Raw genomic sequence first — 245963 nt, 5'->3', positions numbered from 1 at the left:
CTGTACGATGCTGGGTGACTCGACAACAGTTGTGTAGCGGAGCTAGTTCGGATACAGTGACGTCACCGTCCTCACTGTGTGTAGCAGGGACCTCAGCCGCCTGGGCTGGGGGAGGTCTCCTTTAGCTCATGCGGCTGGTTCCCTGTTGCGTTACGCCAGAGACCCAGGTTCGCGCCCCAGGTGCTGCGGGACGGAACGGGTGGCGGAGGGCACGAGCCCGCGCGGGACCGCGACGGTCACACTGTATTTTCATCGCGCTGCCCCAGTGGTCCACCGGCCCCCCCCACCCCAGCCTCTATAGGGCGCTTGCCGGGGTCTGAGCTCCCCCAGTGGCCGGAGGCTTCCCCGAGCGGTCAGTTGAAGAGCTGTGCATGCCCGCTGGGTGAGGTTATGGGCTGAGGAACCGATGAGGCATCGGACGACATCTTGGATCCCTGGAAAGACTCAGATCGCGTAAAAAAACGTAACCGCGCAGGGCAAGAAGAAAAAACAAAGCTTATGACCACAGTGGTAGGTCATGCCAAAGAAACGCGACTGCAATGTAAGGGAGTTAAAATATTTGCTGGTTAAGTGGTGTAGCGCGTTGTACAGTTCTTGAAGGTGCTTGGTCATGCGGTCTGGTTGTGCTGTAATAATAACTCCTCACACTTCTGTAGCGCTGTTCTGGACCCTCCACTCAAAGCGCTTTACAGGTCATGGGGATCCCCTCCAGCACCACCAGTGTGTATCCCCCCACCTGGATGATGCGCCAGTCCGCTCCCCAAACACCCGCTCTCAGTGAGGGAGGAGAGCAGAGCGATGAAGCCAGTTCAGAGATGGGGATTATTAGGAGGCCATGATTGGTAAAGGCCAGGGGGGAATTTGGCCAGGACACCGGGGTAACACCCGTCACTAGCTGCCCCATGTGTGCAGAAGCTGCGGGGATCAGGGAATGTGTGAGGACCGGGACCGCTGGATTTCTGGAACACTGCCCAGAGAAGTTTGTCTGGATACATGTACTTGTGTGGTTAAGTTTTGCTTCCTTTTTTCTGTAAGAACATTTGTGCAGTAGTTTTAAACGGATTTAGTCATGTTTTGCCCGCAAGCATCTTCTGAATGTTTAAAATCAGCGCTGTGGTGTCGCCAGGGCAGCAGCGGCAGGGGTTTCTTAGAGCGACGGCGGCAGGTTTTTCAAAAATAAGTTCCCCAGGGGATGGGGTTCGGAGGTTTTGACTCTGCATTTTCACTCTGCTGCGGGCGTGAAGTGCAACACGTCAGTCTTTCTTTCTTTCTGCACCTGCAGAAATCGGTTTGTAGGGCGGCCCATCTGGAGGGCAGGGGAGGGGAGGGGCAGTTTTTCAGACTCTTCTACCAGAAAGGCACAGAATTTCAGAACACCCGCACTTTGGTTAAAAAAGAATAATGATTTCGCTTCCCCCTTGCATTTCCTATTTGAAACGGAGGAGAAGTCCTGCCTCTGACGTGCGGACAGGTTGCCGATCTTCCTCCGGTTTGGCCTGCTGGGGGAGAGCCCCACCCCCGCTTCCAGCAGTGAATTGGTTTTCCTGAGAGTCTTTTGTGTGTAGAACTGCCCTCGCCCTTTCAGACCTGTAAGAGCAGGCAAGATAAAGCTTCGGGGTGTTGGAGCTCGTCCAGGGATGGCTTGGGCAAATCTCTTTTCGTTGCCTCATGTTGTTTGAGGTTTCTTGCTGGGTGGAGGGGCGAAAATGGCACAGTGGCAAATTTGTCTTCTCAAATTTTCAAATTTGCCTCTTTGCCGCATCTCTTTTGACCAACAAGACTACAAAATGGATCTGCACTTGTTGTATTAACCCTTTACCCTCCCATCATTCATTTCCCCCATTGTCCTTATTTTTCTTCTGTAATACTTTGTATTGAAGCGACACTAAGTACACTACTAGGGCACTGGTCCCACTTCTGGACCCGTAACTGAAGGGGTTGTGGGTTCAAGTCACGGGTGAGACACAGCTGTTGTGCCCTTGAGCAAGGCGCTTCACTTGAATTGGTCCAGTATCACTGCCAGCTGTGTAAGTAGGTGCAAAGGTAACCGCTTGGCAGAACAGCAATGTAACTGTGCTTTCATGCTGACGATGCCTCACTGTCGGCTGTCCCGTGTGCCCTCCAGCATGGCGGACGCGGATCTCTTCATGGAGTGCGAGGAGGAGGAGCTGGAGCCCTGGCAGCAGGTGAACGATGATGTGGAGGACGAGGCTGTGGAAGATGTGAGCGTGATAGAGAGCGGGGCCATCACAGGTGAGCGGGGGGTCACGGGAGCACTAGGGTCACAGGTGAGCGTGGGAGAGCTGGGCCAGCTCAGGTGAGTGGGGGTCACAGCAGACAGGGGCCATCAAGGTGAGCGGGGGTCACTGGAGCGCTGGGGTCACAGGAGAACTAGGGTTACAGATGAGTGGGGGAGTCACGGGAGAGCTGAGCCAGCTCAGGTGAGCAGGGGTCGCGGTAGAGAGGGGCCAGCTCAGGTGAGCAGGGGTCACAGGCGCCCTTCCTCTTTGGTTTTCCTGATTCAAGGGTGGCTCATCCAGCCCATTCTGGGAAGATCCCAGAGAGCGTGTGTTCACTGCATGGTTTGGTTCCACATAATGACCAAGCTTGGAAGAACTCCTCCCGTTTCCGTGAAAACGCACACCCTCGTGGTTCCCTCTTGTGTCCTTCGGCTTTCGTCCAGGCTGGGGGGGGGCGCCTGGGAGTCTCCCAGGAGGAGCTGGAACCTGTTGCTGAGAAAGTCATCTGGTCTGATCTGCTCAGCCTGTCAAGACTACAACCCTCAGCAGGAGCAAGCGGCTGGAAAATGAGACGAGACAAATATTTCCACGAGGGCTCTTTCTCAAAGCTTGGGCAACATCCATTTCTTATTGAGTGGTAGTTGAGATGAGTGATTTCCAGTGAAGGACTAGGGAGCAACCACTTCAGCATTTACAGTGCTCAACATCCTGCATCCAAGTTTAATCCAAGTCCATTATGATAATATTTGTTGAAGATATAAAACGTATAGGTTATCGTGCAATACTTTACACATTTGACTTTTTTTTGTGCAGCTATATTGAAATTTCCTTTTAAATATTTAATTTTGCATTGCATGAGCAGCCGTTTTAAAAATATACAGTGTGCAAAAACGAGATGGTCCACGGTCTGAAAAAAAATGGGATTTTCATTCCGGAGTTGCGGTGGCTCCGACCCTGCTCTTGTCTCACGCTGCGTCTCCCCTCCTGTGTGTGTGTTGCAGTGTCTCCCAGCGTTCTGCACCTTGCGAGGGGACTCCCGGCTCCAGGTCCCCTGTCACAGGCCCCTTTGGCGCCCCCTGCTGGGGCTCCGGCAGCTTCGCCCCTCACCGCGCCCACCCCTGGCCCCCCTGCTGTCATCTCCGCTGCTCCACCCGCGGCTTATTCCAGCGACGCGGCCAAGAAGACCCTGGTGACGCTGTTCGCCAACACCAGCTGTGAGTCATCCCGTTAAATAACAGTTAGTTATTGCCTTGAGCTGATGCCTCCGCTTAGATGACGCAGCATCATGCAGACCAGCTAGGTGAACATATACAAAATTACTGCAATATTTAACAATTTAAGTCTTTGGTACATGTAAAAGAAAAACGACAAATTTTCAGTACTTTTTTTAAAGCATGAATGAGTATGCATGTATGAGAAGGTTTGTCTTAAAACCAAGAGTTTCGTACTGTATAAAATAATTGGTGAACATTACTTCTCCAAGGGGTAAATGTAGATTTTTTTGCATTTAAAACGGCATATTTTGCACAAAAAATAGCAATTTCTCTTTCACCTGTCACTTAAGAGAAACGTCCAGCAGTATCGTCGTAGTTGTCCCTCTGCAGTCCGTTACCTGGAAGGAAAAATCGCCACTCGTAACCACAGCATTGAAAGGGGTTTTTAATGGTGAGCACGGAGACGAAGGGCTCTGTGTGAGAGTCAGACGTCTTTGATAAGCGAGCCCCGCTGGTGCCAGTCTGTGCCCGCTGTGGGCCCGATGGGTGGCGTGTGTGTCTGCACTCCGTCAGGATCTGGTGTCCTGTCTTGCAGCTCCGGTGTCGTCGGGCATCCCCGCTCCTCCTCCTCCTCCTCCTCCCCCTCCCCCTCCTCCCACCGCGGCTGTCCCCGCGGTCGCCCCGCCCTCGCTGGCGCCCCCTGCAGTCCAGCAGGCTGTGGCCTCACCGGGGCAGTCGCTCATCCTGACGCAGAGCCCCGGCAACCTCGGCGCGGTGGCCATGTCCCAGATGCTGCAGCCCGTGCAGGTGATACCGACCGCCACGCCCGGCGCCAGCACCACTGCCAGCCAGCCCATCTTCATCGCCACGCAGGTACGTGCAGGGCAGCGCCTGGCCGGAGCGTGAGCGGTCCGCTGGCACCTCTGCCTCGACGCCATGCGAGCTTCCGCCGGCCGTGGCGGCCCCCAGACCTCAGTGCTAAGCATGAGTGGTCCGTCCGACACATGCTTGCTTCATAGCAGCCTCGTTCCAACGAGGAAGATGAGGAGGGGGACGGAGTGATAAAGGGCAGGCAGGGGCACCTCGTGGCAGTCCTCTGCTCCTCATTAGTGATTTCAGTGCAGTTGGCTAACTGATGGCTCGTTATCTGGACGATGGGTCACTTTTGTTCTTCAGTCTTAGTCCCAGCAGAGTACTTGTAAAACCCAGTCCTCGGTGTTTGTGCAACCCAGGTTTCTGGAAATAAGGAAATTCCCTGTTGTCATTATAGTGGGATGACGAGTGCCTTTTAAACCTGGAATTTGCAGTTCATGCTCGCGCCTCGCCGTAGTGTCCAGTAGTGGGAGCTCCGTGACCTTCATCAGAATGGGCACCTGAGTGGGTACCAGGGGCTACTGCGGTGTTTCTCTGATTTGAAGGTCTTCAGAGGTCTGGTTTGTTAAAAAAGCCCTGGCCATCCTGCAGGAAATGTGGGACACGGAGCCAAAGCTCCCCACGGTTCTGTGATTCTCTTAGTCCAGCCTTGCCCATTCTGCTGGGAATTAAAACATGTTGTGGCACAAGTCTACACCTGTGCTTTACATCCAGTAATGCTTCAACACCATGAGCCAGGTAGCAGGTGGTTGCCTGCTGTTAGCTGACAGTCTCTACGTCTCTTTATAGGAACATCAGAATTTTGCACCCTTGTTCAGGAGGAACACGAAACGACCAGCTGTTTCTCTGCTGGTTAGCTGGTTAGTTTCCAGTTTCCACCCTCATCGCCCTTTGTACAGCCATCGTTTTTTTAACATCCGTAAAGATTCTCCTTTCGGGAAGCATGTGATGGCGTGAGGTTTTTGCCAACCAAAGACGCTTCCAAGAAATTGCACCTCGGGGGGGGGAATGAGGCTGTGGCAGCGCATACAGCAAGATCGGGGACTGGTCTGTGGCAGTCGGAACCAAGGCCGTTAAACTTCTGCTCTGTTCTAGGGATTCCCTGTGCGGAACGTCAGGCCGGTGCAGAACTCCGTGAATCCGCTGGGGATCGTCCTGAATGTCCAGCAGGGACAGACCGTTCGGCCCATCACCATTGTCCAAGGTACGGCTTCTCCCCGTGTCGGACAAAGCTCAGCGGTTTTCGCAGAGCAGTTTGGTTCATTTTGTTTGTTTTTTTTAGGCATGCCTGTTATTCCAGTTTTATTTCCTGGTTTCTTACTGCCATGTGTTTGTCTGCAAGCCATTCCCCTTCAAACAGTTGTGTGTTTGCACTCATACGTTGTCCTGAAGGATGACTGTTCTGAACCAGACGACCTTCAGATTCTTATTGAGCCTTGGGAAGAAAGGTGCTATTATTGAGCCAGATCAATTCATTATTATTTAAAGGGGAACTGCAGAGCCCTTTTTATATTTTGGGGTTAGAAATATTCGGCATTGATGAGTGCATTTCGGACCACAATAGAAGTAAAATGTGACTAGTAACTTGTAAAACCTCCAAGTTGTATAACAAAATAGATCAAATTTCCAGGTTTGCACAGCATATTCTGTGTTTTAGAACGAGGCAACAAAACTTCTGGTGAGCTGAAGCAGCCTTATTACCCTGTCAACAAGCAGGCTTGTGAATACATTGCTTTTAATCCAATAGAAATGTTGCTCTTGATTTCGAGACGGTTTTGGGGATAAATGGAATTTACTCGTTAAATATGATCTGTATGCAGATCATATTTAAACATATCTGTGGTGGAATATCTGCTGCACAACCTCTACTTATTTGCTTGTGTGTTGCATTACACTAGTCATTACAGTGACTAGTGAACAGGAAGGGCTGCTTTACGTCACAGTTTGTGGGAACTCTGGCTCACCCATGGGCGAGACCAGGGGTTTGCGACAACATGGTGACTTGCATTACTTCTACCAAATTCAAGATTTTGTGCTTAAATCGGAATTTGTAATTTTTTTTCCTATGCTATCAATGAATTTATTTTGTAACCAAGACTTAATAACCGGTCTTAGAAATTGGGACTGCAATTCCCCCTTAAGCTGAAAGGAAAGTTCAGCATGATGCTCCCAACTGTTTTTGTGATGCACAGTGCTTTAAAATGTCACCTGCTACCTCATTAGTGTAATGATCTCCGTATTAAATTAGATTTTCAGTTGTTTAAACCACTCGGCTCATATCGATTTTCAATAGCTAGATTATGGGACCAAATTCTACAGTTGAACAACCCTGTTGATTATGTCTTTGCACAGCCTAAACAATAAGTACCGAATTGCACTAACAGTTATGAAAACACTCATGTGAAGGGCTTCCACGTGCGAACACGTGGGCTTGACTTCCTGTCATTTGTGACAGGAAGTCAATTTTGGAATTTTGGGAATTTTGGACTTCTGTGCGCCCATGCTGGTGGGTGCTGGCATGCCCATCGACGAGTAACGCGTGGCTTTCATTTAATAGATGTGGCAAAAGCCAAAGTGTGGAACAGCATAACAAGGTCTGCCCTGACCACTGGTCTCTGAGAAAGCGAAGACTGCAGGGCCTGGTGAAAGTCTGAGTTTAGCTGGACTAAGGCAGAAGGCGCAGACCCCAGGGTGCTCACTGCCCAGCCCGCGAGTTTGAGACCCCTGTCGCAGAAGAGATGGGAAATGCACGCTTGTACGAGGCAAGCAGGCCGGGTCAGGAAGGCGCCCAGAAGCAGAATGGGGTGACCCATGACCTTTCGGAGTCCTTGGCAAGCGGAATTTGACTGGATTCGGGAGAATCCACAGCGACCAAGGCTTTTCAACAGACGATGGAGTGGAAGATATAAAACCGCATGAAGCCGGTAGTGCACAAGGGGAAAGCAACCAAGCAGCCGTCCTCCAGAAGGACGAGGAGCTGGTCTTTGACCACTAATTCCCTGAAATGAGAATTTTGACCACAGAGAGTCAGGTGATGATGCTCCTAGCCAAACCTGCTCAGCTTCCTGTCCCGTTTGCATTCCAGCCCCTGGGGGTCAGTTCTTTAAGCCGGCAGTGGGGGTGCCCCAGGTGCTGTCCCAGGTGACCCAGGTGCGGCCCGGCACCGCGGTGCCCGGACGGCCGCCCACCAGCACCTACACCACCATGATCCCGGCCACCCTCGCCATCCGCACTACCACGGCGGCCGCCGCCAGCCAGCCCGGCGCCAAGACCATCACCACCGTGACCGCCGCCAGCGCCACCCAGCTGGTCCACTCCTCCGCGCTCTCCTCCCCCACTCAGACCATCGCGGTGCCCACCTCCAAAATCGGTGAGTCTGGGTGAACCAGGCCTCAGCCTGAGCGCTGAAACGCCTGATGTTGCATGTCGGGGGCAGAGTGGGGGGGGGCGTCTCGCGGTGTGGCTCCTCTGTGACTTGTTTCTTCCATTCTCCCTCAAGCACACAGCAGTATTGTGGTAGAGAGAGTATCTTTATTACCCCCGTGGGGGCAAGTTGTTTTACAGCAGCAGTGTTGGTCTACAGATGGACAGGCACAGCAATATACATATGTATTTGCATAGAAAGCCAAGTGGTAAGTAAGGATATGGCTACAGGTATGAATGAGAACTGGAATCTGTTGGTTTCGGAGTTGGGGAGTCGGTATCTGCGATCTGATGGGAGTGGCTGAAAGTTATTAAACAAGGGGGGTGAAGGATCATCGCAGATGGATTTTGCTTTACGCAAAACGTGTATGGTGGACAGAGGAGAGGGCTGGGAGATCGGCACCAATGACTTTCTGACAAATTGGGGCCATTTGGACCGCCTTTGAACTGGGAGATGTGCAGTGAGCTCTGCCACCCTGATTTACAAGGATTTGAACCCGGGTCTGGTCGCTGTAATCAGCTGTGCCTGGGATTCCCCAAGCTGGCAGGTGGCATTATTATATATTGGATTTTTTTTTTTGTGGCAGGCAGTGGTTCCTTCTACTCTCCTGCTCCCGTGGGCCTGACGGGGCTGTTGAATGTCAGACCTTGTGAAAACATGGAATGGACCCAATGAGCCCCAGTTAACGCTAAAACGAATGCCATTAGACTTTCACAGCAGATCTTAGAACAACATTGAGATTTCTGCCTTTTGAAAATTGTACAGGACCTGTCTTGTCACAGCCTTGGAGGCCAAATGTTCGTGACATTTCCAGAATTACAGAATTCTTTGTTGGAGTCCGGTTTTCAGCCTGGCCCTGCGGGTCTTGCGCTGTGCCAGATGATTGACTCAGCATGCGGGTACATTGGATGGTTTCTGGTCATTCTCACTCCCCTGACTCCCAGTACTAGAGCCATCACCAGGTGTGTCCAAGGCTTGGGCTTGGAGGGGCTGGTCAGTGTGTCTCCCAGCAGTGGCACAGCCAGTAAAATCACTTACCTTAACACCCGATCCCCGGTTCGAGCCTGCCTCTAGCTCTGTGACCACGATTCACCAAGCACTTGCATGCCACTGGTTGAGCACCACTGAGAGGAATGTGCTTTTCCTGTTGTGGGCACTGATCCTGCCGTATGAGGCTGTGTTGACCGTGAAATGTTACAGCACAGGTGGCTCGGAGGAGGCTGATGACTTCACTCTACCCTGTGGGATCATGGGGATTTGTAGCCACAGGCTGAAATGTGTAAAAATATGCTATTGGTAGATCCAGTTCTGATGGGTATAGGGGGAAAACATTTTCAATTCTGTATTAAGCGTTTATGACCCACTGGGACTTGAATGCAGATAAAGTCCATGAACTTGGAATCCAGGCGTCAAAGAGGAGTAAGGGAAGATGATTTTCAGCACTGCTAGGAGAATCGAGGAGGACGCTGGTCAGCATTCGTCTCCCTCAGAGCCAGGTGTCGAGGGCAGCCTACAGTGTACGAGCACTTCTTACTTTTTTTTTTAAAACGCCCAACAAAGAACCCAGCCATAAAGAGTCCATAAAAAAGCGGTCGTTTTTGTCCTGCTCCTTTTCTGCAAGACGGAGGCGGGCAGTTTTCCTTCGTGCTGCAGTGAGCCGGGGGCCGAGCGGAGTGAAGCCAGACGGGGCTCGGCGTGTTGTCTGACCTTATCTTTAAATTGCAGCAGCAGGTTTGCAGGAACGGGCAGCCATCAGTCACAGACGATTCCTGATGCAGGGAGACACAGTGCTGGAGGTAATGGAGACGGACAGAGAAAGAGGTAAAAGGTCATGGCTGAACTCCCCACCCGGCCCCCGTTCCCCACAGGCTGCCAGCTCACAGCAGCTCCGGTCGGTCTCCCGCGCACGTCCTGCTGTCCTGGGCTGCGGGGTCCCCGTGCGGCTCTCGGTGCTCGTTCCCGGTGTAAATGCCGGGTTCAAATTCGACCGTTTAGAACGGATATCACCCCCCGGATATCTTTCCCCTTGCACGGCTGCACGGCACGCACGCGTGTTATCGCTCGTTGTTCGCCGGGCCCGTGGATCGACGGCGGCGAGAGGCACTGCCGTCTTGGGAGTTGTTGGAGGGGCCGATCTGCCCGCTCTCCCAGCCCTGCCAGAGGGAGAAGGGGAGTCGCCTATCGTCCTCAAGAGCCTGCGATTTGATCGAAATCTCGGAATCGGCACGGAGGAGGTCTGCCCTTAACCCGTCTTAAACGGAGTCGGAATCATGGACCCCGGCGTCTTCGCTGTTTCGTCGTAACGTGACGTTTTTGAGCTTCGGTTTTGTGGAGCCGCCGGCCGTCCCGTTGCGCAGGTTTTCCGAGCATGAGCCCAGAAGCGAGGGGTTAAGATCCCCAGATCCGCGCCAGCGTTCTGGGGGCCTTTTGACCGGAATGCTGTGAGGTGGGAGAAGTGAGCAGGGGTCCCGGTGGCCCCCCCCCCCCCAAGTGCTGGGCAGGAAGAGGTCAAGAGTTGCCCTTCACCTTCCCTCTCGCCTCTCTCCCCTCCCCCTGCCCTGTCGCAGTGAACGTGTGCAACCTGGTGGCAGTGCAGCGCGGGGAGCGCAACGCGGAGGTGCAGAAGCTGGTCAACCTGGTCAACACGGTCAGCCCGGCCCCCCTGGGGCAGCCCCCCATCCTGCAGGTCTCCATGGCGACCAGCAAGGCCCCCAGCAACGGCCTGGTTGCTACCACCGACAGCATCAAAGGTCAGCAGGTCAAAAAAGCCCCTTCAGCTGTCCAGTTTTAGTCCAGTTGTCTGTTTACTCACGGGCCAAAAACTTTGGGAACCCTCCCCCCCCCAAAAAAAACTGTCTCTTTGGATTGCTTGAAGAGCGGGAGACCGAACAGAACCCCCAGATTCTGGAACCGTGGTCAGAAACGCGAAGAGGGCACCGGGCCCGTCAGGCCTGTTTGATAGCTGGTGTTTAGTTGAGCCCAGGATCCCCTGCATCCGTTTCTTGAAAAGAACCGGGGTATCGGCTTTGACAACGTATCAGCTGGACGGTTTGCTCCACCCTCCTACCACTCTTCCAGCTAGGCCTTTGTGCCGGGGCTTGAAGCCAGGACCTCATGCATTCAATACCTGCGCTTGTCCTCTACATCCCAGTTTCACTGAGCGCCGTGCCTCAGCCGCAGGCTGTCCTGCTGGATTTGGGATACAGAGACCTCAGACCCTTGTGGATACCTGCAGCGTTCAGCTCAATCTCTTCCTGCTGCTCACAGGGACCCAACACATTTTTGGGGGGGGGGGGGTCCTAATATTTTGGCCAGTGAGCGTATACCTTCCAGATTCCTGGGTTTATTTGTCCCCACCTATAGTTTTCCATCCCAGTCCTGCAGGGCCCGGCATGTCTGCAATTTTTCATTCCAGCTCTGTTCCCTAATGACTGTTAACAGTTGAATTGGAACAATTTGCCAACTTTTTCCAGATCTTCAGGTGCTGCTGCTGTTAACCCTTTATGCCCTGAATGTTTTTTTTTGTAAAAAAAAGTAAGAAGTGCTCATATATTGTAGGAAATGCTTCTTTTGAAAAATCTTTTCAATGTCGGCAGTGGGACTTTGAAGTCTCATTAGGTTTTACCACCCGTGTTGAATATTCTGATGTTATTAGATTGTTAAATGATTGTTTTATCATTGCATAAAAAAAACTATGTGCGTGTATATCAGTTGTATACATTTTCCAAAGCTGATAACTTGAAATGGATTACAGCAACAAACAGTATGAGCTCAAGAATGTGTTCAGTGAAAAAAAAATATTAATGTGAAACTTGGGGAAAAGCTATTTTATATTTGTGCAAAGGGAATCTTGGTCACATTCGAGTTGCACGCTCTATACTACTGACTTTGGGAGATGACCCCTGTCCACCTGGCCTCTGCAGTGTGCTGTCATTGGACCAGGCCCTGCAGACCCAGCAGGCCAGGAGTTCAGAGACTGGTGGCATGATCAGGTCCGGCCAGGCCATAAAGGGGTCCGAGACCTGGAAATCCTGCAGACATGCTGGCTCTTGTTCATCTTTGATGTTTAAAGCATCTCTTTCTGTTCATGATTATTATTATTTTTTACTCCTTTGCTTAGCAGGCCCCCTTACCTGGGGTCATGCTCATTTTTTTTTTTAACCCAGCACTAACGTGTATATCTGTGCCAAATTAAAGACACCATGTGGAGCTCTCGGCATCTCAAATGTTCCAGCAGGGGGTGTGTAGATACAGGATCTGCAGCCATAAAGCCAAGTCTTATACAGTTGTGGAATCCAAATTTTCCAGGTAGAAAAAGTATGTCTGCCATTGAACACCAAACACAGCACCAAGGGCATAATCTTGTGCTGCAGAGTCTGATTTGTGGCATGTGTATTGGGAAATTAAAGTATACGGATTTTGGGGTATTGATTAAATGTTTTCATGCGTGACTGAGAATTTTCAATCGGATCACTTCATTAGTAGGAGAGTGAACTGGGCACAGCTGAGGAGGCTGTTGAATGTCGGACCTGGTGAAAACACAGAAAGGAACCAATGAGCCCCAGTTAATGCTAAAATTAATACCATTAGAGTTTCAAGGCAAATCCTAGAAACTACATTGAGAGCTGGTTCTTATTTCTGCCTTTTGAAAAAAGTACAGGGCCTGTCTTGAAATGTTTGTGACATTTCCATAATTACAGAACACTTTGGATCCAATCTGTAGGATGGATGTGGGATCACTACTGGGATTTTTAAAATTGTGAATCGAATAACTAGATTAGGGTGAGGTTTATGGGGTAATGGATAGAAATGGTTTTCAAACAACCCCCCCCCCCGTCTTGAGACCTAACAACGACGGATTCCTACCTTAGCTTGAATGAATGCAAATCATGTTGCTAGAAATTCAAAAGAAGCCGGTATTTTGAGGCTCAAGTCTTGGGTGAAATTGCCAAAAAAGCATTTCTGCTGAACTCTTCCGTTACTAATTAACGAAACCAGAAATCCAACCAACAAACAACAAAGAGTGATTCGTAGTTTCATAACTCATTATTGTTAGATTCCAGCATTTCCGTTTGTTGATTCTCGAGTGGTCACGTAAGGCTTGGCTTGTGTTATGTGATGATGTGTAGAGTGTAGTATGATGGTATTGGATGCGTTGCCTCCTGGGCCATTGTGTCACCGTGGCGACGCCCTGACACGCCTCCGCACCATCGCGCTCGTGTGTTCAGAGCTGGGGCCCGCACCTCTTTTAATATAGCGGGCAACTGTGAGTGGGGGTGTTTTGGCAAGCTGTGGCGCACGGGGGAATAACGATCTGCCGGTCTCGTTCGCAGCGGGCCCTGCCCCGGCGGTGCCAGCCTCGAAGATCTGCCCGCGCTGTGGGGCCCAGTTCCGCTTGGTGGAGGCCCTGAGGGGCCACATGTGTGTAAGTAAACTCGGCCTTCCTCCTGCCGGTGGAGGTGGGGGGGGGGGGGGGAGAAGAGGCAGCTGCAGGTGCAGATCTCCACATCCTGCATTCAGAGACGCGCCCGCCCGCCCCCCAGCACGGCAGGCTCCGAGGTGCGGGGCCGGGGTCGCGACCACCTGGCTGACGAGCTCCTGCTGCCTGCAAGCATTCTCGCCCCCGTTGTTCACAGCTGGGGAAGACAGCTTTGCTGCCGCCACGGCACGCTGTTTGTGTGTCCCCTCACGGCAGCCCCGTGCGTCTTGCACCCTTTCTCTTGTGAGCTGCTGCACGAGTCAAAATAGGGTCGTTCTAGCAAAGCGAAGGTGTTCCTGCAAAGACGATCCAGTGCTCTCTTGGGATAGAAAGAAGTAAGACGGGGCAGCTTTCTAGACCATGGAAACTAATAGGGAGGCTTTATATCTGGGCGGAACGGTGGCTCTGTGGCTCAGGATCTGCGCCTGTGGCTGGATGGTTGCTGGTTCAAATCCCACAACCGGCAGAGGAATCCTACTCCGTTGGGCCCCTGAGCAAGGCCCTCAACCCCAACTGCTCCAGGGGCGCTGTACAATCCAGGGGATGGGTGTACTGCAGCTCCACAGCTCTGGGGTGACTTGTCTGTGTGCGTGATGCTCCTTCATCCCATAATTAAGGGGGATGTCTCTTGGCGCCCCCAGTTTCCCAAAAGAACAGCAGAAGATCACCTCAGGTGAACCTGTTCTGGTTGTGTTTGAACTACTATTTGCTAAGAACCACCCAGTATTGACAAATACAGGGTAACAAAACGTCCTTAATTGATATTGGGGTGCTGCTAACTGCGTCGGCAGCTGCTCTTGTCCTGAGGTGTTTGTACTTTATCCCTTTCAAATGTACTTGATTTTTGCAGGTTTCATTTTTTTGTTTAGAAATGTTTGTTCTAATTAGATTTCTGGCGTGCTGTTTTTATCTTGCGTCTTCCTCACCTAGCCTTTAGTTCAATTTAAACTGCCCCCTGGGGTAACTTCAGGCAGTAACCGTACCCAGAGCGGTCTGTGTGTAATACAGAGGTGTCATGTTGTCCAGTTCTGCTGTCCTGAGCTGATGAAGAGCCTGAAAGCCAACGACGCCCAGCGAGTCTTCAATAACGTGACCGGCGCCGCCGCCACCCGCCCCTCCGCTGCCCCGTCCTCCAGCCCGTCGGCCCCCCCCGCCTCGCAGGCCAAGCCTGCGCCGGGCCCGAGCCCCTCTGCGGCCCCGGCCACGCCCCCCGCCGCGGACGGCCAGGGCGGCGCCGCGGACGCCCAGGGCAAGCTCATCATGCTGGTGGACGACTTCTACTATGGCAGCGACGAGGGCAGGGTGCGCCAGGTGTCCCGGGAGGGCAAGGAGCCCGTCCCCTTCAAGTGCCTGAACTGCTCCAAGAAGCTGAAGAACAACATCAGGTGAGCCTGCTGCGGCAGTGGAGCACTGTGGGACACGTGGCTGAGAAGGGCGTTACAGCAGGGTGTTGACTGATTAAGAGCACAAAAGCCTCCAAAAGACTCCAGGCTAGAGAATAAAAACAATTCCTTACACTTCCATAGCTCTTCTCTGGACACTCCCCTCAAAGCGCTGTACAGGTCATGGGGATCCGCTCCACCACCACCAGTGTGCAGCCCCACCTGGATGATGCGCCAGTCTGCTCCCCACACACCAGCTCTCAGTGGGGAGGAGAGCAGAGAGATGAAGCCAGTTCAGAGAGGGGGGTTATTAGGAGGCCATGATTGGTAAAGACCAGGGGAAATTTTGGCCAGGACACCGGGGTTACACCCCTACTCTTTTTGAGAAACGCTACGGGATTTTTAATGACCACAGAGAGTCAGGACCTCAGTTTTACATCTAATTCAAAGGACGCCAGTACAGCTGCTGGCAAAGGCTATGAACGACCATAAGGGGGCACTGTAGCACTGGGGAAGAGGTCCAAGGAGGCAGAATGATCTCTTATTGAATTCTTTTGTAATGGAGCTGTTTAGAAGAGGCAGTCTAGGGACACTTTTGTTGATTGTCCCAAAGATGTATGGAGAATAATTTCAGTTCTCGCTGAAAATGTCGGGATTGATGGACCTTAGATTAATCCAAAGCAAACTGGGCAACACTGTTAACCACAATCCAGCAACCGGTGTCCTTTACCTAGGCATGGTTACTGTGTGCTGCTTGGTAAAACAGAGCAGGTTGTAAAAGCATGGGATTTGCCACGCACATGAGAACTGCAGGAGATCTGCACTTTGCTAAAAAGGAAGTTGCCCCTGCTAGTACAGGGGAGTGAGCAGGGGGGCCTGTCCCTGCCTGCGTGTGTAACTGCTGTCGCCCCCCCCCGCCCAGGTTCATGAACCACATGAAGCACCACGTGGAGCTGGACCAGCAGACCGGCGAGGTGGACACGCACACCAGCTGCCAGCACTGCTACCGCCAGTTCCCCACGCCCTTCCAGCTGCAGTGCCATCTCGAGAGCGTGCACAGCCACTGCGAGTCCACGAGTGCGTAGGACCCTGCCAACGAGGCGGCTCCAGCTGTGGTTCTTCAGCTTTTGTTTTTGCTCTCCAGTGTGAAGGGCTCCTGCGTGCTCCTCGAGTTCTTACTTGGCCTTGTTAGGTGACGCAGAAATGAGGGACTGCTCAGGGATTCAGAAAGGCTCCATCTGTAACATCTCTTGCATTTGCCCCTGTGCCTGTAAGCCTTATAGAAAATCCCTCCTTGAAGGACGTCCACCCTTAACAAATAGTATAGGAGTAGCTTCCGTGTCGGTAGGTGAACACAAGGAATGACGCTGAGCACCATGCAATCTGTAAAGAGCATGGGCTATGATATGTTGCAGCATATCGCACCGAAAGCAGAACTAAATCTTAAGCCTGAGTCTTAAAAGTAAAGGTCTGGTTTGTACAGATCTACAGGTATACATTTTTATATATTGTCCTGCTTTGGTTGAGAAGCAGGATTCCCCTAAAGAAGTCGTTTCTCTAATGTAGGTCAGCACGTGTATTTATTGAACCGGTTATTCTTCATCGAAGCCCTCCTGGTCCAAGAATCGGTCTCTTTGTCCTCCAGTGCACTGACTTAGTCAGTATAAAGAAATGTCTTTTAGATTAGTGGGGAAACCTGCACAAGAGAAAACAAGACATGTATTTGTTTACTCACAGGGCTGCAGAGGTCTGGAATAAAAATCCCAATGATTATTGTTGAAGTCAGTAGCTTCCTTAGAGAAAAGGCCAGGAATCCTGTCCCGGCTAGTATCCTGCTGCCATTCACCTGAGCCAGATTCTTATCCCTCTCTTTGTAGACCCAACAAAGAAAATGTGTTTTCTGTATCTAAATGTTATGCTGTGGAAAGCTGCAGAGTGTTCCATGATTGAAGTGAATGGGTTGAGCTGGAAAAGAATTAATTGGCAGACTCTGAATCTGATTCATATTTGTAATACTTCATGTTTTGTGACGTCTGGCAGCTTTATGTCTGATATTCTTTGTATGTTTAAAAAAAACACTAAGATAAAGGGAATGAAAAGGGAATGGTTAGACGGCCAGGTGGAGGAGCGGTTTGGGTTCGGGCTCGAAACTGGAAGATTGGAAGGGCACTGCTGTTGTATCCAGGAGCAACTCAGGCAAAGTGTTGTTTTGCTCAAGGAAAACAACTGGGTGCAAATGTTAAGATATCTTCATATGTGTGATGAGTTTGAGTGCTGGTTAACGTCACCTGGAATAGTTATCTTGTGGAATTAAACAAGCACACATTAAACAAAACGGTCAAAATGATTGTTATCGATGTTTCTTTTTTTTTGTTTGTACCCCTACAGCAAAATGTAAGATCTGCGAGTGGGCCTTCGAGTCCGAGCCCGTGTTCCTGCAGCACATGAAGAACACGCATAAGCCGGGCGAGATGCCCTATGTCTGTCAGGTAAGAGAACACACCTGTCTTACCTGGGCGTTTTGGGATGTTCCAGAAAGGATTGCGCTGCCCTGACTTGAGCCGCTAAATTAGCTCAGGATCTGAAAGGTACATTATACACAGTCAGGTAAAAATAACTTAATCACAGTAGGCGCAACAGAGGAAGTGTTACAAACCAGAGGAAACCATCTCTCCTGTTAAGTGGGTCGTTGTTAATTGGTTCCAGGTTCTCATCCTTGATGCTTCCTGAAAGACACAAGGGTCTTGGCTTGAACTGCATGGCTAGCTTGTTCCAGACCTCCAAAACGCTTGGTGTGAAGAAGCTTGGAAGTGAAGAAGATGTTTAGATTCATTCAGAAATCCCCTGGCTTCATTTAGTCGATCCCTTGACCCTGAATAACTGTATCGGGTCACTCGCTCTTCTCTGTTCAAGGCTAAAGTTCATGGCCAGGTGTTTCCGCTCATGCTCCCAGGTCCTTGTTTGACAGGTGGTCCTGAAGTAGCACCCTGGGGTCAGGTCCTTGTCTGTTCTGTTCCATGAATCATAATCGCCGGAGCCCCGGTTCTCTCGGAACTGAAGAGATTCAGTTCCTCTAACCTGCCTCACTTATCCTTCCCGGTTTTGTCACCCCTGTGTCCCCGCTCCCAGGTCTGCGATTTCCGCTCCTCCTACTACTCGGACGTGGATGCCCACTTCCGCGCCCAGCACGAGGACACCAAGAACCTGCTGTGCCTGTACTGCCTGAAGGTCTTCAAGAACGGCAGCGCCTTCCAGCAGCACTTCTTCCGGCACCAGGTAACCACGAGCTCATCGTCCCACAGGACGGGCTCGCATCGGGGACACCACCCTGCGGGACAACCCACCCCCAAAAGATACAAACATGCAGCGCTTAGCAGATCTGCTCACCTTGCTTGTGGGGAAAAATTCTTTCAGTAGTGTTCATTTTGTACATGGGTTCATGAAGCCTGGATTCTCCGTGCTGCTCAGGGAGAAGGAGGAAGGACCAGCTCCTCCAGTCTCCGTCCAGACTGCGGCTCTCAAAGCTTCCTGCTTCAGCCCCGGAACGGCACTTCGCAGCCACCACTGGGAGTCGCCAAGCTGCAATGCACTATGGGAAGGGCTAATCTGGCGCTAGTGTCGCGTGCTACACAGTCCTGGAGAGACAGATGCATGCAGTACAGTTAGTATTGCATGCATCTCCAGCCCTGCTCCTAGTACAGCAGGAATTCATAGGTCAAACGTCATCACCTGTTTCTAAAGTTGTGGAACCTTCTAAGCTTTTCCCAGTGATTTGTTGAAGACTGGGGTGTCCAGTCCAGGTCCAGGATGGCCCACTGTGCCCGTAACTCAAATCAGCTCAATGCTGCTTTGAAGAAACCTAGAAGTCCTGCAGACACACTGGTCCCCCAGAACCAGGACTGCACAAGAAACCTGGAGTTTGTGTAACAGTTTCTTTTTGCCTTTGTGCCGTAGAAAAAGAGCGTCTATCACTGCAACAAGTGCCGACTGCAGTTCCTCTTCACCAAGGACAAAATCGAGCACAAGCTCCATCACCACAAGACCTTCCGGAAACCCAAACAGCTGGAGGGGCTGAAGCCCGGGACCAAGGTAAGCTGCGACCCAGCAGCTCTCAGCGCCGCGCGGGCTGGCGCACGTCTGTGAGAGCGTCCCGTGGGCTTCTGGCCTCAGCCGTACGGGGCGCGTTACACGTGGGCCAGCTCTGGCCTCAGGCGGCGATGTTGAGAACAGCACAGGAAGATTGGTTCATTCTCTTCAGTAGAGCTAGGCTGGGTACGCTTCTCCTTAACTCTGGAAATGCATTGATATTTGATCCGACTTGAGTAATTCCCAGCCTATATGCATCAGCAAATCCACATGCTCTTCCAGTGAATTCAGATTTTATTGATCTCTTCTGTCTCCCTTTCGCTCTGAATAACTAAGCCTTGCAGCCAAGAGATTGTTTTACAAAATAGTGTGTTTTGCTGCCGTTTTTTTTAATGGAAAAGGGGTTTTCTAGTAGCTTGTAATAAAGCTCCTTTTTATCTTCACTTTTTTTTTTTCCACCTGCAACAGTCTTAGATTGAAGAATGGAGATTCCTCAGACAGCCAAAGTGAAACCTTCTGTCGTAAGAGTGTAAGGAAGGTCACAAGCTTGAGGAGGCTGTTCAGCCGCTCGGCTAATCTGAGAATCTCGCCAACCAGCCATTTCTTGAAATATGGCTTCAACAATAGCTTGTTCCACACCCCCATGAAGTTGCCACTGCTAAATGATGTTCAGTTTTCCCATAAGAAGAAATCGGTTTTGGTAAAGCTTATGATGAGTGTTGTTGATCAGCCGCAGTCACCCCTGCTGCTGCTGTCGTTGAGTTGAGATATTCCTCAGCCCAGCCTGTCCGTGCTCCTCCGCCAGGTGACCATCCGGGCGTATGCTGTGCAGACCAAGGTGGCTGGCGCGCCCAAGAACGCCCCCGCGCCGCCGCCCCCGGCCCAGCCCCTGGAGGCGGAAAGCCTGCCCCCCAAGCCCGCCAACCCCCCCTCGGGGCTGAGCCCCGCGCAGAAACCCACCGCCAAGAAGAAGACCGTCAGCAAGATGCTGGAGCTGCTGTCCAAGTTCCAGGAGCAGAGGTGCGGGGGGGTATCTGGGAGGTGTGGGGAAGGGGGGGAATGTATGTTGTGGACAAGACAGGAGTGCAGCGTCCCTCACCGCACAGCCGGCTCCTGCGGTCTCCAGCTCGGCTGAGGCTTTGCGCTGAGTTTACAAATCAGTGATCTCGGGTCAGGATTTATTGGGCAGAGCGGTAGCTCTGGGGCTCAGGATCTGCGCCTGTGGCTGAAGGTTGCTGGTTCAAATCCCGCAGCCGGCAGAGGAATCCTACTCCGTTGGGCCCCTGAGCAAGGCCCTTAACCCCAACTGCTCCAGGTGCGCCGTATAAATGTCTGACCCTGCGCTCTGACCCCAGGCTCTCTCCCTGTCTGTGTGTCTCATGGAGAGTAAGCTGGGGTATGCGAAAAGACAAATTCCTAATGCAAGAAATTGTAAAGGGTTAATAAAGTGATGTTGATGTTGTTGTTATTACTACCACCGCCCTGTAAACCCGGCGATCACAGTCACGCCGTCCCTAAGCTGTAAGGGGTCGATCCTTGGAAATGTGCGGATGACTGTATCAAGACTGTATGTCTCTGGCCTATCAGTCCAGCCCAGGAGGAGGGGGAGACACGGTGCCCTTCTCTATGCAGGCTGGATCTTGCTGCTGGCAGGTCTCTCTCAGAACTGTCCCTGTAAACCCAGTCACATGCTCCCCAGAGATCCTTGGAAACATGCTGAGGAATATATTTTGGAAGAGCTGTTTGATCATTCATGGCCTCGCCTGGTTCTTGCCGGGTTTAAGAAGTGTGTAGGATTTTTAGCTACAGTGGTTTTCCAAATGTTGTGGAGAACACTGTGCTGCACTCTTTGACGGCTGTTATGTGTTTTTTTTCCTTCCTGTTTTCCTCTCCAGGCCTCCACTGGGCAAGCAGACGTGCCTGGAGTGCAGCTTCGACATTCCCGATTTCCCCAACCACTTCCCCACCTACGTGCACTGCTCGCTGTGCCGCTACAGCACCTGCTGCTCCCGCGCCTACGCCAACCACATGATCAAGTGAGTCTGGGCCAGCAGGGGGCGCTGCGCGTGGGTTTACCTTGTGTTCTTGTCCTTGGGGTGAGGGTAGGGGGGTGAGGGCTCTCGTCCGAGGGGTGAGGGGTGAGGGTAGGGGGGTGAGGGCTCTCGTCCGAGGGGTGACGGTAGGGGGGTGAGGGCTCTCGTCCGAGGGGTGAGGGGTGAGGGTAGGGGGGTGAGGGCTTTCGTCCGAGGGGTGAGGGGTGAGGGTAGGGGGGTGAGGGCTCTCGTCCGAGGAGTGAGGTTTGGGGGGCGAGGGGTGAGGCAGGGGGGTGAGGGCTCTCGTCCTTGGGGTATAGCCGTGTGTCTGATCTGTTTTTATCAGTGAAGCGGAGCCCCTGCTGAAAACTGAGGGGCTGGTTCTGACTTTTCATTACCTCGGCTCCCTCGTGTGTCTTGGCAAGTCCTGTGATTTCTCTTCTCCGAGCGCTTAGAGTCTGTTCAGGGCAGCTAACCCTTTTCATCCTCACAGGGGATCCTCCAGCCTGAAAATACTTATGTCTAAATAAGAGAGAAAACGAGAGTGTGAGGTGTTAACTCGTAGCATTTCTCTCGTTGTGTCTTTGCAGCAACCACGTGCCCCGCAAGAGTCCCAAGTACCTGGCCTTGTACAAGAAGCCCGCCCCGAGGTAACATGGGGCCTCGGTTCACCCTGATCCTTTCCCCTCTTTCGGAAGCCACTGCACGGCTTCGCCCTCTCGGGGTTAAAAATCAAATTGTGGTCATTTGGCAAAACAGAAAAATATTTTTCTGACCGCTTCTGGATTTCCCAGCTGGTACTGCACATCTGGCGGTTTGGTCAGGAGCAGGTAATTGATCCAAGGATCTCGCCCAGAAGCCAGGGCGTCGGCCTCCTCAACATGGCTGGGTTGCTTGTTCCACACTCCCGCCGCTCGTAGCGTAAAGCGCCTCCTGTTTTCGGTTTCAAGTGGCACGGCCGCATAGTTTTCCCTTGAGACCTCTGCTTGCGCGTCGGCGGGCTTTCAGACGAAGTCCGCGGTGTGTGGGATGAGTCCGGGCGCAGACGGAGACCCCCGAGACCCCCGCCCCCACAGGCTTCCGCAGGGAATCGCAGCTGTAAACCGAGGGGCCAGCAGCTGGAAGAAGAACCTTTATTGAAATGTCGCCTCAATATCCAAAAACAAATTTCCGAAACAAATCGCCTTCTATCTGGGTTTTTTCTAGTACTACAATAAAACTTTTTTTGGGGTTATAGCCAGAGTCAACGAGATAAAAAATATGAGTTTATTGACTCTTAATTTTTTTAATGACTTAATGGACTTAATGGTGCGTACGTTAAATATACTGATATTCCAAATGCTCTGTTTTTCAACATTACTGCAAAATATAGGTCTTATTCAAACTATTAACCTACAGGCTATTTCCATTTACAATATAGAAATATAATATTCCATTTAAATATTTGATTCTAAATCTTTGTCAGGAGGAAGCGAATAACTTCAGGACGTGATTATAGATTCTGTTGATAGATTCTGTATAAGATCAATAAAGTGCATTTAACACAAGCTTAGAGAAGTGCAAAAAATTAAGTCTACTAATGATTTATTTCATTTAATTTTATGATTAGGTCTTTTCATTAGGAAAGTCAGATGGCTCTGCTGTAAAAGTGCTTTTAAGGGAAGGCCCTTTTCAGGCCATAAAGGCCCATGGGGGGGATGGGGGGCAAGGGGCCCCAATTTTTCTTGCCCATCCGACACTGGAGGTGCAGGTGATGTAGCTACTTTGTGAAGCATTTTCTAAAATGTCATTGCCAGCCTCTAGATCCAGTTTTCCCCACCCCTGGTGCCCAAGAGCAGCAGTCCAGCAGGTTTTCCCCAGATGACCAGCTGCTTCACGCACGTGTGGGGGAGGGTTGAGCAGGTGCAGCTGAGCCGGACCCTTGCCTGAGGTCTCGGATGCTAGCTATTGAAGGAGAACCTGCAGGGCTGTGGCCTCAGATCAGGGGTCTAGCAAGGGAAGCCCTGCTCTGCCCTTCAGCGTCGCGGTACAAAAGGGATATTCTTTGCCCAATGTCTTCTTTTTTCTCTCTCTCCTTCCACTCGCCGCAGCTGGGTGAAAATGGCCTGTTCGTCCTGCTCGTACCAGACCAACGTCGGGGACCTGATGGCCAAGCACCTGGTCCAGCACCCCAGACACAGCTTCAGCCTCTGCACCCTGGAAGGTAGGTGGGTGTTCCTGTTCTCCCTGGGGGGGGGGGCCAACTGGCCATGCGCTTTCAGTCCGAGCGGAAGACACCGTGTCTCCAGGGAGACTTGAGTGGACCCCACCTTTAAGATTCCATATCTGATGAGGCATCACTTGGCACCGTCGTTTCATTCGTCACAGTGGAGGCAAATCACTTTATTCTGCAAATGGCCGTTTCTTTTTTTTTGCAAGCACACTACTTAAAGTCCCTTTTTTCAACTGACAATTGCAGGTTTGCAGTGAGAGACCGTGAAACCCCTCAGATTCTGGGTTCTTCCGTACCTCTGTCCTTCTTCCTTTTAGAACAGTACTTTCTCAGGCCTTCCTCTGAGGAGCTCTATGGAAGGACACAATTTGATGAGTGACTGTTTTGGACTTTTCATTTCACATAAATTGTGCTGTATTCCCCCCAAAGAAGGCTGAGATCAGTCTGGAAATGGCCCCTCAAGCCAAGACGTTTGGGCATCTGCCAACGGAAGAAGGCAGACCATGCTCGTTTGCCAAGTTGTGGTCGTTACCTGGGGTCTAAAGTTCGTTGCTGAGGGGGGCTGGGTGGGGGGAGACCTCCAGATAATGTTTCACTCTGTTCCGGTTCTTTAGAACTGCACGTCTCGCTCCCATAAAGCCCGCTCCTCCGTCTGGAAAATCCTTGGGTCGCGCAGGCCGATTTCTGGAAGTTTTACGGCCTCTGGCTTCTTCTTTCCCTCCGCTAACGCTTTGCAGGAACCCCCCAAAAAAAGAAAAGAGCCAATCGAGACGAAACGCCCCCGACTGCGGTTGCAAAAAAGCCGCCTGGAAAGCATGACGACCCAAAACGCTAAATTCTTAAACCCCCCCTCCCACGGAGATGGCCGCGTTTTAAAGAGCCGAACAGAAGAGGGATTTTCGCCGAGGAAAACTCCGGCTGCCGACCAGACTGACTTTATTTTACCCCCCACCCCCTCCCACGATCGGCCGTGAGCCTTGGTATTTTGCAGGGATTTGTTTGCGCAGCATGATGTTGGGATTGTGAGGGGGGGGGGAAAAGAAATTCCCTGTCCCGGAAGAGAAGATTAACTTATGTTCCCTGTGACCCCCTCCCCACAGAACCCCCGGAGTCGGATATTGATTTCTCCGACTCTGAGGAAGAGGAGCCGGGAGGGGAGGAAGAAGGGAGTGAAACTGGGGGGAAACGGGAAGACTCGGCATCCTCGGACTTCTGGGAGCCACCCGACCAGCCGGTCGAGGTCCGGGAGTTCACGTCGGGTTGCGGGCTGCGGCACAACCTGGGCTGGAACGCGGACGCGGTCGACTACTTCCGCCTGTTGTTCCCCGACTCTCTGTTCGAGGTCATTGCGGAGGAGACCAACGCCAACGCCAGGTTCTGCCAGCGGCAGAGGCTGCGGCGGGACCCGGACTGGCGCCCCACCGACGCCCGGGAGATCTGCGCCTTCGTCGGGCTCAGCATCCTCATGGGCCTGCACGGCCTCCCCGAGCCCCACTTGTACTGGTCCAGCCCGCACTACGACGGCAGTCGGGGCTTCCTGAAGACCATGCCCGCCTCGCGCTTCGAGAAGCTCTCCGCCTACCTGCGAGTGGGCGGCAGGAGAGCGCTCTGGGAGCGGCCGGATCCCGCCGACCGGCTGCGCACGATCCGGCCCCTGCTGGACGCCGTGGAGCACGCCATGTGGGAGGCCTACCTGCCTAACCAGTGCTTGACCATCGACCGGGCCCTGATCCCCAGCGTAGAGGGCGAAGGGGGCAAGAACGGCCGAGGCAGAGGGGCGGGGCGGCAGCCACGCGTGTGGCTCCTGTGCGACTCCAAGTCGGGGTACTGCCACCGCGTGCTGATCCATCCGCAGAGGCCGGAGGAGGAGAAGGGGCGCGGGTTTTCGGTGGTGCTGCCGCTGGTGGAGGGGCTCCAAGAGAAGCACCACCAGGTCTTCCTGGCCAGCTCCCTGATCTCGGTGCCTCTCCTCCAGAAGCTGCTCGGCGACGGCATCTACAGCTGCGGCTCCATCGCGCAGGACTTCCGCGGGCTGCCCAAGGAATTCTGGGAGCCGGGGATGCTGGGAAACCCGGGCGACTTCCGGCAGTGGCAGCGGGGCAACCTCCTGGCCACCCGCTGGAGGGACAGCAAGGAGCTGTGCTGCCTGTCCACCAACGCGGCGCCGGCCCTGAGCGACACGGTGTGGCGGAAGTCCGGAGCCGAGGGCAGCGGCCTGTGCCCCATCGGCCGGCCCAAGCCCTTCCAGCTGCACCAGGAGAACATGCGCGGGGTGGACATCTGCAACCAGCTGCTGGACTGCAACCAGCTGGGCCGGCCCTGCGGCAGCTGGTGGCGCTGCTTCTTCTGGTTCTTCCTCAACCTCTGCGTGGTCAACTCCTTCATCATCCTCCGGGAGAGCCGGAAGGGCAAGCCGCCCAGCTGGGTCTCGGGCAAGCGCTTCTCCCAGTTCCACTACCGCCAGCGCCTCGGCCTGCTGCTCGCCAGGTGCGGCCAGAGGCACGCCGCCGGCCGAAGAGGAGGAGGAGGAGGACGGGGGGGGGGGGGCGTGGGAGGGGACGGGAGGCCGGCGCCGGCTCACCAGCTGACGAAGATCACCTCCAGGACCAAGAGGTGCCGGAACTGCAGCCGCAAGGGCCTGCGTCACGAGACGGTGTACGGCTGCGCCGCCTGCCGCATCAACCTCTGCAAGGGCTCGGCCTGCTTCAAGGAATACCACCAGGAGGGGGCGCCGGGCGCAGGTCATCACCCAGGGCACCGCAGCCACACGGATCGCGTAGCGGGACCTGCATGAGCGAATAACCCACCCCTACCTCCCTAAACGGGCTGTACCCCAACGACCCGTGGCCCGACCCGCAGCACACCCACAGCCTGGTGCTTGGGGGCCCCCCTTCGGAAAGAAGAGACCGTGTTAAATCTGCCCCGTAGTGTTACACTTTACGCCTGGGGTACTGCCTCTGCATTCTACACGAATTGGCCTCGACTGTGCCTGCCTGTCAGATTTTCACGCAGTTACGTGTGCAGAGTGCGGTGTTCTCCGTTCGTTGGGTCGGGGGGCGCTTCTGGGGCTACTCTTATAAATCAGAGCACCGCGCAAGTCTGTGGAAGCAGGTTACACTGTAGTAGAAAGACTTGACCTTTAATCTTAAGGGTTCCAGATGTGCATAAAGGATATACAGGTATACGGCTTGTGCATAACGCAGGATTGCAGTTTTAGAGTAATTGTTCTTAATTTGTTAGCTATCTAGTCATTTTTGTTTTTTATGTTGGGACTGATTGCACAAAAGATCTTGTCAATTTTAACTTTTTTAAATGCAGCACTGTGCTAAAGATAGTCCATGTGTGTGTGTGTAGTTTCTCATCATTAGCTTTTACTGTGCATTAAATCCCGGATGTTAAGCGACGGGAAAGATGTTGTCTAAAATCAAATAACGGAAATAGTGGAAATTAATCTGCGCAAAAAGAAAGTAATTCGTTGTGATTTCTAAGAATGGTGTAAGAAAACGTAACTTGGCAGAAAACTTTTGGGAAAAGGGGAGGAAAGCCGTTTTCCACTGTCCTGGATGACAGAACGAAAACATGCGTGACAGGATAAACGGGGAAAGGAAGTGTTCCCCCAGAACCTGCTCAGACCAAAAACCGCGTTACTGTAGCTTTACAACAGAAAGACTGTTAGGTATGGTGGAACGAGTGTTCTGTCCAGTTTCAAAGAGAGAATGTTTACATGCTGTTATTGTAATTGCACTCATACCCTAGTATCTGAACCTGATACGTTCCTGAAAATCTGTTCAGAAGGCAGGAGATCGTAAATCGAAAATAAATATCCAATTATTTCTTATGGGGGAAATTCCACCCCGTCGCGAAGTGAAGACAAATTCACTCAAAAACTACCCTGAACATATAATACCATACAGACCATTAGAACAAGCTTAGTGAACAATGCAGTCCTACTCAAATAAGCCAACTAAAGCTGTAAAATAATTAATGATATATTTACATTTTTCGTTCTTTTGTAATAGACCGCTATCCAAGCGATTGGCTAGAACGATGTGCCTACTGTTGTTGACTGTTAGGCTAAAGAATCTTTTTCTCTTCCTTAAGCCCCCATAATGAACAGCAACTACAAAACGCACAAAAAACACAGTTTGTAAGAGTGAGCGTGCTCAACCACAGTGTCTTGCACCCATCAGAAACGAGCAGCTGTTCGGTGGCGCTGAATTCAACTGTTTGGAGAAAGCCAAAATCGGTCGCTTTCGAAACTTCAAAATTCAGATTAGCAAGATTGCGCTCGTATGACGAATTACAGGGTACAAATTCATCATGTTCGGATTGGCAGAAATTCGTATACCAAACGTTCTTATATCGGGGTACGAGTGTATTTGTAGTACGATTAAACATCCCACCTGTTATCTGCTATGATTTGATGAGGGAAGAAGCCCCTAGGTCTGCTGTTTTATTGAAATGTTCATGCGTAGGCGGACAGAAGGAGTGACAGTGTTGTGATGTTATCTTGACAGGGAAAGATCAGAAAAGGCAGAGATAGGACATGGGGACAGGTAAGGCTCTGCGAGTACGTTGCTGTTTCGTGGGGGGGGGCAGGGGGCAGGCAGAGGGACAGCAGGGCGATCCTCCGGTGCTGCCGGGGGGGAGCTGCTGCTGCCTGGTCTCAGGGGTGCGGGAGTGTGCGACCCCCCCTCCCCCAGGTCTCGGATAGGGGGGCGCCGCGCGTCCGTGCGTCCATTTTACAACAGCATGGCAGCTCACTCAGTGGTCAGCATCATGGGTCTGTGCTTGTGTCGCCCTCGGGAAGACCTCCAGGCGGTTTTTATTTCTTTAAATGTTTTTTTTTCTTCTTTTTCAGGATCGCAGAAGGCCGGTTTTACAAGGTACGTCGTCTCTCTTTTTCCCAGGTTTCCAGAGTTCTGATGGAGTTAGATGGGCCATTCTGACAATGGGGAATGCGCACCATGCAGCGATGGATTGTGGTCTCGCACGCAAAACAGGGCGAAGGGGCAATGCACTGTCATACCACAGCAGTGCTCTGGGGGGCGCTATACTGGCTCATCTGCCTTGTGCCCATGGCGGTTTGACCGTATCCCCTGGTGGACTGCGGAGACTGTGACGGTGGTCATCGTCCACATGACAGAGTTCCCCTGGATTCTGTTTGTATTTGTGCAGCCGCTACAAGATGCAGCTGTTTGACTAGGCCTGTCAGTCTTATCGTAAACACTGTAAAATGTGAGGCCGGTCAGACTGTCAGGATGTAAATTTGTTTAGCTCGTCTGTACACAAAACCATAATTCTTCCTGTGATGTGGAGCGTTTTCCTGGCTAGTAACTGACAGGCCGGGTTTATAACCCCGGTTCATTTCCTTCCTTAAGTCTACAATGAAATGTAAGTAATCAGAAAAAGGCCAAAGTATTGCGTGCTGTCGTGCACACGCTGGCTAAAACGTCGGGAGGCTCCAGTTAAAGGCACAGACTCACTCAGTGGCAGGACAGTGTGTGGCTGGACTTCAGGAGCATGAGAAAGTTCACCTCTTCCTGGGTGGAGGAAACCTGAGATCTCAGTGTTACTGAAAAGCTGTACAGTTGAGTCGCACACACCAGTGCTTCTCAGTCCTGGTCCTGGAGGGCCCCTTTGTCCGCTGGTTTGTGTTCCAGCTGGGCCCTTAATTCCCAGTGCTAAGTGGCGTCTGTGTGTCTGTCACACGTCAGCTTGTTGGCTTAGACTTTTTTCTGCCCTCAGGCCTTGGTTTCAAACACAGTCAAGAGCATGTTATTTCCAGCAAACGTCAGCACACTGATCATCAGACAGTTTCTCCTTAATTTCCTAATTATGAATTGGCTTCCCTATTTCTGATCTAAACGGCTCTTAAGTGATAAATTGATGAGCTCAATGTGGGTGTGGCACAGTCAGGCCCGCCCAAGCAGGAATGACAAAGATCGGGTATTGCATGGCATTGCACTGCTCACGGCCTCTGAAAGTGACCCTGCTGGACATTTGCCGAGTACGTTATAGATTTTGCCACAACCAGTTCAAGCTGTTTTTGTTGCTTGTAGAGGCCCTACAAATTATCCTGTTGAAGAGTTCCTAATATTTTGGACAGGCAATGTAATAGTTTTTTAACCTACATTATTGACCTGCCTGCTGACTTGTATCTCTAACTTCAGCTGTTTTCCTTACAGGCTCCTCCCACAGGCTGCTTTCTGGGCTTCGAAAAAACTCAGCAGCGGAAGCCAGCCCCAGGTTACCCATGAGCCTCTGCCAAAAGCACCCGCCGACGTCAAGATGCCCGGTGCCGTCAACGGGAAGGAGCCCGACGGCGTGACGGCCCCCGTGGAGGACCCGAGCACGCTCGGGGAGCGCGAGGGGGCCGCAGGCCAGGTGGCGGGGGGCGAGGCCGGGAAGGGGGAGCGGGCTCCGGAGCAGGGGAGTGACAGGCCGGAGCCGGAGGCCGGGGAGAAGGAGCGGGAGGGGACCCTGTCGGTCAGGCAGCTCCGGATCGTGCTGTTTGCCCTGTGCTGCGGCGTGCCCCAGGCGGCGGAGCACTTCGGCAGCCCCCCCCAGCTGATCACGACCTGGATGGGCAGCCTGGAGGAGAAGGAGAAGCAGAGGGAGCAGGAGGGCAAGGCGGGGGGGGCCAGGGCAGCCGTGGACAAGCTGGTGGCGTGGGTCCTGGGGCAGAGGGAGCAGCAGCTGCCGGTCAACGAGAAGAGCCTCTTCCAGAAGGCCTCGGAGATCCACAGCACGGCCAACCAGAACAGCTCCTTCCGCATCTCCTACGAGTGGGCCGTGGGCTTCATGCTGCGGCACAACCTGGGGCTGCAGGCCAGGGGGACCGTGGGGCGCCGGCTGCCCCCGGACATGGAGGAGAGCGTCCGGGCCTTCGTGGAGTTTGTCCAGCGGCAGATCCGCGTGCAGGACATCCCGCTCTCCGTCATCGGCACCATGGACGAGCTCTCCGTCTTCGTGGACCTGGAGGCCCTGGCCGGCCCTGGCGCCACCGGCAAGGAGGCGGCTTTCCAGCTGGTGGGGACGGGGGAGTCGCTGTTCGACGTCATCGTGGCCACCCTCGCCGACGGCAGCATCCTGCCCACCCTCATCTTCTTCAAGGGCCAGCCCCCGAGCCGGGTCCTCGCCTCCCTTCCCGACTCCGTCCTGCTGGAGGCCAAGCCCGAGGGCTTCACGGAAGAAGAGGAGGTGGAGATCTGGATCTCCAGGGTGTGGCAGAAGCACATGGATTCTCAGAGTGGCGCCAAGGGCATGCTGGTGGTGGACTCCTTCCGCTCCCACATGTCCGAAGACTCTCTGGCGGCCTTGAGCGCGGCCAACACCCTGCCGGCCATCATCCCTGCGGGTTGCACCTCCAGGGTCCTGCCGCTGGAGGTGTGCGTGGGGCCCGCCCTGAGGAGCTTCTTGCAGGCTAAGTGGAGCTCCTGGGCCAGCCAGGCCCAAGAGCCGGGGCCCGGCGCCGAGCAGGTCCTGCAGCTGCTCGTCGGCTGGGTCGCGGAGGCGCTGGGAGCCATCGCCGCCCACCCCGAGCTGCTGCAGCAGTCCTTCCTGGTGGCCAGCGTGCTGCCGGGGCCCGAGAGGGTGGAGAGCGTGGCCGAGACCCAGACCGAGCTGGTCGGCCTGCTGGAGCGGCGGCTGATGGGGGCCGAGCCGTCGGCGGGCCAGGCGCAGGGCAAGCAGGACCCGCGGCTCGGGGGTGGCCCGGATTTGGAAAAGGAGGACGGGAGCGCCTCTCCGGATGAAGGCAGGGCTCTGCCGGACCCCAGGTCCCTGCACCACATCTTCGAGAGAGACAGCGATGCCGAGTCCTTCCACGGGTTCGACGACACCGAGCTGGAGCCCTGAGCGGGTCCGCGCTGGAAGTGTCGCGCCGCCGCGGCCCTCCTCCTCCTCGCAGACGGCCCGCGTCTCTGGGAAGTGAGTGTCAGGGAAGCCTTTAAGTGAAGAAGGCAAGGTCTTTAACGAGTCCAACTTGGCCAGTTGTCTTGTGTGCCCTGTCCCTTCTTTCCTTCTCGCCGGACGTTTACGATCGTGTCTTCCCTGAACAGGTCGGTGGGGTTCGGTCTTATCCTCGCCCTCCTCTTCCAGTGCATTGACCCCACTATCTCTATCGAACCGGTGTTTTATTTTTCCTAAAGCTGGCCGGTGAGCTGGTGTTCCTTGAGGGATGTGCCTCTTGGGGAAACGTCAAATGAGTGGGAGGTTGCAGGGGAGGCAGGGAGCTGGGACTGGGAAGGAAAAGTGTGTGAAAACCAGGATTCTGTTTTTGATGGTTGCCTGTTTTCCGACAACATGTTTCCTGAAAAGTTCTATCAAGTTCTCTCTTACTCTCATGTAGAAGAACCCATCTCGCTTTTTCAGAAAGCGGACAGGGGTGTTCACCGTGAGTGATCACAGTTAAAGAGTTCAACCCGCTGGCTTCAGTAAAAGGCTGACAGCTCAGGTATGCCGATTTTTAATGTTTCGCAGTTTTTTTTTTAAGATGCATGTGTGATGAGGGAAGGGCCACTTCGAATTCAGGATCCTATGATTCACTTTTCCGTTTGCAACAACATAACTATGCATTTTATTTTTGGTGTACCCAAGGACCTGGTATTCCTCACTGCAAACCTATACAATCTTGGCGTAAGCTTGTTCTAAATCATACCTAAAGTCTTGTTTCTGGGGCTATCAGTTCAGTGCATGTATATATTAGTTTTTTTTTTCCCCAAGTCCCATGAGAAATGAATGGCTTTCCTTCCTGGGAGCAGCCTGTAGTATTGGGAGGAAGTGGAGACAAGGTTACTGCACTGGGAATCTTCACCAGGCCACCTCATTGAGAGACTTGCAGTCTTGCCTGCAAAACCCATCATGAATGCGTTTGAAATTGCTTTTTTTCCATTGAATCCCTCATCCCCGACGCTCACCACTGTTGGAGCTGCAAGGTTGCGTTTTCTGCACTTGTTCTTCACACTGGTGCATTCAGACAAAGTGTTTTATTCACGAATATAATGTCTCTCTGCACTGTCTTGAGACAACGGGCTTCTTGATTTCTGTGAAATACTAAAAGCAAAGCTGTAAAAAAAGTGTGCTAGATTTTTGTACTGCAGGTATTACCGGTGTTTAAAAGGGAGCTGTGTTGTATCTCCTTTTCTGAAGTGACACCTGTCTGCTCCAGGCAGGTGACCTTATTTCCAACACCCTGCACAGTCAGGATTCGGCTGTGTCTCTTACCCGCTGCAGGTCTCATGGCGCGATTCTCCGTGATCTGGTTTCAAGCGGATTGTGAACAGATGTGATCCAGAGGTGCCATTAATGAAAATTCATTCCTCCCTCCTGCCTGTGCCAGGTAGTGTAGGGAGCAAGGCAGGAGTTTAAATGCTCTCACTTGGCACAGGACTCCAGGTTTTTCCTCTGCATCCACCCATTTCCTAACCACTTTATCCAGTACAGGGTCATGGGGGAGCTGGAGCCTGTCCTAGCACACCCATTTTCACCAGTTCAGCATTTAATTAAGTTAACGAGCATTGTTGCACTGAGCTCTGATGGACACTCTGGCAGAGGGAGAGAGAGGAATATTGCACTACACCAGTCCATGAGATGTTTCTCCTTTTGATGAAGACTTGCAGAAGGTTTAACAGGCACACCAATACTTTTTTTTTTTATAAAAGCCTCACCTTTCCTGAGCATCAATGCAGCCTTTAAAAACACCAGGCCCTAGTCAGGCCTCCAGCTAGGCCCCAAACTGATCAGTGCGGTCTTGTTTTTAACATGGGTCTGTTTTTAGTTCTGGGTATGGGCTCTGTTTCCCAATAACCATGTTGCTGCTGCTGCTTCTTTGGACATTGGTGCTACCAGCATCCCTCTCCTTTCGGGGGGTAGGGGGTTTGGAGGAGGCAGTGCTGTCTCGATTCGGAGAGAGAAGTGGATATTGTGTTGATCTCGGCTTTTGGACTAAACCGATGAAATTTTTGCTCGGATGGACTGTACTTTCCTTTACAAGATGATCAATGAGCCTAACACAGTGATAATCCCCAGTTTTTTTGTTTTGTTTTTGCACCCTGTCCACATAAGTCGATTGGGCTGCAGCGCCCCCCCGCCCTTCCCTTCTCGAACCCAAGGCATTTGCGTCACGTGCTGTGAAGTACAGCGATCTGTTTTTCCTCAAGCGAATCAGAATGGTGTTTCGTACTGTATTTTTTGGGTTTGTTTGTGTTATTTCTGGACCTATTTGAAATGATTTCTAGGAAGTGTGCCTGAATGGATTTTTCTGTAATAAAAGAGGAATAAAATGACGGTGCGTTTGTCGTTTCCCACTTTAATGGAAAAGATCTAAATTACAGTCGTGCTGGGTATCGGTCTTAAGTCCTGATTTTACTAGTTTCCAAGGCCCAACACTCATTAAAAGAAATCTTTACAATTCACAATACCCTGCTTGTCTCATTCAGAGTGATGTAATTATTTACTTGCATTCCGGTAATCTTGGACCTCCTTAAATCTTTAATCATACGGTTTGCTTGTGTTGCTTATATTGAGGTACAGTAACTGCACTTGTGAATACTGGCCAGCTGACTGCCATGGTGCACTCCTGTGCTTAAAGGAATGTGCTGTGTTCACAGCCTAAAAGCACAGAACCTCTTTATCCAAGTCTTCTTGAACTAAAGCAAAAGCTGTAATATGTCAAAGTTAGCCTACTGTGCCACCTGATCCAGAGGAAGCAACATTATAATAAGTGCACTAAGAGCAGCAGGCAGTTTACACAAAGGGTGGTGGGAGTATGGAATATACGTTATACGAGCAGATATAGTTTCTTCTTTTCAGGAAAAGGCTGAATACTGTATGTTCCTGGATTTGATCAGTTACTGGTCAAAGGTGCTAGAGGAGCTGGATTGCCTTTTGGCAATGTCTTCGCCTTTTCTAATAAAATGCCGTTTTCCTGCGGACAGGACCCTGTTCATTGTGTACCTGTGGACAATGAAGGTAAACTCGGAGGGACCTTTTATAAGATAAAAAAATGTGTTTCTTGTTGATTCTGTGTTGTGTGCCGGTTGTTTTTATGATAGTTTTAAGAGTTCTGATAACCATAGAGCAGACTTGATTATATTCACTGTATTGTTGCTGTGCACAAAATACCATTTATAATATGCCAGCCAAAAATAATCAAAGGGTTTATTTACTCTTGTTACCTTTGGTTGACCTGTTTGGGATCAAGAAAACAATTGGCTTGTGTGCAGAAAGTCAACTTAATTAACTCTTCAAAGGTAGATACGGAATTTTCGGTGAGGCTTAAATTTCAAACATGCAGGGGCAGAGAGCAGCTCAAAAAAACCTGCAAACATATTGGTGTGGTAAACAATGTGCTTATTTCATTGTTCCAAGATACCTAAATAGACAGGCACCCATTTTTGTGTGTATGTGGCACAAGCATGCTTCTGTATGTACTGCAGCACCCATGTTTGAAGGACAGAAGATGCAGGGCCTTGATTTCTGCTTCAGAGCTACGGCACTGTACAGGTATCAGCTCTCCAGTTATGAACAGCAGATTGTTAGCTTAAGTTGTGGAGCAATCTAATACACCATTTTCAGCCTCTGATATTGACACACCTGTAAAACATTGACTGAGGGTCACAAACAGAGCTCTTTACAGCTCTACAGCAGAAGCCTGGAGTTATTCATGTTTCAAAATGGAAAAACTAAAAAAGGTGGGCTTCCTTGTGTGTACAAGTATACAAGATTAGGGGTGATTGTCACAACCTGCTTACCTAATTAAGCATTAGTTTGTGATGGAGTAGAGAGAGTTTGGACTCTCTAAACGAGTGGGGTCTTCAGCCCTATTCCTAGAGAACCCAAAACCATAATGACTAGGTCACTCTAAATCAAATGTTACTTAAGACACCTTCACGTTACAGATAAATTATACAGGTTGTTTTTGTTTTGAGAGATCTCTGGTCCCAAAGTTAAATTGTTACTGATCTCTAAATTAGTACATCACCTGCTTAATTGATCACATTGTTTCAACCCTTGACGGATGACTGACACCTCAAAAATCCACTGGACCCAATAATCTTCACAAAACGGAGGGCTGTTTGAAAACAGGATCCAGTTCTGGGGGGGCTGGTATGTCTCTCTGCTTTCTAGGTCTCTTTTAAAGCAGCCACACATTTACAACTAGGAGAAGACGTCAACTAGCCCAATCGGCAGGATCTTTGAAGTCGGCAGGAAGCTGGAGCAGCTTGTTGATGCAAAGAGAACATGCAGACTCCACATAGAATGATTTCCAGGCCAGAATCAACCGAAGGACCCAAGAACTGTGAGTAGTACCGCCCCTTATCAATACTACACAATTTATAGAATTAGTTCAGTGATTAGTTATTAGTGAGTAGCTGCGTCGGCATGCGTAGTCCGCAATGGAACAAGTAATAGGTTTATTATGAAGAAGGCTTCACAGCCGAAATGTTGTTTTCTCTCCTCTTTTCAGCATGGAATAAACCTATTACTTGTTCAGTTAAAGAATTAGTTTTGTTTGATTACTTTACTCATGAGCCAGTGACTTGGGGTAACAGTGGAGGGTTTAACAATTTCACATGGGTTAAGCTTGCCTTTTTGGGGGATCTACTGAAGATGTTCTACACTGCCAACAGACAAGAGTACTTCACTCCTTCAAGAAAAACTGCTGTTAGTTTCTACTTGGCATTCGGCTTCACTCAACCAAATCTCCTGAAGCCTCATTTTGAAAATGAAATGGATTTTGGCAGCTGCACAAGCCTCAGTAACGTGTGTCATGAATGACTCATGCTCCAGGCACTCAGGAGGGACCTGTGGACACCCACTACTCCTGCGTTTCATCTCTTCTCATCGTACAACCCCCGCAAGGCCCTCTGCACAACACAGCGGCAGTGGGAACAAAATCTACAAGCACCGTTTAACCCTGGGGTGCAACAGCCGGGACGCCACGCTGACATATGGAGGCAAGAGACACTGAAATTCGCCTGGATGCAGCACAGTCCTTGTCTTCTCTTTTTAATCCAGGATTCCAGGCCCACACACCTGCTGGTTTTCATTCTGGCTGAGCTGAATGTCCCAATCGAAGCCTTAATTGAAATAGCAACTGCTCGTCTGGCAAACTGGCCGATGTTTCTTTCTAGAAAAGGTTTGGAATTTGACGTTACTTGTGAAGAGCATTAGTTCAAAGGCAAAATCCAACATATTTAAGATCTGAAACAGTCAAACCGATTAATCCTGTTCTTAAGTCAGTGTTGGGTTCAGGCACGTAATTAAGAGCCGAGATGGAAACCCTGCTTTAAACAATCGATTAAAAACTGAAGCACTTAAATCTTCAAACAAGACGATTTGACCTCTCTAACCCTGGAGTTGGTGCTGACAGCCGAGTACGCAGGCCTGAGCTCCCGCCGGTCACGTAGGATCTGCGCCCGCAGGGGAGCACGCCCCTGGCCAAGGGTCCGAGAAAGAAACAAAAGTACTCAAGGCTGTGTGGATTTTATTTTTATTTTTTCCTTTAAAAAAAAAGAATACCTAATGTGATCAGTTACAGAGAGTGGTGCCTGAACAGCGTTGGAGCTAGATGAGTAAGACGGAGGGGGAGGTGGGCCTGGACCCTGGCCATCTGCTTCACTCGAACCCGCTGGAATCGAAACAGAGCAAGACGGTCAGGGGACAGATATTTACACCACAACAGACTGTTGCAATGCTACTGCCTAGTCAGGAATCCACCCACCCATTTTGTAACCACTTCTTCCAGTTCAGGGTCATGAGGGAGCTGGAGCCAATTAACCTGCCAGCGTGTCTTCTGACTGTGGGAGGAAACCCACGCAAACCTGGGAGAGCATGCAAACTCCACCCAGACAGCACCCCAGGTCTGGCATTGAACCCAGGACCCCAGCCCTGCAAAGGCAGCAATGCTCACCACCGCGCCACTCTGCTGCCCCTCAGGTCAGGAATCTACCTGCAAAGTCATGACCACTTGATGGACAGGAGTGTAGGAGAGGTGCAGCGAAGTATCTGGTGACTGGAATACAACAGGGGTGCTATCGGAAGTTCCTGGTCAATGCAGCGAGACCCTTGCAACTAAGAAAACGGAGGAGACGGCCTGCAGCATTTCACCAGCCAGAACCGGGCTGCACTCTGGGCCACATGCGGTAGGGAGGGCCCCACCGCCAGAGGGCTTTCAGAACCGGGCCCACCTGATCATGTGTGCGATCTCCCAGTTCGTTTCCGAAGACAGGGGCCCCTCGATGACCACGCCGGCTTCCGTCACGGTGGCGATCTCGTGCTGCAAGAGGAGAGAGCCAGCTGCTGAGACGCGCACGGGCACGGGCTACTGCAGCCCTTCGGCGGTTAAACGTGCCCGCTGTCAGTAACGAGAGCGGCCCAGGCGCGAGCAACACACTTCCTGGTCACCGAATCCCAGCGCAGCCCTGGAGAGGTCTGCTTGGACGCGTCGACTGCACTACCTGACATTACTCAGTACAAACTGTGCCTGGAGCCATCTGGCCCTTGACGTGCTGTAAAACGCGCTGTGTGAAGAATCCCACTTCTCCGAGCCATCTTAAATGTAGGTATTGGATTACTCAGGTGACCCCAAAAACGGGAAAAAGAACTCGACAGTCAAGCGGCCGTGTACTGTGGGTTACACCAAGAAATGTTTTTCGAGGTGAATGGTTTTGTACTGAAGCAAAGCCGTCCAGCTTCTCAATTGTGCAAGACTTGGCAGGGAAGAATATATACACAGCATACAGAACATTCTTCTTTTTTTTTTTAAGAGGAAAGCACTGGCAAAACTAAACTGTGCTCCAGATTGGATGCACTGTTTTTAACCCCCAAAAAAAGCATGTTTTTTGGGGACGAAGCCCAGCAAGAATTAGTGCTGCTGCCTGGCTTGAGGGCCGAGCCCCCAGCTCGCTAATTAAACCTGACCTTAAAGGAAAGGGTGCTGGCACAACATCTGCTACGTGACTGGACACCCTCAAGAAACCTCCCCCCCCCCAGCCCGAGGTCACGGCCTTTTCCATCATCACACTGCCCACCCCCGCCCGACCCCCCCGCTGCCCCGACAGTCCCCCTCCCCTGCTCTTACTCACCCTGTTGTAGGAGCGGGCGTCCCTGTAGTACAGCACCTTGAGGCAGCGCTCCACCAGCGCCCGCGCCTCCTCCTGGCTGACCTCTGCCTTGTTCTCCATCACCTCCCGCATCAGGGGCTGCGCGGGGACACAAGCGAGGGTGAGGAGGACTCAGAAACCGGCCCGTCCCGCTACCTGTGGCTGGAGTTTCTGGGGCGCTTCCCTAAGTACCGGAGGACTGCTGTGGCTAAGCTACCTGGCCTCCCTCCGGCGCCGGTGGAATACAGTACTCCTGCAGCTACGTGCGAAACTCACTGGCATCCTCTGGGGCAAAAGGGGCTATATAAACGCAAGAAATGATTCCAGTCTCGAAGATGAGCTGGAATCTCAAGTACGGAATGAAACGATGTGTGCAGAACCAACCACAGCGCGCCCAACCTGAAACCCAAAGCAGGAAAGAGAGACATTCGAATCGGGAGGACGAACAAGACCACCGTGTAAGTTCGCTTTCATCTCCCGGGCCATGTGAGGATCGGCTCGGAGGCACCAGTGGAGAAAGGAGTAGGAAGACTCACCTGTGCCAGGTAAGCTCCAAAACCTGTAGCCACAGTGGGAGCTTCGTAGGCCACTCCCAGCTTGTCCACATAGCCCAGGAAACTGGAAAGGAGCAAGGACAGAGAAGTCGCACCACTACAAGACAATGCCTCTCTTTTAGGTATTGCTCAAACCACCAGTTTAACCAGCTGAAGTTCTCCTCTCAATCATTCTGTACTCAACCTGGGCTGGCTGATTCTTCATAGAAGGAAATACAACTGTTCTGCTTGCGCAATATTGCAATAGGATATAAAACCAATGTGAGCACACTGAATCAAGAAGCAATGGAGGAGGAGAAAATTAAAACCAATCTAGCGGTACCAACTCTCAGCACTGGATAGGGAATTCAGTCAGAAATCCCATAAAATTAGGATTGGGATATACTGGTCTGCAGTAACTCTAGTCTAGTTTCCAAGAGCAGGGCTCAGGTTCTCGGGTTCACGGCCGGCTGTGCCACAGCCCCACCTCTCTCCGTTGTAGAAGCCCCCGATGACCACGGTGTTCCACAGGGGGTTCATCTTGCTGCGGCGGTTGTACATGACTCTGGTCAGCCAGGAGTGGATGGCCTTGGGGCTGTAACTGTGGCCGTCGCCCAGCAACTCCTCGTCAATCCTGGGGCAGCAAAAGGGCAAGGAAGGTTTCTTTCGTTTCCTTTAAACGTGTAGCGTCTCTTTACACGGCTGCACCGTTTGGAGCCCCCCTGCTCCCCTCCGTGCGGCGGTTCGCGGTCAGCACGGACACGGAGGAGTGGCTGGGCTCCCCTGACCGTCTCGTCCACCAGAGCCGGCGGGTCACTGGCCGCACCGCACAGCGAGGGAGGCGTTCCTCACCGACCTCCCCGCAAAACCCGCAGGCGCCTGGGAAGAGGCTGGAAGCCAAGGGGGGATTCCCTGATTCCCACCCCACCTCCAGAAGCTCCGTGGGGATCACGGTCAAGGCCCCGCCAGGAACCAGACCCAGATCAAACCTGCGGATCTGGATCACAGGATCTGGAACCTGCATTCGGTTAAGCGCCTTGACTGGCCAAGACCCTTGGATGCCTCTGCAATCCAGTTTGTCCCAAGCTCACAGTTACAGAGCTGGTCCTGGTCTATGTATCTTATTGAACTGCATGACTGTAATAGTCCTCATCAAGCTGTCAGGGTCAAACAGGCATCCAGCTTGCCACTATTTTGAATAATCATCAGGAAAAGACCTGTAAAAGAAAACTAATCCGTATATCTAAAAAAATAATTAGGTTAATACAGTCAAGCCAGCCAAAAATCAAGAGATCAGAGTGGGTCACACTTGAACCCTACAGGCCAGAGATCACCGGTCCAGTCTGGGTCACACTGTACCCCTACGGGCCAGAGTCCGCCGGTCCAGTCTGGGTCACACTGTACCCCTACGGGCCAGAGACCGCCGGTCCAGTCTGGGTCACACTGTACCCCTACGGGCCAGAGATCGCCGGTCCAGTCTGGGTCACACTGTACCCCTACGGGCCAGAGATCGCCGGTCCAGTCTGGGGCACACTGTACCCCTACGGGCCAGAGACCGCCGGTCCAGTCTGGGGCACACTGTACCCCTACGGGCCAGAGACCGCCGGTCCAGTCTGGGTCACACTGTACCCCTACGGGCCAGAGATCGCCGGTCCAGTCTGGGTCACACTGTACCCCTACGGGCCAGAGATCGCCGGTCCAGTCTGGGGCACACTGTACCCCTACGGGCCAGAGACCGCCGGTCCAGTCTGGGTCACACTGTACCCCTACGGGCCAGAGACCGCCGGTCCAGTCTGGGGCACACTGTACCCCTACGGGCCAGGGACCGCCGGTGCAGTCTGGGGCACACTGTACCCCTACGGGGCAGAGACCGCCAGTCCAGTCTGGGCCGGCTCACAGCTGGGGCCGAATTGCCCCCCCCACACTTACACCATCTGCTCGATGACCTGCTTGAGGTACTGGTAGTCGGCGTAGTCCCCCGAGGCCCCCAGCAGGGTGCTGTCGTTGACCTTCATGATGCGGGAGATGTTGCGGAAGCGCGCCAGCGAGCCGTAGGAGCCCAGCATGTCGGCCGCGATGACGACGCCCCCGTTGAACTTCACCCCCAGCACCGACGTGCCCGTCACCATGGGGTTCCTGCGGAGAGGCCAGGCTGCGCTTTACGAGCTGCTTCAGGCAGGTGTAAAGCATCTTAATGGGCAACGCCACTACCCCCCCCCTCCCCCCGGTCCTGGAGGGCCCGCAGGGTTCCAGTCCAGTTGGGCTCGTACTGCCCTGAAGCGGCTCCTTACGGGCTTAACTGGGCCAGTTTAACACCTCCTCCCAGCTCTTCAGGTGCTGCTGCTTTAACTAAGCCTGCAGACACACTGACCAGCCTCCCCTCCAGCATCAGGAGTGGGGGACCCCCGGTCTGGATCCAAAGGTTATTCACAGAAGCCCCACTGCTTCAGCCCACCTGAGCCCTCTGGGGGAAAATAAAACTCAACCCTTAACCCATTACCACAGAGGAAGAAAGTGATTGTAAGAGACTGGTAAGGGCATAAACGGGTAGTCTTCCTGGCTAGCAATACCAAACGTCAACTCGGTTAACATTTCTCTGCGCCGGTTACCCCAGACTCAGATAGGCAAGAATTTAAAAATTCCGCGTTTACTGCGAGTTAGGACAGAAAACACACAGGCGCTGCCTCAGCATTTTGGTTGTGCTGGAAGCGAAACACGGATACTCAGAATCTGCTCAAACAAAGTAGATCTTTGTCTTCCTGATCTTGTCCGGGGTTTTTTTTTGACAATCAGCACAACCATTACCGATTATTGACTTATTGACTATCACCCCGGTTACTGACGCTTTCATCGACCCGCGGGATTAAAAGAATTTAAAGGTTTACAGAGTCCAAATCACACAGGGTGACAAACGTCGCGGATTTCTTCTAGGTACCGTATAGTCCGTCGGAATAGAAATCCAACTTTAAAAGTACACCGTGATTTAAAACCTGCCTTGAACTGAGTGCAAGCCGGTTTCGAAGCGGAAAGTCGCCTCAAATTGAAGAGTTCTAGATGCTAGAAAGCTAACCTCTTCAGCTAGCACCTCATCAGCTTCAAATGCACACACACTAACGTTCTTAAAATAAGAAAAAGTGTTAAAAAGACGCGCAGTAATATTACAGATGAAACCGCTGTTGTCACTTCCACCATGATGATACAGCACAGCCTCCGGCTCCTCGTGAAAACGAAAGGGATGTTTAACGACTATAAAAGCCCTTTTTGACCCCAAATTTCCCACCCGAAAAACTCAAGACTAGCTCACAGTGTGTGTCGGACGGGTCCGCATCCCGGGACTATGTCGCTGCTTTTCCCTGGAAAGGAATAAAATTGACCGGGTTTGGGTCCATTATCCCAAAAGCTCAGCTTCATTCCGCTCGCGTCCATTTTGAAAGCTGGAGGAAGTGATGTCACAGCCGCGTCTTAAGCACTTCCGAGGGTTTCTGTGAACAAGTGGTGGCCATCTTAACTCCTGGCGGACGCGTCTCCAGCTTCACATTGGGTACTGGGTATCAGGAAAGTGTTGTATTATGTTGTACAACACCTCTAGGTGTTAAACTTTAGGTTTAATGGTGTTCCCTTCAAGGAGAGGAATTGAAAGGAAGTTTAAATAAGGGTGTTTTATGCGATACACGACACGACATGTCACCTGTCAACTACTTTTTAAATAACTTTTTTATCATCCTTCAAATAAAACTAAAAACTTTAGTAAAGTAAATGAATCATTAAAGTTGGGGGTTAGCAATGATGGGGACGTTTTTTTAGGGAAACAGACGCTTTTCAAGTGGTTAGAGCTAACAAAAACTGTCTGTAAGACGTCTGAAGTATAAAACTTCTTTGTTAATCAATATATGGAGCATATTGACTGTATGCTAGTATCCAAACCCATAAATTACCTATAAATACCCACAAATTCGGTGCTAGCAGTCTTTTATCTGAATGAAACCTCATAAACCATTTGCTTAATGAACAGGGATTTATTCATAAACAGCATCAAGACACAAACAAGGCACCATAACTCTCTGACTTTACTTTGTATTGAAATCCTTTCAGAACAAAAGTATCTGTAAAACCAAACTTGTGTTACACACTTTGAGTATAGAGCAAGGGTGAAAAACAGGTTTTTCTTCCAACCTGAGTTGTCTGTTAGACAACCTAATTATTTTATTAGTTCAGGTGGGGAGCTGCGTCAGCATGCGTAGGCTGCAAAGGAACAAGTAATAGGTTTATTCCAGGCTGAAAAGCACACAGCTGAAGAAGGCTCCACGGCCGAAACGTTGTGTTCTTTCTTCTCTTTTCAGCATGGAATAAACCTATTACTTGTTCCTAATTATTTTATTAGTCATGCAACTCTTAACTTCACTACAGTATTGCATCCAGTATGTTCCAGCCGCTGGCACAGTGCTGTCTGTGTGGAGTTTGCATGTTCTCCCTGTGTTCTCGTGGGTTTCCCCCAGGTGCTCTGGTTTCCTCCCTCAGTCCGAAGACATGCTGGTGGGTTAATTGGCTTCTGGGAAAATTGGCCCTGGTATGAGTGTGTGTGTCTGACAGTCTGCCCCGTGATGGATGTTCCGGGGGCGTTGTGAAAAACCCTTAGGGGGAAGGAGCTCATACCCAACTGCCCACTGGCTGTGTTAGATGGCTGTTGGGTTCAGTGAAGAGATCAAAATCTCAGCTGGACCCAAAAGCAGATAATGGCATGGATCCCAATGACGTGGGTTGAGAGTTTGTGCTGGGATCAGAGGTTTTATTTTTAAAAAGAAAGGTCTCCAGCCCTTGTTCCTAAACAAGTAGGAAAATGAACATCATCATAAGGGACCCAACCTCTAATTGGGCGACTATAAGTAGTGGTGTACCTCAGGGAACCATTTTAGGTCCCTTATGCTTTCTGATCTATATCAATGATCTAGATTGTGACGTAGTGAAATAGATCTGCAAAACTGGAGCCATGTCAAACACAGAAACAGCAGCATTCTCCTCTGGCTCGCAACATTTCTCACGTTCTGAGAATTCAGCCTGAGCAAAATCTAGACATATTAGGGTCCCCCAGATCTTGTGGTGGGAGCCCCTGCTTTATGTGGTGCATCTGACTGTCAGGGGTGCAACACCGTATGTCTGATCAGCTCGCCATATCGCAATCCCTCAAGAGCGATCATGGCAGAGGTCCAGACGTTTTTTTCAATAACCCTTCAGTGCTACAGTCACCCCTGGATGACCTCCTGTGTGTGATAAGGGCGGTGTGGGCCGAAGAAAACGCTAAGTCAGCGCAGTTGGCCTCTTCCCAAAGAGACAGTGTCAATATCCCAAGCCTTGCCTGCTGTTGTTTTCTCCAGTAGTGAGGATTAGGGCCTGCCAGCAAGTCTCCTTTATTCCCGACTTCACTCCCCTGACCTTCAGCTGTTCTCCCTTTCTAAACCTTTTTGCGAAGTTCAAACCATCTCCACCAGCTTCAGAGCTGAAAACCATTAAAAAAAAGCTCCATATAGGCACTAGCTCAGTCAATGGTTTTTTAATTTCAGCTGGGGAAAAAACATACACTCTTGTATCCGTGTTTTCCCCCTGACCCTTTGAAAACCATTACTGTTCGTTTATTGATTTACTTCTACGCGAGCCGGGTAATATTTACACTACAGTAAAAGTTGTGATGCCTGAAAGAGACCCTGTGCTTCTTTAGAGGTATAAAATGCACATGACGTGTTCGGTCATAAACTAAACCATAAAACTTAAACCTCGGCAATTTAAATGATCGTCCTCTTGCCCTGCTGTCATCTCATAAACAGACCAGAGTTGCACTATAGACCTTGCCTGCAGAAAAGCAGGCAAATTAAAAAAAAAGTTACTTTAACAAGACGTATTCGCTACAGTTACAAGGTACTTAAGCGATGGATTATTTTGGATAAAGTTTGTAAGAAGCTGGCTTTTAAAAGGTGATGGGGTGTATAACTCTACATATTGAACTGAACAGACTACACAGATCATTGTAATTGATTATCTTTATTATTTCCCTCGGCGTCTCGTTCATTTTAGACAGCAATCCTATAAAGCAGTGTATTGTAAGAGTAACGGACTGTGTTTTTTAAAAGGAACTTTCCCCATCACTGCTTTTAAACAACACGGGTCCTTTATTGTTGTCGTTCGCGTCTTGAAGTGCTTTTGTATTGCGCAAGAATATGAAATCCGCAGGGTAAATGTGATTTTCCTGATTTTCTGGAGGGGTGAACGACCCCGATCCACCGCGCTGACTGAAGACGTGAATCCGATGAGTCGCAGGTTGTAACACGTCAAGGCACAGAGCTGAATTCACCGCGGGGGTCGGGGGGGGGGGAGAGACTGTCGGCTCACCGCTTCAAGTTCATTTCTCCTTGGGAGGTTGTGTCGGGCGAGACCGCAATGTCTGCCAAAAACCAGGACACTCCCCCTCTCCCACCCCCACCCACACGACAGACCCTGTCCGCGAACCCGAGCGGCAGCAGGGGAGTCGTGCCTTCGCCAGCCAGAGAGCGGACCGGAGCGACACCTGCAGAACCGAACCGAACCGAGCCGGAGAACCTCGGAGACCTCCTCCTGCAGACATGGGTGAGCTCACGTACAGGCGGGCTGCTTCTATTCCGAATTACGAGAGCAAATGTTTTTTTTTTTAGGTGAGGTGGTGGTCTTCCGCGCCGATCAAACATGGCTATAGAGTCTTGTAAGCCAACTTTTCGGGCTTTATTGTTCCATTTACACTGTAGGTCTTACCCGACCCGAGTGTTACCGGACTTTGAGTTTGAGCTCGGCAGAGTTAAGAACGTTACGCATTTTAAAACATATTTTTATAGGTGTGAAACTAAATTGCACTGTTTAATTTGAAGCTTACTTGCATACAGCTGCATCTTTCGTTACTCTCGTACTGCCTCAACCGCTACCGCTTGTACAGTACTTGCGTTCTGCTGCTCGCTGCTGTGTTCAGCGCCTCTCTGAACGCCTGTCTGCGATGGTCAGTCCTCAGGAGAGTGTGCAGACCGCCTGCTTTTCCTGACAGCTACAGCTACGACTAACTTTCTAACGGATCATTTTAGATTTAAAAATGAAATCCGGACAAGAGATGCATTCCTTAAAGACTCCGTACTCGTTCAAGGATAGACTGGTGCTTTCTTATCGCTGTCAACAGGTGTGCAGTTCAAGAGCAGTTGGGAAGTGTCGGTGTGGCGCTTCTAATCTAGTACAAATACGTACAACACATCGGCTTTGCAAATTGTACGTTCCAGCATTATCGTCTACAGGTCTCTGCGGTGGGTAGCGTTCCTGTTTTAAGTGGCAGCTGTTGAAGGCGAACTCCGAAGACCGCGCTCGGAAAGCAAAATCGTCAAACTCAAAAAGATCGAAACGCGCGAGGATTACTCAATACCGCCCTTAAAATCACTCAGATTGTATCTTCTTTCCCGTTTCTGCGTCGGGACATTGACCTGGAAGAAAAAAAGAACAAACATTTTACATGCAGATGTGAGCCTGGTCAGTACCTGGGTGGGAGACACCTGGGTGAGCTGAGGTTGCTGCTGCAAGAGGTGTTAGTGGGACCAGTAGGGGGCGCTCACCCTGCGGTCTGTGTGGGTCCTAATGCCCCAGTATAGTGACGGGGACGCTATACTATAAAACGTAAAACCGACTTCCTGACTCTCCGTGGTCATTAAAAATCCCAGGGCATTTCTTGAAAGAAGTAGGGGTGTTGTCCCGGTGTCCTGGCCAAATTTCTCCCTGGCCCTTACCAATCGTGGCCTCCTAATAACCCCCATCTCTGAACTGGCTTTACTCTGCTCTCCTCCCCACTGAGATCCCGGGACAAGTCCTGGAGAGACATAACGGAGCTTGTATTAATACAGGGGTCTCATAATACTGTGATCCTGGAGAGCCACAGGCCGGAAAGTCTGGCTGGCTGGTGGTTTGTTGAATCAAGTCATTTAGTGATCAGTGATCCCTGTATTGCTAACTAACAAGTGAGCCCAAAGGGGATCGGGGTGTTCCTGGACTGGAATGGGAGACCCCTGGATTACCCAGTTGACTCAGGTGAACTGCCAGGTCATTGCAGTCCACTCTGGTCATCAACAAGAGGGGGTCCCCACCCTGCTGCTGTACAGTCCCCTCCCACTGAGTCCTCAGGAATCGAATTGAACCTTTAATTGGTCTCTTTGTGTTGAAGTGGATCTGTTTATTTTCAGTTCCTGAACAGGTCAGCTTTTAAAGGCCATTTCTCAGACAGGTTATGAAATCTTGGTAACAGAATAAATTCATTGACGTCATAGAAGAATTTGACAAATTCCGAATGAAGCACAAAACCATGAGCTTTGTGAAAGTACTGTAAGCCGCCTTGTCGCAAACGAGCTCCCACGAATTGTGATGTGAAGCGGCCCTTCCTGCTCACTAGTCCCTGTACTGACTAATGCACTGTGATGTACGAGTGAATGAGTACAGGCTGTGCTGCTGACACTTCACCGCAGAAATGTTCCAACATGACCTGCAGGCCGAGTTAACAAGTGAGTTCCATTTACCAGCAAAACCGTCTCAAAGTCAAGAGCAATATTTCTATTGGATTAGAAGCGATGTTTTCACAAGCCTGCTTGTTTACAAAGTAATAGGGCTGTTTCACTTCACTGGGCGTTTTGTTGCCTTGTGCTGGAAATTTAGTCTTATTTTGGGATGTAAATTGGAGGTTTTACGAGTTACCGTGTACATTTGACTTTTATTGCGGTTTGAAATGCACTCATCAACGTCGATTCTTTCTAATCCCTGAAATATAAAAATAGCCTTGCAGCTCCCCTTTAACAATTAGTCTCAGAGGCGACCGAGGATCTGGAATAGAAAAATAAAAAAACACTTGCACAGGTTCTGACCAGGCAGCCTGATGGCTCAGTTAAGGATCCAACGAAGTCGAGAAGCTAAAGGATTAAGACAGAGGGATTGAGGGACAGCGCTGTTTTCCTGCTGTGGGAATTCCTGCAAGTTAGATGGGAAGCAGCCTTGGCAGTTATGACTCTTCCCGACTTCCTTGTTTTCCGCAGCAAAGTGTGGAAGCTGTGGGCCTGGATACAAAACTCCTTTGGATGCCATGAGAGGTGAGCAGATCTGCTTTCCGCCCTCCCTGTCCGCACCGCACAGCCCAGAGGAGGGCATCAGGTCTCTGCTTCTTTCTCGCCCATTCTCACCCCCGCACGGTCCAGGGTGTGCGGGTTGGTACATGTTTATATCTTGTGTGCTTGGAAAATTGCTGGAATTGGACATCACCCGGGCGGCACGGTGGCGCAGTGGGCAGCATTGCTCCCCCACAGCGCTGGGGCCCTGGGTTCAAATCCCGGACCTGGGGTGCTGTCTGTGTGGAGTTTGCATGTTCTCCCCTCGTTCGTGTGGGGTTTCCTCCCACAGACCGAAGACATGCTGAGAGGTTAATGGGCTTCTGGGAAAACTGGTGCTGGTGTGAGTGTGTCTGTGTGTGCCCTGGGAGGGACTGGTGTCCCTGCTTGCTGGGATGGGCACCAGCTACCCCTGAACTGGAAGAAACAGTTAGAGGATGGATGGACCACCCTGCCTGAAGTGAAGCCTGGTGTGGGGGCTAGATGAATTGGCTCTGGACATGACACAGCACTGGGTGTGGTTACATGGGTGGCCACTAGAGGTCGTGGCAGGTAGAGATTTCAGCTCATAGTGCCAGTGGTGTATTGTGAGTGTGATATTTAGTAATTAAGCTTCAAAGTGAATTCATAGCCATGCAGCACACCTATGCTAAAGGTTTTCCTATGTAAAATATAGGTGTGGTGTGCTCTGGTTGATGTGGTCTCAGCACAACAGTGCTGTTTCATGGGTGTTATATTACTTTGAAGAGGAGACCCAACTCAAATAACATTTGTGCAGCACACCAGCTGGCGTCTGGGGTCGTCTTTCCTTTTCCTAGGGGCTTCAGGGCAGCCCCTCATCCTCATCACGCATCGGACTCTCATCAGGAATAGCCAGTTAGGAGTCGGGTCAGTCTACGCTGGCTCGAGCACAGACCCGCGCTTTAAGCCCCTGGGGTCAGGTGCGGGAGTTTCTGTGTGTCCAGCCGATGACGTTGAAAAGAAGGCAGCTTATCTCAGGCCATCGAAGCAAGCGCTCGAGTGCACAACAAGCAGGAAATTCTGGGTCCTGGTTTTTGCAGGATGTCGTCCCAAAAATGTTTTCTTAGAGTCATCAGCTCTCCTATTTTCTGGCCGTTTTAAACAGAAACAGAGGATCTGGTTGGCCTGTGGCCTGTTGAAAGACTCAAGTTCCACTTCAGCAGTTCTGAATGTTTCCCTGTAGGGGTCAGTGTTGTGCAGTGAGGCAGATCCAACACCTGTATACCATATTTTCCTTTCCCTGAGGCTCCATTCTCTGATGGGACAGCCTTACTGGTGCGGCACCAATGTTGGCCAATAGCAGCTCTTGAAAGTCAAAAGCAAAGGCATGTGAAATATGGCAGAAGTGAACCCTTGTGTTGGCAGAGCTCTTCAGCATATTCAGTTGCAATGCTGATGCCGTCCACAAGGGGGCAGTAGCCCTGACCTGTGTGTCTCTCTGTCTCAGGCCCCAGAGAGGAGATTGTCTATGTGCCCTGCATCTACCGCAACACTGACATCCAGAAACCGGATTACCTGGCCACTGTGGATGTGGACCCCTCTTCTGCCACCTACTGTCAGGTAGCATCCACCACGTCTGAGAGTACCCCTGGGCCACCGCTCACCTTTGCCTCTGGCTGTGGCCCATGACAATGCCCTCTAGCTGTGTCCCTGACCTCACTCTTGACTTGACTACGCCCCCTGGCCATGCCACTGACCGCGCCCCCTGGCCGTGACCCTGACCGCACCCTGGACTGTGCCCCTGGCCACACCCCTCACCAAGCCACTGACCACGCCCCCTGATTATGCTCCATGGCCACACCCCTGACCACGCCCCCCCCTCTCCCTTGCCGGCCCAGGTGATCCACCGCCTGCCCATGCCCAACCTGCGGGACGAGCTCCACCACTCGGGCTGGAACGCCTGCAGCAGTTGCCACGGCGATGTCACCAAGCGGCGCGACCGGCTTATCCTGCCCGCGCTCATCTCCTCCCGCGTCTACGTCGTGGACGTGGGCACCGACGCCCGCGCTCCCCGGCTGCACAAGGTATCTGTGTTCCTGGATCTTCTTAAAGGAAGTCACTCTGGGCCAGGCCAGGCTCAGAGCTCCCCCTTTTCTTTCCCTTGCAGATAGTGGAGCCCACTGACCTGTACTGGAGGTGCGGCCTGGCGAACCCCCACACCTCGCACTGCCTGGGCAGCGGCCAGGTCATGATCAGCTGCATGGGAGACCCCTCAGGCAATGGCAAGGGTGAGAGCTCTCTGGGGCGGCTGCTGCGCCGTCGTTCAAATTCGAGTTCACTCCAGGGTGAGCCTGCAGGACTCACACCGGCACTGCAGTTTCCTGGCCTTGTGGGCCAAGCAGGGCCTTACTCAGATGCTCATATGCTCTTGTGGGCCAAGCAGGGCCTTACTCAGATGCTCATATGCCCTTGTGGCCCAAGCAGGGCCTTACTCAGATGCTCATATCCCCTTGAGGACCTGGCAGGGCCTTACTCAGATGCTTATAAGCCCTTGTGGGCCAAGCAGGGCCTTACTCAGATGCTCATATGCCCTTGTGGGCCAAGGAGGGCCTTACTCAGATGCTCATATCCCCTTGAGGACCTGGCAGGGCCTTACTCAGATGCTTATAAGCCCTTGTGGGCCAAGCAGGGCCTTACTCAGATGCTCATATGCCCTTGAGGACCAGGCAGGGCCTTATTCAGACACTCATATGCCCTTGTGTGCCAAGCAGGGCCTTATTCAGACGCTCATATGCCCTTGTGTGCCAAGCAGGGCCTTATTCAGACACTCATATGCCCTTGTGTGCCAAGCATGGCCTTATTCAGACGCTCACACGGGAACAGAGCTGCTCAGGGCAGGCGGGAGAGGTGATCCTCCCTCTCGCAGGCTCATTGTAACCAGCTGCCTTGCTCCGTGTGTCCTCTCTGTTCCGAAGGAGGGTTCGTGCTGCTGGACGGGGAGACCTTCGAGGTGATTGGGAACTGGGAGCAGCCGGGAGACGCCGCCCCCTTCGGCTACGATTTTTGGTACCAGCCGCGGCACAACGTCTTGATCAGCACGGAGTGGGGCGCCCCCAAGGCCCTGGCCAATGGCTTCAACCCCGAAGACGTGAAAGCGGGTAGGATGGGATCTCGATGGGGGGCGGTGGGAGATCTCTGAGGGACAGGGGGAAAAGTCCAGGGCTTCCCAGGAGTCGGATCAAAGGCGGTCCACATGGCTGACTGGCAGCCACATGCTGAGCGTGTCTGAAAGGGTCACGTTCTTCAGTCTTGAATGGAGGGGACTGAGAGAGAAGGTGCTTCCAAGCACGTAAATAAGCATTGTCACATAGCGGCTCCCATGGGCTCAGACAGGGAACGCCCTGCTTTAGAGAGCAGGGTGGGGCTATAGTCCAGACTGTGTGACATTATCCAGCTGTGAGCCAAGCAGTGGGGGCTGGCAGGCTGAGGGCCGCTGTATCATAACACTTTCATAGCCAGCAGCTCTGTCACCCTGCAGCTCCCAGCTGGCAGCCCACTGGAGCTCAGCAGCTGTGAGTCTGGCCAGTATCTAGATGGGAGACTCCTGGGAAAAACTAAGGTTGCTGCTGGAAGAGGTGTTAGTGTGACCAGCAGGGGGCGCTCACCCTGTGGTCTGTGTGGGTCCTAATGCCCCAGTATAGTGATGGGGACACTGTACTGTAAAAAGGCGCCGTCCTTCAGATGAGACATAAAACTGAGGTCCTGACTCTCTGTGGTCATTAAAAATCCCAGGGTGTTTCTTGAAAAGAGTACGGGTGTAACCCCGATGTCTTGGCCAAAATTTATCCCTGGTCTTTACCAATCATGACCTCCTAATAACCCCCATCTCTGAAATGGCTGCTGTCGCATCATCCAGGTGGGGCTGCACACTGGTGGTGGTGGAGGGGATCCCCATGACCTGTAAAGCGCTTTGAGGGGAGTGTCCAGGAAAGTGCTATAGAAGTGTAAAGATTCATTAATTATTATTTTAAGATCATAAGGTGATCTACTTTTTTATTTATAAGAGAAGAACAATAAGAACATGGTGCCACTCACTCGCTCCATGTCTTAAGCATTAAAAGAAATGAATTGCAGAAAGTGATAGAACAGACAGACCTGTAGTGGGTTTTAGCTCAGTTTTCATTCAATACGTGTTTATCGTCTATATAACAGCGACCTCTGCTGGGCGGTTGTGGTCCTGTGTTGGATCCAGGCCGGACCTACGGGGCTGGTGATGCTCTGCCCTGAGCGGATGACAGGGGGCACTGCTTGCGCTTGACATCAGCTCTGCCACATTGCTCTTATTATGGATAATGATGACAGTAATATTTGCTTATACACTCAGTGGAATAAACACAACTGACAATTCCACAAAGAAAATACTGTAAGTAGACACGGAGCTCTTACAGTACAAGTCCGGAAAGAGGGGTAACTGGACATCACAAAGGCAGGTGTGGTGCTGATCTGTGCCTCTACAGGGCACTTAGTGTGTAGTCAAAACGAACAGCAGACAGGGGGCGCTGTGGCTGCCGAGTGCCAGTTAGCCTGGGTGCAGCCGTGAGGAAGCCCAGTATTTCTCCATTAACTTCTCATCTGCGCTTCGGAAGGAGGTGCGGTGATCGGCAGTTCCCTTTCCTAACCACGTGGTGGCGCTCTGCCTGCCCGCAGGGCTTTATGGGCGGCGGCTCAACGTGTGGGACTGGACGACGCACAGGAGGGTGCAGTCCCTGGACCTGGGGGAGGAGGGCGCCATCCCGCTGGAGGTCCGCTTCCTGCACGACCCGGCCGCGCCCCAGGGCTTCGTGGGCTGCGCCCTCCGCGCCGTCGTCTTCCGCTTCTACAAGACGCAGGTCCGTGGGGTCGGCGGCAGAACCGGTGGGCCGGGAGCCCCCTCTGGCCGGCACGGCTGCAATCCGCTCGATCGGCGATCGGCTGGAGGTCCTGGGGGGGGGGTGGCGTGGCCAGACAGGCTGAGGACGAGGCAGGAAGGTGCTCAGCGGGATGCATTTGAGAAAGGAGCTGCTCGTATGGAGCCCAGCGTGCCCGCTCCCTTGATCCTGATGAGAGCGCCCTTCCTCTTCCTCCTCCACGGGCGAGGTCGCTGCTTGTGGCGACGACTCCCTGCGCTTCGTAGACGTTTTAGTCGACTTGACTAAGATCGTGATGCCCAAGACTAGGACTAGATTAATGCGGGCTCCAGAGACTCACAACAGGGGTGCCGGCACTTCCTCGTCTCCCCATCTCACCTTTCTGCAGCTGGGAGCGGCTGGGCCTCACACAGCCAGTGGGAAAGGTTTTCAGTCTCACATCAGACAAGAGTCTGCATCTGGAGAATGATGTTGTGTAAAGATGCTCACAGCCTGGATTTCCCATTCTATTGGCTTGTACATTTTCTGTCAAGGATTCAAGTGATCTTTAGAAAGAGGGTGAATCTGGCAATTGTGGTGCCCAGTAGGATCAAAATTGGGCAACAGTCCAGAGAGCAAGCCTGCAACTACCCAGTGCATGATCCTTAGCACTTGACCCCTGACCCCTGACCCCTGGAGTCTGACTGTGCTGTCCCATTTCTGCAGAAGGGAGACTGGGCAGCAGAGAAGGTCATCAAAGTCCCCAATAAGAAGGTGGAAGGCTGGATTCTACCAGAGATGCCAGGTGAGCCCGAATGATAGGGATGTCTGGGAAAAGACAGGATCCCCAGCAAATAGGAATGTGGAAATAATGGGCTTCTTGGGAGAGCCTAGGGAATGTGGATCTGCAGGTTCAGGTGGCCCTGAATGACCCAGAATGGTCTCCGTGGTGGCCTGGAGGAAGGTGGCAGCCGAGGTGGTGGAGTACAGTTCTGGGTGCCGGCCCGACTGTGGGGGGGGCTGTGTGGATTGAGGGGGCTGAGCATCATTGGCTGTGTCTGTCCCACCCAGGACTCATCACCGACATCCTGATCTCCCTGGATGACCGCTTCCTGTACTTCAGTAACTGGCTGCATGGGGACATCCGCCAGTACGACATCACCGACCCCAGGGAGCCCAGGCTCGTGGGCCAGGTAACGCGCCCCTTGGCCTCTGAATTCCTCCTGCAGGCCTTTTAGCTTTCAATCAGAGATCTCGCCTTTTCTGTTGGGTTTCACTGCTTGATGTAACAGGCAGCAGCCTGAGCAAGGCTTGGACCTGCGGCACCCAGGGTTTTCAGATACTGGCAGCCTGTTCTCATCCCACTCTCTCAGCACAGTGAGAGCCTCAGACTGGCAGGTCACCAGTGAATCACAGATTTCCAAAGACTTGGAACACACATTGTCTTTGTGATCAATTAAGCAACCAATTCGTTAAGCAAGTTGGGATCATTTTGGCACTGAAATCTGAGGATCATTCATCCCTTAAAGGACCAGTGTGCTATGAATTGAACAGGTTCAATTCAATCATTTAGGGGTCCCCAATCTTTAGGAACTGGTGCCCAATAATTTCTACTGGATTTTCTCCCAATTCTTGCATGAATGTTTTTCAGTTGAGGCTGTGATGAAGATGACGGTGTGTGAAAAAATCAGGCTTTTGCTGTGATGTATTGTGTTCCTCAAGACAGCCCTGCATTGCCTGCCACTGAATCTACTAATTAGGGTGAAGTGGGTTGTGGGTCCTAATATTGTGACAATATCTGTATTTCTAAAACGTGTTTTAGCCTTTACAGAAGAGCCACGTTTCAGTGTTTCTCACACCGGGCTTTGCAAAGTGAAAATCCTCTTTCTGTAACTGTGGCTCAGCTGCTGAAGGGATGATCCCACTGTGCTCACATTCTATGATTGGAGGTGATCCTGCAGACACACTGACCAGCTCTCCAGGACCAGGACTGGACATGAACGGCCCTCCAGGACCAGGACTGGACACTCCTGCAGACATACTGACTAGCCATCCAGTACCAGGACTGGACAGTCCTGCAGACACACTGACTAGCCCTCCAGGAACACGACTGGACATGACCAGCCCTCCAGGACCAGGACTGGACACTCCTGTAGACACACTGACCAGCTCTCCAGGAATATGACTGGACAGCCCTGCAGACATACTGACCGGCCCTCCAGGAACAGGACTGGACAGTCCTGCAGACACACTGACCGGCCCTCCAGGAACAGGACTGGACAGTCCTGCAGAAACACTGACCAGCTCTCCAGGAACAGGACTGGACAGTCCTTCAGAAACACTGACCAGCTCTCCAGGAACAGGACTGGACATGACCGACCCTCCAGGACCAGGACTGGACACTCCTGCAGACATACTGACTAGCCATCCAGGACCAGGACTAGACACACTGACTGGCCCTCCAGGATCAGGACTGGACAGCCCTGAGCTCAAGGGCCCCTGATCATCTAAGGGCCACTCAGCCCTGGTAGGGCTCCATCAGCCACATGAGAGATCCTGGTAGGGTGCTGATGTGACCCGGGATCACGACCTCTCTGGACCACAGAGCTCCACCCTGTCAGCCCCTGCCAGTGGAGTTTATTGGGAACAGGACGTGCGTCGCGCAGTCCTGGGCGCCTGGCCCGGCTCTGTGTGTGCCATGTCTGTGTGTGTTGCAGGTGTTTTTGGGGGGCAGCATCGTGAGTGATGGGCCGGTTAGAGTGCTGGAGGACAAAGAGCTGGAAAAACAGCCGCCCCCTCGTGTGGTCAAGGTAGGAACTGCGGTTCGAATTGCTGTACCATGAAATGCTTGAAAAGCTTGATAACTTTCATTTCAGCCAAGCTTTGAAGCTGAGCTTGGGCTCAGCTGCTTCATCAGAGGGAGCAGGTATTCTGCAGAACAGAAATTTGCTTGTTGACCATTCAAGGCTGCCTACAGCGCCCACAGGAGCGTGTAACGACGAATTAGGCTTTTTTGTTTGCATTTCTAGAGCGGACGAGATTTTAGATCCGATACCAACTCATGAGCAAATTGAAAGGATGAAAAAAATTCAAAAGACTTAACTAATCAGAATGATTAGCTTAATGAACTCCCAGTTGAGCATCTGAAAACCAGAGGATACTAGGGTCGCCTGGACCAAAACTGGAAGCCCTGTACTAACGAGAAGCGCTTTTCTTTATGCAAAGGCTGGTGGGAGAGTGGAACAAGCTAGCCAGCAATGTAGTTGAAGCCAATACCCAGGTTTCTTTCAAGCACCAGCGGGATGAGATGTACAGTACTGGCTGCCCAGCGGGCTGGGTGGGTCGAAAGGCCTCCTCTCGCTGCAACCGGTTTTTGTTTCTTGCTGTCCCACGAAGCCTCATGGCGGCTGTCTTGTCTATTTGCTCCGGCGCAGGGCAAGCGGGTCCAGGGCGGGCCGCAGATGATCCAGCTGAGCCTGGACGGGAGGAGGCTGTACGTGACCACCTCGCTGTACAGCGGCTGGGACAAGCAGTTCTACCCCAGCATGGTCAAGTAAGGCCCCCCTGTCCGCAGGGCGCTCTCGCCTGGCCGATCGCGCGGCTCGCGCCGAGCAAGCTTCCTCACGGCTGGCACCGCGCTCCGTCACGCCCCCCTACTCTTCTCTAGCGCTGTCTGAGGCCTGGCACCTGTACCGGTGTCACAGGGCTCCTGAGCTGAGCGAGTTACAGAAGAGACGCCCCACCCTTCCCCCCCGGAGATCCAGCCAGTGCGAGACTCTGCCCGCGGAGATAGATCATGTTGTCCGCTGTCCGCAGCGTGGCGCGTTGCGTGCTCGGAGCCCGACTTGGTCTTGGGAGAGCTGCGTGCGTCACGCGGGCACAGGGAGACTGGCACCCGCAGACGTGCTCCTCTTCAGCGCTGCCAGCTCCGAGAGAGTCTGCGCTGATCGGAGGAGTGGCGTGCCTCTCTCGCTCACGGCAGGCCACAGGAGCCGCCGCGTCGCCAAAAACCGAGAGATACCTGGCGTGCCTATCACCACGACAGTGGTGCTCACTCCCCCTCTTTGGCAGTGACTGACCTGTAGCCTTTGCCCTTCCGTCAGTAATCTGTAGCTCAGTTGAGATCCCGGTCTTCCTTGTCCAGGGAGGGGTCGGTCATGCTGCAGGTGGACGTGGACACGGTCAAGGGCGGCCTCACGCTGAACGAGAACTTCCTGGTCGACTTTGGCCGGGAGCCGGATGGCCCGGTTCTGGCCCACGAGGTCCGCTACCCGGGAGGTGACTGCAGCTCGGACATCTGGCTGTGAGGCTTCTTGCCGCTCGCTGCCCCGAACGCCAGCATTCCCATCCTCCTCCGTTCCTCGCTGACGTCAGCCGGAGACGTGGATCTCCACAAGGGCTTCTCCACCCGGGAGCCTCTCCTTCTCTCCGGGTTTTTATCCTTCCAGCTGAGCTCTCAATTACATCATCATCGCATCGATAACACGCTTAACACTTCTGTGAGCAAAGCAAATCACACCGTAAAAACCCTTTAATGCATGTAGATCACCATACACAGATCTGCAAAATCTCAGATGTTCTGCATTATTCTGCTCTTTTCACTTTGTTATTTCCATCTTTATACACATACACAATTCTGTATCAATCTGCAGGAAATAAAGCCATTTAGTTTTGAGTTAATAGTCAATCCTCGCAGATCTGAGTTCTATAGTACAAAAGTAACCTCTGAGCTTTATAGGCTGGTCGAGTTGGACAAATGTTAGTGATGATGAGGACGAATCTGATTGATTACCTGCTGCTATTCGCTTCGGCTGCTCTTATACAGTTGGCCTTGATTGGGTTTTTGATCAAAGGTCTTTGATCCTGTTTTTAAAGACTGATCACAGGGAATTAGACATCGCTAAATGCCAAGCCTGGTTCCTTCTGAGCCAAGCAAAGGTGTATAAATAGGAATTGTTATAATCAATTAGAAATGCGCTAGTAAGTGGTTGATGCTTCTTATCACTCCTGGTTGGCTTGGACTTCCGCCCAGCAGTGTGTATTGCACCCAGAAGGAGGTGGAACGAATGGATGATACTGTATTTCTGGGATCAGGATGACATTACAGTGTTTGTTTAGACACCTTTTAGTAAATCCAAACTTGATATGAAAGGTACCATTTCCAGCTACGTTTTAAACTAATTAAAACATAATTGCATTTAAGATGATTAATTAAAATGTGAGCTTAGTCAGGGGGTCCAACGAAATGCCCAGGAGCTCAGCTAAGTTAAATCCCTGTTGGAACGATCCTAGTCTGTAGATTCCAGTACAAATCACATTCCATTGCCATATTTCTATAACAGTCTGTTCTTTATATCCTCGTCTTTCCATGTCCTGTTCAACCCTTTCTTTCCTGGATCACAGGCGGAGGTGTTTAATCCACCTCCGAACACGTCATCAGATTTTCCTTCCAGTTCTGCTGCAGGTGCACAACATCCCTGGTGTTCTGCATTTTCCATGATCGTTTTTCCAGCCACGTGCTTCCCTTTCGAAATGAAGTTTTAGTCCTTGTCATTTAGTGCCATTGCACATCCCCATGTAGCAGACCCTATTAATTGTACCTGGTAGAATCTTTATGATTATTTCCTATAATTCTATAGCAATGCACTTGTTAATGTAGTGTGTGCAATACATCTGTTCTGTTTGAAAAAAATATTGTCAGCCGTCTTCATTCTACAACTGGTGAAAATAAATAGTAGTTTTGAATGTTCGTAAATCCGTGTGTTAAACCTCGGTGCTGAAAGGCCCAGAGCTGGTCGCCAACACTTTAGTGCTCAGTCTGGCCTGTGCACTCTGCCTGCGGAGAGAATGAGGAGCTCACAGTGCGATCTAGTGGAGGAATTAGTGGAGTTTGTGTGTTTAAATGAGAGACAAACTCATTTATGGTTACAGGCCACTGGGCTCTGATCACTCACACGGCTCTTGTGCTGTTCTGATCTGAGAGCTGCTCCGGCATCTGAAATAATTTCTTATTTAATAATAATAATTTCCTTACTCTTTTAACGCGCCTTTCTGTACAGTGCACTCAAAGCGCTGTACAGGTCATGGGGATCCCCTCCAGCACCACCAGTGTGCAGCCCCACCTGGATGATGTGCCAGTCCGCTCCCCACACACCAGCTCTCAGTGGGGAGGAGAGCAGAGTGATGAAGCCAGTTCAGAGATGGGGGTTATTAGGAGGCCATGATGGGTAAAGACCAGGGGAAATTTTGGCCAGGACACCGGGGTAACACCCCTACTCTTCTCAAGAAACGCCCTGGGATTTTTAATGACCAGAATGAGTCAGAATTTTGGTTTTCCATCTCATCCAAAGGACGGTGCCGGTTTTTCCACCTTTGTCCCCATCACTACACTGGGGCATTAGAACCCACACAGACGGCTGGGTGAGCGCCCCCTACTGGTCACACTAACACCTCTTCCAGCAGCAGCCTCAGCTTTCCCAGGAGTCTCCCATCCAGGTACTGACCAGACTCACACCTGCTGAGCTCTAGTGGGCTGCCGGCTGGGACTTCCAGGGTGAACTAGCTGCTGGCATATTAAATGTTTGAAATAATGACATTTTTTGCAGTTTTTTTCTGTGTGTGTTTAACAACAGGTCTTCAGGCAGGATGCTTCAATAATGGTGCTTATTTAAGGTGGATGATGTGCTTGACCTCATGATGTCACAGGCTCCTCCCTCGCCTCTACACACCCCTTTAAACTCCTCCCATTGTTTGACCCCGCCCACTATGTTATCCCCACCCATAATCACCACGCCCCCCCCGTCTGCTGCATATCATTGGCTGACATTTGCCCCACCTACTCTCAAATAGCCAATGCCTGGTCAAGTTGGTTTGAATGGATACACTTGGGCAATAAGACCCACTTCCCAGGAGACAACACTATTTTGGAATATACAGAATAAGATATTTCTTAATGTCTTTTGTATTATATTTTTGATAACCAAAAAAATACACTTTGCTCAGTGCTTTATAGTACAATTACTGAGGATCAGGACTTTGGACGTAGCACAGAAATATTACAATCATTATGATTCAATTGTTTATTTAACTGCATCATTGTTATATTGTTATAACTTCTGCTGAAGAGGCTTCCACTGCAGGAAAAAAATTATCATCTACTTGACTATAATTTATGTGGACAGAACAACAGAAAGACTTCTTAAAAACGGTAAGAATGGGTATTTGTAGTTTAAAAAATATCAACGTATAAACGTTTACTAAACCATGCATGGATAGATGCACGTACCGCCCTGTTGTTGCTATGCAGCGTGAAAGAAATATTACATATACATATATTTGCAATAAAATACAGTTAATATATAATGGACAGTTAATATGTCCAAGTGTGTGTGTATAAATACAATTAATTTTGGATATCAAAGACATTGAGGGTGGTGTAAACACGCTTCTGTACACGCTGCAGCACTTCCTGTAATGCAAAGTAAATTTATTTCGTTGCCTTTAAAGAAATTCTGCGCAGTGAAAGTTGCGCTCGGCTTCCTTCTTGTCCGCGCGGTACTCCGCGACCCATCCTTTCTAAAACCCAATCAAGTCCCTGTTACTAGGCAGATTACCATTGGCGATTCGAGCGACCCCGTTACTGGGCAGATCAGCGCCGGCTGCCCAATCGGAATAAAGATTTTGAAAAAAATAAAAAGGCGCAACCAATCGATTTAAAGGTGCGTACTGTATCCGAGTAGACAACGTCCCCAAAGCCAATCAGAATACCGTTTATTCAGTAGTCAGGCAGACACGACGGAAACTGTCCAATCACAAAAAAAGCGAAAGGGGATTTTTGCAGTATTCGCTAGCTTTGAGTCAGGTACTTTCTTATTTTCTTTTTTTCAAATAACATAATACACATATTTTGGGGGAAAAATAAAAACTGCTTTGTGTGAACATATTTCGCAGGAATAGTTATTAAAGTTAATGTAAATTTAAACCTCGTGGCGTTTGCGCTAAACCGTAGCTAGCCGGACGAAACAGCAGTAGCTCCAATGAAGATTTGATCTCTATAATGTCGTGTCATCGCAACAAATAAGACATTTTTTTAACGAGCGCACAAGTGCTTAAGTGTGTGCCAATGCTCACAGGCGAGCATGGCAGCAAAATTAGGAGCCGTGTCTGTCGCATTTTGTGTCAGGACGCACGACCTCGGCAGCGTTAGCGCACATGTGAATGTTTTCTCACACACACTACCGTGAGAGGGGCGGGGGGACATCAAAAAAAAGTTCTGAATTTGCCGGAGTAGCTGAATTGATTTCACACGGCACAATAAAAACGACTCGTCGGGCCGAAAGGTTAAAAAGCGGTTGAATTCAATGAGAGTTTCTTGGCTGACTGTGTAGCGGGTCGGCGGCACTCGCAACTTGGGCAGTGAAACGGGGTGAGTGTTATAACCTTCAGCGGAGGTGTTTTTTTTAAAGAAACCCCCCTCCCAAGTGAAGGCATTTCCCCCTCCCCGTAAAAACAAACGTTAAATCAAATCACGCTGCTGGCTCACGAAAGCCCATCTCAAATACCGGGACGACCAAACACGCCGCTGTTAGCTTTAACACTTCAGCGTTTTCGGAGGGGTTAGGAGTGTTTTTTGGGGGGGTGTTCGTGGGAGGGGAAGCGGTCTAAACTCGAACGAAGATGCCGCTTTCCGTCGGCATCGGCGGCGGGGTGTTGTCGGAGTTGTGGCACGGTTGCGGGTGGGAGTGGCTGCCGCCGCCTGTGTGGCGATGGCAGCTCACTCCCATCTCTCATTCAGAAAGTGGCGGCGACTTTCTTTTGGAGGGAAATCGGCCGGCGTCGGCTGCGCAGTATCGCTACGTTTGAACACCGACTGGTCTTGCCCCGGCACGGCCAAAGGGGCCAAGGGGGCGAGCGGTTTCTGCATCCGAAACACTTCACGCCGAGCTAGTCCCGGCTAGGTCGCAAGGTCGTCTTTTGAAAAGCTCCGGCGTCTATACCGACGCCGCTTGAGGAATTCACCTGCCGGTTCCCGGGCTTCTTTCTGGCCGTTTTTTTTTTAAAAAAAGGATCCGTTACTGACCCGAACGCGGAGGTAACTCACGCGCGCTGCGCACCTCGCGTGGCACCTGCTTCCTTTTCCCGCTGCGGAACTACCTGTAAGACGCGTCTCGTGGGAAGGATTTTAAACTGCTTTAGAATTAAAATAAAACGTTTTTTTTTAAAAAATAAAGAATCCCGCGGCCTGGTCGTCGGTTATTACAGCTTTGGCCACACGTGAGCTCGGAACGAGGGGAGAGAGGGAATTGAGTGGAACTAATTTCTGTGAAGTGAATGCAGTATTAGTGCCGCATCCAGACAGCAGTATCTTACGAAATCTTTATACAAAATCAGCAACAGGCGAACCTCAGGTTTATAGAGAGGGAGCTGAGGAAGGACACCTAAATTATTTCACAAACCGCTCGTAGCAATGCTGCTGAAAAGGGTTTTTTGAGCAAGGTTAGCTCAACTTTGTCCTTTTTTTATAACACCACGAAATCTTCCCCACAGGGTCACGCATGTAGTCCGTCTCTGCTACCGCCCCCCTTTTCATTGACAAACCACGCAAGTCCGACTAATGGCTTGAACCGCCGCTGAGAGGAGACCTTATACTTCACACTTCATTTTAACTCCAGTTTGCCGGTGTGATCGGAAGCAGAAGCGGTCACGTTAGAATTAGGAGTTACAGTACTGGCGGTGCTGTTGGCTGTAGTCTTATAATAAGACAGCAATATAATAATATAGTTGACTTTGAATCACAGTAATGGATAAAGTAGGAAGAAATCATCCTGGATGATCCTGTTTGAAGAGCGAATTGGCTCTGTACTGTAAGCCGGTGTTGAGCACTGGTGAAGCTCGGGCAGTCGTCATCCTGCGCCTCGTCTTGGCCCACCCTGTGGCCTGGGCATATGGGCTACTGCAGCTGGGATAGCCTGCTGTGATGTGTCATTGCAAGGATGAAACTGGTCAAAATAAGCCTTATTTACAAAACAGGGAGGGGATCAGTCGGAACCCGTGACTGGAAGATGGGCCCAAAGAGCAGGAGAGCCAGGCGACGTGGCACTGTGACCCATGTGTTTTTTTTTGTGTGACCCGCTTCAGTTCCAGGTTCCCAGGGGCTCCTGGATGCTGGTGTCCGTGGCGACGTGCCGGAAGCATGGCGGACGACGGCCCCCAGGCGGCGAGCTCCAAGAGGGGCGGGCTCCCGGCGCCGGAGGGCGACACCGAGCCCAACATGCTGCTGCAGAAACTGAAGAGCAGCATCTCGTAAGCCGCCCGCGCTCGGCCGCGCCAGCTGGTGATCTTGAAGGGCAGCTGCAGGCCCGAGTTTTCAGACCGGTTATGAAATCTAACGGAATAAATTTGTGGATGTCATAGAAATCAAAGTGTGCAAATTACAAATCGAGCACCAAAAAAAATGACCTTGGTGAAAGTACTGTAAGTCTGCATGGTGTCACAAACTTGCATTTGAGTTCATGCGAGTAGCCCTTCCTGCTCACTAGTCACTGTAATGACTAGTGTACTGTGATGTACAAGCAAATGAGTATGGGTTGTGCAGCAGACATTTCACTGCAGAAATGTTCCAATGTGATCTGGATGCAGAGTTAACAAGTAAGTTCCAGTTATCTGCAAAAAAGTCTCAAAGTCGAGAGATTGGCATTAGTATTTCTGTCGGATTAAAAGACCTGTATTCACAAGCCTGCTTGTTTACGGTTTAAAAGGGCCGCGTCACGTCACTGGAAGTTTTGTTGCTCCATTCTGAATCGCAGAATATAGTGCTGCACATACCTGGAAATTTTTTCTTTCATTTTGGCACTCATCAACGGCGATTCTTTCTGACCCCGAAATATGAAAATAACGTTGCAGTTCCCCCTTTAAGTTTGTACCACACAAATGTGTCAGCTGCTTTTCACTGTCAGCATAGAGATTCACTGAAACACACAGTTTGACCTAAACATTTGCCCACAACTGAATTAAGATCCTATCCAACATCAGAACAAGTAATACAGTCTTTCATAGGGAAGAAAATGTAATGTCAAATTGTAATAAGAAATGAATCAAACCTTGAAAAAGCACAGCTAGTAATAGCAAAGGCATGGTATTCCTTTATTGTGTAGACAGAACTGGTGTATGATGACCCTTTTCATTATTTTTTGGTTACAGCAAGAATATCCAGACTAAAGTGGATTCGATCCTGGTAAGTTTAACGGTACTGGGCTGCCGAGGAACGTGTTTCTGTGCCCGTCGGTCCCGACTCCAGGCTGTCTCACTCGGTGTCTGTCTGGATTCTGTCTCCACAGCAGGACGTACAGAGGTTCTCCGACAACGACAAGCTGTACCTGTACCTGCAGCTGCCCTCTGGCCCCAACGCCGGAGAGAAGAGGTACTGTATGCGCTGCCGTTCGCATGCTCTGCGCCCCCATTTTTTGGTCTTTGGTTCCCCATTTTGGAATCTTCCATTCCAAAATGGTGTCCACCCAAATACCAAAAAAAAAGGGTGAGCCAGTCCCCATGGTCTTCTCCTCAAGCTGTGGTGTGAGTATGTGAACCTTTTTCTCCTTCGTTTGCATCAGGCCCTGCCTGGAGCCCAGCACCAAGCTCTTCCGACATCTCTGTGTTTTTGACTGCTCCATGTCTGAGCTCGGTCTTGTGCCACTTTTGCTTAATCAGTGCATCAGGGCTGCTGGTTTTAAACTGATAGAGCTCTGATACGAGGCATGGTGGTGCTGTGGTCAGCATTTCTGCCTTCCAGCTTGGGATAGCTGTGTGGAGTCTGCATCTGTCTTTTTTTTCACTCGCAGGATATGATCCCATTACTAGCTACTGAACCACTTAGAGAGAGCAGAATGAGCTGCGGCTTCCTCTCCTCTTATTTGTGACCTTTCTGGTATCCTGCAATTGCAGAATATTCTGCCAAGTACAGCATAATCTTCCTAATTCCTCCCTTGATACCACAGGCTGAGTTAAACACTTCTAAATTATTATTAGACGCTTTATTTGGGTTCTGCAGTAAGCATTTACAGATAGTTGGCCAGCTGATACAGCAGCTGAAAAAGCCGTGTTTTGGAGCAGTGCATCGTGGTGCGCGTACAGATGAGACCATGTTCCCATGGACCTGGGGGTGGCCACTCTTGGTCCCAGAGGGCCAGTGTGTCTGCAGGTTCTCAGTCCAACTCAGCCCTGTTAATAATTCATTCAGTTAGTTATTGCCTTAATTGGAGGGATTTACCAACTTCTCCCAGCTCTTCTGTTGCTGCTGCGTTTGAAGAGACTTTGAAACACTGCAGACACACGGGCTCTCAGGGACTGTGAATGGACGCACTATATGACACCTCTGCCCTGGGCACAAACCTGAGCCTAGCCCGGGAGAGGACAGATACAAACCATCATGCACACAGACTTTGATCACACTGAGCCGATAATGTGCCATCCGTCACACGCTGCCTTGGTCAATTGGAACTTGCCCCCTGTGGTGAACCGGTTCTAACTGATCCCCGGCGTCTGACTTTCAGGTTGGAGCTGTTTAAATGAGACCAGTTCCTTAAGCTTAATAAGCTCCCCATCTTTTAAACACAGCGGTATGGTCGCATTTGTCCCTGCAGCCCTTCCTCCCTGGAGGGTGGTGAGTGATGTTGTATGCGTTTGTGTGTGTTGAGCAGCAGCAGTGACTCCAGCTCCTTCAGCACAGCGGACCAGCTGCACACCTGTAACTGGATCCGGAGTCACCTGGAGGAGCACGCCGACACCTGCCTGCCCAAGCAGGATGTGTACGAGACCTACAGGTGAGCCTGCCGAAACACGGACTCATCCGTTCCCCATCACGAGCTTCCAAACAGGAGGAATGCGTATTCCAGTTGCTACTAGCTGAATGAACCAAGGATTTTATCCAGCTCTTCCTTGAACAGTCTCGGGGAATTTGGATTAACAACATGACTGCACACCACCTGGAGAAAGTCTGTGTGAACATGCAGAGAGAACGGTGCTTTTTCTGAAATCACACCCAGGATCAGACCTGAGGTGGTGACAGGAACTGAGGCCAGTCTCCCACGATCGGCTTTAGTGACTTTATAAGACCATTTCACGGAAAGAGAGCTTTTGAAATGTCAGAAGTACCTCTTCCACTCTCCCCCTAAGGCTGTCTGTGTTTCTTCATTCCATGCCTCTTAAATGTTTTTTTTTCCCCATGATTCATTTCTTCCTCTTAGGAAACACTGTGAAAACCTCCAGTACCGAGCCCTGAGCGCCGCAAACTTCGGGAAGATCATCCGGGACATTTTCCCCAACATTAAAGCCAGGAGGCTAGGTGGAAGAGGGCAGTCCAAATATCCTTTGAGCTGATGGCGGGGTTCGGGGTTTCTGAGAGGGGTTAGTGTGAAAGCAGAGTCATAGCGCTCCAAAAGACTGTTGCCACCACATGCTTCTGGAATTACATAGACTGATGGCTCTGTGATCTGTCCAAAAAAGAAGAGGCTTCACAGAGATTAGGACACATGAGAGAATACAGATGGAAGTGCTCCACTAACACACTAACACTAAAATGTGTTACAAAATTTACAGGTAAAAAAATCAGATTAAAAGAAGCTGACACTATTTTGTGACACTGGTATTTAAAATTAAAAGTGATAGTGTGATTTATGCTTTTTATATTATTTGATAAGATTTCAGATATTTTGGCCAGAGCCACGATGGTGATGCTAAGTGAGTGCTGTGCTGCCTACACTGGAATTTGACGTAGGTTTTGTGTTCTGCATGATGGGTCCTTAAAACACAGACCGTCCACCCTCAGCTGTTGCACTGTTGAAGCTTCAGCAGGGGCTGGATCGGCCAAGATTTCATGCAGGTCCAAATCCTTGGTTCTGGTCCGCATGCTGACTGACAGCAGCCTGGGACTGCCTTATTCCAGTCCACTAATCCTTAACTGCACAGAATCAGGCTCCTCAACTCGTGGTCCTGCTGCACCCCTTGGTTTTCCATGTTTCAATGCAGTGCATCCTTTCATTAATGTATTAACAGATAATCAGATTATTGCACGATTCTGTATCATTTGTTAAAAGGTACAGCAGCATAAGCAGGCACTTGTCGTGTTGAGGACAAAAGGCCGCAGTGGTTTGGAATGTGTGCTGCTGTTAGCGTGTTCTACACACAGCTGTGATGTATGTGTGTATGTGGTGCACTTGGGATCCTTGACTCACTTCCTGGCACGTATTGCTATAGCGGGATTCGCCGGAAGACAGTTCTGAACATGCCCCTGCTACCTAATCTGGACCTGAAGAACGACCCGGTAAGATTTCCTTCACCTCTCCTGCCACACTGCGCAGCCGTTGGCTTGCACAGCCCTTTCTGGGGCAGGAGGACATGCAGGCCTTTGAGTATTGGTGAAAGATGACCCCGTGCTGTCCGATAAGAGAGCAGAAGGAAACTGTCGTGTGTGGACAAGAAGCACACAAGCTCACAGAGGCTTCTGTAGCCAAGGAAATGTGTGGCGCTAATCCACCTACCTACATGAACCTCTATCGGCAGATACTGAGGAGGTGACCTGTGATGAAGTACTATCACATCCACAGGAGGTCTTGCGCTCTCTTTTTGCTTAGCACTTGAATTTAATAATGTAGTTTTCATTATGTAATTACCATTTATGAAGCTGCCCCTGTATTATATGCACACTTATATATTACACAGGGAGAAGGAAGCCCGCTTTTCAGAACCACTAGTCTTTTGACACTCTATGAGCTCTGCAGCACCTTGCAGGAGAGTCACCTCTGATTGGAGGAGCAGCGAGTCTGTTACTGATGTCACAGGAAGCACGCAGGCACCTTGCTCCTCCCAGGGATCACTGTTAAACTGAACCCCTGGTGAAATCCCAGTCCCCTTATGACATGGACCAGACTTGATTTGGTGAGATGTAGACAAGAGGGCTCAGCCTCCGCTTTGCGTTACGCAAACACCTTTACTGGTTGAATCTCAAGCACCTCAATTCAATTAAAATTCTTTATTCTTCCCCAGGGGGGCAGTTTAAAAATGCTCAATCAGGAGCATGTCACCGAGACGCAGTGACAGACACGGAGAGTGAGATCTGGCGGTGACAGTGTTTTCTCCACTTTCCTCTCTCTCCGGCGCAGTCGGAGCTGACAGAGCTGGTGCAGACCTACAACCAGGAGGTGACGGAGGCCGCCTGCGAGCTGATCTGCGACTGGGCCGAGAAGATCCTGAAGCGGTCCTTTGACACGGTGGTGGAGATCGCCCGCTTCCTGGTACAGGAGCACATTGTCAACCCGCGCTGCAGCCAGGCAGAGCTCATCACCTCCGCCGCGCTGGCCGGTCAGTGCCCCCTGTCTCCCACCTGCAGGCTTTCATAGGAGCATAAGAGCGTCTGCAGACGAGAGGACTGTATTTGACTCACCTAGCTCAGTTAGTCACCTGTAGCTAACTGATCTGAGGATCTTATCCAGCCTTTCTTAAAAGAGCCCAGCATATCAGCTTTGACAGCACGACTTGGGTATCTTATTCCAGACATACACAATGCTTTGTGTAATGGCATGCCATTCATTCTCAGTGTTAAATGCACTTCATTTCCACTGTTATTTCCTGTATCAGTGGCTCAGAGCTGAGCTAATCGGCCTCCCTTTGTGTTCTGCAGGAGGTCCAGCGAAGCCTTTCAAGGCGATGAAGGGTCAGCTGCCCTCCAGAAGCAGTGGGACAGAGGGAGAGGGGAGCGGCCCAGAGGCAAAGGTGTTGCACCTGTCCTTTTTTTCTTTGGGGGCTTTACAAGATGAGTCCAACAACAAAACAATATTTCCTCCACCCAGCACAAAATGGTTCTCCCCTCCCACATTTCTTCCTCAGGTTGTCCACAGATCCTGTCACACAGCTAAAAGCGAGCCCCTGTGCTAGAAGACAGCACCCCTACACTGTCCCCCCTGTCCAGAGCTCTGTTTGAATGCTGTCAGGACAGGCCAGGATCCCGTGATGGCCGGAGTGCAGATGTGGGCACTCCCAGTGTGGCACCAAGGGGTTTTTAGACAGACCCGCCAGTCAGACCCCTTTCTGCTGCTGAGAGAGGCCCAGATTAGATTCGTAATTAGAGTGTCAGGTGTGAAGAGGGACTATTCCAGTTCAGAACAAGGGAATAGACAAGAGGCTTATTTCCTGCTGCACCTCATATACAAACACGCCGGAGTCAGTTACTCCTGAGTGGAGAAAAATGCAGACACTCAGAACCCTTGGTTGAGCCCAGTGCCCTAATTATTCATCCAGGGGTCACTGCAACTGGCAGGGTGAAGTACATAAGTATGTACATAAGTCAGGCAAAAACAGCTGCCTCCTGTGACTTGCTGGTTGATTGCAAGAGTTCCTGTACTATAAAAGTAATTAACAATTTAATTTTGCAATTTCATATGGAGTCTCTGATTAGGACGTGCCCTAGCTCTCTTGTTTTGAGACCTGAAGCTACTCGTCTCATTACTGCCACCTCCTGGTGACTTCACCACACAAGTATCCATCACTCTTCTTATCCGCTCATCTGGTACGGGGTTCCAGGGGAGGCATGGCGCAAGGCAGGACAGTGCAGGGCACACTGATACACACACTCACACCAGGGCCAATTTCCCAGGAGCCAGTTAACCCATCAGCACGTCTTTGAACTGTGGGAGGAAACCAGAACACCTGGAGGAAACCCACACAAACACAGGGAGAACATACAGACTCCACACAGACAGCACCCTAGGTCAGGAATTGTACCCAGGGCAATGCTGACCCCTGTGCCACCGTGCTGCCCTGTACTGGTTTCCAGTCGCTACAACAGCAGAGAGCAGTGGAAGAGAAGTCGTGGCTCGGGAGCAGCACTCAGGATGCCCGTGTCTTGTGTTTCTGCAGGACAGGGATGGCGGAGAGCGGGCAGTGCCAGGCAAGCAGCCCTCTGGCGATAAGGCCGGGAAGGGCTCTGAGGGCAGCAAGGCGGCGGGCCGTGACTCGCAGGTGGAGGCGGTGATGAAGAGGTTCCCCCAGCTGCTGCCGCGCGCCCCAGCCCTGGAGAAGACCCACGTGACGGTCCGCTCCTCGCCCCCCACCCTGGCACCGAAGGAGCCGGGGGGCGTGAATTTGACCCTTCCCATCGCCATGGCCACCCTGCCCCCGCAGCAGGCGGCCCCGCTGCCCGTCTTCAACATGTTCCTGCCCCCGGCCGCCGTCCGCCTCCCGTACTCGGAGAAAGAGAAGCCCGCGGGCGCCCCTGCGGCCCCGGCGCCGGGGGTGGTCCAGAGGGCCCGTCCTCCGGCGCCCAAGCGGGCCGCCGAGCCAGCTGTGGGCGAGCCGGGCCCGACTCTGCCCAGGAGGAAGAGGGGGCGCCCGAGGAAGCCGCGGCCGGAGGAGGCCGGGCAGCCCCCCCCGGCCCAGCCCCCTACCGGAGGGGTCATCCAGAAGGCCCTGCCCGCCGCCCAGCCCCCCCCGCCGGTCACCGACATCCTGGAGATTGTGATACAGGACCAGGAGGGGGGCGTGCTGACCACCCTGCCCCCCGGCCTGGAGGTGCAGGGGCAGCCCATCCACCACGCCGTGGAGCTCGCTGCCGAGACGGCCCAGGAGCCCGGCGGCCACCTCCTTCAGGTCTACCCGCCCAGCGCCAGCGCCCACCCCCTCCAGGAGGGTCCCCAGGCGCCCCTGGGGCTCCACGGAGCCGGCGAGTCCCTGAGAGGAGTCCAGCTCGGCCAGGGCTGGGAGGACAGCCGGGCCAAAGTGGAGGTGATCCGGAGAGCCCCGCTGGCGAGGGAAGAGGGGGCCGGGCCCGGGGTCCAGGGGCAAGTCCTGGCATCCCTGCTGGAGGAGAAGCAGAAGCAGGAGATCGGCCTGACCGAGGCGGCACAGACGGCGGCCGCCGGCATCGGCTGCTCCTTTCCTGTCCCTGCCTCTGCGACCCAGCAGGAGCTGCCCCGTCTGCCCACACCCCCGTCTCTCCTCTCTAACCAGGCACCCTCAGAGGGCTAACAGGGCAGCCGTCCTCCCCCCGGTTAACGTCCAGGACAGGTTGGGTCTCAGGCTGGCCCCCCCTCTCTCCCTCAAGCATCCTGGGCAGTGGGATGAGCTCTTCCCTTCCTCTTCCTGCCGTGTGGGAGTCGCCTCTCTGGCCAAAGGGATCTGAAGTGAAGTACGAGGGAGGGTACAGAATTCTTTATTTTGTCGTTGTCTTCTTTCCTCCTGTACACAAAATGGGGTGCGCTCCTATCCACCACCCCAACAAATGTTCAGCACATACAGGACAGGAGTTATTGTTGGTGCGATTTAAAATAGCACAAGGATTCACTGCCCTGATGATCCATACCCTGCTTGTGATGGTGAGTCTGTTTCAATCTGTGTTGCTGTATTAATCCATACCATCGCCGGTGGGTGTCAAGGTGCTGTCAGCTGATTCAGAGGTGCTCTAGCGCCCCAGACTTGGCACAGCAGTCCACTCCTACCTCAGGTCCTTCATGGAACAAGCACGCTGCATTTCAAAAAGATCTGAGGGGGAATGTCATGCCCACGTGTGACCGAACAAGCTGTACCTCCAATTCTCACCAGCAGAGGTCACTCTAAACCACATAGAATCTGTAGCCCTCAAGGATTACGGTGGACAAGTACCTGAGTACCACGTGACTGTGGTAGGACCAGGGTTGGGCACCCCAGCTGTAGACAGTTCCTGTAGAAAAATCCCCACAGTGCCCACTGTGAAAATCAGAAGTATAATAACCTGTCTGTGGTCACTTCATAAAGCCCTATTCCATGCAGCAGTAGTGGAGACTTGTTTTCACTGAAAATTGGGTTTATTTTTTCAAATCTGTATCAAAGATCAATGTTAATTTATTCAGAAGCATTTCTGAAGCAGAAAAAGACAGAAGTGTTTTTTCCCCCCGTTTTGGAAAAGCTGGCATCTTCCTGCATGAAAGGGTTTAGATAGATGGTAGCATTTATAAGATAAGACTTTATTGGCCATATACAATTTCTTGCATTTGGAATTTGTCTTTTCGCAGACCCTAGCTTGCTCTCCATGAGACACACAGACAGGGAGAGAAGCTGGGGGTCAGAGCACAGGGTCAGCCATTTATATGGCACCCCTGGAGCAGTTGGGGTGAAGGGCCTTGCTCAGGGGCCCACCGGAGTAGGATTCCTCTGTTGGCCGCGGGATTTGAACTGGCAACCTTCCAGCCACAGGCGCAGATCCTGAGCCCCAGAGCCACCTCTCCGCTCATTTGTCCTTTAAGATGAATGTGGGGGGGGGTTGAAATGTCACCGTGAACTCCAGCTTTACTCTCCACAGGCTCCTTTCCTTCTCATAGAAAACCAACAGTGATGTTGTTTGGGGGTATTAACGATACCATGCATGTGTGTAGTTATACGTGTATAGATTTGTGTAAATGTGTACATATAGGTGTTGGCACATACGTACATATCTCTGGTCTGCTTTGGGGGAAGGGTGGGCAGTCTTCAGCTGAGCACCAGACTCTTCTGTGCATGTCGTGCAGGTGGGTCAAGGGGCTGTTGCACGTTTCCTCTGAAGGGGAAGGTGTGCTGGAAGGCAGCTGTGCTCTTGCCGAGTGTGCTCAGAACCAGCCTCAGGAGTCCTGCTTTAACTCGGGCCCGACCTGTCCTTAATCTCTCCAGCAGGAGAGTGAGGTCTTCCTTTGAGAATTTACAATTGATCCCTCTAAAAGGCTACCGTACATTGTGGGCACTATGTTGGTCAGCATCATTTTGACTGATTATGTTCCTTAAATTTGTTGCAAATAAAAAAAAAACACTTCTTAGAGGGGCGACAGATTCTGAACGGGCTGGACATGGTCCATGTGAACCGTCTTAAAAGCAGAGTTTAGCACATGCTAGGATGTGACTCTTCGTGGTACTTCAGTTCAGTTCCTTAAAAGGCAGCTCTGACTTCAAAGTACCATGTCTAAAACTAATAATGAATAATGTTTTTTTTTCTGTTGAACGTATAAGTCGTTTTCCATTTTGGGCAAAAAACAAATGTGTGTCTTGCACTTTATTTTTTATCAAAAGATAAAATTGTGTGTTTTTACCAGTGTGCACATAAAGTTAAAAAAAAGCTTATTTTGAAGAAACATTATAGCACCTTATGTGTTGGTCATTTTCTAAAACAAAGTTTGCTTTAATCTGGTGGTCTTATATTCACAATTTAATATTCTCATATCAGTTTCTTTGAAAAATAATGCCAAGAAATGTGAATATATTTTCGTAACCCATTCTAAATAAATGTTATGTATTTAAACTCTTGCGAGATGCATTGGTTTTTGTACACATATGATTTACTAAAAACTCTGAATTATAGGAATAGATAATGTAACTCATGGCTTTATCCAAGGCAACCTACATTTAGAGTGATTGCTGAACTAGAAAAAATCCAGGTTCCACAGCTTTATACTCTAGATCAAATGTGGATACAGGACATCTTGTTATAAGCACTCTGTCCTGATATAGACCTGGAAACTAGTGTAGAATTAGCACAGAAGCGTTAATCTGGGCAAAGATGCCTCACTGGGGATCAGTTTTTTTTCTTGTGCGCCTTTATTCTACCATTTTATATATAACACCCCCAGCTAGAAAGAAGTCGTGTCATAGCCAAGTGCCTATTACACCATGCTGGCCGTCTCGCAAACAATACTTGTGGTAGCTCTGGTGTGTTTTAACATACAGAGTGATGGGGAAAGAGCAGATCACTGTATTGGCCACCTACAATTTCTTTTAGAGATTTGTCTTTTCGCAGACCCCAGCTTGCTCTCCATGAGACACACAGACGGGGAGAGAAGCTGGGGGTCAGAGCGCAGGGTCAGCCATTCTACAGCGCCCCTGGAGCAGCTGGGGTGAAGGGCCTTGCTCAGGGGCCCAACAGAGTAGGATTCCTCTGCTGGTCAGGATTTAAACCAGCAACCTTCCAGCCACAGGCACAGATCCTGAACCACAGAGCCACCCCACCACCCAAATGTATGGTGTGCTGTGTTGTGTCTTTTACCTGCCTGCTGAGCAAGTTTCTCACCTGGGACCATAAAGTAAGGTGAGTAAGGGGGTCGCTTTTTAACGAGTACATTTGAAAATAAAATAAAATCCCAAGCTTCTGAGTAAAACAAAAATAGCAAATATTCCAGTCGAGCAACCCGTTAGCTCAGAAAAGGCTTCAATTAAGTGACTGAAGGGACAGCAGGGGTGTAGACATCAAGGTGCAGGATTGGCACTCGTGTCTCGGGTGTTTGATCGAGACCCTCCCTGCCTATATTTGTGTAAAAAAACACCTCCTGTTCTGAGTCTTAAACACGCTTCCAGTGTCCACGCATGTCTCCCTCATCGTGATTCACTGCCGAAACGCTAGTACCCACGGGGTGGTGAAACTGTTCTTTGTGTCTACGAGTTCTAGAGACACACCTCCTTACCATCTGTTTTGTCTGAAAAGCTTGCTTGCATCCAACTAATCACTACCGTAGCCAATTAAAGACGCTCCCACACAGTTTACACAGTTATAGTTACATGGTGTGTCAAGCATTAATTGCTGTGGATACAGTAATGCCAAAAGCTTTCCTATTGTATTTTTATATGTAATAACCGTGACGTGTAGCGCTGTAGGTCCGGCCTGTGGTAGAAGTCGGAATTAGTCAGCATGTATGAGCAATTATATACGAATGCACGTTTTAACCGGATTTCTTCACGCGTGTGAACCGAACCCTTTCTGAACCAGTATTGAATTTCATGAGTATGTGACAGTAGGTCGGGGTTCGAACAAAAACAGGATTTTACAGCCCGAGTTCATTCATCTTTGATGTACCTCCCCTTAAACTTCCCTTTGAGAACGGTCCCTTTTAAAGAGCTCAACCGGTGAGATTACACCCGAGAAACGTGGAAATAAGTGAAATCGGATTAGTTGTGCTTCTTAACAGCCAAATTGCCGATCAGAATCGACAATCGTCTTTTCTTACGGCGGTTTGTGGAATTTGGCTACGGTCTCGGGGAATTCAACTGATTTTTGTATCAGTCGACAATTACCTCCTCTTAATTTCCGAAGAGTTTGCGTGACAAATATTCGCGTTCACTAGCATTCGCAGTTTTTCAAGATTTAATCAGTAAAAAAAAAAATCCTCATCTTATCTCTCTTAGGATCTCTGAAGAAGCCACATTAGTGTTTTGACTTTTTTTTTTGCTCTGATGGAGTTTTAAAGGGATACAACGACGCGATATTAAGATGCTTTTGTGACTCAGGGGTTGAAAAACGGCAGTCTAATTTTTAAGAATTGTAACACATTTCAATAAGTTGGGTATACAGTATCAGCGCCACAAGACACTTGCTGCTGTAGTTGTAGCGGAAGATTGCCGCATCAGTTGCTACGTGTCTGTGGCGTGTCAACGAGACGTGTTTGAATTCCTGAGATTTTCTTTTCCATCCCTGCAATAGCACCATCGCCAAACATACACCAAGTTAACAAACACTGCCACTTCTCTGGGGGAACCCCCCCAACCTATGTATCCCACTACTCTTTTCAGGCACATCTTTAGACAGCCTTCCTATGAAGTCCCACGAAGCCAGTTGGGGTCCTTAAAAAAACAACAAAAGTTAAATGTCCCTGAACGAAAACGTATCATTATTTATAATTGTGTATTATCTCCCTGATTGAAAATGTTATGTTGTAGATCAAAGTTCAGTGAATTGTGCTATTCCACGGCTCGCTCGAGCGAGTGGAAGGATTGTGAGACGGACGCCATTTTGGCTCAAGGAATCAACATTTTTGCTGATCCCGCAGCACAGCACGGCAGAGCCAACATGGCGTTCACAGGACTCTAGTTTTCGGAAGCATCGCTTCTCTCAAGTCTTTTTTAGGACCAACAGGCGTTAGCGGCGGGCAGACTCAGGCCTGTCAATTCAGCAAGAGTTGCTGGAGAGAGAAACTCTGGGAGACGATTAAGGGGGATTTGGCAAGCGTTTACAAATGGAGGTGAAAACCTGCAGATAAAAGAGATTTTTTTAAACACCCCGATTACCGAAGAGGTAAGTCGTTTTTTTCCTTGGTATATAATTTAGCCGGTGAAACTGTTTTTTTTTTTACGTCGCTGCGCTTTGATCCATCAGTCGGAGACGCCGACCAACTGTAATGCGATTGTTGATGTGTGTTAAAATCACGGCACTCGATGGTATCGGGGACGGGGAGTGGGCTCCGTGACTTCTCCCGGCTGTGGCACCCGTGTCTCTGCGTGGCTTAGTTGTGAAAAGAGACGGAAAGCGGGCGGCGGCGGCGGCGGCGGGGGGGAGAGGGGGGTTTCCCGGGGACGCGGTTGATAAACCGGGCGACTTGTCTGAAGTTGAGGAGGATGCACGGCGGTCGTGGTCGTGACGTGGTGTCATCACTTTTCCTTGCGTGGGGACGGGACACGGGAAAAGCGCGACCTTGCGAGCGGAGCTGTTTTTGTGTGTGTGTTGCGAGTCTGCCGGCCGGATGGGAAAGCGACTCCTCAGTTTCCTGAGCTTCTGAAGAGGGTGAAGAGATCTCGGTACGGGGGGAAGAAAAATGGTGAACTGCGACGCGGCTGTAGGTAAGACATCATGGGTGCTCTTTTTATTTATGTGTTTTGTTCTTTCTATTTTGCTGTCCCGGTCATCTCCTGCCACCGAGCGGGTTATTTTTTCGGTGCGTCATTTTAAAATCCTCTAGCCTGTCCCAGCGAGCGCCGTGTTGCCTCTCCAGACACCCGAGCCCGAAGCAGAGGGGTTTGAACAACGGCTGGGAAACCGGTTGGTGTCTGAACCGCAGCTCCTAAACTAACGAAGGATTTCCCGAATAATTCCGGCTGCGACAGACGCCAGACAGTTTCTGTGCCATCCGACAAGCTTCTCTTGTCGCGTCTGCGTCGTTCAGGCGCTGTGATTTTTTTCCTGGAGTTCTCTTCTCCTGAGCAACACAGTCACGACTGCAGTGAATATAACCCGTGATTAGCCCTCTCCCCCCCGCAGCGCAGTGCTGATTCCTCTCGGGGATGGGAATCGACAGGGAAACCCGTGCTGAGGACACAAGTGGAAACTTTTGGAAACGCTTTGACAGGCGGGAACAGGAGGCAGGTCTTTACGTGGAGGGTGGTGGAGGTGTGGAGCAAGCCAGCTGGGCGCTCCGTTGTGGAAGCCGGTACCCTGGTTTCTTTCAAGAAACAGCTGGTGGAGAGCTTGGGATCTATTAACTAGGAGCTAGCCGGCGAGCCTGCTGGGGTGACAGGCTCCCTCTCATTTTGGGTCGTCCTGTGTTCATCTAATTGAAGTTTTTGGTGTTGTCCAACATGATGATATGGCAGAGGTAGCTAAAACCGAGTATAAGACAGTCCGGTGGTTCTCGTACAGCAGTGGGAACCTTTGTGAGGGTCCCCAGAAGTGATAGGGATTCGTTTCACCCCTGGGGTAGGCAGCGTGTAAAATCGGCACTCTTAGGCAAAGCTCCTCCTCCTCCTCCTCGCTGCGTTGATGTGCAGCTCTCTTTGAGTGTTTTATTCTGCCTAGTAACAGATTAATAATTGTTATAATCAGACTCAAGAGCCTCGTTAAGAGCCCCCCTGCCAGAAAAGATCCCCTGCGATCTAGTCACCGGTAGTACTATGACTGATTCTGCTGGAAGAGGAGTGGGAGCAGGGGGCAGCGCGCTGGCGCCGGGGGCAGCATGGCCGCCTCACGGCAGCTGGGACGCTGGATTCGTTTCCGAACCTGGGGGTGCTGTCTGTGCGGAGCTTGTATGTTCTCCCCGTGCTCGTGTGGGCTCCCTCCCGCAGTCCAGAGACATGTCGGGGGGGAAACTGGGCCTGGTGTGAGAGTGTGTCTCCGGCTGCCCTGCGATGGACCAGGGTGGACCCTGCCTGGCTCCCATTGCTTGCTGGGATAGGCCCCGGCTCCTCCGCGGCCCTGAACTGGACAATGGGGGGCTGGAGAGAGTGGCGAACTTTGTTCCAGTTTTGCCTTTTTAGCGAGGTTTGACTGCGCCGTGAGCTAAAGGGGGGTCCCTTCGTTCGTTTGAAGCTTCGCCGTCTCCCTGGCGATCGCCCCTCGCGGGCAGCCGTGGTGCTGAGAGGGTCCCGTGTGTGCAGACGGGCGGGCGTGCTTTCACACCGTGGGCATCCTCTGACGGCGCCTGCGGCCGGCCTCTTGGCCTGTGTCGCGGCTTTGGCGATTGTTTCTGACGACCTGCAGCTCGGACCGGAGACTCAGTGGAACTCGGGGAGCTGACTTCGGGGTTTGCTGTAACGCAGGGTAACAGCCCGCGTTGGAATTGGAGAAGCCAAGATCAAACGATTTACTTGTTCGCTTACTGCTTTGAAGCATGGTAGGCTGGCAGGGAATCCCTTCAGCTGGTCTGACTCTCTGTCGCGAGTGTGTGTGTGTGTGTGGGGGGGCCCTGACTCACGGGGGCGTCTCGGGCGAGTGTTGGGAAGCGCGGCGCCGCGCTCCTGGGAGTGATCTGTCAGGAGCCGCCTCTGTCGTTCCGTGGGAGAGCCGAGACACGGAGCGCGAGCAGGAGGGGGTGCTGGCGTGTCTCCCCGGCACGACTCCGGGGGGGGGGGGGGTGTTTTCACAGGCGCCCAGCCGGGGGTCTGGAATAACGGAGCGCCAGCTGTTGGCCCTCGCGTCGGGGGCAGAGCACGGCGCTGTTTGAGGGCCTGCCTTTCCAGTCGCTGGTTGAGACCGGTCGTTACCAGGGTGAGGAGCTCAGAGCGCCGGTTGCCAGTCCAGGATTTTTGATTTTTTAGAGGGCAGCACGGTGGCGGAGTTGTCATCATTGCTGCCTCGCAGCGCTGGGGCCCTGGGTTTAATTCTGGAGCTGGGGGTGCTGTCTGTGTGGAGTCTGCATGTTCCCACCAGGTTTGTGTGGGTTTCCTCCCGCAGTCCAGAGACACGCTGACAGATTAGCCGGCCTCTGTATAATTGCCCCTGGTGTGTGTGTGTGTGTGTGTGTGTGTGTCTCAGCCCAGTGACGGTCTGGCGTCCCGTCCAGGGCGTACCCCGCCTTGCACCCACTACTTGCTGGGATAGGCTCTGAATCGGAGTTAAAATGGGGCGTGGCCCGCAGGACGTCACGGAGACATCAAAGGAGAGGGAAAAGTAACGCAGAGAGTCGATTAAAGGGTTTGCTGCAAACCGGGCAGTAATGTATTACCCTGTCGGCAGCTGTTCCGTGTTTACAGTGAAGATTTTTATACAGCGCCTTTTAAAAGTGGGCGGCTGTGGGTTGCATTGCTGCCTTGCAACCCTGAGGCCCTGTGTTCAGTTCCAGACCTGGGGTGCTGTCTGTGTGGAGTTTGCATGTTCCCCCCTGGTTCATGTGGGTTTCCTCCCACAGTCCGAAGACACGCTGGTGGGTTAATTGGTGTCTGGGAAGACTGGCCCTGGGGTGAGTGTCTGCGAGTCTGTTTCTGTGTGCCCTGTGACGGACTGGTGTCCCATCCAGGGCGTATCCTGTCTTGTGCCTGTTGCTTGCTGGGATAGGCTCGGCTCCCCCTCGAGACCCTGACTTGGAAGAATGCGGTCAGAAAAAACGGATGGCTGGACCCTTTGAAAGGCATCTCAACGTTCTGGGCAGAATGAGAAAAACAAATTTTAAAATGACTAATCCGATAAATCAGAGCAGACACAGGAGATCATACACTCTCAAAAAAGCCTTTTTGAAAAGGTCAGCTTCTAGGCTTAAGTCTGAGTCTGATTTCTCCAAGCACAATTAGCACCATGTCGCCAGTTTGAGAATGGCTGACATTAGGGCAGTAGCATGAAGGAGTCGCAGAAAGAGGCACCTGAGAGATCCCAGGTACTGGGGGGGAGAGACTAAAGCTTGCAGAGAAGTGAAAACGAGGGATTTTAATTGGCTTGCAGTGGAGGGACTGGACTAGAGGAGTACTTTACGAGGAAGTAGCTCTGAGATGACGATTCTGCTTGCTAGGGGAAGGCAGTGGGCACATGGGGGGGATAAAATTAACAAAGTGAAACTCTTCAAAAGTAAATACACAGCTCCAGAGCAACGCTGAATTATACACAGAAACAAACGAAACTGTAGGACCTTGCAGTGCTGGAACTGAGTGCAAAGAAGAGCTGGTAACCGATAGTTGTCTTTCCACTGTAACAGATTCTGACCGAATCTGGGGACTGCAGCGTCTGCTCAGTCTGCGGCTCGTTCACGGTATCTGTAACCAGAGGTCCCTCGTGTCTTCGGCATTTTGAAAGGAAACACGGGGATCATGAGAACTGTGGTTGGGACAGGAGATGGTCCAAGTGGCCATGAAGCTTTGGGGAACTGAGCTTGTCCTTTGGAATGCAAGAGGGTGCTGCTGCCTGTTGAAGTGGTGCTTGAAGTCCAGGGTTCAGCCTGTGTGAAATGTTGAAGACTTCAACAGGGGAGATTAAAGCAACAAGAAACAAAAAGACAATAAGAAAAGCTCCAGATTAGAAGGGCGTGCTCAGCCTGTCTTGCATGCTCAGTCACCTGCAGTTAACTAATTGTTCCTTGAAAGTTCTGATGAAATTATTGTCAATTTGATGGCTGTGCAGTTTGTTGCCGACACCTACCACCCTTCGTGTAAAGACAAGCTTCCGTTTTTTCAGCTAAAAAACCCCCGCGCTTTCTCTTGAATTCCGTTTGTGCCCCGACTCTTGTTCCTGAGTGTGTTAGACCATCCCTCTCGGTCACTTTCGTGACCCTGATCACTTGTGTCCTCCTGATTCACTCCGAGTGACGAGCGAAAGATGACGCTCCTGTCGCCTCTCTGTGTGTAACAGACCCCCCCCGACCAGGATTCTAGTCCCTCTTTATAGAACTGTCCAGTTGATCAATATTCTTTGGCAATAATGTAACAGGAATTATTGCTGATATCATAAGTGAGGTGCTGTTGTGTTGTACCTTCTCTTCATTAACCCTGTAATCGGCACTTTCTGCTGTTCACTGTAGCGCCTTGCTATCCTTGTGTTTGCTTGCATTGACTGGGACCCGTGAGGGCCAGCACAGACGTATTGCACTGGCCTTGATTAAGACAGTGCAGCGGAGGTGGGCGGTTGGGCCTCCTGCCCTGTGCGGTGCGGTTCCCCATTCTCGTGTCCGCACACCCCAGCGCTGGCGCCGATCTGCAAGAAGAGGAACTTGCCGAGAGGAAGTTGCGTGGGGTTGCAGCGTGTGTGCGCAGGCACCCGATGTCGCACCCCAGCGGCCAATAGTCAGAGGCGACTAGCGCGCGCCGCAGATATACTTCCCCCCTGTACACTTCCCCTCCAGGGGGGTTTTGCATAATTGAAAGTTTCTTCTTGCCATGTGGGGAAAAATATCCCCCCCCCCGCCCCCCCCAAAAAAAGTCACATTGGAAAACTATCCCATCCACAGGATTAAATGATCAGGCGCTTGTGTGTTTGTGCCTGCTCCTTTTTGTTCCACGGTGTTGTGCCGCTCTCGTTGCCCCAGCAGTGCCAGCCGGAGCAGGAGGAAGTACAGGGCGCGGAGCTGCCGGCACACACAAGGCTCACAGCTCCCATGGCGCTGAATGACAGGAGGACATTTTGGTTGTTTGAAGTCTGGACCCTGATGTTCGTTTCCGGCTCCTCTCTGACGTTTGCTGTGACGCTGCTGGTGCATGGCACGCTTGCTGGGTGAGGAGGGTTTCAGGGTTCAAGGGACAGCTTTCGGACAGTTCCCGAAAATCTCATTCCCAGGGCGTGAAACTCCTGCTGGCTTTGGTACTAACTGAGCCCTGATTTGAAACAATTTTATAGACCCAAAAACAGGTTTTATGTGAACTCTTTCGTTGTTTTTGGTTCCTACATGTGTAGGACGTGTCCTTTTAATGCTGCATTTCAAAGGTAACCTAAGATCTTAAGCCCTGGAGTAGGAACAGTGATGCAGTTAAGGACTCCTTGAAGCCGAGAGCTCAGCTGCGATGCGTGTCAGCTGCTGTTGGGGTTCTCAGGACCAGGATTGGGAACCCCTGCTTTAAACTGTCTCCCAGTGAGGACCTCACGAAGGACTTGAACACCCCCCCCCCCCCCCCTTCCCCCATAAAACTCACACTTAAGATCTAAATACTGGAGCTGAAGATTTTGTGTGCACCATCAGTACCACCTGTATTGTAAAACAGTGTAAAACGTAAAACAGAAGTACTACTCAGTTATTTTGGAGTAATCTGTAATCTCGATATGTAGAGGCCAACGAAGGTATTGTTTATTTAGCCTCATCACATACAGTAGGTTACGTGTCCCGGCTTGCTCGTAAATAAAATTAGCCGCGTTTCTTTTAACTTGTGAGTGTGTGCTTACAGAATGGCTTGTCCCCAAATTCCTGATCGGTGAATTTGTTGGTGGTGATCAGCTGATACCTCCCCCGATGAAGATGAGACAAGAAGGGTCGTACCATCTGACACTTTACCGGGGGGGAGTCAGGAGTCTTCTGGCTTGCAGGTCAGAGTTTCTGGTGCCAGCACGGGAGTGGAGTCCAGCCTGTGGGTGCAGGCTCAGTCTCTCTGAGCTGCTCTGGGCACCTCTGGGTGTGAGATTCCTCACCTGGGCTGTGCAGTTACCAGTGCGGTCCACCCCCACCGACAGCTGGTGTGTTTCCAGCAGTTGCTGGTCCTTGAGATGACGTAATGACCAAGTTCCTTCGTTGCTAATGTTTTGCAAGCTCCTGGGGGAAAAAGAGGAAAGAGTGATGTGATTGGCCCACCTGTGGGATTTCGGATGAATTTTTGGCTTCATCACGAGGCCTGCGCAAATCGCTCCACAGCGTTCCGCTGCCAAGAAGTCACTCCCTTCCCGTTGTCATACAGCTGTCAGCGTGGCCGACGTTCTCCTCGGAGTAAAGCGAAACTGTACAAAACCGCCTCATTCTTCCCAGGATGCCTCTGTTTAGTACAAGTTTTGCAACAAGCGGAATGTTCTCCCCCAGAGGAATAGAGTGCCCAGGGCTTCATGTGTGGAAAACTACAGTGTTCCATGTTTCTGATTTGCGAGGAGACCCCCCGAGAGTGTGTGGGCTCGTGTGTCGGGCGGAGGGAGGGGAATTCTCTCGTTTTTTCTGGCCGGTAACGGGAGCTGAGTTTTCGGGGCACTGTTGCTGATCGTATTCACGGCCGGTCGAGGATTGCCCTGGGGTTCCTGCCAGGCTGCCGGGATGTGCGAGGGGGAGAGGGAGCCCCTTGCTCGGGAGAAGGAGTATCCCTCCCCGGTGTCGCGGTCTGTCTGTCCGGCATGTTTTACGGCTGCCGGGTGCAGCTGAGCCCCCGAGGCTCGAACCTTGGGCCTGGGAGCTTACCCTGACCCTGTCCGGGGCCGAGGGGGGCTGGGCCACTGCGAGGGGCTGTGCTCAGGAGACGGGAGAGCAGGACGGGAGTCAGTGACATGGCTGATCTGTGATACTAGCATGCAGTCAAGAGCATTGAAATAATAACTCCTCACACTTCTATAGCGCTTTCCTGGACACTCCACTCAAAGCGCTGTACAGGTAATGGGGATCCCCTCCAGCACCACCAGTGTGCAGCCCCACCTGGATGATGCGCCAGTCCGCTCCCCACACACCAGCTCTCAGTGGGGAGGAGAGCAGAGTGAGGAAGCCAGTTCAGGGAGGGGGATGATTGATAAAGGACGGGGGAATTTGACCAGGACACCGGGGTAACACCCCTACTCTTTTCGAGAAACGCCCTGGGATTTTTAATGACCACAGAGGGTCAGGACCTCAGTTTTACGTCTCATCTGAAGGACGGCGGCTTTTTACAGTGTAGTGTCCCCGTCACTACACTGGGGTATTAAGACCCACACAGACTGCAGGGTGAGCGCCCCCTGCTGGCCCCACTAACACCTCTTCCAGCAGCAGCCTTAGTTTTTCCCAGGAGTCTCCCCTCCAGGTACTGGCCAGGCTCCCACCTGCTGAGCTCCAGTGGGGCTGCCAGCTGGGAGCTGCAGGCATGTTGAAATCCAACATGAGGACACCTCGGTTGGAACCGACGGCATTTTTTTCCGAGCGGGGTCTGCCACTTCTTCTCCGGCCAACGTTCTTCGCCAGCAGCTGCTGTCCTGCGCTGTCCGGCTTCCCCATGGACATGAGTTACCATTCCAGTGACAGCTGAACTCGCCTGTGTCAGGGTGACGGTTTTCTGGAGTTCACACGCGTTCCAGTGGGATTGCGTTAAACAGACTGGAAATCAACATTAATGGGGGGAAAAATGTATTGAAGGGAAAGGTTTTAGAGGAGAGGTTCAAGTGTTTTCCCCCTTTTCTGCCTTTTAAACCGGGCCTCAGGAGTCCAGTGTTTCAAGAAACCTGATCAGGCACAGGGCCACCAGCTGAGTTATTGAGCGTGAGTCCTGGCTTCACAGTGGATTAAATATTCATCTGAGTGGAGAAGGAGTTTGGGTTTTGTTATCATACGCAGGCCTCTCTCCTCACCCCCCTTTCTCCTTTCATGTGTACAAGTCACCCCGAAATGTTCTACTACCAGCAAGTCCTTTCCTCTCGTGCAACGGGCGTACACTTAGCATATTCTCCTGAGAACGCAAAGAAATTGTACGAAATTATATCAGCAGTCCTAGGATGCCTCTTTGAAGAACTCCAGAGGTGCTAGAAGCCACAAATCCCAGGTTTTTTTTGTTTAGTGTAAAGTCTGTCTTGACTGTATTGTTCAGGAGGGCGGTGTCTCACTGTAAGCAAGCGTTGCTTGTTGAAGATGGAGTCTATACAGCTGAGTCCGGGGTGTCCATTCGCTCAGGCAGGCAAGAGCTCTTCACACACGGGCTGGATCTTCGAGGACAGACAGCTTGAGCCACAGCGCTCTACTGGAACCCACTGTGGCTGCAGAACTGCACACCCGCACGACGAGCACACTGCTACTTGAGGCGATAGTTTTCCAGGGTGTGTACAGCTGTGAATCCAGGCTGTGAGAGGAGATGTGCCTACCCCTTTTAATTCAAATCCTAAGGGGGTGTCGATACGGTCAGCCCCTCTACACTTTAGATTTGATAGTGCAACAAAGACATGGGGGTGGGGGGGGGGCAGCGTTGGGAACTCAAAGGCAGTTCTTAAAGGTTGGAGGACACACAAAGAGTGGCGGGTGTCTGGAACAGCTGTGCCTGTGTTGTCCGCGCATTGCTATGGGATTAGAGTCTGTGAGGGTTGGGCGGAACTGGTGCTTACAAATTAAATCTTGTTGTAGGTTGGATTAGAAAGGGCGTCTCTGACCGAGCTCCTTTCGTATTTCTTAGTGTCGGAAACACGCGAGTTATTGATTATTTAGGTAACTGCCAGAGAACATCCCTCCCACACTCAATCTCTGTACTTTGTCCGTTTTTTTTTTACCGTGGTCTCAGCCATCTCTTATCTGAACGTCTGACTCATTTCTTTCTGCCGTACAAAATCTTTCTGACGTTTTTGCTTCCTCCTCCTCTGGGCGATCGCAGGACCGCGGAGTGGTCCTCGTGGGCTGCTGGGATTCCGGTCTCCTCCTGATCACAGATCCCGACCGCTTCCCCGGTTTCGCTCCAGGCGTGCGTCCCGGTCCCGTCGCCTGCCATCCGACCTGCCGAGCTCCCAGAGTCCCCTCTCGGAATCCCCCTGGTTTCGGTTTCACGGTTTCTGGACACTCCCCTCAAATCGCTGTACAGGTGATGGGGATCCCCTCCAGCACCACCAGTGTGCAGCCCCACCTGGATGATGCTCCAGTCCGCTCCCCACACACCAGCTCTCAGTGGGGAGGAGGGCAGAGTGATGAAGCCAGTTCAGAGAGGGGGGTTATTAGGAGGCCATGATTGGTAAGGGCCAATGGGAAATTTGGCCAAGACACCAGGGTTACACCCCTACTCTTTTCAAGAAACGCCCTGGGATTTTTAATGACCACAGAGAGTCAGGACCTCAGTTTTACGTCTTATCTGAAGGACGGCGCCTTTTTACAGTACAGTGTCCCCATCACTACACTGGAGCATTAGGACCCACACAGACTGCAGGGTGAGCGCCCCCTGCTGGCCCCACTAACACCTATTCCAGCAGCACCTCTTCCCAGGACACGTGTTCCAGTGGGACTGAATTAAACAGACTGGATTAAGAAATGAACATGAATTGAGGGGGGGGGAGTTAAGCTATAGGAAAGGTTTTAGTTTTAGAGAGGTGGGCCTCTGCTCCAGTTGGAGCCCCTCTCTCCAGTGAGGCGCTGAGCTGCAGAGCCCCATGTGTCCACAGATAAAGGCACCGGCCGGACTTCCTCATCCTTCGCGCGCGGGTCACAGGAGTCCCTGCTGTGACCCAAAACCCCATCCCACATGGGGTGGGAATTTAGTGGGGGGGGGGGAGGGTGCAGTTTTCTCTGAGGGCTGTGCGGGGGTGCAAGTGTGATTATCACTGAAGAAGCTGTTACGGCTGTTGGCAGTGTAGGAGAAGTGTCTCATTCTGCACCTGCTGCAGTCAGCTGTGGCAGCTGAGCACTCCCACCTCGGCATTCCTTGCTGCAAAGGGGCCGTGACCCCGGATTGAACCAGCACCCTCTGGACTTTAGGACCTGGCCTGTGTGCTGGACAGCGTGTTATCAGTGAGCCACCTGGACGCACCTGATTTAGAGGTGTGGCCTGGGGAGCTGCCCCCTAGTGACCTCTGCATGGTGAAAGACGTGGGACTGGGCCCTTGCCTTCGCAGTCGGCGAGTGCGGTGTCCTTTCCTTTTCTGGCAGTTTTCATACTCCTGGTTTGGTTCTCGTTTAATAGTAGCCTTTCTTCGCCCCCATTATTGGAGAAGTGTTTTCTCCGTCTCGTGTAACAGGCCTGCATAAAATCAACTCCAGAGCTTTACAGCACTAGTGTTGAGGTGAAGAAAATAACCTGTTTTTTTTTCCCCCAATGCACGCTTATGATCTCTCCGGCCTGGTGCGTTTGTGTATGTGCAGACACAGTGTCCTTTTTGCTGCAGAAAATACTGAATCATTGCACCTGAAACTGGTTACATGATAGACAGAGATCTTGTTTAGTGTGTGTGTGTGTGGAGGGGAACTATTCAACAGTCCAGGCTATAAGAAGAATAGATCTGGGATCAGATTGCATGGGTACGCAACAGTATGAGAAGTAGGGCCTCTCAGTTTACTTCCCTTGCAGGAACAGAGCACGGATCACCCTGATTACTGTGCGGCGGGTAAATATTTTCTCGTTTTGCGTCATGCTTCTGTGTTCTTCAGATTACACCCGGGGGGCTCGTTGTCCGATTGCAGTCGGGGGGCGTGTACCTCGTGCCCGCAACGCTTAACGCAAGCGTGTTCGGCCATGCGTCATCGCGCTCGGGGCCCGGGGAGGTGGCGACCCACAGGAACACGAAGGCGGGCGCCTTGCGCTTGTCCCCCCGATCCCCCAGCTGGCCAGGACTTTGCTACCCTCCCCTCTCGGCCCGTCTCGGTATCGGGGCCCCCTCCGGATTCTCCGATTTGCTGAAGGGTGGGGGGGTCAGGAGAGGTCACCCAGCAGCGACGTGCTGTGCAGGTGTGTTCGGAGCGCGTCCGGGTCACTTGATCCTGGAATCGCGGCCTCGGTGATGCGCGTCCCGCTGCACCGCGCGGGCGGAGCTTCCAGAGGACAGGTTAAGTGCCCGTCTGCTCACGGTTGCGCAGTCTAAGCCCTTTTCACCCGGAGCCGCAGACAGGTAGTTGCTGCGGGTTGTGCTTTTTCAGAGGGGCGGTGTTGATTACTGCATGTCTGTGTGGGTGTGTGTAGACATGCGTGTTCGTACTGTCCGTGCATTTCTGTCCGTTTTGGACATCACGGCGGGCGGGTGGGAATAAACAGGGATGGACGTGCGAGCAGAGTCATGGACTGGGTGTCCCAGCCCTGTACGTGGACTTGAGGACGTGCAGGCAGTGGGAAAGGGCCGCGCCCCTTTCGGAGATGTCCCCAGGTCTCGACTGGCAGCGCCTCCTGCAGCGTCGCCAGAGACCGGCAGCAGAGCCGAAGATTCCCCTGAGATCCTGCCAGCCTCGTCGTTCCGGTTCTCTCTGCTCGGCAAGGGCCAGCTCCCCAAATGGGGAGTTATTGCACAGGGGCGCAGTGCGCAGTTTGATGCCCCCTGAAGTTTTACCCTGTGTGTTTCAGTTAACCGTTTGCGCGTGGCTGACAGACGGTAGGGGGGCGCGCTCTTGCCGTGCAGTCATCATCAGGGTGAGGGGAGGGAGCTCAGCGAACGGGTTCGAGGCGAGTTTGTTAAAACCAATCAGGTTTGACCGCTCCTGTTGGCCGAAATCGGAAGGGGAAAAGAAGGACACGGGAGATGGGGGGGGCGCGCCTGCCCGTCTGTGGGCTGCCATCCCGAGTCGGAAGCACATTGGAATTTCCGACAGACACATTTCTGTGTTTTGGTGAGCCTGGTGTTGAATGAGGTGACTGTCGCCATTGACCGGCCTCCCGGTGGTGGTGGTGGCTCGTACCTTGGGGCCCCGCAGAGCCGCCAGTCCTGTTGGGGTTCACGATGGCCTGACAGCAGTACGTGCCCCCGTGTCCCCAAATCTGATCCCTCTGCTTGTAACCCGACCTCCTTCCTTACTGGCTCCGTCTCTCTCTCTCCGTTTCAGTGGCCTCTGTTGGATCAATCATGGGGGACGTGGGCGTGGAGCTGGCCCCAGCCCTGGCCCCGGCCCCGGGAGACCAGCTGCAGCCGAGCCCCGCCTCCTGCTCCTCCTCCTCCTCCTCCTCCGAGGCCGGCAGCGAGAGCCCGCGGGGGGGCAGCCCGCCCCTGGACGTCATCTCGGAGGGGCTGGGCGAGCTGGGCCTGGTCATCGACCCCGAGGTGGCCAAGAAGGCGTGCCAGGAGGTCCTGCAGAAGGTCAAGCTGATGCACGGCGGCGAGGCGGGGGCGGGCGGCGAGGGGCCGGGCCTGGTGAACGGCAGCCCCGCCGGCGAGCCCGCCAAAATCCGGGAGGAGGAAGAGGAGCCCCAGCCGGGGACGGTGAAGAGCGCCCGGCGGAGGCAGAAGAACAACTCGTCCAAGCAGTCCTGGCTGCTGCGGCTCTTCGAGTCCAAGCTCTTCGACATCTCCATGGCCATCTCCTACCTGTACAACTCCAAGGAGCCCGGCGTGCAGGCCTACATCGGCAACCGCCTCTTCAGCTTCCGCAACGAGGACGTGGACTTCTACCTGCCCCAGCTGCTCAACATGTACATCCACATGGACGAGGACGTGGGCGACGCCATCAAGCCCTACGTGGTCCACCGCTGCCGCCAGAGCATCAACTTCTCCCTGCAGTGCGCCTGGCTGCTGGGCGCCTACTCCTCGGACATGCACATCTCCACGCAGCGCCACTCGCGGGGCACCAAGCTGCGCAAGGTCATCCTCTCGGACGAGCTGAAGCCCGCCCAGCGCCGCCGCGAGCTGCCCGGCTGCCCCGCCCCTTCCTCCTCCTCCTCCTCCTCCTCCTCCACCTCCTCCTCCGCGGGGCCCCACGCGGAGCCCTGCCTCTCGCCCTCCAAGCGCACCCACCAGCGCTCCAAGTCGGACGCCATGGTGGGCATCAGCCTCAGCAGCAACCTCAAGCGGACGGCCAGCAACCCCAAAGTGGAGAGCAACCAGGACGAGGTAAATGCCAAACTGGGGGGGGGGTCCCGGGGGAGGAGGGGCCCCTGCTCTTCATTGCAGGATTGGGGGTGTTCTGTTGGTTCAGCCTGCAGGCTTGTTTGCTTTGCTTTGGAGCTGTGAGCTGCCGTAGAGCTTGCGCTGTAAAAACGCTTAGAGACGAAGGAGCTGCGCCCGATTCGAGGTTTCTCGGACCGTTCCGAGCTTTTACTCGATGCTTTGACTTCCACCTTTCCCCCTTTCGACCCGCTCATCGCAGGGCTGACAGGTTCCGCCGTCGGACGCATTTTGAGGATTTTTAGCAGAGGAGTGTAGGAGTGAGGAGTGTAGATCTCACTCCCATTCCTCCCGAGGTGCAAGTGAAAATGGCAGAAAAGAAGGCGTCTCTTTGAAAGGGCTGCCCCAGCCGTCTCGGCTTCGGGAGGAAGGGAGATCCGCGTTCCTGGTGCGACGCTCGGGACGGGCTCTTCTGTGGGAGGAGGTCGGGGGCGAGCGGGGGCGTCACCTGGATGGGGCACGGCCCTGCGGCTTCTGGAGCAGCTGGCTTTCTGGGCAAATTCCAAGCATTTCTCCGAGGGAAGGGGAGGGGGGACGCTGAGCTTCGGGATGGCCGAGGAATCCGTGGGAGGCGCTCTTGGGGGCGAACGAGCTCGGGATTCCTCGGTGTTGATTCAGAGCTCACGCCTGAACACACGGTCTCCGGTCTGTGGTGGGCGGGGCACCTGTGTTTTAAATTGGCGAAGGGGGGGGGGGGGGAGTAGGGAACGGGCTTGTCCATCTTGTTCTGCATAGAGGATCTGGAAGGCCACGGTCATCTGGGATCGATACCTGGCCAGCTGTGCTAATCTGATCTGCCACAGGGGTGCCGGAGACAGAACAGCATGTGGCCAGGCTGCTGACACCTGGTTTAGATCGTTCTCCGGTAATCAGCCAGCCTCCTCCCCCCGCCCCTTCAAGGCTGTGTTAAGGCCGCTGCAGCTCAGGCAGAACTGCAGGCCTGATCAGTGGATCAGATAAAATTCCGCCAGCCCACGCTGTCCACATGGCCACCCGCAGTGACTCAACCACACTCACCTTCACCTACAGTTCCCATTCTCCATCGCCACGCCAGGACTCGCCTTGCTTATCTGTGGCGCACACAAAATACTGCAGCCAAACCCCAGCCTTATCGGTCTGAAGCTGGATGTCCTAGTCCTGGGATCCCTCCCGAGTCTAAAGGTTGTGGAGCCCCTGCACGTTTTTTCAGCTTGATCTCTTAAATTGGGGGATGGAGCTGGGGATCAGTGGCCCACGTGAAATTTAACCGATGAGTCGGCGTCAAGAATGCTTGGCTGGGTAGTTCCCCCTATCCTGGACAGCTTCGAGGTTTACTGCAGGTGTTTAGAAAGCTCTTGGAGAGCATCGCGTTTGAATCCAGGTGAAAGAAAGGGTGTGTTTGGTACACTGCTGTTGAGGCGTAAGTAATTTCATTAGGAGCTAAGTTGCAACAGGCAGCAGAAGAGAGCAGGGTGTTGTAGTTCGTTATAACCTGTTTGATTTTCCAGACCGCCGTGAGGTCTTAGTAATTGAAGTCCAGCCATTATGTTAGGGCTTGTGCATTAAATCCTAAACATGCACGTTTGATGAAAAATCTCCTCTTGATTTTAAAGGCTGAAAGGACATCTCTCCCATTTTGACTAAGTGCTACGTAGTTGGAGGCAGTGTGAATTTTAGGATCGGTAAAGGTACCGACCTCATCATGGTATTTTACGCAAACAGAAATGTAAATATAAGGGAATAAGTCTAATTACATTCAGAGTGAATTGATGCATTACGTGAGATGACTGTACTATATATAGGCTCAGCTTTAACCCTTTAAGGTACTCCTGTGATACCGTGCTGCCCTGGACAGAGCAGTACAAGAACAGAGGGCAGCTAATAAGCCACAGGTCATGTTTGAGTGAACTGGAGGGTCTGACTCAGCAGGTTACCGCGGGATCACGGGAAATCTTTTTAAACAGCGTTATGACGCCGCTTGTTCCAGGCACCCGCCACCCTTTGTGTAAAGAAACGCCTCGGCGCTTTTTGCGTTCGCTCCAAGTTCCACTTGGCAGGGGTCAGAGGCGGTGGGGGCTGTGTTGTGCACTCCGGACTCCGGCAGAGTCGCTCGCAGGGCCTGGCTTATAAGCGCCGGTCTTTTTTGCAGAAGCTGCGCCAAGAGGCCGCTTTGAAACCAGCGTCGTGAAATGAGATTTTGAGCGCTGCTCTTTATTGTGAGTGCAGAGGGAGGGGTGGAAGCGACTGTGGGGCGTGTCCGGCAGCCGGGAGGAGACTAGCCGGGACGAGCCGGGTCTGGCGGGAGGTCCGGTTGACCTGTGCAGGGGGCGGACACCCCTCTGGCACCCCGTCTCCACTGGGGGAACAGCGGGGCGATTGAGGCGGCTCTGTCCCGCCCTGGCCAGCAGGCCTGCAGGAGCCAAGCTGTGCCGGCTTGAGATTCCCGGGATTCTTTCAAGGGGGGGGGTGTGCTCTGCCCCCTCCCTCGCTTCAATGTGTCCGTGCTCCCCTGTTTCGTTTCCTCTTCCCTCTTTCTGCTCCGTGTCTCTATCTCCCTCTGCTTTCTCTTCCCTTATTTCCCTCTCACTCTGGTTACCCTCCTCCCCTCTTTCTTCTCCACTCCTGTACCTCTCCCCCCGCCGTGGATCACGGGAGGGTCAGCCAGCCCCATGACATCACCCTTTTCGGCTGTGCCCGTCGCCGTGGTAACCGTGTCCCTGGCTCGCTCGGGCCCGGTGCCTGTCTGTGTGGCGGGAGGCGGGGGGCTGTGCGTGCAGCAGGCGAGGGGCCTGGGTTGCAGAGAGGGGGCCTCGAGCATCTCCTGCTGGGACACACGGCCCTCCTCCATGTGTCGCAGTGCGTTTTGAGCAGGGGGGGGTTTACTGATTCGACCAGCGCGAGCAGGGGTTTGTGTGCAGACCTTTCGCAGCCGTTCAGAACGTGGTTCTGATGTCTCCTGTCTGACACGGGTAGCAGTTCCCCCGGCTCCTGCAGCTCCGCGCCAGGGGTTCTGCAAACACAGCAGAAGTGCACGAGCGGTGATATTTTCTTTCTAAACCAGCGGGAAGGTGTAGAATCTTCTCCCCCCCCCTCCCCCCCCGTCTTTCTCAGTTTTTCTCACATGCTCCTCTCCTCTGCGATTTTTTTTTCCCTTTCTCGTTTGGCGGTCGGTCACGGTGCCTCTTCCTCCCTCCCCGTCCCCACCACACTTTTCCCTTTTCTCTTTCCTCCTCCCCCCTTCCTCCCGGAGTCACATGAGGGCGATGGCGTCCTGCCTCGTGATGGCAGCGCGGCTCAGATGCGTCAGCAGGGTCCCAGGTCCCCACGTGTGCCGTTGCGCTTCCCGCTGGTGGTGCTGGTGGGGGGGTGTTCTGTCATGAGAGCCCAGATCAGATCACTTTATTGGCCCTGTACAGTTTCTTGCATTAGGAATTCGTCTTTTCGCAGACCCTAGCTTGCTCTCCATGAGACACACAGACAGGGAGAGAAGCCGGGTGTCAGAATGCAGGGTCAGATATTTATACAGCACCCCTGGAGCAGCTGGGGTGAAGGGCCCTGCTCAGGGGATTCGAACTGGCAACCTCCCAGCCCCAGGCGCAGATCCTTAGCCACAGAGCCATCGCCCTACGGTGCTGTGTTCCGTCCCGTTCCCAGGCGGTCGGCGGACTCTCCTGAGACAGCGGGGTCTTGTCCCTGGGTCACAAACCTCCCGGCTCCACCGATCGGAGTTTGGATCTGCCGAAAGCTTGCCGATCGCCCAGGTCGGCCGTTTTTGCTCAGCGGTCCTTTGCTCGCCCGCGCTGTGGATTTGCAGGTCCCTGTCTGGCGCTCGCAGGAACGTGGGGCTCTTGCCCGTCCGATCGTTCTCCTTCCACTGCTCTTCCAGGCTGCCCAGCTTCCCCATGGGAGGGGGTGTGCTGGCCTGCAGAATCCCAACATATGCTGCCAATTTTGGACTGGGCAGGAACCGGTCCCCCCTCCTTGCCCCAGGTTACAGGAATGGGGTACCCCCGGCTGATTCAGGTTTGGCCAGCCTAGCTTGATGAATACTGGACACCTTTCGAACCCTAGCTTGGCCAGCCAGGATCACCTTTCCCACTGAGCCCTTATTAACTAGAGCAGCTGTGGTACCTGAGAATTCTGGCTCCGATTTGAAGAATTCCCCTCTCTTGTGAGATGAAGCTCTGTTATTTATCCCGACAAAAGTTGCCCCCTCCCCCAGGAAAGCGAATTTTGCAATTGGTCTAATTAAGTAATCATTTTCGGGGTCTCCTGTGCGGTGCGGGCCTTGGATGCACCCCTGACCGAGCCCGGTCTTGTTCCCTGGCAACCAAGAGGCGCGGGTCTCTGTGCGGAGCTGTGGTTTTCCCACGGCAGCCGGGCTCCGGCGTTCGCTCAGATCCGCGATCAGGGTGGTCTTGCCCGCTCCTGTGTTTATTCGTGTGCCAGAGAAGCAGTGGGTGGTGGGATGGGGGGGGGAGTTCCTAATATTTTGGCCAGTGGGTGTACGTCCTACTAGATGGATGTGAGGAGCGAGAGCTGTGCCCGAGTGTTTAAATACAGTTCGTGGAGCGCAGGCACAGGGAGAGAGTCCACTCTTCCTCCTCGCCGCGATCAGGCCATAGTCTCTGCTGTTGCCGTGGCTACTAACGAGCTCCCGATATTAACATGCTTAATTGCTTTTTAAAATCCCCGACCGCGGAGCAGCCGAACCCGAACGCTGCCCGCAGCCAGGCGTGACGGGAAACCCCCAGACGGCAGCGGGAACAGAAATAGCCGCACCGGGGTCGAGGGCGCGGGCGGGACTAAGGAGGATTAACGAGGAGATCTGGGCCAGGAGACGAGCTGCCGGATTAGGGGGAATGGCGCACAGGGGAGGGCGGCTCGGATTGCTTCGCTAGGCACGCACCCTCCTTCTGATCAGCTTTGGGCACCCAGAATAAGCGCTTGGAACTGGGTTTAGTTGGGCAAATTAAAAAATAAAAGCAGCCTGAGCAGAGAGGGTGCATCGATTTTTAACTTCAGTTCATGGTGATAAGCAGGGGGTCATAAGGTTGTTGAAGGTGGAGAAGACGTAAACCGTTCTGTCCCAGGTTAAACTGATTATGCAGGAATAGTTTACTTGAGCCGATCGAGGGATAGTCTGTATTCGGACAGCTTTTTTTTTAAAGGCCCGAGGCATGAGTCTCGCGGAGGCAGCAGGTTTTTTTTTTCGTCTTCATAGCTCTTTCTGTAAAAATGATCATGACAGAAGGAGTCCCATCGGGTCCCTCTGTCCTGTTTGGCTGACAGCTGCAGATAAATCCCAGCCTCTCATCCCGTTGTTGAGCTGGGAGCCTGGATATCGGCCTCAACGGTGTTCGTTCCAGACTCCCGCTACCCTTTGTGTACAGAACTGCCTGCTCATCCAAGTCCTAATATGTGTTCCCCCCTAAGTTTCCGCTCTGGCTTGTGTTTCACAGTCGATCCTGAAGATGTCCGCTGGGTTGACTTTGTCCGTAACCTTTCAGGAGTTTGAATTCATCCCTGTCTTTCTGTCTCCCCTCCCCCCTGAACCCCTAACCCTCTCCGTTTCCCAGGGAGCGGACTCCAACACTGAGAGCATTGACTCAGAGATTGGTACAGTAAGTTCAATGCCTTTGTTATCCTGGCCTTTTTGTTGGACTGATCAGAGGGTGGCTGGTTGACTCCTGTCCTTCCCTCCTTTATTTTCCTTCGTTTTTCCGTAAGTAAACGCCCAGCTGATGAGGTGGCAGGGGTATGATTCCTTTTCCCTGCTTCCTAAAGCTTGATTCAGCTCAGTGCTGGGAGTGCCCAGATGTGCTCTGTTTTTTTATCAGCTCAAATTGGGTCCTCGCCTGCTTTCTGCCCCGATCTTGACCATAACCCAGTTTTTTAGGTCTCTTTAAATATCTGCTTAAGACCTTCGGAAAAGGGATGAGTTTAGCCTTCATCGCCCCAGTTTGTCCCCCTTCTGTACACGTTACTGCTCCTGTTTCAAAAGGGAGTTTAATCTTTCCACCTTCCAGCTTCCAGGGACCGAAGCAGGAAACCCCCGTGTCTCAGCTCAAATCAGGTTTTATTTATAGAGACAAATTCGCAGTACAAGGTGCTTGACAATTTCATTCCGATAAATTATCAATGAGTTAATTGATGGTATAGGAACGTAATTCATATAACAAAATTGGCAATCAGAAGAGATAGTACATAACAATCTGCATTTGAAATGAATATGCGATATGAGAAAATGAGATCAAGAGAAATGGGTAACCTGAAAAGGTACCTTTCTCTCTACCAGCCAGGCTGGAAAGGCCTGTTTTAAGATGCTGCGAAACTGGGGGTTGTGTGTTTAGTCCTCGACTCCAGACCTAGCCCTGACGGCTGCGTCACGCCCAGCAGGGTGGCCCGGGACTGCACCTCGTTCCGCTCGGGGCCGGCAGATGAAACTATACCTGGAAGTGGTTTGGCCGGTGGCGGCGGCGACGAGATGCTTCCAGGACAGTTCCCTTTGCCAGTGTTCCGAACGGCCGCCCTGGGCCGACCTCTGTCCCTCCTTCCAGCTCTCGAGTCGCTCATGCGGGCGCTTCTGTCCCCTCAGTTCTCAGGGGTTCATGGAGGGGTCAAAGGTTATTAACATGTTGGAGCCACATATGAAACGGAGTGGATTCCTGTAACATTTCTGCACTGCTGTTGTTCCTTGTAATCACTTATACCGATGGTAGGGTTTATAGTGTTTTGCCAAAGAGCTGGTCTGTTAAATTGAAATGGTTTAACATAATCTAATGGTCGATGAGGCTCGAGAAACATTTTTTAATTAAGTTTATTTAAGTGTAGTTAACCAGGGCTGGTTGAGATTGCTTAGCAGTCTTAGTTTTTCTAACCTTTACAGACTGGCTTTTCAGGTTAGTGGCATTCCGAAATGCAGTTTTTCCGTTTGACCAGAGTGATGAAGGGTGCTGAGGGTTGTTAGACAGATGCACAAAAAGGTGTTGAGATGATTTGCTGATGAAGTCCTGAAAGCCAAATTTAGCCTCGCAAGCAAAGACTCCGCTGCATAGGGGAACGCGGACAGCCGAGACAGGAGCACGGGTTTCTGGGATCTCAAGCATCAGCCCTGCCTGTGGTCCGTACCCCTGTGGTGCAGGTGCTGTTACTGGCTGAGTATCAGCCAATCCCAGTCTAACCTGCATGCCTTTGGAGGGAGAAGCCAGTGCCCCCTGCAAACCCCGCTTTGAGTATGGAGGTACAGGCGGCGTGGGGATGTGGGCGGAGGTATTTACAGCTGAGCCAGGCAGCGGCCAGGATGAATGACCGGAGTTAAAGCGATCCATTGACCCTGGCTTCTGATCCACAGCTGTTCTCTTTCAGACTGGGGCTGGATAATTTAAAATAACCCCTAGCATGCTTCTCCAATGAAACTGCAGCCCAGTGCTGTAGGACTAGACTGGTTTTCCCCTGCTGGTGTGTGGTACCTCTAACTCTTTGGCGATGGCGTGTAATTGTTAATTAGTCATGTTAACGAGCTTGGCATGCCAGGATCTTGACGGGGGAAGAGCTGAAAAAGTCCTGCATCTGCAGGAGATTCTAAGATTCCAAGACCCAAAGAAAACGCCCACTGACTCGGCAGGCGCTCGGCTAGTTCGCGGGCTTTTGTCTTCCTCCTCTAACCCCATCCCTTCCTCTATTCAACCTTCCTGGGACACGGTGGTTTTCGGGATATGGAATCACTGGTGGTTTCTGTTGTCAAGTCGGAGAACCATAGTGCTCATGATTCTGTTGATAATTGATAAAGAGAATCTGCTGATCCGTCAAAAGACGGGTCTGTAGGACAGTGGAAGCCTTGTGTTTTCTTAGCAGGATGGAAAACGTTACTTGGCTCTTGATGTTGTTTTTTGAATGGTATTTCAACAGCTCCCCCTGGAGTCCCTTTGGCGGTACTGCATCCCCATCCCTATGAACACAGTAAGACCTGACCTGTGGGATATCTCATTGGCTCTCTCTCCACTCCAGCTCAATCAAGTCTTGAGTGCTCCACATGGGGGAAAGCACAGTTTCTGTGTGTCACTGCTCTTGAAACTAGTTCATAAATAAGGCCGATGTAAACATTAAGGATATCTTTTTTTTTTGGTGTACAATATGGGAACTGTGCTTTGCCATGCTGGTGATCACTGGCTGGAATTTTGAACAGATCTCATTCTTTGTGGTCTTTTAAGAGGAAGAAAACAGCTTAACTGTAGTGACCTCCATTCCTGTCTGTCGTACTTGTTTTTTTCCAGCAGTATTCAATAGATCTGCAGGATGCAAGATGAAAGACTTTTTTTCTGATCTAATCTCCCAAAATCAGGCTTTGAAAGTGTTTTCTTTTCGTTCCACCAGATGTCTTGCAAACATCTCGATTGGACTGTCCTGATCTGCTCAATGTGCTCTCCCCCCATTCCTGAACCAGCTCTGGGCAGGGCAGACTCCATTCAGAAGTCTTACTAACAGCTGCAATCAAAGCATTAATTGAATCAATTAAGACATTAAGAGCTGCAAGATCAGCAGGTCCTATGAGCTGCGAGGTGCAGAGAGACATCCACATGTAATAAAGTAATTGTTGTAAAGCAATCCAGTTGAAAATGTCCAAAGCCCACTTCAGGATTTCAGTCCACAGTGAGGACAAGCCTTGAAGAGCCTGCTTTTAGGAGAGAAGCTCTTCCCTGCGAATTGATTTTTTTTTCTGTTCCTGCTCATTCACGATTGCCAGAGTCAGGCACGTCTTGTCTGTACTGTGTGCACCACCGAAACGACAGCTCTGTCTTTCCGGGGCTGTCGCGATACTGACCCCTGCGCTCGTGGACGTGATGTTCTGTAACGGGTGAACTCAACTCCTGAAGGAGACGCCTCTGTGCGTTTCCTTCTCTCCTGTCGGGTGGTTTTGCAGTCTTCCTCTCCCTCCCCATGCGGGTTTTCTCTGCATCCCTCTGTGTCCGTGTCCCTGTGTGTGCTGTTCGAGGGGTGGGGTGGTTTCAAGCAGGCTCCCACAGTGAGGGAGCCAAACCTGTCCACGGTCACGGTTTTCCCACTTGAGCACTGGGAGCAGTGGCCTGTTGGGAAGTTGGTGCACCCAGCCCAGCCCCGCAAGGGGACAGTAGCAGGAGGAATGCGATGTAGGGCCAGCGTGTGGACAGTGCTGGAATGGTTGATGCAAGCGGGGCGGCAGGGTGGCGCAGCAGTGAGCATTGCTGCCTTGCAGAGCTGGGTTCAATTCCTGGGGTGCTGTCTGGGTGGAGTTTGCATGTTTCCCTGGGTTCACTTGGGTTCCCTCTAGGTTCTCCAGTTTCGTCCCACACTCCAAAGCCATGCTGGTGGTTAATTGGCTTCTGGGATAATTGGCCCTGGTCTGAGTGTGTGTGTGTGATTGCCTGTCTCTTCTGTGATGGACTGGGGTCCCGTCTAGGATGAGTCCTGGCTCTGGCTCCGATAGTCTCCGGCATCCATGTGACCGGAATTCTTTTGAAGGAAGTGGTTAGAAAATAGTTGATTAGGTTCCTTTCATCAGAAGCTGTCCAGAAACAACGTAGGAGCCCTGACTGCTCAAGAAGCAGTACTGTCTACCTAGTAGATCGCTAAGCTCTGCAACCCAATGTAAAACATACATCCAGATCCGTCACAGGCTTACAGGGCTGGGACTGGGACCCCTGCTTGTGTACTGACAAGAAGAGGCTTTAGTACATAAGAACTGGCCCTGGTGTGAGTGTATGTGTCCTGCGATGGACTGGTGTCCCGTGCAGGGCGTGCACGGACTTGTGCCCATTGCTTGCTGGGATAGACTCCGGCCTCCCCTGCCACCCTGAATTGGATCGATCAGTTAGGAAATGGATGGAGGCCTTTTCACAGGGGGGGCCGAGCAGACGGGGCAATCTGAACCTTCTCTTCCTCTTTCTGGGCGCGCGGTGGTGGTGGGGGTGGCTCCTTCTGTGAGCCTGACCTGCTACAGGGAGGCTGGGCCTCTGTGCTGGGGGAGAGTGATCTGTAAAGGTTGGAAAGGGTGATGTTGGCCAAGGCTGGTAATTTCGGCCTCAGGGTTTTTTTTTAACAGCAAGCCAAACCAAAGGCGTAATAATTTTTTATTAAGGCATCAAGCTCCTTTTCTCTCTCTCCCCCTCTCTTCATCCTGCGCTCATGACTTTGTCTCTGCTCTCGTCGGCTCCACGGGCTCTGATCTGCTCCGTCTTCCCGTCCTCTCTCTCTGTCTCTCGCCTGCTGTCCAATGTCCCCTTGCCGCGCTGACATCTCACCCCCCCCCGTGTTTCCCTGCCAGCCCGTGCGCCTGACCCCGCAGCGGGAGTTCATCAAGTCCCTGATGGGCATCGGGAAGCGGCTGGCCACGCTGCCCACCAAGGAGCAGAAGACCCAGCGGCTGATCTCCGAGCTCTCCCTGCTCAACCACAAGCTGCCCGCCCGCGTCTGGCTGCCCACCGCCGGCTTCGATCACCACGTGGTCCGGGTGCCCCACACGCAGGCCGTGGTGCTCAACTCCAAGGACAAGGTGGGCGGGGGGGGGGTGGGGGAGAGGGTGCAGTGGTCGGTTTTCGGAGAAGGCGAAAAGTGCGCTGTCTTGAGCCATTCGGGCTCTGATTCCAGAAGAGAGCCCTTTCACTCGCCATTCATAGCATGAATTCAGAAATCTCTGCACAGCCCCCCCTACATGTGCACAGTTGCAAACCAAATGATTGGCCCACTGTTTGGATCTCTGTATCTTCTGCTTTCTGATCCAACCTAGCTCTTAGTCAGAGGCTGTTGATTTCAGTTGAGTGTTTTTTAACTGTTACTTTTAGCTCTCAAAAAGTGGAGTGAGATTTGTTATTGGCATGAACCCCGTGCAAATCTGCAAGTTTCAGGACTGCCCTTATTGAGGTGTGTGAGCTGAAATATATCCCACTGTGCTGAAGCAGGAGGAAAAACCAGGCGCATCGTGGGCGGGGTCTGATATTGTTGCAATCCCACTACGGGTGGGGTTTGATACTGACACTCCCACCATGGGGGCGGGGCCTGACACTGTGGTACTCCCACTGTGGGTGCGGTGTGATATCGTGGCACTCCCACTTGTATGGAAGCAAATTCACAGCTAAGCAGAGACTTCTGCGTCTGTCTGTGTGGTGAAGACATGGGAAATAAGGAATGAGAGAACATTAAAAACTAAAACAAGCTGATCAGGTACATGCATCACTTGGCACTAGTGATTAAGGGCCATTTGGTGTGAAAACCAACAGAGGCAGTTGAGAGCTGGGAGTTGAGAACCTCTAGCTAGCGCTTCAGTAATGCAGGGAGCCGGCACTCCTGGGTTCTTAGGACGAGGATTATAATGTGTGCGTGCACACCCGCAGGCCCCGTACCTGATCTACGCCGAGGTGCTGGAGTGTGAGAACTTCGAGACGTCCGGCGTTCCCGCCCGCATCCCAGAGACCCGCATCCGCAGCACGCGCTCGGTGGAGAACCTGCCCGACTGCGGCATCACGCATGAGCAGCGCGCCAGCAGCTTCAGCACCGTGCCCAACTACGACAACGACGACGAGGCCTGGTCCGTGGACGACATCGGGGAGCTGCAGGTCGAGGTTAGAAGGCTAACACGTGCACGCGTATGCACGCTCGAACCACCGGGGAGCGCCCTGAACACCATGTGTTGGCTCAGTGTTTCTCTCTCCTGGCCCCGGGCAGCCACAGCCCTGCAGGCTTCATAGGCAACTCCAGCTCCTTATTTACGCAAGTCATGGAAGCCTGTTAAGAGTTTCTTAAGCAGTGAACTTCCTGTCACGTGGCTCAGCTCTGCTCTCTTGTGTATTGATTGCAGCTCCCAGAGATTCACACCAACAGCTGTGACAACATCTCCCAGTTCTCCGTGGACAGCATCACCAGCCAGGAGAGCAAGGAGCCGGTCTTCATTGCGGCTGGAGACATCAGGTGCGTGAGCCCCCACAGACCTCCAAGAGGCAGCATGCAGAGCGACACAACCCTGTACCATCAGGCATTCTGGAGCCAGCCTTACAGTACAGAAGAGAATCATGGGTACCATGGGCTCGACTGCAGAGTCCCGTACTGTCCCGTACCCAGGGCTCGACTGCGGAGTCCCGTACTGTCCCGTACCCAGGGCTCGACTGCGGAGTCCCGTACTGTCCGGTACCCAGTGCTCGACTGCGGAGTCCCGTACTGTCCGGTACCCAGTGCTCGACTGCGGAGTCCCGTACTGTCCCGTACCCAGGGCTCGACTGCAGAGTCCCGTACTGTCCCGTACCCAGGGCTCGACTGCGGAGTCCCGTACTGTCCGGTACCCAGGGCTCGACTGTACAGTCCCGTACTGTCCCGTACCCAGGGCTCGACTGCGGGGTCACGTACTGTCTGGAATCACAGTCTGGTACCATGGTCATCTACAATCCAGTGTAATCGTCCAGTACTATCTGATGAACTGGAGCTGTAGTGTAGCACAGTGTGTCACAGTCAGACACAAAGTCCATCAGGTACGCTAGAGACACAGTTACAGTCTGGAGCACCTGCTTGTACCTTACTGTTACAGGGTTAGAAGCAGAATGATTCCAGCACAGTGTGAGCAGTGCCTGGGAAGCTTCAGCTGCACTTCTCTTGCTCCATCTTAAACTGGCTCTGCACCTACTAGCACCCGCGGCGTCAGAGAACGTGGAAGAGGGATAAAAACTTGGAGAGCGACCTCATTTGCCCTGCATAACGCAAACCTGTAAAGAACGATAGCCTGTCTTTTTCAGAGTGGCGCTGTGGTTGAGTGGTCACTAGGGAAGCTCTCTCGATCACAGAGAGCGTGGTGTTGGTGGCGGTGTGTGTGACAGGGCTGTCCGTCTCTCTGTGTGTGTGTCCCAGGCGGCGCCTCTCCGAGCAGCTGGCGCACACGCCCACCACGTTCAAGAGAGACCCCGAGGACCCCTCGGCTGTGGCCCTCAAAGAGCCCTGGCAGGAGAAAGTGAGGTGAGTATCTCCAGGCTGGCAGAGAGAGAGACAGAGAGACAGAGCCCTTCTCTGGCATGGCGGCGCAGCGCTGAGCATTCTGGGAGAAAAGCCACAATCCCCGTTCGGGGCTTTCTGAGCTCGGGTTCAAAGCTATTCTGCGCACAGCTTTGTAATTTGTAAAGTCAAATATACTATAGTCATTTTATCTTTAACACAAACAATATTAAAATACGGCAATATAACCAGTGCATTCTCCAAAATTTTTTCTGTTTCATTTTATTAAAAGAAAAGTTAGACTTGGGAGATGTAATGGGGGTGGGGGGAGCACATATTGATAGGCTAGGCTGGTGAATAGATTTAACTGCCGGTCAGTAAGATATCTCTCTCTTCCCAGGCTGCCCAGCCATGTTGTCAAAGCTGGGTTCTTGCATCCTTGACACTGAAAGCGTCACTCAGTTGGCCACTCAAAAATGAACTTGACTGGCCGTCTTCTTGTTAGCGGCCATTCTGACATTAGCGCTCTGCCCCTCTCTGTGCTGCAGGCGGATCAGAGAAGCCTCCCCGTATGGCCACCTGCCCAACTGGCGCCTGCTGTCCGTCATCGTGAAGTGTGGGGACGACCTGCGGCAGGAGCTGCTGGCCTTCCAGGTGCTGAAACAGCTGCAGGTATGCCCCCCCCCCCCGTAGCTGAAGTTTCGCTAACCTGCCAGCGCAGTCGCGCCCTCATACAGCTGCACAGCTGAAAGTGCTCCCATCACTGCTGCTGCTGCTGCTGCTGCTGCTGCTGCTGTTTTTCCCTTTTCACCCCCTTCATCCAGTCATCCAGCAGGTTTGTCCTGGGAAAATGATGGATCTGATCGTCGCCCCCCGGTCCTCCGTTGAACATGCATGTTTCACACATGTGGCCACTTCTATCATCTCGCTCACAGCTCTCTCTCTCGTAAAGCGCTTGTAAAAAACACTATACAAATAAAACTGAATTGAATTGAATATACAGCATACACTTCAATGCTCTCCAAAGTTATGTTTACTAGGGGCATTGGAGTGTATGCTGTATATTCAATTCAATTCAGTTTTATCTGTATAGTGTTTTTTACAATGGACATGGTCACAAAGCAGCTGGAAAGATTCCCGGGCCTGAAGCCCCAGTGAGCGAGCCTAAGGCGACAGCGGCACGGAAAAACTCCCTGCAGTATATTGGTGCTTATTGATTTGAAATCTGAGGATTTTGTAGCATTTTCCTCATGAATTAAAAATGTGTTTTCTAAAGGCCGCGAGTGGTAATTCTCGCTGCGTGTTCGGGCAGTGGTGAGAAAGGGCACGTCTGAGTTGGCGAGGAGGAGCTGGGGAAAAAAATCTTGAAGCAGGAATAGAGAGATTCTTATCGGGGCTCCAAAAAATGTTTAAAAGCTGTCATTTCTGCCAGAGGTTAAATTTTGCACTTTTGCACATACCATGTTCACAGTTTTATTGTTTTTATCTGTTAAATTCAGCAAATGAATAGTAATTGTGCATTAAAATATGCAGAAACATGTCATGTTGAAGTCTGTACACTGCAGAGGTTCTGTGAACTTCCTTTCACTTAGAGTTTTGGTGAAACATGCGATTTGACCAGGCATGCCCAAACTTTTGCATACAACTGTACCTCGGGTCACGTCAAGCCTCCCCTGTGCATTAAGGTGCTTCCTGTTTTCTGCCGGCCTGCCTTGATCTTCTCCGTTTCCTGACTGCCCCCCCTCTGTCTGGATCCCCCCCCCCAGTCGATCTGGGAGCAGGAGCGGGTGCCCCTGTGGATCAAGCCCTACAAGATCCTGGTGATCTCGTCGGACAGCGGCATGATCGAGCCCGTGGTCAACGCCGTGTCCATCCACCAGGTGAAGAAGCAGTCCCAGCTGTCCCTGCTGGACTACTTCCTGCAGGAGCACGGCAACTACACCACCGAGGCCTTCCTGACAGCGCAGAGGAACTTCGTGCAGAGCTGCGCGGGCTACTGCCTCATCTGCTACCTGCTGCAGGTCAAGGACAGGTGAGCGCAGGTGCTCCTACAGTGTGTCCCGGTTTGGCTTCCCGTGGATGACTCCTGCTTCTGGAACACAGCCTGGGGACATTTGCACACGGAATTGCATACTAAAAGGATCATTCTTGGCTTTAGAAAGGTGAAGGAGCTCCTTTCATCACAAATAATATAGAAAATGTTTTAAAAAAATGACTAAGGAGCCCTGACTACTCAAGAGCCCGTACTGTCTATCTAAGGACACATAAGCTGTTCACCCAAACACAAAACACACCAGATCCTCCGTGGGCTTACAGAGCTGAGACTGGGACCACGGTTGGTCTTCTGGCCCTGGTCTGCTGACTGTTAGTACATAAGCCAGCAGCCATATTACCCTGCAGCTCACAACTGGCAATCCACTGGAGCCCAGCAGGTGTGAGCCTGGTCAGTACCTGGATGGGAGGCCTCCTGGGACAAAGGTTTCTGCTGGAGGAGGTGTTAGTGGGGCCAGTAGGGGGCGCTCACCCTGCAATCTGAGTGAGGGGGACACTATACTGTAAAAGTATAGTTGATTAGACATAAAACTGAGGTTCTGACTCTCTGTGGTCATGGTCCCATTGTATTTCTCAAAAAGAATAGGTGTGTTACCCTGGCGTCCTGGCCAAATTTCCCCCTGGCCTTTACCAATCATGGTAGCTGGTGTGTGGTGAGCGTACTACTACTAATATTACTTATGAGTTTATTTTTTTATATTATTATTATTATTATTATTATTATTATTATTAAATTCTGGGAGGATAATAATTCCTCTGATCTCCCCGACGAGAACCGTTCGCCATGTTCTCACTCTGTTTCGAATTGCTATTGGCTCAGGTCGCAGCCCATCTCTGTCAGGACTTCTCTGTCTGTCCGTCCCCACCCTGCTTTCTGACCCTCTCTGAGTTTCTCTGTCTCCCAGAAGGCCCCGTCTCTCCGTATCGCTCACACCCCGTCGTCTCCCCCTCCAGGCACAACGGCAACATCCTGCTGGACTCCGAAGGCCACATCATTCACATCGACTTTGGCTTCATCCTGTCCAGCTCCCCGCGCAACCTGGGCTTCGAGACGTCCGCCTTCAAGCTGACCAGCGAGTTTGTGGATGTGAGTCAGAGGCTCTTCCTGCCCCGGGAGGAGCAGCAGAGAGGGACCCCTTAGAGACTGGGTGCAGTGGACATGAGCAGCCACTGGAAGCCATAGATCATTAGGCTGAGGGTTCACGATAAGGGTTTTGGTTCATAGTCTGGGCCTGGGTAAGGGTAGTGTAAGCAGTTCTAAAAATCCTCTGGTCTTTCAGGATTGGCAAGTACCCTTTGACCTCTGACCACCTGTTGCTCTTTTGCGCAGGTGATGGGTGGCCTCGATGGAGACATGTTCAACTATTACAAGATGCTGATGCTACAGGGCCTGATTGCCGCAAGAAAACACATGGAGAAGGTCATCCAGATTGTGGAGATCATGCAGCAAGGTACTGACCGGAGACTGACCTCTACAGCCCACTGTGCGAGGTCTTCCAGATCCCTCTTCCAGGAGTCTTTATAAATCAGCACCGGTGTGCGTTTGAAGTGTTTTTAAGTTGAGGGATTTACTTAACTCTGGATCTTGTGACCTCAAATGTAGTGCAGACCACGTATCGAAAGCAAAGCAGACGCATGTGATCCTAAAAGTGTTTGATTGGATACCCCAGAGCAGCAAAAATATTGCAATCAAGACCATTGGGGACAAGAATCAACTCATCGAGTCTTGCATCCACTTATCTGGTGCACGAGGCTTTGATTGATTGATTAAGCCTAGCTCGGATGCGAAACCTTACGTGGGAGGTGCAGTCTTGCCAGCGGTCAGAAACATGGAGCAGGTGCTCTAAAATGACAAGCTGCTGGTTATCGTTTCATTTTGCATTGCAGGAAGCCTCTGATCATGTCAGACAAGACGTGATCAGTTGCTTTCGGACATGCATGTATGAATCAACGCAGTTGAACCTGGCTCAACATTCATGCCTCTTTCATCCGGCACAGCAGGACGAGGGCGGGTCAGCCGCTGTCTTTCTGGTCAGCCACCTTGAAGGCCTTTGCAGTGAAGTAGCTGTTGGGGCCCCCAGATCAGGAGGAGCCCCCCAAGTGGCGGTCAATTCAATTCAGGCTTTATTATCCCCTGGGGGGTAGGTTTGTTTTATGGCACAGCCCAACACAACAAGGAAGAGAACCATTACCGACGGAGAAGCCAATACACAGTGCTGTAGGAGATAAGAGAGGAAATAGTTACCTCACATTGTTTGAGACTGAAATTGCAGAGGGGATGAAAGACTTCCTGAGGCTGTTCCTCTCACACCTGGGGACTCTCTCACGTGGGAGTAGTGTGAATTCCCAACGCGGGGGGTGTGACACGCACTCGCTGTCGCCGTCTTTAATCTTCTCCGGCCCCTGTCTCCCGCCCCAGGCTCCCAGCTGCCCTGCTTCCACGGCTCCAGCACCATCCGCAACCTGAAGGAGCGCTTCCACATGAACCTGACGGAGGAGCAGCTGCAGCTGCTGGTGGAGCAGATGGTGGACGGCTCCATGCGCTCCATCACCACCAAGCTGTACGACGGCTTCCAGTACCTCACCAACGGCATCATGTGAAAGCGGGGGCTCCCGGACTGCTGGGCAGGCAAAACAAAGACTGACGCCTCCTCTGGCCATCACTGTCCTGTTGCCCAACACTAGCTCGGCCTCCTTGACCCCCTGACCTCTGACACCTGACCTCTGACCTCTGACCCGACCTCTGCTCTTCCCCTAGCTCAGTGCTTCCTGTTTCTTCTCTCCTGATTCCTGCACACGTGTGGGGCCCCTTGGTACGTCTCAGTCAGGTTCTCTCAGAGCTGCCTTGCACAATCTGGGATTTTAGGATGCCATTTGGCGACTGGGTTGTGGGCTGAGCATGCCTTGTTTTTTTTCCTATAAACACCACTTATCTCCCTCTCCCCGTATCTCCACGCCTCCTGACCCCCACCCAGGCCCCTCCCCCTGCCCCTCTCGTGTCCAGTGGCAGGACTCAGACTTGTCCAGAGTGAGCCGGTGCAGAGCAGCACCAGTGATTCTGCTATGGACTGCGTTAGCTGCTTGATGAGGGACAGGCCCCTCTTAGCCCTTTAATCCTCAGTGGGTTTAGTTCTGTCATTAGGAAGCTGGGTAGTGGTCGAAGCTGATCGTGCCTGGGCAGCTTATCTATGGTCTCGATGCTTAAGGGAGCTCAGGTGCAGGTCTGACGTTGACAGACAGGATATCCCCATCGAGAGCTGAAGGCTTTCTGGGGGGATTCCAGCGTTCGGCCTCCTCCCCGTGGGAGCTCAGGTCGTCCTCGGCAGAGGCCAAAAAGTGTGCCCGAGCAGTTTGTGGAACGGGCGGCGTCGAACAAAGTTTTCCGACCCAGCTGGGTCTGGTAGGGTGTCGAAGGGTACACAGGGGTCTGGCCCAGGCCGTCGGGCCGGGAGCCAGGTCAGAACTCTGCAACCAGGCCTGCAGAGCAGAATTCAGAACGCCCAAGGCGTAATGAACTGCCTTGATTTTGTTTTTGTCCCCTAAAAAGCTTTAACAATAACTGCAAATGAGGTAGAACTAAACTAAAATAGAAAAAAAAATAGGATTTTAGTTTTAAAAATCAAACTTTTGTCTTTTTAAGCTGTTAAAGTGAAAATGTTCTTAGTTCTCCGGACCCTTTTCAGTGAACTCAGCTGCTAAAGACCTTTAGTGTTTTTGCTATGCTGCTTTCTGTCTTGACTGTCACTATGGAACATGATATTTTGAGTTTTTGTGCAGTCCTGGTTTTTAAGGTTTGTTTGTTTTTACCCTGAATCATTGGAGTATTTGTTGGGGGGGGTATCTGTACTGCAGATTATTTTTTTACCCTAGTAAGTTACATTAGCTTGCACTGAGTGATTTAGGTAGCTTACTGGATATTGCAGCCAATCTCCTGTTTTAAAACTCCACAATTTCTAATCTAGTCTGTCTCAGCCCTGGTCCTGGAAGAACACTGTGTTTATTACTTTTTTCGTATCATCTGAATTCTTGCTTGCAGGCTGATTAATTTAATTTTCTTTTTTGGGGCAGATTTGTAAATTTGCAATGTCCTCTTAAAGGATCAAATGGGATCTGTCATGGGTATCAACCCTCCGAGCTTCAAAACTGCCCTTATTCTGTTTTGTTGTGTATAACCAGCTGTCTAATTCAGGGTCACTCCCACAGTGGGCGTGTCTGATTCCAGATCACACGCCACTATGGGTGTGTCCGATTCAGGGCCACTCCCACAGCGGGCGTGTCTGATTCCGGATCACACGCCACTATGGGTGTGTCCGATTCAGGGCCACTCCCACAACGGGCGTGTCTGATTCCGGGTCACACCTCACTGTGGGCGTGTCTGATTAATTGCCACTCCCCCTCATGTCTTATCGGCTAATAAGAATTGCTGAGTCAGAAGTTATAGCCAGCAATGGCAGAAGAGGTTGCATGAAGTTCTGTTGGAAGCAGTACCCTTGAAGTAGGGGAATTTTGACTCTCAGGACTGATTGATGAAAGAGGCAGGCAGATCAGTTCAGTGCTCAGTGCGCACTGGGGGTGTAGAGAAATGAAACCCAGCAGACACAAGTGTTCCTGCATGACCAGGGTTGTGAACTCCAGACACTGTGGTGAGAAGGCAGTTCCTGCTGGAAAGGCTGCGCTGTGTTTTTTTTTTTCCTCCGATGTTCGGTGCAGTGAAACGCAGCTCGTGCCCAGCCTCCTGAGCGTGTTGGGCGTCGGTGACGGGTTCGAGCTTCTGCTTGGCGAGGGGGTGAGGGGTGGGGGGACTGTAGTCAGTGCAGCAGCAGTCGGCGAGTCCCCCAGCGAGTCAGGGGCAGTGGCGGGGGTCTGGGGCTCCTGCTCCGTTCCCCGCCAGGCGGACTATCAAGGGAGCGATCCTACTTCAGCAGACGTTGCTGCTGGGGCACGGTGACTGAGGTGCGACGCGTTGGCCGATCGTCTGGGCTTGTCATTGGGGTTTTCACTTTAAGCCATAACCGCAGGAGGCAGAGGTCTCGCTCAGCTGGTGAGGAGGGGTGGAGGGTCTGTGCGCATTTCCAATAACAGAAACAGCCAGGCCCCTGGCCGTTAGCCTGGGCAGGGATCGGGGAGAATCTCCCCCAACACACACACACACACACACACACACACACACACACACGGACTCTGACTAACCTCAGAGAACTTTCAAGCCCTTTTTTTTTGTAGGAACTTGAATGGGATTTTTTACAAGAAAAAAAAAACCCGTTTGCTTAAGCCACTAAATAAATGAAGAGCGACAGGAGCTGAGGATGGAAACAGGCCTGGAGCCCCGGGTGGCCGGGGGCTCCTTCTTTCTGGATCACCCCCCCCCCCCCCCCACGTCCTCTACTTGAAAGGTGGGGGGGGGGAGAACTGGGATGACATACCGCTGCACGCTGGGAGAGTCAGTCCAGTCGGGGCAAATCCTGGAAAAAAACACCTCCCGGCACTTTTCAGGAGCACCTCTCTCTCTCCCCCCCCTCCGGCTCTCCGGGATGATCTTTCGCTAGGGGGGCTCATCCTGCCCCTGGAGAAGGAGGGGCAGGCGGAGGAACTGACCCGTGCGGGATCGCCGCTCTGCTTCATTTCCGGGGGATTAAACGACTCTTCCACCCCCCCCCTCCAGTGGGCGAACAGAAAACAATGCCCTGGCCCTGTGCCCCTCCGGCCTGTTTGCCCACCCCCCGGATCTCTCTGGAGCCGCACAGCGGAGAGCCTCCGATCGGCCCTCCTTCGGCCCAGGCTCCCTCGCCACTCTGCCTCGGACCGGAGAGAGGACGGGGTGGCAGGGAGGGAGGGGGGACATCCTGATGTGCAGTAGCAGTTTTTTTTTTTTACTTCTTGTCCCCCGTTTTGTTTCGTTTCCCCCTGTTCGCTCCCTCCTGTACATTTTAACCGTTATGTAAAGGACCAGCTCTCTTGATCATGTGAATGAACCCCCCCCTCTCCCCCCGACTCCCCTTAACTTGTGAATGTTTCTTTGTATAATAAATTTAAAACAAAACGAAACTTGTGTCTTCCCAAGAACCCCTGGAGAGCGCGACAGCTGGGCGCGTGGAGTAGTCCAGGAGTATATTTTCATATGTACATTGAAATTCTTACCCACGCCGATCTCTCAGGACGTGCACAGCACCACACAATGTGGACAGTACAATAGAAGATGGTTCATCATAAATAAGATAAGATCACTTTATTGGCCATTTCTTGTATTAGGGCGGTGTGGTGGCTCTGTAGCTCAGGATCTGCGCCTGTGGCTGCAAGGTTGCTGGTTCAAATCCCGCAGCCGGCAGAGGAATCCTACTCCGTTGGGCCCCTGAGCAAGGCCCTTAACCCCAACTGCTCCAGGGGCGCTGTAGAATGGCTGACCCTGCGCTCTGACCCCAAGCTTCTCTCCCTGTCTGTGTGTCTCATGGAGAGCAAGAAATTGTATATGGCCAATAAAGTGATCTTATCAATAGTAACAACCAGAACGATAAATGTGTTGTGAGAACAACAAATAGGTGGTAGTGATAAAAAAGATGGCAGTCCAAGTCAGGAGTGCAGAGTGCAGAGATACATTGATTTCTGAATTGTTGCACAGTTGGCTTTAACTTGGGCACGCTGTTTCTGAGCCGAGCCGTCTGTGCTTCAGGAGTGCGGTTTGTGCCGGGGTGGTTGGGATCCTGAGTGTCGGATTGGGCTGGATGCTTGTGAAGAAGAAGAAGGGTTAAAGGGGGAAGAGCAGGGGTGTCCAATCCTGGTGCAGCCAGGGCCACTCCGTGTTTTCAATGTGTCTTTAAAGCAGCAGCACCTAAAGAGCAGAGAATAAGATCAGATCACTTTATTGGCCACATACAGCTTTTTGCATTAGGAATTTGTCTTTTTACATACCCCAGCTTGCTCTGCATGAGACACAGACAGGGAGAGAAGCTGGGGGTCAGAGCGCAGGGTCAGCCATTGTACAGCGCCCCTGGAGCAGTTGGGGTTAAGGGCCTTGCTCAGGGGCCCAACAGAGTAGGATTCCTCTGCCAGCTGTGGGATTTGAACCAGCAACCCTCCCACCACAGGCGCAGATCCTGAGCCACAGTGCCACCGCTCTGCCCCCTGCTGCTGAAGTGGCACGGCTCCACTGCTACCCAGCTCATTTAATTCATTAAGAACCACGTTAGAGTGAAAACCTGACACCCACCCTCCAGACCTAGTATTGGACACCCCTGGAATAGCCTGTTTATAACAAGCTGACTGGTTAACACAGCTTTTTATTGCCTTCACTGTTATCCATGAACAGTCATTTCCCAGCTCTTATAAAAAGCTGCAACTGCGGTATATGCCTGAAGTGTGTGACTCCACTTTGGGTTGGTACTCTGCTCTATCGCGCTCTGTGCAGCATCCGGTTCAAACCTGGGTCTGAACGCACTCAGACGGTGCGCAGGTGACTGCTGCCACCTAGTGGTCGGGAAAATGACTCTCCAATAAACTGTTCCACTACATCGTTTTGTAGAGGGCCCCAGGAAAGTTTAAATGTCACTCTGTTACCTGTTGCTAAAGCTCGGGAGCAGTTATGAATGACAGTTACTTTGTCAAGCAAGTCATTTGTGAAGTTAAGGTAGTTCTTGTTCTTGAGCCCTGGAGGCTAGATTCCTGTTGATTCCTGCTGGCTTGGTAACGACCCAGTTTAACACTAAGGATTACAACTAAATTGTTGTTCGTCTTTAGGGATTGGTGATGTAAGGGTGACTGATGGAACCTGTGGGGTTTGGAGGTTCCTGCACAACGTCATCATCATCATCACCTCACTTTCGCTAACCGCTATCCAAGGAAGCACTGGGATCAAGTTGGGACACACCTTGGATGGGGAAGCAGTCCATCGCAGGGCACAGAGACACACTCACACCAGGGCCAATATTCCCAGAAGCCAATTAACCCCCCAGCATGTCTGTGGACTGTGGGAGGAAACCAGATCCCCTAGGAATCCCACATAAACATGGGGAGAACATGCAAACTCCACCCAGATAGCACCCCAGGTACTGATAAGTGGAATATGGAATTGAACCCAGGGCCCCAGCACTGCTGACCACTGTGCCCTCCTGCACAATGTGATAACCTTTGAAGTTCTGTTCTGGAGTAAGACCTTTGAGTGTCAAACTTGTTTTTAATAATAATAATAATTGCTTACACTTATATAGCACTTTTCTGGACACTCCACTCAAAGTGCTTTACAGGTAATGGGGATCCCCTCCAGCACCACCAGTGTGCAGCCCCTCCTGGATGATGCGACAGCAGCCATAGTGCGCCAGAACACACACCACACACCAGCTCTCAGTGGGGAGGAGAGCAGAGTGATGAAGCCAGTTCAGAGACGGGGATTATGAGGAGGCCATAATTGGTAAGGGCCAATGGGAAATTTGGCCAGGACGCCAGCGTTACACCCCTACTCTTTTCGAGAAACACCCTGGGATTTTTAATGACCACAGAGAGTCAGGACCTCGGTTTTACATCTCATCTGAAGGACGGTGCCTGTTTACAGTATAGTGTCCCCGTCACTATACTGGGGCATTAGGACCCACATGGACCGCAGAGTGAGCGCCCCCTACTGGCCCCACTAACACCTCTTCCAGCAGCAACCTTAGTTTTTCCCAGGAGGTCTCCCATCCAGGTACTGACCAGGCTCACACCTGCTGAGGTCCAGTGGGGCTGCCAGCTGTGAGTTGCAGGGTGATATGGCTGCTAGCCATATTTTACCCCTCCAAAATAAAACAGACAAAATGGAGAGTTCTGCAGGACTTTAGACAGGTGGTCTGGTGCCGTCTTGACCCCCTTCTTCGGCAGGACACTGCTTATTCAGCAGCCCTATCACCCTGCAGCTCCCAGCTCCCAGCTGGCAGCCCCACTGGAGCTCAGCAGCTGTGAGCCTGGTCAGTACCTGGAGGGGAGACTCCTGGGAAAGCTGAGGTTGCTGCTGGAAGAGGTGTTGGTGTGATCAGTAGGGGGTGCTCACCCTGAGGTCTGTGTGGGTCCTAATGCCCCAGTATAGAGACAGGGACACTGTACTGTAAAAAAGCTCCATCCTTCAGATGACACGTAAAATCGAGGTCCTGACCCTCTGCGGTCCTTACAAATCCCAGTTGGTTTCTAGAAAAGAGTTGGGGTGTTACCCCGGTGTCCTGGCCAAATTCCCCCCTGCTCTTTACCAATCATGGCCCCCTAATAACCCCCCTCTCTGAACTGGCTTCATTACTCTGCTCTCCTCCCCACTGAGAGCTGGTGTGTGGGGAGCGGACTGGAGCATCATCCAGGTGGGGCTCCACACTGGTGGTGCTGGAGGGGATCCCCATGACCTTAAAGTTTGGGTTGTCGCTGTGCACTAATATCTTGAATGAGGAGGAACACACGTTGTTGTTGTGTCCATGTATTAAAATATGGCTAATCATATATTCATTATATAAAATATAGCACAACACTATACTCCTCCCCAGACAGATGGCATGGTCCTTTTTCTGGTGTCGTAAATGGGGGTTTTATTCTAATCTTTGCAGTTATTGCCCCTGTCTCCGTAACTAAACCAAATTTTAAGATGCCTACATACTATATATTCATAAATATATATTACTCATATTCGCATTTGCACATACAACTCTGTTTATCTTTCAAGAAAGCAGCAGGAAAGGTGGATAGTTCAGGTGGGTAGCTGCGTCAGCATGCGTAGGCTGCAAAGGAACAAGTACACACAACGTTTCGGCCTTCTTCAGGTGTATAGGAATAAACCTATTACTTGTTCCTTTGCAGGAAAGGTGGCTGTTTATTTTTAAGTCCTTACCGCGGCCGGTTTCAGGTGAACCTGCGTTCCGGGAACGTACCGCAAGGGGGCGCTCCGCTCCCTGCCCGCCGCCGCCGCCGCCACCTCCTCGCTGCGCCGAGAGCGCAGTACCCACAATTCACCTTCGCCGGTGCGGGCTTACCTGTCGCGGCTTGTAACCTGTTCAGCCGCTGGGCGCTGTTACCCCGCGCCAGCCCCTCCTTAAAAAACAAACTCGGATTGGGACGGGGAGACCAGGAGCAAGGCCGACTGAGGCTCGGAGGATCACGCACAAACCCCACTTATATCTCGGGTGGCGAAGTGGGTTGTTCGCGAGTGTTATGGATATTATATGAGCGCAGTTTTCCAGATTGTCAGCCCTCGGGAGTTTTGGTGAAACTGGACGCGTTTCGGAGACTGCTTTTGAAGGATTTTCCCTGTGCATTTTTAGATTACAGGAAGTTGCTTGAAAAAAGCCACAATGGTAAGTTAAAGTGATTTAATCTGCCTTTCCGAGGTGTTCAAACATTGCGCAGTCAAGCAAGTATTTATTTAGTATTGTAGATATCCCTTATAGATTATAGATATTATAGATATCCCTTTAGGGTCGGTGGCGTCCTGTTTCTTTCGGGAAATCTCGGAAGTTGTTTAAAAGAATTCCTCCTTCAGAGTTTGTTCCACGGGGTTTCTCGCAGTTAATGAGATCACACGGAAAGCTGCTGGCGGCGTTTCGCCTCCTGCTTTTATAACAGGAGTGTGAAGAGTTAGTAAATTCGCCGGGTCTTGAGCGCCTTTCCTTCGTTCAAGAAAAATTGGGGGGAAATTGATGCACGGATAGCATGGAGAGGTCGCGGAAGGCTTGGATAGGCGGTGAATTGTGTTGTTGTTGTTGTTGTTGTTGTTTGAACCTTTCCTTGAGATTCTTTTAATCTCAACCTTTCCCGCTGGCGACTGCAGCCCCCTCGGGTGTGAGTCAGTCTCGGTCGGGGTGGAGTCCCCAGGTCAACCCCAGCTGCACGTTTCCTGACTCCTGTCAATGGATCGTGCCATCTCGTCATTTTATTTGCACAAAGGGTGGTGGGAGCATGGAACCAGCTCCCCAGCCACGTGCTTGAAAAGCGGGATGAAGTCCTGGGAACAGTTAATTACGGACTCCCACCCAGGCCAGATGGCTTCCTCTCGTCCGTCAGCTTGCTCCTGATCTCGTGTTTTGACCTGGCCGTCAGCGCTGGCAGGTCTTTAACCGTGTGCCTCTTTCCCTTGTTGTTTTTTCCTCAGTTGTTAATATTTAATCATGCGCCACAGGCCGATCTGTCCCGCCAGCCTGCTGCCTGAGTGGATTGTGAGTGGTATTGCAGAGTGCAGGCATGGGGCTGCTGCGCTGGGGGTCACAGTTAGCCCCAGTGAGAAGGGCACAAGTAGAAACTGTGCACTCCTGGCTTGACGACAGGAGGCGTGGTCTTTACACAGAGAGTTGTGGGTGATGGTAACAAGCTGTTCCAGCCACGTTGGTGGTGGTGGTGTGTCCCGGTGATCCTACAGGAGAAGGTCGGATATACTACATTTCCGAGGATATCTACAGTGCATCTTGTGTAGGGTGATAACAGAAGCAGGTAATCTTCTCCAAGTGTCGTTTAAACTGTAATAACTGCGCTGCGTGTTCAGATTTACAGCTGCGGTCTAAGACTGTGAAGCTATCCAGAGGCTGCAGGGAGCACCAATATGGGATCAATAACTATGTTCTTTTTACGTGATCTATCCAGCGCCTTCCTCTAGTGCCATGACCACCTTACAGCCTGGTGTGCAAGTGAATTTAAGGAAAGAGAGGGAAGAGTGTCATTGAGTTTGTCAGGTGGCGTTGTGGTGACTACATAGACAAATGGGTGTTAGCGTGGCATGTGAGCTGGAACTGAGGCAGTATGGTGGCGCAGTGGTGAGCGTTGTTGCATCGCAGCACTGGGGCCCCGGTTTCAATTCCAGACCTGGGGTGCTGTCTGTGTGGAGTTTGCATGTTCTTGGGGGGGGGGGGTTCCTCCAGGTGCGCCAGTTTCCTCCCACAGTCCAAAGACATGCTTGTGGGTGAACGAGCCTCTGGGGAGATTGACCCTGGTGTGAGTGTGTGTCTGTGTCTGCGTGCCCTGTGATGGACTGGCGTCCTGACCATGGTGTACCCTGCCTTGCGCCCTTTGCTTGCTGGGGAAAGGCTCCGGCTCCCCCACAACCCTGAACTCTGAAGCGATTAGAAGATGCAAACCTGTTGGCTTCATAGTGTGTTCAGGAATAATTATAAAATGTGAATAATGTCATGGGTTCCTACTGGTGACGAGGAAATGGAACGGTTTCATTACAGAAAAGCTTTCATTCTGTAAAAGCCGGACCTGCTGTGCAGGTAAAGAAAGCTCAGTTCTGCTGGGCCCGGGCATGCTCATATTCAGGCTGTAGATGTTCTTAGCTGCTTGGGAAACAGATGTGAGGAAGATGAGGAAGGAGGGGTCACAGGAGGATGTGCGCAGGCGATCGAATGTAGGCAATGAATTGATCTTGGCCAGGTGGGCTCTTATTCTCTCGCGATGCTGCGCCCAGTGCCGGGGGCACATTGTAGCTGTCCGACAGACCGAATCCTGTGGGACCAGTGTCTTTCTGATCTTAACCCGAAAGATCTGGCCAGAGAAAACGCTGCCTTGTGCACGATTCTGGACCCGGTCTCGGAACGCAGCCCCACTGGAGCCCAGCAGCTGGGAGCCTGGCCAGTACCTGGGTGGGAGACTCCTGGGTGGGCTGAGGTTGCTGCATGAAGAGGTGTTAGTGGAGCCAGTAGGGGGCGCTCACCCTGTGGTCTGCGTGGGTCCTAATGCCCCAGTATAGTGACGGGGACAGTGTATTGTAAAAAGGCGCTGTCCTTTGGATGGGATGTAAAACCGAGGTCCTGACTCTCTGTGGTCATTGAAAATCCTAGGGCGTTTCTTGAAAAGAGTAGGGGTGTTACCCTGGTGTCCTGGTTAATGTTAGTGTTAATTTCACTGTACTGGCCTCCTAATAACCCCCCTCTCTGAACTGGCTTCCTCACTCTGCTCTCCTCCCCACTGAGAGCTGGTGTGTGGGGAGCGGACTGGAGCATTATCCAGGTGGGGCTGCACACTGGTGGTGCTGGAGGGGATCCCCATTACCTGTAAAGCGCTTTGAGTGCAGTGTCCAGAAAGGCGCTATAGAAGTGTGAGGAATTGTTTTTATTAGTCCACCTCCTGCACTGTCGGGCTCCTCCTCTTTCTGGCGGATTTCTGGGCTGGAAGGGTCAGGGCAGGTTCTCCCTCGGGTCTGTCTTCCTCTGCTTGCGCTGACAAGCGCCGACCTGCCTGGCGTGCCGGCCTGTGGAATTCCAGGCTCCTCCGCAGAGCAGCAGGAAGGGGGCAGAGGCGCTGGAGGAATACGCCGAGCAGAGGGGTGCTGATGGTGCCTCAGCTCTCACCTCTAACCCCACACTGCCTCCCTCTGTCTCTCCCAGTGCCTCAGCTCTCACCACTAACCCCACACTGCCTCCCTCTGTCTCTCCCAGTGCCTCAGCTCTCACCACTAACCCCACACTGCCTCCCTCTGTCTCTCCCAGTGCCTCAGCTCTCACCACTAACCCCACACTGCCTCCCTCTGTCTCTCCGTGCCTCAGCTCATACCACTAACCCCACACTGCCTCCCTCTGTCTCTCCCAGTGCCTCAGCTCTCACCTCTAACCCCACACTGCCTCCCTCTGTCTCTCCCAGTGCCTCAGCTCTCACCTCTAACCCCACACTGCCTCCCTCTGTCTCTCCCAGTGCCTCAGCTCTCACCACTAACCCCACACTGCCTCCCTCTGTCTCTCCCAGTGCCTCAGCTCTCACCTCTAACCCCACACTGCCTCCCTCTGTCTCTCCCAGTGCCTCAGCTCTCACCACTAACCCCACACTGCCTTCCTCTGTCTCTCCCAGTGCCTCAGCTCTCACCACTAACCCCACACTGCCTCCCTCTGTCTCTCCCAGTGCCTCAGCTCTCACCAATAACCCCACACAGCCTCCCTCTGTCTCTCCCAGTGCCTCAGCTCTCACCTCTAACCCCACACTGCCTCCCTCTGTCTCTCCCAGTGCCTCAGCTCTCACCAATAACCCCACACAGCCTCCCTCTGTTTCTCCCAGTGCCTCAGCTCTCACCACTAACCCCACACTGCCTCCCTCTGTCTCTCCCAGTGCCTCAGCTCTGTTCGATGCTAGTGATGTCAGATAGGCAGCAACCCCGACAGTGATATGTGACAGGGTGGGAAATTGCTGCAGTGTCTTTCCAGCCTGCTGTTCTCTCCTCTTCTGATCTAATCAGACGGCGAGGCTGGACAGCTCCTTGCCAGGCCCCTTTCACAGATCCTCTCGAACAGATGGCACTGTTGCAGAAAAGAGGAACGAAATTAAAAGCAAGAAATTAACTTAGAAAGTGAAAGAAGAACAGGAGGAGAAGGTCTGCCTGCGTGTTTTTTCTAAGCAGCAGTAGTTGTTGACAGAGCCACAGAGTCTCATGGTAGTTTAAGGTGTTCAAGTGTGCGTAGGGGCTGGATTGATTTAGACAGGGTGATCCTTGTCTAAAGTCTTCATCTGAGTTGTATGTTCTCCCTGTGTTCAAGGGGGTTCCCTCTGGGAGTTCTGATTTCCTCCCACAGGCCAAAGGCATAGTGACAGATAAATTGTCTTCTGGGAAAACTGGCCCTGGTGTGCACGTCCGTCTGCCCTGCAACGGACTAGTGTCCTGTCCAGGGCGTACCCCGCCTTATGCTCGTTCCTTTCTAGAATAAGCTCTGGCTCCCCCTTGACCCCAAATTGTGTAAAGAGATTAGGAAATGTTCAAACAGAAATGCAGAAGTAAGGACTGTGGATAATGGTCACCCTGTGTGCGCAGTTAATATTGACAGCTGTTATGAGTGTCATTTTCAAAGGCTGACTCTGTCTTCATTATGGTTGAAAAACACAAGGCAAATAGTGAAGTGGCCTTTGTCTTAAGAAAAGAGAGCAGGGTAGATAACAGATGGGGAAGATGCCTGGTGTATATTTAATCCAAGAATCTCCGTCCACTCAGGAATCCTTTGCACCAGCATTGTGTGATCTGACTCTGATAGTGGACTGGTCCACCTCCAGGAGGGACCTGAGCTGCGACACTCTGTGGCTCAGTGTTTGCGTGGTCCTCCATAGATATGGACACGGAGGCCGCAGGTGTTGGTGCAGATCTGTGTAAAGTGCTGTGGCGTGTTTGACACGCCTGAACCACAGCTCCCTCCTGCAGTTCCCCTCGAGGCTGTCTGAATTGACACATTGGCCAGGTCTGCTGTTGCCTTCACCGGACACACCGGAAGCTGCTGCACCGATGTGTCTTCAGTGAGGTCAAATCAGCCTGGTTTCCCTCCAGTACATGGAGAAAAGGCCCGGTCTGTTACTTGTTACAGTGCTGGTGCATTCGACAGATCAGGCTATTCCTGCTACAAGCTTTGTAAAGGAAGGTATTTGTCCTTCGTTTCCAATAGAGTGTAATCCTTGTTATTAATGAGTTTGACTTCCTTTAACGAGCAGTCAGTCTGATCAGGGGCGGTACAGTGGTCAGCACTGCTGCCTTACAGCTCTGGGGCCCTGGGTTGAAGTCATGGGGCACTGTCTGTGGGGAGTCTGAATGTTCCCCTTGTATTCTTGTGGGTTTGCTTGCCAGGATAGGCTCCTGCTCGCCTGCAGCCCTTGATTAAAGTGGTTAGAAATGGGGTGGCTGGAATGTGTCTGATCAAACTTTTGTCTCCTCCTGCATCCCATCTCTTTCTCCAATCGAAGATTCCAGTCTCGTTTCCAAGTCCTGGCTGGATTTCAGTTGAGAACTTTCTACCGTCTCGTGCAAGAATACAGTTAACCTGCCCGTCCGTCGGCGTCTTAACGTTTTAATGTCCACGACCTGACTTTGGAAGAGGCAGCAAGATTCACTGACCTCTGCTGGCACCTCAGCTCCTTCAGAATGAAGTGTTGAGTTGCTGCAGCTCGTGTAGCTTGTATAGCTGAGCAGGATCTAAGTCCCATCCTCTTCCCCCCTGGGGCTGGACGGGAGGCTCGGAGGCTTTCAGAAGCTTGCGTCCCCTGTGGGAGCTGTAATTACTGCCTACATTGGTTTTTTTATAGGTTCCTAAACCTGTCATTTAGTCCCTGTGGTGGCTGTGCTGAGGTCCGTTTTTAACTATACAGGTCGCAGTCTGGTCTCCCAGCCTTCCCCGAGCTGTGCTGGCAGTACAGTGCTACAAAAAACCCCACGCGATCGCAGGGAGAACATGCAAACTCCACACAGACAGCACCCCAGGGCCCCAGCTCTGTGAGGCAGCTGTGCTGACCACCACGCCACCGTGCCGCCCCTGATCATGCCCTGACTGCTCGTTAACAGAGTCGTGACGGAAGCCAGCGTGTCAAACTGGGGGATAACGAGGATTAGGCTCTGACTTGGGGAACAGGATGTCCCCATACTAAGCTGCCACACAGTGAGGAGGTGACCTGTGAGTTTGCACCACTGATGCCACAGGTACTGGTGCATGCTTCCAGCAGCTACATAATGGAAAGTTTTAAAACTCCTGTGCACAGGTGGTGGAGAAAGGTCTTTTTTTCCTGTGTGTCAGGTTACTGCCTGGCACCAGTAACCTTTTCTGCATCTCAGACGTGGGCGAGGGTGCTAACCAATCATGACAGATCTTAATCATGACAGCTGTACAGCTGTGATGCGGTGGGGGGGGGGGGGGTGCGGACACTCATGCACACATCTGTCACATCTGGGTCGTCTTCAACCAGGAATTCAGAGGACAGTCATCCCTGCCAAATCGCACTGAGGTGCAGCTGCTGCCCTGTGTGGGGTAATTAATTCAAAGGTTAAAACCCTTTAAAGAACGGGACGTCGTGATCAGAGCTGCCGGCACGTTTATTGTGCAGTTGACTTCCCAGGAGGTGCACACACCCCCTCTGCAGTTGTCCGGCTTGCCTAGTGAAAGCAAGGCCAGGTGACTTCCTCTGCAGTGTCGGCCATCGTTTGTAAGAGAAGAGAGTCGCTTGCCTGTTCAGAGATTCCGATATCGTCTGAGTTCCTGCGTGTCAGATACGTATATTGAAATTGACGTTAAAACTTATTCTTGGAAGTGGGCGGCTTGGATGTGCCGTGGTACACATTGCTGCCTCGCAGCGCTGGGGTCCCGGGTTCAATTCCGGACCTGGGGTGCTGTGTGTGTGGAGTTTGCATGTTCTTCCTGTGCTCGTATGGGTGGCCTCCGGGCGCTCTGGTTTCTTTCCACAGTCCCAAGACATGCTGGTGGGTTAGTCGGCTTCTGGGAAAATTAGCCCTGGTGGGCGTGTGTGTATCTCGGCCCTGAGATGGACTGGCGCCCCGTCTGGGGTGTACCCCACTTTCATGCCCACTATCCCAGTACGATAGGCTCTGGCTCCCCTGCGGCCCTGAAGTGGAACACATGGTTAGAAAATGGATAGGTACAATGGATGGATATATAGTTTGAAGTGGATTCAAGTCTGAGAACTCACTTCAAGGGTGGTGGGAGTATGAAATAAGCTACAAAGTCACCTTACTGAAACCTTTGGCTTCATTCAAGAAGCTACTGGATAGGATTCTTGGATTAATGAGCTACTAACTCCCACCCGGGTTACATGGGCCCCTGTCCTTTGTGACCTTTCTTAACATGTCCTGTTCACCCAAGCCAGGGATGTCCAACCTGGTCCTGGTGCGCCCCAGTTCGGCAGGATTAAGCCTTACAACCGGTTTCTAAAGACATGGATCCTTCTTAAATATGCTGTGTTCTATTAAGGAATCTCGAAGCCATGTTGAACAACAACCAAAACATGATTCAGCCCTCAAAGACCTTCACTAAAATATTACTTGCTTATTTAAGCACTGGCTAAAAGAAGTGTTCCTTACTTAATTGTTAAATAACAGGTGATTTAACGTAACCTGTAAGAATTAACTGCTTTAGGCTGGAGACCCCTGCCCTAAGTACAGGCCTGAATTTTTTCCGGGACAGGAATTCAAAATCTAATGTGGGATGCAAGCGCAGACTAGCCTAGTTGTTGCAACTGCTCTCTGCCCTTCTCCAGGCTCAGCAGTGCTCGATCCAGCGTGCTGCGCTTGAAGCATGTGCAAGCACGAACTTGCTCTTCTCCATTGACTGTAGAGGCCTCCGGCTTCCCCAGGCAGCTGAGGACAGAACTTCCCCGGTCCTACACACACCTGTCGGGTTCTGTTCCCGCCCAGCCCTCTGTTACACAATCAAACCCTTAATTGACTTAATAACAGGATTAATCTGAACTATTCTGGCTGTTTTCAGACCTTAGACATGTTTGACTTTGCCTTTGACTGAGTGAAATAAAATCCTAAATGACAATGTAGAAAATTGTAGGAAATGGCTTGGCCCAGAACAGCGACGCAGTTACTTCTGCAAAGGAGCTGTGCTGAGGTGGAAGGTCAGGGGTCAAGGGTCAGGGGGTCACTGGCGTGACCCTTTCCTGACCCTGCCTCCGGGTGTCTCTGCTCCTCAGGGCAGCAAGGAGCGGTACCACTGGCAGACCCAGAATGTGAAGGTGAGCGGGGTGGACGACATGGTCCTGCTGTCCAAGATCACCGAGGACGCCATCGTGGACAACCTGAAGAAGCGCTACATGGACGACTACATCTTCGTATCCTTTCCGCTGCCCCGATTCCGATTCCTTTCCCCCTCGGGAAGTGAAGTGTAATCTTCCAGGCTGCTGTCCCCCGTGAGTTTGGGACTTTGGAAGGAAGGCTTCCTTGAGGTAGACAGGTTAAGCAGACCCTCACGAGTGATTTTAAAAATGAAGAGGGCTTGTGAAGTTTGAAAATGGTTATCCTGAGACGCAGAGCCCTGCTTGACATAGGCGTAAAAAATAGTCCCTTCCAAGTTTCTGTAAAATAATTGCAGATGTCGGTGTTACTCTTGCACTGTTCAGTTATCATGGGGAAAAACATCCAGGATTCTGGGGTCAAGATGTCATATAAAAGAACGCGACACGCTTCCAGGTTAATTTCTCCTCTCGGAGAGTGGTAGTTCCACAGCCCCTGGGAAGTGAAGGTGAGGACAGAGGGGGGTGTGGCAGGGATGAAGGGGGGTCAGAGGGGGGTGTGACGGAGATGAGGGAGCGTGGCAGAGATGGTGGGGAGGGGGGGTCAGAGAGGGGGGTGTGATGGAGATGAGGGGGCGTGGCAGAGATGAGGAGGGCATGATGGAGGGGGGTTTCAGAGGGGGGCATGACGGAGGGGGGGTTCTGAGGTGGCGTGGCAGAGATGAGGGGGGTCAGAGGGGGCTTGGCAGAGATGAGGGGCGTCAGAGGGGGGGTGGCAGAGATGAGGGGAGATCGCAGGGAATTGAAGTGGAGAGGTCACTGTCCTTAACAGGGATGCTCTCAGACCTACATCGGCCCCGTGCTGATCTCTGTCAACCCCTTCAAGCAGCTGCCCTACTTCACGGACAGGGAGATTGAGATGTACCAGGGGGCTGTGAGTATCCAGCCAGGAGGCTGCCTTGAGCTTGTGGAGGAAGGGAATAGCGTCCCTTCAGTCAGGGTCTCTAGCCATTCCACTTGTGCCTACAAATCACCCCCATCTAATCCATCACTCCTTAGACCAGCCAGTTCCTTATCTTAATTATGCTGATTGCCAACTAAGCGGTGCTGGATTTGGATGCAGAAATCCGTGTGTAGCTCGATTGGCAGGGATGAGTCTGGGTCAGGGATGCCTTTGTGACCACTGACCACCAGCATTCAAAGGACACTCATTCCGTGAGCATCTAATTCTCAGAAGTTTTTCAGGCAGTAGATTGCCAGGACACTAGCAGGTGGTGGCTGGTGTTTTTCTGGGGAATAAAAAGAATTAAGAGGCCTCATGTGTGAGGCTCTGTCTGCGGGCCGCCATATTCCTTAAAGACACGTGGTTTAAGGGACAGGGGTGGTTCAGTGATTAAAAACAACTAAGCTCCCCGCAGACGAGCAGTTTGTGCCTGGGCTGGGCGGATCGAGGCAGGCCAGCGCCTGCAGGAGCCCATGTCTGTGCGTACAGCTGGCTGCAGGCGCGCGGCCTTCTTCATTACTTGTACTTGCGGCCTGCGTGACGGAAACCTGGTTCTTCAAACTTCCTGCACGTTAACTCTTACTGACAACTGCTGAAAGACAGTTCTACAGCTGGTATTCCCTGCTTTCACTGATGTGGTAGGCAGATTTCAACGTGTGCGTGGGAATACGGCAGGAGTCCCTGTGTTGGCTTGTGTCCGTGTATCTGTGGTCACTGCCGGTGATAGTATGTGGAGCTCCTTCTCTCGCATACACACGCAGCACTTGGGAATGCCGTTCCGTCGCCACGGTTACTCCACAGCTTGAGTCAGATGTTGGCAGGAGCTGTAACAACAGGGGGAGGGGACCAAAATGAAGTCTGGCGCCATCTTGTGGGGGGAAAAAGAGCTCACGAATGTTGTGTTTTTACAACTTTAGCATGTCCCTCAAGAAGAGCCGAATGAATCTGTCTTTCTCAGTGCTAGGGAGGTTTCCAAAATGCGTCGGCTGTGTGAAGCGAAGGAGTAGTGTTTCTTGTTGATGCCGCTGTTCGGAGGTGCACTGTGGGGCTGTGGGGGTGTTACAGTGGTGTCGTGTCCCACAGGCCCAGTACGAGAACCCCCCTCACATCTACGCCCTGGCGGACAACATGTACCGGAATATGATGATCGACGCCGAGAACCAGTGTGTCATCATCAGGTGAGGCGCCCTCCCAGAGCACTGTGGGATACTCCCTGCCGGAGGCTGGATAGCCAGGGCAGCGGTCAGTGAGGGGGGGGCACTGCAGAACGTTCTGCTCACAGAGAGAGCTGCATCACCGCTGGGCTCAGTAAGCCCTGGATGACATTTCCTGATGGAGAGCAGTTTTGGTCTCGAGCACTCCAGATCCTTTTCTGCTGTTGTCTAAGTGTGCTTCATATCGGGTGCTCGTGGCTGTAAGAGGAGAGTGGTCCCCTTCTCCGTTCATAAGCACGTATGAACATGTATGAAGCATGTATGAACAGTGTGGTTTCTGAAATCCCCTGTGACCTGATTTCCCTTGATCCACGTGCTGCAGGTTATATCATACACGCTGTCAGTTCGGCCACCTCCTCACCTGCCCAGTGAATGAGATGGGACAGGAGGTCCCCTCGAGTTTGTAACCCCGCAGTTGGTGGGGGTGTTTTTTACAGAGAAGAAGCCTGGATGCGATGAGAGGTCGGGTGTGGGGGATCTGTGTTGTCCTGTCAGGCGTGTGCTGTGCTCTAGTCTCTTTCCTCGGCTGTGTTGAGCACCTGTTCACCTGTCTGCTGTGCTCCGATTGCAGTGGGGAAAGTGGTGCTGGGAAGACCGTGGCAGCCAAGTACATCATGAGCTACATCTCTAAAGTGTCAGGCGGGGGCCCCAAAGTACAGGTAAGGGGACAAACGGGGGGCCCTGTAGCAAAGGTCCGAGGGTAGGAGGAGGTCTGGCTCTGTTGCCACTCTTGCATGGACTCCAGATCCTGCTGCAACCAAGCCAGACTGGGCCTGATGAGCCCGGTACTGCTTGACGAAGCAAATACCACTCTTGGCTTAATGGGACCAATGGGTTTGGATGGTGTCAAGAAATTTAAAGGTGACTCGGATGGCTCTGTGCAGGGAGAGGGCATGGGTTTATGTCCTATCTGATGCCATGATAAGTTACACCGAAGTGGCAGCTTTCTTATCAGTGATCACAGCCGCTACAGTAAGACTCGGTCAGTGGGTGCAGGGTCAGATAAACCAGGTCAAAAGCGTTCAGCTGATCAGGTCGCCCAGCCTACCAGGTGAGGAGCTGGGTGAAATGTAGAGGGAGCCCTATACTGCTGCTCTTTAACTCCATCTCGCTGGGTCCCCTCTTCCCTCTCACAGCAAGTCAAGGACATCATCCTGAAATCCAATCCCCTGCTGGAAGCGTTCGGGAATGCCAAGACTGTCCGGAACAACAACTCCAGCCGTTTCGTAAGTCTGCCTGATCTCTTCTGGTCGGTCGGGACGTTGGAGCCGAATCCGTGTTTAACGCGGTGTTAAAATAATAGGAACACCAGGTTCCTGTTTTAGAAGGTACCACCCAATATGGGTCGGCCATGTGCTCTTGTACTGGAAGGGCGCACGAACACGCCCCCTCCTCTGACACGCCCACCTGCTGGGCCGCTCCTCACTGGACGAGCTGCGAGTGGCCACGGCGCCCCCCGGTGGCGGGTGGCGGAGGAGCGGCTCGTCCCTCTTTGACATCGCTGGGCGCCTGCAGGTACCTGGTGGGTCTCAGGTGTCGCCCTTGGGTTGGGGGTCCCCTGGCTGACTAATCCCGGGCCTATCCTAATGGCAGTCGGCTCATCCTGTACTGCCGTTTGGGACGTCCCAGTCACAGCTGCCCAGAGACATGCTGGGACAGCACACGGACCGGGCTCCAGGCTCCCAGAACCTGGGTCAAGGAGCTCTTCCTACACCTTGGGATCCCCAATAACAGAGCCCTTCTAATCAGTTGAAAAGACCCGGCTAGCCGTTGCCCCCAAACTGTGAAGATTCTAAGGAAGACGTTGTTTCTTCTTCCTCTAGTGCCCCGGTGTGTGATCATTTCCACAGCTCAGTCGACTGTGACCTTGGCGCTAAGAAATAGTCTATTTCAAAACAGCGGCTTAAGGCAGACCCCCAGAGATCAGGGGGGCATGAGTGAGATGACTCTCAACTCAAAACTCAAAAGACAGCCAGCCTCCATCAAACCACCAGAATCGATCAAAACTTCAGAAGTGAACTTAAATCATCCTGCGTTCCAGTGGCCCTTTCTTAATACTGCTGGTCATTCCCAAATGCCCCCAAAGTCCAGTCTGATGTTTTTAATTTGGGATCGTTTGAGGTCCCTGGACTGGTTACTCTGGGGGGGGGGTGGTGTTGCTGTTGTAAAGACCCGGTATGAGCTCTTGAGAGATCTGTAGGTCGCCTACAGCTGAGCAGCATCGCCACGTGACCGGATACGGGTCTCTGACACGCCTCTCGCCGCGTCTGTCCGCAGGGGAAGTACTTTGAAATCCAGTTCAGCCGCGGGGGGGAACCCGACGGAGGCAAGATCTCCAACTTCCTCCTGGAGAAGTCGCGAGTGGTCAGCCAGAACCGCGGAGAGAGGAACTTCCACATCTACTACCAGGTCCGGTGCTTCCCTGGGAGAGAGTCTTCCAGCCGCCGGTCCGCTCGCTGGAGGTGTAACAGGGGCGCAGTAATTCCAGACAAAATATCAGGCAGTGTGTTAAGCAAAAGAAGTCTGTAAAGAATGATGCTTTTTGGTGACTCCAGGGTCTGTACAATGATGTGCTGAGTCCAGGGGTGGGATCCGTTTATTTTCTAACTACAGTACGTTATCCAGTACAGGGTCACAGGATCACGGGGGAGGTGGAGTCTATCCCAGCATGCAACGGGCACAAGGCAGGGTACACCCTGGATGGGACACCAGTCCATCACAGGGCACACACACACACCAGGGCTAGTTTTCCCCACTTGCCAGCGACCCTATCAGTAAGTCTTTGGTCTGTGGGAATGAAACCCACAAGCTCCAAGCAGATAGCACCCCAGGAATTGAACTTAGGGCCCCCAACACTGCAAGGCAGCAATGCTAATCTCTGGGCCACCATGTTCTGTCAGGTTTTGTATAGTTTCTGACAGTTCGGTTGAGAGTGATGCGCCAGTTGGCTGCTGTCATCACACAGTCCCACAGGAAGTGTTTTCAGATCAGGCTCGGCTCGGATGGGCAGGGCTGCGGAGTTAAGTCCGTGATCGGGGAAGAAATCTGCTCTAGTGAAAAGCCTGGATGAGGGTCGTACGGCCGTTGTTAAATGTGTCAACGTGGTTGAATTTGACCCCCATCTCCCTCCCCCCAACAGCTCCTGAACGGCGCCTCGAAAGATCAGAGGGAGAACCTGGGCATCACCACCCCCGATTACTACTACTACCTCAACCAGTCAGGAACCTACACTGTGGATGATGTGAACGACAAGCAGGAGTTCAGCGAGACCATGGTAGGAGTGCCTCTCTCACTCCCCCTGCTGGTTAGCAAGCGGCATCACAGTCTGACCTGCGTAGTGAATGAACCGGTCCAGTCTTGACAAGCTGGCACGTCTGTAGGCTCTCTAGGTCTCTTCAAAGCATCTGCACCTTTCGTGTAGAGAAAAGGTGGCATTAGGTCCGTATAAGTCAAAGGAAGTTGGTAAGAAGTTGGTTGAGGTCCTAAAGAGCTCAGCTGAAGTGGAAAACTACGGACACGCGGGTCTCTCCGCTGCCAGGTTTGGAAAGTCCTTGCGTCAGGCAGGTGTCTGGGTTAACGGAGAACCCTCCTGCGCCGTTTTCCTGCAGAACGCCATGACAGTGGTGGGGCTGAGCCCGGATGATCAGGCCACCGTCCTGCAGCTCGTGGCCGGGATCCTGCACCTGGGCAACATCACTTTCCAGGAGCAGGGCAACTACGCCGTGGTGGAGAGCGAGGACTGTAAGACACCGGGCGCCGTACCCACACCCACACCCACACGGGACAGACCCACAGCACCGCACACAGTACTGTCACAAAGCCCTGTCTACGTCATCCCTCTGTCTCTGTGTCATGTCCTGTCATTTGCCAAACCGCTTTGTACCATACGGTGTCGCGGGACGCGGGAGCCTACCCAGCAGGCAGCGAGCGCAAGGCAGGGTACACCCTGGATGGGACGCCAGTCCATCGCAGGGCAAGTGCAAGCCAGTCATACATGGGGACAATTTGGAGGCGACAGTAAAGGCCAAGGGGGGTAAATTTGTTCCAGACACCGTGATAACTCCCTACTCTTAATGAGAAATGCCCGGGGACCTTTAATGACCACAGAGAGTCAGGACCTCAGTTTAACGTCTCATCTGAAGGACAGCACCTTTCTACAGTATAGTGTCCCCACCACTATACCAGGGCATTAGGACCCACACAGACCGCAGGGTGAGCGCCCCCTACTGGCCCCACTGACACCTCTTCCAGCAGCAACCATAGCTTCCCAGGAGTCTCCCATCCAGGTACTGGCCAGGCTCACAGCTGCTGGGCTTCAGTGGGCTGCCAGTTGAGAGCTGCAGGGTGATAGAGCTGCTGGCTTCTCTGTGTTATGTGTCCCTGCATAAGAACATAAGAAACAAGAGAAGACCGTTTAGCCCATCTAGTCTGTTTGCTAGTTATCCAAGCATCATATCCAGCGGTTTCTTGAAAGAAACCAGGGTATTGACTTCCAACAGCAGTGTCTGGGTACCTTGTCCCACGCTCCCACACCTCTTTGTGTAAAGAAGAGCCTCCTGTACTCCCATTTTAAACACACTCCCATGTAGTTCCACTTGTGGTCCCTGGTTTGTGTTTTCCCGTTTGGTCTAGCGAGATCCTGTAGGGTGGCTCTGTCCGGGCCTTTGGGGAGTCTGAATACTATTAACAGGTGCCCTCGTAGTCTTCTCCGTTCAAGCCTTTGTTAGTAAAGTTTCGTGTCCTCCAGCCCTGCAGTGGAAGATGTTGCCTCTAGCCCTGGAATGCTTATGAATATAATATGATTGAGTGAGAGATGGGAAAACTGTGCAGTCCCTCCGCTCCAGGGCCGGAGACAGCAGACCTGTGCCAGTGCAGTACCCAGCACTGCCCCTCATAGCCACCCGTCTCTGTGCCCACTGTAATTCTGCCTGCGGCTGTAGAAACGGCAGCTCCAGGGGCTGCCCGGGTCTTCAAATCCTTGCCATTGCTGGACTTGACTCTCATTGGGACTTGAACTGACTCTTAATCAGTTAACGAGTGAACTAATGACTTAATTAGTTCGTTGAGTCCTGCTGGGTGACCCTGCGCGCTGCTCCGCTCTGTCCCGCAGTCCTGGCCTTCCCAGCCTACCTCCTGGGAATTGAACAGGGCCGGCTGAAGGAGAAGCTGACTAGCCGCACCATGGACAGCAAGTGGGGAGGCAAGTCGGAGACCATCGACGTCACCCTGAACACTGAGCAGGCCGCCTTCACCCGGGACGCCCTGTCCAAGGCCCTCTACTCCCGGCTCTTCGACTACCTGGTGGACGTGAGTGACCGGTCCCCCCTCCTGCTGGCTTTCACTCCAGCCCAGCTTACCGTCTTCAGCAGCTCGATCGGAATGTCTGCAAGTTGTTTTTCTGCTCCGACGCCTGGACTTGCACAGTGCAGGCAACAACCACATGTCGAAGAGCCAAAGGCAGTTAGACGGGTCAGATTAACCCTGTTAAGTCAGTTAGGGCTTCAGTTGTGTAACGAAGCTCAGCTGGAACGAACACCAGCAGCTGTGTGAGTGGGTGTATTTCTTCATATCGTGGTTGGTTGTCAGGATACAAAGTTTGGACCATTGCTGCTGTACAGTACCAATAAACTGTGATGGGTCTTGCTCTTTAGCGCCCCCTGCAGCCCCCTTGAGAAGTGCGGTTGGCAGTGCCGTGCTGCCCTCTCTGCCTCTGTCCTGGAGTGTCCCACCTCTCCTCTCCTGTTCTCCCTTGCTTCCCAGGCCATTAACAAAGCCATGCAGAAGGACCATGAGGAGTTTAACATCGGAGTGCTGGACATCTATGGCTTTGAGATCTTCGAGGTCAGTACCCCTCTTTTCCGGCTCTGGCTGATGCTCTGCTTTTTTTTTTTTAGTGGCGCACTGTTCACACCTGGCTCTTTGTAAGACGAGCTCAAGCCAGTGACCGTGCAGAGCAGATTCTGACTTCGCCGAACTGCTGAATTGACTAAACCGATCCAATCCCACGAGCCCCGGCTCTTTACAAATTGTGATTGAAGGGTGACCTGCTGGATTGGGGATTTCCAAGACCACACCTGGCTCACTTTCCTCTGTTTGAGCCCTTGGATAGCTTTCAGGAATCTTCGAGTTGATGCCAGCAGTATAGCGCCTCCTGCTGGCCACTGTCATCGTCCATGTGTACCATGACCGTTACCATTTCATTACTCCTGGTGTAGGTGGCGGAACAGACCAGCTCATGTTTTAAGTGCCTGGTAGAAGGAGAATAAAACCAAACCGTTCAAAATCCCACCCGCCCTGTTTTGCTGCAAACTAACCCGGATCTCTCTTCGTAGAAAAACGGCTTTGAGCAGTTCTGCATCAACTTCGTGAACGAGAAGCTCCAGCAGATCTTCATCGAGCTGACGCTGAAGGCCGAGCAGGTGGAGTGGCTCTCGAGACCGGGGCCTCAGTCAGCTGGGGGAGGGCTGCTTCTCGGGGGTCTCTGGGTGCTGGGGACAGAGGGGGTGGCCCCCTGGTCTCTCCTGGGGCAGGATGGTTGGGGAGGGGGGTTGCTGGTTCCAGTCTGGGCTGTGTGGTTTGCCGGGTCTGGGAGCTGTGAGCAGTCCGGGTCACGGTTCGAGCAGGAATATCAGACTCCACTCATGGGATCCTGCAGTATCTGCTGTGTTTTTTCTTTCATTCCAGTCACGTTTGGCGATAATTAATTAGCTTAAGTACCTAACTACCAGGACAGGCTTAATACGTCCTCCTCAGACAAAAGCTTTGTAGATGCTGTATCTAAACTCTACAGTATCCTTTTAACTTTTAAATGTCAGTAAAGCGAACTCAAAAAATTAAGAAAATCATCAGATTGCCATTCTAGCTGGGAGTGCTGCAGACCCACTGTGCTGGACACCTCTAGTTAAAGGACAGAGGCGCACCTTATAAATGTCCAGTATTGAGCAGAATTCCCTCAATTCTACAGATGCAAAATGTTTATTTGCATCCACGTGCTTCTCTCTCTCATAGCCTGTAGTGCTGCCACAGCTGTAGTGTTTTCAGCCCCGATCAGGTTGATGGATCTGTGCTCTGCTGCCCCGATCAGGCTGATGGATCTGTGCTCTGCTGCCTTGCAGGAGGAGTACGTGCAGGAAGGAATCCATTGGACGCCCATCGACTATTTCAACAACAAGGTGGTGTGTGACCTCATAGAGAGCAAAGTGGTGAGTCTGTATTCCTCAGCCCAAATCGCAAAGCCCATCCACCCCCCAGAAAAATCTGTAAAATACATACTTATAAAATAAACTACATTATGCCAGCAGGTATGGGGTTTTACAAGAAAATACAATTGTTTAATGAGAAACACAGCAAACAACACAATAGTCCACACAGAAATATTACTGTATATTCCCTCATAAACTGAAATTAGGTCTCAGTGGGGATCTATTATTACTTTTACTGTGAAATGAAATATATTACAATCTATCTAAGCTTTAAAGCACTGAGCTGCTTCAATGGTTTGTGCTCAGGGGGTGCGTGAGCGCATTTTGGGATCCAAAGGGGTGCAACTGCAGTGAAGGTGAAGAACCACTGCTTTAAGATTCAACCACCCGGGTCCTAGAACGTGCGTTATCACGCCTTGCGTGTGTGGTCCAGCCGTCCTGGTTATTTTTAAAGTCGTGTCTGTGGGGCTTTGGACCTTCAGATCTTCTTGACGTCTCTGGTTGTTCCCGCTGCATCGCCGCTCTCGGGAAGTGGGCCTCGCTTGCCAGGGGTTGTTCCCTACAGGGAGGGGCCACGCGTGACGTGTTCCGCGAGACGGCCGGAGCAACCCCCCAGGGTTCCCCCCCCCGGACGTGCCCCGGGATCCCTGCTTGATTCGCTCGCCCTTCTCTTCCCAGAATCCCCCGGGCGTCATGAGCATCCTGGACGACGTGTGCGCCACCATGCACGCCAAGGGCGAGGGGGCGGACCAGACGCTGCTGCAGAAGCTGCAGATGCAGATCGGCAGCCACGAGCACTTCAACAGCTGGAACAAGGGCTTCGTCGTGCACCACTACGCCGGCAAGGCAAGAGGACCGCCCCCCGAGCACACACTGCCGCCCTCTGCCTGCTCTCCAGGGTGAAACACTGGGAATCAGTACTGGCTGAACTGGCCCCCAGCGATCCCAGTGTAACCCACCCATAAAGATGGATGTTGTTTGGTTTCTTTGCTTCAATGTCAGCTGCATTTGAGCACTGTTTGCCTTGCACATCAGAGGTCTGTGTTTTCATTTGTTTTCGGCACACCTCTGGAGACATCTCCTTGCCTCTCTTTCCTTGCATCTTCCTTCGGTGGCTTCCAGGAAGTCTGGGGCACGCCTGCAGGGGCAGAAGCCTGTCGAGGTCGTCCTCTTAATAAGAACGAACCTTATTGGATAAAAAAGCGCTTTTAAAAGTGGCTTCTCAAAGCGCTTTACAGACAAAGTACTCAGTGGGAGGAGACAGCAGAATCACACAGCTACACTCGGGGCTTGGGATACAGTAGGAAAGCAAAGGGGCAGCAGACAGAACCAGTGCAATAAAGGCCCTTCAGAAGAAGAAGGAGCTCAGGGCAGGAGACTCTCTGATATCCTTAGGGATAGAATTCCAGAGGTTTGGGAAGCAGCAGGAGAGGTGCAAGGACTCCAGGACAGGAGTAACGTGATCACTTTCACTCGACCTGGTCAGGAGTCTGGCAGCTGAATTCTGGCCCTTCTGTAGTTTCTTCAATGTGGATTAAGACACCCCAGCAGGCTGGGAGGTACACTGATTCTTTTGAGTTAAATTGGAGTTACAGTAATAAGAGTAGTATCTCCTCCCCCCCCATCGTTTCCAGGTGTCGTACGACGTCAGCGGATTCTGCGAGAGAAACCGGGATGTGCTGTTCAGCGACCTCATCGAGCTCATGCAGAGCAGCGAATTGTAAGTGTGGAGAGAGAGTCGTGGCGATGATCGAGCAGGCCAGTCGGCTTCCCTGCTCGGAGGTCGAAGGCTGCTGATGTTCCAAGGCCAGTGCCTGTGATTAGCAGCAGCAGCAGCAGACTGGCCAGTTCTCAAACGTGTGGAGAACGCCGGGATGCACATCACCCCTGTTCTGTGTGCTCTCCTCTCAGCCCATTCATTAAGGACCTGTTCCCCGAAAACCTCGACGCTGAAAAGAAGGGGCGCCCCACCACGGCCAGCAGCAAGATTAAGGTAAGATCGCCAGATCCCTAGATCCAACCGTCTCGCCTCTCCTGCGCCCGAGGAATAAATCCGAGCCCTCTGCGCGACCCCCTGTGTGTGTTAGCATGTTCGCAGAGTATGGCATGTCTGAGCGTGCTCCTGTCTGTGCTTGGTGTTCGGTCCCAGGTCAGGTGTCCTCTGTCTGAGCTATGAGGCTTGATTAAAGCCCCGTCTCTGCATACACACCATGCTCTTGCTGAGAGTAGGGCTAAAGCTACAGAGGCAGGACAGGTAGCTAGCTGCATTTTCAGGGCTGCCTTCCAGGACCGCAGTTTGGTGCAGTTCTGCAGCAGGCAGGGGGGGGGAACCCCCACCTGATCTCCTCTAAACAGCCTCCCCTCCCCCCTGCCAACAGAAACAGGCCAATAACCTTGTGCAGACGCTGATGAAGTGCACCCCCCACTACATCCGCTGCATCAAGCCCAACGAGACCAAGCGCCCGCGGGACTGGGAGGAGAGCCGCGTCAAGCACCAGGTGGAGTACCTGGGCCTGCGGGAGAACATCCGGGTCCGCCGAGCCGGTTACGCCTTCCGCCGCGTCTTCAGCAAGTTCCTGCACAGGTAGGACTGACACCACCCGCTTTCTCACCTGCACAGGTGACCCCGCCATGACCCTTTCCCCCAGTTTGTACAACCGACCCTGCTCCTAACCCCCTCCTACACAACTGACCCCACCCCTTTCCCCCAGTTTGTACAACCGACCCTGCTTCTTACCCCCTCCTACACAACTGACCCCGCCCCTTTCCCCCAGTTTGTATAACCGACCCCGCCCCTTACCCCCCTCCTACACAACTGACCCCGCCCCTTTCCCCCAGTTTGTATAACCGACCCCGCCCCTTACCCCCCCCTACACAACTGACCCCGCCCCTTTCCCCCAGTTTGTATAACCGACCCCGCCCCTTACCCCCCTCCTACACAACTGACCCCGCCCCTTTCCCCCTCCTACACAACTGACCCCACCCCTTTCCCATCTGCACAGTTCACTCCGCTCTTGCTCCTACCAGCATGCCTGACCCCGCCCCCTCTTCTACCTGTACAACTGACCCTGCCCCCTCCCCTGCAGTCATGTGCACACATTCCCTGTCACTGTAGATATTTGCATTTGTTTTCAGAAACCCTTTATTTAAACTTGGTGACCTGTGTATGTAAGCATACAAGCTTTCACCCTCTAAACACTGTGTACTGACATTATGGAATGACTGCACTGGTGGAAAACATGTTAAATAAGGCAACTTGAGAGTAAAGAGAGTCTTTATTATTTCCAAGGGGCTAATTTGTTTTACTGGTTTTACTGCAGCAGACAATATAAAGAAGACGCACAAATAAACAATACATGCATCTGTTGAGCAGGGCTATGGCTGTAGGTACGAATAAGAACTTGAGCCTGTTTGTTTTCGGGTTGGGAAATCTGTATCTGCGTTCTGAGGGGACTAACTGCAAGTTCATGAATCACAGGGGTGTGAGTGGTCCCCTAGGATGGACTGTGCTCCACACAGGACTCGGACCTGAGAGGCCTGGAGAAGGGCTGAAAGATCCCAACACAGTCTGACAGCTCTCCCCCGTCTGTTCTCACTGCTCAGAGGCAGGTTCCCACACCAGCGGAGCAGGGCAACACTTAAAGTAGTTTCTATAAAAGTTTGATAAAACACGAGCAACAGTAAATTCCTAACCTTAAACCATTTCACTTTTTGAACTTGCAGCCCAGAACAGTCCTTCAATACTTTGATTTACCACCCATCTCCATGATTCACTGCTGAGGCAGGTCTGAGTGGGAGTCTGGGGGGTCTTCCTGTAATCAGTTGCTGTCTTTGGTTCTAGAGATATTCAACTTCAAACAGTTCTGGTCACACCAAGTGGCAGACTCTCCTACGACTGGCCTGTGGCTCCCCTCAGCTGCTTGCAACAAACTCACAATAACAGAGTTGTCTGCAAATTTACTTGTGTGTCTTGAGTGTTGATACCTCTTAAAATAATTTGTATACTGACCGACGAGTTAGGGAGACAGTACACATCCCTGGGGGTAACCAGTGAAAGAATACAGCCTGTTGGACAAAGCATTCCTGACTCTTACTCTGTCTTTAAGTTACTGTCAGTAACCCCATTGACAAATTTAAGATCAATAGCTAAATTGCCAGTAAATGCAGTTGAATACAATTAAATGCTGAGGAAAAATGGACAAATAGCAACCTAGCATGAGTCTTCTATTGGTCCAGATGCTGGAGGACAAGACTAAGAAGGCATGTTGGGCTGGACCTCAGAGCTCAGGCGACACTAGTGGGAGCCTGGTCTGTATCGGCAGCTGACGCAGACAGGGGATTGCCCCAGCGATGGCTCTCGATTGGCAGAGAGCCCCTGGGGGGGGGGGGGCAGGGTATTAGCCAATCAGGTTCCTCTGTGCTTGACAACGCAGTAGTGGCTCCTGGGACGAGCTGGGGTGCCGGGATCTGACAGGTGGGCGTGTCGGGGTGCCCTGTCTGCCCTTCCTTAATCTCTCCAGCGGCATAGCAGTAAGACAATGGGATAAGACGGATAATAAGAAATAGGTGGTGATTCCGGATGACGGAGTCTCGTGCCGAACGCACGATGCGACTGGCCGTTTCGTCTCGGCGCGTGACTAAGTGACGCCCTCGCAGGTACGCCATCCTGACACGGGAGACGTGGCCGCAGTGGCGCGGGGAGCAGCGCCAGGGCGTCCTGCACCTGCTGCGCTCCGTCAACATGGACCAGGACCAGTACCAGCTGGGCAAGAGCAAGGTGTTCATCAAGGCGCCTGAGTCGGTGAGTGGGGGGTCCGCCGGGCGTTAAATCTCGCCAGCACGGTTCTGCGGCTTGCACCGCTCTCCCCCCCCAGGGCTGGCTCGCTCGGTGTTTTGTGGAGGGAGGGACAGACCTGCAGGTTGCGGACTGGCGTCTGTAAAACACAAAGAGCCCCATCTTCCAGTCGCTCAGGCCCCCGTCACTTCCTCCAGGGGACGAAACGCCTGCGTGTTTGACGCACAGGGCCGTAACAGTGGGAGCCCATTAAAAATAAGTCTCGGGCGCGAGAGACCAGAGGAGACCAGGGCAGCAGTGCTCTCAGCCCGACGAACCCCCGCCACACACCGCTGTTCACTCCCGGGCTGTCAGTGGCTTGACTCTGTGATGGCACTGGGCAGGGAAATCGGACAGACCCGGGAAGAAACGGTTAATCCGGTGGTTTCTCGAGCTGGACTATGGCCCGAACCCCTTTGGCTCTCAAAACCCAAAAGGTTTTCACACCCCTGATCAGAAGTGGTCGAAGTAGGTCAGTTCTTTAACCCTGAGATATAGCATTACTGTAGGGTGAAAGAGAGAGAATTATCCAGTGAATTTTATTTTTGCAGTTGGATGAAGAATTCATCAAAAATTGCACACTTTTTAAGCTCATCTTAAAATGCCAAGTTTTGATGAACAAAGTAGTTGTACTTGCGGTCCTGTGCTTAATTTGTCTTTTAAGTGATTGATTGACCTTTCTGAAAAGATTTGGCCCGTCTCACACCCCCCCAGAAAGGGCATCTTGCACCCCCAGGGTGAGATCCACTGGGTTCATTGTGTCTTTAAGTTCTGTCGAGCTCTTAACTGAAGCACAGAGAAGATCAAGCACTCTCTCCGAGTGCTACTCTTCAAAGTTTTGCTTTTGTAGTCTCTTAAGAAAGCAATGGTGTTCTTGCTCATTATCACTTGCGAGGCAGAGTTAAGACAGGGGCCGGAGAATTAAAGCACACATCTCCTGCTACACCAGCATTGAAAGCATGGGAAGATAACACTGTTATTGAGATGAAATAAGCCTCAGATCTATGCCCCGGGGGTGCGTGGGCAGCCATGCAGTGATGCCACGGTCTCTCCTCAGCTGTTCCTGCTGGAGGAGATGAGGGAGAGGAAGTACAATGGCTACGCCCGGGTCATCCAGAAGGCCTGGCGCAAGCACATCGCCGTGCGCAAGTACGTCCGCATGCGGGAGGAAGGTGAGACCTGAGGCGGCGCCGCCCCCTGTCTGTCCCCTGAAGCACTACAGCAGGCTTTCCGCAGCCCTGCCTTGGGCTGCAGAGTGTAGGGATGCGAGGATCGCAGCGCAGTCCAGTGAAGGTTTGAGATGAGTTTGATTTTGACGAAAACGGCCTCTTCCGGAGAACACTGAAGGAGACGCGCAGAAGCCAGCAGCTCTATCACCCTGCAGCTCCCAACTGGCAGCCCCACTGGAGCTCAGCAGGTGTGAGCCTGGCCAGTACCTGGAGGGGAGACTCCTGGGAAAGCTGAGACTGCTGCTGGAAGAGGTGTTAGTGGGACCAGTAGGGGGTGCTCACCCTGCGGTCTGTGTGGGTCCTAATGCCCCAGTATAGTGACGGAGACACTATACTGTAAAAAGGTGCCGTCCTTCAGATGAGACATAAAACTGAAGTCCTGACTCTCCATAGTCATTAAAAAATCCCAGTGAGTTTCTCAGAAAGAGTAGGGATGTTGCCCCAGTGCCCTAGCCCAATTTCCCCCATGGCCTTTACCCATCATGGCCTCCTAATAACCCCCATCTGTGAACTGGCATCATCACTCTGCTCTCCTCCCCACTGAGAGCTGGTGTGTGGGGAGCGGACTGGCGCATCATCCAGGTGGGGGATACACACTGGTGGTGGTGGAGGGGATCCCCATGACCTGTAAAGCGCTTTGAGTGAAAAGAGCTACATAAGTGTAAGGAATTATTAATTATTATGATAAATTATATATAATGATTATATATTTCATTATATATTTATAATCTGCAATTTCCCTCATGGGATCAATAAAGTATCTAAATAAAATTAATACATTTTTTTAAATATTTATAAATTAAATATATAAGGTGTATTTCCCACAGAGCCCCGAATTGCAACAGTGTTACAGAGGGTTTTATAGTCCGAGTCCAGTTACCATCAATGAAGTGTCCGATGGCTATTCTTGATGTTACGTACAACAGAAGGTGTCTGTTTAAAATTCTCTCAAGCCAGGTCAGGAGTAATGACCGCAGGCCAGAGCCTGATTTCTACAGTAGTGAGCTTCTGGCACAACACCAAGCAAAAAAACTGATGAGACACAAACACAGCAGAGAAAATCTTTCCCCCTGCCTCCCTGTTTTGTTTTTCCAGTTGGTGAACTACCCTGAATAATTCCAACAAAAGAGGAAACAAAAATTAGAGGCGATGCCTCCGCAGTCACATTTTTACCCGTTGTGCTTTATAGTATCATTACCTGGTGGCACAGTGGTGGGCAGTCAGTGGTGTTCCCCTGCTGGTTCTCGCCTTGGCTTTGAACTCATAAGATAAGATCACTTTATTGGCCCTATATAATTTCTTGCATTAGGAATTTGTCTTTTCGCAGACCCCAGCTTGCTCTCCATGAGACACAGACAGGGAGAGAAGCTGGGGGTCAGAGCGCAGGGTCAGCCATTTATACGGCGCCCCTGGAGCAGTTGGGGTTCAGGGCCTTGCTCAGAGGCCCAACAGAGTAGGATTCCTCTGCCAGCCATGGGATTTGAACCGGCAACCTTCCAGCCACAGGCGCAGATCCTGAGCCACAGAGCCACCACTCATCTGGCTGTGCTGTAGAGTCGGGTCAAGTTTGGAGTAAAAGCAGTGAAATCTCCACTGCTCTTCCAGTACCCAAAGCTACAGTACTCTACTAGTCCTGTACAGTACAGGGACGATGTGATTTCACAGTCAGGATGGTGCGTTCCTGGGTGAAGACTGTACTTCACATGTCTCTTTCTGCTGTCCCACCCACCCGCAGCCTCAGACATCCTGCTGAACAAGAAGGAGCGACGCAAGAACAGCATCAACCGGAACTTCATGGGCGACTACATCGGCACCGAAAACCACCCCGAGATCCGGCAGTTTGTGGGCCGGAGGGAGAGGATCGACTTTGCGGATGTGGTGGTGAAGTATGACCGGCGCTTCAAGGTGAGAGCGCTACTCCTGGGACAGCAGGCATTGCTAATCAAACACAGCGCGGATGCTCAGACCCCCAGAGCTTCCAGCACAGACACTGCTAATCGAACACCGCATGGATGCCCAGACCCCCAGAGCTTCCAGCACAGACATTGCTAATCGAACACAGCACAGATGCTCAAACCCCCAGAGCTTCCAGCACAGACACTACTAATCGAACACAGCGCAGATGCTCAGACCCCCCAGAGCTTCCAGCACAGACACTACTAATCGAACACAGACCCCCCAGAGCTTTCAGCACAGACACTGCTAATCGAACACAGCGCAGATGCTCAGACCCCCAGAGCTTCCAGCACAGACACTACTAATCGAACACAGCGCGGATGCTCAGACCCCCAGAGCTTCCAGCACAGACACTGCTAAACAATTTAAACAGTGGTCTCTGATCCTGGAGAGTAGATGTGTCTGTATGCAAGCTGAGTTAGGTTCTAGTGGAGGAAAAAAAGCTATGTTAGTGCAAGCCAGGAATTGACGAATTGACTAATTGAATTTTGGATAAGGGCTGGAATGAAAACCGGCAGATGAACCTCAGTTGTACATTCCCAAAATGCACCTGTTAGTACTGTTAAAACAGAGCTATAAATGAGAGGAGGTCATCTGTCTCGTTGCCATTAGCTTATTGAGGGATCCCACAGCAACCAACTTCATTTCTACAGCAGTGGTAGCTTTCCGGCCCCCTACAACTTTCTCTGTAAAGAAACACTTCTTGATTTCAATCCTAAGTGTTTGTCCTCTCAGTTTCTGCTTGCCACTCTAGCTCGCTGATTCATGACTAAGCCTTGGGTTGAATTGTTAGGATGCTTGGTAAAGGTCTAGAGAAACAGGAAGCTTGTTTGCAGATTGCTCCAGTCAAGTGCTGTATAAAGGGTACAAACACAAGTTTGGCCAGGGCCTTAAGGGAATTTCCTACGCCGACCGACTGAAGGAACAGAACTCTCTTGATACCTTCATAACATCTCATGCAGAGTCACACAATGCCGGTTTTCAAGTGCTGTTACCCATCTCCTTTCCAGTTTGATAACACCTAATGACCAAATCTTCATTAAGGTGGGAAAAGACCTGCGGTTTGGTGGGAGATGCTGCTAAACACGTTTGTTGTGTGACCTCTTGACCTTTCTCCTCCCCCCGCCCCCTTCAGTCAGTGAAGCGTGACCTCATCTTGACCTCCAAGTTCCTCTACCTGATTGGGCGAGAGAAGGTGAAACAGGGCCCGGAAAAGGGCCAGATCCAGGAGGTGCTGAAGCGGAAGATCGAGCTGGAGAAGGTGCAGTCAGTCTCCCTCAGGTATGGGTGACCGATGAATACTCTTTAACAGCGGCCATGAGCGTCCTTGAACCACATCAGGCTTGGAAATCGTGGACGTCTCATGCTGAAACCAACCCAGACACTTTTCTTTCCTTAAGTTTTTTCCATCTTCAATCCTTACTTTATATTATGCATTCATGCGGTTTGGATTTGCCAGTTGAGTTTCTGCTCTGATGGTAAGACCCCTGCACTGTACAGGCAGATCAAAGGTCTGCTGTCCTTCGATGTCCACCTGCAAAGCGTTTCAGCTCTGAGACCCCACGGGCTCTGAGGTGACCTGCTGTCCTCTAACATGCCCACCTACTGATCCATTCAGCTCTGACCCCCTATGGGCTCTGAGGTGATCTCCTGTCCTCTGACACACTGTGTGCTCCAAGATGCCTTGCAGAAGAGTTGGCACTGACTGGAGAAGCAGCGACTCTCTCACTGATGTGAGGCTCCAGGCATAGGATTCCCTGTCTTGTCAAAATCTGAGAGAAGCCCCTCTTCATCTAAACTTGCCCCAACCTGAACAGTGCTCTACCCCCTTATACACTGCCTCCTGGTGCCCCTCCATGCTGCTTTTTAAAAGCATTGTGCACTCGGAGGTGCAAATGTCAGTAGGTTTCTCAGACTTGTTTCACACAATGTTCTGAGAGAGACATCCACTGTCAGAGTTAAAAAATGTCACAGAACACTGTCAACGAAAGAGCTTGGAGAGCAGTGAACCTGCTAGACCAATGAACCAGTCAGTCACTGTAACGGCGTGTCCCTGCGGAGCTCTTCCTGCAGTTGATATGTTTGTTGCATCAGCATAAGAGTCTTTTAAATACTTTCATACGATGGAAGCCGGCAACCCCACCTTTACGCTCCTTGCAAAGCCTAAGGAAGTTGAGATGGACTCACTCTCGTCTCCAGCACCCTACAAGATGATTTCTTCATCATCCACGAGGAGCACTATGACAGTGTCCTCCAGAGCACCTTCAAGACGGAGTTCCTCAGCCTGCTGTACAAGCGCTACGAGGAGAGCTGCCAGCGCAAACTGCCCCTCAAGTTCAACAACCTGTGAGTGTGCAGGCCCCAGATCCGCCTGTCTGCCTGTCTGCCTGTCTGCCTGTCTGCCTGTCTGCCTGTCTGCCTGTCTGCCTGCCTTAAAAGCTGTGAGCACACACTCCAAACCAGCCTGTCTCTCTTTCTGTCACTTTATCAAGCTGTGAGCACACAGACCCCAAACCAGCCTGTCTCTCTGTTTGAGTGCTGCCTCACTCAAAAAGTTTTTCATTCTCAGACACACTTTCTGACCCAGCTTTGCCCTCTGCCAGTCTGTTGTCCTGTGTTCCCCCTGGCACTGCGCTCACTCGTCCTGCCTGCGTCTCCATCCCTCTCCTCCCAGGCTGGAGTTCAAGGTGAAGAAGGGGGGCTGGGGTCCGTTCGGAGCCTCGGGGTCCCGGCAGATCCAGTTCACGCCGGGGCCCGGGGACGAGGCCGTGCTGAAGCCCAGCGGGAAGGTCCTGACTGTCAGCATCAGGCCCGGCCTGCCAAAAAACGCCCGTGAGTCTCTCGCCTCCCATGTCACTCTGAGGTCTTTCTCAAACGAAATAGTTAATCGCAGATACGGGGGCAGTGTATAAGCACTTATCATGCCCATCGTTTTCATTCCCCACCGATCATCCAAGCAATGTGGGGGGCTGATCTTCCTCTTGTAATCTCTGGGGATCCTCTGGGCGTTGGAGCAGGAGTTTTTCCAGCCCGGCAGAGTGGAGCCCCCAGTCAAAGCCACCGGCCAGCATCTTCAATCCCCAAGAAGCAGGGCCCAGCTGGCTGAGTCCCGCTGGTGTTGGGGTGTTGCCTGTCGGGGTGCTTTCTGCTGTTGGAGGGACACTGCAGGGATCGCAGCAAGAGCTGCGCCTCTCCTCCGGTCGGCCTGGAACCCCCCTCGGACTCTGGGAGCTCACAGACAGGAAGGCGGGTGGGAGATGTGTCCACAGATCCCTCCTTCTCCCTGTTGGGCTAACACTGACTGGCAACACAGAACAGCTGGGGCTTTCAGTAGAGAAATGATTGCTTTTAGACTGGGGAAAAAGAGAGTCCTTCCTTTACCTTGTGAAAACCCAAGATCAAATGAATTGCAGAAGTTGAGTTGAGTTGCAGAAGGTACATTCATTAATTATTGTCTTCATTTCTTTGAACTTCATAGAAAAGTAGCCAAAATCTGGAAGAAATGAAATGATGTTAAATATCGGAAATGGCAGCATCAACAAACAGGGCGGTTAAAGGAGTGATTTAGTGACGCGGGGTTGGTACTCCTGTCTGGAGCAGGACCCAAACCCTGGGGCGGCTCGGACTGCTGTGCAGCGGGAGTCTGATCTCGAGCCCGAGCTCTGGATCGGGGGTGGGGGGGCGGGTTCTGTCCGCGTCTCTGACTCTGTGCCCCTGCCCTGTTGCCTTTTTCCGTAGGCCCGACCCGAAAGGACAAGAGGAAGAGCGTCTATTTGGGGAGCCAGAACCCCAGCGCGGGACGGTACGCACAAGGTAAGTGCCGTTCGAGGGGTGAACGGGTGTCCCCCCCAGGATTATAAGCGAGTCAGCAGCAGGGGGAGCTCTTGAGATCAGGATGGTGAGGTCACCTGTGGGCGGAGCTTCTTCCCACCAATCGATTTTGTTTTCTAGGGGTGGGGTTGGAACAGTCTCAACCAATTCCTGTCTTTCCGGAGGGGGGGAACACTGCAGTGGCCTTTCTGCACCCCAGTGTTTGGTTTACCTTCGCTGCCTCGCTCACCCTGTCTCTCCTCTCCCGGGCCGCCAGGCTCTCTCAGGAACGACGGCGCTGGACCAAGGCAGCGCGGCTCCAGGAACCCTCAGCCCTCCACCCGCCAGTCCCTCCTGCTCCGGCAGGGCAGCGTGGACCAGCCCACCCTGCCCCGGCACCGCGGGCCCCAGCCTCGGCACCAGGGGCCCCAGCCCAACATGGACTTCATGAACGTGCCCGAACAGGGAGTGGCAGGGTGAGAGAGACTGAGAGCCTCTCGCAATCTTGTGCGAGTGTTTCGCGTCACAGTGCAGCTTCGGAGCTGTGGCACGCAGTGCAGCCCAGAGGCAGCCAGGGGGCGACAGCGAGCGCGTGCATCGGGCATCATCTCCTGTGCACTTGTTTCTCTGGCCAGTGCAAACCCCAGGAAACTGTCTTACTGCATCAGTGTCTGTTGTGTTTCTGGCCAATAGAGATACCGGCTTTTGTATAACCCATCAGCTGATTTTTCCAAAGCTGGTTGCCCTGTTAGGACTGAGTGAAGTTTGAGGAAAGTAGTTTTTGCTCCTCCTATTGGAGAACCGCGAGATCACATCCCAGGTGTGGTCCTGCTTGTTGTACCTTGAGTGAGGTGTCTCCAGATGGCTTGGGTCACACTGTGTCCTGCTCTGCATGAAGACCCCACTTAGTTTTCCCCCAGAGTACACCCTCAAGTTTCAGGGTTTAGTGCACAGCAGCAGTTTGTGGACATACAGTTAAGGTTTGTAGCACTTCTGGAGTTTTGAGGACCCAGGTGGATTTTATGGACTCTCAATTCAATTCAGTTTTATCTGTATAGCGCTTTTTACAATGGACATGGTCACAAAGCAGCTTTACAGATTTCTGGGACTGGAGCCCCAGTGAGCGAGCCTAAGGCGACAGTGGAAAGGGAAAACTCCCTCAGATTAAAGTAGGAAGAAACCCTGAGAGGACCCAAGGCTCCTCCTCTGGCCAGCACCAGGAAATTAAAATGAACACACATGACTCTGTCAGACTCTGTCGGAGCCTGTCCCATTTTCTTGTCCTCCAAGCATGTTCATGTCTGAAGGGGCTGTTGCTTTCTTCAGTGTTGAAGTGCCAGGCTTCTGCAGATGGCCACGTGTCTCTGACGTGTCTCCTCCCCCCATCAGGTTGCATCGCAGGCGCTCCCAGGAGACCAAGCCCGTGCCGGGGGTGGGTCGCCCCAAACCGGCCCCCAAGCCCAAACCCAAGAGCCCTCAGTGCCGGGCGCTGTACGCCTACGATGCCCAGGACACGGACGAGCTCAGCTTCAACGCCAGCGATGTCATCGATATCCTCACCGAAGGTACGGGCGCGCGGCGTGCCCTGGCGGTGCCAGGGATCTCCGACCCACATGCCCCCACAGACACCTGGCGCTGCTGTTGTGCTGTGTAGAAATGTCATCTTGCCCACGGTACTCTCAGTATTTAAAGCCACGCACAAGACAGCAGAAGGCCTGAGTTTGTCAGACCTGCTTTATGAACTTAATGCCACTGAGCGAGTGAACGTATATGTGCCGACGTGTCACCACTGGTAGACATGCTGTTTTAGGACCAATATTTAGGGAAACTAACAGATGGGCAGGGATGGTGCCAGGGGAAGAATCTGTAGGGGGGGCGTCGATATTTCGGTTGAAACGGAGATGTTGCAACTACCCATGTGAAATCCCGCAACCATGCCACTGATTAGTGCTTCGTGATGGAAGATAACGACGAGCCGTCTGGTATTGAGCGATGAAGTAGTTTTACGTTCATCAGCCCTGTCACGAAGTGAGGAAACTCAGGATCGAAAGCCTCCAGACCTGTTTCTAGGTTGGGGTGATCTAACTCCAGTATCAGACGGCCAGCACAGGGTTCCTGGGTTTCTTCAGAGCAGCAGTGCTGTAGAGCTGGGGGAGGTTAGTAATTAGGTTGTGAAATCAGCTCATTACTGCCTGAGGACTTGAAATGCAAAAAAAAAAGCCTTACAGGCACGCCACTCCTCCAGTGTCTGTTGACAACTCTGTAACAGATTGTTTTTAAATCGCTCTTTACCGATAGAGATGAAAGAAGATCAGAAACAGACCCAGGGCAACAGGCATTAAGAATATTTACCTTTTTATAATAGTGTACAGCATGGTGCTGCCAGTACATAATAATAATTCCTTACACCTCTAATAGCGCTTCTCTGGACACTCCACTTAAAGCGCTGTACAGGTCATGGGGATCCCCTCCAGCACCACCAGTGTGCAGCCCCACCTGGATGATGCTCCAGTCCACTCCCCACACCAGCTCTCAGTGGGGAGGAGAGCAGAGTGATGATGCCAGTTCAGAGATGGGGGTTACTAGGAGGCCATGACTGGTAAAGGCCATGGGGGAAATTGGGCTAGGGCACTGGGGTAACATCCCTACTCTTTCTGAGAAACTCACTGGGATTTTTAATGACTATGGAGAGTCAGGACTTCCGTTTTATGTCTCATCTGAAGGACGGCACCTTTTTACAGTATAGTGTCTCCGTCACTATACTGGGGCATTAGGACCCACACAGACCGCAGGGTGAGCACCCCCTACTGGCCCCACTAACACCTCTTCCAGCAGCAGCCTCAGCTTTCCCAGGAATCTCCCATCCAGGTACTGGCCAGGCTCACACCTGCTGAGCTCCAGTGGGGCTGCCAGCTGGGAGCTGCAGGGTGATAGAGCTGCTTGCTTAAATGAACATTGATTCATTTTATCTGGTACCCCTAAAAGAAATGCATCTTCGTTGACCCTTTGAGGTGCAGCCACCTGTGATTTTGTCCTCTCTTCTACGATTGGTTGATCTTTCCAGCATCCCGCCTCTCCAGGTCTTCTCAGAGTTTCATGCTCCTGTGAATGTTGTGATCTCTGTACCTGTGCCGAGGGTTGAGTGAAAACGCTGAAAGCCTTGTACTGCTTCAATGAAAGGAGAGGACCACTCTGATGCCCTTCCTGATGAAACCTGCTTGTCTTCACCCCCAGATCCCTCAGGCTGGTGGTACGGGAGACTCAGGGGAAAGGAAGGCATGTTTCCAGGCAACTACGTGGAGAAGATCTAGAGAGGGCGCCCCCGTGTGGTGGAGTGGAGACACTGCAGGGGCCACATCCTGGACGGGCAGAGGATGAAAAATAGCGAGATGCGTCTTCCTCTCGTCTTCTCGGACGGATTGCACTCACTCCTTCACAGGCCTGGTAACAGTGGAGCGCTGTGTGTCAGGGACAGAAATCTCTCTCTAATAACTGGCTTCCTGTCTTATTTCCCATTTAGTGACCAAAGTCCCAGGTGTTTTGAGGTGGGCATCTTAGATGGCAGTCTCCATAGCTGGTGTGGTTAGGAAAACAAAAGATCAGTAGCCAAATTAGAGAGATTTTCTGGGGTTTTTTTTAAGATCATTATTGCTAAATTGTGGTATTACATTTAAAAATCAATATTTATAGGTTTTAAAAGCAAAGAATATTGTTTTGAGTCGGATACATCTGTCTGTTCTGCTGGTCTAAATGGCATTGTCTCGCTTCAGTATTTCAGTTTTGATTTCAGAGTTTTTAATATGTTTGAGTATGTCATGCACAAGACAAAGGGAGTGTTTTTAACTTTCCGATTCAGTGTTGCCTAAATTGGCTGTCAGGAGAGGATGGATCTGCTTCTTCAGGTTCAGCAGTAAAAGATCCAGCACCGAGGAGCAGATTTTTAACAGGCTGTACTTGTTTGTCAGCGCCCCCGTGTGGCTGGTTAGTGAAACTGTCATGAACAAATTTTTCTCCCTGTGTTGCATTGTTGGAATTTTTATAAAAGCTTAACCAGTTGTGTTTTTCCACCCATACTTTTTTTTTTAAACTTGTAAACATGAATTTTAATGCTGTCCTTGTGGCCAAGAAATCGGGCGACCTCACCCGTGTACTTTCTGGATGTGAAATAATAAAATAACACTGCACAGAGTTGAAGTGCTCCGTCTTCACAAAACCACCTGCAAGATATCCGATGAAGGCTCTGGCTTTTGTCCCATTACATTAATTTTTTCCACATTTTTAGCTCTCCCTTTCTTCACATGGAATTTCGGGTTCTTTTTGTGTGTTCACCCTCATGTTTTGAAGTGGCCAGTATTCAGTCTGCTGGCCTCAGCTCTGCAACCCTCATGACTCGTACCCGTGCCTCAGAGCAGGCGTGGCACCGTGCCGCCTGCTGACGGACCTGCGAGCTCTAGGGCAGCCCTGGGAAATCCCCGGCCTTAAGAAACGGTACCCCAATCTCACGGACATGGGCTCACCTGTGCGCCCCCTTTTGGAGAATCCGTCACTGCGCGCCCTGTGATGTTCGATTTCTTTTCTGCCCGTTACTGGAAGAGAACCGAACCTTGAGCCGGAAAGCGGAAAGGCGCTGCCTGTTCAGCTCCGTCATCTCCGTGTTGTAAACTCGTGGTCCTCCCCTTCTGTGCAACGCCCCGGTCCGAGAAGGGAGCTGCAGGCAGGCCTCCCACGTAGGCAGTGAGTCTCGGACCCGGGACGATCCCATGGGAGTAGAGCAGACCTGGGAGCACCGTTCTCTCGTGCTGGGTCTTCGGATCAGCGCCGACTCCCTTCGAGCCCTGCGGAGCCCCTAGCGTCGGGTAGCTCAGCCAGCAGCAAGGTAGCTTCTCCCTGTGGGACCCAGGTAACTTGGGATCCAATTATCCGTTCTTTGGACCTATTGCGCACGTTTCCTGGGATGCAAACCCACTGGTGGTCAACGCCGTTGGACCACACTTCTGGCAGCCTGGGGATGATGCCCTCCTTCGGACCGGTTAATCCAAAGACCATCTTTTTTCATAAAGCATCTTTCAAGACGCATCATATCGGTACAGACAGGCCGAGTCTGACCGGTTCGTATCCCTAGCAGCTGTGGCTCTCTGACCTTGTAAGGACAGAAGCTCTTGTTCATCTGGTTTCAACTCCTCGCAAGTCACTAAACACTGAAAAGTCACTGAACTTTGATCTTCTTGCCTTACAGTATCTTTCAAGGTGATTATTAATGATTAACATTACAATCGGCCGGGCCCCACTCAAACTGGAGCTCGTGCTGTATGAAATGTAAGATGTTTAAATGAATAATAAAGTGAAAATAAAACCCACGTGCAATCTTCTACATTCTTTTATTGAGGTGACAAAATTAAATACAAAGAAATCTTGAGCTTGGTAAAAAGATGGAGCATGGACATCTTTGTGACTAGTTAGTGTTGAGTAAATGCAGCCCCCGATGTATTTTAAATGCTTTTTTTTTTTTTAACTGAAATGTTCGCACTTCTAGACGGCCGAAAGCTTTTACAGGATTTCCAAATGCTTGCGTGTTCCCTTCTCTGATGTGTTGCTCCTTCCTAAAGTTTCAATCCTCAGATTCGCCGAACCCCAATGAAATGGCAGACCCCCAGCTCAGTCTCGTATCTGCCTGACACCACTCCGATTTGTTTTTACCAGGCCAGAAGAGTTTGGGGACTTGGGAGTGTGACTTTCTGAATGCCTAAACCACGTCCCTTCATTTGCTTTGCCTGTCCACACTGCCAGCCGTAACTAAAGACAGACTAGACAGTCCGAATACCGCAGGCGGTTTGGGGCAGAGGGCTCCCATCGTGCTTGGGGGGCAGGCTGTCCCAGGCAGGCCCACAGAACATCTGGTCCTCTAGCTACAAAAGCAGAAGAGACCCAGCCTGCTAGCAAGGGAGTGACACCCCGTTCCTCTAGGTGCAATGCTTATGAGCCTCCGGCAGGTCCCTACACTGTTCTCGAGACCACGGCTTCACTCATGCCACTGTCGAGAAGCAGTATGGATCCTTTTCATGCTGTGCAATGAGCTATCACACTTGCCCCCTGGGGCCAGAGAGAGGATTCAGTTGCCAGGCTTGTACTGCCAACAGCGGTCTAGAAACCAGTTTTCCACGGAGCCACATCCTGGCTACCTTTCTCCATTTGAAATGCTGCTGGTAAGGGAAACCAGTACAGCTGCAGATCTAATTAATTAAGCAGAATCAATACTGCATGTTAAACTGTGCTTCAGTGCTGCAATGCCTCTAGTTCAGATGCCTAGTAAGTAAAGTTTGAAGAGACTATTCTTGTAGCTGCACATGAGTTTACCAGTAAAGGTGCAGGTTTAGCTGTATATCCTGGGGTCTGTCACTAGCTGACTGGGACCTTGATGTCCCAAGAGGCAGCGCGAGACTAGAGAAACGCAGCTGAGAGAGATGGGTGCAATTCTCCAGCCACGGCGCTCTCTGCTCCTGCTGTCGGCGAGGGTCACCCCCCCCCCCCCCCCCACCCCACTTCAGTCAGTGCAGATCCCCCGATACAGGGCGCTGTGAAATGACGAGTGGCCTGGAGGAGGCTGCCTGCTCTTCCTCCTTCTCCCGTGTGCACGCACAGGTTCGTAGCTGTGAGCCGAGATGTGAAAAAACACTGCTACAACTGTTCCTGTGACCGATTTAAACGCTGTGGGCACACTGTCTGCGAAGAGACAACAGAGAAGACCTCTGGGCAAGCCTGGCCAAGGTACGGAGATTTTTGGCAGGTAAAATTCCTTTTTTCTGATGGGTAACTATGTGGTTCTCTCCCATGGTGAGATGGCAATGGACAGAGATCTTATCGCACATATATACAGTACTGTACAAAAGTCTGGGTTATTTTCAGGTCTTAATCCACTTTAGCTGTAAGAGCAGGCTGAGGATTTCAGATGCAGTGCAAACATGGTCTGGGAAGCCAAGTGGCTGGTAGTTATTCTAAGAGTTCTTTAGGGGGGCATTCTGGAGGCCTGACAGCAATCTGCCTAACAGCCTGCATTTAAGAAAAAATATCATATTCTGGAAAATAAGTGATGTTTTACAGGCAGTTTGGTGTAAGAGTCCTTCAAAGGGTACTTCCATTTGCAGTTTCACTTCATGTGGATGAAGATAATCCACAAATGTGGTCATATACAGATTGCCCTCAGGTACCTGATACCATAACAGACATGAATTCAGTCCACGTGTCCGGGTGTAAGGCTACAGCATCACCGTTATAAATGCTATTAACCACAGGATGCTTCACTGCTGTGCAGAGAGCACGAAGAGTAACCATTTTTAAAGCGGTAACCCAAACTTTTGGAATAATACTTAACGTTTGGTTGAGACACAACATATATGAAAAGGCTGACCATGTTGAAAGACCAGTACCTGACGGACACCAGGCCTATGACTCTCTACTAACCTGGGCCTTACATCAGACAGCAGGGGCGGCCCAGTCCTTCTGGCAGAAACCTGCTGAGCTCCCCAGCAGCCATAACAATGACATTACACCCCCCCCCAGGTCTGGGAATAGGGATCTTAGTCCACCTTTGGACACAGTTTCCCAAAGACCTCCCTTTTCCACGGGGTCTTCAGCTGTCCTGTCAGGGAGGTGCACTGCTCTGCGGCAGACGTTTACTCCATATTACTTTCAATCAGATGGCGGCCAAATAACTTATGAAGGGTCAGTTATATAAAAGCTGGAAAGAAGAGATCCTGCTGGATGAAGACTAACGCAGAGCCCTGTGGGCTGCTGTGGTCTAGATTTTGTGCGTTTCTGGTACAGCACTGATGTGAAACAGTGATGAAACCTACAGGCCCGCCATCACCGTGGCAATGGAAGGAGTCTGGGAGCTGTGGGCTCTCAGCGCAGCGCACCTCTCCCAGCCTACCATCGTCTTCATGCTTCTTCCTGGGGCCCGGGGCTGAGGAAGGTCACCTGCTCTGGACAAGGGCGGGGAAGAGAGTGCAGGTTCAGGCGAGGAGGGGGGTGGTTACAATATGGCACAGTCTGAGTCCTCCTTCTTTTCGGGCCGGCGTCTCTCCGCTGCCTGCCTCCCGGACGCCTGACCTCTGACCTGGAAAAGAGAAACAATAATTAAAAAAATAAAAATAATTTATCATTAATATTATTAATTCCTTCTACAAGTATTTTCTGGACACTCCACGTCGGGCTCTTTCCAGGTCACGGGGATCCCCTCCAGCACCACCAGTGTGGGCGGGCGCAGTACCTGATGCGGTGGCTGAGCGGACTGTGCCTGCGGCTGCTGCTGCTGCTGCTGCTGGTACTCCTCCTGCTGCAGCTGCCTGGCCAGCTCCAGATCGCTGATGGGCGGCGGACTCTGCTGCTGCAGGGACATGGCCACCAGGTAATCCTGCACGAGCACAAGCGGAGAGCGCCGGTCACTCTCAAGGGCTTTCAGACAGGGAACTGAAAGCGTGCTAAACACTAACACTAGAAAACTGTTTTTTACCCAAAGAATTGTCTAAGAGGTTACCAAAACACACAGATGCAGAGGCACTGGGATATTGCCAAACTAATACACTGATAAAAGCATGCAGGCAAGTGACACACTGTCAAAGAAAGGCCAGACGTCCTATTAGCTGTCATCCTGTTCCAATCTCGGAGAACTCGAGAGCAGTTTTACTAGGAGAAGGATCTGATGTGATCAGTGCGCTCTGGAGTAGCAGATGGCATTTCCCTGCATGCAGGTTGCCTGTAGGCTTCTCTGGCCAAATTATTAGGAGCTCCTGCTCCCCGCCCCCACAGTGATATAAACAGATACTCACAGTGGTTAGGGAGTACCTTTAGTGGTATCAACTCTCGTGGTAACTAGAGATGAGGAACATGAGACCACAACAATCCCTAGATCTCAGTCCTAATGAAGAGGAAATGGTAGAATGGACCATTCACCCCACTACAGTTACCATCCTCACAACAGCCCACATCCAGTTCAAGATGTATGTTTAGATGTAACATTACTTGGCAAGAGTTCCTAATATTTTGGCCAGTCAGCTTACACAGCAAAGGCTTCGTAACCATATCCCAGAATGAATGTGATTAGACAAAGTGGTTTTACAAGGAAGCAGAAGCCCATGAAAAACCCTGAGCCAGCTCTTATTCCAGTCCAGTCTCAGTGATTCTGTGGGGATGAGAGAGAGAGGCGTGTCCGGACTCGGGGGGGGGGGCGGCGCGGGGGCCGCGCTCGCTCACCTGGTCGATCTGCCTCTGCTGCGCCTGAGCCTGCGCGGCGGTGAGGGGCGGGGCGGGCGACGCCCGCGGCGGCGGGTGGCACAGGAGGAAGTCGGAGTCGCAGAAGTTGCCGTCGCCCTCCACGTTGTGCAGGCTCTCCCACACCAGCCCCTCCTCCTGCAGGAAGCCCTGGTCCGTCACCAGCAAGTACAGGTGGCCCTGGGAGAGGAGGAGGAGGAGGTGCCCATGCGCCCGTGAGCGATCTGACCACAGGGGCGGCGACACTGCCACTGGTTCACAATTTGCACCCTCCTGTTGGCACTTTTCGACTGTTTCGACTGCAGACAGTGATGATTTTACATCCCAGGTGTGGATGTTGCTACAATTTATGGCAAACATGATCAGCAGTTTCAAGTATTTATGTAATTTCTATAATTAACTGATATTGGTGCAGTATGAAGTGATGTATTGGTCCTTTAGAATCCAGAAAAGTATATTAGAATTGTTTCATTAAAATTATGTTCTGCTTATTATTAGATGGTAGAGCTATGAGATCAGCTGCCAATTAACATGTTTCTAATGGCTGATGCTGAGCTGCCCTGTCACTCTTCCTTTCAAACACAGAGTCCGAGAGTCTCCAGGCACCTTGTGCTTGATCATGGTGCTGAAGTGGTTGTTCCTGAAGAAGACGGAGAGCTCCCCCTCCCGGGCCGTGGTGCTGAGCTCACACAGGCCGTGGTACGACAGCTGGGTCGCCGTGGACTCCAGGAACTGCTCCGCTACCAGGCCTGCCGGGGGCGGGAGAGGTCAAACACACGATCAAAGAGCTGCACATGGGTTTAAGATCCTCATTATTCAGAGCATGAGAAGGAGAAACAGACAACTGACCCGTTAATTGTTCCTGACTGATGAGCAGGAGAGTGAGAGAGCTGGGAGTGATTCCTGACTGATCAGCAGGAGAGTGAGAGATCTGGGAGTGATTCCTGACTGATCAGTCTGAGAGAGCTGGGAGTGATTCCTGACTGATCAGCAGGAGAGTGAGAGAGCTGGGAGTGGTTCCTGACTGATCAGCAGGATAGTTTCCTGACAGAAAATGTTGATTTCATCTGTAGACATAAGTGTTACTAGGTCCACCAGTTGTGTTATTATCTGTAACATTTGAGGAATTAATAGTCAGAGAACTCTAAGAGCTGTGGGACTGGGTACCTCAATGACCAGGTCTGGTCCCATTGTCCAGCTGTAACCATCACCACTCCTCTAGGGAATACCCCGGCTTCTCTGACACACGTTGCAAGGCAAGCCTGATTCAGCGAGATCCTTCTGAATTCCATGCTAAGTCTACTGCCTAAAGGACAATGAAGTCTGCACGCTACAACAGTCCTCAAAGCCCCGTTTCGAGAGTTGGGAAGCCCCTGCCCTGTGCCCGTACCTTCGCTGACTTTGCTGCTGTCGGAGGAGTGCTTGTAGTCGATGATCTTCTCCACCAGCTGGTTGTAGCTCAGCTTGCCCACGGCCTGCGCCATCTCGATGCTCTGGGGAGGGGAGAGAGAGAGAGACGGAGATCAGCCGAGCCCGGTGGGTTTAGCAAGAGGTGCGTCTGCCACCCCCGCCGCTACTGAATGTCTTTAGCTTGTGAAATGAACTAGTGCGCTAACCACATCCTCCCCCAGGGCAAAGGTAAAGCTCACAATATTAAGAAACGATCATCTAGAAAAACATGATGTGGTTTAAACTTGCACAACTGGGTGTGGTTTTTTGCAGCAAAGAGCAGAGCAGTGGATGGTTCAGGAAGATGGCCTACACAGGGACTGCTCCTCTTTTTTAATCTTACTGCATGGTTAGCCTTTTTATTTTTTTAAATCGTTTTGGGACATTTGCACGCGAGAGGTAAAAGGACAGCCTAGCACTCCTGTCCCATCAGCTTCCGTTCGCCTTAGTGTTACAAACGCTCTTCGGGGGAAAAAAACAACCTGTTCGAATGGTTTGCTAAAAGACGAACGTCTACAGCTTGAATGGGCAAAAATGATCAGAAAAAAAAAGGAAAGACTACGGCCAAAAAGACGCAACCCTTTCCGTCACGACGGAGAGGACGGATAGAGCTCTCTTCTCATGTTCACGGGAGGGTACCTGGGGGTCCACCAGCCAGCCGTGGTACAGGGGGATGTCCAGCAGGTCGAAGACGATGCACTCCGGGGTGTACTCGAAATCCGACACCCCCGTGAAGCGCACGTTGACGTCCAGGCCCGTGGACAGCTTGGGCAGGACGGCCATGGCGTCACTCATGTTCTGGAAGGGGAAAGAGACAAAGATTCGGGCTGGCCTGTGCTGGACTATCCGTGCGAGAGCCCAGCGGCTGGCCAGATGAGAAGCAGCTCAGGCCGCTATGTGACGCGAGTCTCTTGCGAACACGCCTGATCTCCGACCCTCCCAGCCAGTCCCGAAGACAGTCATGTAACAGTCTGACTCGCTGGGCACAGAAAGAGTCCTTGATCACATTCACCGTTCTTCACACCTGTCTAAAATTAAGAGGCTCCAGTTCAGTTGTGAACATTTCCTGCCAGATCGCCGGTTCCTGCTCTGGCCAGCCTGGAGACACGTTCCAGTCTTATCCAGGCGCGGAGAATCCTTTGCTCCAACAGAGAGCTGATGCCGTTTTGGCATCTATCATGAAGCATTCGCTTCCCGGGAGAAGAACTTATCCGATTCTTATCCGATTTGGCAGAATAAGAATCCCAATTACCCTCAGGGCCTTCCATTAATCCAGACAGATGATAGAACTCTACCTATTCCCGGGACTGCGTCAACCCAGTGTTCTGGAAGGACACAAAGGCCAGCTACACCCTGAACGGGACGCCAGTCTGTCACAGGGCAGGCACACAAGCACGGGACGAGTCATGCTGAAATTACACAGCCTGCCCTACAGCAGTCGATCGGGTGCTCTTGAGCGAGAGCAGGGCCTCACAGGCCTGTTCCTGGAGGCTCACACACCCGCTGGGTCTCACTGCAGCCCAGCTCCGTGCCCTCATCCGGCCGACAGGTTGTTCCCATCAAGCTTTGAAAGGAACGGCAAGGTTTCACAGGTCAATCCCATCCGTTCAAGAGCTGAAAAACTGTCGAACTGCACGAAGTAAGCCTATTCCTAAAATGGACGAAGGGTTAAATTGTGTGACGGAGATTTGGGCTGCAGGGAAAGCCAGCAGGTGTGTGAACGTCCGGGACCAGGAGCACGAAGCTCTGATGTAAGCCGAGAGAGGGAGCTAATCTGATTCCAGCCTGCGGGTCTCCATTCCAGCTCAGGCTTTAACTACCTGATTATTGGCTTAACTGGAGCAGCTGAACACATTTCCCCAGTTCTTTATATGCTGAAGTTCTAAAGAGACCGGTAAAATATTCGGCTGGGTCACAGCCTTCCCAGACGGGAGTTGTGCCCTCTGCCCCCCCCCCAATACCAACAGACATTTTTTGTTCCAGCCTATAACACAGAGCAATAGGACACATCCCCCTGCTCCTAAGCTTCTTAAGTTTAAGCGGTGCAGTGGCTGCAGAATCCGACAGGAGTAACAGCCTGGGCTCTCGCAGCTGTTGTTGTACAGCCGGCTAGGACGACGTCAGTCGTCAAGCTACTAATGGCCATGTTCTGTCCTGGGCCGTGGATAACGGCAGGCCGCGCCCCAAGCGCGGACGCTCAGACATGCCTCGGGGGAACATGGGGAAGCGAGCTTTGCCTGGGTTTCTGACGCAGGCTGGCTGTGCAGAGCGCAGGCTTCAGCAGTGTAGAAACCAAGAGATCCGAGCCTGAAGTGTCCGTTCGTCAAGCCAAGCTTTATTGTAGGCATACAAGGAGCAACACATTGTATTGCTCAGATGGGATATGGCTCTACACAGCTTATATATACTTTTCTCTGCACCCTTTGAGGTAGCCTTCTCAACAATCTCCAGGACTCAGAAAGCACCTCAAACATTCCTTTCTTATCGGGGAGTTTAGTACAGAAGATGGGAGTTCAGTACAGGGAGGGAGAAGCATCTGTGCTCAAGCAGGAGTGAAGGTGAGAGTTTAGCATGTGAATTCAGCAGGAGTTCACAGCTCCTACCACTATGTGGGTACAGAGTAACATACAGATTCTGCCCGACAGGCCTCCACGCAGGGGGGCGGGGTTCCCGGAGACAGTGGGGAGCCCTGATGCGCGGAAGAAGGCCGTGGAGGAGACAGAACAGCAACCCGGGAAGCAGGTGGCGAGGAGAACAATTCCCTGCCTTTTTAGCGCCCTTGGCTGGCGGTGGCAAAAGAAAAAGGCCGCTTCAGTACCAAACAAGCCCCCTGCTTAAGCCCTGTGAGAAAATAATATTGAAAAGCGCTTGTGTTAGGAAAGCTGTCCGTACCTGCTGAAAATTCAGTTCCAGTCCTTCCGTTTTCTCCCTCGGTTTAATCGATAGAATGCACTCTCCTACAACGGAAGAGAAGATCTAATTTAGTGTCTCAGGAAATAAGGATGATGAGGAAAAATACCGCAAATGAGCTACTTCTGAGCAAAGAAGATCTAAGAGGCTGTAATTAAAAGAGCGTCAAAGAGCTCCAGAGCTGCCAGTCCTCTCTGCTCAGAACGCAGGTTTTGCGCTCCTGTGAGGATCAGGCCAGGTGTGGGAGAAGTAAAGGGTTTTTTTTGTATCTGAGATTGAACAGTAGCTATAGGCCAATATAAGTGGCTACAACCCCCCCACCCCCCCTCCACGGGCAATGGCACAGTCCACCTTTTCTCAAGTGTTACAGAATCTACCTCCAGTGCATCTTTGGGGACGATGGGACATTTAAATATCATGTTACTTGTCCTGCAGTTCAGCATTTTAGTAGAATTTTTAAATATGGTCAGGCCCGTGGGGCTGGACCTTGTGAATTCTTCAAAACTGAGAAAGAAAACCCAATTTGGTCAACCTGATGTTGAATTTCCGGCTGCGGACACCTGGGTTCAGATGTAATAGGGACCACAGTCTGAGTAACTCTAGCTCCGTCATCTACAGCAACAGTGAACGGCCAACACAAAACGCACATAAACCAGACTCCATCATCAGGGAGTGAGATTACTAGCTATGTCCCAGGATCCACGCCCCGGATAACTCTGGAACATCCACCGGGCACGCCTAGCTGTTATGTCCCAAGATCCCGAGCTCTCCGTCTTTACCTCCTATTATTCATGTTACAGTTTGTCCTCTCCTTTTCGCCAGCTGCCGTGCCCAGTGTGGTCTGGCACGCTGTATCGTAGAGAATGCGGTTTCCCAATGTAATTATTCGCTCGGCAGCACCATGGTAACCTGAGTCAGTGTTTTGCATAAAGCGGCTGACAGGACAAGAGCCGTTCTCCTGGAGTCCAGAGATAAAAAGCCTGATCCCCACCCCCGCCCCAGACACGACAGGGCTGCATCATGGTGCTGGAGCTCGGGCAGGCTGTCTCACACGCAGACAGCAGGAGACGAGCTAGGCTGCTCCGCGGCTGGAGTGCTTCTTGCTTTAGGAACTGAAACCCCCCCTTCAGATCTCCATGGCTGTTTTCCCCACCACTTATTCTGCTTCTAAGTTCTTGTATCCGTCGTACAAGGGGCCGGCACCAACTCATGGACAAAAGCAAGTGGCAGGGCCTGGAGGGACTCTTTAATTGCGCAAATCCAGCCCCATCATCCACTTGCACTGATCGATCATGGGCAATCACCGCCGTTCGGAAAGTTTTTATATGATGTGAGTTTAATCATTTGTTAGACTGTGTGAAATGCGTTTAGAGAAATTCAGATTACTTTGATAGAAAAAAACAATCCGTCGTACGAGGAGGACATTCCTAGGGTTACGGCGATTTTTCCAATGGTACGCAGTCGCTATGAATTAAACGTCCGGATAGTGATGGCTCTGGCTGTGTCAGAGCTTAGAAAACAGAAGCACTCCACAAGCCAAAGTGGAGCCAGAACCCATCCATCCGGTTTTAGAATTGCAGGGGAGCTGGAGCTGCTCATCATGGGCCAGACAGACATAAACAGGCACATTAGAGCCAAGTAACCCCCCAGCATGTCTGTGGACGGCAGGAGGAAACCAGAGCCCCTAGGAATCCCACATAAACATGGGGAGAACATGCAAGCTCCACCCAGACAGCACTCCAGGTCCAGAATTGAACCCAGGGCCCCAGCGTTGTGCGGCAGCAATGCTCACCACTGCGCCAATGTGCTGCCCTGACCCAGAGCCAATAAGTCCAAACAAGGCTTTATTATACACATAAGGTGGAATCTTTAGATCCCTTAAGGCCAGGATGGTGAAGCTGCTTATGAAATGCCAGGAGCTCATTAATATTCGTTCCCATAATGCACCCGACATCCATTTCAAGCACAGCATAACCCTGGAAGTCCCCCTCCCCAAATCTGAACAGACACGCAGGCCGATGGCGTCATACCCAGATGTGCCATCAGCTCCTCGGTGGTGATGACTTCCGTCTGGGCGGGCAGCTTGGCCTGGGAGGGGAGGAGAAGAAAGGTCAGACGGGGTGAGGTCGCTGCGCCTTAAAACAGGGGAATCGCAAGTTCACGACTCCAGGCCCTCGGGGTCGCCATTGGCCTCTTGGCAAGGATCGGTTCTGCTTCAGCGTGGAGTTCCCATGTGTACGGATCAGGGCCTGTCACCAAAATATGATTACAACCGGGGAGGGGGGCGTTAAGTCCACTCGGACCGTTTGGTAATTAGTAGCTAAAGGAGGGATCTCCCACCCTGGTCCTGGAGAAAACCTGGTCCAGCAGGCTTTGAAGGTCAGTATTACATCACCAGTTTCTAAAGATGCGGAACAACTCCATTGTGAACCGTGAATCAGGTGCTTGTTAGATCAAGTAACCGGGAGCTCGTTAAGGACTAACCGCTCGCAGGTGTCGCCGGAGTTTAAAACCCGTGGGCTGCTCTCTTACCTTCCACCGCAGGAACAGGATGTTCATGATGGCCAGCAGCGGGCAGGGGCCGTTTTCGCTCTGGGTGACGATGGGGGTCTTCTTCCCTTTCCACGTGATCCACTTCACGAAATAGTACGCGGGCGCGGCTCCCGGGTCCTGGGCAACAGCAACAGCAGCAGCAGCAGCAGCTGCAGCGCCGGCGGTGGCGTCCGCTACAGGCTGGGCCACACCCGCCCCCGCCTCCGAGGCCTCCTCCGTCCCCGGGGCCGAGCACGAAGACAGGGGCTCGTCCAGGGAGCAGCCTTCCCCTTCCGACAGCCCCAGGCTGGGGGCGGAGAGCGAGCCGGACTCGGCCTCCGAGGGGCTGTTGTCGTCCGATCTGTCGCCGCCAACGCCGCCGCCGCCCGGACCCTCCTCTTCCGCTCCGGGCTGGTCGTCAGGGCCTCGGGGCTCCTCGGCTCCCGCCTGTCCCGCTTCCCCGCCCGCCTTCAGGCTGGGGCTCCCGGGGTGCCGGCTCGCCTCCCTCTCCGAAAAGGGCGGCTCGGCGGCCGGCCCCGGTTTCGTTGCCTCTCCGGGCCCCGTCTCCGGCGGGTCCTGTTTACTCGCGGCCTGGAGCTGCGGGTGGCCGAGCGTCTCCGTGCTGTGATCCGCCATGACCGGTGTCGCCCAGCGGGGCCGGCGAGCTCCGCCGCCTTCTCTCGAAAATGACGACCTTACCCGTTTCCTCTCCTGCCCTGTCCTCCCAACTCCCCCGTAAAACGGCAGCGTTTTCCCTCCTAAATTATCTTCGTTTCCCTCGCAAAAGGACGTTTTAACATCGGTAAAAGCCCGCTATAATTCTCGGTTCCCTTGGCGGGTTAGATCATTAACGACTGTCCTGAGAGGGGGAAAAAAAAACAAATTTCGTCAAACGAGACTGAAAACTGTCGCTTTTACAGCCCTGAGTAAAGGTACTTTCGAGACGTAGTGTCCCATTACTTTTTCCATGATTGCAATGGATATTCCAGTTTACACGCAATATAAAACGTATACACACAGCGAGACGTAACCTGCATTATTTTTTTCTATTTACTTTTAAGGCGATAAGATATCTTAGGCTAGGCGTTTCCAGCTCCCAGAACGTTTCCTTACGAAGACGATTTACTTAAATTCCAGGTTTTATTCTCGTTTTCTAGCAATTTACAATATACTGTTTCAATTACTTGCCACTTTAAAATACAAAGCAACTGCTGAATTAAACTGTTTATAATAATAATTTAACAGTTTGAACACGGAACTAATTTACACGTATAAATATACAGTTCTCATATAAAACATTTTTAATTTGTTGAAAAACAATATAAAAAATAGACAAACTTATTGAACGGAGACCGTGTATTTCATTAAAAAGGTACGCGCTACGAGAGGCTGCTATTTAAAACCTCGCAGTTTGCAGAAACGACGCGAAAGGTGAAGCCGTTCGCTTCCGCGTCGTGTCGCAATGGCGTGGCGTGTTTTGTAGTGTGAAGTTTTGTCACAGGATAAACTGTCCTTCACGGGCAACTCGGTGTAAAGTTTTTTTTTTTTGCGGGCTGGAGCTGGACACCAAACTACATAACCTGATTGTTTTTTTTTCTCCCACTGCTTCGTATTAACAGTCGTAAATTGCCCACAGAGGGTAATGAGGTCGCCAAAATCGATACTCTTTATTGCCGTTGTCTTTTCTTTCTGGAAAAAAAAACAGACAAATGTCAATGTAAGATAGGAAGCAGCAATGCGAGACCCGTTTATACAACAAAATATTTCAAAGGCAAAGGTGAAAGTCGAGCCTTGTTTGTTTTTTTTTAAGGACTAGACGGAACAGGAACAGTGTGTTCTTGCACTGCCGGGCTGTGGAGAGTATTTGTCCATAAATACAGTACAAGGTCTCCGTGGGTGTCACGTTATTAATACAGCGTGATTTCCGTGGAAATATTTTTTTTTCCTCTGCACACGTCCTCCTGCGCACTAACAATATATATTGTATGAGAGGGAAAATAATGTATAACCGACAGTTGACACCCACGACTGTGGATTTAACACTGCAGTTTTTCCACCGGTTCTCAAATAATCACGCTCAGACTGAAAGGACGCGTTCATCTTTGTTTTGTTTGCAAAGTACTCGATTCTCTCGTTCTTCAGTTACGAAACCAGCTGATTTCAACATTCAGATACTACTTAGCCAACCTGAATCATTTTAAAAAGCGATCTCGATTAGTTTTCTATTTATATATGTACGTTTCCCTGTAGATGCAACTTCAGTGTATCGGGGAAGTAAGTTCACCCGTCGTCTATCAAGTTCAGTTTTATTTCCGCTGATGTGGTTCTCTGGATTAGCAAATATTTTGCCCTGTTTTTTCCCCACCTTGCGTCTCCTAAAACCGACGCATTTTCTTCTGGGTGCAGCAAATATATATATGTATTTTTAAAAACACACCCAGACCATGTAGACAGCAGTCCATCAGATGGGGCGAGAAAAGTTATTCTAAGGTTACAGAACACGAAGTTGCCGTACCAGCGATCGCACACACGATAGAAATAAGATAAAATTATATGACGCGGCATTGACGATGTAGACGCAGGATTCCGCAGTCGTTTTAACTGTACACAAACAGAGTGGGACAAAGAAAAGTTGATTTTATCCCAGAGCCACAGAGAGCTTATACTCGCCGCTCTCCATGTTTCGTACCTTGTTTTTGCCTAGAAGACGTGATCAGCCTTCGGGTGACGCATCACCGCGTACGCGTCCTGTACATCTCTCGCACGGAGAGCCCCTCTATCATTTCAGATAAATAATAATAAAAAAAACACACCACTACAATTTTTTTTTTCTCTCGCTTTCAAAGTAATGACGTCCCCACCTGCTCTGACTCCCACTGTCTCCGCTTGCAATCAGGGGTGTCTAAGCCGGGCAGGGCACTGCAGATCCCGGCTCCGTCCCCCGGTGTCGTTCGGGCTGATCCGGGCTGCGGGCTGGACTGCGCTCCGAGCACCGTCCGCGGAAAGAGGCAGCGGGCGGCGGCGGACCGGGCTCGACCGGGCTAAGGAGTGGAGAAAAGGGGTGAGGGGAAAAAAAACTCAAAAGTTGTGTACACAACAACTACGTAACATGGCAGCGGTAGAGAAAAGCGCTGCTCTGCCGTCTCGTTTTGGTGACTGGGGACAACGTGTGGAGGGAGGAATGAACTTCACGCGTATCCATTTTTTGGAACCGCTGGGTTGGAGGGTTAGTTTCAATAGCTCCTCCTTCACGGGCAGCGGACTGTGTGAACAGATTGTCCGATCGTCTTGGTCGCAGCACACGAATCTTTTTTTTTAGAAAACGATTAGCTTTGTTTTGTTCTTTTAAAGAGACACACTTTTCGAGCTGGGCTGATAATGAACCCACTGGTGATCCACTGAATATCGCCTTATTTCGCGTGCGCACAAGCTGTGGGTCAAATAATGCGATCGGTTGTTACTGAAGGCACCTAAAATCGAGATCAATAATCTTGGTGGTGATGTGGCAATTTAGCGTAGTTCATGATGAACTATGTTACATTCTAAAATGCAGGTTTCCAAGACAAAAACAAGACAACTCAAACTAACATGCATTTTCTAAATCGCATAGGAGTGGGTAACGTCGTTTTGTTCTGTTCATTACCTTCGAAATAATAATTTTTAGAATGTTTTTTTTTTCAGCTCCAGAAAATGTGGTGGCCGTCATATAAAAGCATTCAAGTCAGTCCTAAAATCTGCAATAGACAGAAGCTGTAGGTTGCAGACAGACACCGCAACACCTTCAAGTGATTGTTTCCGGTCCACTAAGCGGTGGACCTTACCTATATGGCTGCTCATCCTGGCTATTGAAAGGAAAGATGTTCAGTATAGTCTAGAGCGCCCTCTATGGGTCAGGAGAACAACTCGTCACATTTCAGTACTCGCCCTGATCAGGGTTTTAGAAATTCGAAACACGGGAAATGAATAGAAAAATGTCTCCACCATCTTAGACAGGATCAGCCAAAACGCTCCCACATCCTTCCGAAAAAAAAATCCGACATATAATTCGTTTCTATATTAAACACAGAGATTCTTCGATAAAGAAACAACTTATGAAAAACAGTGATCATACACAAGATCATCCAAAATTGCCGCCATCATCGCCTCTCTCCTGCCATTCCGATTCCCGGATTCAGGAGAGACTTTTCCAGAACAGCAGAGCTCGGCCGGACCGGACCCGTGACGCCACCTCCTCCTGGACCACAGGAATGTCGTCATCGGGTTCATCTCGCGAGAAAATCCGAAAAGTCAAATTCCGAGTTTTCTGGACTTTGAAATCCGAACTTGAAAAAATCCGAACTATTCCAGACGCACACGAAGAAAGGAAAACGATTCCGAAAGACGCTTAAATAAAAATTTCTCTAAGAGCTCCGCATATCAATATAAAGATCTGTAAAACTCATAATATCATTCTACAAAAGCAAGTTTCCTGCACAGCCCACACTACCTCATCCTCCACTCCGAGAGTTTTAAATCGCATCTCTGCCCGTCCACTACACAAAACGCGCTCTGTCACTGTGTCTCTTCACTAGTTGGGATGATGTCCGGTGAACAGTAACGCGGATTTCTCGCTGAGAGAGCGAGCAGAGAAGTATGACGCAAGAAAAAGCAGAGCAGAAGTCCACAACACTTTCACAGTGATTTTTTTTAAACGAATAAAGAATTTACAAATACAACTACAACCAGAGGATCCAAAACAGGTACAAGACAAAAAAAAACATTTAACCGCCAGAGGTAATGAAGTAAATGATGTGATCAAATTGTATTTTTTACATATATCATGTTTTCCTTGCTTTATTATTTCTCAGAATTTTTATAGAATTTAAATAGTGTATCAGCTCCACCTCAAAAGTACTAAAAAGGGGAGTATTATTGGACCATTTTGATTTATGAATGTGAAATTTACCCAGAATGACTAATACATTTACTATAAATTTCACAGTGAAAATTAAGCTAGCCTGGAAAAGCCTCACCACGTGCTCACGCCGCCGACCCCCTTACCTGCGCTCGCTCAGGGGCAGACCTCCTCCTCTCCCCGTCTATCCTAGCCGTGTCTCGGGCTGGCAGGTAGCCTTTCGGCAGGTCTGCCGAGAAAAAGGCTTCGCTTTCTTGTCGTGGCGCTACTCCCCTTCATCCACAGACAGTGCGTTTCTGCAGCTCTTTCTGGGGGCAGATTATCGCTGCCTCTTGAGAAACAGAAGCACAGACACTTCTGCGTGTTTCAGTAAGCTACGCACTCAACCCTTCACCTAGTGGTGTCAATCCATTGAAATAAGTTGTTCAAAGCCCGTCCTGTCGTCGAGGTCGTCCAAAAGGTCTTGCTCGTAGTCGACAGGATTCGAACCTGCGCGGGGAATCCCCAATGGATTTCAAGTCCATCGCCTTAACCACTCGGCCACGACTACCTGAGGACACGAGCGTGGGCTCGGGTCGTGGGGAGAATCGCTGTAACTCAGCCCGCGGCCGTAGACTTTCTGGACCGCGCGCATTACCCCCGTCCGTCTTCGCTTTTACATCACTTGAGCTGAAAAGGGAAAAAACAGACACGACAGCCGCTCTTTCCAGCTCTTGGCTCAGGCGCCTTGCTCCGAAACACGGAGATGTTTTTAATAAAAAAAGACAGAATTAGAAAAATGAAATGTGTGTTGCTACATTACAATGAAATACAGACTCACACTCCCCCACTCTCTCTTTACCGTTTCTCCTTTCCCTCTCTTCGTTGACCCGCCAGTTCCTAATTTCAATAGGCTTCACTGGGATGACAGTGGTAATGGGCTCAGACTCATATATGGAAACCACTGACCACATCAAAGTAAAGAAACAGAGCCGTCCGGCTTGAGATCGGACCGCGGAACAGAGAGCCGCTCTTTGACGACGAAAATGTCATCAGTAAGTGCCCACCCGTGCCTTTTCACACTTTCGAGCAGTGTCGCTGTGTTGAGGGACAGAAGGAAGACGCAGACAATTCGGATCAATGACATCGCCTTTATTTCAATATTGACGTTTCACAACTTCGGATTCATTTCATATATCGTGTCAGAAACAGTCTTGTTGAGGAAGTTGCTTTCAGCTTCAGTTGTTCAGTCTGGACACGGAGAGACAATTCGCGGAACTTCTTGAGCGCCGGCTCCCGGACAGAGAGAGTCTCCACTGCGGAAAGTCTCGGAGACTGAGGTCGGCTCTCCCTGCGGGATCTCGGCTCCTGGATGGACGAGGCCGATTTAAACCGGCAGGCGGAGAGGAGACGGCAGGACCCTCATGATGACCAGAAGCGGTTCCAGGTTTTTCCAGAGCCTAACCGCAGTCTCCAGCACTCCGGCCAGAGACAGCACAACGCGTTTAGTCCCGTCGAGGAAATCACAGGCCCTGTCTGAGCAGGAGCGCCCGTGAGCCTGAGCGCTGGGCGCAGCTGTGGGCACAGAGCCCCCGAGCTGCAGCGGGCTGCGGTGGGCGGGGCCTTCGTGGTGCGTCACTGCCCGGGGGGCGGGGCCCGCAGGAGAGGGAGTCTGGTTGATCATGGTGATTTATCCGGAAGCGGAGAGCTGTCGCGCTGTGTGCTCGGGGCTTTATACTTAAAATACTCGGAATAACTCCGGACTATTGCTGATTTTTTTTTTTTTATCGAAGACTCTGTTGCGCAGAAAAGAAATTTCGGTTATTAGTCCGGATTTCGCTTTCCGAAGATTAAAAACCGCGCCAATCAATTCGTCGTCGAATGTTTAAGCCGCTTGATTTAAGGAATAGTACATTGTTTTGTTAATACTTTTGTTTCCATTGAATGTAATATATATTTTCCTTTTTATACGTTAATATTTGTATCGGTGCAGAGACAAGTACCCGAGAGACCTGACCCGACTCGCATCATTGTGCCTCAGTTGAGTAAATTCCTTTCGCTTCTCGGATTATTTTCTTGGATTACTGGTATTTTTCTCCGTATGTTTATCGATGGGTTGAGGCACTGGTCGTGTTTTTTTCCTTTATCGAAGATTTTGTTGCGCATTTTTGGTGAAAGTGTCCGAAAGTAAACCCAAACCTCTCAATTAGCAGCAAAAGTTGCGGTAAACCGACTGCTGGTTTTGTTCATTTGATTTTTTTTTTGCGTTTTGGATTTTAATCCATTTTAATCCGGTATTGTCGGTGTGGGTGAGGAGACGGGCTGGACTCGGACCCGGGGGTCAGCACACCGGCCCGCCGGCGGAACCGCGGAACCCTGTCCTCCGGGCTCCCAGAAACCCGCAGAGCCGAGACCCGAGTCGCGGTCGGTTCGGACGCTTTGGACCTGCGGGTATATCGGAATGTGATTTCACATGAATCCGCACTGACCGTGAGTTTGTAAGACATGATTCGCATGAAGTAGAGAAGAACGATTTCGATATTTGTACTTTGGGGTCTAGAGCAAACCTCGAATGTTTTACATCCGGACGTCCTTGGTTTTGTCGGACTATAATCGTTTTACTTGTCCTTTTTTCTTTCTCAACGAGTCTTTTGCGCAGTTTTCGATGGAAAGAATGAATTTTTCGGCTTTTTTTCCTGACGGATTTGGGATCATTGTCCTGTACTACGATCCTGTCTGAGGCGGTGAAAAGGGTAGTTTTCGTATTCATTTCCATATTTTGGTGCATTTCGAAAATTGAAATTCGGAATAAAGATTGTTGTAATTGAACCCAAGTGCTTTCGAGTTTTCACTGAGGGTGTTGTGTGAGTCCTACTGTCCTGAGTGTAATTCCTCTCTCTGTATCTGTGTGTTGCTACATCCATCAGTTTCCAATCATTTGTGCCACATCAATAGAGCGCTACTGCGCGTCAGTATATAATTTCTGGTGTGACACTAATAGACCCGCTCTAGTTGTAGCAGGAGTAAAAATAAGACGTGACAAGATTAGGGTTTGAAATGGTGTTCGTGTCTCTTCTTTGTTTCACTGTGAAAGTGTTGTGCACCTCCTGCTCTGCTTCTCTCTGCGTCCTACTTCTCTGCTCGCTCTCTCAGCGAGAAATCTCCGCTTCTGTTCACCTCAACACTACAGAGACACGGTGGCAGAGCGCGGTTTCTGGAGTGGACGGGCAGAGAAAGGTGTCGGTCACCTGTACAAGCTGTAAACTGTCGGAGTGGAGGACAGGGTGTTGTGGGCTGAGCTGAAACTCCATACAGAGAGAGAATGCACTCTGCTCTGGTGGCGGACTGTGGGCAGAAAGAATTCAAGGGGTTTTGCGAGGCGGGGAAGCGAGAGACTAACTTCACGGTTTACAAGAAAACGAAAGCTAGCGGAGTGGGTCTCAGGCGCTGGTGACGCGCGTCACTGCTCTCTTCCTGGCCGCTTGATTTAACGAATGGTACATTGTTTTGTTAATACTTTTGTTTCCATTGAATGTAGTATCTATTTTCCTTTTAATACGTTAATATTTGTATCGGTGCAGAGACAAGTACACGAGAGACCTGAAGGAGAGCGATTTCTCTCCGCCGTCACAGCGACGCCCCAAACTGAGAGTGGAATTCAATTCACATTTTAAAGTACAATTCATTTTGATTAAACTCGACTAGAAATGTAAAGAATCCAAAGACAAGACAAACAATGGAAATATGTAAAAAATATCATTTTCAGCTTTTGTATTTGTGAAGTCCTCTGGCAGTGAAATGTCTATTAATGTTTCCATTTTAATATTGTCTCCTTTTTTTGTATTTCTCGTGTTAAAATAGAAACTTTTAAAAAATAACTCTTTCACAATGAAAACAAAGAAGAGCCATTTACACCATTTCAAACCTAAATGTGTTAATCTGTACTCCCGCTAATAAATGCGGCCGGTCTGTCAGTGCCACACCACCAAGAATATTTGGAAACTGATGGATGTAGCAACAAATCTAGAGAGAGGAAGTACACCCGGGTCTGAAGGGTTTTAATAAAAACTCGGAAACACTTGGGTTCAATTACAAGATTTATGTCGAATTTAAATTTTTGAAGTGCAACAAACGCTGGGAATGAACACGAAGAATCCTTTCCTTCACCCCCTCAGACAGGATCATAGTACAGGAAAACGATCCCGAATCCTTCCGGATTAAAATCCGAAGAATAATTCTTTTTCACCATAAATGCGCCAAAGGTTCTTCGAGAAAGAAAAACTCGTCAAAAAACAGCCAGCGCTCACCGCATTAATAAACATCAGGTGGAATATACCAGTAATCCAAGGAGATACTCCGAGAAGCGAAAGGAATTTACTGAACTGAGACACAATGATGCGAGTCGGGTCAGGTCTCTCGTGTACTTGTCTCTGCACCGATACAAATATTAACGTATTAAAAGGAAAATATATATTACATTCAATGGAAACAAAAGTATTAACAAAACAATGTACTATTCCTTAAATCAAGCGGTTTAAACATTCGACGACGAATTGATTGGCGCGGTTTTTAATCTTCGGAAAGCGAAATCCGGACTAATAACCGAAATTTCTTTTCGGCGCAACAGAGTCTTCGATTAAAAAAAAATCAGCAATAGTCCGGAGTTATTCCGAGTAGTTTAAGTATTTCAAGCCCCGAGCGCACAGCGCGACAGCTCTCCGCTTCCGGATAAATCACCATGATCAACCTGACTCCCTCTCCTGCGGGCCCCGCCCCCCGGGCAGTGATGCACCACGAAGGCCCCGCCCTCAGCAGCCCGCTGCAGCTCGGGGGCTCTGTGCCCACAGCTGCGCCCAGCGCTCAGGCTCACGGGCGCTCCTGCTCAGACAGGGTCTGTGATTTCCTCGACGGGACTAAACGCGTTTTGCTGTCTCTGGCCGGAGTGCTGGAGGCTGCGGTTAGGCTCTGGAAAAACCTGGAACCGCTTCTGGTCATCATGAGGGTCCTGCCGTCTCCTCTCCGCCTGCCGGTTTAAAACCAATGTAATGAATTAATGGGTTCATTGGTATTAAATGAAAGCCCTGGGTCCCTACTTTCACATGTAGTGCTGGCAAAATATCTTTCTCAAGACGCAAAATGCAATATTGCTTGAACTCAAATAATAAGGAAGACATATTCTTCATCTGATTCATTTGCTAGATAATTGTTCTGTTTAATGGTGTTCAGTCATTATCGGATTCCTCTTCTGCTCTGTTGATATTATTTGATCGTCCATACAAGTTTGAAAACAAAGACTGGTCTCACCTTCTGCTGTAGTGCTGTGAACGTGGTGCATGAAAGCTCTCTGGTGAAGGTTTATACTCCGGGTTCGGGACAGCGGTTTGTAGGAGGAGAGCGATTCCTCTCCACAATCACAGTTACGCCCCAAACCGAGAGTCCTCAGGCCGGCTGAGACAGCGCCTGGAAGAGAGCAGTGAAGTGTAAACAGATGATCTTCTTGGATTACTGGTATATTCCTCCTGATTGTTTTTTGTCGAGTTTTTCCTTCTCGAAGAACCTATGGTGCATGTTTGGTGGAAAAGAATTATTCTTCGGATTTTTATCGGGATCGTTTTCCTGTACTATGATCCTGTCTGAGGGGGTGAAGGAAAGTATTCTCCGTGTTCATTTCCAACGTTTGTTGCACTTCGAGAGTTTAAATTCGAAATAAATCTTGTAATTGAACCCAAGTGTTTCGGAGTTTTTATTAAAACCCTTCAGACCCGGGTGTACTTCCTCTCTCTAGATTTGTTGCTACATCCATCAGTTTCCAAATATTCTTGGTGGTGTGGCACTGACAGACCGGCCGCATTTATTAGCGGGAGTACAGATTAACACATTTAGGTTTGAAATGGTGTAAATGGCTCTTCTTTGTTTTCACTGTGAAAGTTAGTTTTTAAAAGTTTCTATTTAAACACGAGAAATACAAAAAAGGAGACAGAATATTAAAATAGATACAGAAGTAGACATTTCACTGCCAGAGGAATTCACAATTATAAAAGCTGAAAATGATGCTTTTTACATATTTCTATTGTTTGTCTTGTCTTTGGATTCTTTACATTTCTAGTCGAGTTTAATCAAAATGAATTCTACTTTAAAATGTGAATTGAATTCCACTCTCAGTTTGGGGCGTCGCTGTGACGGCGGAGAGAAATCGCTCTCCTTTCACAAGGCGCGGCCCTGAACCCGGAGTGTGAAACCTTCACCAGAGAGCTTGAACACAGCCCGCTCCCCGCACCGCAGCAGAGGCCCAGTTCGGTCTTCAGGCGTCAGTGTGTCGAGCAGTGTCGCTGTGTTGAGGGACAGAAGGAAGACGCAGACAATTCGGATCAATGACATCGCCTTTATTTCAATATTGACGTTTCACAACTTCAGATTCAATACGTTTCACAACTTCAGATTCAATACGTTTCACAACTTCAGATTCATTTCATATATCGTGTCAGAAACAGTCTTGTTGAGGAAGTTGCTTTCAGCTTCAGTTGTTCAGTCTGGACACGGAGAGACAATTCGCGGAACTTCTTGAGCGCCGGCTCCCGGACAGAGAGAGTCTCCACTGTGGAAAGTCTCGGAGACTGAGGTCGGCTCTCCCTGCGGGATCTCGGCTCCTGGATGGACGAGGCCGATATAAACCGGCAGGCGGGGAGGAGACTGCAGCAGGACCCTCATGATGACCAGAAGCGGTTCCAGGTTTTTCCAGAGCCTAACCGCAGCCTCCAGCACTCCGGCCAGAGACAGCAAAACGCGTTTAGTCCCGTCGAGGAAATCACAGACCCTGTCTGAGCAGGAGCGCCCGTGAGCCTGAGCGCTGGGCGCAGCTGTGGGCACAGAGCCCCCGAGCTGCAGCGGGCTGCTGAGGGCGGGGCCTTCGTGGTGCGTCACTGCCCGGGGGGCGGGGCCCGCAGGAGAGGGAGTCAGGTTGATCATGGTGATTTATCCGGAAGCGGAGAGCTGTCGCGCTGTGCGCTCGGGGCTTAAAATACTTAAACTACTCGGAATAATACTCGGAATAACTCCGGACTATTGCTGATTTTTCTTTATCGAAGACTCTGTTGCGCCGAAAAGAATTTCGCTTTCCGAAGATTAAAAACCGCGCCAATCAATTCGTCGTCGAATGTTTAAGCCGCTTGATTTAAGGAATAGTACATTGTTTTGTTAATACTTTTGTTTCCATTGAATGTTATATATATTTTCCTTTAATACGTTAATATTTGTATCGCTGCCCCGACTCGCACCATTCTGTCTCAGTTCAGTAAATTCCTTTCGCATTTCGGATTTGCTTCTTGGATTACTGGTATATTCTTCCGTTTGTTTATTATAGGATGGGCGCTGGCTGTTCTTGACGAGTTTTTCTGTATCCAAGACCCCTTTGTGCATTTTAGGTGAAAAATAAAAATCCGAAGAATAATTCCCTTTTACTATGATCCTGTCTGAGGTGGTGAAGGACAGGATTCTTCGTGTTCATTTCCAGCGCTACATTTCGAAAGTTTAAATTCTAAATAACGATTGTGTTTAACACCCAAGTGTTTTCGAGTTTTCATTGAAGGTGTTGTGCTACTGACCCGGTTTTAATTCCTCTCTTTATATTTGTGTGTTTGCTACATCCATCAGTTTCCAAGTGCTTTTGTGAAATTAATACAACACTACTGCACGTCAGTATGTTGTACAGGAATTATTTCTGGTGTGACACCAATAGATCTACTGCAGTTGTAAAAATAAGACGTGAAAAGATTTGGGTTTGAAATGGTGTTCGTGTCTCTTCTTTGTTTCACTGTGAAAGTGTTGTGCACTTCCCGCTCTGCTTCTCTCTGCGTCCTACTTCTCTGCTCGCTCTCTCAGCGAGAAATCTCCGCTTCTGTTCACCTCAACACTACAGAGACACGGTGGCAGAGCGCGGTTTCTGGAGTGCACGGGCAGTGAAAGGTGTCGGTCACCTGTACAAGCTGTAAACTGTTGGAGTGGAGGACAGGGTGTTGTGGGCTGAGCTGAAACTCCACACAGAGAGAGAATGCACTCTGCTCTGGTGCCGGACTGTGGGCAGAAAGAATTCAAGGGGTTTTGCGAGGCGGGGAAGCGAGAGACTAACTTCACGGTTTACAAGAAAACGAAAGCTAGCGGAGTGGGTCTCAGGCGCTGGTGACGCGCGTCACTGCTCTCTTCCTGGCCGCTTGATTTAACGAATAGTACATTGTTTTGTTAATACTTTTGTTTCCATTGAATGTAATATCTATTTTCCTTTTAATACGTTAATATTTGTATCGGTGCAGAGACAAGTACACGAGAGACCTGACCGGAGCCGCATCATTGTGTCTCAGTCGAGTAAATTCCTTTCGCATCTCGTGTCTTTCTCGGATTATCTTCTTGGATTACTGGTATTTTTCTCCGTATGTTTATCGATGGGATGAGGCACTGGTCCTGTTTTTTTCCTTTATCGAAGATTTTGTTGCGCATTTTTGGTGAAAGTGTCCGAATGTAAACCCAAACCTCTCAATTAGCAGCAAAAGTTGCGGTAAACCGATTCCCTGCTGGTTTTGTTCATTTGATTTTTTTTTGCGTTTTGGATTTTCATCCATTTTAATCCGGTATTGTCGGTGTGGGTGAGGAGACGGGCTGGACTCGGACCCGGGGGTCAGCACACCGGCCCGCCGGCGGAACCGCGGAACCCCGTCCTCCGGGCTCCCAGAAACCCTCAGAGCCGAGACCCGAGTCGCGGTCGGTTCGGACGCTTTGGACCTGCGGGTATATCGGAATGTGATTTCACATGAATCCGCACTGACCGTGAGTTTGTAAGACATGATTCGCATGAAGTAGAGAAGAACGATTTCGATATCTGTACTTTGGGGTCTAGAGCAAACCTCGAATGTTTTACATCCGGACGTCCTTGGTTTTGTCGGACTATAATCGTTTTAGTTGTCGTATTTTCTTTCTCAATGAGTCTTTTGCGCAGTTTTCGATGGAAAGAATGAATTTTTCGGCTCTTTTTCCTGACGGATTTGGATCATTGTCCTGTCCTATGATCCTGTCTGAGGCGGTGAAAAGGTAGTTTTCGTATTCATTTCCATATTTTGGTGCATTTCGAAAATTGAAATTCGGAATAAAGATTGTTGTAATTGAACCCAAGTGCTTTCGAGTTTTCACTGAGGGTGTTGTGTGAGTCCTACTGTCCTGAGTGTAATTCCTCTCTCTGTATCTGTGTGTTGCTACATCCATCAGTTTCCAGTCATTTGTGTCACATCAGTAGAGCGCTACTGCGCGTCAGTATATACTTCTTTCTGGTGTGACACTAATAGACCCGCTCTAGGTGTAGCAGGAGTAGACGGCAGCAGGACCCTCATGATGACCAGAAGCGGTTCCAGGTTTTTCCAGAGCCTAACCGCAGCCTCCAGCACTCCGGCCAGAGACAGCAAAACGCGTTTAGTCCCGTCGAGGAAATCACAGACCCTGTCTAAGCAGGAGCGCCCGTGAGCCTGAGCGCTGGGCGCAGCTGTGGGCACAGAGCCCCCGAGCTGCAGCGGGCTGCTGTGGGCGGGGCCTTCGTGGTGCATCACTGCCCGGGGGGCGGGGCCCGCAGGAGAGGGAGTCAGGTTGATCATGGTGATTTATCCGGAAGCGGAGAGCTGTCGCGCTGTACTTAAATACTTAATACTTAAACTACTCGGAATAATACTCGGAATAACTCCGGACTATTGCTGATTTTTCTTTATCGAAGACTCTGTTGCGCCGAAAAGAATTTCGCTTTCCGAAGATTAAAAACCGCGCCAATCAATTCGTCGTCGAATGTTTAAGCCGCTTGATTTAAGGAATAGTACATTGTTTTGTTAATACTTTTGTTTCCATTGAATGTTATATATATTTTCCTTTAATACGTTAATATTTGTATCGCTGCCCCGACTCGCACCATTCTGTCTCAGTTCAGTAAATTCCTTTCGCATTTCGGATTTGCTTCTTGGATTACTGGTATATTCTTCCGTTTGTTTATTATAGGATGGGCGCTGGCTGTTCTTGACGAGTTTTTCTGTATCCAAGACCCCTTTGTGCATTTTAGGTGAAAAATAAAAATCCGAAGAATAATTCCCTTTTACTATGATCCTGTCTGAGGTGGTGAAGGACAGGATTCTTCGTGTTCATTTCCAGCGCTACATTTCGAAAGTTTAAATTCTAAATAACGATTGTGTTTAACACCCAAGTGTTTTCGAGTTTTCATTGAAGGTGTTGTGCTACTGACCCGGTTTTAATTCCTCTCTTTATATTTGTGTGTTTGCTACATCCATCAGTTTCCAAGTGCTTTTGTGAAATTAATACAACACTACTGCACGTCAGTATGTTGTACAGGAATTATTTCTGGTGTGACACCAATAGATCTACTGCAGTTGTAAAAATAAGACGTGAAAAGATTTGGGTTTGAAATGGTGTTCGTGTCTCTTCTTTGTTTCACTGTGAAAGTGTTGTGCACTTCCTGCTCTGCTTCTCTCTGCGTCCCACTTCTCTGCTCGCTCTCTCAGCGAGAAATCTCCGCTTCTGTTCACCTCAACACTACAGAGACACGGTGGCAGAGCGCGGTTTCTGGAGTGGACGGGCAGTGAAAGGTGTCGGTCACCTGTACAAGCTGTAAACTGTCGGAGTGGAGGACAGGGTGTTGTGGGCTGAGCTGAAACTCCACACAGAGAGAGAATGCACTCTGCTCTGGTGGCGGACTGTGGGCAGAAAGAATTCAAGGGGTTTTGCGAGGCGGGGAAGCGAGAGACTAACTTCACGGTTTACAAGAAAACGAAAGCTAGCGGAGTGGGTCTCAGGCGCTGGTGACGCGCGTCACTGCTCTCTTCCTGGCCGCTTGATTTAACGAATGGTACATTGTTTTGTTAATACTTTTGTTTCCATTGAATGTAGTATCTATTTTCCTTTTAATACGTTAATATTTGTATCGGTGCAGAGACAAGTACACGAGAGACCTGAAGGAGAGCGATTTCTCTCCGCCGTCACAGCGACGCCCCAAACTGAGAGTGGAATTCAATTCACATTTTAAAGTACAATTCATTTTGATTAAACTCGACTAGAAATGTAAAGAATCCAAAGACAAGACAAACAATGGAAATATGTAAAAAATATCATTTTCAGCTTTTGTATTTGTGAAGTCCTCTGGCAGTGAAATGTCTATTAATGTTTCCATTTTAATATTGTCTCCTTTTTTTGTATTTCTCGTGTTAAAATAGAAACTTTTAAAAAATAACTCTTTCACAATGAAAACAAAGAAGAGCCATTTACACCATTTCAAACCTAAATGTGTTAATCTGTACTCCCGCTAATAAATGCGGCCGGTCTGTCAGTGCCACACCACCAAGAATATTTGGAAACTGATGGATGTAGCAACAAATCTAGAGAGAGGAAGTACACCCGGGTCTGAAGGGTTTTAATAAAAACTCGGAAACACTTGGGTTCAATTACAAGATTTATGTCGAATTTAAATTTTCGAAGTGCAACAAACGCTGGGAATGAACACGAAGAATCCTTTCCTTCACCCCCTCAGACAGGATCATAGTACAGGAAAACGATCCCGAATCCTTCCGGATTAAAATCCGAAGAATAATTCTTTTTCACCATAAATGCGCCAAAGGTTCTTCGAGAAAGAAAAACTCGTCAAAAAACAGCCAGCGCTCACCGCATTAATAAACATCAGGTGGAATATACCAGTAATCCAAGAAGATAATCCGAGAAGCGAAAGGAATTTACTGAACTGAGACACAATGATGCGAGTCGGGTCAGGTCTCTCGTGTACTTGTCTCTGCACCGATACAAATATTAACGTATTAAAGGAAAATATATATTACATTCAATGGAAACAAAAGTATTAACAAAACAATGTACTATTCCTTAAATCAAGCGGTTTAAACATTCGACGACGAATTGATTGGCGCGGTTTTTAATCTTCGGAAAGCGAAATCCGGACTAATAACCGAAATTTCTTTTCGGCGCAACAGAGTCTTCGATAAAAAAAAACCAGCAATAGTCCGGAGTTATTCCGAGTATTATTCCGAGTAGTTTAAGTATTTTAAGCCCCGAGCGCACAGCGCGACAGCTCTCCGCTTCCGGATAAATCACCATGATCAACCTGACTCCCTCTCCTGCGGGCCCCGCCCCCCGGGCAGTGACGCACCACGAAGGCCCCGCCCACAGCAGCCCGCTGCAGCTCGGGGGCTCTGTGCCCACAGCTGCGCCCAGCGCTCAGGCTCACGGGCGCTCCTGCTCAGACAGGGTCTGTGATTTCCTCGACGGGACTAAACGCGTTTTGCTGTCTCTGGCCGGAGTGCTGGAGGCTGCGGATAGGCTCTGGAAAAACCTGGAACCGCTTCTGGTCATCATGAGGGTCCTGCCGTCTCCTCTCCGCCTGCCGGTTTAAAACCAATGTAATGAATTAATGGGTTCATTGGTATTAAATGAAAGCCCTGGGTCCCTACTTTCACATGTAGTGCTGGCAAAATATCTTTCTCAAGACGCAAAATGCAATATTGCTTGAACTCAAATAATAAGGAAGACATATTCTTCATCTGATTCATTTGCTAGATAATTGTTCTGTTTAATGGTGTTCAGTCATTATCGGATTCCTCTTCTGCTCTGTTGATATTATTTGATCGTCCATACAAGTTTGAAAACAAAGACTGGTCTCACCTTCTGCTGTAGTGCTGTGAACGTGGTGCATGAAAGCTCTCTGGTGAAGGTTTATACTCCGGGTTCGGGGCAGCGGTTTGTAGGAGGAGAGCGATTCCTCTCCACAATCACAGCGACGCCCCAAACCGAGAGTCCTCAGGCCGGCTGAGACAGCGCCTGGAAGAGAGCAGTGAAGTGTAAACAGATGATCTTCTTGGATTACTGGTATATTCCTCCTGATTGTTTTTTGTCGAGGTTTTCCTTCTCGAAGAACCTATGGTGCATGTTTGGTGGAAAAGAATTATTCTTCGGATTTTTATCGGGATCGTTTTCCTGTACTATGATCCTGTCTGAGGGGGTGAAGGAAAGTATTCTCCGTGTTCATTTCCAACGTTTGTTGCACTTCGAGAGTTTAAATTCGAAATAAATCTTGTAATTGAACCCAAGTGTTTCGGAGTTTTTATTAAAACCCTTCAGACCCGGGTGTACTTCCTCTCTCTAGATTTGTTGCTACATCCATCAGTTTCCAAATATTCTTGGTGGTGTGGCACTGACAGACCGGCCGCATTTATTAGCGGGAGTACAGATTAACACATTTAGGTTTGAAATGGTGTAAATGGCTCTTCTTTGTTTTCACTGTGAAAGTTAGTTTTTAAAAGTTTCTATTTAAACACGAGAAATACAAAAAAGGAGACAGAATATTAAAATAGATACAGAAATAGACATTTCACTGCCAGAGGAATTCACAATTATAAAAGCTGAAAATGATGCTTTTTACATATTTCTATTGTTTGTCTTGTCTTTGGATTCTTTACATTTCTAGTCGAGTTTAATCAAAATGAATTCTACTTTAAAATGTGAATTGAATTCCACTCTCAGTTTGGGGCGTCGCTGTGACGGCGGAGAGAAATCGCTCTCCTTTCACAAGGCGCGGCCCTGAACCCGGAGTGTGAAACCTTCACCAGAGAGCTTGAACACAGCCCGCTCCCCGCACCACAGCAGAGGCCCAGTTCGGTCTTCAGGCGTCAGTGTGTCGAGCAGTGTCGCTGTGTTGAGGGACAGAAGGAAGACGCAGACAATTCGGATCAATGACATCGCCTTTATTTCAATATTGTACGTTTCACAACTTCAGATTCAATACGTTTCACAACTTCAGATTCATTTCATATATCGTGTCAGAAACAGTCTTGTTGTGGAAGTTGCTTTCAGCTTCAGTTGTTCAGTCTGGACACGGAGAGACAATTCGCGGAACTTCTTGAGCGCCGGCTCCCGGACAGAGAGAGTCTCCACTGTGGAAAGTCTCGGAGACTGAGGTCGGCTCTCCCTGCGGGATCTCGGCTCCTGGATGGACGAGGCCGATATAAACCGGCAGGCGGGGAGGAGACTGCAGCAGGACCCTCATGATGACCAGAAGCGGTTCCAGGTTTTTCCAGAGCCTAACCGCAGCCTCCAGCACTCCGGCCAGAGACAGCAAAACGCGTTTAGTCCCGTCGAGGAAATCACAGACCCTGTCTAAGCAGGAGCGCCCGTGAGCCTGAGCGCTGGGCGCAGCTGTGGGCACAGAGCCCCCGAGCTGCAGCGGGCTGCTGTGGGCGGGGCCTTCGTGGTGCATCACTGCCCGGGGGGCGGGGCCCGCAGGAGAGGGAGTCAGGTTGATCATGGTGATTTATCCGGAAGCGGAGAGCTGTCGCGCTGTACTTAAATACTTAATACTTAAACTACTCGGAATAATACTCGGAATAACTCCGGACTATTGCTGATTTTTCTTTATCGAAGACTCTGTTGCGCCGAAAAGAATTTCGCTTTCCGAAGATTAAAAACCGCGCCAATCAATTCGTCGTCGAATGTTTAAGCCGCTTGATTTAAGGAATAGTACATTGTTTTGTTAATACTTTTGTTTCCATTGAATGTTATATATATTTTCCTTTAATACGTTAATATTTGTATCGCTGCCCCGACTCGCACCATTCTGTCTCAGTTCAGTAAATTCCTTTCGCATTTCGGATTTGCTTCTTGGATTACTGGTATATTCTTCCGTTTGTTTATTATAGGATGGGCGCTGGCTGTTCTTGACGAGTTTTTCTGTATCCAAGACCCCTTTGTGCATTTTAGGTGAAAAATAAAAATCCGAAGAATAATTCCCTTTTACTATGATCCTGTCTGAGGTGGTGAAGGACAGGATTCTTCGTGTTCATTTCCAGCGCTACATTTCGAAAGTTTAAATTCTAAATAACGATTGTGTTTAACACCCAAGTGTTTTCGAGTTTTCATTGAAGGTGTTGTGCTACTGACCCGGTTTTAATTCCTCTCTTTATATTTGTGTGTTTGCTACATCCATCAGTTTCCAAGTGCTTTTGTGAAATTAATACAACACTACTGCACGTCAGTATGTTGTACAGGAATTATTTCTGGTGTGACACCAATAGATCTACTGCAGTTGTAAAAATAAGACGTGAAAAGATTTGGGTTTGAAATGGTGTTCGTGTCTCTTCTTTGTTTCACTGTGAAAGTGTTGTGCACTTCCTGCTCTGCTTCTCTCTGCGTCCTACTTCTCTGCTCGCTCTCTCAGCGAGAAATCTCCGCTTCTGTTCACCTCAACACTACAGAGACACGGTGGCAGAGCGCGGTTTCTGGAGTGCACGGGCAGTGAAAGGTGTCGGTCACCTGTACAAGCTGTAAACTGTCGGAGTGGAGGACAGGGTGTTGTGGGCTGAGCTGAAACTCCACACAGAGAGAGAATGCACTCTGCTCTGGTGGCGGACTGTGGGCAGAAAGAATTCAAGGGGTTTTGCGAGGCGGGGAAGCGAGAGACTAACTTCACGGTTTACAAGAAAACGAAAGCTAGCGGAGTGGGTCTCAGGCGCTGGTGACGCGCGTCACTGCTCTCTTCCTGGCCGCTTGATTTAACGAATGGTACATTGTTTTGTTAATACTTTTGTTTCCATTGAATGTAGTATCTATTTTCCTTTTAATACGTTAATATTTGTATCGGTGCAGAGACAAGTACACGAGAGACCTGAAGGAGAGCGATTTCTCTCCGCCGTCACAGCGACGCCCCAAACTGAGAGTGGAATTCAATTCACATTTTAAAGTACAATTCATTTTGATTAAACTCGACTAGAAATGTAAAGAATCCAAAGACAAGACAAACAATGGAAATATGTAAAAAATATCATTTTCAGCTTTTGTATTTGTGAAGTCCTCTGGCAGTGAAATGTCTATTAATGTTTCCATTTTAATATTGTCTCCTTTTTTTGTATTTCTCGTGTTAAAATAGAAACTTTTAAAAAATAACTCTTTCACAATGAAAACAAAGAAGAGCCATTTACACCATTTCAAACCTAAATGTGTTAATCTGTACTCCCGCTAATAAATGCGGCCGGTCTGTCAGTGCCACACCACCAAGAATATTTGGAAACTGATGGATGTAGCAACAAATCTAGAGAGAGGAAGTACACCCGGGTCTGAAGGGTTTTAATAAAAACTCGGAAACACTTGGGTTCAATTACAAGATTTATGTCGAATTTAAATTTTTGAAGTGCAACAAACGCTGGGAATGAACACGAAGAATCCTTTCCTTCACCCCCTCAGACAGGATCATAGTACAGGAAAACGATCCCGAATCCTTCCGGATTAAAATCCGAAGAATAATTCTTTTTCACCATAAATGCGCCAAAGGTTCTTCGAGAAAGAAAAACTCGTCAAAAAACAGCCAGCGCTCACCGCATTAATAAACATCAGGTGGAATATACCAGTAATCCAAGGAGATACTCCGAGAAGCGAAAGGAATTTACTGAACTGAGACACAATGATGCGAGTCGGGTCAGGTCTCTCGTGTACTTGTCTCTGCACCGATACAAATATTAACGTATTAAAAGGAAAATATATATTACATTCAATGGAAACAAAAGTATTAACAAAACAATGTACTATTCCTTAAATCAAGCGGTTTAAACATTCGACGACGAATTGATTGGCGCGGTTTTTAATCTTCGGAAAGCGAAATCCGGACTAATAACCGAAATTTCTTTTCGGCGCAACAGAGTCTTCGATTAAAAAAAAATCAGCAATAGTCCGGAGTTATTCCGAGTAGTTTAAGTATTTCAAGCCCCGAGCGCACAGCGCGACAGCTCTCCGCTTCCGGATAAATCACCATGATCAACCTGACTCCCTCTCCTGCGGGCCCCGCCCCCCGGGCAGTGATGCACCACGAAGGCCCCGCCCTCAGCAGCCCGCTGCAGCTCGGGGGCTCTGTGCCCACAGCTGCGCCCAGCGCTCAGGCTCACGGGCGCTCCTGCTCAGACAGGGTCTGTGATTTCCTCGACGGGACTAAACGCGTTTTGCTGTCTCTGGCCGGAGTGCTGGAGGCTGCGGTTAGGCTCTGGAAAAACCTGGAACCGCTTCTGGTCATCATGAGGGTCCTGCCGTCTCCTCTCCGCCTGCCGGTTTAAAACCAATGTAATGAATTAATGGGTTCATTGGTATTAAATGAAAGCCCTGGGTCCCTACTTTCACATGTAGTGCTGGCAAAATATCTTTCTCAAGACGCAAAATGCAATATTGCTTGAACTCAAATAATAAGGAAGACATATTCTTCATCTGATTCATTTGCTAGATAATTGTTCTGTTTAATGGTGTTCAGTCATTATCGGATTCCTCTTCTGCTCTGTTGATATTATTTGATCGTCCATACAAGTTTGAAAACAAAGACTGGTCTCACCTTCTGCTGTAGTGCTGTGAACGTGGTGCATGAAAGCTCTCTGGTGAAGGTTTATACTCCGGGTTCGGGGCAGCGGTTTGTAGGAGGAGAGCGATTCCTCTCCACAATCACAGTTACGCCCCAAACCGAGAGTCCTCAGGCCGGCTGAGACAGCGCCTGGAAGAGAGCAGTGAAGTGTAAACAGATGATCTTCTTGGATTACTGGTATATTCCTCCTGATTGTTTTTTGTCGAGTTTTTCCTTCTCGAAGAACCTATGGTGCATGTTTGGTGGAAAAGAATTATTCTTCGGATTTTTATCGGGATCGTTTTCCTGTACTATGATCCTGTCTGAGGGGGTGAAGGAAAGTATTCTCCGTGTTCATTTCCAACGTTTGTTGCACTTCGAGAGTTTAAATTCGAAATAAATCTTGTAATTGAACCCAAGTGTTTCCGAGTTTTTATTAAAACCCTTCAGACCCGGGTGTACTTCCTCTCTCTAGATTTGTTGCTACATCCATCAGTTTCCAAATATTCTTGGTGGTGTGGCACTGACAGACCGGCCGCATTTATTAGCGGGAGTACAGATTAACACATTTAGGTTTGAAATGGTGTAAATGGCTCTTCTTTGTTTTCACTGTGAAAGTTAGTTTTTAAAAGTTTCTATTTAAACACGAGAAATACAAAAAAGGAGACAGAATATTAAAATAGATACAGAAGTAGACATTTCACTGCCAGAGGAATTCACAATTATAAAAGCTGAAAATGATGCTTTTTACATATTTCTATTGTTTGTCTTGTCTTTGGATTCTTTACATTTCTAGTCGAGTTTAATCAAAATGAATTCTACTTTAAAATGTGAATTGAATTCCACTCTCAGTTTGGGGCGTCGCTGTGACGGCGGAGAGAAATCGCTCTCCTTTCACAAGGCGCGGCCCTGAACCCGGAGTGTGAAACCTTCACCAGAGAGCTTGAACACAGCCCGCTCCCCGCACCGCAGCAGAGGCCCAGTTCGGTCTTCAGGCGTCAGTGTGTCGAGCAGTGTCGCTGTGTTGAGGGACAGAAGGAAGACGCAGACAATTCGGATCAATGACATCGCCTTTATTTCAATATTGACGTTTCACAACTTCAGATTCAATACGTTTCACAACTTCAGATTCAATACGTTTCACAACTTCAGATTCATTTCATATATCGTGTCAGAAACAGTCTTGTTGAGGAAGTTGCTTTCAGCTTCAGTTGTTCAGTCTGGACACGGAGAGACAATTCGCGGAACTTCTTGAGCGCCGGCTCCCGGACAGAGAGAGTCTCCACTGTGGAAAGTCTCGGAGACTGAGGTCGGCTCTCCCTGCGGGATCTCGGCTCCTGGATGGACGAGGCCGATATAAACCGGCAGGCGGGGAGGAGACTGCAGCAGGACCCTCATGATGACCAGAAGCGGTTCCAGGTTTTTCCAGAGCCTAACCGCAGCCTCCAGCACTCCGGCCAGAGACAGCAAAACGCGTTTAGTCCCGTCGAGGAAATCACAGACCCTGTCTGAGCAGGAGCGCCCGTGAGCCTGAGCGCTGGGCGCAGCTGTGGGCACAGAGCCCCCGAGCTGCAGCGGGCTGCTGAGGGCGGGGCCTTCGTGGTGCATCACTGCCCGGGGGGCGGGGCCCGCAGGAGAGGGAGTCAGGTTGATCATGGTGATTTATCCGGAAGCGGAGAGCTGTCGCGCTGTGCGCTCGGGGCTTAAAATACTTAAACTACTCGGAATAATACTCGGAATAACTCCGGACTATTGCTGATTTTTCTTTATCGAAGACTCTGTTGCGCCGAAAAGAATTTCGCTTTCCGAAGATTAAAAACCGCGCCAATCAATTCGTCGTCGAATGTTTAAGCCGCTTGATTTAAGGAATAGTACATTGTTTTGTTAATACTTTTGTTTCCATTGAATGTTATATATATTTTCCTTTAATACGTTAATATTTGTATCGCTGCCCCGACTCGCACCATTCTGTCTCAGTTCAGTAAATTCCTTTCGCATTTCGGATTTGCTTCTTGGATTACTGGTATATTCTTCCGTTTGTTTATTATAGGATGGGCGCTGGCTGTTCTTGACGAGTTTTTCTGTATCCAAGACCCCTTTGTGCATTTTAGGTGAAAAATAAAAATCCGAAGAATAATTCCCTTTTACTATGATCCTGTCTGAGGTGGTGAAGGACAGGATTCTTCGTGTTCATTTCCAGCGCTACATTTCGAAAGTTTAAATTCTAAATAACGATTGTGTTTAACACCCAAGTGTTTTCGAGTTTTCATTGAAGGTGTTGTGCTACTGACCCGGTTTTAATTCCTCTCTTTATATTTGTGTGTTTGCTACATCCATCAGTTTCCAAGTGCTTTTGTGAAATTAATACAACACTACTGCACGTCAGTATGTTGTACAGGAATTATTTCTGGTGTGACACCAATAGATCTACTGCAGTTGTAAAAATAAGACGTGAAAAGATTTGGGTTTGAAATGGTGTTCGTGTCTCTTCTTTGTTTCACTGTGAAAGTGTTGTGCACTTCCCGCTCTGCTTCTCTCTGCGTCCTACTTCTCTGCTCGCTCTCTCAGCGAGAAATCTCCGCTTCTGTTCACCTCAACACTACAGAGACACGGTGGCAGAGCGCGGTTTCTGGAGTGCACGGGCAGTGAAAGGTGTCGGTCACCTGTACAAGCTGTAAACTGTTGGAGTGGAGGACAGGGTGTTGTGGGCTGAGCTGAAACTCCACACAGAGAGAGAATGCACTCTGCTCTGGTGCCGGACTGTGGGCAGAAAGAATTCAAGGGGTTTTGCGAGGCGGGGAAGCGAGAGACTAACTTCACGGTTTACAAGAAAACGAAAGCTAGCGGAGTGGGTCTCAGGCGCTGGTGACGCGCGTCACTGCTCTCTTCCTGGCCGCTTGATTTAACGAATAGTACATTGTTTTGTTAATACTTTTGTTTCCATTGAATGTAATATCTATTTTCCTTTTAATACGTTAATATTTGTATCGGTGCAGAGACAAGTACACGAGAGACCTGACCGGAGCCGCATCATTGTGTCTCAGTCGAGTAAATTCCTTTCGCATCTCGTGTCTTTCTCGGATTATCTTCTTGGATTACTGGTATTTTTCTCCGTATGTTTATCGATGGGATGAGGCACTGGTCCTGTTTTTTTCCTTTATCGAAGATTTTGTTGCGCATTTTTGGTGAAAGTGTCCGAATGTAAACCCAAACCTCTCAATTAGCAGCAAAAGTTGCGGTAAACCGATTCCCTGCTGGTTTTGTTCATTTGATTTTTTTTTGCGTTTTGGATTTTCATCCATTTTAATCCGGTATTGTCGGTGTGGGTGAGGAGACGGGCTGGACTCGGACCCGGGGGTCAGCACACCGGCCCGCCGGCGGAACCGCGGAACCCCGTCCTCCGGGCTCCCAGAAACCCTCAGAGCCGAGACCCGAGTCGCGGTCGGTTCGGACGCTTTGGACCTGCGGGTATATCGGAATGTGATTTCACATGAATCCGCACTGACCGTGAGTTTGTAAGACATGATTCGCATGAAGTAGAGAAGAACGATTTCGATATCTGTACTTTGGGGTCTAGAGCAAACCTCGAATGTTTTACATCCGGACGTCCTTGGTTTTGTCGGACTATAATCGTTTTAGTTGTCGTATTTTCTTTCTCAATGAGTCTTTTGCGCAGTTTTCGATGGAAAGAATGAATTTTTCGGCTCTTTTTCCTGACGGATTTGGATCATTGTCCTGTCCTATGATCCTGTCTGAGGCGGTGAAAAGGTAGTTTTCGTATTCATTTCCATATTTTGGTGCATTTCGAAAATTGAAATTCGGAATAAAGATTGTTGTAATTGAACCCAAGTGCTTTCGAGTTTTCACTGAGGGTGTTGTGTGAGTCCTACTGTCCTGAGTGTAATTCCTCTCTCTGTATCTGTGTGTTGCTACATCCATCAGTTTCCAGTCATTTGTGTCACATCAGTAGAGCGCTACTGCGCGTCAGTATATACTTCTTTCTGGTGTGACACTAATAGACCCGCTCTAGGTGTAGCAGGAGTAGACGGCAGCAGGACCCTCATGATGACCAGAAGCGGTTCCAGGTTTTTCCAGAGCCTAACCGCAGCCTCCAGCACTCCGGCCAGAGACAGCAAAACGCGTTTAGTCCCGTCGAGGAAATCACAGACCCTGTCTAAGCAGGAGCGCCCGTGAGCCTGAGCGCTGGGCGCAGCTGTGGGCACAGAGCCCCCGAGCTGCAGCGGGCTGCTGAGGGCGGGGCCTTCGTGGTGCGTCACCTCCCGGGGGGCGGGGCCCACAGGAGCGGGAGTCAGGTTGATCATGGTGATTTATCCGGAAGCGGAGAGCTGTCGCGCTGTACTTAAATACTTAATACTTAAACTACTCGGAATAATACTCGGAATAACTCCGGACTATTGCTGATTTTTCTTTATCGAAGACTCTGTTGCGCCGAAAAGAATTTCGCTTTCCGAAGATTAAAAACCGCGCCAATCAATTCATCGTCGAATGTTTAAGCCGCTTGATTTAAGGAATAGTACATTGTTTTGTTAATACTTTTGTTTCCATTGAATGTAATATATATTTTCCTTTAATACGTTAATATTTTTATCGCTGCCCCGACTCGCACCATTCTGTCTCAGTTCAGTAAATTCCTTTCGCATTTCGGATTTGCTTCTTGGATTACTGGTATATTCTTCCGTTTGTTTATTATAGGATGGGCGCTGGCTGTTCTTGACGAGTTTTTCTGTATCCAAGACCCCTTTGTGCATTTTAGGTGAAAAATAAAAATCCGAAGAATAATTCCCTTTTACTATGATCCTGTCTGAGGTGGTGAAGGACAGGATTCTTCGTGTTCATTTCCAGCGCTACATTTCGAAAGTTTAAATTCTAAATAACGATTGTGTTTAACACCCAAGTGTTTTCGAGTTTTCATTGAAGGTGTTGTGCTACTGACCCGGTTTTAATTCCTCTCTTTATATTTGTGTGTTTGCTACATCCATCAGTTTCCAAGTGCTTTTGTGAAATTAATACAACACTACTGCACGTCAGTATGTTGTACAGGAATTATTTCTGGTGTGACACCAATAGATCTACTGCAGTTGTAAAAATAAGACGTGAAAAGATTTGGGTTTGAAATGGTGTTCGTGTCTCTTCTTTGTTTCACTGTGAAAGTGTTGTGCACTTCCTGCTCTGCTTCTCTCTGCGTCCCACTTCTCTGCTCGCTCTCTCAGCGAGAAATCTCCGCTTCTGTTCACCTCAACACTACAGAGACACGGTGGCAGAGCGCGGTTTCTGGAGTGGACGGGCAGTGAAAGGTGTCGGTCACCTGTACAAGCTGTAAACTGTCGGAGTGGAGGACAGGGTGTTGTGGGCTGAGCTGAAACTCCACACAGAGAGAGAATGCACTCTGCTCTGGTGGCGGACTGTGGGCAGAAAGAATTCAAGGGGTTTTGCGAGGCGGGGAAGCGAGAGACTAACTTCACGGTTTACAAGAAAACGAAAGCTAGCGGAGTGGGTCTCAGGCGCTGGTGACGCGCGTCACTGCTCTCTTCCTGGCCGCTTGATTTAACGAATGGTACATTGTTTTGTTAATACTTTTGTTTCCATTGAATGTAGTATCTATTTTCCTTTTAATACGTTAATATTTGTATCGGTGCAGAGACAAGTACACGAGAGACCTGAAGGAGAGCGATTTCTCTCCGCCGTCACAGCGACGCCCCAAACTGAGAGTGGAATTCAATTCACATTTTAAAGTACAATTCATTTTGATTAAACTCGACTAGAAATGTAAAGAATCCAAAGACAAGACAAACAATGGAAATATGTAAAAAATATCATTTTCAGCTTTTGTATTTGTGAAGTCCTCTGGCAGTGAAATGTCTATTAATGTTTCCATTTTAATATTGTCTCCTTTTTTTGTATTTCTCGTGTTAAAATAGAAACTTTTAAAAAATAACTCTTTCACAATGAAAACAAAGAAGAGCCATTTACACCATTTCAAACCTAAATGTGTTAATCTGTACTCCCGCTAATAAATGCGGCCGGTCTGTCAGTGCCACACCACCAAGAATATTTGGAAACTGATGGATGTAGCAACAAATCTAGAGAGAGGAAGTACACCCGGGTCTGAAGGGTTTTAATAAAAACTCGGAAACACTTGGGTTCAATTACAAGATTTATGTCGAATTTAAATTTTCGAAGTGCAACAAACGCTGGGAATGAACACGAAGAATCCTTTCCTTCACCCCCTCAGACAGGATCATAGTACAGGAAAACGATCCCGAATCCTTCCGGATTAAAATCCGAAGAATAATTCTTTTTCACCATAAATGCGCCAAAGGTTCTTCGAGAAAGAAAAACTCGTCAAAAAACAGCCAGCGCTCACCGCATTAATAAACATCAGGTGGAATATACCAGTAATCCAAGAAGATAATCCGAGAAGCGAAAGGAATTTACTGAACTGAGACACAATGATGCGAGTCGGGTCAGGTCTCTCGTGTACTTGTCTCTGCACCGATACAAATATTAACGTATTAAAGGAAAATATATATTACATTCAATGGAAACAAAAGTATTAACAAAACAATGTACTATTCCTTAAATCAAGCGGTTTAAACATTCGACGACGAATTGATTGGCGCGGTTTTTAATCTTCGGAAAGCGAAATCCGGACTAATAACCGAAATTTCTTTTCGGCGCAACAGAGTCTTCGATAAAAAAAAACCAGCAATAGTCCGGAGTTATTCCGAGTATTATTCCGAGTAGTTTAAGTATTTTAAGCCCCGAGCGCACAGCGCGACAGCTCTCCGCTTCCGGATAAATCACCATGATCAACCTGACTCCCTCTCCTGCGGGCCCCGCCCCCCGGGCAGTGACGCACCACGAAGGCCCCGCCCACAGCAGCCCGCTGCAGCTCGGGGGCTCTGTGCCCACAGCTGCGCCCAGCGCTCAGGCTCACGGGCGCTCCTGCTCAGACAGGGTCTGTGATTTCCTCGACGGGACTAAACGCGTTTTGCTGTCTCTGGCCGGAGTGCTGGAGGCTGCGGATAGGCTCTGGAAAAACCTGGAACCGCTTCTGGTCATCATGAGGGTCCTGCCGTCTCCTCTCCGCCTGCCGGTTTAAAACCAATGTAATGAATTAATGGGTTCATTGGTATTAAATGAAAGCCCTGGGTCCCTACTTTCACATGTAGTGCTGGCAAAATATCTTTCTCAAGACGCAAAATGCAATATTGCTTGAACTCAAATAATAAGGAAGACATATTCTTCATCTGATTCATTTGCTAGATAATTGTTCTGTTTAATGGTGTTCAGTCATTATCGGATTCCTCTTCTGCTCTGTTGATATTATTTGATCGTCCATACAAGTTTGAAAACAAAGACTGGTCTCACCTTCTGCTGTAGTGCTGTGAACGTGGTGCATGAAAGCTCTCTGGTGAAGGTTTATACTCCGGGTTCGGGGCAGCGGTTTGTAGGAGGAGAGCGATTCCTCTCCACAATCACAGCGACGCCCCAAACCGAGAGTCCTCAGGCCGGCTGAGACAGCGCCTGGAAGAGAGCAGTGAAGTGTAAACAGATTATCTTCTTGGATTACTGGTATATTCCTCCTGATTGTTTTTTGTCGAGTTTTTCCTTCTCGAAGAACCTATGGTGCATGTTTGGTGGAAAAGAATTATTCTTCGGATTTTTATCGGGATCGTTTTCCTGTACTATGATCCTGTCTGAGGGGGTGAAGGAAAGTATTCTCCGTGTTCATTTCCAACGTTTGTTGCACTTCGAGAGTTTAAATTCGAAATAAATCTTGTAATTGAACCCAAGTGTTTCCGAGTTTTTATTAAAACCCTTCAGACCCGGGTGTACTTCCTCTCTCTAGATTTGTTGCTACATCCATCAGTTTCCAAATATTCTTGGTGGTGTGGCACTGACAGACCGGCCGCATTTATTAGCGGGAGTACAGATTAACACATTTAGGTTTGAAATGGTGTAAATGGCTCTTCTTTGTTTTCACTGTGAAAGTTAGTTTTTAAAAGTTTCTATTTAAACACGAGAAATACAAAAAAGGAGACAGAATATTAAAATAGATACAGAAATAGACATTTCACTGCCAGAGGAATTCACAATTATAAAAGCTGAAAATGATGCTTTTTACATATTTCTATTGTTTGTCTTGTCTTTGGATTCTTTACATTTCTAGTCGAGTTTAATCAAAATGAATTCTACTTTAAAATGTGAATTGAATTCCACTCTCAGTTTGGGGCGTCGCTGTGACGGCGGAGAGAAATCGCTCTCCTTTCACAAGGCGCGGCCCTGAACCCGGAGTGTGAAACCTTCACCAGAGAGCTTGAACACAGCCCGCTCCCCGCACCGCAGCAGAGGCCCAGTTCGGTCTTCAGGCGTCAGTGTGTCGAGCAGTGTCGCTGTGTTGAGGGACAGAAGGAAGACGCAGACAATTCGGATCAATGACATCGCCTTTATTTCAATATTGACATTTCACAACTTCGGATTCATTTCATATATCGTGTCAGAAACAGTCTTGTTGAGGAAGTTGCTTTCAGCTTCAGTTGTTCAGTCTGGACACGGAGAGACAATTCGCGGAACTTCTTGAGCGCCGGCTCCCGGACAGAGAGAGTCTCCACTGTGGAAAGTCTCGGAGACTGAGGTCGGCTCTCCCTGCGGGATCTCGGCTCCTGGATGGACGAGGCCGATATAAACCGGCAGGCGGGGAGGAGACTGCAGCAGGACCCTCATGATGACCAGAAGCGGTTCCAGGTTTTTCCAGAGCCTAACCGCAGCCTCCAGCACTCCGGCCAGAGACAGCAAAACGCGTTTAGTCCCGTCGAGGAAATCACAGACCCTGTCTGAGCAGGAGCGCCCGTGAGCCTGAGCGCTGGGCGCAGCTGTGGGCACAGAGCCCCCGAGCTGCAGCGGGCTGCTGTGGGCGGGGCCTTCGTGGTGCATCACTGCCCGGGGGGCGGGGCCCGCAGGAGAGGGAGTCAGGTTGATCATGGTGATTTATCCGGAAGCGGAGAGCTGTCGCGCTGTACTTAAATACTTAATACTTAAACTACTCGGAATAATACTCGGAATAACTCCGGACTATTGCTGATTTTTCTTTATCGAAGACTCTGTTGCGCCGAAAAGAATTTCGCTTTCCGAAGATTAAAAACCGCGCCAATCAATTCGTCGTCGAATGTTTAAGCCGCTTGATTTAAGGAATAGTACATTGTTTTGTTAATACTTTTGTTTCCATTGAATGTTATATATATTTTCCTTTAATACGTTAATATTTGTATCGCTGCCCCGACTCGCACCATTCTGTCTCAGTTCAGTAAATTCCTTTCGCATTTCGGATTTGCTTCTTGGATTACTGGTATATTCTTCCGTTTGTTTATTATAGGATGGGCGCTGGCTGTTCTTGACGAGTTTTTCTGTATCCAAGACCCCTTTGTGCATTTTAGGTGAAAAATAAAAATCCGAAGAATAATTCCCTTTTACTATGATCCTGTCTGAGGTGGTGAAGGACAGGATTCTTCGTGTTCATTTCCAGCGCTACATTTCGAAAGTTTAAATTCTAAATAACGATTGTGTTTAACACCCAAGTGTTTTCGAGTTTTCATTGAAGGTGTTGTGCTACTGACCCGGTTTTAATTCCTCTCTTTATATTTGTGTGTTTGCTACATCCATCAGTTTCCAAGTGCTTTTGTGAAATTAATACAACACTACTGCACGTCAGTATGTTGTACAGGAATTATTTCTGGTGTGACACCAATAGATCTACTGCAGTTGTAAAAATAAGACGTGAAAAGATTTGGGTTTGAAATGGTGTTCGTGTCTTTTCTTTGTTTCACTGTGAAAGTGTTGTGCACTTCCTGCTCTGCTTCTCTCTGCGTCCTACTTCTCTGCTCGCTCTCTCAGCGAGAAATCTCCGCTTCTGTTCACCTCAACACTACAGAGACACGGTGGCAGAGCGCGGTTTCTGGAGTGCACGGGCAGTGAAAGGTGTCGGTCACCTGTACAAGCTGTAAACTGTCGGAGTGGAGGACAGGGTGTTGTGGGCTGAGCTGAAACTCCACACAGAGAGAGAATGCACTCTGCTCTGGTGGCGGACTGTGGGCAGAAAGAATTCAAGGGGTTTTGCGAGGCGGGGAAGCGAGAGACTAACTTCACGGTTTACAAGAAAACGAAAGCTAGCGGAGTGGGTCTCAGGCGCTGGTGACGCGCGTCACTGCTCTCTTCCTGGCCGCTTGATTTAACGAATGGTACATTGTTTTGTTAATACTTTTGTTTCCATTGAATGTAGTATCTATTTTCCTTTTAATACGTTAATATTTGTATCGGTGCAGAGACAAGTACACGAGAGACCTGAAGGAGAGCGATTTCTCTCCGCCGTCACAGCGACGCCCCAAACTGAGAGTGGAATTCAATTCACATTTTAAAGTACAATTCATTTTGATTAAACTCGACTAGAAATGTAAAGAATCCAAAGACAAGACAAACAATGGAAATATGTAAAAAATATCATTTTCAGCTTTTGTATTTGTGAAGTCCTCTGGCAGTGAAATGTCTATTAATGTTTCCATTTTAATATTGTCTCCTTTTTTTGTATTTCTCGTGTTAAAATAGAAACTTTTAAAAAATAACTCTTTCACAATGAAAACAAAGAAGAGCCATTTACACCATTTCAAACCTAAATGTGTTAATCTGTACTCCCGCTAATAAATGCGGCCGGTCTGTCAGTGCCACACCACCAAGAATATTTGGAAACTGATGGATGTAGCAACAAATCTAGAGAGAGGAAGTACACCCGGGTCTGAAGGGTTTTAATAAAAACTCGGAAACACTTGGGTTCAATTACAAGATTTATGTCGAATTTAAATTTTTGAAGTGCAACAAACGCTGGGAATGAACACGAAGAATCCTTTCCTTCACCCCCTCAGACAGGATCATAGTACAGGAAAACGATCCCGAATCCTTCCGGATTAAAATCCGAAGAATAATTCTTTTTCACCATAAATGCGCCAAAGGTTCTTCGAGAAAGAAAAACTCGTCAAAAAACAGCCAGCGCTCACCGCATTAATAAACATCAGGTGGAATATACCAGTAATCCAAGGAGATACTCCGAGAAGCGAAAGGAATTTACTGAACTGAGACACAATGATGCGAGTCGGGTCAGGTCTCTCGTGTACTTGTCTCTGCACCGATACAAATATTAACGTATTAAAGGAAAATATATATTACATTCAATGGAAACAAAAGTATTAACAAAACAATGTACTATTCCTTAAATCAAGCGGTTTAAACATTCGACGACGAATTGATTGGCGCGGTTTTTAATCTTCGGAAAGCGAAATCCGGACTAATAACCGAAATTTCTTTTCGGCGCAACAGAGTCTTCGATAAAAAAAAAATCAGCAATAGTCCGGAGTTATTCCGAGTAGTTTAAGTATTTCAAGCCCCGAGCGCACAGCGCGACAGCTCTCCGCTTCCGGATAAATCACCATGATCAACCTGACTCCCTCTCCTGCGGGCCCCGCCCCCCGGGCAGTGATGCACCACGAAGGCCCCGCCCTCAGCAGCCCGCTGCAGCTCGGGGGCTCTGTGCCCACAGCTGCGCCCAGCGCTCAGGCTCACGGGCGCTCCTGCTCAGACAGGGTCTGTGATTTCCTCGACGGGACTAAACGCGTTTTGCTGTCTCTGGCCGGAGTGCTGGAGGCTGCGGTTAGGCTCTGGAAAAACCTGGAACCGCTTCTGGTCATCATGAGGGTCCTGCCGTCTCCTCTCCGCCTGCCGGTTTAAAACCAATGTAATGAATTAATGGGTTCATTGGTATTAAATGAAAGCCCTGGGTCCCTACTTTCACATGTAGTGCTGGCAAAATATCTTTCTCAAGACGCAAAATGCAATATTGCTTGAACTCAAATAATAAGGAAGACATATTCTTCATCTGATTCATTTGCTAGATAATTGTTCTGTTTAATGGTGTTCAGTCATTATCGGATTCCTCTTCTGCTCTGTTGATATTATTTGATCGTCCATACAAGTTTGAAAACAAAGACTGGTCTCACCTTCTGCTGTAGTGCTGTGAACGTGGTGCATGAAAGCTCTCTGGTGAAGGTTTATACTCCGGGTTCGGGGCAGCGGTTTGTAGGAGGAGAGCGATTCCTCTCCACAATCACAGTTACACCCCAAACCGAGAGTCCTCAGGCCGGCTGAGACAGCGCCTGGAAGAGAGCAGTGAAGTGTAAACAGATGATCTTCTTGGATTACTGGTATATTCCTCCTGATTGTTTTTTGTCGAGTTTTTCCTTCTCGAAGAACCTATGGTGCATGTTTGGTGGAAAAGAATTATTCTTCGGATTTTTATCGGGATCGTTTTCCTGTACTATGATCCTGTCTGAGGGGGTGAAGGAAAGTATTCTCCGTGTTCATTTCCAACGTTTGTTGCACTTCGAGAGTTTAAATTCGAAATAAATCTTGTAATTGAACCCAAGTGTTTCCGAGTTTTTATTAAAACCCTTCAGACCCGGGTGTACTTCCTCTCTCTAGATTTGTTGCTACATCCATCAGTTTCCAAATATTCTTGGTGGTGTGGCACTGACAGACCGGCCGCATTTATTAGCGGGAGTACAGATTAACACATTTAGGTTTGAAATGGTGTAAATGGCTCTTCTTTGTTTTCACTGTGAAAGTTAGTTTTTAAAAGTTTCTATTTAAACACGAGAAATACAAAAAAGGAGACAGAATATTAAAATAGATACAGAAATAGACATTTCACTGCCAGAGGAATTCACAATTATAAAAGCTGAAAATGATGCTTTTTACATATTTCTATTGTTTGTCTTGTCTTTGGATTCTTTACATTTCTAGTCGAGTTTAATCAAAATGAATTCTACTTTAAAATGTGAATTGAATTCCACTCTCAGTTTGGGGCGTCGCTGTGACGGCGGAGAGAAATCGCTCTCCTTTCACAAGGCGCGGCCCTGAACCCGGAGTGTGAAACCTTCACCAGAGAGCTTGAACACAGCCCGCTCCCCGCACCGCAGCAGAGGCCCAGTTCGGTCTTCAGGCGTCAGTGTGTCGAGCAGTGTCGCTGTGTTGAGGGACAGAAGGAAGACGCAGACAATTCGGATCAATGACATCGCCTTTATTTCAATATTGACATTTCACAACTTCGGATTCATTTCATATATCGTGTCAGAAACAGTCTTGTTGAGGAAGTTGCTTTCAGCTTCAGTTGTTCAGTCTGGACACGGAGAGACAATTCGCGGAACTTCTTGAGCGCCGGCTCCCGGACAGAGAGAGTCTCCACTGTGGAAAGTCTCGGAGACTGAGGTCGGCTCTCCCTGCGGGATCTCGGCTCCTGGATGGACGAGGCCGATATAAACCGGCAGGCGGGGAGGAGACTGCAGCAGGACCCTCATGATGACCAGAAGCGGTTCCAGGTTTTTCCAGAGCCTAACCGCAGCCTCCAGCACTCCGGCCAGAGACAGCAAAACGCGTTTAGTCCCGTCGAGGAAATCACAGACCCTGTCTGAGCAGGAGCGCCCGTGAGCCTGAGCGCTGGGCGCAGCTGTGGGCACAGAGCCCCCGAGCTGCAGCGGGCTGCTGTGGGCGGGGCCTTCGTGGTGCATCACTGCCCGGGGGGCGGGGCCCGCAGGAGAGGGAGTCAGGTTGATCATGGTGATTTATCCGGAAGCGGAGAGCTGTCGCGCTGTACTTAAATACTTAATACTTAAACTACTCGGAATAATACTCGGAATAACTCCGGACTATTGCTGATTTTTCTTTATCGAAGACTCTGTTGCGCCGAAAAGAATTTCGCTTTCCGAAGATTAAAAACCGCGCCAATCAATTCGTCGTCGAATGTTTAAGCCGCTTGATTTAAGGAATAGTACATTGTTTTGTTAATACTTTTGTTTCCATTGAATGTTATATATATTTTCCTTTAATACGTTAATATTTGTATCGCTGCCCCGACTCGCACCATTCTGTCTCAGTTCAGTAAATTCCTTTCGCATTTCGGATTTGCTTCTTGGATTACTGGTATATTCTTCCGTTTGTTTATTATAGGATGGGCGCTGGCTGTTCTTGACGAGTTTTTCTGTATCCAAGACCCCTTTGTGCATTTTAGGTGAAAAATAAAAATCCGAAGAATAATTCCCTTTTACTATGATCCTGTCTGAGGTGGTGAAGGACAGGATTCTTCGTGTTCATTTCCAGCGCTACATTTCGAAAGTTTAAATTCTAAATAACGATTGTGTTTAACACCCAAGTGTTTTCGAGTTTTCATTGAAGGTGTTGTGCTACTGACCCGGTTTTAATTCCTCTCTTTATATTTGTGTGTTTGCTACATCCATCAGTTTCCAAGTGCTTTTGTGAAATTAATACAACACTACTGCACGTCAGTATGTTGTACAGGAATTATTTCTGGTGTGACACCAATAGATCTACTGCAGTTGTAAAAATAAGACGTGAAAAGATTTGGGTTTGAAATGGTGTTCGTGTCTTTTCTTTGTTTCACTGTGAAAGTGTTGTGCACTTCCTGCTCTGCTTCTCTCTGCGTCCTACTTCTCTGCTCGCTCTCTCAGCGAGAAATCTCCGCTTCTGTTCACCTCAACACTACAGAGACACGGTGGCAGAGCGCGGTTTCTGGAGTGCACGGGCAGTGAAAGGTGTCGGTCACCTGTACAAGCTGTAAACTGTCGGAGTGGAGGACAGGGTGTTGTGGGCTGAGCTGAAACTCCACACAGAGAGAGAATGCACTCTGCTCTGGTGGCGGACTGTGGGCAGAAAGAATTCAAGGGGTTTTGCGAGGCGGGGAAGCGAGAGACTAACTTCACGGTTTACAAGAAAACGAAAGCTAGCGGAGTGGGTCTCAGGCGCTGGTGACGCGCGTCACTGCTCTCTTCCTGGCCGCTTGATTTAACGAATGGTACATTGTTTTGTTAATACTTTTGTTTCCATTGAATGTAGTATCTATTTTCCTTTTAATACGTTAATATTTGTATCGGTGCAGAGACAAGTACACGAGAGACCTGAAGGAGAGCGATTTCTCTCCGCCGTCACAGCGACGCCCCAAACTGAGAGTGGAATTCAATTCACATTTTAAAGTACAATTCATTTTGATTAAACTCGACTAGAAATGTAAAGAATCCAAAGACAAGACAAACAATGGAAATATGTAAAAAATATCATTTTCAGCTTTTGTATTTGTGAAGTCCTCTGGCAGTGAAATGTCTATTAATGTTTCCATTTTAATATTGTCTCCTTTTTTTGTATTTCTCGTGTTAAAATAGAAACTTTTAAAAAATAACTCTTTCACAATGAAAACAAAGAAGAGCCATTTACACCATTTCAAACCTAAATGTGTTAATCTGTACTCCCGCTAATAAATGCGGCCGGTCTGTCAGTGCCACACCACCAAGAATATTTGGAAACTGATGGATGTAGCAACAAATCTAGAGAGAGGAAGTACACCCGGGTCTGAAGGGTTTTAATAAAAACTCGGAAACACTTGGGTTCAATTACAAGATTTATGTCGAATTTAAATTTTTGAAGTGCAACAAACGCTGGGAATGAACACGAAGAATCCTTTCCTTCACCCCCTCAGACAGGATCATAGTACAGGAAAACGATCCCGAATCCTTCCGGATTAAAATCCGAAGAATAATTCTTTTTCACCATAAATGCGCCAAAGGTTCTTCGAGAAAGAAAAACTCGTCAAAAAACAGCCAGCGCTCACCGCATTAATAAACATCAGGTGGAATATACCAGTAATCCAAGGAGATACTCCGAGAAGCGAAAGGAATTTACTGAACTGAGACACAATGATGCGAGTCGGGTCAGGTCTCTCGTGTACTTGTCTCTGCACCGATACAAATATTAACGTATTAAAGGAAAATATATATTACATTCAATGGAAACAAAAGTATTAACAAAACAATGTACTATTCCTTAAATCAAGCGGTTTAAACATTCGACGACGAATTGATTGGCGCGGTTTTTAATCTTCGGAAAGCGAAATCCGGACTAATAACCGAAATTTCTTTTCGGCGCAACAGAGTCTTCGATAAAAAAAAAATCAGCAATAGTCCGGAGTTATTCCGAGTAGTTTAAGTATTTCAAGCCCCGAGCGCACAGCGCGACAGCTCTCCGCTTCCGGATAAATCACCATGATCAACCTGACTCCCTCTCCTGCGGGCCCCGCCCCCCGGGCAGTGATGCACCACGAAGGCCCCGCCCTCAGCAGCCCGCTGCAGCTCGGGGGCTCTGTGCCCACAGCTGCGCCCAGCGCTCAGGCTCACGGGCGCTCCTGCTCAGACAGGGTCTGTGATTTCCTCGACGGGACTAAACGCGTTTTGCTGTCTCTGGCCGGAGTGCTGGAGGCTGCGGTTAGGCTCTGGAAAAACCTGGAACCGCTTCTGGTCATCATGAGGGTCCTGCCGTCTCCTCTCCGCCTGCCGGTTTAAAACCAATGTAATGAATTAATGGGTTCATTGGTATTAAATGAAAGCCCTGGGTCCCTACTTTCACATGTAGTGCTGGCAAAATATCTTTCTCAAGACGCAAAATGCAATATTGCTTGAACTCAAATAATAAGGAAGACATATTCTTCATCTGATTCATTTGCTAGATAATTGTTCTGTTTAATGGTGTTCAGTCATTATCGGATTCCTCTTCTGCTCTGTTGATATTATTTGATCGTCCATACAAGTTTGAAAACAAAGACTGGTCTCACCTTCTGCTGTAGTGCTGTGAACGTGGTGCATGAAAGCTCTCTGGTGAAGGTTTATACTCCGGGTTCGGGGCAGCGGTTTGTAGGAGGAGAGCGATTCCTCTCCACAATCACAGTTACACCCCAAACCGAGAGTCCTCAGGCCGGCTGAGACAGCGCCTGGAAGAGAGCAGTGAAGTGTAAACAGATGATCTTCTTGGATTACTGGTATATTCCTCCTGATTGTTTTTTGTCGAGTTTTTCCTTCTCGAAGAACCTATGGTGCATGTTTGGTGGAAAAGAATTATTCTTCGGATTTTTATCGGGATCGTTTTCCTGTACTATGATCCTGTCTGAGGGGGTGAAGGAAAGTATTCTCCGTGTTCATTTCCAACGTTTGTTGCACTTCGAGAGTTTAAATTCGAAATAAATCTTGTAATTGAACCCAAGTGTTTCCGAGTTTTTATTAAAACCCTTCAGACCCGGGTGTACTTCCTCTCTCTAGATTTGTTGCTACATCCATCAGTTTCCAAATATTCTTGGTGGTGTGGCACTGACAGACCGGCCGCATTTATTAGCGGGAGTACAGATTAACACATTTAGGTTTGAAATGGTGTAAATGGCTCTTCTTTGTTTTCACTGTGAAAGTTAGTTTTTAAAAGTTTCTATTTAAACACGAGAAATACAAAAAAGGAGACAGAATATTAAAATAGATACAGAAATAGACATTTCACTGCCAGAGGAATTCACAATTATAAAAGCTGAAAATGATGCTTTTTACATATTTCTATTGTTTGTCTTGTCTTTGGATTCTTTACATTTCTAGTCGAGTTTAATCAAAATGAATTCTACTTTAAAATGTGAATTGAATTCCACTCTCAGTTTGGGGCGTCGCTGTGACGGCGGAGAGAAATCGCTCTCCTTTCACAAGGCGCGACCCTGAACCCGGAGTGTGAAACCTTCACCAGAGAGCTTGAACACAGCCCGCTCCCCGCACCGCAGCAGAGGCCCAGTTCGGTCTTCAGGCGTCAGTGTGTCGAGCAGTGTCGCTGTGTTGAGGGACAGAAGGAAGACGCAGACAATTCGGATCAATGACATCGCCTTTATTTCAATATTGTACGTTTCACAACTTCAGATTCAATACGTTTCACAACTTCAGATTCAATACGTTTCACAACTTCAGATTCATTTCATATATCGTGTCAGAAACAGTCTTGTTGAGGAAGTTGCTTTCAGCTTCAGTTGTTCAGTCTGGACACGGAGAGACAATTCGCGGAACTTCTTGAGCGCCGGCTCCCGGACAGAGAGAGTCTCCACTGTGGAAAGTCTCGGAGACTGAGGTCGGCTCTCCCTGCGGGATCTCGGCTCCTGGATGGACGAGGCCGATATAAACCGGCAGGCGGGGAGGAGACTGCAGCAGGACCCTCATGATGACCAGAAGCGGTTCCAGGTTTTTCCAGAGCCTAACCGCAGCCTCCAGCACTCCGGCCAGAGACAGCAAAACGCGTTTAGTCCCGTCGAGGAAATCACAGACCCTGTCTGAGCAGGAGCGCCCGTGAGCCTGAGCGCTGGGCGCAGCTGTGGGCACAGAGCCCCCGAGCTGCAGCGGGCTGCTGAGGGCGGGGCCTTCGTGGTGCATCACTGCCCGGGGGGCGGGGCCCGCAGGAGAGGGAGTCAGGTTGATCATGGTGATTTATCCGGAAGCGGAGAGCTGTCGCGCTGTGCGCTCGGGGCTTAAAATACTTAAACTACTCGGAATAATACTCGGAATAACTCCGGACTATTGCTGATTTTTCTTTATCGAAGACTCTGTTGCGCCGAAAAGAATTTCGCTTTCCGAAGATTAAAAACCGCGCCAATCAATTCGTCGTCGAATGTTTAAGCCGCTTGATTTAAGGAATAGTACATTGTTTTGTTAATACTTTTGTTTCCATTGAATGTTATATATATTTTCCTTTAATACGTTAATATTTGTATCGCTGCCCCGACTCGCACCATTCTGTCTCAGTTCAGTAAATTCCTTTCGCATTTCGGATTTGCTTCTTGGATTACTGGTATATTCTTCCGTTTGTTTATTATAGGATGGGCGCTGGCTGTTCTTGACGAGTTTTTCTGTATCCAAGACCCCTTTGTGCATTTTAGGTGAAAAATAAAAATCCGAAGAATAATTCCCTTTTACTATGATCCTGTCTGAGGTGGTGAAGGACAGGATTCTTCGTGTTCATTTCCAGCGCTACATTTCGAAAGTTTAAATTCTAAATAACGATTGTGTTTAACACCCAAGTGTTTTCGAGTTTTCATTGAAGGTGTTGTGCTACTGACCCGGTTTTAATTCCTCTCTTTATATTTGTGTGTTTGCTACATCCATCAGTTTCCAAGTGCTTTTGTGAAATTAATACAACACTACTGCACGTCAGTATGTTGTACAGGAATTATTTCTGGTGTGACACCAATAGATCTACTGCAGTTGTAAAAATAAGACGTGAAAAGATTTGGGTTTGAAATGGTGTTCGTGTCTCTTCTTTGTTTCACTGTGAAAGTGTTGTGCACTTCCTGCTCTGCTTCTCTCTGCGTCCCACTTCTCTGCTCGCTCTCTCAGCGAGAAATCTCCGCTTCTGTTCACCTCAACACTACAGAGACACGGTGGCAGAGCGCGGTTTCTGGAGTGGACGGGCAGTGAAAGGTGTCGGTCACCTGTACAAGCTGTAAACTGTCGGAGCGGAGGACAGGGTGTTGTGGGCTGAGCTGAAACTCCACACAGAGAGAGAATGCACTCTGCTCTGGTGCCGGACTGTGGGCAGAAAGAATTCAAGGGGTTTTGCGAGGCGGGGAAGCGAGAGACTAACTTCACGGTTTACAAGAAAACGAAAGCTAGCGGAGTGGGTCTCAGGCGCTGGTGACGCGCGTCTCTGCTCTCTTCCTGGCCGCTTGATGTAACGAATAGTACATTGTTTTGTTAATACTTTTGTTTCCATTGAATGTAATATCTATTTTCCTTTTAATACGTTAATATTTGTATCGGTGCAGAGACAAGTACACGAGAGACCTGACCGGAGCCGCATCATTGTGTCTCAGTCGAGTAAATTCCTTTCGCATCTCGTGTCTTTCTCGGATTATCTTCTTGGATTACTGGTATTTTTCTCCGTATGTTTATCGATGGGATGAGGCACTGGTCCTGTTTTTTTCCTTTATCGAAGATTTTGTTGCGCATTTTTGGTGAAAGTGTCCGAATGTAAACCCAAACCTCTCAATTAGCAGCAAAAGTTGCGGTAAACCGATTCCCTGCTGGTTTTGTTCATTTGATTTTTTTTTGCGTTTTGGATTTTCATCCATTTTAATCCGGTATTGTCGGTGTGGGTGAGGAGACGGGCTGGACTCGGACCCGGGGGTCAGCACACCGGCCCGCCGGCGGAACCGCGGAACCCCGTCCTCCGGGCTCCCAGAAACCCTCAGAGCCGAGACCCGAGTCGCGGTCGGTTCGGACGCTTTGGACCTGCGGGTATATCGGAATGTGATTTCACATGAATCCGCACTGACCGTGAGTTTGTAAGACATGATTCGCATGAAGTAGAGAAGAACGATTTCGATATCTGTACTTTGGGGTCTAGAGCAAACCTCGAATGTTTTACATCCGGACGTCCTTGGTTTTGTCGGACTATAATCGTTTTAGTTGTCGTATTTTCTTTCTCAATGAGTCTTTTGCGCAGTTTTCGATGGAAAGAATGAATTTTTCGGCTCTTTTTCCTGACGGATTTGGATCATTGTCCTGTCCTATGATCCTGTCTGAGGCGGTGAAAAGGTAGTTTTCGTATTCATTTCCATATTTTGGTGCATTTCGAAAATTGAAATTCGGAATAAAGATTGTTGTAATTGAACCCAAGTGCTTTCGAGTTTTCACTGAGGGTGTTGTGTGAGTCCTACTGTCCTGAGTGTAATTCCTCTCTCTGTATCTGTGTGTTGCTACATCCATCAGTTTCCAGTCATTTGTGTCACATCAGTAGAGCGCTACTGCGCGTCAGTATATACTTCTTTCTGGTGTGACACTAATAGACCCGCTCTAGGTGTAGCAGGAGTAGACGGCAGCAGGACCCTCATGATGACCAGAAGCGGTTCCAGGTTTTTCCAGAGCCTAACCGCAGCCTCCAGCACTCCGGCCAGAGACAGCAAAACGCGTTTAGTCCCGTCGAGGAAATCACAGACCCTGTCTAAGCAGGAGCGCCCGTGAGCCTGAGCGCTGGGCGCAGCTGTGGGCACAGAGCCCCCGAGCTGCAGCGGGCTGCTGAGGGCGGGGCCTTCGTGGTGCGTCACCTCCCGGGGGGCGGGGCCCACAGGAGCGGGAGTCAGGTTGATCATGGTGATTTATCCGGAAGCGGAGAGCTGTCGCGCTGTACTTAAATACTTAATACTTAAACTACTCGGAATAATACTCGGAATAACTCCGGACTATTGCTGATTTTTCTTTATCGAAGACTCTGTTGCGCCGAAAAGAATTTCGCTTTCCGAAGATTAAAAACCGCGCCAATCAATTCATCGTCGAATGTTTAAGCCGCTTGATTTAAGGAATAGTACATTGTTTTGTTAATACTTTTGTTTCCATTGAATGTAATATATATTTTCCTTTAATACGTTAATATTTTTATCGCTGCCCCGACTCGCACCATTCTGTCTCAGTTCAGTAAATTCCTTTCGCATTTCGGATTTGCTTCTTGGATTACTGGTATATTCTTCCGTTTGTTTATTATAGGATGGGCGCTGGCTGTTCTTGACGAGTTTTTCTGTATCCAAGACCCCTTTGTGCATTTTAGGTGAAAAATAAAAATCCGAAGAATAATTCCCTTTTACTATGATCCTGTCTGAGGTGGTGAAGGACAGGATTCTTCGTGTTCATTTCCAGCGCTACATTTCGAAAGTTTAAATTCTAAATAACGATTGTGTTTAACACCCAAGTGTTTTCGAGTTTTCATTGAAGGTGTTGTGCTACTGACCCGGTTTTAATTCCTCTCTTTATATTTGTGTGTTTGCTACATCCATCAGTTTCCAAGTGCTTTTGTGAAATTAATACAACACTACTGCACGTCAGTATGTTGTACAGGAATTATTTCTGGTGTGACACCAATAGATCTACTGCAGTTGTAAAAATAAGACGTGAAAAGATTTGGGTTTGAAATGGTGTTCGTGTCTCTTCTTTGTTTCACTGTGAAAGTGTTGTGCACTTCCTGCTCTGCTTCTCTCTGCGTCCCACTTCTCTGCTCGCTCTCTCAGCGAGAAATCTCCGCTTCTGTTCACCTCAACACTACAGAGACACGGTGGCAGAGCGCGGTTTCTGGAGTGGACGGGCAGTGAAAGGTGTCGGTCACCTGTACAAGCTGTAAACTGTCGGAGTGGAGGACAGGGTGTTGTGGGCTGAGCTGAAACTCCACACAGAGAGAGAATGCACTCTGCTCTGGTGGCGGACTGTGGGCAGAAAGAATTCAAGGGGTTTTGCGAGGCGGGGAAGCGAGAGACTAACTTCACGGTTTACAAGAAAACGAAAGCTAGCGGAGTGGGTCTCAGGCGCTGGTGACGCGCGTCACTGCTCTCTTCCTGGCCGCTTGATTTAACGAATGGTACATTGTTTTGTTAATACTTTTGTTTCCATTGAATGTAGTATCTATTTTCCTTTTAATACGTTAATATTTGTATCGGTGCAGAGACAAGTACACGAGAGACCTGAAGGAGAGCGATTTCTCTCCGCCGTCACAGCGACGCCCCAAACTGAGAGTGGAATTCAATTCACATTTTAAAGTACAATTCATTTTGATTAAACTCGACTAGAAATGTAAATAATCCAAAGACAAGACAAACAATGGAAATATGTAAAAAATATCATTTTCAGCTTTTGTATTTGTGAAGTCCTCTGGCAGTGAAATGTCTATTAATGTTTCCATTTTAATATTGTCTCCTTTTTTTGTATTTCTCGTGTTAAAATAGAAACTTTTAAAAAATAACTCTTTCACAATGAAAACAAAGAAGAGCCATTTACACCATTTCAAACCTAAATGTGTTAATCTGTACTCCCGCTAATAAATGCGGCCGGTCTGTCAGTGCCACACCACCAAGAATATTTGGAAACTGATGGATGTAGCAACAAATCTAGAGAGAGGAAGTACACCCGGGTCTGAAGGGTTTTAATAAAAACTCGGAAACACTTGGGTTCAATTACAAGATTTATGTCGAATTTAAATTTTCGAAGTGCAACAAACGCTGGGAATGAACACGAAGAATCCTTTCCTTCACCCCCTCAGACAGGATCATAGTACAGGAAAACGATCCCGAATCCTTCCGGATTAAAATCCGAAGAATAATTCTTTTTCACCATAAATGCGCCAAAGGTTCTTCGAGAAAGAAAAACTCGTCAAAAAACAGCCAGCGCTCACCGCATTAATAAACATCAGGTGGAATATACCAGTAATCCAAGAAGATAATCCGAGAAGCGAAAGGAATTTACTGAACTGAGACACAATGATGCGAGTCGGGTCAGGTCTCTCGTGTACTTGTCTCTGCACCGATACAAATATTAACGTATTAAAGGAAAATATATATTACATTCAATGGAAACAAAAGTATTAACAAAACAATGTACTATTCCTTAAATCAAGCGGTTTAAACATTCGACGACGAATTGATTGGCGCGGTTTTTAATCTTCGGAAAGCGAAATCCGGACTAATAACCGAAATTTCTTTTCGGCGCAACAGAGTCTTCGATAAAAAAAAATCAGCAATAGTCCGGAGTTATTCCGAGTATTATTCCGAGTAGTTTAAGTATTTTAAGCCCCGAGCGCACAGCGCGACAGCTCTCCGCTTCCGGATAAATCACCATGATCAACCTGACTCCCTCTCCTGCGGGCCCCGCCCCCCGGGCAGTGACGCACCACGAAGGCCCCGCCCACAGCAGCCCGCTGCAGCTCGGGGGCTCTGTGCCCACAGCTGCGCCCAGCGCTCAGGCTCACGGGCGCTCCTGCTCAGACAGGGTCTGTGATTTCCTCGACGGGACTAAACGCGTTTTGCTGTCTCTGGCCGGAGTGCTGGAGGCTGCGGATAGGCTCTGGAAAAACCTGGAACCGCTTCTGGTCATCATGAGGGTCCTGCCGTCTCCTCTCCGCCTGCCGGTTTAAAACCAATGTAATGAATTAATGGGTTCATTGGTATTAAATGAAAGCCCTGGGTCCCTACTTTCACATGTAGTGCTGGCAAAATATCTTTCTCAAGACGCAAAATGCAATATTGCTTGAACTCAAATAATAAGGAAGACATATTCTTCATCTGATTCATTTGCTAGATAATTGTTCTGTTTAATGGTGTTCAGTCATTATCGGATTCCTCTTCTGCTCTGTTGATATTATTTGATCGTCCATACAAGTTTGAAAACAAAGACTGGTCTCACCTTCTGCTGTAGTGCTGTGAACGTGGTGCATGAAAGCTCTCTGGTGAAGGTTTATACTCCGGGTTCGGGGCAGCGGTTTGTAGGAGGAGAGCGATTCCTCTCCACAATCACAGCGACGCCCCAAACCGAGAGTCCTCAGGCCGGCTGAGACAGCGCCTGGAAGAGAGCAGTGAAGTGTAAACAGATGATCTTCTTGGTTTACTGGTATATTCCTCCTGATTGTTTTTTGTCGAGTTTTTCCTTCTCGAAGAACCTATGGTGCATGTTTGGTGGAAAAGAATTATTCTTCGGATTTTTATCGGGATCGTTTTCCTGTACTATGATCCTGTCTGAGGGGGTGAAGGAAAGTATTCTCCGTGTTCATTTCCAACGTTTGTTGCACTTCGAGAGTTTAAATTCGAAATAAATCTTGTAATTGAACCCAAGTGTTTCCGAGTTTTTATTAAAACCCTTCAGACCCGGGTGTACTTCCTCTCTCTAGATTTGTTGCTACATCCATCAGTTTCCAAATATTCTTGGTGGTGTGGCACTGACAGACCGGCCGCATTTATTAGCGGGAGTACAGATTAACACATTTAGGTTTGAAATGGTGTAAATGGCTCTTCTTTGTTTTCACTGTGAAAGTTAGTTTTTAAAAGTTTCTATTTAAACACGAGAAATACAAAAAAGGAGACAGAATATTAAAATAGATACAGAAATAGACATTTCACTGCCAGAGGAATTCACAATTATAAAAGCTGAAAATGATGCTTTTTACATATTTCTATTGTTTGTCTTGTCTTTGGATTCTTTACATTTCTAGTCGAGTTTAATCAAAATGAATTCTACTTTAAAATGTGAATTGAATTCCACTCTCAGTTTGGGGCGTCGCTGTGACGGCGGAGAGAAATCGCTCTCCTTTCACAAGGCGCGGCCCTGAACCCAGAGTGTGAAACCTTCACCAGAGAGCTTGAACACAGCCCGCTCCCCGCACCGCAGCAGAGGCCCAGTTCGGTCTTCAGGCGTCAGTGTGTCGAGCAGTGTCGCTGTGTTGAGGGACAGAAGGAAGACGCAGACAATTCGGATCAATGACATCGCCTTTATTTCAATATTGACATTTCACAACTTCGGATTCATTTCATATATCGTGTCAGAAACAGTCTTGTTGAGGAAGTTGCTTTCAGCTTCAGTTGTTCAGTCTGGACACGGAGAGACAATTCGCGGAACTTCTTGAGCGCCGGCTCCCGGACAGAGAGAGTCTCCACTGCGGAAAGTCTCGGAGACTGAGGTCGGCTCTCCCTGCGGGATCTCGGCTCCTGGATGGACGAGGCCGATTTAAACCGGCAGGCGGGGAGGAGACGGCAGGACCCTCATGATGACCAGAAGCGGTTCCAGGTTTTTCCAGAGCCTAACCGCAGCCTCCAGCACTCCGGCCAGAGACAGCAAAACGCGTTTAGTCCCGTCGAGGAAATCACAGGCCCTGTCTGAGCAGGAGCGCCCGTGAGCCTGAGCGCTGGGCGCAGCTGTGGGCACAGAGCCCCCGAGCTGCAGCGGGCTGCTGTGGGCGGGGCCTTCGTGGTGCGTCACTGCCCGGGGGGCGGGGCCCGCAGGAGAGGGAGTCAGGTTGATCATGGTGATTTATCCGGAATCGGAGAGCTGTCGCGCTGCGGGCTCGGGGCTGATTAAGTTAAAGATTTTCGGTAAGGAAATTTCGATTACTCCGGACTTCGCTTTCCGAAGATGAAAAACCACGCCAATCAATCCCTCCTCGAATGTTCAAGCCGCTTGATTTACCGATTAGTACATTGCTTCGTTAATACTTTTGTTTCCATTGAATGTAATATATATTTTCCTTTTAATACTGTAACGCAACGGGGGTTCAGGCGGGCGCCCTTGCCGCATCTGGTCGGCCCCATCCCGACTGAGGCTCGAGCCCGGGACTTCCGCGTCTCTCTGCAGCGACCTAGCCCCGTGAGCTAAAGAGAGATCTCTCTACAGCCCAATAGCTGTAGTCCTGCTATCACAGGGAAGGGCGGTGACGTCACCTGCTCTGGTACGCCGGCTCTTACACAGTACCTGTCGGCCGTAAGCGTTACAATACGTTAATATTTGTATTGGTGCAGAGACAAGTACCCGAGAGACCTGACCCGACTCGCATCATTGTGCCTCAGTTCAGTAAATTCCTTTCGCTTCTCGGATTATCTTCTTGGATTACTGGTATTTTTCTCCGTATGTTTATCGATGGGTTGAGGCACTGGTCGTGTTTTTTTCCTTTATCGAAGATTTTGTTGCGCATTTTTGGTGAAAGTGTCCGAATGTAAACCCAAACCTCTCAATTAGCAGCAAAAGTTGCGGTAAACCGATTCCCTGCTGGTTTTGTTCATTTGATTTTTTTTTTGCGTTTTGGATTTTCATCCATTTTAATCCGGTATTGTCGGTGTGGGTGAGGAGACGGGCTGGACTCGGACCCGGGGGTCAGCACACCGGCCCGCCGGCGGAACCGCGGAACCCCGTCCTCCGGGCTCCCAGAAACCCGCAGAGCCGAGACCCGAGTCGCGGTCGGTTCGGACGCTTTGGACCTGCGGGTATATCGGAATGTGATTTCACATGAATCCGCACTGACCGTGAGTTTGTAAGACATGATTCGCATGAAGTAGAGAAGAACGATTTCGATATTTGTACTTTGGGGTCTAGAGCAAACCTCGAATGTTTTACATCCGGACGTCCTTGGTTTTGTCGGACTATAATCGTTGTACTTGTCGTTTATTCTTTCTCAATGAGTCTTTTGCGCAGTTTTCGATGGAAAGTATGAATTTTTCGGCTCTTTTTCCTGACGGATTTGGGATCATTGTCCTGTCCTATGATCCTGTCTGAGGCGGTGAAAAGGTAGTTTTCGTATTCATTTCCATATTTTGGTGCATTTCGAAAATTGAAATTCGGAATAAAGATTGTTGTAATTGAACCCAAGTGCTTTCGAGTTTTCACTGAGGGTGTTGTGTGAGTCCTACTGTCCTGAGTGTAATTCCTCTCTCTGTATCTGTGTGTTGCTACATACATCAGTTTCCAATCATTTGTGCCGCATCAGTAGAGCGCTACTGCGCGTCAGTACTTAATTCTTTCTGGTGTGACACTAATAGACCCGCTCTAGGTGTAGCAGGAGTAAAAATAAGACGTGAAAAGATTTGGGTTTGAAATGGTGTTCGTGTCTCTTCTTTGTTTCACTGTGAAAGTGTTGTGCACTTCCTGCTCTGCTTCTCTCTGCGTCCCACTTCTCTGCTCGCTCTCTCAGCGAGAAATCTCCGCTTCTGTTCACCTCAACACTACAGAGACACGGTGGCAGAGCGCGGTTTCTGGAGTGGACGGGCAGAGAAAGGTGTCGGTCACCTCTACAAGCTGTAAACTGTCGGAGTGGAGGACAGGGTGTTGTGGGCTGAGCTGAAACTCCATACACAGAGAGAGAATGCACTCTGCTCTGGTTCCGGACTGTGGGCAGAACGAATTCAATAGGTTTTGCGAGGCGGGGAAGCGAGAGACTAACTGCACGGTTTACAAGAAAACGAAAGCTAGCGGAGTGGGTCTCAGGCGCTGGTGACGCGCGTCACTGCTCTCTTCCAGGCGCTGTCTCAGCCGGCCTGAGGACTCTCGGTTTGGGGCGTCGCTGTGATTGTGGAGAGGAATCGCTCTCCTCCTACAAACCGCTGCCCTGAACCCGGAGTATAAATTTTTCTTATTTTTTTTCTTTATTATTTGAGTCCCAGCAATATTGCATTTTGCGTCTTGAGAAAGATATTTTGCCAGCACTACAAACAGTTTAATAATAAAAAACAGTTCATCAACTTGTTTGGAGGAGTTTGATTTTTTAAAAAGTAAGTGTTTACATGTCTTAATCTGTTGCATTTGGCATTGAATGCACTGGCATTTTAACAGTTTATTGGGTTTTCCAGACTCTTAACCTATTTAACGCTGATACAATGCTAATGGAGAGTACCATTCCACACAAAATTTCCAATAGCAGAATGCTTGTCAAAAAATGAAATTGTACCACAGTGTTTACATTTTGTTTGGTGTGGCAAGGCTGCTAAGTCTTTTCAGACTAATATTTTGATGCCCTGGGTTATATTTTCTGATTAAATGAGTGTTAGGTTGCATTGAAGAAAATCTGAACCCTAACCCTAACTACCCAAACCCTTAGCTAGGGTTAGGGTTAGTGTTATTAGAAAACATAGAGGATGTTTGATGGCATGGCTGTGTTTTAGGACAGAAGAGAAATTGAGGAAAAGTGACATTTTAACGTTCTCTGCACATTTTTTTTCTTGCATATATGGCTCTATATACTGCATTGCCCTAAATGGGGATGTTGTCTAAATCCCCAAAAAGCAAAAGTTTGATAGAAAGTGGTTTCTGTTGCATTTGGCATTGAATACACTGACATTTTAACAGTTGTAGCTACAATTTATTGGGTGTTCCAGACTCTTAACCTATTTAACGCTGAAACCATGCTCATGGAGAGTACCATTCCATACTAAATTTCCAATAGCAGAACACTTGTCAAAAATGAAATTGTACCACAATTGGTACATTTTGATTGATGTGGCCAGGCTGCTAAGTCTTTTCAGACTAATATTTTGATGCTCTGAGTTATATTTTCTGCTTAAAGAGTGTTAGTGAAATGCTATTGAGTCGTGAAGAAGACCCCCTATCATAATATATTACCTGTAGTGTTATCTTCAAAAAATCATTAAAAAATAAGAAAACGTTCCACAACCCAAAGCAAGGTTGTGTAAGGTGAGGGGGGCTGTCTGATGTGTAAAACACCTGGTTGCAGCACTGTGGCTGTTGTGCTTCAAAAGCTATTGAGTCATGATGAAGACCCCCTATCCCAGTGTATTACCTGTAGTGTTATCTTCAAAAAATCATTAAAAAATAAAGAAAAGTTTCACAACCCAAAACAAAGCTGGGAAAGGTCAGAGGACCTGCTTAGTTTGTAAAACACTTACTTGCAGCATTGTGGGTGCTGTGGTTTGAATGCTATTGGCTTGTGAACAGCATTCCCCTATCCCAGTGCATAGTACCACATTAGATAAAAGCACGAGAAAAAGAGATTCAGAACGCAAAGCTGTGTCAGTCTTCTGTGTAAACAATCGGTTTGAACATCATGGGAGCTGTTTTTAATAAGCTGCTGAGTAAAGAATATTTGAATTTTCCTGCTGTCAGCAGTATTAGTTGAATATAGTTGACCCTTACCTGAATGAAAACAGGACATAAAGAAAGGGTTTCAGAAATCAAACAAAGCTTTATTCCCGTGCTCACAGTCCGGGTAATTGGAGACAGCGCTGTTCTGCTTCCTATGGACGGGTTTTTCGCACGAAGCCGTATTGAACAGTATTTCTCGCGTAGTGAACGTGTGTAAACAGCGGTCCCCCAGGTTCCAGTTAGTGCGTAATTACGCATCGATGAAAAACCGGAGGTTTAAAAAAAGATAATCAGCTCACTGATAGTTTGATGTAGAAGCTGTGGAAATTTCCACAAGTCGTGGTCTTTAAAATGCATTTGGTTTGAAGGCGTCCTGTGTTTGCTAAGGGTGTCCATTGCGAAGATATGGACAAAAGAATATTCGTGCGTGGTAAAAAAAAAAAATCCTAAAAACGACAAAGTGAAGGCTGAGAAAACAGTCACAATGTACTTTATACACAAAGCGAGTGTTTTCGTAACCCTAGGAGGTTTCGTGAAAGCGCTACAGGCGTGCCGAAATCGTTTTCGAAGTTCACGCTAACTTTACCCCGGTGTTTGGAAAGAGGGAATCTACGTCTGTGTCCAGGGTGTTCTGGTCACGTTTGTTGCTTTTGTTTAGTCTATTTGATTTTCTTTTGTTTGTGTGGGTAGTTCGTTTCTCATTTGTTTTTTATTTTGTGGTTCAGAAATAGTCTTTTTTTAGTCTTTTTTTACTTTATAATTCTTTTTTTTATTAAAAACATCTCCGTGTTTCGGAGCAAGGCGCCTGAGCCAAGAGCTGGAAAGAGCGGCTGTCGTGTCTGTTTTTTCCCTTTTCAGCTCAAGCGATGTAAAAGCGAAGACGGACGGGGGTAATGCGCGCGGTCCAGAAAGTCTACGTCCGCGGGCTGAGTTACAGCGATTCTCCCCACGACCCGAGCCCACGCTCGTGTCCCCAGGTAGTCGTGGCCGAGTGGTGAAGGCGATGGACTTGAAATCCATTGGGGATTCCCCGCGCAGGTTCGAATCCTGTCGACTACGAGCAAGACCTTTTGGACGACCTCGACGACAGGGCGGGCTTTGAACAACTTATTTCAATGGATTGACACCACTAGGTGATGGGTTGAGTGCGTAGCTTACTGAAACACGCAGAAGTGTCTGTGCTTCTGTTTCTCAAGAGGCAGCGATAATCTGCCCCCAGAAAGAGCTGCAGAAACGCACTGTCTGTGGATGAAGGGGAGTAGCGCCACGACAAGAAAGCGAAGCCTTTTTCTCGGCAGACCTGCCGAAAGGCTACCTGCCAGCCCGAGACACGGCTAGGATAGACGGGGAGAGGAGGAGGTCTGCCCCTGAGCGAGCGCAGGTAAGGGGGTCGGCGGCGTGAGCACGTGGTGAGGCTTTTCCGGGAAAAAACAACTCAGCTGTAGCCGAGCGCATCGTGACACGAAGGGTCCTTAAACAAGGCTGAAAACTGCAAGTGTGCTTCGTGATTTCGTGGAAGCCTTCTTTAGGTGTCTATGGCACTATGGCTGCCGTTGCATCATCCAGGTGGGGCTGCACATTGGTGGTGGTGGAGGGGAGTCCCCATTACCTGTAAAAGTGCTTTGAGTTTCCAGAAAAGCGATATATAAGTGTAAGCACTTATTATTATTATAACTGTTTGGACTTGGCCAGGAGTAGGTGAAGGTCAGATATTCTTTAATATAGATAGATAAGACCTTATTGATCCAGAAGGGAAATTGATGAAATATGTAGAACCAGAGAATAGTAAAAGGGTGTACTTTATTCCCATCACTGATTACGGTGCTCTCTATCAGAAATGGAGGCTTTATAGCCTCTCCCAGGTGAACAGGAGTGCGAGTCAATCATTTTAAGATTATCCTCAATCATTTTCCTGCCTTAAACTGCTGGTCTGTTGTTTCAGACTTTCACATTCATAGGGTATACCAGTGGTTCTCAAACTTTTTGGACCAAGTACCACCCCTAATCCAACCAAAGCATCCAAGTACCACCTACACGTCATCATCTCATAGGAACCCCAGAAATTCTCAATGACCAACATGAGCGCGCGTGCACACACACTCACACATACATATAATAAATATTATAATAACAATCTTAATTTGATATAGCGCCTTTAAAGGTGGCTTCTCAAAGTGTTTTACAGAAAAAAAACATTAACAACAACTAATAAAAAAGCACCATTTCAGTGAGAGGGGTGAGCCTGTTTAGTCGAGCAAAGCAGATGTGAATTAATTTTTCGAGCCTTGATACAATTCACAACAGAGTCTAACAGATATTAAATCGTCAGGCATTTTCTTGACGGCAAAGGTCTCGCGGTGGATGTTGTAATGCGTACATTAATTTCTGGAGCAACCTCTCTAATTCGTGCAACTACACCGTTATGTCGGCTTGTCATTGCTCTAGCACCGTCTGTACAAACTCAGACGCATTTTATCCAGTCGAGGCCATTCTCTACGATAAATTCATTCAGAAGCTGAAATATGTGCTCTCCTGTAGTTCCTGTTGGTAGCGGTTTACAGAACAGAAAGTCTTCATGGGACGTGCCCTCAAACTCGTATCTAACGTTAATGAGCAAATTGGCCAAATATACTACAGACTCATCTAATTGCAGTGAAAAACATCTGCTCATCTTAACGTGCTCTATCAGTGTACATTTGATATAATCCTTCATTTCAATAATTCTATGAATGACTGTGTCTTTCAGGGGGAGGGGGGCAGCAGGTCGAGCTGTTTAGCAGCTTTTTCTCTACACATAATACGTGTCAGCTCTTTTGCCAACGGTAAATAAGGTTCTTCAAAAATAGTGTAGCTTACCTGCTTTAGCAATCTGCAAACTTGCATTTTTCCGCGTTTCCGTTTTTATTTCCGTATTTATTTAAATTTTTTATTTCATGCGCATGGGAGCGAAACACAGAGACGCTCGGTGTATTTTTCTCAAATTAGAACAGTTCTTAAATATTTTTCTGTTATCACGCTTTTGTGTGCTCACAAGATGACCTGCGTTCGTAGCACGTATTTCTATGCATTCCTGTGTTTACAACGTTAGCATTGTTCCAAAATCACGCACATTCTCCTTTCTCCCTTTTTTTAAATACAATTGGTCATTTGCATCCGTAGCACGCATTCCTATAGAGTGGTAGAAAATTACAGAGTATCTCATGTGTCCACTGAACTATTAGCGCGCACTGTATCGTAGTACGTAGGCTGCGTATTCGACACGTATTAAAATACAAAATATGAAAACCCGTCCCGATTTTTCAGCGCACACGACACAATTCCAGGGTCATTTGGCGTACCACTTGGCGGCACTCCACGTACCGCTGCCGGTACGCGTACCACAGTTTGAGAACCACTGGGGTATACATTCACAGTTAACAAAACGGTTTATTTAGTATTCATTAGGTTTCGGGTTGCTCCGGCCCTTATATTACTCCTGTCCTGGAGTCCTTGCACTGGCTGCCAGTCAGGTGTCATGACTTCAGCATCCTCCTGCGCACCTATAAGGCTCTGCAGGGCTTGGCATCTCAGTAATTGTCTGAACTTCTGTCATCCTACTCCCAACCTCTCAACCTTCACTCTCCTAATTCTGGCCTCCTGTCTTTCCCCCAAGCCTCTCAGCATACTGTGGGTGACAGGGCCTTCTCCTGCTGTGCCCCAGAGCTCTGGAATGCTATCCCTAAGGGTATTAGAGAGCCACCTTCCCTGAGCGCTTTCAAACCCAGACTCAAAACCTTCCTCTTCAGAAGGCCTTTTAACTCTATTTTCTTAGGAGACTCAGGTCCTTTGGTGTGTGTGGAACACTGCTACACATTTTTTATGAATCAGTGGTGGCGGCGGCCATCTTCTACGCTGTTGTGTGCTGGGGCAGCAGCATCATGACAAAAGATGCATATAGGCTCAAGAAACTCATCAAGAAGGCTGGCTCTGTGTTGGGGCTGAGCCTTGACCCCCTGGAGCTGGTGGCTGAGAGGAGAATGCTGACCAAGCTCACAGCCATCATGATCAACGCCTCTCATCCGCTTCCTGGGACTGTTACTGGGCAGCGGAGCACTTTTAGTATCAGACTGCTCCAGCTCCGGTGTTCAAGGGAACGTTTCCGCAGGTCTTTCCTCCCGGCGGCTGTCAGGGTGTATAACGCTGCCCTAGGCTCGGACTGTTAGCCCTTCATCTGCTCCTCTATGGACAGCATGTTTACTCCATTTTACTTTTTGGACAATCAGTCTGTATAAACCTATGCACATTTTGCACATATTTTATTGTATTTACAGTGACTATGATCAGCACATTTTGCACACACCTTTGTATTTATTTATTTTGTTGTCTTTTGTTTTATAACTATTCTGATGTCTATTTTGCTTGTCTTGGGCTGGACTGCTGTAACACATCAGTTTCACTACGGGATTAATAAAGTATTATCTATCTATCTAATTCATGTCTGTCTGCTGCTCCATGGCTCCAGAGCTTCTAAACCCTTTGTATTATTGCACTAACTTTTTTTTATCTCCTATCATTGTTTTTATTCTTACCGTAAAGCGCTTTGAAAAGCTACTCTTAAAAGCGCAATATATAACAAAGCTTCTTCTTATTATTATCATCATCGCAATACCGTGTCGTATAACCTTATGACAAGGGATTAGGCTAGAGATGTTCACTTTCAGATGGCGGTACCCGCCAGTCCAGTAGGTGGCAGTGACAAGCAGCGCTTTCACGAGTAAAGCGGAAATCACAGCCGAGATCTCGCGATGTTTGAGCGGTCGCCCGTGAGTAGTAATGGCCGCTCTGGGCTTGACGCTGGGAACTGAGAGCAGACCGGGGGGTAGCTGAGGAAAAGACGGCGGGGAAGAGTAAGGAAGGGCGGCGGCACCCCCCTCCCCGTCCCGGGTCCCGCAGAGAGACCCGAGGGAGAAGGAGAGAAGAGGACAACAGCTCGAGAAGCCGATACGCAGAGACGGTGGTGGTGGAGTCGTGCCTAGACACTGGCGGCAGAGGGCGGGAGGGGGAACGCAGTCAGCCGCAGACAGACCCCGGGAGCGAGGGTTGGGGGTGACGGACAGACCGGACGCCGGAGTCCCCCCACAGCCGAGACAGTGGGGCAGCCGGAGCCATGAGTGGGTCTCCGCAGGAGAGCGAGCCGGAGGCGAAAATACTCCACACTAAGCGGCTGTACAGGTGAGCCGGGGCCGGGCGGGGGGCTGAGAGGAGAGGCGACCGGTCCGGCCCCAGGGCGCAAGCCGCAGGCACCGGGGCTGGAGGCGGCGAGGTCGTCCTGATGACCCAGCGAACGGACACTGAGGCGTCAGTCGCAAATCGGTGCCGCAAACACCTTTGAGCAAAACAGTAGTTCTGCTCTTAATCGAAGGGCTACAAATAATAGAAAAGGCTCAGGTGAATTTGTGCGGAGGTTAAATTTCTCTCACTCCCTAATAAACATCCGCCTTATCGCGTCCGTTATGCATCTTTACTGGTGCCAAGGCGGTTGTGAGCAGCATGACCACTGCCCGGACACAGTCCCCAGTCCCCCTGTCCGCCTGCCTCCTGCCTCAGGAAGCGTTCATGTGCTCTGACCGCTCTGACCGTCGACGGCTTGTCTCCCTGATAGAGTACGCGAACGAGAAACAGTTTTTTTTTACACATTTCACCCTTTGATAGTTGGAAATGGAGAATTTGTTAGAAGAGACTGTGTTATCCTGTTGTATGAAGGGTAGGCTGGTGTGGAGTTTGCACCTTCTCTCTGGGTTCGTGTGGGTTTCCTCTCGCAGTGCGAAGACGTGCTGGTGGGTTAATTGGCCTCTGAGAAAACTGCCTCGGGTGTGTGCGCGTGTCCTGTGATGGACTGGCGTCCTGTCCAGAGTGTATCCTGCCTTGCACCCGTTGCTTCCTGAGTTCCTGCTCCCCTGCGACTTTGCACAGCCTTCTCAGTTTTGTTGTTAATCCACATAAGTTGGTCCAATTGTGGCTCTCAGCAAGAAAAACAGTTATTCTCCGATACCCCAAACTACATCCGCTTACGCCAATGTGCTTTCGAGTAACGGTGTTGTGCAGCCCTCTTTGTAAAGTCTGTATAGTTCATGCGGTCTGTTTAAATATCTGTGCTTGTTGCACAATGCAACAGGCAATTGCACAGGGTGCTATCAAAAAATAAAACTGATCTGAATAATTGACTGCTTAAGTCTGATGCAGCTAAGGGTTCCAACAGGCTCTGAGGTGGTTTGTAGGTTTGCATGTAATGAATCTACTGGGAAAAAGATCGCAAGAAAGTTCAAAATCTATAATTTTAGAAAGTTAAGTTAATTGCTTTAATTGACTGTTTAGATTGTCATAAAAACCCCTAAACACCAGGCTGTGCAGAAAATGAGATTCAGACAGCAGAAGTGGAGTAGAGAGAAACAGGTCTTAACAGGAATCCACACTGTGCAACCAGCTTCTACAGAAACAAACAGGTCAGGTTTTAACTTCTGCAGTAGCCACAGGAATGTAGCAGCAGAAAACTGAAATATGGACCTTGCTGTAAGTGCTTTATCCTCCAGTTGAGATTACCGCCTCTTATGGGGAATTGTGGGAAAAGGACAAGAAATCTAAAAGCAATACCTCTCGCCCTGTGGCCCGTGGCGCTGGCATGCACTCCAGCTTCTGTTCCTGCTGAGCTCTCAGCTGCCTGAAATGAGATTTCTGTCGCACCAATTACATAATGTGCTCTTCTGGGATCCTCAAGATGGGGGTAGATGTCAGGTGACTCGAAACATGCAGGAACTGGCTGGAGAAAATCTGTCACATTCTACAGAAGGCACAGTAGTCTTTCTTCACTTCTTTTTCAATTTCTGTAGCCCTATACAATTTCTTGCATTAGGAATCCGTCTTTTCACATACCCCAGCTTGCTCTCCATGAGACACACAGACAGGGAGAGAGAAGCTTGGGGTCAGAGCGCAGGGTCAGCCATTGTACAGCGCCCCTGGAGCAGCTGGGGTTAAGGGCCTTGCTTAGGGGCCCAATGTAGTAGGATTCCTCTGCCGGCCTCGGGATTTGAACCAGCAACCTTCCAGCCACAGGCGCAGATCCTGAGCCACAGAGCCAGCGCTCCGCCTTTCTCGACGGGAGGCAGCGTCGGCAGGGTCTGACAGCCTTGTTCCTGTGGAGTAGCTGTCTGCAGTCCTGCGCAGATTTGCGTTCTTGCAGCGCCGCCTGCTTCAGAACACCGCGCAGGTCTGCTCCCGCGGTTCTCAGGATGGAGGTCCCCGTCACCCAGCTCATTTCTACAGCCTGCGTGGCTCTGTGGTGTTGAAGCAAGAGGGTGAAGGAAACATCAAGGGTGACCCGCTGGTGTATTTCGATTGTACCCTTATTTTCTTTTTAGAAATGTAGAAACGCACATTTTCTTACTGTAAACCTCTCAGTTTTATCACCAGGTGATTGTGTATTGGCTCAAAAGCAGTAGCCCGTGCACCAATCGCACTTTGGTTTTCTTGAGGGACAGAGCGACTGGGTTATCCTGTCATGTGAAATTTAGCGGGTGTCACGGTGGCGCAGTGGTTGCTATTGCTGCCTCGCGGTATTGGGGTCCTGGGTTCAGTTCCCGGAGTTCTGTCTGCATGGAGTTTGTATGTTCTCCCCAGGATTGCGTGTTTTTTTCTCCAGGTACTCTGGTATACTACCACAGTCCAAAGACATACTAGTAGGTTAATTAGCTACTGGGAAAACTGGCCCTGGTGTGAGTGTCTGTCCTGCAATGGACTGGTGTCTTGTCCAGGGTTATACCCTGCTCGGTGCCCAATACTCGCTGGGATAGTCTCCAGCTCTGTGTGACATTGAAATGTAAGAAACGGTTTGAAAATGGCTGGAAAATCAAGAAATTGTTCTTGATGTTGTGGTACAGGTTCTGTGGTATCAGTAATGACTATGGCCTCTATAGAGTGTTACTAGTAGAGTACTCGTGTTCATGTTGTTTGTGTAGCAAGTTATAAGGGAGGCAGATCATTAATGCATTTAAAATCAGATAACGAATGCATTTAAAATTTCATTAGTAGTTGATTTTCTTGTGCAAAAAAAAAAGTTAGTGGTCTGAGTTTAACTTTGGTCTCTGTTGATGGGGGGGGGGAAGCCTTCAGCTGTTGCAGGCTCGTGCCGGTATGGGCCCTTCTTGACGGCGGCCGGGGGCTGAAGTTCACCGCAGTCTTGCCTTTGTCTTCCTCAGGGCTGTGGTGGAGTGCGTTCACAAGCTCGACATCATCGTCCACAGCAAGTCGTCGTACCGAGAGGTCTTCAAGCCCGAGAACATCAGCCTGCGCAACAAGTAGGCGGTCGCTGGAGCCCGTGTTTTCATTTTCAGACACGTCGGCTGTTTCCCGTTTTATAGCTCCCAGATTTTGGAATCGCCACTTGTTATCCCCCCTCATCCAGTGTGTGAATTGTTAGCGTAACAAGGTGAAGAGGGGGGAATGTCCTTCCCAGGGAATACGAGCATTAAGTGATCATCAGTTCAAGGTGGGGCAGCTGGAAACATTCAGTCAGTTCAGGGAATTCCAGCACTGCCTTTGCAAATTCTTTTCTGAAATAGATTATGGCCTGATAGCTCTGTACATCACTTAATGAGATTGCATCTTTTGATGAGCTGCAGTCTGTACCCAGTGGTAACAGCAAGGAACTATAAAAAACATAAAACTGGTTACAGGCAAGAGGCCATTTGGCCCATTTACCCTGTGTGGCATCGAGATTTGAATTGATCCCAGGATCTCGTCCTGCTGTTTCCTGAAAGAAACCAGGGTCTCAGCTTCCACAACATGGCTGGGTAGCTTGTTCCACACTCCCGCCACCCTTAAGGTAAAGGAGATTCCTTCTGTTCTCCGATTTAAATGCACTTTCTTGCAGTTTCCACGTTGTTCCTGCTTAGCTGTTCGTTTTGAAGAAATCGACTTGCTTGGCTGTCTGTGCCTTTAAGGGTTTTGAATATTTGTAAATTCTGTACGTTAAAAACTGTCTTCTACTACCTCCGCCAGTTTTGCCTTTCAAGCTTGCCAGTTTGGATTGGCTCCCCTCTCACTGAGGTTATTCTAAACCATGGGTTCTGGCTAGGACTTTGGGAGTTGCAGTTGCACTGAATGCCATGAGAATCCATGCTGATTCTCATCCCAGCTCCCAGACTTCACCCCGAGATCCCAGAGGCAGCTAGGAAAGCTGTGCACCACTAGATGGGCATGTTGGGTCGCATTTGGCTACAGACATGGCCCAGGCTCAAACTGGAAGTGTCCTGTTTGTAGATCTGCCATTTCACCCTGCAACTCACAACTAGCAGCCCACTGAAGCTAAGCAGGTGTGAGCCTGGTCAGTACCTGGATGGGAGACCTCCTGGGAAAAACTAAGGTTGCTGCTGGAAGAGGTGTTAGTGGGGCCAGTAGGGGGCGCTCACCCTGCGGCCCATGTGGGTCCTAATGCCCCAGTATAGTGACGGGGACACTATACTGTAAACAGGCGCTGTCCTTCGGATGAGACGTAAAACCGAGGTCCTGACTCTCTGTGGTCATTAAAAATCCCAGGGCGTTTCTTGAAAAGAGTAGGGGTGTAACCCTGGTGTCCTGGCCATATTTCCCATTGACCTTTACCCATCATGGCCTCCTAATAATCCCCATCTATGAATTGGCTTCATCACTCTGCTCTCCTCCGCACTGAGAGCTGGTGTGTGGGGAGCGGACTGGTGCACTATGGCTGCTGTCGCATCATCCAGGTGGGGCTGCACACTGGTGGTGGTGGAGGGGATCCCCATTACCTGTAAAGTGCTTTGAGTGGAGTTTCCAGAAAAGCGCTATATAAGTGTAAGGAATTATTATTATTATTAATCTGAACTGAAGCAGTGAGAAAATGCCTTTGCTGGTAACCTCTGCGATGCCCTTACATCTCTGGATTGAGATCGACTCCCACTTCCTGTTTTATAATTCCCCTTCTCTTTCTCTTGAACCGTGGGACACAAGTGGGAACTGGAAGGGGGATTTGAGTTCCTTGTTGCAATGAGCTGACTCTTCCTCTTCCTCTGCCGGGCCGTGTGCGTGGGTCCAGGCTGCGGGAGCTGTGCGTCAAGCTGATGTTCCTGCACCCGGTGGATTACGGGAGGAAAGGGGAGGAGCTGCTCTGGAGGAAGGTCTACTATGAGGTCATCCAAGTCATCAAGACCAACAAGAAGGTACCTCCATCTTGCCCCCCTCTTCTCTGAGGCTACAGTCAGAGTTACAGTATCTTGGCGCACGATGCCTGCACAAAAAAAAAATTGCAGTTTTAATTATTTCACGGGTTGAAAGCTGCAGTGTCAAACCCCTAACATTCTTGCTTTTCTGATCATTAATGGCTAATTGCTAATTGATCATTAATGCCTTCCCTGTTGTGATAAATTATTGTGGGACTTTATTAGGCTTTGTAGGATGGGTTTTGGGCTTTCAAAACAGGTTTGTGGGTGATCTAAAGAATGTTGTCTTAGCTGCAGTTCTCACAGTCATAACACCTCTTTTGTTTTGTGTGAGTGCCATTATCTGATCGCTTCCTAACTCTTTTTCTTCAGCATTTTCGTAGCTGCGCTCCTGCTGTTCACTTGGTCTTTTTAGTAGCCTGAACTCTGACTTTTTTCCAGCTTCTGCCCTTCATTGTTGCTGGAGCAGCAGAGCTCAGTGTTTCTGGAGTGGCTTTGTCTCAGCGTCTCTCTCCCACCGTTGCCTCTTTGCAGCACATCCACAGCCGCAGCACTCTGGAGTGTGCCTACAGGACGCACCTGATCGCCGGGGTGGGCTTCTACCAACACCTGCTACTCTATATCCAGTCCCACTACCAGCTAGAGCTGCAGGACTGCATCGACTGGACACACGTCACCGACCCCCTCATTGGTGAGCTGCACAGACGCAGGCACGCTGGCGGCTCGGAGGTGCAGAGACAGGGCAACACAGAGATGCAGACAGACTCCCACATTGATTCCTTCTGTGGGAGGCATTTGCATAATCCTTCACCAGGCACTGCATATTTCACACTTGTTGAGTCATTTGCGAGCGGATCTCGAGAGTTAATTATGCGGTGTTCAAATAATGGGCACACGGCATGTGTTTGGTGTTGCCAGTCTGATTTCTGTCTCCTTGTAGGCTCAAGGCCTGATCAGGGCACCAGGCCGTGCCCTTAAGCTGTCGTTGGGTTTGGAACATCAGGGTGGGTGAAATCTAACGGCATCAGTGGTCGGTTGCCTTGCAGGTCGGAAGAAGCCGGTGTCGGCGACGGCCAAGGAGATGGAGTGGGCGCAGAACGCGTGTCACCGCTGCCTGGTCTACCTGGGAGACCTGGGTAAGCTCCTTGTCACAGAGTTTTATTTCATGAAGTTGTTTTTTTTTCATTAAGTTGGGTTTAATTCTGGACCTGGGGGTGCTATCTGCGTGGAGCTTGTATTGTTTTAGTTCTCCCGTGTTAGCGTGGGCTGTTTCTCCAGGTGTTCAGGTTTCTCCGGTGTGTCTGTGCGTGCTCTGCCACGGACTGGTGTCCTGTCCAGGGATTCTTGCCGGGATAGGCTCCGGCGGCCCTGTGACCCTGTACTGGATGAAGCGGATGGAGTGTACTGGATGGATGGATGGAGTTTTGTTTTTAGCTCTCTAGACTGTGTTTTAACAGCAGATGGACCCGTACGGTGTCCTGAGCGGTTGTGTGTGTCTGCGGTAGCCGGCTGATCCCTGTGCTGCCTTCTCCCCTCCCCCCGCAGCGCGCTACCAGAACGAGCTCGCCGGCGTGGAGGCCGAGACGCTGGCTGAGCGGTTCTACCAGCAGGCGCTGTCCGTGACGCCGAACGTGGGTGAGTGTGCCAGCCCGGCCCCCGGAGCGCTTCCGGGCGGTCCGGTCCCTGACGAGAAACACACCTGCCGATCGGCATGGTAGGCCACCAGGATCAGGAGTGAAACCTGCCGGCCGGGAATCCCCAAGCCTGGTTCTGCAGAGCCCCAGGCCTGCAGGTGGCGGAGGTCTCTGTTAAATCGCCAGTTTCTCAAGACATGGAGAAGCTTCTCTGTGATCATGACAGGTGGTTAAACTAACTGAGAACTCAATTAGGGCTGAAATCTAAGTACTCTTCAGCCCCCAAGGACCAGAGATCTCTCACTTGAGCGGATGACTTGATCGGTTCATCCGTAGCTCACAGCTGCTGCCAGTCATTACAAACAGGTGACCTATAAGACTGGACTATAAAGCCCAGGGCTGGACACCCCTGGGACAGAGCCTCAGCGGCAGACTGTGTGCTTTGGCTCAGGCAGCACGAGAGGCGCCTGTTGCCCTCCCTGGGACTGAGGACTCCAGGGCTCTGGTGTGGTTGAGCGCAGTGCTGGTAATGCGTGTGTTTTGCTGTGTTCCAGGAATGCCTTTTAATCAGCTGGGCACCCTGGCGGGGAGCAAGTACTACAACGTGGAGGCCACTTACTACTACCTGCGCTGGTGAGCGACTCCGTCCCCTTGAGACTGAGCTGAGCGAGCCGTGGATCTTGAGTGATCTCCAGTCGGCGCCGATTATTTTTCTCGTGAATCTGTTTTCATTTCCCACACCCCTTCAGAGTACAGTGCAAAAAACAGCCATTCCCCACCTCTCATCCCCCCAGTCATGTTATACATCTGTCCAAATTGACCCCTCAAGCCTGTTGGGTATGCCCCCCCCACCTCGGATATGTTGGCTTGTCGGGAGTGTCCGTGTTTTTGACGCATCGCGAGCTCTACAGAGCCTGATGGGTGGGTTGGTGCTATAAACCCTGCAGGCGCTCGACAAATCACAGGGGTTTCAGATCCACTGAAAGCTGAGAGTGCCCTGGCACACTCTGGCACACTCTGCAGCCCTGCTCTGCCAGCTGAGCCCCGCCACTCCCAGAATCCCAGCTGTGCTTGCCGGTGCCTTGATCTGGGATCAGTCTGCCAACGCCATGGTTTGTGTTTCTCCACAGGCCTGAACATCTCTTATGAAATACTCTTAGATTTGGTCCCTGTAGTGGGATATTTTACCATCTTTCACAGAGACCTTGTTTTTGGTTGTGCAGCTCTTTTATCTTTAATGCACACACGGCTGCCCTTTGTGTGAAATGGTTATTTGGTGTTGGATTGGAGTTAAGACATGGCTTTATCAGTGCTCTCTCTTGTCTATTTTCTTTGAGCATCCCAGCTTCCCAGAGGACAAGAAGCTTGAGTAAATGGGCCCATTCCCCGTGTTTGTGTGCAACTCCGTGTAGGGGGGGGAAAAACAGCTGACGGTCTTGGTCCTTTTTTTGAAGTGCCGGGAAAGTCTGCTTTAGGGGGTTTTGTGAGCCTGCAGCTCCTGTGGAGCAGTTCTGCAGCCCTTGCCTGACTTGGCGTCCCTGTGTGCCTCGCAGCATCCAGTCCGAGATGCCCTTCGACGGCGCCTACGGCAACCTGAAGCGCCTGTTTGAGAAGGCGGCCAAGATGTACCATCAGGTGAAGAGGCAGGAGATGAAGAAGCTCTCTCCGGCTCGGCAGAGGTAGGGGGGGCTCTCCTTTTTTTTCTAACCTCCCTCCAAGAGATGTGCTGTGGGAAAACCTGTTTGTTTTTATTATGGAGCTCACGTGGGGTTTCCCCGAGCGGGACGAGGCCGAGCGGCCCATGTCGCTGCTGTGGATGTCAGCCCTGCCGTCTTTTTTTCCTGTCAGGACGTTCCCAGGCAGCCAGCCTTCCACAGGGGTGGCCGGGAGTTTTGTTCCAACTCTTCCTGGGGGGGGGGGGACTCTCTCCTCTGGCCTGCCCTTCCTTCCTGTGCTGATTCCCGAAGCTGTCGGTTGTGCCGGCTCTCAGTGCCTCCTAGAGTGTGGATTCTGAGTGCGTTTACACACCTCCGTTTCTCTCTGAGTAACCCTGTTCTTATCGATCCTACCCTGGACTGAGGAGTGATGTCAGATCAGATCACTTTATTGGCCATTTACAATTTCTTGCATTAGGAATTTGTCTTTTCGCAGACCCCAGCTTGCTCTCCATGAGACACACAGACAGGGAGAGAAGCTGGGGGTCAGAGCGCAGGGTCAGCCATTTGTATGGTGCCCTTGGAGCAGGTGGGGTTAAGGGCCCCGCTCAGGGGCCCAACGGAGTCCCTCTGCCGGCTGCGGGATTTGAACCGGCAACCTTCCAGCCCCAGGCACAGATCCTGAGCCACAGTGCCACCTCTCCGCCCTGTCCAAGCAGGTCTTATTGCTGCAGGACTTGTCGGTGTTTAAATACCTTAAACCTGGGGCGCACAGCTCCAGTCCTGGAGGGCCAGAAGGTTTTTGTCTTTGTTTCTGCCAAAACCCCTGATTACTAAACTGAACTCATTTTTTGCTTCACTGGACAAGTTGAAAGCTTTCCTTCTCCTTGAGCAGCTAAATTTTTAAAGAGGCCTGTGAAGCATTCAGCAGCGTGACTGATGGTCTCCCCTGAGTGAAATTGATCCCTTTTAACTTGTTTCTTGGGTGGCAAATTGAAACCCTTCAGCACAGCGCTCTGTTTTTAAGACTTGTTGGTATTTGTTGAGAAAGACCACAGATGCGGGGACAATCACTTTGTTGCTGACTGGAGGCGAATGCTTACAGAGCAAAGCGATGGTCTGGCTCTGTGACGATGATACCCTTCGCCGTGGGTAGAGCTCAGATACTTCCTTGCCTTCCTTCCGTAAGACCAGAAGGAATCCATACAGAGCAAAGTGCTCTTTTTGAGGCCAAATCGGATACTGTTGAAGTCAACTAACCAAATGCATAGAAAATGAGTAAGAAATAAGGTGGTCTAGATTGCAGGTTACCTAGACTGTGCGTATAAGAACTGTAATTGTGTAAAAATACGGGCCTCTCCACTCAGTCATACTATTCTCCATTCTAAACTGCGCTGTGGATTAGCTGTCTGTCAGTACCGACCAACTTTTAAATATTGGTCGGTAGCAGTGTGTATAATACTTATTTAAACTACTCTTGTAAAAAAAGGGCATTTTCATGGCAGATAGTGGGACAGCAGTCTATAGAATACATTAACTTAAGTCTAAAAGACTGTAGGTGACACTTCTGGAAGGTCCTCGGCTACAGTGCTTCTGAGCAGCGTTGCGAATGGTTATTACATGCGTCTATATCCTTAATCCCTGCAGATCGAAGGATATCAAACGTCTGCTGGTGAGCTTCATGTACCTGCAGAGTCTGCTGCAGCCCAAGAACAGGTAGGTGATGGAGACGCTGTCGCTGGGCTTTCCGTGAGGAACCATGGGTGTTGACATTCCCGGAATTCTGAGGGCTGTTCAGTTTTCATGTATTGGAATCCCTTTGGGGAGCTAGTTAATACTTTCTGCCAACAAGCTCCTGGGTTTGCTTCTGGGCTTTGGTGCCTGTGTGTGTGGAGTTTGCGTGCTCTTCTCGCGCTGGCATGGATTTTCGCTGGGTGTTTTTGAGGTCCCCCCACCCCCATGCCTGAAAAACACGGTTTTGAGCTCTGACTGGCCGCTCACCCTCTCTCCTTGCACCCCGTGCATCTGGGATAAACCTCCAGATGGCTTTTACAAGGTTATGAGTCACTTTCTGATGATAGACAGGTACATAGAGCTGTCACAGCTGCAGCCCTTATATCTGCTGAGCACTGAATCCTAAGGCTGTAAGTATGAAACACAGGCGACTCGTTTTCCTTATTTGTCACCAGGTCTTGTGCTGCTTGTCTGCTAATCCAGTTTTAGAGCTCAATTTAATGTGACCTAATGGCGGAAGTCTGGAAGATGCCTGACTTTGCTGGTGGAAACAATGCCCATATCGCCAGTTTTTTTCCTATACTGTGCTGTGGCTCACGTGTGGTCCCAGAGAGACTTCTGCCAGTGTCAAACTGGTGAGATTTTTGTTACTGGGGGGGAAAGTCAGCTCGAGTGCCTTCCTCTTTGCAATCCCTGCCTGATCGGTCTGATTTGTCCCAGCTGGTAGATCTGGGGATCGGGTCCAGCCGGTGAAGCCCTTAACCCTTTCTCCCCCGTGCTGCAACTGTAGCCTGCTGGAGTCCGAGCTGACCTCGCTGTGCCAGTCCGTGCTGGAGGACTTCAACCTGGTGCTGTTCTACCAGCCGGGGGCTCCTCACTGCTCCCCCGCCGCTGGCGAGGAAGAGGAGGACCAAGACGCCCGCTGCTCCTTCCTGCCCGACACCCTGGTCTTCAGGATGGGCGTGACCTGCCTCATGGTGGTGCACAGCCTGAAGAGGGCGGGTCAGTGACCGAGACGGCAGCACTGAGCTTCCCGGTATCGCCCCTGGTGACTCCGGGATCTGCTCCTTCCTTTGGGAATTATTCATTGATTTGGGGGGGGGGGGGTCAAGACAACGACTGCTGGGTGGCACAGTGGCAAAGTGTTTAGCAGTGCTGGGGCCCTGGGTTCAGTTCCAGAGCTGGGGTGCTGTCTGTGTGGAGTTTGCATGTTCTCCCTGCGTTTGTGTGGGTTTCCCCCAGGTGCTCTGGCCTCCTCCCGCAGTCCACAGACATGCTGGTGGGTGAATCGGCTCTAGAGAGTGGGCTTGTGTCCGTGTATCCACCCTGCAATGGACTGGTGTCCCGGCCAGGGTGCGTCTCACCTTGCGCCCGTTGCTTGCTGGGATAGGCTCCGGGTCCTCTGTAGCACTGAATTGGATGAAACACTTAGGAAATGACTGGCTGAGTGGAACAAGGGCCGTGATGGAGAGGGATTAAGAAGTTAGGAGGAGTAGATGGGTGAGGGGGAGAGAGGAGACAGCAGGGGAAGCAGGAGGATGGGTCCTGGGACAGAGGGGTGGAGATCCTAATCCGGCTTGACTGTGTTTAGGTGATGTAAAGTGTGGCAGAGGGGGTGCAGTGTAAAACTGGTTTAGTGAAAATGAACTACATGCAGTATGGCTCAAAGAGAGGTATAACCAGGCATCGTACAAAACCATGTCGAAGCCAAGTGAGTTTTACAGTTGCCAAAATACAGGGCAGATTTACCACGGTAAACCAGAGGGCAGTGGTAGTCCGCTGACAATTGCACCACGGCCCTGGAGGTTCTGCGGAGCTGCTGCCAGCAGACACCACTCAGACAGTGTGTCACGCGTGCCCTGTGTCTCTCTTTCTCTCAGGCTCCAAGCAGTACAGCGCTGCCATCGCCTTCACCCTGGCTCTGTTCTCCCACCTGGTCAACCACGTCAACATCCGGCTGCAGGCCGAGCTGGAGGAGGGGGACAGCCAGGTGCCCCCGCTGCACACGGACCACACAGGTATGACCGTGCGGGCCTGAGGGAGAGAGGCAGAGACAGGTACCAAGAGCAAGCTATTGCAATTAAACTGACGCCTGAGATACCAGTCATCTGATTGCGATACTTGTCCTTCATAGTAACAGTGGTCAACATATTAGTACACCCCCACCCAGTCAAATTAATAGAGTGCAGGCAGTGCATGCTTATAGTGTCTTCCTTGGCCAGGGAAATCCCAAGATCTCAGTCCTCTTGAAAACCAGTGGACTGTGCAGGTAAGTCCCACAGAATGGACCTAGGTGGTAGAGATGGGGCTCTAAAATCTTCAGGTAATCTGTCACATTGCATTAATACACCCAGAGACTTAACATGCAATTTGTTGGTGGGCTTAATATTTTGTCTGTTCAGTGCTGGCTGAAATTCATGACATGTTAAAGTTCATGGTCGCCAGTTATTTAAAAGGAGTAGGTGGCAGGCAGAACTGCTTTGGATGCTGCACATTGGTGGTGGTGGAGGGGAGTCCCCATTACCTGTAAAGCGCTTTGAGTGGAGTGTCCAGAAAAGCGCTATATAAGTGTAAGCAATTCTTCTTCTTCTTCTTCTTCTTCTTATTATTATTATTATTATTAAACCCTCCCTGAGTTTCTGTCCCCTTTGTTTTCCTGGCTGCCTGCAGATGACCCGGAAGTGAAAGAGGCGGCGGGGGGGCTGACCTCCGAGGAGGGGGTTCTGCAGAACGGCACTGCGGGGGAGGAGGAGGAGGGGGGAGAAGGCGGGAAGAGGCAAGGGAGGGGAGGCCGGGCAAAAGAAGGGATGACGGAGGAGGAGGAAGAGGAGGAGAAGAAACAGCAGCAGCAGAAGAAACAGAAGAAATACTCCCGGCTGTCCATGCTGCGTCGGCGCCGGTACGCCCGCAAGGAGGACGAGAGCGACCTGAGCGAGGGGTTCGAGAGCGAGGAGGAGGATGAGGAGGAGGAGGAAGAGGAGCGGGACAGGGAGACGGGGAGCTCGGGACCCCCAGCCGGTGCCCCGCAGCCCGGGAGGGAGGGGAAGCCCCAGCCGCCGGAGGGCCAGGGAGGGGGCTGGGAGAGCGCCTCCGAGGAGGAAGAGGAAGGCGGCACAGCTTTTGACGTGGACACTGACTCGGACATGAACAGCCAGGAGTCGCGCTCCGACCTGGAGGACATGGAAGACGCGGAAAGCCACGGCGGAGAAGAGGGGGGAGGCTCGGACCCGGGGGACCCCCGAAGGTCCCCCCCCGACGAAGTCGCCGCCCCACCGGCCTCCAACGGCCCCTCCCTGGCCAGCGACCCCAGCATAACCAGCAACCTGCAGGCCATGTCCTCCCAGCTCTTCCAGAGCAAGCGCTGCTTCCGACTGGCTCCCACTTTCAGCAACGTGCTTCTGCGCCCCCAGAATCCCTCTGCACCCCCTGTGCCAGCTCCGATCCAGTTCCCCCCTTCACCAGCGGGAGAGTTACCGGCCCAGACGGGCCTTGGTACCGCCAACGGCACCAACGACAATGGTGAGCAGGGGTGCAGCGTGGGCCACCGCAGGACGTCCTCTCTTTAATTCACTGGCGGTCTTTACTAGGAAGGCTCTTTTCACGGGGTACGATAGTCGGGAATTTGGGGTACCATAACACTTGTTCCGGATTCCCCCCACAGCCCTTTGTGTAAAGAAACACCTTCTGATTTCCTTTCTGAATCTGCTCAGTCCGTGCTGTTTGAAAACTGAATTGCGCCATATTTATGACCGACGCCTGTAAAAACTCCCAAGCAATCCAAGATTTTTCAATGTCCCAAAACAAAAAGAAACTGCAAAACCTACTCGGTCTTGTAGAATGTCGTGATGGAAAGGCTTTTGTGCTTGGATGTTTGTTAAACATTCAAACTAGTATTCGCTTTTAAAAGGTTAGTCACAACTTGATGACTTATTCTCTGTGCCTCATGACTGGCAGAGAGTGATAAAGGCAGAGCAGAATGGGTCTCATTTTTGTTCTGATTTCGGAATCGCCAATTATAATTTTTTGTCAATGCCCGCTTGATTTTGGCATTGCTAGTTTGTAATGTCTCCAGCCCGGGCTCTGAACCACATGCCCTCCCATGGGAGAGAGTGAGGAGGTGTAGGAGGCAGACTCCTCCCACCCGACTGCTTTCGAGCCAATGGTCTTTTTACACGTCACCGCCAGCTCCGCCCCCGCACTGGAGGTTCAGTGCTGATTGGTGGAGAACCACATCCTTATGGCTTCTTATGTACCCAAAACCTGCAGGCGCCCAGGAGGCCAGAGGGGTTGCCGAGGGAACCCCTGGCCAGCTAATCTCACCCTGCCCCCAGAGGAGTTCAGACACAGGTGCGCCGCCTCTTGGGGGATCCTGGTTGTAGACCGTTCATGACATGGCCCAAGCTCGAACCTGCGATCATGGAGCCCAGCCTTTGCCTGGGCAGGCGTCTTTAGTGGCTGGCCTGTCTTGGTTTTCCAAAACCTCTTAATTGCGTAGTGTCGTTTAAAAAAAAACAAAACGGTTAAAATGTTACATGTAATAAACTAAGTCTCGACTTTCCCATTTTAAGTCTAAGACATTCCTTTAAGATTAGTTCATCTTGTCTCAGTTCTTCAGGCTGATCCCAGAGCAGCAGTCTTCTGAAACATATCTAATTGTTCTGAGAACAGTAACACGCCTAGTTGCCGTTTGGTTGTTTCAAAAGTGACATTACTGTATAAGCCCTCTCTCTGGCTCCCTCTAATGGACAGGGCAAGAACAGCAGGAGTTAGGGTCTGTAAACTCAGTATGACAGCCAGTAACAAATAGGACAAAGGACAAGAGACTGCATGACACAATACAAAGAAGACAGACAAAATACCAGTTCACAGGAAACACAAGGGGGTATAAATGTATGTGTAGTCTATGCCGGATTTCACAAAAGGTTGTGAGATGAAGCTTCCAAGTTTGGCTTAATGGCTGGTATGTTTGCTTTGCTGCTTTGTCATCACAATGGGTACGTGGAGCTTGCAATCAACAGGGAGTCTCATTTGCCCCTTTTGTCTCCCCCCAAAGAGGGTGGTTCGGACTCTGAAGGCAGCGAGGTCAGTAACCATTCGAGCCGGAATGAGAAGACTCTTCCTGAGAAACTGGAGATCCTGACCAATCAGGGCCTGCTCCCCGCGGTCAAGATCTTCGTGGACTGGCTGAGGACAAACACGGACATCATCGTCATGTGTGGGCAGGTAAAGGATGGAAGGCCTTACAGTGTAAATAATGTCTTGTGGATCTGTGCCTGCAGTCTGTGAAACGATTAAATCTGTACTGAGTTTGCACGCTTCGACGTTGTATGAAAGCAAGGAAAGTTCTGAAAGTGCTCTGTCAATGTGTGCATTTTCAATCTTGACTCTGGATTTTAAAACGTACAGGCATTGCCTTTGCAAAACGTACACCTGAACTTTGAATCTGGAAACAACACTTCTTGAGTAAGCTTAGGTAAAGTAAGATTTAGAGGGGAGCATTTTTACTTTTTCTAAATTACTTTTATTATTGGGAGACTCTGAAAACTATTTTACAGTATATATAAATTGCTTTACATAGGATTGCATATTTTAAATCAAACACAAATATTGCAGCAATAAGGTTTTGGGCAGCATGACAGATGACCTAGAAGTTTGTGTTTTATAATTAATTACTTTAACTGTTGAGCATCAACTGCCAAAACAAGATCTCAGTGGGTGTTTTGTTTTTGCTGATTAAAGGAGTCTGTCAAACATCAAAGATTTAGTAGTTAATAAGATGGTAAAATCGAAGCAGTAGCTATGTTTGTTTTAAAATAGGCTTACAAATAACACAGAACATGTTAACACTACAAATTAAGACAAGTACCATTTCTATCCCACAGATTTAAAGAAAGAAATGTGATTTTTATTTATAAGTAATGCTTTCTCTTACTCTGATGTGTTGGACACCAGCATGTTTTTTGAATGTTGTAGTGTTTGTGTTGGAGAGCAGAAATATCCGTCTGTGCAGGTGGCTTTAACTACTTAAGAGTTTTAAGGAGGGCTGCATGTGCTAACGCCAATACCTAAATGATTTACAATATTTTCATTCTGCCAACATAAGTTCCAGGACACGAGCAATAGCATTTTCTCGTCACTAGTGTTAACAGACTGACCCCCCCCTCCCGCCTCTCTTCCTGTGCAGAGTTCTCAGAGCCTGTGGAACCGACTGTCGGTCCTGCTCAACCTGCTGCCCGATGGGAGCAAGATGCTGGAGGCAGGTAAGGGCACAGAGCTGCAGACAGGACTGTGAGTCCGTAGACGTGTGCTCTCCCCCCCCCCCCCCCACCCCCATCCCCAACCCACGCTTCCAGGCTGAATTGAGAAAAACAGCCCATCAGTGCGGGCGGCTACCTTAAAAAACCCCAACAGCGCGAGACCTGAGCACAGGTGCGCAGCTGCTGGATGTTGGAGGTGAGGTGTAATTGGACCGTTCTAGCCCTCCTACACAGGTGTGCAGCTGAGGAATGTCTGAGACCTGGACAGCCTGCTGGACTGTGCCCCCCGAGTGCCTGGGCAGCCTCACCTACAGATCATAAGATCAAACAAGGGGAGGCCATTCAGTGTGCTAGTTCATAGTTAATTGATCCCAGCATCTCATCCAGCTGTTTCTATTGGCTTCAATGACATGGCTGGCTAGCTTGTTCCACACTCCCACAGCTCTCTGTGTAAAAGAAACATATCCTGTTCTTAGTTTTAAATGCATAGTTCCCACTTGTACCCTCTGGTTCGTGTTTCACTGTTCATTCTGATGAAATCCTCTGGGTTGTCTTTGTCTTTGATATTAAAAGCCGGCATCAGGAGATACAAGTATTCAAGACCTTCCCCCTAGCTCTTATTGAATTTAGACTACAAAAATTGGTAAAAAAGAACCTTACATGGCAGTATGGCGATGCTGTGGAAAGCTTCCCCCCTTGTGAATGTGTGCTGCTGACTCCAGGGCTGGGCCTGAGCGAGGAGGTGACCCGGCTGCTGAGCGAGTGCGAGCAGCCCAGCCTGGCGCAGACGCTGCTGCTGCCCGAGGACCTGGCCCTGCGCCACCTGCCTGCCCTGCACCTGGCCCACCGCCGGCTGGACTTCGCCCGCGAGCGGCCCTCCCTCGGGCCCCTGCAGGAGGTAACTGGGGCCCCCCCGGGGAGAGAGGAACAAAGAAAGCATTTTAGTCAGAGCTGTGGTGACAGGCGGGCCGAAGGCCGCTGGAGTAGGTCAAGACCCGCTCGGCTTTAGGGCAGACCGGCCTCCGCGACTTCCTGGCTGCCTGTGGGCTGGCAGCACTGTGGGCGAGAGACCCTCCGGTCCTGGGGTCGGCACCCGCTCTGTATTTAGCAAGCAGCTCTATCACCCTGCAGCTCCCAGCTGGTAGCCCACTGGAGCTCAGCAGCTGTGAGCCTGGCCAGTACCTGGAGGGGAGACTCCTGGGAAAGCTGAGGCTGCTGCTGGAGGAGGTGTTAGTGGGACCAGCAGAGGGCGCTATATTTTTACATATACCCTGTAGGTCTGCTGAAGATGTAAAAAAAAGGATTGGAGGTCCCATGGTTGTGGGTTTTGTAACCTGGAAAATCCACAGAGAGATCTCATTTAGAGCTTCCTAATCTACCACCATCCCATCGTGCTCTCAGTCAGCTTTGCTGTGCCGCTCATTAAAGGTAAGCAGGCTGCACATCAGAGGCACAGAGCAGGCGTTCAGAAGCCCTGGGCCTAGCCGGTGCGTCCTTTCCATCAAAATGTCAGGCCAGCATTGTCCCACCAGCAAGAGCGTGTTTGGCATCTGTCCAGTGATCCCTCTCTGGACATTTAACCTGTGCCCAGTGTTATGGAAATCTATTTGTCAAGGAAGCCACTAGAGAGAGTTCTCACCTGAGTAAGGTCTTTATTTCAATATTGCAATATTGGGATCCCTGCTGTCACTCTGCAGAGTGTGTCAGAGACTCAACTTGTTACAGGCAGCACAGGCTTTTTATAAAGATGTTGTAATGCAAGGGAAAGTACAGCACTTTGTCCCTTCTAATACTTCTCCTTTCCATAGGACAAAACAGATTACATCATAGAAACGAAAGAAGAAGCGCCAATATATATTTTGCAAAGCTTAGCAGTTACCCTCGGCTAATTTAGTCATCTAGACAGTACGTACTGTGTTTACAAACTGTCTTCTAAAAATCTGCACGTAGCACAGCAGTTACATCCTTGTTATATATTTTCCTAAAGCTCTGTACATTTTAAGAGTCAATTTACTTATTAGATTTCCATTTCACCAGTCATACGATCTGTAGGAGACGCATCAGCTTGCACAAGCAGGGTAAAAATCCCTTCTGCTGGGGTTGCCTGAGCAGACATGGTGCTTGATCTGGGTGCAGGAGTTTGGAGTAACATAATTCTCTTCTTCCTTTTCTCTCCCTTTTCCTGTTGAACCTTCTCCCTCCTCCTTTTTAATCCTTCTTTCTGCCCCTTCACCTCTGTTTTCTTTCTCCCAAATTTTATTTTGCTTCCTTCTCCATTTTTACCTGTTTTTTCTCCCTCTTTTTCCCCCCTCTTCCACCCCTCTCCCTCTTCCGCTCCTCCTCTTCGTCTGTGTCCCTCTCCTCTCCCAGTGTGTGGTGCGAGTCTGCTGTATCCGGAGCTTCGGTCACTATCTCACCAATCTCCAAGGCAACGTGCTGCACTTCAACCCGGAGGCGGGCATCTTCACTAGCATCAGCCAATCAGAGCAGGAGAACCTGGTGCAGCTGGCCAAGGCGCAGTTCCGCATGGTAAGAGAGCAAGAATTATCCCACAGGCCCGCAGTGATCTCTCAGTACAACAGCAGCAGCCAGTATCCCACCCTGCTGAATTCGTTATTCATCGTTAGTTTGTTCCAGCTGACGTCTTCGCCCAAGGCATCTTCCTGAAACTGCAAATGTTACATGTGACTTCTCTCTACAACAAACACATACACATGGTTAGCAGCACAAAAACCACAGCACAGGAGGCGTCAGATCAAAATGATCTCCCAGCCTGTGCCTTTGTCTGTTTAGTCACTACAGTGCAAAGTGAGATACTCTGGCTGTCCACCCTTATATGTGCAGGTCTGTAAAAATCACCTGTTGGCCCAAGTTTTATCTGAGTAAAAGAAGCACAGGAAATTGAGTATCCATCTATCATATTTCAGTGTGTTTTATCCAAGAAATCAGTATTTTCACTGCTTTTTATTGCACACAAATTACCAAAGTACTGGCCTCAGCACCGGGGCCTGTGTTAGTTTGCTTAACATTGTGAAATGTTCAGCACCTCTTAGGAGCAGTAACAGAGCTTTAATGCACTAAAGCTTGCAGATGTTTCTCAGAAAGCGCAGGTATCTGATAGTCAGCCCCTCTCCCCATCTTCTTCAAAAGCTAAAACCATTCAAAGCAGCTTTACTGTTTTGATTAAATCCACGTACCCGTGCACACGAAGTACACAATTGACATTTATTGCTCTAGATTTAGAAGCTCTCCAACCTCTGGTCAGACAATGAAAGCAAAAATGTCAGCTTGAACAGAGCAGCTTTAAAAGGCTTATTATTGCAGTATTTTGTGGGTAGCAGAAAATAAATTAGTGATCTACCAGCTTTAGATCATTGGCTTTTCAGAGCTTGGAATTGAGGTGAAGTTCCCTCAGTCTAAACTCTGTTTTGAACTGTGATGTGGCAGAACAGTAGGCTCAGGGCTGGCCCATTACCAGGACAGGGATCCACTGCTGTGTAACTCCCCCACCCCCCACTAGGGGTCGCTGCTGGAGTGACCCCACTGTGCTGTTTTCCCAGGCCGAGGAGGAAGCGCGCCGGAACCGGCTCATGAGAGACATGGCCCAGCTTCGTCTGCAGGTGAGACTCTCCCACGCTCTACCACTGTCCCACTGTCTGGGGTTCGGAATTAACTTGCTTAGACTAGTTGGTTTTTTTGCCAAGCTGTAAAGGACAGAAGGCCGGCTGTAAGAAGGAACATTTTTTAATTGTGAATCCCTCACCACAAAGTCATTTGTAGATCACTCTCGATTGCAGTCTACTTCCAAACTGCTTTCATCTCTATACACAATTACAGATTGGCCGTGCTGTTTATACACCCAGTTAATGTTATTCCAAGTGCCATCTTACAGTCCTTAAATCCATGTTGAATTCATTCTGACATTAAATGTGACATTGTATTAAATGAAATTAAGTGTTAACTTATAGTTTTGCAAATCTGCAAAAGGAGGTACAGTACCATTACATGAAATATTGAGCTTTCAATATTTACAGTAAAAAATGAAATGTAATTTTTATGGTGTTATATACTGTATATACAGTATTCATATAGTATTTGTGGAAGTTTGAAGGCTTTGGGTATGGCTGCTCTAGGGGCAGCCCCTGTTGTGATACAAAAAGTTAAAATCGCTGGGGAGTATCACGGTTTGGGGAGTATTCAGTTGGATCATTCAGTCATGGTGAGTGAGTAACGCGACGCAGGCTCGAACCCTTCTTCATGAAGCTGCAGCTGCTCTCTGTGCCAGAGCTGTCACTGGTTCGGGCTCTGGGGAGCCCCAACCCCGAGCACACTTGCCATTTTAGGGGTCCCTGTGAGCAAGAGAGTGAGATGCACGTTTTTCCAGAAGAATGCTGACCAGTCACAAAAACCCCATATAACAGGTGTCCCTGCTCACTTTCGCGACGACTATCGGGGATCTTTACAGCAAGAGAAACAAGGGGATAGAGTGTGGAAACACGGTTTCATGCAGCCTGGTGCGGTTTCTGGGGTGATCTCCGCCCCGTACCTTTCTGCAGAAGAAAGGGGATCGGTAACCCCACTGTGTTCCAAAGAAATTGTCCCCTCATGAAGGAGGGACGGACACGCGGAACGGGACATGGAATTACGAGGGTCCCCTGGCTCTGCCGGGTTGTCAGGCCATGATGGCGCTGCCACACCGCTGCACTGCCAAGACCCCAGCTCACAGCTCGACTGTGTGTGTGTGTGTGTGTGTGTGTGTGTGTGTGTGTGTCTCTGCTCTGCAGCTGGAGGTTTCCCAGCTGGAGGGCAGTCTGCAGCAGCCCAAGGCCGAGTCCTCCATGTCGCCCTACCTGGTGCCCGACACTGCCGCCCTCTGCCAACACCTGGGCATCATCCGCCAGCTGGCTGGCAGCGGGCGCTTCATCGTCATCATCCCCCGCACGGGTGAGAGGGCTGGCGGGTGGGGGGGGGTCACTGCTGGGGAGAATGTGAAAGGGAGGTGGAGGGAGAGGTGGTCAGGAAAAGAGGGATAGCACAGCGTGGATGAGAGAAGGCAGAGACGTGGAGCAGCTGGGAGAAAGGTAAGGAGCCAGTAGGGGCAGATTTCAAGGAGAGGGAGCGGACAGGGGAGGAGTGGAAAGGAAGGAGGGTTGAGGATAGGGCTGAGAATCCCGAGGGTGGTCTGAAAGAGTCAGCGTGCTCTCCTGTCCGCTTTCCCCTCAGTTATTGACGGGCTGGACGTGCTGAAGAAGGAAAACGCCGGAGCGAGAGATGGGATTCGCTTCCTGGAGTCAGAATTCCGGAAGGGAAACAGGTGAGGATCCCAGCCCAGCCCTCCGCGAGCCTTTTGTGCTTTTAAATCTACAGATTTCACAGTGTGAAGCGCTGTTTATCATGTTTTTCTTCGCTGACTTTTGTAACTTTGTGGAAGTGGATTAAGTAGAAATAACCTTTATTGCCCCTGTGAGAATTGGTCTTGCGCATCAAGAGCTCATAAACGTATAACATATATGACAATAACAACAGTAACAACATTTACCACTAAGCAACATTTAAAAATATTGCTCAATGAGAACTCAGTTCAGTACCATAAGATTAAAAATGGACAATTAGCTGGTAAAGTATCTAAAGCAACAATAACAATAACTAGATCCCTACCTGCAAACAGTCTTTTCAATCTTCAATCGATTGTCTAAAAGTAGTTAGATTTTATGTGCAAAATTAATGATACGTCACTCCGTTAGACATGTTATCGGTAATCTTGCCACCACTCCCTGATCTCTTTGTTCATCATGCTTTCATCAAGTTTTTTTTTTAAATTACACAGAAGGAAATAAACAGGGAGTGAACATTACTGTTTTTGAAAGGGCACTTTAACTGTACCTTGGTGTTGTGTTGCATGCAAATCCTCTCACCCACATGTTTGAATAAACAGCTGCTCCCTCTCCAGTTCCTCCTCATGAGTCAAGTCCTTTTGGCCCCCCCCCTTAAAAGCCGAGATCAGGCGGAGTTCGATGCCAAAGTGACGCCTGTCTCCTGCAGGTACATCCGATGCCAGAGAGAGTCGGGGAAGAGCTTTGAGAGGGACAAGCTGAAGAGACAGGACATTGACGCCTGGTGAGCTCACTTCTGGTTTGTGGCAGAGGGCTGCCAGGCATACAACAGCTGGGAAGACTGGAGACCTTATGGTATTGTTTTTAGGATACAGCATGTCAAATTCCTTCCAACGGTGCTTCCCATCTGCTGCACACATGGATTTGCAAATAGAGATACTCAGAAAAATAAAAGTACTGGGAGAAACTGCCTTGTGCTAACTGAATGCAGCAGCCTGTTAATCATTGTTATAATGTGTAATTAAGATAGCATGCTTAAATCCATCTAGCCATCATCTGACCACTTCTTCCAATTCAGAGTTTGGGGGAGCTGCATCCTATCCAGGCAGGCAAGAGGCACACAGACACACACACTCACACCAGGGCCAGTTTTCTCAGAAGCCAGTTAACCCACCAGCATGTCTTTGGACTGTGGGAGGAAACCGGAGCACCCGGAGGAAACTGTGAAAATGGAGAGCATACAAAACTCCACACAGACAGCACCCCAGGTCTGGAATTGAACCCAGGACTTCGGCTAACCACTGCATCACTGTGATTACAACAGTGATAAAATAACAGCTTTCAATGCTTTAATGCAAACTTGTGCACACTGTTATGTGACATTCGCAATGTTTTCCTGTTTGACTACATTGCCGTGACACTTTTCTGCAGGAGGTGCTATTCAAAGTGCCTTTTTGAATCCTTTAAAACTGGTTGTTTCCTGAAAAAACCCAGACGCTCATCCGCTGAGATCCCAGTCGCTTCATCTAACGTTACTGTTTGTATAAAAGGCTGGGTCATAGTTATTCGTGATAACAGCCCCTTTGGTCCAAATCTTACCAGACCTTCAAAAATCCTATTTCCTTTGCACCTGTGGTGAGTCGGTGAGTAGTGACTGGAACAGGCCCATTTGCACAGGGATCATCTGGATTCCAGGAAATTGGGTTCTTATGCACAGAGAAAAGAGGGTGGAATCAACGCCAAACATTTTGAGAATCTTTGTTTTCTCCTGTCCGTCTTAGTCCCATTCCCCTGTCTCTCCCCCGTCAGGCAGCTGTATAAGATCCTGGACAGCTGCCGCCAGCTGACGCTCTCCCAGAGCAGCGCAGAGGACGACACCGCCGGCATGGTGACCATCCTCGCCGGCCACCCCCTGCCGGACCCGTCCGCGCTCTCTCCGCACATGCAGGTCAGAGAGCCGCGCCACCGCACAGCTCCCGCCAGTCCCAGGAAAAGACTTTTCTACCGGTGCTCTTCTATACAAGTTTTATTCTCAGCTTGCATCCAAATAAAGCATGTGTTTGGATTGAGAACGGACTAAACCCAGGAAATAATACAAAAATTAGGGGAGTACCACAGGGATCTGTACTAGGACCTCTGCTCTTCTTACACTTGTCAGTGATTCTGGACTCGGATAGCAGGTAGTAGGATAGTGGCTTTTGCAAGAGCTGGGGTGTTTTATAGGGAAGTTTTGTCCAAAGCCGTGCTGGGATTTACTGCTGGAACAGAAGTGGAGGTGCTGACCTCTCTCTCGTTCTTCCTATCCGTTTCTCACCCATCTCCGGCTCTCCGTGTCCCCGCAGGCGGCTGTCCAGGCGGTGCAGGCCGCGGGGATCGAGCTGAAGAGCATCCTGGACTTCTTCCGCCAGTGGAAAGAGATGGGCTGAGGGGCCGGAGAGGAGGGGCGGCTCGGCGGTCACCAGATCACGCTCTCGATCCCCCTCTCTCTTTCTCTCTTTCTCTCTCTCTCCCCCACATCTCCCTCCCTCCCGCTCTCCATCGCTCCACATCGCTCCGGGGAAAGCAACGGAGGGGGCGCGAAGAAAAGACGGAGAAGGACGCCAAGTCCGTCCCCCTCCAACCCCACTCCACCAGCCTGACGAAGGAAGATCACACGAGTGAACGCTGCAACGAAAGTGTTTATGCGCTGGAGGGGGGGATGGGCAGACTGATTCAGAACCCCAACACGCGTGTGCTGTGCGCTTTAGACAAACACAGGCGCAGATACGCTTATATGTGCTGAAAAAACAATACGCTTAGAGACGGATCGGTCCTCTCTCTCTGTCTCTCGGCTGAGCTGCTCCCGGGTTTGTCCCAGCAGCTTAGCTTCTTCCGGAGTAGGAGGGGGGGAAACGAGAGGTTCGGGGAAGAAGAAGAAGAAGAAGAGGAGGAGGAGGGTGGGGGGGGAATGGGCGGACAGGCAGAAGTCGGATTCTGGAGCTCGGGAGGCGGAGCGCGCGGTCGGGCGGCACCCGGATGAGGGGCGGCAGGGGAGGAACCCGAGCCCTCCCGCCCGAGAGGCCTGAGCCCCAGCAGCGCCTGGGTGGGTGGGTGGGTTGGGGGGGAGGTGGGGCGCCTCGCAGCCGAAACACAAGGGGGGGGAGAGAAGACCGGACAGGCTCAGGTCACCCGGTGTGCGTCCGTTTTATTTTAAAATGGCTTAGTATAACTCTGCTTTTCTGTGTTGTTTTTTTTTTTTGCTGTGTATTTCATCTGAGACCAATGATATGCGTTGTTTAGGTGTGGGATGCAGGACAGACTGTCTTCTATTCTGTGGCTTTTTTTTGTTGTTGTTGTAAGTTGATGTACGCTTTCGTGACAAAGTAATGTAACAGGGATCGGGAGGAGGGGGCCGTACAGGGTTGGGGTGCTTCCTGAACTGCCTGTGTGAACACCCTGCCCACAAGAGATGTAATTCGGGTCGTCTAGGGGGAGAGAAGCCAAGGCAGGTCGATGCCTCTGGCTGTGCTGCAGTGTAAAAACCTGAGTGTAATGTGGGACATCAGGAGGAAATTCTGACAGGTCGTTATGTAGTTCGTTATAATGCAGTACAGCAGAGCGCATGTTGCCAATCGGCAACACTCCCCCTGAGATGACGGCCCCCCCGATGTCCAAAGAGATGGAAACTGTGCAGCCTCACTTTACAGAGATCGAAACTGTCTGTCCAGCGACAGATGGGATCCTGAACCATTTCTAAGTTGCAGCAGTGGTGCGAAGAGCACCTATTGCAGGACTTCAGCCTTAGAATTAGACAAATTAAACCTTCTGAAAGAAGTGCTTTCCAGTATACGGCGCATGCAAGGTGGTGAAAAGGAAGGTATTTTACCAGGCGCCTTGGCAATTGGAACTCCTGCTGTCGAGTGTTTCATTTATGTTAAGAAGATTTTCTTTTTCTGAAAGGTTTGTGTGTACGGGGGATAGCATTGACGTTGCCAGCTTCTCCTCCTGCTGGAGTGTTGCGCACAAAAATGTTAACTCCTTGCTGCCCCAGTGGATTGCAGTATGTTATGCTGAAACGGACACCTGGTCCTCCCAGGGAGTCCTTGCATGCCTGTAACTGTGTTTTAGTGGAAGAAAGGGTGCTGGAGGGAAAGGCGGGTGTAAACGTGATGGGTGATGGCTTCACCCTCACTCTTCTGTCTCTGAATAAAGTCAAGCTGTGATTCCCAAAACATTCTTTCCTTAAGTCTCCTGATGTTTTTCCAAGTCCTCTGGGTTAGATCTGCATTTTTTAATTTTGCAGAACTGCTTTGGGGGCTTTAGCAACCCATGGAGTGAAATAAATGTTTTATCTAGCTCAGTCCATCAAAAATATGTCAGCAAGGTTGAGTGCTGGTTCAGGACCCCAGGGTGGGCGCAGCATAGGCAGAGCTGCACGGGGGGAGGGTGGGGCCTAGCTGGTCGGTGCTCCCTCAGCTTTCTGGCAAACAAGAGGCTCCCGCCACCTGCCAGGCAGAGCCTTCCTTCTGCTCCAGGTGGCGCTAGATCTCCACTGTGGTGCTGTGTCAGTTAACTTAATGGATCTACGGGCTGGCGTGTCAAGAGGAGCACATCCCCTGGGTCCCGTTCTCTCCCGAGTGAACCGGAGTGATCTCACCTGGTTGATCATTCTATTTCTGCCGTGATCAATTTTGAAAACTTAGGAAATGGGAACAAAGAAACACCTGCCAAATAAGAGGCTATATCCTGGAGAGACCGATCATTTTGTGTCCCTTTTTTACTGTTCAGCATGGAATCTGTTTTCTAAGTGCAAGGTTACTGCCAAATCAGGATGCAAGAAGGTGTTTACCTTCTTTTAGTCTTTAATGTAGTTTTTCCGTGTTTCTTATATTCTGCAGTATCCTAGGTGAGCCAGGGAATGAGGTCCAGTAGTTTATTATAAATTATTATAGTGTTTTAATCTTACACTTCCTAAGTACCAATATGACTCTGTCCACTGGTATGTAGGGGCTTGCGTGGGCTGCAGACTGAGCTCCAATGCCCGGAAGTTGATGGTTCGAGCGTGGGTCAGGTCTTCAGCTGTCCACGATTTCCCCCGCTAGCGTAAGGTGGTCCAAATCCAACCCAGGCCCTCTTGGCGAGAGGGCCATCTCCTGGGGCATCCCAGTCAGCTGTGGGCTGGTAGTGATGTCACGCACAGATGTGTTACTCCCCTGGTTGGTGCTCACTGTCTTGTCTAGAGTCTTTGAAGCCCTGTCGCACTTGTGCTGTTTCTGCAGGTAAACAGCTGGGCATCCCAGGGAAGGATGTCCCTAATGGACAGCTGGGTCTTGTAAGAATAGGTGGTTCTAAGTTCAGGTGCAGATGGACCATAAACAACTACTGGGGATTTCTATTTTTTATATCTGGTCACATGGTTGACTTCACTTAAGAACTTACATGCATAAAATAAATTACAAACATCTTGGAAAATGTATGAGCAATGTGCAAGTCTGAGGTAATGAACTGTGGTCGTAGCTGCTTGTATGAACTGACACTTTTAGGAGAGTTAAGTGCTGCATAATGCTGGAGGTGCAAAATGGATGTAAAACAGACTATAGGAGCAAATCCTCTCATGATGTAACCCTTTGGGTTGTGGCCAGCTTTAGCTAGGATGTCCCAGTTTAAATGGCTCAGGTCCCTCCATTATGCACTATTCCTGTAGAAGTAATGGCACCAAAGCTCTTGCCAACCCACCAATAATATATAACCAGATAAATGTCCCATACTCTTGTACTGCTATTCCTAGAGCCGTCCTTATTTGGCACTTGAAAATAAAACAGCCTTAAAATTCCTTACAACAAACCTTTTTGTTTAAATTTCTAAGAATGTAATTTATTTGAAGACAAAGTTTTTGTCCCTTCAGCCTTTCCAGTCAAACTCCTTTCCTTTCTGTCACCTGCCATCTGACAAACCCCTAATTCCTAGACTTTCCTCCACCTTTCAATTGCCAAGCAGTGCTGCAATGTTTGTAACAAACTGGCATCTACTGTCCACTACGTGGCAGTCATTCCTGCCCTTGTGCCAGAGAGCAGTAGGAACTAGCTGTGTTTTTTTTTTTACCTGTCATTGTTCATATCTCCTTTTTAATTCTGTTCAGCTGTGATGATGTTGCTGCCCGTCTCTTAATTGAACCAGGTGGGAAGAGAGTGATTGGCTCTAAACTTCAACCCTTCTACAGACCACAATCAACGAGCCTAATGCTTTTTGTTTCTGCTCACTAGAAATGTCCTCCTCTTGTGCTGGTGTGTTATTTACAGGTAGCAGGACAGCTGTTATCTGGGCACCATGCGTTTCAAGAGTCCTAAAATGCAACCATGGAGGACAGTTCAAATTTCTAAAATTACTCACTTTTAGTTCTCTTTGATTTTTCTGTTTTTCCACGATTAGTTAAGGACAGCTTCCCATAGTGTCTGAATTGGGCACCTTTCAAGATGAACCTGTCTCAAGGTTCTGTAAATGATTTTAGTTGTTTGGCAGAGGGGTTGTGTTAAATTCATCCATTTAGTTGAACAACGTGGTCAGTTACAAACCAATGCCCCACAGCGATCCCCTGGGAGTTTGGCTGAAGAGCTTTGAATCTGTTCACCACTTTGTCCTTTGAGCTGCCCTGGACCAGTTTAAATTCTGCCTCCTGGCTGTTAAATGTCTGAGCTATTTTGCTATGTCTTTTTCAGCTGTATGACTCAGATCTGTCCTGACAGAATCTAATTATTCCATGGCGTGTCTCCTGCATTCCCAGAATTTCTTCTGTTGGACAGCCTTCCCTTCCTGAAATAAGGGAGAAGGCAGAAGCACTGTAGTGCATTCAGCAATTACATGTTCACTGTTTCCACAACCATGAAATAAGCACCCATGTTTACGTAGTGTGTTGGAGAACCACTAAAGTTCCCTGTGAAACTGGGGGTTCCAGCCCTGGTCCTGAGGCCATCAAATCAGTTGGGATTATTTGCAGTTTTCAATTGGTGTCTAAGGATCATGTTTAAAATAAGATGGTAAAGGATAAAGTCATTACTGGAGAGCTTGAGGATGGCACAGAGAGGCAGTGGTTAACATCACTGCTTCTCAGCCCTGGGGCCCTGAGCTTAATTCCTGGGGTGCTGTCTGTGTGGAGTTTGCATGTTCTCCCCTGGTTCATAAGGGTTTCCTGTGGGTGCTCTGGTTTCCTCCAACAGTGCACTGATGTGCTGGTGGGTTAATTGGCTTCTGGGAAAATTGAGCCTAGTGTGAGTGTGTGTCTGAGTCTGCGTGCCTTGTGATGGACTGGCGTCCTGTACGGGGTGTATCCTGCTTTCTCCCAGCGCTTGCTGGGATCGGCTCCCGATCACTGTGATCTTGAAATGATAAAGTTATAAGAAAATGAATAGGTGGAGAGCTTGATTAGAATGAAAACCAGAGGCGTCTTCAGATCCCAGGGTGCCAGACCTGATTTAAAGAGCTCTCGCTGCTTTTCTTCTTTGAAGGACAAAGGATCTGGGGATAATGGATGGGCGGATGGAAATTTAATTCGATTA

The 245963-nt window shown here is 50.2% G+C and overlaps 7 protein-coding genes and 2 non-coding genes across 16 annotated transcripts; 6 read left to right on the top strand and 3 right to left on the bottom strand.

Moving 5' to 3' along the window:
- Nucleotides 1-36425: 36425 nt before the first annotated feature.
- psmb4 (proteasome 20S subunit beta 4) lies at nt 36426-42036 on the bottom strand. The gene is made up of 7 exons (XM_088905731.1): nt 41891-42036; nt 40516-40722; nt 39074-39220; nt 38590-38671; nt 38036-38152; nt 37139-37227; nt 36426-36579 (listed from the first exon to the last, which is right to left on the bottom strand). Exons 1-7 carry the CDS (start codon nt 42010-42012, stop codon nt 36567-36569), a joined length of 777 nt encoding a protein of 258 aa, XP_088761857.1. The 5' UTR covers nt 42013-42036; the 3' UTR covers nt 36426-36566.
- Nucleotides 42037-44762: 2726 nt separating this feature from the next.
- selenbp1 (selenium binding protein 1) lies at nt 44763-58331 on the top strand. Its single transcript, XM_088905412.1, has 12 exons — nt 44763-45201; nt 47661-47714; nt 49198-49310; nt 49589-49774; nt 49858-49978; nt 50666-50848; nt 52398-52579; nt 53303-53381; nt 53648-53769; nt 55294-55386; nt 56011-56129; nt 56721-58331. The coding sequence occupies exons 1-12, from the start codon at nt 45198-45200 to the stop codon at nt 56881-56883; spliced, it is 1419 nt and encodes a 472-aa protein (XP_088761538.1). The 5' UTR covers nt 44763-45197; the 3' UTR covers nt 56884-58331.
- A 2072-nt stretch (nt 58332-60403) lies between these two features.
- rfx5 (regulatory factor X, 5) lies at nt 60404-72870 on the top strand. Of its 3 annotated transcripts, none has more exons than XM_088904929.1 (10): nt 60404-60437; nt 62714-62878; nt 63776-63809; nt 63913-63995; nt 65269-65394; nt 65818-65934; nt 66815-66893; nt 67732-67930; nt 68250-68341; nt 69485-72870. In XM_088904929.1, exons 2-10 carry the CDS (start codon nt 62769-62771, stop codon nt 70589-70591), a joined length of 1947 nt encoding a protein of 648 aa, XP_088761055.1. In that variant the 5' UTR covers nt 60404-60437; nt 62714-62768; the 3' UTR covers nt 70592-72870. The 3 variants fall into 3 exon arrangements, with proteins under 3 accessions (XP_088761055.1, XP_088761056.1, XP_088761054.1); XM_088904930.1 differs by lacking the exon at nt 60404-60437 and adding an exon at nt 60916-61001 and having other exon boundaries at nt 65272-65394; XM_088904928.1 differs by lacking the exon at nt 60404-60437 and adding an exon at nt 60916-61001.
- A 2606-nt stretch (nt 72871-75476) lies between these two features.
- pi4kb (phosphatidylinositol 4-kinase, catalytic, beta) lies at nt 75477-110243 on the top strand. Of its 4 annotated transcripts, none has more exons than XM_088905424.1 (13): nt 75479-75626; nt 88162-89162; nt 94775-94819; nt 97107-97157; nt 99499-99726; nt 100565-100792; nt 101029-101138; nt 102066-102170; nt 102695-102818; nt 103913-104178; nt 105153-105285; nt 105529-105649; nt 106618-110243. In XM_088905424.1, exons 2-13 carry the CDS (start codon nt 88182-88184, stop codon nt 106797-106799), a joined length of 2574 nt encoding a protein of 857 aa, XP_088761550.1. In that variant the 5' UTR covers nt 75479-75626; nt 88162-88181; the 3' UTR covers nt 106800-110243. The 4 variants fall into 4 exon arrangements, with proteins under 4 accessions (XP_088761552.1, XP_088761550.1, XP_088761548.1 ...); XM_088905422.1 differs by lacking the exon at nt 75479-75626 and adding an exon at nt 76003-76168; XM_088905426.1 differs by lacking the exons at nt 94775-94819; nt 97107-97157 and having other exon boundaries at nt 75477-75626.
- A 3843-nt stretch (nt 110244-114086) lies between these two features.
- myo1eb (myosin IEb) lies at nt 114087-149217 on the top strand. The gene is made up of 27 exons (XM_088905900.1): nt 114087-114493; nt 122574-122711; nt 123457-123546; nt 124699-124793; nt 125401-125488; nt 125966-126055; nt 127107-127238; nt 127969-128103; nt 128438-128570; nt 129940-130136; nt 130590-130670; nt 131162-131248; nt 131945-132031; nt 132710-132877; nt 133666-133751; nt 133943-134024; nt 134410-134615; nt 136688-136832; nt 137923-138037; nt 139830-139999; nt 141186-141331; nt 142250-142396; nt 142725-142882; nt 143789-143863; nt 144138-144336; nt 145250-145425; nt 147095-149217. Exons 1-27 carry the CDS (start codon nt 114491-114493, stop codon nt 147169-147171), a joined length of 3306 nt encoding a protein of 1101 aa, XP_088762026.1. The 5' UTR covers nt 114087-114490; the 3' UTR covers nt 147172-149217.
- A 7-nt stretch (nt 149218-149224) lies between these two features.
- On the bottom strand, nt 149225-163805 carry mindy1 (MINDY lysine 48 deubiquitinase 1). Of its 2 annotated transcripts, XM_088905898.1 has the most exons (11): nt 163662-163805; nt 162880-163059; nt 160019-161707; nt 159517-159574; nt 157469-157533; nt 155216-155374; nt 154518-154620; nt 153734-153876; nt 153110-153307; nt 152127-152270; nt 149225-151973 (listed from the first exon to the last, which is right to left on the bottom strand). In XM_088905898.1, exons 3-11 carry the CDS (start codon nt 160652-160654, stop codon nt 151890-151892), a joined length of 1590 nt encoding a protein of 529 aa, XP_088762024.1. In that variant the 5' UTR covers nt 160655-161707; nt 162880-163059; nt 163662-163805; the 3' UTR covers nt 149225-151889. The 2 variants fall into 2 exon arrangements, with proteins under 2 accessions (XP_088762024.1, XP_088762025.1); XM_088905899.1 differs by lacking the exons at nt 162880-163059; nt 163662-163805 and adding an exon at nt 162708-162799.
- A 1575-nt stretch (nt 163806-165380) lies between these two features.
- On the bottom strand, nt 165381-165462 carry trnas-uga (transfer RNA serine (anticodon UGA)). The gene has a single exon. It is a non-coding gene; the product is annotated as a tRNA-Ser (tRNA).
- A 47122-nt stretch (nt 165463-212584) lies between these two features.
- On the top strand, nt 212585-212666 carry trnas-uga (transfer RNA serine (anticodon UGA)). The gene has a single exon. It is a non-coding gene; the product is annotated as a tRNA-Ser (tRNA).
- A 3746-nt stretch (nt 212667-216412) lies between these two features.
- Nucleotides 216413-242642, top strand: smg5 (SMG5 nonsense mediated mRNA decay factor). 2 transcript variants are annotated; one of them, XM_088905793.1, is made up of 23 exons: nt 216413-216818; nt 219839-219937; nt 221695-221818; nt 222353-222509; nt 222865-222954; nt 223364-223453; nt 224007-224085; nt 225006-225131; nt 226755-226823; nt 227632-227843; nt 228722-228859; nt 229512-230360; nt 231108-231188; nt 231895-232064; nt 233026-233101; nt 233821-233996; nt 235469-235627; nt 236659-236718; nt 237883-238042; nt 238322-238412; nt 239141-239215; nt 240241-240379; nt 240774-242642. In XM_088905793.1, exons 1-23 carry the CDS (start codon nt 216754-216756, stop codon nt 240855-240857), a joined length of 3369 nt encoding a protein of 1122 aa, XP_088761919.1. In that variant the 5' UTR covers nt 216413-216753; the 3' UTR covers nt 240858-242642. The 2 variants fall into 2 exon arrangements, with proteins under 2 accessions (XP_088761919.1, XP_088761920.1); XM_088905794.1 differs by lacking the exon at nt 231108-231188.
- Nucleotides 242643-245963: the final 3321 nt, after the last annotated feature.

This window comes from Atractosteus spatula, chromosome 25 (assembly GCF_055471065.1).
Source record: "Atractosteus spatula isolate fAtrSpa1 chromosome 25, fAtrSpa1.hap1, whole genome shotgun sequence".
NCBI classification, from domain to species: domain Eukaryota; kingdom Metazoa; phylum Chordata; class Actinopteri; order Semionotiformes; family Lepisosteidae; genus Atractosteus; species Atractosteus spatula.
Note: the sequence above shows the minus strand (reverse complement) of the source record. Positions and strands in the feature narration are given on the sequence as shown.

Coding starts and splice junctions, on each gene's coding strand:
- smg5 (XM_088905793.1), top strand. CDS start 216,754: ATGAGTGGGTCTCCGCAGGAGAGCGAGCCGGAGGCGAAAATACTCCAC. Junction 216,819..219,838: donor CACACTAAGCGGCTGTACAG/GTGAGCCGGGGC, acceptor TGTCTTCCTCAG/GGCTGTGGTGGAGTGCGTTC. Junction 224,086..225,005: donor ACTTACTACTACCTGCGCTG/GTGAGCGACTCC, acceptor TGTGCCTCGCAG/CATCCAGTCCGAGATGCCCT.
- mindy1 (XM_088905898.1), bottom strand. CDS start 160,654: ATGGCGGATCACAGCACGGAGACGCTCGGCCACCCGCAGCTCCAGGCC. Junction 157,534..159,516: donor GGAGCTGATGGCACATCTGG/GTATGACGCCAT, acceptor CTTCCGTTGTAG/GAGAGTGCATTCTATCGATT. Junction 154,621..155,215: donor GCTGGCTGGTGGACCCCCAG/GTACCCTCCCGT, acceptor TCCCCTCCCCAG/AGCATCGAGATGGCGCAGGC.
- rfx5 (XM_088904929.1), top strand. CDS start 62,769: ATGGCGGACGACGGCCCCCAGGCGGCGAGCTCCAAGAGGGGCGGGCTC. Junction 62,879..63,775: donor AAACTGAAGAGCAGCATCTC/GTAAGCCGCCCG, acceptor TTTTGGTTACAG/CAAGAATATCCAGACTAAAG. Junction 65,935..66,814: donor GGTGGAAGAGGGCAGTCCAA/ATATCCTTTGAG, acceptor ACTTCCTGGCAC/GTATTGCTATAGCGGGATTC.
- psmb4 (XM_088905731.1), bottom strand. CDS start 42,012: ATGGACGCGAGCGGAATGAAGCTGAGCTTTTGGGATAATGGACCCAAA. Junction 38,672..39,073: donor GGCTTCTACAACGGAGAGAG/GTGGGGCTGTGG, acceptor GCTCCTTTCCAG/TTTCCTGGGCTATGTGGACA. Junction 38,153..38,589: donor TTGGAGCTTACCTGGCACAG/GTGAGTCTTCCT, acceptor GTCCCCGCGCAG/CCCCTGATGCGGGAGGTGAT.
- pi4kb (XM_088905422.1), top strand. CDS start 76,144: ATGGTGAACTGCGACGCGGCTGTAG. Junction 100,793..101,028: donor TCGGGGAGCTGCAGGTCGAG/GTTAGAAGGCTA, acceptor TATTGATTGCAG/CTCCCAGAGATTCACACCAA. Junction 104,179..105,152: donor CTGCTGCAGGTCAAGGACAG/GTGAGCGCAGGT, acceptor CTCCCCCTCCAG/GCACAACGGCAACATCCTGC.
- myo1eb (XM_088905900.1), top strand. Junction 133,752..133,942: donor CTCATGCAGAGCAGCGAATT/GTAAGTGTGGAG, acceptor CTCTCCTCTCAG/CCCATTCATTAAGGACCTGT. Junction 134,025..134,409: donor CGGCCAGCAGCAAGATTAAG/GTAAGATCGCCA, acceptor CCCTGCCAACAG/AAACAGGCCAATAACCTTGT.
- selenbp1 (XM_088905412.1), top strand. Junction 52,580..53,302: donor TCCGCTTCTACAAGACGCAG/GTCCGTGGGGTC, acceptor CCATTTCTGCAG/AAGGGAGACTGGGCAGCAGA. Junction 56,130..56,720: donor TTCTACCCCAGCATGGTCAA/GTAAGGCCCCCC, acceptor TTCCTTGTCCAG/GGAGGGGTCGGTCATGCTGC.